We start from the raw sequence: 270,941 nt of genomic DNA on the forward strand, positions 1-270,941 counted from the left end.
CATCTTTAGGATTTTTTGGTAACCAAGACCAATTAGCTATGCCTTCCACCTTGGGAATTAAACCACACCCTGGCACATTTACTCCAGTCTAATTATATCTGCTTCCTCCGGTTTTACCAGTTCTGTCACTAAGAGGTTTGTAGTGGATTGTCTATTTGAGTAATGAATTCACCACATTCTCATCTTATGTCTATAATCAGATAAGCTACATTTGTGCCACAATTATAAAACAGTCTGGTGTCTTCATCTCTCCATCGTACTACAGCTTGTCACATTCAAAATGAACAACAGCAATTGTCTTAGAACTCTGGATCAGAATAATGGTTTCTCTCAGAACTCCAAACAAAGCAGACTTGACTCAATAATAGATAATACAGACGACAGCCACACACTAATGGGACCTTATACTTAGCCCCGATTGTCAATAGCCTTTGGTTTTCTAATTTTTTTTCTGGGTGCACATTCTTCATCTACTTGACACACTTTAGGATTCCCCTCTGCCTCATAGGAGATTTTTTTGTTTTCACATCAAAGCCCTCCTCTGTAGGTGTGTTTTTAAAGAAACATTTCTCTCTCTCTTTTTTAAAATTTTTAATTTTTTTAGTGAGGCAATTGGGGTCAAGTGACTTGCCTAGGGTCACACAGCTAGTAAGTGTTAAGTGTCTGAGGCTGGATTTGAACTCAGGTATTCCTGACTCCAGGGCTGGTGCTCTATCCACTGCGCCACCTAGCTGCCCCTCTCTCTCTTATATCCTGGAGTATGGTGAGGTATTCCTTCATTACCTTCACTGTCTCTTCTTGGAGAGAGACCAGCCTTTCCTTAAAGAGTAAATGGGGGGGGGGGCAGCTAGATGGCGCAGTGGATAAAACACAGGCTCTGGATTCAGAAGGACCTGAGTTCAAATCTAACTTCAGACACTTGACGCTTACTAGCTGTGTGACCCTGGGCAAGTCACTTAAGCCTTATTGCCCCCCTCCCCCCTCCCAAAAGAGTAAATAGCAGTTACTTCACTGTGGCAGAGGTACAAATGTTACATATTCACTGCAGGTCACTGCAAGGTGGACCCTCTATTCCATACTTGCTGGAATCCTTGGTTGCTCTTGCTAGGAGACTCCCATTGACATTTCTGTTGCAATCTTATCAGCCATCAGAGGTGTCATTTCTTATTTGGTAAGCACCCTGATAAGGGGGCAGCTAGGTGGCAAAGTGGCTAGAGTACCAGCCCTGGAGTCAGGAGGTCCTGAGTTCAAATTTGACCTCAGAAACTTATTAGCTGTGTGACCCTGAGCAAGTCACTTGACCCTGATTGCAAGGAAGGAAGAGAAAAGCACCCTGATTAGGGCAGCTATTTTGATTATGACTTATCAATCAATACATCAACAAGCACTTGGGAAACAAGCACTGCAAAACTGACCTCTTAATTTAAGAGATCCTTGACATACTGGGTGTTGTCCATGGGATACTACTGATCCCCAGAAAAGGGTCAGACTGGGATCCATGAGAATAGTGTAGCTTGTACTAGGGGATGGGGTTGGGAGGAGCTACGGTGGGGTTCTCAATCTGTTGAAGCCACCAGCTTAGGTTCAAGCAAGGGCTCCACCAGCTTTCTTCAAGCAATCTTCTCTGGTGCCCTGAGGATCATATATAAGATGGAGCAGAATGAAGACATTCTTTAAAATAACTCATAACTTTCCTGGTTCCTCCACTCCCCACACACTTGGATGCCCATCTTCTCTCTTCTCAGCTTTGCCTCAACTCATTCACTTACTTGGTATTTCAGCTAAATGGCATTTAAGAACAGGAAACCCAAAGTGGAATATAATTATGAAATCTGGCATGGCTTCAATGAGTAAGTTCCCTGGCTTCTGAATTTTCAGCCCTTCTGCCATCTCTTCCTCCTCCTGCCCTTGTCCTCTTGAATGGAAGAGGGGTAGATCAGTCTGATCTGCCACCTTTGGCAGGGGAGAACTAACTATAAAGCCATTCCTGCTCTCATGGGCCCAGCTCCCTGCCTAGGGGGTGGTGACCTCTGACTCCAGTTCGGTGTCCAGTGTCTCAGCCAGCTGGCCTTGGGAAGGGCTCTGGGCTTCCCACGTGGGCAGCTTTTCTTCCTGTTTCTTCCTGACATATTTCAGCAGCTTCCCGGAGTCTGGTGTGTGCGAGAGCATTCCAGTTAAAGCACAATGCCTTGTTTCCTTAGCTATCTGATCAGAGAGCAGGACAGCTGTGGCTGCAGGGCACTGGCCTCGCTGGTTTCTCTCCAGTATTTGGCACCTAAGACCTAGAAAATACTGGGACAGACATGGAGCTGCTGAAGGCTGCCCACGTTCTCCTGGGAGGTCTAAAGGTCTAAGCACCTTGGCTGACTTACAGAATCAGTGTCCCGGCTCTTGCCCATGCGCCCTTACCTTTTATGAGTTACTATTTTCACACACACACACACACACACACACACACACACACACACACACACACACACACACACACACACGGGCAGGCAGGAATTCTGCATTGGGAAGATGGTAACAAGATCTTCCCTCCCTCCTATGAGACTTCCAACTATCCAATTCAGGGCAAGGGGCTGAGAATGATTTGATGAGCTTGGGCTTCTGCCCTAGAGACCCAGAACTTTGGGGTAGCAACCCCAGCTTGGGGTGCTGAAGTTCGCCCCATGATCAGCATCAGGAAAGCTGAGAATGAGAATGAGAGCAGGGACCTGCACTGGGAAGCATCCGAGGCCCCGGAGAGCACCAATCAGGGACGAGTATGGCTAAAATAGGCAACTTCTGAAAATCTCAGCGGGTGAATAAGAAGGTAGGTAGATTGAGGCTTCACCCCCACCTTTCTGAGCTTCTCTCTCTAGTGAAGCCAAGGGAGTCTTTTCTTGCCCAGTTTAAAGCTAGGTAAATTGCGTGAACACTAGAAGGGCCCTCCCAACCCAGACTGAGGCGAACACTTAGCTGACACCATAAGACATAATCCCGCTTGATGGGAAAATTAGATCCTGCCTTCCCTCACTTGTAAATGAATGAAGTGGAGCTGTGGCAGTCTGCAGATTCACAGAATTCAGCACCAGAGCTGGTATGGGCAGCCTGTGCTACTGCCCTGAGGATCACATGGGATATCGGGGAAGAGCACCCACAGTCTATGCCATGGTCACTTACCTTGACTTCTCATCTTTATTCTCCTTGTTCTCCCCAAGTCCTTCTCTAAGCTATACTCGCCTCTATCTGCATCCTCCACCCCGATCCCCACCCCCATATCCGAGCTGTTGTCCAGGCCTCTGCAGCTTCTCTGGAACACAGCCCCATCTCCCCTCTGACCCTGCCCTAGTCCTGGTGCAAACCCTCATTACCTCAAACTTGGACTATTGCAATAGCTGCTGAGGGGGGCTGCTTGCCTCCATCCTCTCCCCGCCTCAGGCTGTCCTGGTGCAGTGGATAAAGCATTGGCCCTGGATTCAGGAGGACCCGAGTTCAAATCTGACCTCAGACACTTGACACTTACTAGCTGTGTGACCCTGGGCAAGTCACTTAACCTTTGTTGCCCCAAATAAATAAATAAAGCTCATGTTTGTCAGTCAATAATCATTTAGTAAGCACCTACTATGTGCCAGACATCTTGCTGATGTCGCTGAGGGGACAAAGAAAAGCAAAACAAACAACAACAATGGCAGCTAGCCAGAGAAATGAGACAGAAAAAGAGTCTCTATGGGAACACGGATGATTTTTGTTCAGCCCCCCTCCCCCAAAGAAACTCTCAAAGAGTGGAAGCCCCATCTCATTGACCAGCTGTGTGTTCTTGGCAAGTCTCTTCCCTTATGTGACTCCCAATTTTCCCCTGTTTAAGAGGCCAGGGACCTTCCACTTGTGATTGCTTGTATTTGGCTATGATACCTCCGATTCAGCATTGGACCACTCTGGACACATGACTTGGGATGAGTATCCGTCTTTATTTCAGCCTGTCTCCCCTTCATTTCAATGAGGGGGTACGCCATGGTATTCTAAGCCTCCATCAATGTCCTTGACAGGTGGAATAGTTCCATTCTTTATATCGCTAGTTTGGTATAGTGGAGAGGACTAATAAATGCTTGTTGACCCAATAAATGATCGATTACCTAGACCCTTCCTGGGGTTTCCTCCAAGCAGTCTCTGGAAACTCTCCAAGGACAGATGTCTCCCCTGGGGCTGACTAGGGCATAGGCAAAGCAGGTGTTTTCAGGACCCCGCCCCCATCTTTGTTTCTCTGTCTCCCCTACCCCCCCTTCTCCTCCTCCCTTCCTGACTGCTCCTCCTCTGGATTCTTGTCCAGATCACACCCCTCTCACTATAGGTGTCTCTGTCCAATAGTCCTCTAGACTTATTGCCCTTGGTTTTTTTTTTTTTTTTTTAAGTGAGGCAATTGGGGTTAAGTGACTTGCCCAGGGTCACACAGCTAGTAAGTGTTAAGTGTCTGAGGTCGGATTTGAACTCAGGTACTCCTGACTCCAGGGCCGGTGCTCTATCCACTGCACCACCTAGCTGCCCCTGCCCTTGGTGATCTCATCAGCTCCTAGTTAGGGGTGTAGCTAGGTGGTGGTATAGTGGATAGAGCTTTAGGTTTGGAGTCTGAAAGACATGAGTTCAAATCTAGCCTCAGAAGCTAGCCGTGTGACCCTGAGCAAGTCACTTGATCCTGTTTGCACCCAACAGGGTTGCTGTGAGAACCAAATGAAATAATATGTGTACAGCACCTAGCACATAGCAGATGCTATTTAAAAAATGATTATTCCCTTCCCCCACCTCCAAATTAATTTATCAGTTCTATTTAGAGAATCCTTAGATCAGTTGATCTAGACCTGAACTCTCTCTTGTTCTCCCATTTCATATTTCTTTTTTTTTTTTTTGGCGGGGCAATGTGGGGTTAAGTGACTTGTCCAAGGTCACACAGCTAGTAAGTGTCAAGTGTCTGAGACCGGATTTGAACTCAGGAACTCTTGAATCCAGGGCCGGTGCTTTATCCACTGGGCCACCTAGCCGCCCCCCATTTCATATTTCTAACAACAACATCAGCAGCAGCATTTATTTAGTTCTTTAAGGTTTTCAAAGCACTTTACAAATATCTCATTTGATCTTCACAAGTGTAGGAGATAGGTGCTAATTATTATCATCATTTTACAATTGACAAAATTGAGGCAAATAGGGTAAAATGACACGCCCAGGGTCACACAGCTAGGAAGTAATTGAGGCCAGATTGGACCCAGGTCTTCCTGAGTTTGCCATTTCCTTCTCCAGCTCATTTTACAGATAAGGAAACTGAGGCAAACAGGGTTAAGTGACTTGCCCAGGGTCACATGGCTAGGAAGTGTCAAGGGTCTGAAGCCAAATTTGAACTCAGGTCCTCCTGAATCCAGGGCAGGTGCTTTATCCATTGCCCCACCTAGCTACGCCCTCCAGCTCATTTTACAGATGAGGAAACTGAGGCAAACAGGGTTAAGTGACTTGCCCAGAGTCACATGGCTAGGAAGTGTCTGGGGCCAGATTGGAACCCAGTTTTCCTGACTTCAGGTCTGGTGCTCTAACTACTGCTTCACCTAACTTCCTTCTGCCTCAAGCTGATGTCCTGTAGACATCTAAAACTGAACGTGTCCAAAGCCGAACTCTGATCGAACCCCTCCTCCTAATTTCTCTCTGACTGTGGGGCTGGCAAGTCCACCTCCTCCTAGTTACAGAGGCTTATAGCCCATCTCTCCTTCTGACCCCCTCACAGTCACCAAGTCCTGTGCAGCGCCGTGGCATTTCCATGGGCTGTAGCCGTGTTCTGCAGGTCAGTCTCCTGGCCTCCCATCTTTCCTCTAGTCTAGCTTCAGCTCAGCTGTCACGCTGACTGTGCTGCGTTTCAGGGCTAAGCATCTCCCCATTCCATTTCCTGGCTCCTTCCTATCTTTCCAGTCTTCTTACACCTCACTTCCCCTTCCGTCTCCGGGCGCTTTCTCTGGCTATCTGTGCCCCATGCCTGGGATGTTCTCTCTCCCTATCTCTACCTCCTGGTTTCTCTGGCTTCCTAGGGGTCTGTGTTAAAATCTCACCTTCCGGGGCAGCTAGGTGGCACAGTGTATAGAGCACTGGCCCTGGAGTCAGGAGTACCTGAGTTCAAATCTGGCCTCAGATACTTAACACTTACTAGCTGTGTGACCCTGGGCAAGTCACTTAACCCCAATTGCCTCACCAAAAAAAAGAAAAAAAAATCTCACCTTCCACAAGAAGCCCTTCTTCACTTCTTTTGCTGTTGGTGCCTTCCTTCTGGGGGCCCCTTGAGAGCAGAGACTGAGGTTTCAGTTTTTGCTTCCCTTTGTATCATTTGTGCTTAGCACAGTGCCTGGTTCACAGTAAGCACTTAACAAGCAAAGCTTCAACTTGTCAAGGGAGAGATCCCTGGACAGAATAGGCTGTTAGGGAAGAAAATCTGATTGCAGGCTGGCTACCTCTGTCCCCAAGGGGAAAGGAGCTGTGGGTAATGGGCACTTAAATACATGAAAAGGGAGAGAGTGAGGGCTTGCGATCTGAGTCCAGAAAGGGGCAGGGGCTAGGGGCCTGGACACCTGGGTCTCTAAGGGAACAGAGACTGGGTTTTGGATACCTGAGCTCATGAGGGGGCACGGGTTAGGGAACTAGAGAGCCGAGTGTTTGAGGGAATAGGAGCTGGGGGCTTGGACACCTGCTTTCCTAAGGGGGCAGGGCCTGGAGACTTGCACATCTGGGTTCATGAGCGGGAAGAGGCTGGGGGACTAGATATCTGCATTCCCTAAAGGTCAGGGACTGGGTGCCTAGAAAAGAGAGAAAAGAGAGATACAGAGGTATCCCAGGGTATCCTGGGAGTTCAAAAATGGTGCCTGGATCCCAAATCTGAGATGGCGGCCTCAGGCCTCCAACATCTGCCTACTGGGGAAAGCTGGGGCGTGAAATCAGCCTGGGGGTTGGAGGATGACGTCAAACCCCCATACCAGGGTGGCCACACCCAGCAGCCCCCCCATCCCATCCCACAGCTCCCTGGCCAGTCCCGGCCTCAGAACACACAAGCGACTCGGGACCTGCGGCCTGTGGACGTCCAGATTCTAGGTGAGTATTTGCTCAGGGACCAGGAGGCCAGATGTTTGGGTCTCTAAGGAGGTTGGGCCTGGGAGGAAGAAAGGGTGATGTGGGGTAGAATTTCTGTGGCCCGTCCTCATTCTTGCCTCCCCTGGGCTTTTCCCTCAAAATCCCCATCCGTTTTCTGGGGACCTCAGAACCCGAGGAGGACTCAGAAGCCTGGGCTTCTGGGACCTGGCAATTTTTGTCTTGATCAGAGAAAGCTTTGGCACGAGAGTCTCTGGGTCAGGCCCCAGAAGTCGAACTTCTCATTCCTCAAGAGTCCAAGAATTAGGACTCCTTCTACTGCCTTTTCAGGGACGATGCATCTGGGAACCACCCATACCCCTGCCCTCCCAGACCCAGGAATCTGTATCCCTAACCCCTGCCTTCTCAGGGAGCCAGGTACCCAGAATCTGGCTCCCTTCTTCCTCAAGACCCCGAGCTGTAGCTGATGAGGACGGATTGGGGGATTGGGGATGAGGGCTTGTTGTTAATCCCCCCTCCGTGCCCAGGGTGTGGAGAAGGAGGTTAGGGCCCCACGTGGGAACTGGATGTCAGGACAGCTCAGGGCTGGTCGCCCTGGGCTGCCTGGGCCTCCCTCCCGCCTCTGCCTGTGATCCTGCAGGACTCCACCCCCTCCCAGCAAGCCTGCCTCTGGGTGTCTCGGCCTCCAAGTCCATCTGAGTCTTCCTCTGCTTCTCCCTCTGTCTCTCAGTGTATCCCTCTGTCTCTCTCAGTCTCTTTTCCCCCCAGTATCTCAGTCTTTTGCTCTGTCTCTTGGTGTCTCTCTGTATCTCTCTTTTTTCAGTATCTCTCAGTCTCTGTTTCAGTAGCTCTCTTTCTCTCAGTCTCTCAGTAGCTCTCAGTATTTTTCAAGTCTCAATGTATTTCTCTCTGAATGTATCTCACTCTTTCTCTCAGTGTATCCCTCTCAGAATCTCTCACCCAGTCTTTATCTCTTGCTTTTTCTCTCTCACTGTATCTATGTCTCTGTCTCTCTCCCCAAATCCGCACACTTTTGTTTATCCCCTACCCCTTGTGCTAGTCTCTTTTCCAAGTCTGTCACTGCTTCCCATCACTCCTTTCATATCTCCATCTCTCAGATTCTCTTTTCCTTCTGAGTCTCTCTCATTCTGCCTCTCTTTCTGCCTGCAGATCTCTGTTTCTATCTCTTAATCTCTGTCCTTTGTGCTTCCTCCATCTCCATTTCTCCCCATGCCCTGCATGTGTTTATCTCTCTGTCCATTATCTATCCCTCCCCACCCCCCACTCTATGCCACATCTCTATCTCTGGCCGTTCTTCCCGAGTCTCTGTTTCTCCACGATCTGCTCTCTCCCCGTGTCTAAAGTTTTTCTGCTCCTGCCACTGCCACTATCTCTGCTTCCACCTGGCAGATTCTTTCTTTCTCCGCCCCCCCCCAACCTGGCAGATTCTTTTGTCCCCTTGTTCCTTTCTTTCCGTGATCCTCATTGTCTCAGATTGCTTTCTATTCCCTGAATCTCTGTCTCTGCCTTCCTTTCCCCCCTCTGAATTTCTGCATCCTTGTCTCTGGATCTTTTATGTGTCTCTCTGTAGTGTGTTTGTGTCTGTTTCTCTGTACATCTCTCCTTTCCGTCTGTCTCCCTCTCTCTTTGACTGTCTCTCTTTGTCTCCCTCTCCAGCTATCTCTTTCTGTCACCCCATCTTTCCCTTTCATTGTCTTTCTGTTTTCTCTGTGTTTCTTCCTCTTTCTGCACTTCTTCCTTTTTTTTTTTTTTAGTGAGGCAATTGAGGTTAAGTGACTTGCTCAGGGTCACACAGCTAGTAAGTGTTAAGTGTCTGAGGCCGGATTTGAACTCAGGTACTTCTGACTCCAGGGCTGGTGCTTTACCACTGCGCCATCTAGCTGCCCCCTTTCTGCACTTCTTACAGTGGCTATCTTTTTTCCTGTCTCTCCTTCCCCTCTCCCTATCCCTTTCACAGTCACTGTCTCTCTTTTAGCTCTGTCTCTGTCCCAGCATCTCTCTCCCCCTTTGACTATCCCCTCTCACAGTCGAAATCTCTTTTTTTCTGTCTCTGTATGTCTCTCCCCTCCTCCCTTTCCCTCCCTATCCCTTTCACAGTCACTGTCTCTCTTATATCTCTGTGTCTCCAGCATCTCTTTCCCCCTTTGCCTATCCCCTCTCACAGCTCACAGTTGAAGTCTCTTTTTTTTCTGTCTCTGTATGTCTCTCCCCTCCTTCCTTTCCCTCCCTCTCTCTTCCGCTCTGCCTGTTCCCTCTCACAATTGCCGTCTCTCTTTTTTCTCTGTCTCTGCGTCTCTGCCCCCTCCTCCCCTCTTATCCGCCTCCGATTCTGTCTCCTTTTGCTCGACTGCCCTCGCTGTCTCTGTGTGGGCTCTGGGGAACTGGAGCTCCCTCGGCCTCAAGCCTGGTCCTGTCACATCACTAGCTCCAGGGTGTTAAGCTAGGGATTAGTCCCAGTGAAATTCTCGATTTTGCCCGCGTTCTTTCCCCCCTGGGTTAGGTAAACACGGAGCGCCCCAGATGGAACCATTTTCCGCGCTTGAAAACCAGAAGGAGGCCAGAACTGGGCAACCAGGCTGTCTGGGGGACGGGGAGGAGGCGCCTGGGTCCCTGCAGGGGTGGGGTCGGGGGAGGAGGTGCCTGGGTCCCCGAGGGGGCGGGGCAGATCTGGGGAAGGGAGAACGGCTGTCCCCACCAGGGTGGGGATCCAGGAGGGGATTCCTGGGTACCTGAATGGGTATTGGGTTTCAGGATAAAGGATGGGAAACGGACACCTGGGATGAAGCCTGAGGATGGCGCTCCCAGGTCTCCGACTGGCTAGGTGAGAGCGGAGATCCTTGCGGAGGTGGCACCTGTGTCCTTGGGGAGCAGCTTGCCAGGTTGGCTGAATCTGTCTGTGGTCTCCTCCAGGTCCAAGGCCCCGCCAGCATGCCCTTGACTTTCTCCCTTGGCCTGCTCGTCCTCTTCACCCTGGGGGAGGGGGAACCCTGCTCCGATGCCCAGGGCAGGCCCCGCTTCTGTGTCCCCCCGACAGCCCTCCTGGCTTGGGCGGGGGGCTCGTGCAGCCGAGGCGTCAACCACAGCCGCAGCCTGAACCTGGCCCTCGGGGGCCCCTTCCTCTTGACCTCGCTCCGCCTGCGCTTCTGCTCCCCGCCGGCCGCCGACGCCATCGCTGGGGCCCGGGTCCTGGCTACGTCGAACGGCGGGGGCGCCGCGGGGGGGCCCTGGTGGCCCCTGGCCAGGCTCTGGACCTCTGGGGGAGGCCAGACAGCCGAGCTGACCCTCCGCGCCCAGCTCGGCCCCGCCCAACACCGGACCGCCGTCCGCCTGCGCGTGGAGCTGGGGTCCCCGGAGGCGTTGGCGTCGGTGGCTGTGAGGGGTCGATGTCAGTGTCACGGCCACGCCGCCCGCTGCGCGGCCCGACTTCAGCCCCCACGCTGTCGCTGCCGCCACCACACCACCGGTCCTGGGTGTGAAAGTTGCCTTCCGTCTCATCAGGACTGGCCCTGGAGGCCGGCCACGCCTCAGCACCCGAACGCGTGTCAGCGTGAGTGCACCTCAGGGTTAACTACTGCCCTGGCAGAGCCATCCAACCCTCTCAGCTTCAGGGACGTTAGGGACCCCTAATCCCGCCGCCCCCACCCCCACTCCCCATCCCGTGAAGTGCTTTATTTGCCCGAGGTCACGCAGGTAGTGCCTATTGTTATTTCTCTCAAGCTCTGTTCTTTCCCCAAGAGTGTTAGGCTTCCGTCCTCCCTGCCCCCACCCAGGGTCCCCTAATGTCACCTCTTTCCCACTTTCCCTCCCCTGCTGGGTTCTGTCCTCCTAGTGTGTGTGTGTGTGTGTGGGGGGGTTACGTTCTCCCATCACACAGCCTCAGACTAATCCTGAGAATTCCACTGCCCTGCAGCCTCAGGCTAACTCTATTGCCCACTTTCTCCTCAGGAATTCGTTCTTCCATCCTCTTCCTCACTCTTCCTTCTCCTGCCCTGCCCACCCCCACCTTAGTGCTCACCTCCACTTCTCCGTGATTTGTTTTCGGCTTCCTCATCCCCTTTTTCCCCTCTGGGTTCCCCCCCACACACACATGCACACTTTCAGTGTTTACCCTGTCATCACGTTATTCCACGAGACCCATTCTGTATGTCCGAGTTCTATTCTTGTCCTCACTACCCAAGCTTCTTTGAACGGTCTCCTTGTCCCTCTCAACTTTTCAGATTGCCTCCCTGTGTCTCTCTGGAGGTGCTCTCCTCCCACTGAGAGCTGGAATCTCATAGCTGATAGGACTCACTAAGGGGGACAATAAAATACTTGGGGAGACGGTGGCTGGCTCCAGAGGGGAGGTGGATAAAAGATTGAGAGAGCAAATAGTGACCTCGATGGAGTGATGGAGTAGTGGAGAGAGAATAGAATGACATCCTGGAGGGGAGGGGCTGAGGAACAGCAGGCAAGAATGAACTTCTGAGCGGGGAAACCGACCCCCCCCCCCTCCGGGAAGCCCAGGATGCTGCGGAGGAGAAGGGAGCCTTAAAGGCAATGGCATGCTGGGAATGCCCAGCCCCCACTGCTCCCAGTCTGTGCTTTCTCCTCAGTGCTGGAGGGGTCCCTCCACTGCTCCCAGTGCCCCCAGGCCATCGACCCTTTGTTCTGATTCCTCTTTCCTTCCCTCACCTTTCCATGGCTATAGTTAACAAAGGGACCACTCCTCAACCTTGAATCTTCTGGCTGCTTGTGACTGGCCAGTCAACCATGGGCCATCCCTTGCCCTGCTCTTTTCTGCCTCAGTTCCCAAGCCATTCATTGGAGGAAGTCCCAAAATTGTGCTGACTCCATCCGCTACAAATTCAGATGGTCTGATCCCACCTGATCTCAACCTTCACTGCTGCTTGGCAATCCTATCATTCATTGACTGACTGAGTCTTTGCTCCCTCCCAGCAGCTACTATCCCAAAGCTCTTCCTTTCCTGAAGCCCCTTGAACCACCCCCTAGCAGGCCTGCCAGCATGTATGACCTTGTTTCTTACTCCTCTAAGCTCCAGACACCAGAGCATCTCTACATCATCACCTGTCTCCTTCCATCACTCCAGTCTCTGATGAAGAAGTGGCCCTTCTCTTTGCTAAGGCCAGTGCCTCTATTTGGGTCCTTGATCCCATCCCTTACCATCTACTATGGGAGCTTGCTCCATCCATCATCTCCTCTCTCAACTCTTCATTCCCTATCTGCCAGCATCTTCCTGGATACCTACAAATATGCTTGGGGCTCCCCTATCCAATCAAAACAAACACCCTCACTTAACTCTATCATCCCTCCCCAAAGATATTTCCTTCTCCCTTTTGTTGCCTTACTCCTAGAAAAAAAGTCTCCATTCATTTCCAGTCTTCTTGGTGGGTCCTTGTCAGTCTCTTCCCCTCCCCACAATCTGTTCTGGATCCTCTTCTCTTCCTTCTATACAGTCTTTCTAATTGATTTCATTTGCTCCTCTGGGATAAATGATTATCTCTCTGCAGATGACTCCCCACTTCCATATTACCCAGCCTTTACTTCTCTCCTGAACATTAGTTCAGTCAGACAGCTCCACCTGGATGCCCCCACCAACATCTCAAACTCAACATGGCCTTCTTCAAAGCTGCCCCATTATTCAATTTTCCCTCTCGGAGTCCCACCCTTCTTTCAGTTCATTTAGTGAGTATGTACTATGTGCAAAGCACTGCATGAAGACTGCTTGGCTAGAAAGTAGGATGTGTGAAGGAAAGTGAGACCTAGGCAGGTATGGAGGAAAGAACAGAGACCCAGGGAGGCAGAGACCGAAAGAGAAAAGTCTGAGGCAGGCCCAAGCAGTCAAAGAAAGATGCACCCAGAGACTCAGGCAAACAGAGACATAAAAAAGATGAAGGTAGAAAAACAGAGATGAAAGGAAAAGAGAAGGAAGATTGGAGAGAGGAAGAAAGAGGAAGGGAGGGAGAGAGGAAGGGAGGGGCAGGGAGGCCTTGAATGTCAGGGTGAAGAGTTTGTACTTCAGGAAGTACTGGAGCTCACTGAGCAGGGAAGTGATGTATTCTGAACTTTGCTGTAAGAAAATGATTCTGTGTGGAATGTGAGTTTGGGGAGAGGAAACAATAGAATCCAGGAATCCAATTAATTAGGAGACTCTTACAGTGGCCCCAGAAAGATCAGGGAACTAGGCCAGATATAAGAAACATTGCAGAGGAAGAGTGAACAAGACAGAGAAAGGGGATGCGGATGATGAAGGCAAGGCTCAATCAGTAATCAGTCAGTCAGGGCAGCTAGGTGGTGCTATAGTGGATAATCCTCCTGGATTCAGGAGGACCTGAGTTCAAACCCGACTTCAGACACTTGACGCTTACTAGCTGTGTGGCCCTGGGCAAGTCACTTAACCCCAATCGCCTCACCAAAAAACAACAACAACAAAATAAATAAAAGGCAAAAGACAGCCTTCCAGGAGTTTACCATCTAATGAGGTAGACACACACATACAAACAGGCTACAGACAGGATGCATAGGACATAATTAACAAAGACAAAGCACTAGAATTAAGAGAGGTTGGGAAAGGCTGCCTGTAGAAAATGCCCAGAGCAAAGAGCTGGAGGATCTTTTTCAGGGACCAGCTAGGAGGCTGGTGGCACTGGATCAAAGAGTATATGGTGAAGAGTAAGGTGCAAGAAGGCTGGAAAGGTAGGAGGGGCTAGGTTCTGAAGGGCTTTGAATGCCCAAGGATTTCGTATTTACTCCTGGAGGCCATAGGGAGCCACTGAAATTAACTGAGCTGGGGAGGGAGGGGGAACACGATCAGACTTTAGTGCCTGAATGGAGGATGGATTGGAGTGGGGAGAGACTAGAGGCCCATCAGCAGCCTCTACAATAGAGCCGGCATGAGGGCATGAGAATGGAGCGCCCACGGGGGAAGGCCCCACCAGGGAGTCCCGAAGCCCTCTCCTGGAAAGGGGGTTTGAGCTGCCTCCAGGGAGGCCAAGGCTGCACTTTCCTTTCCACTACCACACACTTCACCTCCTTTCAGGACCCCATTCTGCTGCTCCTCTCCTTTCCTAAACTATCTTCCCCACAGATTTTGTTCCAAACCTTCTGACAGATTATCCCAAACTTCTGGGCTCCACCAAACCAGGCACAACTCCATTCTCCCCTCAGAACCTGCCCCCTCTCCAGAAGCTTAATGGGGCTTTGTGGGGTTTTTTTTTGGGGGGGGTGCAATGAGGGTTAAGTGACTTACCCAGGGTCACACAGCTAGTAAGTATCAAGTGTCTGAGGTCAAATTTGAACTCAGGTCCTCCTGAATCTAGGGCCAGCGCTTATCCACTGCACCACCTAGCTGCCCCCTTAATGGGGCTTTGAACATGGAACCGGACCCTTGGAGATCAACTACCCACCAGTCCTTGTTTTTACAGATAGGGAAACCCATAGACCAGCAAACAGCCCAGAGTGCCCAATCTGGCTGCTGTCCCAGGGGCTGGGGAGGGACTGCGGGCCTAGGGGTGCTCATTCCGGTACCCTGACTCTTGTTGCATTCCACCTCCCAGCCTGTTCTTGCAATCTGCACGCGCGGCGCTGTCGCTTTCACGCCGAGGTGTTCCGGCTGTCCGGAGGGCGGAGTGGGGGCATCTGCGAACGCTGTCGCCACCACACCGCGGGCCGCCACTGCCACTACTGCGAGCGGGGCTACTGGCGGGACCCCAAGCAGCCCCTATCCAGCCGCAGGGCCTGTCGGGGTGAGTGCAGGCGGGAAGAGGCGGCTGGAGGAGGGATGTGACAGATAATCCCCAGGGAATCCGGCTGGGAGAGGTTCGGGCTGGGATTGAGGGGAGGCGGTACCGAGTCACAGAGGGCTCTCCCTCGCCCAGCTTGCCAGTGTCACCCCATCGGTGCAACCGGGGCCCAGTGCAACCAGACCAACGGACAGTGTCCCTGCAAGCCAGGAGTGACGGGCTCCTCCTGTGACCGCTGTGCCGTGGGCTACCAGCAGAGTCGTTCTATCCGTCTGCCCTGTCAGCGTGAGTGTGGGGCGGGACCCCCGGGCCCCAAGGAACAGAGGCAGGGACTAGGGCGAGAACCTCTGGAGCCCTGAAGGGACCTGGTCTAGGGAGGGGATTCCCAGGGCCCCGAGGGGCAGAAACTGGGAGGGGGGACATCTGGGTCCCTGAGAGGCGGGGGCAGGAACTAGGGAGGGGATACCTGGAGCCCTGAGGAGCAGAGACTGGGAGGGCGGATGCCCGGGGCCCCCGGAGGTAGAAGTTGAGAGGAGGGACGTCTGGGTTCCCAAGGGGAACTGGCAGGAACTGAGGGGACGGCCGGGGCCCGGAGTAGGCAATCGCTGCTGGCCGAGAGGCCTGAGTCTTCAGTGATTAGGGTTCTCTTCCTCCTGCTCGGTTTCCTTCTCTCAGGGATCCCAGAGATAACGACCACCGAGGCTACAATCCCTAGTGTCTACACTCCAGGTACTGGGGGACCCCCGAGGGCTTGGGTCGCTGAACCCAGCTGGCGCTAAACAAAGCAAGCCTAGGCGAGGATTCCGGATCGGGCAGAGGGGGAGGGGGCGCGGTGCGCAGGAAGGCCTAGATGGGGCGCAGAGAGCCTCACGTGTGGGGCTGTCCGCAGACCCGACGTGCCAGAGCCTTTGTAACGCGTCTGAAGCCGGAGTTCACATGAGTCTGCTGCAGTACTGTCAGCAGGCCTACGGTGAGATCCTGAGCCGGACGGGCGGGGCGGGGATCGGGGGCCTTTGGGCCTCACTTTCTCTATCTGGGTCTGAGTCAGGGTTCACAGAGGGCGGAATCCGAGAAAGCCCGAGTATCCCCAGAGGCAAAGCAGGGGGAGGGAAGCCTGAGGTCTCCTGGGAGCAGGGCAGGGGGATTGGGACGCCTGGGTCAACAAGCAGGCGGCCCAGGGGGGCCTCTCCAGCTTGAAGGAGCCAGGATGGAAGAGGGGACGCCTGTTAGGGACCTGAACTAGGCGAGAAATGGGCCTACGTTTGGGCTCAGGGAAGCCTTGGCCCCCCCGAGGCGGAGCAGGGGAAGTTCAGGGGTCCCCACGGAACCCGGTCTCACTGTTTCCCGCTCTCTTTCCCATTAGTTCTTCGAGCTCAGGTCCAGTCCGCCGAGCCCTCTGGCTCAACTTGGTGGCGCCTGCGGATCCGCGTCCTGGCTGTGTACAAGCAGCGGGCAGAACCCCTGGGTGCAGGAGTACAGGATGCCTGGGTTCCTCGTGCCGACCTGGTCTGCGGCTGCCTGACGCTCCGGCCCGGGTCTGTCTACCTGCTACTAGGGGGGCCAATCGGAGGACCCGACCCCAGCCGTTTGGTCCTCGATCATCGTGGGCGCGCCCTTCCCTGGAGACCCCAGTGGGCGCAGACCCTGAGGCGGCGGCAGCGGGAGGAGCGGGCCGGAGGCTGCTCCTGAGAAGTTCTCCTAGCTGGACCTCACGTCCATCCCTAATAAAGCAGCTGCTCTTCACTCTTACTCCCTCTGAGTCTTTTGTGGGCGCTGCGATCAGGGAGAGGATTCCTGGGTGACCCAAAGCGGAAGGATTGGGCACCCTCCGGGACCATCCCCAAGGGGGTGGGGATGGGTGAGGAAAGGCCTGTGTTCCCCAAGGGTCAGGGCTGAGGAAGGGGGCTTGAGAGGCAGATAGGGGGTGGTGGGAGTGGGAAGGGGGGGAGGAAGAACAATGCCTGGCATCCTTGAAGGGGAGGGGCAAAAGCAGGGATTGCCCACTGAGGTGCTGGAGAGGGTGGGTCCTACCGGAGTTCTGTAAGATCGAGTCCAATAAGAGCAATGTTGGAGCTGGTGAGGGAGGAGACCCATCCAGGAAATGTGAGAATCTGACAACTTCATAATTTTCCAGAGGAGAAACTGAGGTCCAGAGAATGAAATGGTTCACCGAAAAGCACTCGGCTAGTAAGCAAAGGGGTCTGAACTTGAATTCAGCTCCCATTCCCCCCCAGCCCCCTATCTAGCGTTTGCTCTGGGGGACCAGGCTTATGGGTGATGTCAGCGGCACTGCTTGTGCGGGAGCCCACCGGCCGCGCTGTCTGTCACTCTTACTGCACCCCACATAGCTTCTTGTGGGTAGAGCCACTCCTTCCGCTGGGCCTAATTTTTCCTCGTCACACCCTTCGCTGCCCACCTCTGGGGAGTAGTTTTCCTTTCAAACCAGCCCCCAGTAATAGGAGAGTCTGGTCTCGGCGATGCCTGGCCACCGCTGCAGCTACTTCATTGGCCCAGAGAGAAGCTGGCGGATGTATTCCCTCTGCCCTGGGAACTTGTAAAAGGATAATCAGAAAGAGCCCCAGGCCAGAAACCTCACTCTGACTACAAAGGCAGGTTTAAAATCCTCCCCTTCCTGGACTTTCTCATTGCCCTTTCCAACTCTTCATTGAACAACAGCACTCTTGACTTAGCAACTCATTGATTGGCTTTTGACTTCAGCAAATGGAGAAAACTTAAAAAAACAACTTTAAAAAGGTAAACAGACTTTTAATAAACTAAGCCAAAAGATCAGAATCAGGCCGTCTCTCACACAGGGAAAAGAGAGGAGAGCGATGCAGACCCTGCTCTCGACCCCCAGTGCTTCAGCTCCAACCCTCCTCCTGTCCGACCCATCCATATTACTCTGTCTCTTCAGTTTCTGCATCTGGCCTCTTGGGGACGTAGCCGCTCCGCCCTTTAATCTCCCAGACTCCCTTGGATTTTCTCTTGTCCCCCACAAGTCCAAGAGGGAGATGGACAAGCTTGATGGAATCCAAGTCAGCCTCTTAGTCAGAGCAAGACTGACGGGGGAAAGATCAAGGAGGATACCGGGAGTTCACTGTTTGAACTAATAGGTGTTTATCTCCAGGATCCTGATTTCCTTGTTGAAACCTTCAGTCAACGAGTCAATCAATAAACACCGATTAAGCACCACATAGCGGGTGCTTAGCACTGTGCCAAGTGCTTGAGATACCAAAAAAAAAAAAAAAAAAAGGCGAAAGACAGTCCCTGCTCTCAGGGAATTCATAGTTCAAAGGGGAAGACTGCATGCAAACAACTGTATGCTAACAAAATAGAAACAACAAGGGGCAGCTGGGCGGCGCAGTGGATAAAGCACAGACCCTGGAGTCAGGAGGACCTGAGTTCAAATCCGGCCTCAGACACTTGACACTTACTAGCTGTGTGACCCTGGGCAAGTCACTTAACCCCCATTGCCCTGCAAAAAAACGAAAACAAAAACAAAATAGAAACAACATAAACTGAAGATAATCAATAGAGGAAGGTACTGGCATTAAGAGGGATTTGGAGAGACTTCCTAGAGGAGGTCGGGTTTTAGCATGGCCCCAACAGAGTTAGATATATAGTTGTATCAAAGCATGTGATTAGACCAGCAAGAAAACAAGGTATCAAATTGGGAAGGGCCTTGGATATTAGAGAGAAAACTTTAAAATTCACTTGGGCTGACTTGGCAGCTGGCCACTGAAATATTTTTGAATAATGGATCAACAAGCCTCGATCTGTGCACAAGGGTGGTCTGCCAGTAGTCAGAGGAGGTAGCCGATAAGAGTGGAAAGGAAGCTCAGAGTTGACAAAACCTGGTGTTTTTCCTCTGGAAAAGATGGAGAGATGTAGGTAGGCCACCTGCAGATGGTTTCCGAAAGGGTGGGGTGGTTTGGACTCAAAGACTTGTTTTCATGGCTCCAGGCCAAAAGGTAGGTCTCCAGCAGAGGGCCCTACGGCTCTGTGCCTGGCCTTGTGCCAGTCAACATTTTTATTCTGACTTGGATAAAGGCCTGGATGGCATGCTCATCAGATTGGCAAACCTTACATAGCTGGAGGGAATTGGCAGATAGAAGGGCCTGGCATGTTATGGTCCACAGGTCACAAAGAGTCTAGCATGACTGAAGGCTGAACAACATAGCTGGAAGGGAGAGCTACCCCACAAAATTCCAATCAGGATCCAAGAAGACCTTGACAGAGTAAAGCTTTGGGCTAAATCTTTGAAGATGAAATTCAATAAGCAGAAATAAAACGTTTTATTTGGCACCAGGTGGCGCCCTAGGGCACAGTGCTAATCCTGGAGTCAGGAAAACTCATCTTTCTGAGTTCACATCTGGTTTCAGACACTTACTAGCTGTGTGACCCTGGGCAAGTCACTTAACTCTGTTTGCCTCAGTTTCTTCATCTGAAAAATGAGCTGGAGAAGGAAATGGCAAGCCCTCCTAGTATCTTTGCCAAGAAAACCCAAAAGGGGGTCATGATGAGTCTGGAACAACTGAATGGCAGCAACATAATGTTTTACACTTGGATCAAAAAAAATCAACTTTGCAAAAAAACCAAAAACCCAAATGTGAACTTTGTGTAAATATTTCATATTTATATGGACATATTTTGCTTTTGCATTATCTTCATTTCCAAATATACTTCTCTTTGACTCCTTCCCTGAGACAGAGAAACTATAATTTAAAAAGACAGACAGACAGACAGAAACAGGCAGGCAGGCAAGCAAACAAGCAAGAAAGACAGAGAGAGAGAGACAGACAGGAAGAAAGAAAGAAAGAGAAAAAGAAAACATAATTTAGCACAATTAACCAACACATCGACCAAATATGACAGTATATATTCCTTTATAATTATAATGATCAAGATTGGCCCAAAGAAGAGAGGAAAAAATGCATTTCTATCCATTCTTTGCAAAGGTGGGAGACTATAGATACAAAACATTGCAAAAAATAGGGTTTGGGAGGGGAAAGACTAATAAAATAGTCAAGCATTTAGTTAATCTCATTACAAAGAGAGAACGGAAAACTAAATTGCTATTTTTCAAAAATGACAAAGAAAGGGGCAGCTAGGTGGTGCAGTGGATAGAGCACCGGCCCTGGAGTCAGGAATGCCTGAGTTCAAATCCGACCTCAGACACTTAACACTTACTAGCTGTGTGACCCTGGGCAAGTCACTTAACCCCAATTGCCTCACTTAAAAAAAAAATCAAAACAAAAAATGACAAAGAAGAATTCACAGCAAATGAAGATGATATGAAGGAAATCACCATAAATTAATTTTGCCCTCTTATATGCTGACAAGATAAATGATTTAGATGCAATGAATGTACATTTACAAAAGTATAAAACATCCAGATTAACAGAACAGGAAATAGACAAATTTAAATAAATCAATTTTAGGAAAAATTTTAGCCAACCTATAAATGAACTCCCAAACAAAAAAGTTCCTGAACTAGATAGCTTTTTTTTTCTTTCTTTTTAAATTTTTTTGGTGAGGCAATTGGGGTTAAGTGACTTGCCCAGGGTCACACAGCTAGTAAGTGTCAAGTGTCTAAGGCCAGATTTGAACTCAGGTACTCCTGACTCCAAGGCTGGTACTTTATCCACTGCACCACCTAGCTGCCCCCCTAGAATGCCATTTAAAAAGCTATCTCTGGGGGCAGCTAGGTGGTCCAGTGGATAGAGCACCATTCCTGGAATCAGGAGGACCTGAGTTCAAATCTGGCCTCAGACACTTGACACTTACTAGCTGTTGTGACCCTGGGCAAGTCACTTAACCCTCATTGCCCGGCAAAAAAAAAAATGGCATACTATAAATTATTCAAAGAACAATATATTGCATTCATTGTTTACAAAAATAGTTAAAGAGAGATCTGCCAAATTCCTTCTATGATACAAATTTGACCTTGCAAACTAAACCAGGGAGAAATAAACCAGGGAAAGAAAACTATAGACTCTATTCCTAATAAATATTGGTGCAAAAATCTTAAATACAATATTACAGAGGCTAAAACTATATATCAAAAATGTTTGTATTCAATGATCAAGTTGGAGTTATACCAAAAATTGAGGGTTGATTTAATGTGACAAAAAATATAATCATAATGGGTTTTTTTTACTATAACCATAACAGACCATTTTAAAAGAAATAAAAATCATGTAATTATGTAATAGATATTAAAATGTTTTGAAAAATACATATATTGCTTAAGAAACAGTAAAAAACATTGGAATAAATGAACTTTTCCTTAACATGGTAAATAGTCTCTATTTGAAACAAAGATCCAATATTATATATAGCAGAGGAATTCTAGAGGCCTCTCAACAAGAGCAAATTGAAGCAAGGATGACATTTTCTTTCTTTCTTTTTTTTTTTTTTTTTTGGTGAGGCAATTGGGGTTAAGTGACTTTCCTAGGATCACACAGCTAGTAAGTGTTAAGTGTCTGAGGTTGAATTTGAACTCAGGTCCTCCACTGCGCCATCTAGCTTCCCCCAAGGATGACATTTTAATCACTGTTATTTGATATGGTGCTAGAAATGCTATTTATAGCAATAAGACAAGAAAAAGAAGTTGAGAGAATAAACATAGATAAAGAGGAAACAAAGGTATTGCTTTTTGAAGATATAATGGCCCATTAGGAGAACCTTAAAGATTCAGCTCAAAATAAATTGACACAATTAACAACTTCAGTAAAGTAGCAAGATTTAAAATAAATTCACATAAATCATCACCTTTTCTGTATATTCGAAAAAAGTTATCAGAGTCACTTTAATCCCAATTGCTCTTCACAAATTGTCATATTCTCGCTGAAACAAAAACATAAACAAGCATGGGTACAAAGAAGTAAATACCTTTCACAGCTTTAGATTGGGGAAGAATTCATGACAAAACTAGGCCTAGAGAGAATCACTGAATATAAAATGGATAATTTCGTTTATATACTTTTTTTTTTTGGTGAGGCCACCTAGCTGCCCCCTGTTTTGGTTTTTTAATAGGGCTTTGGTGGGTGATGGACTAACTCTTATCCATGGCACCTTAGGGTTAGTTCCTTAACATATGCACATTATGGGGGCAGCTAGGTGGCGCAGTGGATAGAGCACCGGCCTTGGAGTCAGGAGGACCTGAGTTCAAATCCTGCCTCAGACACTTAACACTTACTAGCTGTGTGACCCTGGGCAAGTCACTTAACCCCAGTTGCCTCACTTAAAAAAAAACAAAAAACATAGGCACATTATGTCAAAATTACCAGCAACTCCTTATGGTTAGTTCATTAGCATAATATTTGCTCTTTTATTGTAGTACCTCTGGTGTGTGGGCTACCAACCCCTTTTCAGGTCTCCTTTCCATCTTTGGCGTCTACCTGATCTACCTAACTCACCTGTGGCTCCAAGAAGCTTTTGCCCAGATGGGCTAAACTAGGTTGAGGGTAACTGACAAGCCTCAAGCCCATCTGGGAATTGGGGGGTTCTCCACCCCAAGCTTGTGAAGACTTCCCTTGGCAGAATGGGAAGATGAGAACTATTTATTCCAACAGCCATGAAGTTGGCTAACATTGTCACGGTGGAGTGCTCTGGGCTTGGTCAAACGTCAAAGGTGCCAAGGTCATTCACTGCATCCCAGGCCAGCTCTCCTGACTTTTGTCTTGGCCCCGGACTTCAACGAAGACAGAGTGAGACTGAATAACTCTGATTAACTTTGCTTCACTTAAATCCAATTTGTATTCAAGTCAAAAGACTTTGGTCTAGGCCCCAGGGCCTCTTGGGTATCTGAGCAGCCTTTTTTTTTTTTTTTTTGGTGGGGCAATGAGGGTTAAGTGATTTGCCCAGGGTCACACAGCTAGTAAGTGTCAAGTGTAGGGGGCAGCTAGGTGGTGCAGTGTATAGAGCACCGGCCCTGGATTCAGGAGGACCCGAGTTCAAATCCGACCTCAGACACTTGACACTTACTAGCTGTGTGACCCCGGGGCAAGTCACTTAACCCTCATTGGCCTGCAAAAAAAAAAAAGAAAGAAAGAAAGAAAAAAGAAATATACTGCTTACCTCCTGTTGTGAGAAAGGGGCTGGAGAAGTTGCCTTAACAATTGTCTGCTTCACCAACCTAACTGTGGCCAGCTTACCACAGAGGGGGGTGGATCCTACCCTGCAGTTGAAACACACACCCACAAAAATATACAAAAACTTGTGAAGATGATTCTACTCACCATCAGTGCATGGTATGTGTGCACACTTATTGGCAACATGAAATCCAGTAGACCGGAAGACACTTGATATTTACTAGCTGTGTGGCCCTGGGCAAGTCACTTAACCCCAATTGCCTCAAAAAAAAAAAAACTAGTCTGGTCAGCAAGCTGGTGTGCTTCCCAAAAGGAGTGACGACAATGCAATAGCCATGTGATGACTGAGTACGCTCCCTCCCAAGACAAACCCTGATGAGGAGACTTAGCTGCCCTAAGTAATCTTTGCGCTCTTTAATTTATAGGGCAGTCAGTCTATAAGTGACTTCTAGGTTCTGAGGAAATTTAATATTGTTATCTACTATTTAATAAAAGCAGCTAGGTGGCGACATAGTGCATAGAGTGCTGGGACCTGGAGTCAGGAAGACTCATTTTCCTGATTCAAATATGGCCTCAGATGCTGTGACCCTGGGCAAGTCGCTTAACTCACTCTGCATCAATTTCCTCATCTGTAAAATGAGCTGGAGAAGGAAATGGCAAACACTCCAGTATCTTTGCCAAGAAAACCCCAAGTGGGGTCACAAGGAGATGGTAGACACAATGAACAATTGAACAACAACAAAATTATTTAATAACCAATATTACCTTGTGACCCATCCTTTTCCTTATTCTGAAGGGTATGACCTAGTAATGTGATCACTCTGAGCCTGGGTTGGGCCCCTCCCAGTTGAGACCCTTGATTCTGTTTGCCCTTTAGACAGAGAACCAGCTTGAGCTAGTTTGTCCTTGCTTTCTTTCTTTCTTTCTTTCTTTTTTTTTTTTGGTGGGGCAATGAGGGTTAAGTGACTTGCCCAGGGTCACACAGCTAGTAAGTGTCAAGTGTCTGAGGCAGCATTTGAACTCAGGTCCTCCTGAATCCAGGGCTGGTGCTTTATCCACTGTGCCACCTAGCTCCCCCCCCCCTTGCTTTCTAATCAAGATTGGGAGAGACTTGGTCTTCAATGGGGAAGCCAAATGCAGGGCAAAGCACAGTTAGATGATTTTTGTTTTTCTGGTCAGGATTGCTAAAGGCAGCTGGGTCTCGTGGAGCAGGTGGCTTTCCTTAAGTGTCAGAGAGGGGTGTGATTGTCCACACCTGAAGGCCAATCTACCTACTAATCAGGGTTGCTTTACCCTAAGCTAGGGAAAGTCCAAATGACGCACCATCTGGCCAATCAGAAGGCAGACACGCCTAGCCCTCGTTCTGGGTCTTTGTCGCAAATGGAAGCTATGCATTGACCCCTGTATCATCAGTCTTCATGCCCCTGTTAATAAATAATGTCTAACTTGGAGAATTGCCTCAGTTTACTTATTTGTTAAATTTCTTTTGAGACAGTTCACCTTTGCAATCTTACTTCCTACTATTGTTACTTTATGCTTGCTATTTATAAATTTACTTGCTATACTAACTAGAAGGGAAGGGGTGGTCAGTGGGACCAGAACAAGATACAATTTTAATATAAAATTTAAGTTATCAACAGCCATATGAAAAAATGCTCCAAATAATTAATAGTGAAATGCACATTAAAGCAACACTGAGACTCTACTCCATATCATCAGATTGTCAAAGATGACAAAAAATTAAAATGACAGAGATTAGGGAGACCGAGGGGAGACAGATATACTAGTGCACTGTGAATTGGTCCAGTATTTCTGGGAAAGCAATTTGGAACTACCACCAAAAAGTCACTAAACTGAAAATGCCTTTTTACACAGTAATAGCAATATTAAAGCTCTATCCCAGAGAGAGCAATATGTACAAAAATATTCATAGCAAACTAAAGCGATGCCTATTATTTGAGGGATGGTCAAATAAATTAAGGAATATGAAAGCAATGGAATATTACTGTGCTATAAGAAAGGATCAAAGGGACTGTTTCAGAGAAATGGCTGAAATCCAAGATACTTAAAGAGCTGATTCAAATCCAGAAGACTCAGAGCCATTCCCCAATAGAGAAATGCCCCAAATATTAGCAAGGGAAAAAGTCAAGCCATTCACAGTCTCAATCAACTAATCGTGTGAGCCTTTCCTTTGAGTGAATTGTGGGGTTTTCTTTTTTTTTTTTTTAGTGAGGCAATTGGGGTTAAGTGACTTGCCCAAGGTCACACAGCTAGTAAGTGTTAAGTGTCTGAGGCCGGATTTGAACTCAGGTACTCCTGACTCCAGGGCCGGTGCTCTATCCACTGTGCCACCTAGCTGCCCCCGTGGGGTTTTCTTTTGCTGATTATTAAGAGTAACCCTAGGGGGCAGCTAGGTGGCAAAGTGGATAAAGCACCGGCCCTGGATTCGGGAGTGCCTGAGTTTAAATCCGGCCTTGGACACTTGACACTTAACTAGCTGTGTGACCCTCGGCAAGTCACTTAACCCCTGTTGCCCCGCAAAAAAAAAAAAAAAAAAAGAGTAACCCTACCGCTGGGGGCTCATGAGCTGTCATTTTGGGAGGGTAGACCTACATAATACATTGAAGTTAAAATATTCCTCCTCAGTGGAACCCATCGTGTGGGTCAGGGGAGAGCCTAAAAGGACAGTTGTAGATAGTTCTTTAAGATGTATGAAGTGCTTTACGTATATTGTTGGCTCCTCTTATTACCACTGATTGTGAAGGATAAACACCTTTAAATGGTGTTTTAAAATGCAATGCAGAGGGCAGCTAGATGGTGCAGTGGATAAAGCACTGGCCCTAGATTCAGGAGTACCTGAGTTCAAATCTGGCCTCAGACACTTGACACTTACTAGCTGTGTGACCCTGGGTAAGTCACTTAACCCCCATTGCCCCACAAAACCCCCCCCAAAACAAAAAAAACCCCATTTATCAAGCACCTACTATGTGCTAAACTCTAAAGATACAAAAAGAGGTGAAAGATTGTCCCTGCCCTCAAGGAGTTTACAATCGAATTGGGGAGACAACATGCAAAACAAACATATACAAAGCAAGCCACATAAAGGATAAATGGGAAATAATGAACAGAGAGAAGGCACTGGAATTAAGAGGTCTTAGCAAGGGTTTTCTGTAGAAAATGGGGTTTGTGTTGGGACTTAAAGGAAGCCAGTGAGGTCAGTAGTCAGAGCTAAGGAGAGAGAGTGTTGCAGGCATGGGGGACAGTTAGAGAGAATGCCCAGAGCAAAGAGATATAGAGTCTTGGGGGCAGCTAGGTGGCACAGTGGATAAAGCACAGGCCCTGGATTCAGGAGGACCAAAGTTCAATCCAGCTTCAGACACTTGATACTTACTAGCTGTGTGACCCTGGGCAAGTCACTTAACCCTCATTGCCCTGCAAAAAAAGCAAAAAACCAAAACAAAACAAAACAAAAAAGAGATATAGAGTCTTGCACTCTACAGTAATAGGAAATATGTGTTGTGGAGGAAAGAGAGGATTTAGGAGGAAAGATCATGATTTATATTTTGGACATACTGAGTTTAAGATGTCTACTGAAATCCAGGCATTGGGCTGAGTACTCTACCAATATTATCTCATGTAATCTTCACAAAAACCCTGAGAGGTAGATGTTAGTATTGTCCCCATGTTACATATGAGGAAACTGAGGCACACAGAGTTAGGGTAACGCCCAATAGTCTCCTGGGTAGTAAGGATCTGGGGCGGGATTTGAACTCAGCTCTTCCTGAAGTCAAGCCCAGTGCTCTTTCCATGGTGCTTCCTAGCTGCCAGAAGCTGGCTCAACCAATATAGGAAGGACCACCAGTTATGGTGAATCTTGTTGGGTTGGAGATCTGGGACAAACTGATTTTCCGGACAAACTGATTTTCCTCACACCCTCCCATGATTTGTCCTGTTCCTCCTAGCCTCTGATCCCAAGACAGGTGGCTTCCTCATTTCCTTTCCTATGAGCTTCCGGTGGGCATTGTCTTATTTCCTCTTGGACTCATCCAGGGGTGTGCTGATAAATGTTTAACAACCAGCTCTCCAAAAAAAAAGAAAGAAAAGAAATGTACTCATGGCACACTTTCAAGTTTAATCTGAATCATTAACATTTCCCCCCCACCACTTTCTTAAGTCTAAACACTCAACAAAACAATCAGTCAAGCCCTGATTTGTGGTGTTTACTAATTTCCACAGTGTAAATCCACTGAAAATTTAACAATCAGCTCTGTGGTTTGCTATGAGCTCTAGTGCATCCCTGATCATATTTGAAGGTCAGGGAGGGCAATTCAGAGATGACTGGAGGTGACTAACTCCCTACAGAAGGAGGGGATACTTCCCTCTTCATGTTATTTTGCATACTATGTAATTATAGCAGGCTAAGTTTTAGAAGCTGAATGTAGAAGGGCAGTGAACTGAAGCGTATGCTATTGGGATCAGTGATCTGGGTGCAGTCAACAGATTTTGTATTTCAGTATTCTGAGTATTGTTCTTCTCCATCCTCCATGTTAACTTCTTTCTTTTCTTTCTTTCTTCCTTTTTTCTGGTCAATAAGGGTTAAGTAACTTGCCCAGCTCACACAGCTAGTACATGTCAAGTGTCTGAGGCTGGATTTGAACTCAGGTCCTCCTGAGCCCAGGGCCGGTGCTTTATCCACTATGCCACCTAGCTGCCCCTCCTCCATGTTAATTTAAGGTCTCCCTGGGAGAGCTGATCCAAAGCACTTAGCACATTGCCACAGAGGCAGGGTGGGCACAGCAGCATGACTTAGGGTAAGATGCATTTTAGCCGTAAAATAAAAGGTATACCCTTGTGGGCACAGCACTGCAGATCACCAACTCAAATTTGGCTCAAATATCAGCACCGAAAGACACTGAACCCTGGGTTGCTCTTAGGACAACCCCCTTCCATTCTGAGGGGCTCTCTCATAGTAATAACTAGCACCTAAAGGTTTGCAAAGTACTTTTCAAATTTTATCTCATTTTATCTCAACATCCCTGGGAGGTAGATATTACTATTAACCCCATTTTCCAGTGGATGCCAAGGGTCACACAACTGAGGATGGATTTGAACCTGAAGCCTGGTCTAGCACTCAGTCCAAACCTCAGCAAACTCAGGGATCAATAATCTTTGACTTGCCACCCCTTTTTGTACATGAGCTAAATATGTTTTTTGAGGGTTAAGTGACTTGCCCAAGGTCACACAGCTAGTAAGTGTCAAGTGTCTGAGGCTGGATTTGAACTCAGGTCCTCTTGAATCCAGGGCCAGTGCTTTATCCACTGTGCCACCTAGCTGCCTCTATTTTTTGCATTTTAAAATAAATTTTTATTGTATTTGTCCAGGTCATGTACATGCACATATATCTGCATATGTGTGTATACACACACACAGAGGCAGTGGGAAGGATTTGGCTTTTAGGTCATAGTTTGCTGATCCCTGGTTTAGGATCTTCCAAGAAGAGAAACAGTAATCAAATATAATACTGCTTCCCTCAAGGCCTGGGACAATTTCATAGAAGGATATCCCTGTGGTATGTGCTGTATGTCGTTGTTATTCAATAATTTTTTGTTCATGTCTGACTCTTTGTGACCCCATTTGGGGTTTTCTTGCCAGAGATACTGGATCAGTTTGCTATTTCCTTCTCCATCTCATTTTACAGATGAAGAAACTGAGGCAAACAGAGTTAAGTGACATGCCTAGGGTCACACGGCTAGTATGGTCTGAGGTGGATTTGAACCCATCAAGATGAGTCTTCCTGACTCCAGGGTCAGTTCCCTAACTGCCTTAGTGTGTGCTATATAAACTTATTTCAGTTTGTTGCAGAAGCTTCAGCAGTACTTATCTATGGAGACAGAAAATATTTTTTTAAATTAATAAAGTATTTTATTTTTTTTCCGTTACATGTAAAGATAGTTGTTTATACAATTTCAGATTTTTCTCCCTCTCTCCCCTCCCTCCCCCCTCCCCTAGACAGCAGGTAATCTGATATAGGTTTTATATATATATATATATATATATATATATATATATATATATACACACATAATAACATTAATCCTATTTCTGCATTAGTCATGTTATAAGAGAAAAAAATCAGAGCAATGATGGAAAACCTCAAAATAGAAAAAAAAACAACAGCATCAAAAACAATAGAAATAGTATGGTTCATTTAGCATCTATACTCTGCAGTTCTTTTTTTTCCCTGAATTTGGAGATCCTCTTCTATCATGAGTTCCCTGGAACTCTTCTGTACCATTGCTTTGGTGAGAAGAATATAGTCCATCACAGTAGATCAACACTCAATGTTGATGATACTGTGTACAATGTTCTTCTGGTTCTGCTCATCTCACTCATCATCAGCCCACACAAGACCTTCCAGGTTTCTCTGAACTCCTCCTGCTCATCGTTTCTTAGAGCACAATAGTATTCCATTGTATTCATATACCACAACTTGTCCAGCCATTCCCCAATTGATGGGTACCCCCTCAACTTCCAATTCCTTGCTACCACGTAAAGAGCAGCTATAAATATTTTTGTACGTGTGGGTCCCTTTCCCCCTTCCATGATTTCTTTGGGCAAAAGACCCAAAAGTGGTATTGCTGGGTCAAAGGGTATGCACAGCTTTATCGCCCTTTGGGCATAATTCCAAATTGCTCTCCAGAATGGTTGGATCAGCTCACAGCTCCACCAACAATGTATTAGTGTTCCAATTTTCCCACAGCTTCTCCAACATTTATTATTTTCCTTTTTTGTCATTTTAGCCAATCTGATAGGTGTCAGGTGGTACCTCAGAGTTGTTTTAATTTGCATCTCTCTAATCATTAGATTTAGAGCATGTTTTCATATGGGAATAGATAGCTTTGGTTTCTTCCTCAGAAAACTGCCTGTTCATATCCTTTGACCATTTCTCAATTGGGGAATGACTTGGATTCTTATAAATTTGATTTAATTCCCTACATATTTTAGAGATGAGGCCTTTATCAGAAGCACTGGCCTCAAAAATTGTTTCCCAGCTTTCTGCCTCCCTTCTAATTTTGGATGCATTGCTTCTGTTTGTATAAAAAATTTTTTAATTTAATGTAATCAAAATCATCCATTTTACATTTTATAATATACTCTGTCTCTTGTTTGGTCAAAAACTGTTTTCCTTTCCAAAGATCTGATAGGTAGACTATTCCTTTCGACAGAAAATATTTTAATAGTGCACTGGATCTCTCAGAGGCATGGGAGGAGTGGGAGCTGGCCTAGTCCTGTAAGCTGGAGGTCATAAACTGACCTCTAGTCTTTACAGCTGTGAAGACTACTGAGAGCAAACTTCCCCTGGGTGAGATCATTTTCTCCCTCCAGTCTGAGCTGAGATTTGATATCCCTCCCAGCTAAAGAGCTCAGCTACTTTTCTGTATTCTTTGCTAGATTCTAATCTATAGAATTTTCCTGATTTCTTCTCGCTTATTTGCCTGAATAAATTTGGTTACTCCCTATTGACTATTGAGGATGCTCTTTTTTTCCTTTCTTTCTTTCTTTCTTTCTTTCTTTCTTTCTTTCTTTCTTTCTTTCTTTCTTTCTTTCTTTCTTTCTTTCTTTCTTTCTTTCTTTCTTTCTTTCTTTCTTCCTTCCTTCCTTCCTTCCTTCCTTCCTTCCTTCCTTCCTTCCTTCCTTTCTTTCTTTCTTTCTTTCTTTCTTTCTTTCTTTCTTTCTTTCTTTCTTTCTTTCTTTCTTTTCTTTCTTTCTTGGAGGGGCAATGAAGATTAAATTACTTGCCCAGGGTCACACAGTAAGTGTCAAGTATCTGATGCTGGATTTGAACTCAGGAACTCCTGAATCCAGGGCCAGTGCTTTATCTACTTCACCACCTAGCTGTCCCCGGGGATGCTCTTTTTTTAAACCAGTTGTCAGAGGAAAGGGGCTAAGCTGGCAAGTGTAGACTAAGGGCTACCCTCCCTCTCTGAAGAGGAATCAGGGAAGTAGCCTCTGTTCTAAACCCCAAAACATGATACCTCTTAGATTAGAGATATTTGAAGGGTGAAAGAGATCAATCCAGTCCAATACCCCTCAGAGATTGGAGATACAAGAGCAACCCTCCTCTCATTCCAAGAATGACAGGCTAGATCTTAAATATTGCTATCTATGCCACCTGCAAGCCACATTCAGACATTTAGACAACTCACCCACACTCAAATCTTACATGTGGGAGTCTGGTCACAGGAATATATTTACATTAATGATTCCCCAAATCTTTTCTTTTAGAAGAAATTTTCTTTTTAAAAATGAAATGGGGGGCAGCTAGGTGATGCAGTGGATAGAGCACCAGCCCTGGATTCAGGAGGATCTGAGTTCAAATCCAGGCTCAGACACTTAACACTTACTAACTGTGTGACCCTGGGCAAATCACTTAACCCCAATTGCCTCACACACACAAAAAAGGCTTCTTATTTTAAGTTGTTCATTTCCTTTATTCATCATGTCAGACCTCAGTTTTTCACTTGAATGGGTTTTTTTTATGGGTTTCTGGGGGGTTTTTTTTTGGCCTTGCCTTTTATAAACCCTGAAATGGGCTTGTCTCAAACTAGTCGTTTGACTGTCCAGTAACCCTATTTTTTTTCCAAAAGCAGTTCTGTGAAGGCAAGTTTTCCAGTCTGAATGCTCTTGAACCCACAGTTTTTCCTCAGAGAAGGCATTCGAGACAATTTTTCTAATTTGGGTAGAATGTAACAAATCTAATTTGGCACAAACTGACTCCTCTAACTCAGCTGTTCAAGAGGTTGGTTGTGAATCCTGTTAGTTTATTCTTTGCCCTTAAGAGTTTTTATTTTCTTTTGGTACCCCTCAGAAAAGGACTTTACTTTCCAATTCCCTAAATCACATTTTGTTTTGCATTTTCTTTCTCCCATAGTGAGCAGATTTTCTTTAGTGGTTGGATAATTTTGTCTCTTTCCTGGTCATATCCTAGAATTGTTTCTCAGGGAATATTTCAGAGAATCCCTTGTTGTTTTTAATAGATTTTGGTTGTTTTTTTTTTTAACATTCTGGAAGTGTCAGCATACCCAGACTAGTTAGGTTCCATTCCCTATCTGATGCTACCATGAAAATATTGTTATTTTATTGCTGTCTTATTGCTCTGTGTCTCTAATCATGTTTTAAATGCTTCTCTATCAACAATTATTTGCTATATGTTGATACACGGACAAGTGATTGGTTCTGTTTTTATGATTCTAATTCATGTCTGTTGCTATGATATTGGATTAAGCACAAGATATTAATCCAATTGAGAATTGTTAACACTGTAATACTGCACATTTATGGTTCACACTGCAATGATATTTGGGTGTTGATGTGGGAAAACCCAGAGCAGTCTCTAAAAAAAAACAAAACTGAAGCAGTTGAGTTATCATCCCATATGTGCAACTGAAAAGCTTGGAAGTTTTCTGATGTAAAGGAGACTGGCATGTTGAGAGTGTTTCCATGTTCTTGGCTGATAAAAATCCTCACATTGAAAAGCCTGGAGAGTTGGCTTCTGGGACAGTCGTGATGGCATGGAAGGAAATGCCTAAGAGAGTCATCGAAGCATGCAGAAACATCCCATAACTGGTTCTGGTTGTTGTCTAACCACATGATGAATGGGATGTTCTTTGACGGACTGCAGAAGCATTTAAAAGGGACTTGTTGGCCACTTTATCTTTGTAGATTTGTTTTTGGCTTTCATGATCATGTCACATCTGACTGAGAACTCGGTAGGCTCAGTCATGTAGAAACTGAGCTAAGCTTGAACCCACTCTTCTCAAAGACTTAAATGAAATAGAGAAGCATGTTCTTGTATTGATTGGTAGAAATAGACCCACACCTTAATAATAAGGACATTTGAAGGATATTAAAAGTAAAAGCTTTCACAATGTACAATTAGGACCATTAACATCAAGACAGTGGAGGAAGTCTTTCTAATTCCACCTGAGAATGGGGGGGTCTCCTCACCCTGGAACATCCAACCATCCCTAGGGACTTCTTACCCGTGAATATTCCTCTGCAAACACGCCCTCATTACCCCACAACTTATCTCATGGGTGAGTGCTTCTCAATGTCTGTTTAGCAGAGGGACCCGGGCCAGCCAGCCTTCATCCCATTCTTGTTCCTTCTCCTAATGTCTAGACTTGAAGCCATGTTCCCACATTCTCCTCTTTCCTTCTTTCCTTTCTTCCTTCCTTCTTTCCTTCCTTCCTTTCTCCTTCCCTCCCTCCTTCCTTCTTTTCTTCCTTCTTTCCTTCCTTCTTTCTTTCCTTCCTTCTTTTCTTCCTTCCTTTCCTCCTTCAAAAGGCTAATTCTAGAGGAAAAGAAACACAGTGAGAGAAGCAAAGCATCTGGGGCTTCAGCTACCAGTCATCTAATCTTCAGTTGAACCCATATTTCTCAGGGTGAGCTGGTGCTCACCTGCAGTGGAGAGGGAGGCTTGGCCTCACCATTTTAACACGGTAGGTAGGGAAGATAGCGAAGAACCCTTTCTTCCTCTACCCAAAGATCCTTCTTGCATCAGATGCAGTGATGTAGTGCCTTCCCTCATTCTCATGTCAAGGGATGGTGAGAAGACCAGGAGCCCTTAGGAACCTCCCCTGTGATTCTAGAACTCCAAGGATTCCTTTCTATACTGGGCCACCTCATGATAAGGGAGAGCTGGCCAAGCTCAGCCTGGGCTTGGTCAGCCCAGAAGGTTCTGGGGAGCTCAAGGAGCCTGCTGCCAGGACTGGCCCTGTGCTCTTTCATTATCACTACATTTATTTCTCTAAATTTATTTGTTTATATATTTATTTGTGCGTAATGAGGGCTCACTCCTAGACCACCTATGGTGTTCTAGATGCTGCACCATCCACCATTCCAGGTTCTAGGAATGGAGTCTCCAATCTGGCCCAGAAGGAAAAGCTATAAGGATCTAGGCATCCAGGAATCTAGGACTGATGTTAACTGGATGGAAACCAGGGACTTTGGCCTTAAATTGATGGGACTATATTTTGCAGTAATAGACAGCACTTATATAGGTAGCTATATGGATTTGCAAAACTCTTTATAAAGATTATCTTATTTTATCCTTACAACACCTCTAGGGGATAGGAGCTATTATATCTGTTTTACAGATGAGGAAACTGAGTCACATGGCTGTTGAGTAATTTGCCCAGGATCACATAGCTAGGCTGGATTTGAACTCAAGACTTGCTGACTCTTCACCTAGCTACCTTAACAAACAACTGAGCTAAATTGTGAGCCTAATCCTGCCCTCTCCAGGAACTGAAATGATTGTAGGGGAGGGGGGAATATGCCCAGGAGGTGTTGAGGAAAATGTAAGCTTGTTCTTTCTAAGATTTTGAAGTTGTCATTTGTCCTTTGTTTTCACAGAGAACCAATGATATCATGATGGTGGGGTAAAATAGTGGGTGATGCCTTTACTTGCCCATGAATTGGATTTAAGTGAGGCAGAGCTGCACAAAGTCAGCTGCCTCGCTCTCTCTTCCTTTGTCATCGAACGCCAGAGTCAAGGCTAAAGTCAGGATGACCAGCGATGGTTCTGGATCGCTCAGTGTCTGACCAAGCTCTAAGCACTCCATGGTGTCTGCTTCAGCCACCTTCACAGCTATTGGAATAAATCATTCTCGTTGCCCATGATGCTGGGGGGAGTCTTCACATGCTTGGGGTAGACACCCCCTGATCTCCCCAATGAGTTTGAGGCTTTTCAGTTACCCTTAGCCTTGTTTGGTGTCTGCCCAGATGCTGCAGCTTCTTGGAGCCACAGGTGAGAGTTGGGTGAAGGTCGACACCAAAGGTGGATGAGCAGCCCTCACACTAGACATGCTGGTCCTTCTTGCTGAATACCCCATCTGCCCTTGTGAAAGCTAATCTGATGCTGTGGTTAAATGGAACTGGGGTGCTGATGCGTAGACCCCTAAAATAGGGACTGTGGCTCGAGACAGTGGCAGAGATCCTCCCCATCCCCTTCAGGGTACCTGAGAACCTAAAAGGGAGATGTTACACATCTGGCCTTGAACACTGTCCCAGTGTAAGGCCCAGTATACAGTCAGTGACAAACCCTGGATGACCGACTGGCTGGGCATGACTATGCCTGCTTCTTCATGTGCTTCTGCAGGAAATCTTTTGGTTCTCTTGAGGTAGGAAAATGCATCCTCAGGGTCTCTTCTGCCAGTCTGAGTGCCCCGAGGCAGCCTTGACTTGGGTCTGAGCACTGCTCTTCTGAATGAGAAGAGGTGAAAAGGGAATGAGTCTATCAGTTTACACTCACAGATTACAAAGGCAGAGAGTTCTGCTGTATAAGGGATTGTCCTCCTGGGTCCCACGCTTGCTCACCCCATTGGATTCCTTGAAGAACTCATTAAAGCAGTCAGGGGCTCTCCAGAGGCACCCTGCTTCCTGGCAAAAGGAGGAAATGGAAACAGATCCCTCTGAGCCCCAAATCTATGATCTATGGGTAGGTTGGAGGGAGCAGAGAGTGGAGGTGCAATGTTGAGTGGTAATGAAATGAAATGAAAACCTGGATGTGGGTGGTAGCCATGGAAACAGAGTCGAGGACTCGATAAAGATGAAATCAACAGGACTTGGTACCTGATTGGATGCTGGGGGGAAGACAGAGAGATCGGTCAATGAACTGTAACCACATGGCACAGCTGAAGGACCTTCGGATTCGAGGCTAGGAATCTGGGTTCAAATCTCAGCTCCATCACTTCTATGCTGGGTGCCCTTGAGCAAAGGTCTCCTCTCTGGGTTTTAATTTCCTCTGGAAGAAGAAGCCTTCATTTCCTTCTTTTACAAAAGGAGGGGGTTAAATGAGATAATCCCTAAATCCTTATGGCCCCTAATATTCGAGTCATGGGAACCTGGGAGACTTGTGGTACCACAGATTAAAGTCATAATGTCAGGAGGAGCAATTTAGGGGCCAAAATAAGGAGCTCAGCATGGCCCTGGGAAGGCCCCCTATAAAGAACTCTTTACCCCACAGCCCTACTCCACTGTCTCAATTATAAGCCTCCATCCCCACCTTACTTCTGAGCTCCCCTCCTAGTGTGAGGTTTGAGAATACAGTACTGAGACCCCCACCCAAGAGGTTTAGGCAAGGCCATCTTCAGGGGGTGAGCCTCTGAATCTTTGGGAGTGCTGGCACGTGTCCTACAACCCTAACACTCAGATGGGAGAGACAGAGACAGAGATGGAGACTCAAAGGAAAAGAGACAGAGGGATACAGAAAAGGCCCAAGGATAGAGCTGGAAGCAGAAAACCTGGAAGAAAAAGATAGGCATCAACTCTGGGACCAGGAGAGTGAGAGATGAAAATGTAAAGATAATGAGAATTAGTAGTAGTAGGCCTCCACCAGTCGCGGTCGACCAAGGATCAGCGCCTTGAAGAGCCATAGGCCACAGTGTGGCTATTGTGATGAAATAATGGGATTTAGCAGATACTCAAAGACCCACCTGGAGATTAATCTAGACTGATTGAATCAAGTGAGAGTGATTGACTGCTGATTAGCCTACTTCAAGTTAACTGGATTGTAATCACCCCTGGCTAGCCCTTAAGAAGGTATTGTTCTCAGAAGCTAGACTGTGAACTCAACTTGAGAACACCTTCAAAACCAATGGATTTGGATAATGCCAACCAATCAGCTTGAAGCAGTGTGTAAGGACCGCCTCTGTTCCAGACCTATAAAAAGCTTCCACAATCAGCTTGCTGGAGAGTTCCTGATTAAAGCAGGCTCCTGGAGAAGGACTTGAGGAAGGACCCAACCAGGCTGGAACTCTATGCTAGATAAGCCTTTTCTTAACTTTCTGAACTCCATGTGAATACCTGTGTGCTTTAATAAATGTTTAATGCCCAAAGACTGGTGCTGAAGCTTCTAATTTAAGGCGACCACAATTTAGATTTTAAACATCACACTGTGCAGTCCAATACGGGAGATATGGGAGCCGAAGTTCCTGAGTGACTTATAACCAGTAACTGCCGCATCCCGTGTTGTATCTACCCTATGAGGAGTAGCTGGAATGTCTTCTCCAGGGCGCTGGCCTAGGTGGATCAATATGGAAAACAAGCTGTTGCCCATGCAGCAGGTTTTCCCTCTCCTCGACATTGGTGGATCCAAAGGAGAGGCAGAGCCAATCCAGTTTGGCACCAGTGCCACCGCAGGAGTTGCCAGAGGGATGTGATGTCCAACATCCAACTGCCTAAGGGACTCCATCTCCTGATTTTTCCTCAAGGTTAACTCCTGAAGCCTTTCCCATATATGGGTATAGCCACAAGGCAGCGGAGGGTTAAAATCAGGGTTTCCTTCCTCTAGGCGGCTTGCCTGCCAAGGCTAATGAGCCCCACCTGCCCGAAGTGACTGGTTTTAAGGTGCCAGTGACTCGCCTTCGCCCCTTCTCCTGTTAGTGGAAACAGTTCCACCACAAGAAGGCCAGGAGTTGGGCTTCGGTTGTCAGAGGCTATTTGAGACGCATGCTATTGTTGCATTTTATAGAGAGTGGGAGCTTATCCCCACTCGAGAGAGATAATGGAAGAGAAAGAGTTAGAACCACAGAGCTAGAGTGAATGAGGAATACCCTGAGTAAAAGGCAAACAATATGAGGCTGGAGGAGACCAGGAGGGACTATCAAGGAATGGCATTTATAAATAGAGATACCGGGACCCACAAAGAAGGAGGGAAGAGACGTAACAACAGAGCAGGGAAGGAAAGAGAGCCTGAGAAACAGAGAGAGAGAGAGAGAGAGAGAGAGATAAAAGAAAGAATGAAAGGAAAAGCAAGGCACAGAAGCTCAGAAATAGGAAGATGGCATTGAAGCTAGGAGGCAAACACTGCTAGAATTGACAGGATCTCAGGGTACCAGGTTCTCTCTGCTCTGATCCAGACATGGAATCCTGTTGCAGGGGAGCTTTACTTCTCAGCAGGGTAAGTAACCTCTCCATTTCTCCTATTAATTGGCTCATCACCATCCCCACTACCCATGGCTACTCTGGGGACAATTCTATTTTGGGCTCTGGTCTAAAGTTTCCCCCAAAAGGGGGAGGAGCAAAAGAGGCACTTGACTCATAAACATGAATTGGGTAAAGGACAGTTGATTTATTCCTATTCAAAGAAAGCATTAATAAGCACAAGAGAATTGTGGTATACATTACAGAATGAGAACAGAATTCAGTAGTTCAATTTATTACTATCAGCACAATCTGCTGGGAAGCTACCTTATTTGGACTTGAAATAGTTTTTAAATGGCTGCTAGTTAGCCATTTCACATTTCCCCTCTGCATTGGGTATTGTCCATGTAAGATGATGTTCCTTTTGGATTGGGGATGATTTTGTTTGTGGGACGGGATAGAAACAGTTTTGAGGAGCCAAGAGAAAGTAACCTCTCAAATAAAACTACTATGATAAAAACACGACTCGTGTAGAATACTTGGTGCCTGCTGTTAAGGGCTAAAATTCTAGCTAATCTGTCTAAAATATCTAATGAGTGGTCGCCAATCAATTATAAGCTTTAGCAAGAGTTAGACTTTTAAGCATTTATTAAGGAGAATAAGAATTTGGTAAAGAGAGAGAAAAAGGCCTAGATTCCTATCTATTAAAGGGAGAGCACATTTCTAGCTCCCTTCTCCGCCAGAGTCCAGAGGAAAGAGCCCCGAGACTCCGCGCCAGTCTCTTCCTTCATCCTCCCACTAGCCCGCGTCACTTCCTGATACCAAAGACAAGACTCCTGGTCTTGCCCTCAAAGACCTTCGCTTCATGGGCAGAACTCTTCTACAGTAAGTATCCAGCAGGTGGCGTTATTCCAATCGTTACACTGCAAAGATGACTAAAGTGATTTGTTTCGAAGAATCCCTGACAATTAGAACTTTCTGACAGTTGTATATGGTGTGTGCATGATATGTTTGACAGAAATGGAAATTTTTTTCTTAATCTGAGATAGAGATGAGTCATTTCTTACCTTAAGGAGACACTGTCTTAAAGCAGAATGGCATTCAGAAGTTTACAGAGGGCAAAGAATTGGAAATTGAGGGAATGGCCATCAATTTCAAAATGGTTAAACAAGTAGTGGTATATAGTTGTAATGGAACACTCTTGTGCTATAAGAAATGACAAGCAGGTTGGTTTCAGAAAAACCTGGGAAGACCTACACAAACTGATGCAAAGTGAAGTGAGCAGAACCAGGAGACCATGGTACACAGTAATAGTATTGTATGGTGATCAACTGTCAATGACTTAGCTATTCTCAGCAAAACAATAATTCAAGACAATTCCAAAGGGCTCATGATGAAAAATACTATCTACCTCCAGAAAAAGAACTGATGAAGTCTGAATGCAAATTGAAACATGTTATTTCTCACTTTCTTTGGGGATTTTTTATATTTTTTTTTGGGGGGGTCTTTGTCTTCTTTCATAACATGACTAAAATGGAAATATGTTCTGCATGATTGCACATATATAACTTATATCAAATTGCTTGCCATCTCATGGAAGGAGAAAATTTGGAACTCAAAATTTTTAAAAAGTGAACATTAAAAATTGTCTTTACATGTAATAGGGAAAATATTATTTAAAATTAAAAATGAAACAAATAACAACAAAACAAGTTGAGCAAGAAGGGAAAAACGGAAGAAAGGAGGAAACTAGCTGTTTGTGGAAACTGATCTGACTGGAGGGAAGCTATGCTGTTTGAAAGTACTGATCGGAGGAAAGGAGAATCCTTTGATGTCCAAAGTGCTGGTGGGGGGGAACGAGTAAGCTAAACTTCTTTGCCTCTTACTGGTACCTACAGCTTGAAAGGTGGAAAACCCTGAGGTTTGTCTACCTTGCTCTATACTGCCTCCTACACCTGGAGAGGGATAACCCTCACCCCACCAAAGCCTAGTGAGAGTACCTGAATAGCTCTATGGATTCCAGACTTAGGGGAATTGTTTTTCTGAGAGGAAATGCTGCCTCAGAGGCTCTCCAATAGAGCAAATCCAAATAGCTCTTCAGATCCCAGACAGTTCCCATGAAAAGAACCTACCTCTGCTTCAATAGCCTGAGACTAGCAGCCAGCAGAGAAACAGGTCCTCCAGCAAGAAAGAAAAGGAGCCCAGAAAGGAGCAGCTCCACCCAATAGGTGGAATATAGTACAATCCAGTCTCTTTCTAGATAGACTGAAGAGATCAAGGACTTCAAGGTTTGCAGGCCAAAGCTGTTAGGTACCTTGGACATATGGGCTTCCCTACCCTTATGCTTGCTTTCCCGGTTTCTTCAAGGGTATACCCTACCACCACCATGGACACAGTAAGCATTGCTGGGAGAACCTGTGACCCAGGTAAATGGGTAGGATTGGTTTTGTTTTTTCATCCCATCCATTTTCTCATTTTCATTTATGATTTTTTTTAATTGAGGCAATTGGGGTTAAGTGACTTGCCCAGGGTCACACAGCTAGTAAGTGTTAAGTGTCTGAGGCCGGATTTGAACTCAGGAACTCCTGATTCCAGGGCTGGTGCTCTATCTACTGAGCCACCTAGCTGCCCCCCATTTATGATTAATAGTTAACCCATCAAAAACAAAAAACAACAAAAAAAGTTAATGACATCATTTTTGTTAAATGGGAAAACATACTAGTGGACACTCAAGAGCTATAGTTGTAAATAGTTGGCATAGTTTCTCCCACACCAGCGTGGGAGACCCTGAGAATACCTGCAGCACTGACCCCCCCCCCATTTTTGAAGAAGCTTCCTGACCTGCCAAAGCAGCTGCAGGTTGGAATAAGTGAGGGAGCCCCATCTTAGAGAGAGAGAAGAGTTGGGGGTCGGTGACACATCTCTGCCATGACAAAAGGTCCCATTGGGGATTTATGGGTGGCTGCTCACTGCAGAGCTGTTTCACCCAATATTTCCTAGATACACTAATTTCCCAGGTATCCACTAGGGGAAAAAGAGAATTCCTTATACAGTTTTCCTTTAGAAGTCAGATTTGTTTCTTTGATACAATTTTTGATTGAATATTTAAGTATGAGTAACTATTGATTTACTTTATTTCATGTGGAGGCTAACATGGATAGTAAAGCTGTTTTGTTCCTAGGATGCTAGTGCTTAGAAATTTGGACAGAGCCCCACAGAGAACAGTTGGGAGAGAGCCCTGTGATTGAAGAAATAATGACAGCAAGGGCATTTCATAAGATTGTTGATAATGAAGAGATGTATTCATTAAGTGATATGAGGATAAAAATAAAAGCTTCTCTCTTGAAAATTACCTGACATTGCAGATCCTTCTAAGATTCCTAGTGAGACACTAGGCTTCAGAAAGGACTTGGAACCGATGAGCCTTGGAAAACAGACGAAGATGCTGCATAGTTAAAATGATGTTGATCAATGAGAGTAAATATAGACAAATTATTAGAATTATCTTGGAAGAAAAAGCTATTTGAAGTGCCAGGAATAGATACAGGTGCTAAGAAGCTTCCCTACACCACAGAGTAATATTATTTTACCCAAGACCTAAGTGAGAATTTTTCTCAGGGAAGGACCTCTGTCCCTCTGGGGGAAAAACCTGGCATATTGGAATCAGAAATGGGAGCCGAGCTTAACAGCTGGCAAAGGTACCCAAAGTGAAGAAAGGTAGTAGATTGTTGGAAAGTCTTCAAATAAAACTTCAGATCCTGAAATCATCTGGCAAGGATCCTTGTTCTGAGTAGAGAAGAACAAACTGAGAGGGGGGGAAAGAAACAGACACTGTTTGGTGAAAGAGGGATGATAATTGAGGCAGAGCTTTGTCTCATAGAGAAAGAGAGGGAGAAAGAGAGAGAGAGAGAGAGAGAGAGAGAGAGAGAGAGAGAGAGAGAGAGAGAGAGAGAGAGAGAGAGAGAGAGAGACCTTGGAAGGGAGAGACGATGGTCAGGAAAAGATCTCGATATAGAGGAGACCCCATCAAAGTAGGGAGTGAGTGGAGAATGAGGTGGCAGAGAGAGGGAGATGGAGGAGAGAGCAGAAGGTCTGGGCTAGAGATGGGGCCCAGGAGAGAAGAGAGGCACAATAGGACCCAGACTCCTAAGGCGTCCCAGCAGCTTGAGGCAGAGGCTGTCCGCCCACTGCCCAGAACACTGCCACTATCTCAGAAGCCCATCACAATTAGGGCTAGAGTCAGGGTTGGTTCCTGAATGTCCTTTACCAGGCCCTTAGCATGTGGTCCTCTCGCCTCTGTGGAGGGAGAGCCCATCATCTCTTGAGGAAGTCTACTCCATGACTGGACAGCTCCAACTGTTGGTCAGTGTTTCTATTGGCCTTAATGAGCCTCTTTGCTACTCTCTGCCATTGTTCTCAGAGTTGCCCTGTGAAGTCAAGCAGATGAGGTCTGATCTTTCTCGACAGGCTCTCAGATAATTGAAGACAGGAATTATGTTCCTTCTGGGCCTCCTCATCTCCATTTCCTTAAACTGTGCACATAAAGAAAGGAGCCCAGGACCTGAGCTGGGAATTTAAGGGACAGAGAAGAGAAAGATGGGGGCTATTTATGCTAGTGTGCCTCAAACACACAGACCTGCCATTTCCTCGGTTTCTGCAGTTCCCATGACTCAACCTTCCCTCTCCCTTAGGCACACTCATTACTTGGTCTCACTATCACCCACACTGATATCTCTCCATCTGACCATCTTGTCCAAACTCATCATCTTTTCCTCCAATCACTCCCCTTTCCTAACTCCCCTGTTGCTGTAGAGGGCACCATCCCCCTCCTCGTCGCCTTGGTTCACCATTTAGTGTCATCCTAGACTTGCACCGTCTCCTCCCCCATATCCAATCAGCTGCCAAATCCTGATGTCTCATAACATCTCTTATACTTGCCCTTCTCTCCTCTTATGCTGTCACCTCTCTGATCCTGTCTCTCATCACCTCATGCCCAGACTACTACCAAAGCTCTGGTTGATCTTACCTCATGTTTCCCTGCTCTTTTCCATCCTCCATTCAGTTATCTCACTGATCTTCCTGATGCATAATTGGAAGCATCATCCCCCTATTCTTTGTATTCCCCACACTTCACCCAATGCCTGGAACACAGTAGGCATTTAATAAATGCTTGCTGATTCACTGATATTCACTAATCATTCCATCACTCCTAACCCTATGCTTTGTCCTTACCACCACCTCCAAAGCCTCCAGTCCTCAGAACTCTCTAGGTCCTCACCCCTGATCTGCTTTCCTTTTCTTCCCTTCCTGGTTGTCTTCTCTTCAAACCCTTGTTCTGCTATTGCTTAGGTCGTGCCAATCCCCAGCCCTGGATTACCCCCTCTGGAATCTGCTTCCTCCACTTTTTCTCATGTGCTGCTGAATGGAGCTGAAGCAAGTCAGGAGAGACATGTTGACTGTCTCTTCTGCTACAGATTTATGTTGTCCAGTCTTAACTGGGCTCTCACCACAGCAGGGCAATCGTTGTACTACTCGCTAAATGGTTATCCACAGGGGTTGTTCCAAGCCTTCTCTTCTCTCCTCAGGCCTCCCACACCTCTCCCTCCTTGAGCCCCTCAGTTGAGGACCTTCCCTCTTATTTTATTAAGCAGAGACCATTCACCATGGGTTTCTCCTTCTCCTCTCTTCATCAAATGACATTATTTCCCACCTTCTCCTTCTTTGTTCTACTCTCTTCTGCTTGCCAAGGCCAACTCTCTGTCTGTGCTTGAGGTGTTATTCTGGTCTCCTCACTTCCCAAATCCAATTTGTTGCCAAGAGCCTTCAGATTTTGCCTTTGTCACATCTTTCCTCTGACAGAGCCACTACCCCAGTGCAGGCTCACGTCACCCCAACCTTTGACTACTACAATAGGGTGATGGTGGGTCCCCCCCGCCCCAAGTCTCTCCCCACTCCACCGTCTATTTAGCCCCCAGTGATTTTCCTAAAGCCCAGGTCTGAATATGTCACCTCCTGGATCAAATCCAAAATCTTCTGGTGTCCAGAGCCCCTCATAATCTGCTCCCTAAATCTTTCCAATCTTCTTACCCCACCCCCACACTCTGTGATCTGTCTCTTGGCTCTGGGCATTTGCTCTGGACATTCCCATGCTTGGAATGCACTCTCTCATCTCCCCATCCTTCAAATCCCAGCTAACATCCTGCCTCCAATGGGAAGCCTTTCTCCACACACCCCCAGGTCTACTGTCTTCCCACTGTTGATTATTTCCAGTTTGTCCCACGTGGAGCTTGGCTGCATATACATGGCCATGTTGTCTCCCCCCACCTTTTGCCTTGGAAACCCCAGAACTTAGCACAGTGCTGGGCATCAGCCTTTCAGGGGTGGCTTCCAGCTTGTACATCTGGTTCATCACACCTTACTCTCCCTTGTACACTGCTTCAGCCAATCTGGTCTATTTGTTGGTTGAGGGACCCGAACTATCCCTCAATGTCTGCATTGCTCTCTCCCTCAACTCTGCCCCTCCAGCTCTGTTTGAGGGTGGGCTCAAGCCCCACTTCTTCCATGAGACCCTTTCTGATCCCTCCAATTGTCACTTTGTTCTCTCCCCCTCCCCAATCACCAAATATTTTAAAATAAGTCCTTTAGGGTAGCTAGGTGGCGCAGTTGGATAGAGCACCAGCCCTGGAGTCAGGAGTACCTGAGTTCAAATCTGACCTCAGACATGTAACACTTACTAGCTGTGTGACCCTGGGCAAGTCACTTAACCCCCATTGCCTCACTAAAAAACCAACAAAAAAAAACCAAAACAAAATAAGTCCTTTATTTACTTTTGAGAAAACTTGGTGCTTCCTCTGAATAGAATGTGAGCCCCTTGAGGGCAGGGAGGGTCCACTTTTCTACTTGTATTTCCAGCCCCCAGCACAGTACCAGGTCCATAGGCATTGGGGGGGATGGAATAAGGACAAAAAGAGTGGTTGCTTAGGTCCAATATTGAGCCCTGAAGAGAGAGAGGGAGAGAAGACTCAGACACTGCTCTATACTAAGGAGGGAAAAAAAGATGGTCCTTCTCCCTCTGCTGGGAAAGAGAGGGAAGAAAAGGAAAAAGGAGGTGCAGGCTCTCTGCCAGCCACTATAGGGGGATGGACAGGAAGGACACCTGGGTCCTGTCTTAGACACTGTTGTTGTCCTTTGTGCTCAGAGAGGACCCAAATGACATCAGTATCTTGGGATCAAGGCAGAGAGTGTCTGGCTGTGGCTGATGAAACCAATGCAGGCTCTGAAGGCTGTACCCCAGATTGGTCACAAATAGCGCCTGTGAACATTTGGAGTGGAGATGACTCTAAATGTGCACTTCTCACATTTCTTTTGAGCTATTTCAATTCTGCTTCGCTCACAGAGCCCAGAACCTTCTTTGATGAGGGCGCGCCATGCTGGGCGGTCCTGCGCCAGTGTCTCCCATGGCTCACAGTTGACTCTAAAATTCTTCAGAGAGACCTTGAGAGTGTCCTTGTATCACTTCTGATCCCTGTGTGAGTGCTTGCTGCATGTGAATTCTCCATAAAATAGTCTCATCCTCTCTCCCCCTCATCCTCTCCCTCCCTTTCTTCCTCCCTCTACCCCACTTTGTCCCTCCTCCTCTCCTCCCTCATCCCCTCTCTCTCTCCCTTTCCCTCTCTCTACCCCATCTTGTTGCTCCTCCTCATTCTCTTCCTCCCTTTCTGACTGCTCCTTCTCTGTCTCCTTTGCTGGATCCTCCTCCACATCTCACCCTCTAACCAAAGGTGTCCCTCAAAGTTCTATCTGGGGTCCTCTTCTCTTCTCCCTTTATCCTCCTTCACTGACTGATCTCACCAGCTCCCATGGATCTAGTCACCATCTCTGTGCTGAGGATTCTCAAATCTACCCATTCTGCCCCCATCTCTCTGCTGGCTTCCAGTCGCTCACCTCCAATAGCCCTTCAGAATCTGAACTGGATGTCCAGTGAACATCTTAAAGTCACTGTGCCCCACGCTGAACTCATTCTTTCTCCCTAGACCCTCCCCACCTCCTACTGCTATGGAAAGTACCACCATCTTCCCAACCCCATAGGTTCACAACCTAGGAGTCATCCTTGACTCATTATCTCTCATCTCCCACATCCAGGATGTGGCCAGGGCCTGGAGATTTCACCTTTGCATCAGCTTCCAAATGCACCCCCTTCTCTCCTCTGCCCCTGCCCCTGCTCCTGCCCTGGTGAAGAACCTCATTACTTTGTGCTTGAACAATTGCAATAGCTGCTGGGGGGGGGGGGGTCTACCTGCCTCAAGTCTCTTCCCAGCCCAGGCCATTCTCCATTCAGTCACTGAAGAGATGTTTCTAAAGTGCAGGCCCAACTAGACCCACCCCCTACTCAGTAAACTCCAGTGAGCCTCTCTCACGTCCAGGAGCAAATACAAAATTCTTCTTGGTATTCAAAGTCCGTCCTAACTTGGCCCCCTCCTACTCTGCAGTCTTCTTGCACCTTCCTCCCCATCATATACTCTTTGATCCAGTGACACCAGCCTCCTGGCTGGTTCTTGAACAAGACCCTCCGTGACTCTGCTCCAAGCGTTCTCTCTGGCTGTCCCTCCTGCCTGGAATGTTCTCCCCTTCCATTCAGACCACTGAGCTCCTCAGTTTCCTTTAGTCCCAACTAAAATCCCACTGTCTACAGGAAGCCTTCCCCAACCCTTCCTCCCTCTGCTAATGATCTCCTGTTTATCCTTTCTAGAGCTTGCTTTGCATATATTTCTTTGCACATTGTCTCACCCACAAGGTCCCCCTTGAGGACAAGGGACCATCTCTTGCCTCTTTGTGTATCTCTGGTGCCTGGAATATAGCAGGTGCTTAATAAATGTTTGACTGAGCTGTGCACTTTTTCTTGGCCAGATTCTCAGAATCTTGAAGTTAAAAGAAACCTCCAAGGCCTCTAGCTCAGAATTCCATCTACAACATACCTGACAGATGGTCTGTCTAGTCTCTGTTGGAAGACCTCCAGGGAGAGGAAACACTACACCCAGGCAGTCCGTTATTCTTTGGGATAACCCTCCCAGCTTTTTCACCATCCTCCTTTCCACTCAGATTATCTGGTAGGATCTCCAGGGGTTAGCTGCTCCTTCTCAGCTTGTAGACAGAAACCCAGAGAGTTTGGAGTTTGGGGGGGCTGTCACTCACGAGCCCCCACCAGGGTGCTTCCCATTTCAATCAGCCAGTAGCCTCAATTAGTATTTAGGTATTATTTCTTATTTTTTAATTTTTTTTGTAGGGCAATGAGGGTTAAGTGACTTGCCAGGGTCACACAGATAGTTAAGTGTCAAATGTCTGAGGCCAGATTTGAACTCAGGGAGTTCTGAATCCAGGGCTGGTGCTTTATCCATTGTGCCACCTAGCTGCCCCCTGCACCACTTCGCTGCCCCTAGGTATTACTAAGAAGGTATAAGAACAGTAAGTCCAAAACATCCCTGAAAATTGTCTGGGACACAAGTACATACAGGCCTGTGGAAAAGTGGGCTCTGGAGGGGCAGCTAGGTGGCACAGTGGATAAAGCACCAGCCCTATATTCAGGAGGACCTGAGTTCAAATCCAGCCTCAGACACTTGATACTTACTAGCTGTGTGACCCTGGACAAGTCACTTAACCTCAATTGCCTAAAAAAACCAAAAACCAAACCAAACTAACAACAACAACAACCCCTCTGGTGCAAGGGGTCACACTCCTTGAAGCTGCTCCCTCTCTCAGGTGGTTGTCTTTCTCTGTCTGATCTGTCCTTGATGTAGCTCTCTCTTGGCTACATTATCTCTTCAATAATATGATCATTGATGGGGAGTAGTATAACATTAGATCTGGCCTCACTCCCTCCACTTTACTTTCCCTATGTTACAGGTGCCAAGTTCTACCTCTTTAAGGCACTCCTGAATCTTTTGATTGCTTGGCAGCTGAATGAGTCAACTGTTAACATTCCTCTGCTATTTAAAGCTCTCAGAGGCCTGGTTAGACAATCGTGCCCTTCCCTTCTTGATCCAATTAAAGAGAAGTTCACACCTCAGGAAGAAACCATTCCTTCACACGTTTAGACCTTTGGGCATCTAGCAACCTTTCCCTTAAATCCTTGCAATTACATTAATTGGAGGTGGGGGGGGGAGGGAACCCCACCCTTATCCTAGGAAGTTTTTCCAGCAATTGAGCCTAAATTGGATTCTTTGCAACATTCCCTCTTTGGCTCCAGGTTGGGCCCTGGGGGGTTCAGTCAGAACAAGCCTAAATCTCTCTTGCTCAAAGATTTGAAGACAGTTGTGTCTCTCCTGAGCCAATTTCTTTTCCAAGTGAAACATCCCCACCTCCTTCAACAGAGGCTAATAGAAACTAGGAATTCAAGGCCCTCCCGGTGCTGATCACCCTTCCCTGGATATCCTGTCTTTTCCAAGTCCTTCTTATATCATTGGCCCAGAACTGGCTAGCACATAGATTTGGTCTGACCAAGGTGGGGGACAGTAGGACAATCACCTCCTGACTCCTGTTAGCTCTGCTCCTTTTAATGCAGCCCAAGAGGCCATTGTCTTTCTGTTTGCCTTCATACTGAATTTACAGCCGACCTGAGATGTGGGTCCTGGGGTGGGGCAAAGACTGTCAGTGGCCAGGAGAGGGGCAGAGAAGAAGGAAGCCAGGGTCCTATCAATGGCAAGAGATTCAGACCCCTTTATCTCCCATGAGGTGGGTGGCCAGGACGGCACCTCCCCAGTGTAAAGATGGCTGCTGGGAGCTGTTCGGGTGGGGTGGGGGAGGGAGGGATGTAGGAACCTGCCTGCCAAGGGAAAGAAGGACTGGTGCATGTTTCTTCATGACCCCAGCCTTGTTCCCAGTGCCCGAGACTGATGGCCATGAAATCGACAGCTGGAGCCCAGCGCAGGCCTCAGCTCGGCTCTCCAGTTTCGCCCCCCTCCCCCTCCCCCTCCCTCCTCTCTCTGTACCTTTCCCCCACTTTCCCTGCAGACTCTCAAAGGAAATCCCTTCCCCTAGAGATCCTCCAGGCCCCTCTGTCTGGAGGCCCCAGACACCCCCACCCAGCCGGAGCACTGAGCTCCTCAGGGGGAGTCAGGAGGTGGAGAGTGCCAGGCAGGTCAAGCCCTCAGACCCCAAATCCCCAGTGGGGGGGGGACCAATCTATGGCTTCTCTGGGGGCTGCAGCCATGGCTACTGTGCCCACCCCCAAGGCCTTGGCACCAACAGATCCTTGAAGCCCAGAAACAGACAGTATTTCACCCATGGAAACGGCATGAAGGAAGGTGCAGGACCATCTGCTTTGCTACTGAACCCTAACAACCCCATATAAGCTGTTTCATCTCACTAACAGCTGAAACCTCCTCTATAGTTAGAATGTAAGCTCCTTGGGGTAGCTAGGTGGCGTAGTGGATAGAGCACCGGCCCTGGATTCAGGAGGACCTGAGTTCAAATTCAGCCTTAGACACTTGACTACTTACTAGCTGTGTGACCCTGGGCAAGTCACTTAACTCCCATTGCCTCACCAAAAAAAAAAAGAAAAAAAAGATGTAAGCTCCTGTTTGTATTCCCAGGGCATAATCAGTGCAGTGCTTTGCACATACGAAGTAATTAATAAATAGTTTTTATTCATTCACCTGCGTTCTAGTGCAGGCCCTCATCACCTCAGGGCTGGACCGTTGAAGTCGCCTGCTGGGGTCCTGCCTGAATCAGGTGTCTCCCTGATCCAATCCATTCTCCATTCATCAACTAAAGAGATTTTTCTAAACTGCAGGTATGATCAAGTTACCCCTCTCTCCTCTTACTCAAAAAACTCCAGTGGCTCCCTATTGCCTGGAGGTACAAGTACAATATGTTCTGCTTGGTCTTCAAAGCCCTTCATACCCCCCCACACACACCTTATTCCCCAGCATGGACCCTTTGATCCCTGCTGTTCCTTGAACAAGACCCTCCATCTCTCAACTCTGGGCATTTTCTCTGGTTGTTCCCGACCCCTGGAACTCTCTCCCTCTTCTGCTCTGACTACTGACCACCCTAGCTTCCTTTCAGTCCCCACTAAAATCCCACCTTCTACAGGAAGCCTTTTTCAACTCCTTGTAATTCCAGTGCCCTCCCATTTATCCCGTATATAACTTGTTTTGTCTATGTCTGTTGGCATGTGGCCTTCCCCATTAGATTGTAAGCTTCTTGGGGGTGGGCACTATCTTTTGCCTCTTTTTTGTATCCCCCAACGATCATGAGAGTGTGCCTGGCAAACAGTAGGTGCCTAATTAATGCTTGTTTATTGATTGGTTCTTTCGTCGAGCTGATTTCTCTGTCTCCCCAGTATCTCCCAGCGTTTGACACTCTGCCTCTGATTGTCACTGTAGAACCACTGCTTTCTTCCCCTTGCTTCTAGTCTCTTTCTGCTTCTGCCTTTAGCTCTCTGGCTTCAGAGATCTATCTCCTAGTGGCTTGCCCAACCTCTTTTCATGGTCTTTGACCCCCTCTGCTGGTTTGTTCTACTTACTACAGCTAGACTTTCCCCACGAGGATCCCCAGGCTCCATTAAGGCAGCCCCAGGCGCAGGATAGAATGAGGAGGGGGAAGAGTTGGTTAAGAGACTGGCCTGATGATGCCTGAGAAGACCAGGAGGTTTAGGGGAGGGAGGCAGGTGGGAGGAGGGCAAGAGCCAAGTCCAGGAAGGATGAGGATTCTTCCCGATCCACCTTAAGGCTCCCCCTCCCCCTCCCCTTTCCTCCTGCAGAGAATGGGAGCTGCCAGGCTGGGGCCCCAGGTGTCTGGACCACTCCTCCCCCCAGTGCAGCTTGAACCGGGGACCCTCTTTTCCCTAATCATTTTGCCCCAATTTCTCGACCCAAGCTCCCCCCTAAAACCCCCCAAAAAACAACCAAACAAGAGAGACACATAGAAAGAAGGGGGGAAGGGAGAGAGAAACAAGAAATTGGAGAGAGAAGCAGGGGAGAGGAGGGGCAAAGAGAGAGGAGAGGGAGGAGGAGGAGGGAGAGAGAAGCAGGGGAGAAAGGGAGGGGGCAGAGAGAAGGGAGGGAGAAGGAGAGTGAGAGAATCGAGAGAGAAGGTGGGGAAGGTAGGATTGAGAGATGAAGGTAATGAGAGCTTGGAGAGAAAAATAAAAGGTGGGGAAAGAACTAGAGGAGAGGGAAAAGAGATAAGGGTAAAGCAGACGAGGTGGTATAGTGGTGAAGGTAAAAGGGGGAAAGATACTGAGAGAGAGGAGAGGGAGGAAGGGGGTAGACAGAGAGAGAGGGAGGGAGGGAGGGAGGGAGAGAGAGAGAGAGAGAGAGAGAGAGAGAGAGAGAGAGAGAGAGAGAGAGAGAGAGAGAGAAACAGGGAGAGAGGAGAGAAAGATGAGAATTTGAGGAGGCTTAAAAAGAAGGAATGGACTGAGGAAGAGAAGACAGGAGAACACATACAGAGACAGGAAAGAGGGGAGGAAGGTGGAGAGAGACAGACAGACAGAAAGCCAGAGACAGACACAGGGAAAGAGGGGAAAGAAGGGGAAGGGAGTTACAGAGAGAGGGAGATAAAGACAGAAACAGAAGACAGAGACGGGGGGGGGGGGGGGGAAGGAGAAAGGGAGGCTAAAAGGGAGGAGAGACAGGGGAAAGGAAAGGAAGGCTCAGAGCAGGGGGAAGGACCCTGGGTGAGGGTCCCCCTGCCACTATTCTGCTTTTTGGAGACCACAGGCCCTTTGACAGAGGAAGAGGGAGGGTCAGTAAGGGGTGTGTTGGGGGGGGATTATCTCCCACTGAAAAGCAGGAGAGAGATAGAGAGACAGAAGAGACATCAGACACTCATTGAGAGATAGGGTGACAGAGACACATCAGAGTCAAAGGAACAAGGGGGTGTGAAAGACAGAGACCCCTGGAGGCATCACTGCCCGAACCTGGAGCCTGAGAGATGGGGGGCCCAGCTCGCTTCAGTCCTCCTCGGGCCCTGCTCCTTGGGGCTGCTTTAGGGGCTGCAGGTAAGAGTTCTGGGATGGGGGGGGGTGTGGAGGCAGTAGGGAGCCTGACTTCTCTCCTCTCTGAGGGGGAGATGGAGAATTCTGAGGGAAAGACACCTCACAGATACCCTACAGAGAGAATTTCTGAGAGAACTCAGAAACCTCTCAGAGACTTAGAAAGATCTCAGAGACCTACCAGAGAGAAACATGTCTTTGGGGGTGGGTGTGGGGGGTTACTTCTGAAAGCCTGGAGGGATTTCTCAGAAATAAGAGAGCTCAGAGACTGGACCGAGGGACCTTTCAGAGGGAGAGAAGCCCCCTGATAGCCTAGAAGACTAGGGATGCTGGGGATGGGAGGACGTGGGGGGAGGGGGACAAGAAGAGGAGGAACGTCTGGATGCGGAGGAGGGCATTAATTCTGCCCACCGCCCACCCCTCTCCCAGCTCACATCGGCCCAGCGCCTGCCCCCGAGGACTGGTGGACCTACAAAGATAATCTCCAGGGAAGCTTCGTCCCAGGTGCACCCAGTGTGGGACCCCAGTTTCCAGCCCCCCCACCCCCCAGTGCAGGCCCGCCCCCTCTGAGATCCCAAGGCATCCTCTTTCAGCTGCATCTCGGACGGCTTCCTCCCCTCGGGGCTCCAACCTCACCTTGTCTCTCACCACCCTAGAGCCCATGCCCAAGCAACCCCTCCCCCAGACCCTCTGGAACCCTGGGGACCACTCTGACCACCTTCTCCCCGTCTGAGACCTCGTCAGCTGCTCCCCCTCCACGCCCCTCCCCCAGAGACCCCAGCAACTTCACTCCCAGACGCCTTTTTCTCCGGGGGCGGGGGAGAGGGGAGGATTTAGGCATCCTCTCTTGTCCGGAGACTCTGGCCTGTCCTCCCCCGGATTCCCTCCCGGCATCCCCTTCCCCCTCCCGGGACCCCGGCGTCCCCTCCCCCAGTTCCCCTCGCGAAGCTGAAGGAGCCATTATAGATGCGCATCTGAAGTAGTGAGTGGGCGAGAGTGGAAGCCAAGCGCGGGGGCGGGCGCCGCGCCAGCCTCGCTGGCTCCCAGGCTCCATTCCCGGAGACCCACATCTCCACCCCTCCCCCTCGGCCCCCTGCGGTCCCACGACCCTCCAAAAGCTCTGCCCGGTCTAGACCGTGCGGCCAACGAAACTACAACCCCCATGAGGCACTGGGGCAGAGAAGCAGCTGGGAGGCACGCTAGCTTCCTCGAAGGCTGATGGGAGTTGTAGTTTTCTTGTTGTGTGGTTCAGGGTGGGAGGAGGGGAGATTCCGGATCTTGGCAAGCCCTCTGGAACCCAGGGGTCCCCTCCTTCAGCTCCTGACGGCAACAAAGACTCAGGCGTTTCCTTCCCCTAGCCCCTACCACCTCAAAGAATCACGTATTATCCCCTTTCCCTCAGGCATCCAGGTGAAACCTTTCCCTTTGTAGTTGACTGCCACTTCTCCTGCCTCCACCTCCCCTCCCTCCCTCACTCCCAGGGCCGCCCTTCTGGGGCCTGGTGAACGCAGCCTGGAGTCTGTGTGCTGTGGGGAAGCGCCAGAGCCCCGTAGACGTGGAGCTGAAGCGGGTCCTCTACGACCCCTTCCTGCCTCCGCTTCGGCTCAGCACCGGTGGAGAAAAGGTAAGGGGGCCGGCCCTTGCTGTTCTGGGAGGCAGCCGCCCCTCCCCAGCCCCTCAACCCCTTTCAAGGACCTAGGCACCCCGACACCCCGCTCTCTGCTTTCGGAAAGTGATGAGGTTGGACGTGCTGGCCTCTGAGGAGGCTCTCCTCCTGCTGACTGTGGGCCCCGGATGCCCGGGGCCAGGATCAGGAAAGGCATCAGCAGGTGGCATTTGTGCTGCCCTGGGAAGGACCACCTGGAGGAGAGGAATGAGAGCCGCCTGGGTCTGAATGCTGCCAGGCAAGTGGATTACCCGCAGGACGGCGGGCCGGGCCAGGGTCCGCCACAGGACAGTACATCGAGGCAGAGCTGGAACTGCTTCCTGGGCCCACTGCTTCCAATACCCTGGTTTGCTCCTGGAGAGATTCCTAGCAGGGAAACTATCCTGGGCCCGATTTCCCCCTCTATGCCCTGCAGAAGTCTTGGGCAGCTGGGAGGAGGCACCAGGGTGGAGGTCTCTGTCTCTGGTGCCCCTCTCTCTAATCAGCCATATCTCTCCTCTTAGCTTCGAGGGACTCTATACAACACTGGACGACATGTCTCCTTCCTACCAGCCCCAAGGCCTGTGGTCAATGTGTCTGGGGGCCCCCTCCTCTATAGCCACCGACTCAGTGAGCTTCGCCTCCTCTTTGGGGCCCGAGACGGGGCTGGTTCTGAGCACCAGATCAACCATGAGAGCTTCTCAGCAGAGGTGATGGGGCCCTATTCGTGCCCACCATGGGTGGGCCCATCATTTGGCCTCTGGTGCCACTGGTCCCCCTGACCTTCCTCAGACTCATATTCCCACCTGAGCCTCTGCTTCTGACACTGACACAACTCCCTGACTGTTTTTGCCCTCATTCCTCCCCTATCCAGGTGCAGCTCATCCACTTTAACCAAGAACTCTATGGGAACCTAAGTGCAGCCTCACGGGGTCCCAATGGACTGGCTGTCTTGACACTTTTTGTGAATGTGAGTTCAAATACCTGGGCATCCGAGGTGGCAGGAGGAGGAGTCCTCGAGAGGCAGAGATCGTGGGGAGAGGAACTGAGAAGCAGGGGGAAAGGATGCCTAAATCCTTGAGGGGCCTGAAGGAGGAAATGTTCTGAGAAGAGAGTACCTGGGTCCCTGGGACTGAGGACTGTAGGGAAGAGATGCTGGATGTACGAAGGGGTGGGGCTCCCTGGGGCTCTGGGCACTGTGGATATCCAAGTTCTTTTTGTTGTTGTTGTTGAGGCAATGGGGGTTAAGTGACTTGCCCAGGGTCACACAGCTAGTGTCAAGTGTCTGTGGCCAGATTTGAACTCAGGTCCTCCTGAATCCAGGGCCAGTGCTTTATCCACTGTGCCACCTAGCTGCCCCGATATCCATGTTCTTAAGGGAACAGGAGTTAAGTATATGGATTCCTGGGTCCCCTCTGAGGCATCCTCTTCCCCTATACCAAAAAAGCTGTCCTGACTCCAGGGGTCTCTTTGGAGAGGTATCCCTGATGCTTTCTGGCCAAGGTCTAGTGCCATAACCTTTCTCTGAACAGGCCTCATCTGGTCTAGATTTAAATGCCCCTTGATAAGCTTTGGAGCAAACTCTCATTGAACAAGCAGAAATGAAGGGCAGGGAGGTGCAGAGCTCTGGGCTTAGCAATAGTAAGAAAGAGCAGGATTCAAAGACTTGGTGCCTGCCCTCAGAGAGCTTTCAATAGAGGATGGTACCTGTCTGGGCTTGTGTTTTTAGCAGTGGGGAACCCTCTGTATGTCAACGTGCCATCTGGTCTCTTTAAAGAAGGCACAAAGGTGGAAGGGGGAGAGAGGAAGGGCCTGGAGGTGGGCTTCACAGGCCGAGTTAGAAGTGAACCTGAGAAGGAATATGGAGGAAGGGACAGGTCACATTAGGCACAGAGAAGGCTCTGAGCAAAGACTCAGAGGCCAAAGGGCACAGGTCTAGTTGCCCGGGAAGAAGCCGTCCAACTGGCCTCAGTCACAGAAAGGGTGGACTGGGGTTATCCCAGAAAACGCTGGAATGCTTGGGGTCTTTCCTTGGCAAGGACCTAGGTGACCCAGATGATATATAATGCTAGGCTTCAAACCCAGCCTCAAACTCTCCCTAGCTGGGTGACCCTGGACAAGTCACATAACCTGTTTGTCTCAGTAAAATGGGAATAATAAGAGTCCCTCTCTTCCAGGGCTGTCACAAGGATCAAAAAAGATAGCAAATGTAAAGCACTTAGCACAGTTCCTGGTACAATTGTGATGTTATGATTCAGGAAACTAGTGAAAAGGGGTTTCAGCTAGGAGTCTTTCAGGTCAAGAAGCCTTGTGTCGGGGCAGCTAGGTGGCACAGTGGAAAGAGCACCGGCCTTGGATTCAGGAGGACCTGAGTTCAAATCCTGCCTCAGACACTTAACACTTACTAGCTGTGTGACCCTGGGCAAGTCACTTAACCCCAATTGCCTCACCAAAAAAAAAAAAAAGAAGCAGCCTTGTGTTCCTAATGTGGACACCGCTCTGTTGGGAATCCATGTTATCTGAAGTGTTAAGTGGCTGCCCTCTTTGTCCCCTCAGTACTCAGCCAAAGGCCCAGGTCTCTGCCCTCGCCAGCCCCTCCCCCCACTCAGCACTCAGCCAGAGGCCCTTGTCTGCTCCCCTCCCCCCAACTCCTCACAATGGCCAGGACCTAGTATTGGAAGAGCTGTTCTTATGTGAAAGAGGGCTCAGCCCCAGGTACTGTGGTTGGAAGTTGCAGGCAGACAAATTTGGAAACCCTTCCCTTGACCCAAAGCCACAGCCAGTGAGGGGCTTCCCATAACCAGAGCAAAGGCTCCATGATCTCTTGGGGGATGGGGGGATTAAAATTGTAGGGCTTAGAGCCAGAAACGACCTTGGAGGTCAAGTCATCCAAAGCCCAAGTTATAGACTCGGAGGCCTGAGCTCAGAGAGAGGGAGGGACTGGGGCACGGTGTGGAGGTGGCAGAGCTGGGGCCCCCAAGCTTTGAAGTTTCTTCTTCCGCTGGAGATCCTGTGAGAAGAGAAGCTTGGCTCTGCTCACAGCCAGAGGTCCCATGACCTCTGCTTGGGGATGGCAGGAGGAGACAGGTAGCCAATCTCCTTAGGGTCCCCCTTATGCTTGGTACCCCCACCCCAGGTCGCTGCCAACTCTAACCCCTTCCTGAGCCGCCTCCTGAACAGAGACACCATCACCCGGATCTCCTACAAAAGTGAGTGAGTGGATTCCAGTGCTCTGGGGAGGGACTCCTGGGTTCCCCCGGGAGTGGTGAGGAATTGGGGCCCCGGCCAGGGCAGCTGTGTTCCTTCTCACACGGGGGGCCTCTCTGGCAGATGACGCCTACTTCGTGCAGGACCTGAGCCTGGAGCAGCTGTTCCCCGAATCGTTCGGCTTTATCACATACCAGGGCTCGCTGAGTACCCCACCCTGCTCTGAGACTGTCACCTGGATTCTCATCGATCGAGCCCTCAATGTCACCTCCCTGCAGGTGGCTCCTTACTCCTCGGTCCTTCTCACCAGCCAGGGATTTTGAGTGGAGTAGAAGGGGTGGGGGTAGGGGGTGGGAAGGAGGGGGTGCGACAGGGATCTCCAAGCGCTTTTTTTTTAAAGTGAGGCAATTGGGGTTAAGTGACTTGCCCAGGGTCACACGGCTAGTAAGTGTTAAGTGTCTGAGGTCGGATTTGAACCCAGGTACTCCTGACTCCAGGGCCGGTGTTCTATCCACTGCGCCACCTAGCTGCCCCTTCCAAGCACCTTTCTGACACGAGGGTCTGCGCCCTGCCTCACTAGTTGCACGTCCTTGTCCTCCTCGGGCTTCAGTTTTCCTCAAGCTTCGACTAGGCGACCTCTAAGTACCCTCTAGCTCTCGCCTTCAGCACCTGAGCTCTCTTTGGTCCCCTGCCCCAGATGCACTCTCTGCGGCTCCTCAGCCAGAACCCGCCGTCCCAAATCTTCCAGAGCCTCAGCGGCAATGGCCGGCCCCTGCAGCCCCTGGCCCATCGCGCCCTCCGAGGCAACCGAGACCCGCGGCACCCGGAGAGGCGTTGCCGGGGCCCCAACTACCGACTGCACGGTACGCCCTAGACCCAGAACCCGGAGCCAGTTCTATCCCAATGTCAGGACTAGAGAACACGCTGAAAACTACAAGTACCAAGACACCCCGTGGCTGAAAAGTAGGGAGCAGGCTAGCCACCGGCCGCAAATCCTGTTGGGATTTGTAGTCCTACCCTCTCCCACCTACTCTGGGATCCGCTTGTGGTCTGGGGCACGCCCTCCCCCGAGGGATCCTGGTGTCTAGGGGCCCCAACCGATACCTGACCCTTAGAACCAGGGCGTCCTAGGAAACCTTCCCCACGACCCCCACGGAAGCGCAGGGGTTATCAATAGCCCGCTCCCGACGTTCTTCCCTTCCAAAGAGACTTGGTATGGATTTGGTACAGTCAACTCATCCCCAGCCCCAGCCTGCATCCCCTCTGCGTGGTAAAGTCCCACTTCCACACAGAAATAAATAATGGTACAGCCAGCGCACCCCAGGCTAGTTCCATGCATTTGGTACAAGCCAATTCCCTCTCTGGGCTTCAGTGGTAGGGCCCGTCCTGTCCCGACCTTACCTCCTCCCCCGCCCCTCTTTTCTTGCAGTGGACGGTGCCCGCTGAGAAGAGGACCTGCTTGCCTTCTCTCCCCACTCCCCAGCTAAATCTATTAAAGAGACAGAACACCTTTCTTTTGTAGTCTTGAGAAGCTGGAGTCCAAGGGCTTGGGGGAGGGGGTTACATTGAAACATATAATGAACGACAGAAGGATGACGCAATCCACTCCCGAACCCGAAAGGTTTGGGGCTCAGCTCCTCCGCCGGACCACGGCCCCTTTAACAACTCCCCCGCCTCTCCCTCCCCAGTTGCAGTTCCTCCAGTCCACAGGTTTTGGCGGGTGGCACGCGCGGGGCCACGTGCTCCCCCCACCTCTCGCCCCGCCCCATTGTCATCATCTGGGTCACGGCGCCAATGCTCATTGGAGGAATCTAGGTCAGGGCCCCGCCCCATCCCTTCCCCGCCACGCGCTGTTGGGGGGGGTGGGAGGAGTGAAGGCGAGCCAAGGAACAAGCTCGAGGCAGGAGCATTCCCATTGCTTGCTCATTTCCCCAGCCCGCTCCCGATTGGCCAACGAATATAGAGCTTGGGGAGGCTGGGCGGGCCGGAGGGGAGGAGGGGCCACGAGGCACGAGGCGAGGCCAGGCCGGGAGAAGGAGGGGCGTGCGGGGCTGGCAGAGAGGCCACCGTGGGTCTTGCACCAATCCACACCCCGCTCCCTCCCCCAGCCTGGTTTTTTTTCTTTTGCATCCAAAGAAGTTTGCAGCGCCGTTGGCTCCGCCTGCTTCTCCGCCAGCCTCCCTTCCTCGTTGCACACTCCGACAGACACACATACACACACGCCTCCCCCGTGCAGGCTTGCCAAGCGCCTCCGATGTGCACGAGCTCGGGCTCGCGGGCTTTAAAGCACAGGGCGCCCGCCGCTGCCCGCTCGCCCGCCGGTGTCTGGCCTCGCCGGAGCCCCTTGCAGACAGGCGCTCGCCCGGCCCACTCGGGGGTCTGCGGGCTGCCACGGACACCTGGCTCCCACGCACAGGCGGGCCGGAGTTGGCAAGGGTCTCTATCCCGGGGCATCGCGGCACCCGCTGGCCCGGAGGCTCTAAAGGTGCAGCCTCGTCGCTCATGAGCCGGTGACGGCCCCCAGCCCCCGGGGGATGGCGAGGCCCTCGAGCGACAGGTCCCCGGCCCCACAGCTGCTGGGCGGTCCGGCGGGAGGCGCGGCACTGCACGGCCTGCGAAGCCTCCTGCAGGGGCCCGGGAAGACCAAGGAGCCGCCGGCCAGCTGTGAGTGTCCCGCAGCGGGACCCAGGCGTCCCCTCCTCCCCCGGGACCCCAGCGGCTATGGGCGGGCGGGGGTCGGGAGCTCACACGGCTCGGACACGGGCTGGGGCGGGGCCTCCCGGGGTCACATGGGGCCACAGGCTGGAGACGGGGCGGAGCCCTCTCCTGGCCCTGCCCGCCGGTCTGAGCCCCTTCGAGGGCCGGGACCGGGGAACGCAAAGGGGAGCGTACGGACCGGGTGGAGGGGGGGGGCGGTGTGCAGAGGGCCGGTGGAGTCTAGGTCCAAAACCGCTGACCCTGCTCTTGCCCTTCCCTCCGCATTCCCCTTCTGTGTCTTTGCCTGCCCCGCGTGGATCCTCACCCGCCCCTGTCCACTTCTCCCTGCCCCGGCCTCGTGCTGGACGCTCCATGGATCGCCTCTCGCTGTCTCGCGCCCCCCGCCCCAACCTTCTGGGTCTCTCCCATTTCCCCGTCCCGCGTTCGCTGCTTGGTCCTCCCTGCATCACCTGCACTGGTCTCACCGTTTGCCCCACCCCCACCTCGCTTGGCGCATCTCGTTCGATCTGCTCGTCTCACTCTGCATCTCCCCCTCCCACTGTGCGTGTGCCCCGCTGCCCCCTGCCCCGCTCTGCGTGTGTGACCCGCTCCGCGGGTGATTCGCTGCCCCCGTGCCTCGCTGCGCCTCGCCCCCCGCCCGCCCCGTCTCGTCCGTCTCCCCGTCAGGTCTCCTGAAGGAGAAGGAGCGCAAGGCGGCGGCCGCAGGCAGCGAGGAAGTAGGTGGCCTTTTGGGGGTCTCGGGCCGGCCCCGTTCGGGCCCGGGCCCCGGCGCCCTGTTGGCCTCGCTGCTGTGGGAACGGCCGCTGCCCTTCGGGGACGTGGACGACGTGGACCTGGACGCCTTCCTGCTGGAGCACGGGCTGCCGCCCAGCCCCCCGGACCCCGGGCCGCCCGCACCCCGCGCAGCTCCCGCCCCTAACGCCGCCGCCCCGTCCTGCTCCTCGGGATCCTCTTCCCCGGCCCAGTCCAGCTCTTCCTCCCCCGTGCCCACGCCCGCGCCAGCTTCTCCACGGCTGTCCCCGGGGGGACACGTACTGGGACGCAGAGCCCCGGGCGCAGGTGGCTCGGGCTCTCAGCGAGCAGGTGGGCCTGGGTGAGGGGAAGGGGAGAGGGGAGATTCAAGGCCTCGGGGAGGGCGAGATCCCCGAGGGGGCGTCCGGATCTGCCCCCCCCCCACCTCAGATCTGGGCCAGGCGATGTTTGGACTACAGCTCCCGGCAGCCCCTGAGACAGTCCGCTCGCTCCCAGCCCGAGCTTCTGCCGCGGGGCCTGCCGGGAACTGGAGTGTCTCGGCCTGTCAAACAGCCTGTGTCCTCCCTGGCCCGGCCCCGCCCGGGGCCGCAGCCTCACACTCTGGGCCCACGTGAGCCCCTCCCCACTCCCCGGGGTACGCAGCCCCAGGCGGCGCGTGGTCACGTGCAGCGGGGGCGAGAGCGGAGGAGGCTTGGACACGTGACTCCGCCCCCGCCCCCGCCGCCGTGTCCTCGCTTGGCCCCAGCGAGAGCAAGGGAAGCGCATGCGCATGCGCCCTGGTCTTCCTACTGGGGAGGGCCTCTAACTGATTCTTTCGGTTCCCTCTCCCCCACCTCCGTGAGGGGTCAGAGGGAACTGCAGGAGGAGTTCTGGCTAGACTGCCAGGCCTTTCCCCTGACCCTCGGTGATCCTGCCTAGTGGGGGATTTGGGGGGGCACGAGGGATGAGACCAGGGGCTGGAGTAGGAGTCTAAGCATGCTTGGACAGAGGGGGAGAGAGCAGGACCCGAGGACACGCACCTGACCCACCCTCTCCTTCACCCTCTTGTCCAGTCCCGGCCTCCCGGGACACCCCCAGCCCGGTGGACCCCGAATCTGTGGAGGTGCTGATGACCTTTGACCCCGACCCAGCCGACCTGGCCCTGTCTAGCGTGCCAGGCCAGGACACCTTTGACCCCCGGAAGCACCGCTTCTCCGAGGAGGAGCTGAAGCCCCAGCCCATCATGAAGAAGGCTCGGAAGATCCAGGTGCCCGAGGAGCAGAAGGTGAGCCCTGCCCTGTGAGGGTGACCGGCCATTGGCACCTTCCTGCCCTGGGGCTTTCCAGGGTCATGACCTGCAGTCAGTTAGGAGCTCCTTGGGTATCAGGCTGGGTTGACCAGCTCCCTGCCTTTCCCTTTCCTGAGACTCAGTTTCCTTGACTGTAAAATGAAGCTAAAGAGCACCCCTCTCAGAACGCTGGACATCATTGACAGGGAAATGGCCGGAGTGTTCAGGCACCACCGGCCTCCCTCTCCCCTTCCTTCAGCTGCCGGGGGTCCAGTGTCCAACTAGCATTTTGGGTTCAAGGCCCCCACTCTCACAATGATTTTTTTTTTTTTTTGCGGGGCAGTGGGGGTTAAGTGACTTGCCCAGGGTCACACAGCTAATAAGTGTCAAGTTTCTGAGTTCGGATTTGAACTCAGGTCCTCCTGAATCCAAGGCCAGTGTTTTATCCACTGCGCCACCTAGCGGTCCCACATGGCCCCCAATCTCATTGAGCCAGAGGGATGGTTGGCTCTGGTTGGGATGCCCCACCTGCCCTGGCTGAACCCAAGCCCCTCGGGCCTGCCTCCCCAGGATGAGAAGTACTGGAGTCGGCGCTACAAGAACAACGAGGCTGCCAAGCGCTCTCGGGATGCCCGGCGGCTGAAGGAGAACCAGATCTCAGTCCGGGCGGCCTTCCTGGAGAAGGAGAATGCCCTGCTCAGACAGGAGGTGGTAGCAGTTCGGCAGGAGCTCTCCCACTACCGGGCCGTGCTGTCCCGCTACCAGGCCCAGCATGGGGCCCTGTGATGCTGTGGCCTCCCTAGTGCCCCCCACCCCCACTCTGGCCAGCCCCATCCCTGGACACTGCCTCCTGGCCCGACTGGCTGCCAGCTGGGGGGGGGAAGGGGAACGGACCCTGGGCCCCTCACCCCAAGTTCTCAGCATACTGGGACCAGCAGGCTCTTCCCAGGAACACTACCAGCTGGACCTTGTGTGGCCCTGGGCGGGACTTGGGCCTCCCCCCTGGGGATGAGAGGATACCCCCAGCAGCCCCATCACTGTCCCTCGAACTCTTCCCCCTGCCTGCCCGCTAGTGTGGCCAGGGGCCGGACATCTGGGCTCCCTGAGGGGCTGAGGCCCAGGGAACGTAGGGCAAGGTGCTGAGATGATGATAAATCTATCTATATATATATATTTTTTAAGGAAAAGACTAGAGCCCTTCTCCTCCTCCCAGCTGAGGGGGGTCGGGGGAGAGAAGACTCAGGAGCTGGGGGTGCCCCCTCCCATTCCTTTGCTCCCTGGCCCTCTCCAATTGAATAACTCCAATAAACCATGAGAAGCCGAGCATCTACTGCCTGGGGGGCTGCTCCAGTACAGACCCCCGGGGCCTCAGTTCCTCCACCCCTTCTGTAAAGTGAACCCACCCTTCCTCTGGGCTCTCCGCCTTCCCTCCTAACATAGCAAGGGCCAAAGGGCTGAAGCAAGCGTTGTTATCCTTTATTGCATAGAGGCTATCGCCTTGAAGACTGCGGGGGGAGGGGAGGGAAACTGAGGCAGGGGGCCCCAGCACCCCCTACTCTCAGGGAGAGGATCCTAGTGCAAAAGAAAAGGGGGGATGCTCACCAGGAGCAAAGGAGGCAGAAGGGGCAGCCCCTATCTGGGGGCCCAGAGAAGACAGTCCTGCCCTCTGGGGCCCATCATGGGGCTGAGGAGGGGGAGGCTCTACCCTCAGGAGGTCCAGCTCACTCTTGGCCCCCTTGTGCTGGAGATCCCATCTCCAGCCCTGGTCCCTATGTGGAGACTGGCCCTGGGTGACCAGCCTCGTCCCCTGAGGTGAGAGAGAGGAGCAGGCCTGTGGCCAGAGAAGCTCCGCTCTAGCCTCCAGCAGCGCCCCAGGCCGTGGCCCAGGACAGGGAATCTGTGGAGATGCTGCCTTCCCCCAAGCAAGCAGGCCCAGAGCTGATTCTGGGCCTGGATGTTGGGCTTTCTTCCTCCAGCCGGCCTGGGGAGTGTAGCAGGCTAGGCTTTGCCTCCTCCCCAAGGGACTGCCCCACACTTGGGCCCCCAGGACTCTCCCCCGGCCAGCTGGGGTTCTCGGGCCTCAGGACCTGTGAGCAGGGTCCCCAGGCCAGGGTGGATCTGGGCCTGAAGAGGCCCATACTCCACCTGTTCCCCATCTACTGTGAGGATTCCGTGGTGGGTGAGGGGTTCTAGGCGAAAGGCGCGAGCTGTAGCGTAGCCTAGCTGGGGACAGCCCAGGCCAAAGTGGCTCCCCCTCTCCATGGCCAAAAAGAGCCGGAGCAAGGAAGCCCTGGAAACCCCTCCTCGCACCCAGCATAGGTGCACCAGCCCATCCCCAAACCGGGCATTGGGGACGGCCACCAGGTCGGCACACAGGTGGCTCGGTGACTGAGCCAGGATGAGCACAAAGTCGCCCTCCATGGTCACCCAGCCTGGAGGCAGTGGAGAGCCCAGGGGAGGCAACAGGTCGTCCTTGGGGCCATGCTGGGGCCCAGGGGCTGGTGACCCCAAAACGGGAGATGCCCCAGGCTCCAGGGAGGCCTGTGAGTCAGGGGAAGGAGAGAGCTTGGAGGAGGCTAATGGGGAAGCAGGAGCCTCCCCAGGGTCTGGGCAGGGAGGGGAGGAAGAGAGACTGGGGGTCAGAAGTTCCCCAGGATCTTCAGAGCCTGCAAGTTTGGAGGAGGGGGAAACACCAAGGAAGGCTGATGGGGCCTGAGAGGCTGGAAGGTCAGGGGAGCATGGAATGTCTAAGGATGCTGGGAGGCAAGGGGAGGCTTCCAGATCAGAAGCCATCATGGGACTTCGGGAGACTGGAGGGTCAGAATGGACCCCAGGGTTACAGGAGACTGAGGGCTCTGAACTCTGAAGAACTCTCTCCATCAAGTTGCTGAAGGCTGAGGAGGAGTTGGAGGCTGGATCTGAGCCAGGCCCAGGGTTGAGGGGAGGGTCAGGGGTTAGGAGGCAGGGCCCTGGGGAATGAGGTGGGGAAGGGGAGGGCTCAGGTTGGGGCTCTGTGGAGAATTCTGCACCTCGGGCCAGGGGCAGGTCAGACACTGAGCGGTGTAAGGGTGAGTGAGTTTCTTGGGAAGGGGCTGAAGCTGGAGTGGGGACCAGGGCTAGTTCTGATGCCGCTCGGGGCAGAGGCTGGGACAGAGTTGGGGGGCCATTGGAGGCTGAGGAAGAGGCTGGGAGGTAGGAGAGGCGGCCTGGGTAGACATGTAGGGAAGCCAGCCGAAGGACCGTGCCCAGGGTGAATCGGGCAGGGCCCAGGACCCGGAATCGCTCACTCTGAATGTCCACGTCAGACACGAAGCCCCAGGCCACCGAGAGGAGAGAGAAACAGCGGGCTCCAGAGGCCAAGGTCACAGAGAGCAGGTCCAGTGGGGAACCCCCACCCCGGCACATGAGCAGGGAACAATTCAGCAGCAGATCTAGGCCCAGCGCCGGCTCAAATCTGCCCAGAGAGAAGGGACATGTGTGCTGAGGCCCAAACGGAGAGGAGGCAGAGGAGACCCAGAGACGCCCACCCCCAGACACTCGGGCACCGGAGGAGGGAGGTGGATCCAAGGGGAGGCCCCCTGCCTACCCCCCATGCTGGTTGACTGCTCCAGCCAGAGCATTGCCGGAGCCACAGGGCAGGACTCCCACGGGAATCTTCACAGCTTCTTCCCAGTCGGGCCGCGCCAGGAGCCCATTCACCACCTGTGGGCAGACAGAGCGGTATGGGTGCCCCAGGACCCCCAGCCCAGCAGCAGGGACACTGGGCTCCAACTCACCTCGTACAACAGGCCGTCTCCCGAGACGGTGACAATGCCATCCCACTCGCTCAGACGCAGCCCCTGCACCAGCTCCCTGGCATGATTCTGTCGCTCTGGGGGAGGAGCCCACGGAAGGGTGAGAGATGGATGGGCCCTCAGGCCCTCATCATCTGTCCCCACTGCCCATCTCGGGCCCCGGCACCCCTTCACCCACCTGGCCTAGGCTCACCTGTCTGGATGAGGTTGAAGGAGAGTCCTGCTTCAGAAATCATGGGCAGCACGTGGTTCTTACACCACTGCCAGGCTAGGCCCCGCCCCCCAAAGGGATTGACCAATAGCAGCAGCCGAGGGGGCCGGGGCAGGAGCTCGGGAGTGATCTCTGGAGCAAAGGAGGTAAGAAAGGTGTCAGCCACCCTGAGAGCAAGAAACTACAATTCCCAGAAGGCTATGGGGCCGAGCTCCCTCCGGCAGGGAGCCCACCGAAACCTAGTCCCTGCTGGGAATTGTGGAACTGAAGTTCTACGCCCCCTCCCCAACTCCATTATGTTATGAGGTTCTAGAGAATCCCCAGTCCTGCCCATGCTTTGGAGACCCCTGCGTCCCCCACCCCACCACACACATACACCTGTTTCCATGTGACACGCCCTGACGTCCCCTCCCCCCATCGCGGAGATTCAGGCTTCTCTCACACTACCCACCCCAATGGGGAACAATGGAGAAGGGTCTGATATCAAATCCCTTCTGTTCTTTGGACCCAGGTGTCCTGGCGCACTGCCCAGGTTCGGGGGTGTTGGGGGTGGAGAGTGAAAGGGAGAGCTAATTGTTCTTGGCTTATAGCGTCCCACCCACCTAATCCCCTGTGTCCCCAGGTGTACAGTTACCCAGACAGAAAGAGAGCTGTGGGAGGCAAGCAGGGAGACAGAAAGACTAGACTGAGAGCGAGTCCCAGTTCCCAGGCCACAGGGCCACTCCCCTCTCTCTCTCTCCCCACCCTTGGGAGAGATGGGGCAGAGACAGGCACAGAAATGGAGGACTGGGGGGAGAAATAGAGGTATGGAGTGGGAGCTGCAGGAGGAGGCCAGATGAAGGGAGACAGTGGGGCAGACATGAAGAAGCCAGACCTGGAAATGGGGGAGAGGGAGGGGGCAGAAAGAGATGACAGAGACTCCCAGGGCCAAAAGTCCTCACTCCTAGCTCCAGAGATACTGTTTGGGTTTCAACCCCTCTAGAGGTCCTGAGAATCTGCCCACATAAATACTTTGGGTTTCTACAAAGAGCTGTGTAGAGAGGTGTGTGTGTGTGTGTGTGTGTCTGTGTCAGGGAGACAGAAAGTTAGTGAATGAGAGCCAGAGAGACCACAGTAAGGCTTGAGCCAGCTTGTCTGAGTGGATTTCTTCCTGTGGTCCCCAAGCTTTGGTCCCCCTCCTTCCACCTTGGGTTCTCCATCACCTTTCCCTCCCTCACTGATGCAGGCTCTTGGCCCCTCCATGACCTCCCCCACCTCTCTGATGCTAGCATCTCCCCTTTTCTCCTGTCTCCTGAGCCCCCCTGCCAGGATCCATCACCTTGCATTCCGACCTCTCTTCCAGCCCCAACTCCTGGGAACCCAAGCCCCATTCTAGGCCACCCCCTCATCCTTCTTGAGATCATCCACCTGGGGTTCCTAGCTTCCTTCTAGACTCCATTCCCTCCATCCTCTCACCACTGGGGTGGCTTTTCCCCACCCTGGCCCTGCAGCTCACCAAGGTCCCCAGGCAAGGGCACCCCTCGAAGTAGACAGGTGAGAGCAGTGGCCCATCGCTGGGCCTCTGCGTGATTCTCCTTGTAGTCAGGGGCCCGGTCAGCCCGGAAGGTCCGAGCCGCCCGCCGACGGCCACCCCTCCGGCCCCGTGGGTAAGTGTAGACACACAGGTAAGCAGCAGAGTCGCTAGGGGAGCAGCTGCGTAAGGTCCGACAACCAGAGACCTCAGCCAGAGGGACTAGGCCACCCTGGGGCCAGGCTTCTGGTCTAGGGCGCAGCCGCTGCACATGCAAGGCCACTGGGGTGAGTGTCAATGCAAAGCGGGGGCCTCTGGCTGGATAGGAGCCAAACTCCCCATGCAGGAGTGGGGTGCCTGCCATGGCCCCCGTCAGCCCCAGCTGGCCTGGGCTAGCCAGGGATCAGGGTGATGGGCTCCAGCTGGCCTCCCTGGCCCTAGGAGGTCAGCTTTGCTCTTCCCCAAAGGCCAGGATCTGCAGGGACAGAGGGAGGGAGAAATTAGAGCCAGATTAGGGAGGGACACCACAAGGGGGGGGGCAGGAGGAGGAGGAGGAGGAGGGGAATCTGGCCCAGACCCAACCAAATGCCTTACTGCTCACCCCTGACCCACAGGCCCCTCCCAACCAGCCACCCTTTGAGGGCCTGCCACTACTTCATGGAGCCCACCCTTTTGCTGAATCCTATCTCTACCAGACTTCCAGCTCCCTCCCCCCAGCTTTCCTGCTTCCAAGGTTCCCAGAGTCTCCAAGAGTGAAGAAAGAGGTCAAGGCCAAAGGACCCCACCCCAGAGCCAGAGCCAGACCCTAAGGGATTGGGGGTAAGGAGAGAAAAAGAAGGAGCAGGGCCCCTCCCCCGAACCGCACACATGTCAGCACTCAGGATGGCATGAAAGAAAGACAGAGACCAGAAACCCAGAGAGCCCAGTGATGGGCAGGACAACGCGGGGGCTAGAAGGCCAAAGGACTTTTGACAGCCGGGGGCTCAGGGACAGGGGAAGGGGCAGTGCCAGAGAAACTGCCCTGCCTGGCCAGCGATCAGGGACTGCAGCAAGAAGGGCCTGGGGGGGGTGCGGGGGGGGCAGGGCTGGGTTAGCACTGACCTCGGTGCCCCCCCCCCCCCCCCCCGGCCTGAATGTCTCTGGCCAAGGTCCTGCTCTGGGTTGGGACACCTACCCACCAGCCCAGCCGGCCCGCCCCCGCCCCACCCAGCCCCAGGCCTGACCTTTGCTCCCCCTTTTCCAGCCCCCGCCACGCCCTCAGACCGGCCGACCCCAGCGGCCTCTCACCCTCCTGGATCCGGCTGCTCCAGCGTCAGGCCCCCATTCCTGCAGGCTCCGCGCCGGCCAGGCTGGCTCGAGGATCCAGAAGGCTCCTTCTAACTCCGCCCCGGCCTCTCCCCCGTCATCTCTGCCTCCCTCAGTCCCTCATCTTCCTCTCGCTGACCCTCAGCCCAAGTCTAGTTGGCGCGGCCCCCCAGTGCCAGAGCTCTGTCTTCCCAACAGTCTGTGTCCCACAAGCTCTCGGTCTCTGAGTTCCGGCGTCTCCCCCCCCACCCCACCCCGTGTCCAAGTTATTGTGTCTCTCCAAGGGTCTCATCAGTCTCTGTCCCTCTCAGTGTCTCCCCATCTCTGTGTCTCTACAACCGTCTCTTTAGTATCGGCATCGCTCCCAATCTCTGATTCTTTCTTAGTCTCTGTGTCTCTCAGCCTCGTCTCTCCCTCAATCTCTGCTCAGTGTCAGTATCTCTGACCCCGCCCCCTCCCCACACCCGGAAGTCCCGCCTCTCTCTCGGTCCTGCCTTCCCGCATCGGTCCAGAGGACTGTGGGGAGGGTAAGGGGTGGGAGGGAGGTGTGTAGGATTTTAACCAATGGAAGTATAGGTTTGACTTGGATGAACCAACAGGATCGTGGAAGGGGCGGGGCTCCGCCTGGCCCGGATGGCAGGAGGCTGTGCGTTCCAGGCTCTCGCGAGAATCAGCGCCATAACGAAGGAGGTTGTGAACCGTGCCCGCCATATTTACTATGGGCGGTGGCTGCGCAGGCGCCTTTCTCCTGCCCGAGAGACAGGGATACGGAGAGACAAGAGAGAAGTTCAGGGGCAAAGACACTAAAACCGACGCAGCAAGACAAACACTGAAAGACAGACCCATTGAGAGACGCCGAAAGATAGACAAACAGCAGAACGGAGAACGCTTTGAGGCTGAGGTACTCAAAGACAGACAGCAAGAAGAGACCTTGAGGAGGGGCAGATAGATGCAGAAAGACGAGGCAGAGACGCAAAGACAGGCAGCTACAGAGACCCTGAAACAAAGACCTTGAAACAGACAGAGACCTTGAAACAAAGACCCTGAAGCAGACAGAGACCCTGAAACAGACAAAGGCACTCAGACAGAAATTGACAAGGCAGGAGAGAAGCAGAGACAGGGGCACAGCCGGGGCCAAGGGCAGAGATAGGAGACCCTGAAGGGGGCCACATTCCCAAAGAGCCTAAGAGCCCGAGACCCAGAAGCAGGAAAACAGCCCTTCTGTGTTGCAGTGACACACAGACTCAGAGATGGGGCCGACTGAATAATGGAAAAGCAGAGAGACGATGAAGGGACTCACAGCAAACACTAGCATGCTACCTACCTACGTTAAGGTGGGCCAGACAACCCTTAGTCTTTCCTTTCCCAGCTAAGGCTCAAGGACAGGGAACTACAGCTCAGACAGGGGAAAAGACCAGAATAGGGTCACACAGCCAGCAGGTGACAGCCACATTCCTGAAAACCAGGGCTCTTTCCTCACAGCTAGATGGCGCCATAGTGCACAGAACACCAGCTAGGCCTGGAGTCTGGAAACCTTATTTTCCTGAGTTCAAATCTGCCTTCAGACACTAACTAGCTGTGTGACCCAAGACAAATCACTTCACCCTGTTTGCCTCAGTGTCCTCATCTATAAAATGAGCTGGAGAAGGAAATAGCAAAACACTTCAGTATCTTTGCCAAGAAAACCCCAAATGAGGTCACAAAGTGTTGGCCATGACTGAACAACAACGACAAAACCTCAGAGACGCTGGGAAAAACAGATGTTGAGGGAGACAAAAGGGGGCAGGAGGTGACAGACATGGAGAAACAGAATCCTGGAAATGGAGACAGGCTGGTCTCAAAGAGGGCAGAAAAAAGAATATTCCCCCACCCCCAGTCACCACTTCCTCAGGCTTGAGCCAGCTCATTCAAACCTGGACCTGATGCTAGCAGCAGGTCACTAGCTGTCTCTCTTCTGTCCAGTTGCTTTCAGCCTCAACTTGTGGGGGTACAGGACTGGAATGGAGGGTCCAGGGCCCTGACCCCAAGGTGGCTTGGGGGGGGGCGGAGACACTGGGAGAATGGGAAGTTTTCTTCTGTTTCTCTATCTCCGTCTCTCTTTGCTGCTGTTGCTGTCTCTTGGTCTCCTTTCTATCTCACCCTCTACCTCTATTTCCCTCTCTTGGTCTCCATCTTTGTCGCAGCCTCTCTACTCTGGTTTCTGTTTCAGGCTATCTCTCCCTGCCCCGATCTCTTTGTTGTCTTATCCTTTTGCTGAATCCCTGATTCTTTGTCTCAGTGTCTCTGTTTCCTTGTTGTGGCTTCTCTATCCCTCGCCGCCTCTCTTGCTTTTCCTTGGTGTCTCTGTCTCTTGATTGTGTCTGTGTTTCTGCCTCTCTTGGTCTCCCTGCCTCTGCCTTCCTGTCTCTGTGTCTCAGAGTTTCTGTTCCTAGTAGTCTTCCTGTCTCTATCTCTCTACCTCTCTTTCTGTCTCTCTGTGTGTCTCTTCCACACCACTCTTGTCTCTGTCTCTCCCCCACCTCTCTTTGTCTCTGTCTTTCTATCTCTCCCTCATACCCCCTTCTCTGTCTCACACTCCACCTGTTTGTCCCTCACATATTCCCTCTGTTTTTTCTCAGTCTCTCCTCCACAACACCTTCTCTTTTTCTGCCTCACAACACTCTGTTGCTGTCTTTTTCTGTTCCCTCACACACCACCCCCTGTTTTTCCCCGTCCCTGTCTCTCTCCCTGTGTATATCAGTCTCTGTCACTCTGTGTCCCTCTCCTCTTCTCCTTGCTGTCTCTCTCCCTCAGTCTCTCTGTCCTTGTGTCTCTCTCTGTCTCTGTCCCTAAGCCTCTCTCTATCTCTCTCTCCCTCAGTCTCTTTCTTTCTCTGTCCCTGTGTCTCTGTGTCCCTCCCCCTGTCTCCCTGCCCCACCTCTCTGAGCCTGGCCATGCCAGTCTGACCACTTTGGCCAGGGCTGGGGGAGGCGTAGGGGTCAGACTCCGACCCCACACGGGGTAAGCCCGGGGCTGGCGGGGGGTGGGGGGATGGGGGAGATGGGGGCGGGCTGGGGTTCTGGGGACCGAGGATGCTCGGGAGGGCCTGCGGTTAGACAGCTGGCAGGACTGGGCGGGCGCCCTGGACCCCGGCTGGTCGGCTGCACTCCGCCCACTGTCAGGAAGCTGATGCATCTTCCTTGCCCCCCCCCTCCCCCCCACACTCCCAGCCCCGCCCCTCCGGCCAGCCGGGCCTCCCAAGACCAACGAGATGCAGGCGAGGCCGAGCAAGAGCGCCGCCACTCGCCCTGCGCAACTGCCCTCCCCACGCAGTCCGACCGGAGGGGAAAGGGGTGGCCAACCATAGAGAGGCGGCCGTGCACGCCAGAGAGGCGGCGCCGCGCTCGACGTGCCCGCCCATCCCACCGCGACGTCAGGCACGTCGGCCTCGCTGGTAGCCTTCCCAACCTGCCCCGCGGCCCGTCGGTCTTTCCTGGTTGGGCCGGTCTTCGGTAGGGCGCCAGCATGGTAAGTGAGAAGGGAATCCGCCGACATCGGCTCGGCGCGGGCTCGCAGTAGGCCGGGGCTGAGCTAGTTAGGGGCCGGGGCGCCCATGGTCTCCGCTGCGGCCCCATTGATGGGAAGCGGCGGGCCCGGCATGACTCGAGAGGGGATGTGGGGGGAGGGTGGGGAGAAACGGGCGGCATCGAGCGCTTGGGAACCTCTCCGGCCTCTCTCAGCCTTGCGCGCTCGGGGATCCTCCAGCCCTGCCCCGCTTCCAGTCCCACGAGCCCTTGTCCTGCCCCTGCCGCCCTTTAAGCGCCTGGGGATCCCGTGGTCCTCGCTCCCGGCCCTGCCGGCACCCCCTCCCCCGCAACACCGAGCTTAGAGATCCCTCTGTTTTTTCGCGGGGCAGGGAGTCGACATTCGCCATAACAAGGACCGGAAAGTCCGGCGCAAGGAGCCCAAGAGCCAGGACATCTACCTGCGGCTGTTGGTGAAGGTGAGGCCCGGCCCGAGGTGGCCTGACTACGGCTCCCAGCCGCCCTGGGGCGGCTCACCCCTCCGAGCTGGGCCTTACCGCCCCGGGGGCTGCTGGGATTTGTAGTCCTGCCTCTGCTGCTCGAGTTGGTTGGGTTTGAGGGGAGCGGCTGTGAAGAGGCCCCAGCTGCCCAAGGCCTTGTGGGAATTGTAGTTCTCGCCTTGGCTGCGGGGTCTGGCGGGGGAATTGTGGCTGGGGAGCGGAAGGGGGGGCTAGTTCCGAGTCCTGACCAAGCCGCTCCTGTCTGTCTCCCTGCGGTGCAGCTCTACCGGTTCCTGGCCCGAAGAACCAACTCAACTTTCAACAAGGTTGTGCTGAAAAGGCTGTTCATGAGCCGGACCAACCGGCCCCCCCTGTCCCTGTCCCGAATGGTGAGCCTGGAGCCTGGGGAGGGGGTGGGGGGGAGGGCGTCCCGGTCCCTCAGAAGAGTTGAGACGGGACAGCTCGGGTTTGTGTAGCGCCTGTGTCCCAGGGCCAGAGCGCTGCAGCGGTCCTCACTGCCGACCCAGGAGGTGGCCCATTTTACAAATGAAGAAACTGAGGCAAACAGGTTGAGTAACAGGCCCAGGGTCCCATGGCTAGGAATTATCTGAAGCAGCATTTGAACCCGGGTTTTTTACTCCAGGCCTGGTGCCCTAGCTCCTGGACTACCTCATTAATCCCAGTTGTTGCTTTGTGGTGGTACAAGTTGGGGGAGAACCCTGGGCAAGGCCCCCTTTGGTCTGTAGGAGCCCTTATATCCCCAGAGCCTGTCCGGCTGCAGCTTCCCCGGGGCTGAACTGGGGGTAGTGGAGATGGACCTAGGTTTACTTGTGCCTCTTTGCCCTTTCTCAGATCAGGAAGATGAAACTGCCGGGCAGGGAAAACAAGACAGCTGTGGTTGTTGGGACCGTGACCGATGATGTGAGGATCCAGGATGTCCCCAAGCTGAAGGTCGGTGCCTTGATTGGCCCCTGGGCTTGCTGGGAAATTATGGCCGGGGTTGTTTGGGGTGTTTTTCCACCCCCACCCCCCTCACTAAAGTTCTTCCCTCCCTGGAGCAGGTGTGTGCTCTTCGTGTTACTAGCAATGCCCGGAATCGCATCCTCAAGGCTGGTGGGAAGATCCTCACCTTTGACCAGCTGGCCATGAGCTCACCCAAGGGCAAGGGCACTGTCCTGCTGTCTGGTGAGTGAGCCCTTGGGGACCTCCTCTTCCCTCATTTCAGGGGCAGCAGGGCTTGGCCTGGGAGAAGGGGTCACTGCTAATCCTCCCTCTGCTCTCTTACCCATCACCAGGTCCCCGCAAGGGCCGCGAGGTATACAGGCATTTTGGGAAGGCACCTGGCACTCCCCACAGCCACACTAAGTGAGTCTCGAGAGGACGAGGATGGGGGGCGGGCACTTGGGGGCTGGGAGTTGGCCTTCACACTCTGTTTTTCCTCTTCACAGACCATATGTCCGATCCAAGGGCCGAAAGTTCGAACGTGCCAGGGGCCGCCGCGCCAGCCGAGGCTACAAAAACTAATTCCCCTCCTCCTTGTTACATTAAAGATTTTTGACAACACTTTTCTGCGTGTCTGTGCTGACTCTGGGGACTGGGGGGTGGGGTCCTGTGGCACCCTGGGGAGGGAGGCCCTACAAGCACCCAGGTTGTGACAAGTAGCCGGCCACCCAGGCTGAGGCTGAAGAAGCCTGCTGGCCTGGGAGGGCGGTCATTGGCCAGGGCCCCGCCTCTGGGGATCCAGGTGTCCTCCCCTTCCTCTGAGGCAGCTGCCCCACCCATGGCACCTCCGGTGTCTGCTCCTCCTTGTCTCGTGCCTGTTTCCTGGTCTTAACTGACTTGATCCTTGGAAAGAACTGGGGCCACAGGTCCCTTCTAGGGGCAGGGGGGTAATGGCGAGGCTCAGGCCCTGATGGGCAGCGTAGGATCTTGGGAGCAGACACAGCCACAGGTAAGCTGCCTTCCCTCTGGGCTCTTGGGGTCTCCTTTAGTCCGTTCCCTCCCAGCCAGGCCAGTCCTAGAATGAATGGAACTCGTGAGACCACCAGGCAGGGGGACCCAAATGATAGGAGGGGACCCCACCATGTGGCTTCCTGTGCCAAGGGAATAGGGAGCCTTGTGCTATACTGGGGAAAGGGTAGAGTGGAGAGGGGGAGGGCATTTGGGCACTGGAGGGGTCAAAGCAGACCTGGGCATTGAAGAAAGTGGAGGCCGGAGCCCATTGCTTATGGCCTAGGGCGGGGCATGAGGTTAGAGAGACCTGAGGCTTGGGGCATGAGGGGGCCTTGGAAAGAAGGGCTGGGAGCCAGGCCTTGGAAAGGGGTGGCTTAGGGTTCCAGCCCCTGGCTGGGGTCCCCTACCTGTTGGCTGTCAGGATGGCCCCCACATTTCTTGGTGTAGGGGGCCTCTGGGAACTGTATACCATTAATTCTGGGCCCCCTTGTCTCCATTTGTTCCCTGAGGTCCCAGGGGCTCCGGCCCTCCTAGGGGCCTCTGCTGGCTCATAGGGGAGGGTAAGTAGCTGGCCAGGTTGGCTGGGGCTCATTCCTTCCTTCTGCTTCTCTCTCTCCAGGACTTTGTCCCTTTACCCCATTCCCGGCAGGATTTTGGAATCCCCCAGTAGCTGGGGCTGAGGCTTGTTTTGGAGGGGTGTGTGCAGAGGGGGGCGCCCGCCTTGGCCCGAGAGCTGGGGGGGGGGGTCCCTCTGACTGAGCGGCGGGGGCTAAAGCCAGGCAGCCTGGCCTCCCAGAGAGCCGTGCCTGCTGCTGTGTCAGGGAGAGGGACAAGGCCCGGTGCTACTCAGGAGCCCACTGGGAAGGCAGAGATGCAGATATGAAATGAGAGGGGCTGTCAGCAGGGGACAGGGCAGGGCCTGGGCTGGGAGGGGGAAGGACCCTTGCCCCTGCTGACCGCCCCCCCCTGCCCCATGGCGGCCTCCCAGCTGGCAGCTCTGGAGGAAGCTGGGGAGGGGGATGCGGAGGAGGCACCCCTCAGCAGGGCAGACCCCAGCCTCCTGTACTCGGAGGGCCAGAGGCTGGCACTGGAAACCCTCCTGAGCGATGGAGCGGGGGCCTTTGCCTCCTGCCTGCTCAGGGAGAAGCTCCCGCCCTTCCTGGCGGCTGAGGAGGTCCGGAGCCTAGAGACCCAGGTGGAGGACTGGACTGTTGAGGACCAGGACACCCCGAAGAACGAGAGAGGGGTTGATGGCCCGGAGCAGGGGACCCTGACCTACTTCCCCACCCGCTCCGACGATCCGCCCCCGGACCTGGGCTTGGGCTGGTCAGAGGCCCAGCCCTGGAAGGGAATCACCCGAGCACGTCTCTACACCCAGCCCCCTGGGGATGGGGACCCCTCCATCAAGGAGCTGGTGAGGAAGGCCATTCAGGAGGCCCGGAAGGTGGGTTCTGGCCCGGCCCTGCCCCTGATCCCCGGCCCTCGGGGGCTTGGCACCTGCCACTTCCCTCTCCCCCCACCCAGCTTGTCGCCGTGGTCATGGACGTGTTCACGGACCCTGACCTCCTGCTGGACCTTCGAGAGGCCGCCAGCCGCCGAGGGGTGCCTGTCTACATCCTCCTAGGCCACCGCCACCTCCCCGCCTTCCTGGCCCTGGCCCAGCAGCTGAGGATGAACCCCCGGGCCATGGAGGTAGCAGCGCCCCCCTTCTCTTCCCCTTCTTCCCCCTCCTCCTCTTCCCCCTGTGGGAGGCTGGGGCTGACCCCAGAGGGTCCTTCCTTGCTCCCTCCTCAGAACCTGGAGGTCCGCGTCCTGAGAGGCTGTGACTTTCAGAGCAGGAGGAGGAAGCGCGTGACGGGGGACATGAGAGAAAAGTTTGTGTTGGTAGATGGAGACAGCGTCATCACAGGCTCCTACAGGTGTCACCCTGCCCCACCCCCAGCTGTTCCCTAGCCCGCCGGAGCCAGGCGCCCAGCCTCTGCCTTCCAGGAAAGGGCTCCCTCACTTCCCTTCCCTTGGGCTCATAGCGGCCCCCAGCAGAGCAGCGGGCCCAGGACAGCCCCCGGCCTCATGCCAGGCCATGACTGTGGGGGATGGGCTTCTCCCAGCTGCCATGGCCCAAGACTGTCCTCATCCCCACAGGCCTTGAGGTTGCCCGGGCAATGGTGGGCTTCCCTTAGCTCACAGGGGTCATGGTTCTTGCCAGTGGCCAGGGACAGGGCCAGAGGGGCCCAGATGCCAGGATGGGGGGTTATCACATCTGAGTGTGGAATCCCAGTCCTGGCCTTTACCTTTGTGGGGCGCTGCCCTCTCCCATCCCCAGCTCCAAGCACTCGTCTGTCTGCCTTGCCCACCACACATTTGAGACATGTGGAGGTGGCTCCTCCTTCCTCTTGACCCCCTAGACCAGAACCACCCTTCCTCTCAGCCCCTCACTGACTCCCTAGTCCCATTACTGAACGGGCTGATAGCCTGGAGTCCTGTCACATCATAGCCATGCCCCACTCCAGGCCTCCCCCAATGTGCCTCCCTCCCGAATGGTGACGAGCGTTTGGGTATTTGGGTATGGGTGTGGGGCTGCTGGGCTCGGGACAGACATTCTCAGACTTCCTTGGGAACTCCCCCTCCCTCTCCAGCTTCACCTGGAGTGATTCCCGCTTACACCGACACCTGGTGACCCTGATGACCGGGGAGATTCTGGAGGCCTTTGATAGAGAATTCCGCACGCTCTATGCCACCTCCCATCCGCTGGCCCCTTCCCCTTCCTCTGGCCCCTTCCTCAGCGTCCTGGAGGGGGTTCAGCTGGCCCGCAGCCCCCACCACATTGCCCGCCGCCGCTCTGTTGCCCCCGTCCTCCTGCCCCCCCAGGACGAAGCACCCCAATACCATCTGATCACCTTCCAGACCTCCAAGGACTCCAAGAGGCCCTCCCCCAGTGGGCCCGCCCTAAGTGATATCTTGAGGAATATGCAGAGGGTCCGGCCTGCCAATGGCCCCTCTGCCCGGCCCAGCAGGTCCCTCTGGGACCTGAGCTGCCTCTCCCAGTTGTCGGAGTCCAGTGATGGGGATGGGCGACTGGGGAGAGAGGTGAGCGGGCCATGGGGGAGGCTGTGAGGACAGTGTAGATGGTGGGGGGGGGGGGACTGGAAGAAGCCAAAGAGGAAAGCAGATAGGGCTTCAAAGGGGAAGAGGCTATGGGGTGAAGAGGGCTGGGCAGATGGGCTGGGCTCCTTGTCTCCAGTTGCCTTCACCCAGCGCTCCCTCCTTCAGCAAATATTGACCTTCCGGGCACCATCGGCCACCTGCTTCCTGCTCCCCCAATGCCACCTCCCACCCCTGCCCCCACCCCAATGCCTGGTTCATCAGGAGCTCTGCCGGGCTACTCACTCTGGCCCTCTCTTCCCTACTCCAGCCAAAGATTCCGTGGGCCACCCAAGACACACCCGCCATGGCTCTGATGAGGCAGCGAGGGGCCAGTGAGGACACCAGAGGCTTGGGGCGACGATGGGCCAACCCCTCACGCCCCGTGGCCCCCGGGAGATTCCACTACCCATCCCACTCCTATCGGAGGCTCGGGGAGGATGCCGGGCAGCAAGGCCGTGGGCAGCTCAACTGGGCCAGCCAGGGTGCCAACCACTGATCCCAGCCCCAATGGCATTCCTCTTGTTCCAAGAGGTTGGACCGAGGTCTGACTGACGGACTTCCCAGGAGCTCTCTGGGGAGAGACCTAAGTGGGGGTCACCCTGGAAGAAGAGCCTGCTGGGAGTGGACGGTGAGAGCCAGCTGTGGACCCCCAAAGGAGAGGAGGAGGATGGAGGATGAAGCTCGGCCCCATCTTTTCTTCCCCCACTGCCCTTTGCCCAGGGCACCAAGGCATCCAGGGGCCCGTCTCCAGAGCCTGACTGTGTACCATCTGGGAGGGTCAGCTCTGAATCACCTGAATGCTTCCCGAGCGCCCTCCCCCCACCATTGGCAAGGACCCAGGCCCGCCCAGCCGAGCCCTGACTCAGGGGCCTTCCCACGCCTTTGGCACCTGCTTCGCCCTCCTTCCTGGTAGCCTCCTCCCCTACTTGGATGCTGGGCCTGGCTCTGCCTCCGCCCTCCCCAGCCCCTGGTGATGCCCCTTGGGCCTGGCCTCCCCAATAAGCCCTCTCCATCCTCCTCTGATGCTGCCCCAGGCCCCCAACCTGGCTCAGGAAGGCATGCAGGAGAAGCAGGGGCTAGAGCTGTGTTTATTTCCAAGGGTTACACATCCCAGGCCCCGGGGGTGAGGGCGGGGCTGCTGTCCCCAGGGTCTTCATCCCAAGGGAAGGTGGTCTTCAGTCCCTGCATCTTCTCTCGGTATGTCCGGTCGAAGACCTCGCTCTGCGTCGCAGTGAAATGGTTCTTCCAATCACCACATACTCCTGGGGTCACAGGAAGGAGAGGGCAGTTAGGGCTGACCTTGCCATCCATGCCCGCTCCCATCTCTTCTCAGCCTCAGTTTCCCCATAGTAAAACAAATTCTGAGGGGGGAGGCTGACTTTGTATCCTCATTACCTGGCACCTAGAAGACCTCAGTGCCCACTAAGTTATCAATAAATGTTCAATTGAATACTTCCCACCTCTAGGCCTCAGTTGGATTAGAAGGCTCCCAGAGGCCTCCTCTCCCCGACCCCAGCCCAGCTCTCCAAGGGCCAGCCTCGGCCCCGCCTCAGTCCCATTGGGCCTAGTCCCCTGACCTTTCCGCAGGAAGGCCCCCTGGCGATGATCCAGGAGCACAGAGGGCAACAAGGTGTAATTACACATAGTGTTCTCCTTCATGGCCCGGAAATCCGAGTTCTCCACCACTGAGTCCAGGGCCGCCTCCTCCAAAGGGTGGCCTAGGAATTCAGAGATGCGCTGTACAGAGCCCCGGAGGTCCTGCGGGAGAGGGGGAACAGTGAAGTGCCACAGGGTCTGAGCCCCTCCTGCCCAGGTCCTGAGGAGTGGGTGGGGCCGCTGTGCCCACCTCTGGCCAGCCCCCCAAGGGTGGCATCCCTGGGCTGACCAAAGTAGCCGGCAGCAGCACCCAACGAGGGTTCAGAGTCCCCCAGACGGAAGCCCCCAGGTGTGGGCAGCTCCAGACACAGTCTTGGCTCAGCTCTCAACTCCAGCCTCCATCCTGAGCCTCCCACCGAGCCTGGGTCCCTCACTCTGTCTGTCTCTCCCTCCGCTCTGTGTCATCGGCACCTCTGTCTGTCCCCATCTCTGCCTCCTGCCCTTGGTGTCCCACCAGGTCTCTCTGATGGCCTCTAATAACCAATACCTTAAAGACCTACAGGCATCCTCTTTAGCCAGGTTCTGTGTTTGTGCTAGGCAGTAAGCTGGGCAAAGATGACAGCTCCTGCAAGGAGCTCACTGTCCATGGACCGGTGTGTGTGTGTGGGGGGTGACCTCCACAGCCAGCACAAGGACAAGGCCTGTGGGGCCACAGAAGGAGCCCCCGAGCCTCTGGGAAGGTGTGAGGAGGGAGAATTTGGTGGGAGCAGGGAGGGTTTGGAATGAAGAGAAAGATTCTGAAAGAGATGGGATTCCCCAGAGAGAAGAAAGCAAGTAAAGAATGGACCCAGGAAGCAGCTAGGTGGTGCAGGGGATAAAGCATTGGCTCTGGATTCAGGAGTACCTGAGTTCAAATCCAACCTCAGACACTTGTCCAGGGTCACACAGATAGTGTCAAGTCACTTAATCCCCACTGCCCCGCAAAAAAAATAAAATAAAATAAAAATAAAAATAAATGAATAAGAATGGACCCAGGGGAGTTGGGAGAAGTCAGCCTGGAAAGGGAGGGAGGGGCTTCAATGTCCTCGGTGTTCGAAGCCTGGGGTGGGTGGGTGGGGGATGGCTATTTGGTGCCAGGGGGGAGAGGGGATGAAGAAGGTCCAACGCCGAGGGGGCCAAAGACCTTAGCAGCCCGCTTTGTGGTATCAGAAGCTACCAACAGCAGACACAGGGTGACCCAAGTCGGCTATGTTATTTCAGAAGGAATGGAATGTGGGCAAGTCTTACTGAGGCCACTAGGTGGCGCAAGAGATGAAGCGCTAGCCCTTGCCCTGGGCAAGTCACTTAAGCGCTGCCTACCTTAGTTTCCCCATCTGGAAAATGAAGATAATGATAGTACCTACCTTCCGGGGTGGTTGTGAGGATAAAAGAAATAATATTTGCAAAAAGCTATGTAACTATGGGGGCAGCTAGGTGGGTAGAGCCTGGAGTTGGAAAGATTCATCTCCCTGAGTTCAAATCTGGCCTCAGACACTAGCTGTATGACCCTGGACAAGTCACTTCACCCTGTTTGTCTCAGTTACCTCATCTGTAAAATAATCTGGAGAAGGAAATGGCAAATGATTCCAGTATCTTTGTCAAGAAAACCCCAAATGGGGTCATAGTCAGACATGACCAAAACAAATGAACTAACCAAAAAAAAGGAGTAAATATTAACTATTATTCTTAAATGAAAATGAAAAATTCACTCAGACATGGGGGCTCTGTATTGGTACTGCAAAGAAAGCTAACCCAAGAGAACAACATGCCTGATGACTACAGTGACACAGTTAAAAACAACCTTAGAAGGGGCAGCTAGGTGGTGCAGTGGATAGAGCACTGGCCCTGGAGTCAGGAGGACCTGAGTTCAAATCCGGCCTCAGACACTTAAGACTTACTAGCTGTGTGACCCTGGGCAAGTCACTTAACCCCAACTGCCTCACCAAAAAAACAAAAACAAAAACCCAACCTTAGAGAAGCAGCTAAGTTCATGTTCCTGGCAAACATGGACACCCTTTCTTGCTCACAAGAGAGAGGTGGGGGGCTACAGGTGTAGAATATGGCATGTGCTTGTCCCTTTGTTGCATCTGTTGCTTTTTTGGTGTGAACATGGGGACAGGGAAGGATAAGCAAGGGCCTTCCGACATCAGAATGATAGTTTCCCAGGTCAAGAAGCCCTTTTCTGTGTTGTACATGTCCACTGGTGGCTCCTAGTTAAGTCTCAGTGTGTGTGGCTACCCCCCAGCAGTCATTGGCTGGCTCTTGCTGTTGTGGGATGGGTTATTTTATTTAGGGAGGAGCCTCTCCTTTGTTGGGGCCCCTGAAAGGGTGTCTGCAGACCCTTTTTCTCTCTTTTTCCCTTGGGTTGTGGAATCTTCCCTGGCCAGGCGGTGAGTCATCCTGTGGGCCGCCTCAGACAGACAGGGTCTTTGTTGCTGTTTAGTCGTGTCTGATTCTTCATGACCTCCTTTGGGGTTTTCTTGGCAAAGATGCCAGTGGGGTTTGCCTTCTCCAGCTCATTTTACAGATGAGGAAACTGAGGCAAAGAGGGAGACTTTCCCAGGGTCACATAACTAGTAAGTGTCTGAGGCCAGATTTGAACTCAGTCCATCGATCTATCTACTGTGCCACCTAGCTGTCCCATCCAAGTCTAGTGTTCTACTGTACAACACTGCCTCCTACAGAGTAGTAAGTGAAGTCTGGATGTCTACATGTCTCTCTGTGAAGGTAAAAGAGGAACTCATCTGAATGTTAGGGTGCTGCACATCTTGCAGCTCCAAGTCTGTTACCCTTTCAGATGGAGTGCGACTCACAGGGTGGGGTTCTAATTAGAAGAGTTAAGGACCCTGTGGACAGTAGGCCTCACTGGAGAGGGAGAATCATGGTGGTCATTGAGAGGCTATTACAAACCCTTTATGAGCTTTCTGCCTGGTTCCTGGTCTCCTGCAATTGTTTAGGGGCATTTTCTATGAAGTGAATAGGGCTGTCCTATACCAACATCTGCACTGTGACCTTGAGTGCTTATATAGGACCAAAAGATTTCTTCTCCTTACATCTGTAGAAACCTTGACATAGGCTGCATCTGGAGATTTTCCCGGTGTAAACTCTGGGTGGTAGCATAATAAGCCCAAGAAATATTAACATTCGGTGCTAGCCTGGGAGATTGGACCACGTCGGTGAGCTTGGATCACTTAAGTCTGAGCTAGGGATGACACTCTATAATTGGGAAGTGTTGGGGTGGTATTTGGAGAGATAACTGGTATAAGAACTGAAAGGCATCGAGGAACCCCAAGACAAATGAAAATGATACTTTGGAGGGGAGAGAGTAGAAGAAAGGAAATGAGCCCCAAGACAATGATGGCTGGAGCGAGGAAAAAGGGGGAGAAAGGGTCTGGGGACTTCTGTGAGAGGAGTGAGGGCACATGGAAGGGGAGGGAGAAGACGACTCTGAGATTCTGTGCATGCCTTGCTCCGTCGGGGAGGGCCCCCCCAAGACAGAGAGCCAGGGGAGAAGAGCAGAGCAGGGTGTAAATGTGGGCTTGCTTTGGAAATGCTAAGAGGAAAGTGTTGGTGGAGTGTGTCTCCTGGATGGCCTAGCAGACCCCTTGCCTTCAGCCAGTGCCTTTCTTCATCCACCTCTCTCTCCCTAGGGGTCAAGTGGCCATGTTTGTCTCTTGCTGTCCTGGACTCATTTCTCCATGTGCCTTCAGGAAGTCCAGTCCCTCCCAAATGGCCCCTCCCTCCTTCCAGCTTTTGGGGCCATCCAGGCGGAGCCCTCGGCATCCATGTGGCCCTTCTGTCTCCCTCCTGGGGACGGCCTGCCCCACATCCAGCAGCCAATGACAGCTCCATGATAAATCTCACACCCTCCTGTCTAAGTCAGGTCTTCTTGCCTCCATTCTCCACGAACTCTGCTGAACTTTCTGTCTCCATGATTTTGTTAATGGCCTGCTCTGATCACATCCTTCAGGGGCTCAGCCCCCTTCAGCAGCTCCCCAGGGCTGGTCAAGTAAAGTAAGAAGAGTCTGGGCTGATCTGCAATGTCCCCCAACCTAGCATCAACTGATCTCTGTGGCCCTTAGCTCCATTCTTTACTCTGTGCCCCAGCCCAGGTGGATGACTGCACCACACCTGGCTGGCCTAGCCCTTACATAAGGCTGTTCCCATGCCTGGAAGGGACCCCCGTGCCTCTCTGGGGGATGATTAAGGCCAGCCCAGGGGCTGCCTCTTCCAGGGAGACTTCCCTCCTGTCCCCACTCCTACCCAAGCGCCAAGTGGAAGTGATTTCATTCACCTGTAATTTCTCAAGCGGCTTTGTTTAAACTATCCCACAGCTCTTGACTGGGAGGGACCTTGGAGGTATCTTGTCCAACCCGTCTCTGAACAAGGATCCCTTCTACAACCTGCCTGACCAGTGGGAAGCCAGCCTCTCCTCAAAGGCCTTCAGTGAGGGGAAACTCCCCATCACTCATAGCAGCTCTTCCTACCTTTGGTCTGCAAGCATTTCTCAAACCCTAATCTCTGGAGATAGAAAAACAGGAAAAACCAAGCCCTGCCCTCTGGGAGTGCACAGTCAAATGGGAAAGACAACATGTAAATGAGTGGGTAGAGACAAGATACATGCAGAGTAGGTGAAGGTGAGTGGGAAAGGGAAGGCATTAGCAGCTGGGGGATGGGGGTGGGAGGATGGCAACTGGAAAAGACCTCTTTTTTTTTTGGGAAAGGCCTCTTGAACAAAGTATCTTTGTAGCTCAGTCTTTAAAGAAATCAGGTGAGGAGGAAGAGCATGCCAAGCAGGGGCCACAGCCCATGCAAAGGTGGGATGGGAGAGTAATAGCAAATAAGCCAACTCGTAAAGTGCTTGGAAGTGAGTGAGGTGTATGCAGCCTGAGAAGGTAGGAAGGGGAGATTGGACAGTGAGCTGTAGACGTGGCAGAAGGAAGAGCCAAGGATGATGATGAGCCTGTGAGCCTGGGGGTGGGGATGATGGCAGCACCCTTGACAGTAGTGGGGAAAGTTCAGGTATTGGGCAAGAGAGAGAATGAGCTCAGTCTGGGACATGCTAAATTTAAGATGTCTGTGGGACAAGAGATGGAAATGTACAATAGGCAGTGAGAGATGTGGGACTCTAGATTAGAGAGAGGTCAGGCCTGGATACATGGCTGTGGGAATCATTAGCATAGAAATGATTATTGAATCTACTAGAGCTGAGATCACGAAGGGGAGCATTGAGAAAAAAAGAGAATGGGATGGGGGTGGGAGGGCAACTCTCATTATTAGGGAGCTGTTCCCAATCTCAAGGCAAAATCCACACAAGGTTGAGGCATACTGCAATCTAGTTCCTTCCACATCTCTTTGAATGCCATGACCCTTCCCCACCTTGATTGCCCCTCAGGCAATTTCTGCAGCTAATCCATGTCCTTGCTAAACTGTGGTGCCCAGAGGTGCATCCTCCCATTTACTGGGTTCTTCCTTCTACCACAGGTATTTGTAGACATGTCTTATTGTCTGTTAGAGAATTAGCTCTTGGAGGCTTGTGTCTTGTCCTGTTCCTATGTCCTCAGCCCAGAGAATAAGATCCTGAATATTGCAAGGGGTCAAACTGCACTGAGTCATCACAGATAATCTTAGGTGTTTGTCAAGCACCCATTGTGAGCGCCACATCTATTCGATTAAGTAGGCCAGCCATGGGTTAATAAACCCATCTTGGGGGCGGCTAGGTGGTGCAGTGGATAAAGTGCTGGCTCTGGATTCAGGAGTAGCTGAGTTCAAATCCAGCCTCAGACACTTGACACTTACTAGCTGTGTGACCCTGGGCAAGTCACTTAACCCCCATTGCCCCGCAAAAAAAAAAAAAAAAAAGCAAAAAAAAAACCCAAACAAACAAACAAAATAAACCCATCTGACAGAGCAAGAAACCAAGGGCCAAAAAGCGGACTTGTCTCTGGTGACATGGATCTGTTGGGGAATGGGTACTTCTGGCCTCACACCCCTGGGCCCTACCCTCCAGCCAGGGACAAGAGAAGAGGATTGGGAGGTAAGGGGCTGAAGGAAGGGCAGACAGACAGTTTGCTGACCTCTTGTAGTTCTTCATAGGTGATGAACAAAAAGTTGTCCTTCCCCTCCATTCGCATCCATCCCTTTATGTGATCAAACCAGGAGCCAAATTGTACTGAGAATTTGGGGGAAAGGATACAGGAGCATTAGGAGACCCGTCCTTCTGCCAGGACAGCCCCATCTCCCTCCATGTGGTCCATCTGCCTCCTCCCAGGACCCACTAGGCCCCTATCATGCTCCATCAGCCAGTCTTTCTCCTGCCCCCACCCTGCAACCTTGCACAAGTGGGTCTGTCTCTTCATCACCCACCCACTCACTCTGAGTCTCTGGGCCTGTCTCTCCTCTCTTTCTTCCTCTCTCCCTCCCTCCCTTCCTCTCTCCACTCCTTCTCTTCCCCTCCCTCCCTTCCTCTCTCCACTCCTTCTCTTCCCCTCCCTCCCTTCCTCTCTCCACTCCTTCTCTTCCCCTCCCTCCCTCTTTCCTTTCTATCTCTGTTTTTCTACATCTTTTTCTGCCTCTGTTTCCCTGGGTCTCTGGGTGCATCTTTCTTTGTCTGCTTGGGCCGCCTCAGACTTCTCTCTCTGTGTGTCGCTGCCTCCCTGTGGTCTGTTCCCACCTCTGTCTCTGTGCTTTTTTAGCCTGGTGGCTGCTTCTCTGTCCCTCTTGCCCATAATCCTGTCCTAGTCCTCACTTTCTCCGTTGAGAAAATCCTGCAAGAATTGGTCTGGGTTTTCCGGGTCCTTGAGGTGTCCAGCGATCTTGAAGTAGTGGTAGAGGGAGACAAGGACGTCTCGTGGGTTGCGGCTTATGTAGATGACCTAAGGGAGCCAGTGAAGGCTTGATCACAGAGCAAGGGCTTCTGGCCCCTTACTCCCCTTCCCCACCCCCACCCCCCACTTCATCTCTGGAGGGCACAGGAAACATAATAAAAGAATGGAGGCAGGGCAACTTGGAGCAGTGTGAGGCCTGGGGTCAGGACCCCCCACCTTCACCGGCTGGCTGTGGGGCCTTAGAGGAGGCACTTAACAGCCCACCTGGCTCAGCCCACCTCCAGTGTTATTGGGAGACCTAAACGGACAAAGAAAGGCAAGATGTTGGATCATGAGAAGGAATTAGCATCCCAAGCCACAAAGCCTGGCGAACAAATACCAACCTCCTGCCCCACCTCAGGAAGAATGGGAGGGAAGGAGGTGGAGCTCATGACTGGGGGAGCCATTGAGGATATCCCTGAGTGATGGGGGAGTCAGTATGACCTTGAACTTCCCAACAGCTGCCTCGAACTCACTCCCAGGCTCCCCAGAACATCTTAGCATTTTTGAGGAGCATAAGGGGCTTCCCTGGACCCTCAGGACACTCCATAGAGGCCAGAGTTATGAAGTGACTTGTCCACAGCTAGCAAATGTTAGAAGCAGCATTCAAACTCGGGTCTTCACAACTCCATTCACTGGGCTTTGCCCATGCCCAGTCTGCCCTTAAGTAGTTATGAGCCCTGGGTCCGGCTCACCCTTCCAGGCCTACCTTGGCTTTGGAGTTGAAGAAGTCCCGGGGGAAGAGCTGAATGGGGAGGTGGGAACTGATGAGGCGAGGGGTAGACATCTGCATGATGGACAAGGAGCCCAGGACGCTCTCACACCAGGGGGCCCGCTCCCAATTGGGGACTGAGCGGGCCCAGGAGGGATCCCCATCCTTCAGCATTATGCTCAGAATCTCAATCATCCAAGTAGTGCCTGGAAGGAAAGATGGTGGCCTGGGGGTCAGTGGGGGTGCTGAGGGGAGTGAGAGGGGATGCAGAGGGGGATCAGAGAGGACACAGTGTGGGGTCAGAGGGGACACAGGAATTAGAGGGGACACAGGGGTTAGAGGGGACAGAGGAGAGTCAGAGGGGACATAGGGGAGTCAGAGGGGACACAGGGGGGTGAGAGGGGACATAGGGGGGTCAGAGGGGACACGGGGGAGGTTAGAAGGGACAAAGGGGAGTTAGAGGGGACACGGGGGGGTCAGAGGAGACACAGGGGTTAGAGGGGACAGAGGGGAGTTGGGGGGACATGGGGGGGTCAGAGGGGACATGAGGGGTTAGAGGGGACACGAGGAATTAGAGGGGACACAGGGGTTAGAGGGGACAGAGGAGAGTCAGAGGGGACATAGGGGAGTCAGAGGGGACACAGGGGGATGAGAGGGGACAGAGGGGGTCAGAGGGGACACAGGGGAGTCAGAGGGGACACAGGGGGGTGAGAGGGGACATAGGGGGGTCAGAGGGGACACAGGGGAGGTTAGAAGGGACAAAGGGGAGTTAGAGGGGACACGGGGGGGTCAGAGGAGACACAGGGGTTAGAGGGGTCAGAGGGGAGTTGGGGGGACATGGGGGGGTCAGAGGGGACATGAGGGGTTAGAGGGGACAGAGGGGAGTTGGGGGAACACGGGGGGGTTAGAGGGGACATGAGGGGTCAGAGGGGACACGAGGAATTAGAGGGGACACAGGGGTTAGAGGGGACAGAGGAGAGTCAGAGGGGACATAGGGGAGTCAGAGGGGACACAGGGGCGTGAGAGGGAACACAGGGGAGTCAGAGGGGACACAGGGGGATGAGAGGGGACAGAGGGGGTCAGAGGGGACACAGGGGAGTCAGAGGGGACACAGGGGGTGAGAGGGGACATAGGGGGGTCAGAGGGGACACAGGGGAGGTTAGAAGGGACAAAGGGGAGTTAGAGGGGACACGGGGGGGTCAGAGGAGACACAGGGGTTAGAGGGGACAGAGGGGAGTTGGGGGGACATGGGGGGGGTCAGAGGGGACATGAGGGGTTAGAGGGGACAGAGGGGAGTTGGGGGAACACGGGGGGGGGTTAGAGGGGACATGAGGGGTCAGAGGGGACACGAGGAATTAGAGGGGACACAGGGGTTAGAGGGGACAGAGGAGAGTCAGAGGGGACATAGGGGAGTCAGAGGGGACACAGGGGCGTGAGAGGGAACACAGGGGAGTCAGAGGGGACACAGGGGGATGAGAGGGGACAGAGGGGGTCAGAGGGGACAGAGGGGAGTCAGAGGGGACACAGGGGGGTCAGAGGGGACACAGGGGGGTGAGAGGGGACATAGGGGGGTGAGAGGGGACAGAGGGGAGTTGGGGGGATATTGAGGGAGGTCAGACGACAAAGCAAGTGGGTGGAGATGAAGCACGTGGGGTCTCTGTTTCCTCACTCGGGGGGCCCAGGCAGGCGGAGGTTTCCTGGGGAGGGCCAGGTTTTTCCTCCTACCTGACTTGGGGTAGGTGACAATGAAGATGTCGTCATCCCTGACCTTGAAGTCCTTCTCAACATAGCTTATGGTCTCTGGGGCGTAGAGGCCCACAGGGAAGTTGATGCCCTTGTATTTGAAGTACGCTCCGGTTATCTTCTCTCTGAAACGAGAATTTCAGATCTCTCCAACCACGCCCCGCCCCCCACCCCCATGTGCCGGGGCGCGGCTCGCAGCTGCCTCTCCCCCTCACTCCCTGGGTGACTTGGAAAAGTCATTCCTCTCTTCGCCTGCGTCCGTCCGTATCGGAAACAAAGAGCCCCGATCAATTGTTCTCAGAGGTCCTTGGCCTTCTGAAATTTCTGTGAGGCTGCAGGATGATTGAAAGAGGGGGAGGGGCAGAAGAGTGCAGGGTCCAGGGCGCGGCCAAGAACACCCACTGCCCTCTCTCAAGGGCAGGGCTCCTGGGCAGGGTCAGGTCCAAGCCCTGGCTGCTTAATCAGAGAGACCCCCTGCTGGGCAAAGGAAAGGGGGAGGATGTTTGGAATTACAGGGGCACTGATGGGAGACTTCCAGGAGTCAGACACCTGCTGGAGCCCTCGCTGTCTCTGTCTCTCCTCTCTCCCCCATATCTCTGTCTCTCTGTCTCTGTTTCTCCCTCTCCTCCCTCCCCCATCTCTCTGTCTCTGTCTCCTCTCTGTCTCTCCTTCCTTTTTCCTTCTTCCCCCTCCCCTCATCTCTGTCACTGTCTGTCTCTCTCCCATTCTCTCCACTTTTTCTCCATTTCTTTGTTTCTACAAAAGCCAAGCAGCTCACTTTTTGACTAGCTTGAGTGTCACTTCATCCTTCAAGCAACAGGAAGGGGTGGATGGGGGTGTTTCCATTTTGGATCTGATTCTTGCTATCAGGGTGGAAAGGATGTGAACTCTGGGAAGAAGTGATACAGGGGGGCAGCTAGGTGGCACAGTGGATAAAGCACCAGCCCTGGATTCAGGAGAACCTGAGTTCAAATCCAGCCTCAGACACTTGACACTTACTAGCTGTGTGACCCTGGGCAAGTCACTTAACTCTCATTGCCCTGCAAAAAAAGAAAAAAAGAAAAAGGAAGTGATACAAGAGTATATTTCTTTTTGTTTTTTGGGTTTTTTTGCAGGGCAATGAGAGTTAAGTGACTTGCCCAGGGTCACACAGCTAGTAAGTGTCAAGTGTCTGAGGCTGGATTTGAACTCAGGTTCTCCTGAATCCAGGGCCGGTGCTTTATCCACTGTGCCACCTAGCTGCCCCTAGGAGTGTATTTGTTATAGGGGAGGGAAGTCTGGGCATAGGAAAGGGAAAGAAATAAACATTTGTTAAGCACCTACTATGTGCCGTGCACTGTGCTTTATGATAATTATCTCATTTGATCCCCACAACAACCTTAGGGAGGTAGATAGTTATGATGCCTGTTTTACAGATGGGGAAACAGAGGCAAACACAAGTTAAATGACTTGTCCCGGGTCCCAGAGCTAGTTAGTCTGAGGCCAGATCTGAACTCAGGTCTAACTAAATCAAGGTCTGGTGCTGTCCCCACTGTGCCCCCAGCTGCCTCTGCATCGGCTCCATAAGCATGTGCATGCATACTAGATTTGGGGAAAGCAGATTTCCAAGGATTCAGAGGAAAGACAGGTACGATCCCATGATCTAAATTGTGACAAGGGAAGTCAGCCTAGGAGGGATGGGAAGTGCTCAAGAATGATGCTCACAGGACATAGAGGGAAATCATTCTCATGAGGAGGAATAACGACATTTATCTAAAGAGACACATGTGGATGAGCAAGGAGCTGCCCAATCAACTTGGACTTTAAAAAGAAAAATTCAAATGATGGAAGTGAACAACCAGGTAATGGCAGATGACTATAAGGGCATGGCTTATATTCAGTCTTATAAAAGTAGCATCAGAAGTGCTAACCAAGCACAATTAGCTGAGGATGACGAGGGAAGCTAAGAGTAATTTTAAAACTATTTTTTAAAAAGAAAAAGAAGGATTAAAAAAGGACTTTGTTTATGGTGGATGGGACTGCTCAAGTCTTTGTTTTTTATTTTAATTTTTGCAAAGGACAATGACCTTGGCACTGAAAATAAGAATAAAATGAATAACAGGGAGGTGATACCAAAGAGAAATGAGGAGATAGCAAGAGAGTCCTTGGCTGCCCTTGAGAAACTCAAGTCACAGCCCTAATTAATTACATCCACCTCACTCACCATTCACCCCCCCAAAAAACTGGTGGATGTATTTGCTGAATCATTGATGGTGATAGTTGAAAGATCATGGGAAAGAAGAGAGGAACAATGAGATTGGAGAAGGGCAAATGTCCCAGTTTCCAAAGAGGAAAAAGAACAGAAACTGCCAACTCTAGACCAGTGAATTCTGACATAATTCCAGAAGGGATCATTAAAGAGATGACTGGCAAACCCTTGGAAAGGGAAGCAGTAATTCCAAAGAGCCAGCCTTGCTTCATCAAGTACAGGTTATGCTAGGACCAACTTCATTTCCTTTTTGGGACAGAATTACTAACCTGGTAAATGAGGGGAGTACTATGGATACAGTTCATCTAGATTTTAATAAAGCTTTTGAGAAAGTGTTTCCTACCTATTCTGGTGAAGAAGATTGAGAAAAAATGTACTAGCCAATAATAGATGGGTTCAGGATTGGTTAGATAACCAGATTCAAAGAGTACTTGTTAATGGTTCAAAGTCTGCATGGCAAGAGGTCTCCAGCACAGTGTCCTGGGGATGTGTACTTGGCTCTGTGCTGTTTAACACATTTATCGAAGACTTGGGCAAATGACCAAATGGAAAGCTCATCAAATTGGCTGATGGCACAAAATTGGAAGGGATGTTTAACACAGGGGATGACAGAGTCAGAATTCAAAAGTATCTTCTTTTCTTTTTTTTTTTTTCTTGTGAGGTAATTGGGGTTAAGTGACTTGCCCAGGGTCACACAGCTATTAAGTGTCAAGTTTCTGAGGTTGGATTTGAACTCAGGTCCTCCTGACTCCAGGGCCAGTGCTCTATCCACTGCGCCACCTAGCTGCCCCTGATTCAAAAGGATTTTAAGATGAAATTCAATAGAAATCAGCAAAGGTTGCAGGAAGAAGCAGTACAACTTGGCTCTCTATCACTATTCCAATAAAGCTTAAAGAATATCACCTGACCAAGTAATGATTGGGAAATTCAGGAGATTGGATGGAGAATCTCCCCTCTATGATTTATTTTTCTAGCCCAGGTCAGCAAAAGGATATAGCCGGAGGCCTGGGGTTAATGGGAAGGAAATCCAGTCAGGAAGCCCCATTCAGAGCCTCCTTCCAACATGGGGCCTGGGCTAGGATCACTTATCCAGCACAGAAGGACCTAAGGCTGTGCAGCTGGGCCCTCTGACCCAGCAGCTGGATCACAGGTCCAACATGGACTAAGGAAAAGGGCACATATGAGCACAATCCAGGCCTGAGGCTATACACTAAACAAAGACCAAGAAAAAGAGACAGCTGCAGCTGTTCAGCTCTGACCTCTGATGGAGTTTGCACATTTGGCCCGGGGGACCTACAGCTGAGTAAACCAGCTAGCTAGCAGAGACCAAGGAGAGCTTGTAGTTCTGTCACTGGGCACCTGAAAACCCTTTCAGGTAGCTGGCAGGGCCTGGCCGAGGGCCAGTAACAGTCTACTGATGATCCAACTCAGCCAGGCTGGAAAAGGTTCAAACAGACCCAAACTGGAGTTAGAAGCCTGCAGAATTCAGGAAGGTAGTGATTCAACATTGCCCTGTATCAGACTGTTTAGGGTCTACTGAAAGCTTGTACGGTCTAAGCCACCTCTTTTATCCTTGAAGAACACAACATTCAATACCCAGAACAAAGGACCCAAGAGAATACGAAACAGGACCCATCAAGGCCCAGGCATCCCTTCCATAAGAGTGCAGAGCCTAGCCCTAAAACAAACTCTCATTTGTAGAATTAAGAATCAAAGAGTGGGGCAGCTAGGTGGTGCAGTGGATAGAGAACCAGTGCTGGAGTCAGGAGTACCTGAGTTCAAATCTGGCCTCAGACAACACTTACTAGTTTTGTGACCTTGGGCAAGTCACTTAACCCCAGTTGCCTCACACACACACACACACAAAGAATCAAAGAGTGAGTAAACAAACAACAAAAAAGACACCCACAGTAAGAACTGTTATGGAGCCAGGAACTCCCAATAAATGAAATGAGATCTAGAGTTTACAAGTCAAATTTTTAAAATGATTCGATTATCCAGAAAAAAAAAAATAGATCAAGTACTGTGGAGCTGTCTTCGGAAACACACAAGATTTGGTGGCTCCTATACTAAAAGATAGAAGAGCTTGGAAAAACAATATTCCAAAAGGCAAAATATATAGATTTAGAACAATGACCATCTATCCAGAAAAATAAAAAGGTAAATTCATTTGAGCAAGTAGAAGGGACTAAACAAGAATAAGGAATTTACATGTGACCCTGGGCATGCACTTAATGTTTCTCAGTTTCTTCATGTATAAAATGGGAGAAATATTACTACCTACTTCATAGAGTTTTTGTGATGATCAAATGAGATAAAATGTAAAATTTGCAAACCTTAATTCTATGTAAATTCTAGTTATCATTGTTATTATTATTGAATGGGGTAGAAGAAATAAGTGCCATTGCAGAGCCCTAATGTCATTAATGGTCATAATGGTAGATATAAGACAGAGGGGCTGGAAGAGGGTTTGTAATGTTTGGATGCTCTTAAAATAAGAAAGAAAAAGGAAGGAAAAAATATTCTGCTTTGTGTGTGTGTGTGTGTGTGTGTGTGTAGGGGAATTTACCATTTCATATAATTTAGATGAACAAGTAGAAGACTATACAAAAAGGAGAAAGGGATGGGGGATGAGCTTCACTTGAACTTCTTTTTCATCTGAACTGGTCAAAGAAGGGCAGAATATATATCTATGTATATATGTGTGTATAAATGTGTGTGGATCTATGTATAAACATATACAAAGTTTGATATAGAAATAATAATGCTGAAGCAGAGAGGAACAGGGAGAGGGGAGATGGAAAATGGGGGAATTCAAGGAAAGGTAAATTCAGGGATATATTAGTCATAAGCAAAAACAAACAAAAGAAAACAGCCTCCAGTCTTGGAGGGTGGATCATGAAGAGGCTTTAAAGGCAAAGAAAGGGTAAAGAACTATGATTGGTTGTTTGGGGAAAGAAGGTAGAAGTAGATTACAGCAAGCAAAGTTCCCTAGCTCTGTAATCACTGCTCACTCCCCTCTTCTTCATAAAGAGAGAGATGAGGAGCAAAGAGAGGAAAAGGCATTAGATAAGACTGAAGAGAAATATTGTAACTATATGTGAATGCGATTAGCCCACACACAAGATGGAAGAGGATATCAGAACGGATTAGAAATCAGAATCTCACAATATACTGTTTACAATATAGACAATGGAATCATAAAAATTCACACAAAGTTAAAATAAGGGGTTGTTATCTCTCAACTTAACCTTTAAAAAAAGGCAGGGATAGCAATCATGATCTCAGACAAGGCAAACACAAAATTAGACTGGGTTAAAAGAGGTAAACAAGAAAACTAAGGTATGCTGAAAGGTACCAAAGGTAAAGAATTAATATTGACATAAAACATACTAAATTATAGTTTTTCTGTCAACTTCTCTCTGAAATTTATTAAGCTTAAGTAAAGGGTATCCACTTAGTACAGTTTTAACCTTTGAATAACAGAAAACTACACTAAAACTTTTGGGACACCCAATACTTAAAGGAAAAGTTAAATGAGTTTCAGAGAGAAATAGACAGTAAAACTATAATAGTGGGGAATCTCAGTGTATCCTTTCAGACTTAGAGAAAACTAACAAAAAGCTAATAAGAAAAAAATTACGGATCTGAATAGAAGTTTTAAAAAATAAGATATGACGGATCTGGCCATTACTTAATGTGAATAGAAAGTAATATACATATTTCTCAGTTGTACTTCACACCTTTACAAAAACTGGCTGTGTATTAGGACATAAAAACATCACAAACGCAAAAAAAATTAAAAACTTCCTTTATTAACCAAAGCTACAAAAATTATATTCATGAAATAAAGTTAAAACTATTAGAGAACAAATAAATAATTATCTAACAAAATAAATAAATAAATATTAAAGAATTGGCAGGTCAAAGAACACACCATAGAAACAAGAGATAATCGAGTTAATTTATAACAACAAGTTAACATAGCAAAATTTTTGGGATGGAGCCAAAGCACTTCATAAGGGAGAATTTTTCTCAAAATAGAAAAAGAACAGATTGAACTAAGAAAAACAATAATATTTAAAATCCCCCCCCCTTTTTTTTTGGTCAGGCAATTGGGGTTAAGTGACTTGCCCAGGGTTACACAGCTAGTAAGTGTCAAGTGTCTGAGGCTAGATTTGAACTCAGGTACTCCTGAATCCAGGGCCTGTGCTCTATCCACTGCGCCACCTAACTGCCCCCTAAAATCCCTTTAAACAAAAGAGAAATTCTGAAAATCAATGAAGAGGGTAACAAAATTGAAAGGGTAACAAAAATGAGAGCATAACAAAACAAAAAGAACCATTAAATTAAAAAATAAAACTAAGAAATTTTTGAAACATCAATAAAAGAGATAAATCATTAGCTAATTTGATTTTTAAAAGGAGGAAAACCAAATTACCAAAATGAAAAAAGGAGAATTCACAACAATTGTCCACAGACAGCTGGTAGCACAGGGGATCAGAATGCTGGTCCTGGAGTCAGAAAGAAGACCTGAGTTAAAATTCAGCTTCATATACTTAATAGCTGTGTGACCCTGGGCAAGTCACTTAATATCTGTTTACCTCAGTTTTCTCCATTGTAAAATGAAATTTAAAATAACACCTATCTCCCAAGATTATTATGAGGCTCAAATAAAAGAATATTTCTAAAAAACATTTAGCACAGTTACTGGCACATAGTAAGTGCTATATAAATGCTTATTCTTACAACACATGAAGAAGAAACAAAGGGAAATATTACAAACTGTTTTACCCAACTATATTATCAATAAAATCAACAACTTAAATGAAATGGATAAAGATTTACAAAAATATAAAACTAGAATAATGGAACAAAAAAATAGATCATTTAAATAACCAAATTTCAGAAGGGGGTGGGGTGAGATTGACCAATTCATAAGTAAACTCCCAAAGAAAAAAATCCCAGAACTAAATGAATTTACAAGTGATTTTTTCCCTACATGTTGTTAATAGATTTTTGGTTTTTTGGGGGTTTTTTTGGTGAGGCAATTGGGGTTAAGTGACTTGCCCAGGGTCACACAGCTAGTAAGTGTTAAGTATCTGAGGCCGGATTTGAACTCAGGTCCTCCTGAATACAGGGCCCGTGCTCTATCCACTGCGCCACCTAGCTGCCCCAATAGTTTTTAATGTACGTACCTTCATGCAGATGATGATGATAGCTGTCATTTACATAGTCCCGAAGATTGGGAGGACCAAAGTTCAAATCTCACCTCAGGCACCCACTAGCTTTGTGACCACAGGCAAGTCATACAAATGAATTATTAAATATTCACAGAAAAATCAATTCCAACATTGCAGAAACTATTTGCAAAAATTAGAACAATAAGAACCAAGCTACTTCAAAAATACAAATAAGAATCCTACTATGTAAACCAGGGTGAGTCAAAGAAACTATAAATCAACAGCCTAATGCAAAAAAATGTATATCTATATATCTATATCTATCTAAAATCAAAGAGGCTTCAAAAAGATATCAAAAAGATAGTATACCATAACCAGGTTGGATTTATACCAGAAATGCAGGGTTTGGGGCAGCTAGGTGGTGCAGTGGATAGAGCACCGGCCCTGGATTCAGGAGTACCTGAGTTCAAATCCGGCCTCAGATACTTAATACTTACTAGCTGTGTGACCCTGGGCAAGTCACTTAACCCCAATTGCCTCACTAAAAAAAACCAAACAAACAAACAAAAAAAGAAATGCAGGGTTTGTTCAATATTAGGAAAACTGTAAGCATAAAAGATTATTAAAATAAGAATGATAAAATCATATGATTATATTAATAGATGCAAGAAAAAAGCATTTGACAAAATATGAGTTTAATACCCCTTTCTTTTCAGACTATTAAAATGCCCATAAATAAATAGACCTTTCCTTAATAGAGTAAGTAGTATCTATTAAAAACTGAGCCACCATTATCTATAACGAGGATAAACTAGAAGCCTTTCCAATAAGGTCAGGGGTAAAGTAAAGATGCCTATTATCACTACTATTATTTGGTATAGCACTAGAAATGTCAGCTAATAAGACAAGAAAAAGAAACTGAGGGAATAACCACAGGCAAGGGGAAATAGTCACTTTTTGTAGATGATATCATGGCTTACTTAGATAACCCTAGAGAAGCAAATAAAAAAATTATTGACATAATAAGCAATAAAACTGGAGGATACAAAACAGTTCTGCACACATCATCCGCACTTCTGTATATTGACAACAAAACCCATCAGGAAGGGATTAGAAAGAGAAATTCTATTTCAAATAATTATAGAATTAATTTTTTAAAATATCTGGGACAGCTAGGTGGTGCAGTGAATAAAGCACCAGCCCTGGATTCAGGAGGACCTGAGTTCAAATCTAACCTCAGACACTTGACACTAGCTGTGTGACCCCGGGCAAGTCACTTAACCGTCATTGCCCTAAAAAAAAAAAATTGATTCTACTCACCAAAACATACAGGGATGACATGAAAACAATTAGAAATCTTTCTTTAAGGGAATTAAGGCAAACTGAATATAACTGGAGAAATATCAATTGTTCATGTAAACTGAGACAATATAACAAAAATGACAACACTATCTAAATTGATATATTTATTCATTTCTAAACCAAACTACCAAATGATTATTTGACAGAACTAGAAAATATAATTAAATCCAAATGGAAGCAAATATTCAAGATATTCAAGGTAAATAATGAAAAAAAATGGGAATGAAGGGGAACCAGGTCTCTACCCTACAAAAACTACCTACAAGGGCAGCTAGGTGGCGCAGTGGATAAAGCACTGGCCTTGGATTCAGGAGTATCTGAGTTCAGATCCAGCCTCAGACACTTTACAGTTACTGGCTGTGTGACCCTGGGCAAGTCACTTAACCCTCATTGCCCCTCCCCCCCCAAAAAAAAAAACTACCTACAAAACCACCCTACAAAACAGTAATCAAAATTATTTGGTACTGGTCAAAAAATAGGAAGATGGACAGTAGAACAGATTAGGTACACAACATATAGAAGCAAATGAACCTAGTAACCTTGTGTTTAATAAACCCAAAGACCCCAGATGTTAAGGTAAAGACTCACTATTTGACAGAACCTGTTGGGGAAAACTGGAAAGCAGTCTGGCAGAAATTAGAATTAGATCAACACCTCACACCAGACACCAAGACAACCTACAAATACATTCATGACTTAGATATAAAGGGTATCACATATACATTAGCCACATGGCTATGTCCTCAGGCCAAAGCTCACAAAATGTTCCTCCCAGCACAGGGCATTATTCCAACTCTCACAAATCTAAGGGGGTACCCATCTAGTAGAGAATGGCTGAATAAATTATTGGAATATTATTATGCTATAAAAAGGCTATGAAAGGAATGATTTCAAAGAAACCTGGGAAGACTTGTATGCACTGATGCAAAGTAAAGTTAGTAAAACCAAGTGAACAATCTGTATAATAACAATAGCTCTCTAGAGACAAACAAACAACTTGGAAAGACTTCAGAACTGTGGTTAATGTAATGACCAACCAATCTTCCAGAGGACCTATAATGAAGCATATTACCTACCTCCTAAAAAAGAGGTGATGAGATAGAGAGGAGACACACATTTTTCAATATGGGCCAATGTGTGTTTTGTTTTGCTTGACTATATATTGGTTACAAAGGTTTTGTTTTTATTTTTATTTTTTTAGGAGAGGGAGAGGAAATAAGTCCTTATTAGTAAAACCCCCTCAAAAGTTCCAACAAAAAGAGAAATTCAATAGGGATAAATGTAAAGCCTTGCACATGAGTACCCATAAATCAATTCCACAAGAATAAAATGTTCTAAAAGAGATCTGGGGGGCAGCTGGTGGCGCAGTGGATAAAGCACCAGCCCTGGATTCAGGAGTTTCTGAGTTCAAATCCGGCCTCAGACACTTGATACTTACTAGCTGTGTGACCCTGGGCAAGTCACTTAACCCCCATTGCCCCACAAAAACAAAAATAAAAAATAAATAAAAGAGATCTGGAGTTTTTAGTGGACCACAAGCTCCACATGAGTCAACAGTATGATAATGGCAGCTAATGTGACCTTGGCTGAGTTACAAAGGCCATAGCTTCCAGGAATAGGCAGGTGACAGTCCCATTGTTCTCTGTCCTTGTCAGACCTCATTTCAGGTATTCTGGTCAGTTCTGGGTGCCAGGTCTGAAAAAAGCCATTCATAATCTGGGGAGTGTCCAGAGGCAGGGAACAAGGATCGTGAAGGGCCTTAAGCCCTGGTCTTAAGAGGATGTGGAGCACCGGCCCCGGAGTCAGGAGGACCTGAGTTCAAATCCGGCCTCAGACACTTGACACTTACTAGCTGTATGACCCTGGGCAAGTCACTTAACCCCAATTGCCTCACCAAAAAACCAAAAACAAACAAACAAAAAGAGGATGTGGAAGGAATTGGGCATATGTAGCCTGGAGAGAATGAGACTTCAGCGGGCTGGGGCCTGGGATGGCCGTCCGCAATTATCTGAAGAGTAGTTGAATCGGAAAGGTACTAGACTTGGCTCCAAAAGGCAGAACCAGGAGCAGACTGAGGGAGTTGGCTGTCAGGAAAAACTTCCTAATAATGAGGACTGTCCCAAGTGGAATCGGTCACTAGGGGCACCATAGTGCACAGAGCGCTGGGCCTGGAATCAGGAAGACTGATCTTGAATTCAAATCCAGCCTCAGACACATAGTTATATAACCTGGGCAAGATACTTAACCTATTTGCCTCAGTTTCCACATCTATCAAATGAGTTGGAGAAGGAAAAGGCAAAGTACTCCAGTATCTTTTTACCAAGGAAATTCCACAAGGGGTCACAGAGTTGGGTATGACTGAAAAATGACTGAATAAAAGAAAAGCAGGCGTTGGGCTGCCACTTTTCAGATATAATGTAGTTGGCATTCCTTTGATGTGTGGGTTGGACTAAGGTTGGCTGAGCTCCCTTCTAACTCCTACCATCTGTAGTTGTAAGATGGAGGGGGGGCAGCTAGGTAGAATAGTGGATACAGCACTGGACCTGGATTCAGGAGGACCTGAGTTCAAATCCAGCCTCAGACACTTGACACTTACTAGCTGTGTGACCCTGGGCAAATCACTTAACCTAATTGCCTCACCAAAAAAAAAAAAAAAAGATGGAGGGGGGCCCTAGGATGATAGACGCAGATTTCAGAATCATCATTTTCTGGGGCCAAAAGGACCTTGGATATAAACAAATGTTTGTTGAATTGAACTAACTTGAGCTGGAGGGAATCCTCTCAGTGTATTTAGATGGGACATCATGGGGCAGAGAGGGGAAATGTCTTTTTTTTTTTTTTTTTGGTGAGCCAATCGGGGTTAAGTGACTTGCCCAAGGCCACACAGCTAGTAAGTATCACATGTCTGAGGCCAGATTTGAACTCAGGTCCTCCTGACTCCAGGGCCAGCATTCTATCCACTGTGCTACCTAACTGCCCTGAAAGGGGAAAGAGAATCATACAGCAAGTCAACAATCGTACAACGTCACCATGTGAAAGACTTTTATGGACCTGAATTCACCCTTTTTCTTTGACAAAGGAGGAAACCAAGGCCTGTAACAGCCCAGAGCCTTGCCTGCATCCCACAAGAAGCACAGAATGACAAGGCTAGAAGCAGGCAGACTTCTACAGCAATTAGGGCAGGATGGGGCAGATGGCTCCCCAAGGTCCAGTGTTCTGAAGCCGCTCCCCCCACTCCAGGCCCCTAATGCTCGAAAGAAGAATATTTAGGCCAAAACTGAAGTCTGACTTCACACTCCAGTAACCTCCAAGAGGCAGGAAAGGCTGGAAACAAAAATAACTTCAAAAAGGGTTCACTGACAGTAGATCCAAAATGGGTTATTAAAGGAAACTGGGATGCAGGGGGCCCTTGGCCACTTCCTGCCCCCCTCCCTGTATCCCCTGACCTCCCGGCCTCCTGTCCAGCTCCATCCCGGGCCTGGCTTGGGCAGGCCAGAGCTGGGGTGCTGGGTACACAGGACCCCTTCCCATTCCCTGACTTGCTATTTCCTCCTCCTTCGCCCAGTGCCTGAGGTGACCGAAAGCACTGCTGTCTGTCCGTGGTGGGCCGGGGTGCAGGGAGAGCAGGTCATAGAAACCCTGACAGGCTGAGGCGGGGGGGGGGAAGGGGGGGGAAATGACCAATTTAGAGAGAGGGGACTTGGCTTAAATCGGGGTCCGCTATTGACTCCGGGGTATCTATGGAAAGGCAGAGGGCCTCAGCTCCTGATCCACAAGCCTGGAGAGTGGGTGAGACAAACCCTTAGGTGTTTTCCAGCTCTGATCCAACAATGCTGGGATCCTATTGGCCAGTCTAGAAGAGCTCTCATCCCCAGGCCCTCCTTCAAGGTCAGTGCCTTGACACAACCCCCTCTTCCCATAACCCAGACCACAGGGGCCTGAGGATGAGAGCATGCCTTCAGAGAGAGATGCTGGTAACCAACCTTCTGATAAAAGAAGGAAGAAGCCCTAGGAAGGATGGGTTCAAATCTTGCCTCTGCTGTTTCCTCCCTGCGTGACCTTGGGTGAGTCGTTTCCCTCTCTGGGCCTCCTCTGTCCAAAGAAGGAGTTGGAAGTATCTTCCAACTTTAATTCCTATGACAGACTTCAAAAATCCAAGGGGGGCTCACTGGCCTCCAGGGGTTACAGAGGATAGAGCACTGGACCTACAGTCGGGAAGACCTGAGTTCAAATCCAGCCACAGATACTTCCTACCTGTCTGACCCTGGGCAGGTCACTTCACCTCTGTTTCCCAGTTTCCTCATCTGTAAAATGGAGATGATAATAGCACCTTCAGGGTAGTTGTGAAGATCAAATGAGAGAATAATTATAAAGTGCTAAATCAATATTATTCAGAGGAGGGGTGATATTAATGTGCTTGGACCCAGGGCTTGGCACAGTTAGCCCAGGAGAGGCGAATTCTGACTCAGTGTAAGGGCCCATATCCTAGCAACCGAAACTACATCTGGAGCCCTTGAGATCCAGAGTTTGTCCCAAGAGAGGCTGAGGGACTCCTTGTTGCGGGGCACTTCAGAGCAGGCTTTGGGGTCCACATGGCCTCCAAAGGACTAACAACCTCGGACTTCTCAAAGCTGCCCCTTGCCCCTGAAATTCCAAGGTAAGTAAATGCAACATGCCACATTGTTGAGGATGAGCTGCTGTCCCTCTGGCCTGGGATGCCAAGAGAACAGAATATCCTCTAGGTTCCAGGAAGGGAAACACAAGCAACCAAGAAGAAAGAAGGAGCTTGCTGGCTTGAGCAGACATCTCCAGGAGAAAGCTCCCTTGGGGGTCTGGGAGCTGTCCTGCCCTTTACTGCTGCTCCTGTTCTTTAGTGTGACCTTGAATCAATTCCAAACGGGGTCACGGAGAATCCGACTGAGAAACGACTGAACTGACAGGGTCTTCATTTCCTCCCATGTATAATGAGGGGATCAGGGTAGAGGAACTAAAGCTATTTTCTTTTCTTTTTCTTCTTTTTTGGCAGGGCAATGAGGGTTAAGTGACTTGCCCAGGGTCACGCAGTGTCAAGTCTCTGAAGCTGGATTTGCACTCAGGTCCTCCTGAATCCAGGCCTGGTGCTTTATCCACTGTGCCACCTACCTGCCCTGCCACCTAGCTGCCCCTAAAGCTATTTTTGAACCCCAGTTGTGTGACACCCCCCCAAGAGGACTGAATGTATAGCCTCTTCCCTGGAGTGGCTTAAACCTAGGGAGCGAAGGGAACTGGCTGAAAAGCTCTGCAAGTCGGCCTGATGCCCTAAGCCATCTTTGGGGCTTCAGGGTTAGTGCTCCCAGCACTGCCACTGGTGACCTGGTGGAAGTCTGTCAAGACATCCACCCTTCTGGAATCCCACACGTATGCTGTTGTCCTTCGGTCATTTCAGTCACGTCTGACTCTTCATGACCCCATTTGTGACTTTCTTGGTAAGGATACTGGAGTAGTTGCCATTTCCTTCTCCAGCTCACTTTATAGATAAAGAAACTGAGACAAACAGGATGAAGTGACTTGGCCAAGGTCACACAACTACTCAGCGTCTGAGGCCAGGTTGAAGCTCAGGAAGATGAGGTCTTTCTGACTCGAGGCCTGGCACTCTATCTCTAGTTGCCCATGTGTATGTTAAAGCACCACAAGTTCAGTGTTAACAGAGGGACCGAACTGGAGGAGAACATTGGAAAGCATGTTGGTCATATGAGGGAAAGATGCTGAGAAGCCTGGCTCTCTATGGCCATTAAAGGGACTCTGAAGGTATATTCTGGAGGAAGGAAGGAACTGTGTGTGTTTGGGGAGGCAAAGTGGAAGGGGATCAGGGGACTGTCTTTCGCCTCTCTTTGTATCCCCAACACTTAGCACTGGGTTGGCTGACCGAGACCTTGGGGTGGGGGTGGGATGAGGAAACTAAGAGATCACAAGTGAACAGAGAGGTTGAAGGGAGGGACTTTTTTTTTTTTTAAGTCACAGGCAGATTATAGTGGGGGAATCGAATCTCGAAGAACGAGATGGCAGGTGGGAACAAGAAATCATGGACAGGAACAAATCAGAGATAAGGAAAGGACAACAAAGATGAGAGTGAAGAATGGAAGATGATCAGAGGGTGGAACCAGGAACCAAGGAGGGAGTGGGAGACTTTTGGAAGGGTAAGAGGGCATGGCAGATCTGGGAGAGATAAGGGGGAGGGACCAGGGATCCTAGAGAAGCTGAGATAATGAAATGATGGGAGTAGGGTGGGAGTGGGGAGGAAGGAAGGAAGGAGGGAAGGAAGGATCATGGGAGAATGAAGAAAGTGCCACTAGCCCAGGAGAAATGGGAGGGAGGGAAGAAGCAGAGATGCCAGAGAGATAAGGGCAGGGATCCTCAGAACAAGTCAGAGACCAAAGAGGAGATAAGGAAAGGAATCCAGAGGCTCAGGAGGAACTGGGGGAGGACTCTGGGATCCTGAGAAGATCCAGGGAAGAAGACGTTGGCGAAGTTTCCCATCCCAGCTGTTGCTGCTTCCTTGAGTCACCTTGTATCTATTTTGTAAACGTACCCCTGTCCTTGCCCCTGCCCTACATCTGAGGGCAGAGAGGGGTTTTATCTGTGTTCTCAGTGTCTCAGACCCAAGCAGGCATTTAATAAATGTTCATTAATTGAAGAGCTCTTGGGGAGGAATCAGGGACCAGAGGAAGGTGAGAGCGGGCCTGACAAAGCGATCAGAAGGTGATGGCAGAGATAGGAGGGTGGAAATCAGATACGGTGAAGATACGGGGAGAGATCAGAAAGGGTAGTGAAAAATCAGAGCTGGTGGAGCCCACTGATGACAGGAACCAGAAATCATGGGAAGATTATTGAGAGAAATCCGAAGCTGTATGGAGTGGCTGGAGGTCAGGAGGGCCTGGGTTCAAATCCCGCTTTGGACACCACTTTCTATCTGGTGTGACCTTACTTCACTTTCCTGACACTGGCACAATGGGACAATTGGACTCAGCGTCATGTGAAATCCCTTCCTGCTCTCTCTCAATCCCTAAATCTAAGATCTTGGAGGAAGGAATAAGATGATAAAGATACAGAGGGAAAGGATCAGAAATGACGGAGCAATTCAGGTGAGAAATCAGAGACGTTATCTCAGAGATGAGAGATAAAGAAAAAATCAGAGGGAGGAAAGAGAAATCATAGAGAGATTGGGGGAGACATCAGAGATCATTCAATCTATTGGGGATGATCAGAGACCAGGGAGAGACTGGAGAACATTCAGAGAAGTCAGAGTAGGATGGAAGACCACCTGGACCCTCAGCCCTGCTACTTTCTTGTGTGACTTTGCACCTCCTGAGCCTCAGTTTGCTCATCTGTAAAATGAGTGGTTTGGCTCGGATTATGCATAAAGGAAGGTCTGCTCCTGCTCAAAACCCCATGATTTTTTAGAACCTGAAGGAGCAGAGGGGGCAGGGGCCAGGGGCCAGGAGGCAAACAGGAAGCCTTGTGCCTGGGTGACCCAGAGAAATGGACTCGGTGAAAGTTGAGAGGCCGAAGGAAGGAATGAGAGACTCAACTCCATTCAGGTAACAAGTACCCAGTGGGTACTTCCTGGCCTCCCCAGGGCACTAAGGAACTGAAGACCTCTGGGGGGAAAAGGGAAGGACTCTAAAATCTTTGGAAGAAGGGAGGAGATGGTGCGGAAGAGGGAGAGGGATGGGCGGAGTGAAGTCGGGACAGACCTGGGAATGAGTGTGGCTGGGGCAGTGGAGAAGCCGGAGGCAGGCACACATTGTCTTGAGGAGGCCAGAGGAATGAAGGGAGCAGTGAGGGTGGGAACCCCAGGAGGGAGAGGAAAGACAAGGGCTTTGAGCTGCTCGACGCAACCTCTTGCCTCAGGCCCCCCAGCCCAGACGCTCTCTTCTCCCTCCCCTCCCAGATCTCACCTCAACTCGGTGGGCAGCTCCCGGGTCATGCCAGGCAAGAAAGCCTCAGGGATCCAGGACGCCATAGTTCCTTCCATGGTGGAGAAGGGGCAGGCTGGCCAACAGAGGTAGGGCAGTGGGACGCCCAGCGCTCAGCACGTCTGCTATTCCCCAGGAGGTGCAAGTGCAGAATTCTTCCCTCTCTCTTGGCTGCCCGCTAGTGCTTGAACTCAGGCTGGGCGGGGTAGGGCTCAGCCGGTTCCTCTGGCTGCTACCCACGCCATGCCCCGCCCCTAGGCACCCCTGGGGAGGGGCTGAGGCGGAGGTGGAAGGGGAGAGACCAGATCCTTGCCCTTCTTAGAGCACTAGGCATGGGCATCCAGCCCCCAAGCCCCTTCCCTAGGACCCCAGGCCTCCCCTCTCCTCAGAGGCCTCAGAAAGACAGGTCTTCCAACCCTGACTGTGTTCAGGGCCCCAGGGCTCCTTATCTGCCCCTCCCTGCCCTAGACCCTTCCAGTCTACCCTTTCTAAAGCCATCCCACCTGTGGAGGGAATGCACCTTTAGCAGTTAGGATAAATACCACACCTCTGACCTCAGATATTGTGGGACCCTGCCAAGCCTCAGTTTCCCCATCTGTCAAGTGGATCTGCGTCCCAAGGTTATTGGGAGGATCAGATCAGGTACTCTGTGTAACTTCTACTGTTACAGAGGAAGCCCTGAGACATCTTCTAGGCATTCTGGGGACAGGGGCTTCTGGGATCCTGAAGAATGGGGGGGGGAGGGTGCTATGGGTAATGGAGGAAGGACCCAGGGGTCAGGAGGCCAGGCAGCAAATAGCCTTTCCTCCCTGGCCCAGGGGCTGGGCCCATTTCCCTGATTCCTCTGTTAGGGGCCCTCCTTGGCCCTCCTGCTTTGCTTCCCCCAGCCCCCAGCCCCAGTCTGGAATCTCCTGCTGTGCTTTAGCAGTGAGTGGAGATGAGGGCAGGAGGGGGAAACTGAGATACAGGGAGTGCTTGGGTCTGTACCACCAAAGGAAGCGATGAGCCTCACTGCCCCCAACCCCCCAGCTCTCTGAGGGGACCTGAAGGCTTCTCTGTCTGGGAGACCCCCCAAAGGAAAGGGGAAGGGGGTTGGAGCCAGGAGCCAGGAGCCAGGAGCCAGAAGACTGGGCTGCCCGGGTGCAGAAGGAGGAGGGGGCAGAGTGGGGGAACCAGGCTGGGATCCCTGTAGGACTCATTAGGGTGGGGACAGGCTGGGGGCAGGCCCTCCACCCCCCTGTCCCCCAGTGTCCCAGGGAACACATCACCTCCTCCCTCTGCACCCTGAGGGCCAGTCCGAGACAAGGTTGTGCAAATACCCAGGGAGTACAGTCAGCCCTCCCAGCTGCTGGGGGAGGGAGCCCAGAGGCCTCAGTCCCCCTCCTCCAGTCTCCAAAGGCATGGAGTCATTGCCGCCCACTCAGTGCATAAACTTTCCAGGCCAGGCTCACCTCCAGCTGCATCCTTGGATGCATCCTTAGGCCTCTGTCCCTTGTTACAGGCTACACTGACCAACTGTACATCCCAGGATACAAGAGGAAGGCCGGGGCCAGGCCTTGGCAGGCTCCCTGATGGGCCTAGCTGGCCAGGCCAGGCGACCAGGATCTTCCAGGATTTGGGGAGGTGAGACCAGGGTCCAGATGCCCTAGGAAGCACCCGGGTTGAGGAGGCCAAGAAGTAGGCCTCTTCTACCTTGGGTAGGCAGGCCTAATCAGCAAGTCCATCAAGGGGTGTGGGCCCTTGCAGAAACCTTGCATCCAACTCCCCACCCCTATTACTCCATCCTCCATGGGGATCCTGCCTCAGGCCCGATACTGGGCCTGCCCCAAGCCCCACCCCAGATGCTGCTCTGCCTGCTAGAGGGCTGGACAGTGGGGAGTGGAGAGGATACTCACACTAGCAGACAGGTTCCCAAGGGGAAAGAAAGCATGCACGGCTTTGTCACTTCCTCTGTCCTTGTCACCACACCCTCTCCAACAATTTGGAGCCCTTGTCCTCCCATCCCGTCCTAGCCTCCTGTCCCAGGCTTCTCCTGTCACTGGAGGCCCCCAGCCTCCTTCTGACCCAGGAGCCACCCCTAGCCTGGGAGTCAGGAGTCCAGGCTTGGATGCGTGGCCTTGGCATGACCCTTCCTCCCTGCCATCCTTATGCCTTCCTGTAGAAAGGGAGGCATTTGGCCTAGGTTATCTCCAAGGCCACTGCTCCGGGAGATGCCATGCTTGACTTTAGGTCACCTTGGCACTAGCCAGAATCTACCAGTTTACCAAATGACCCAGCCATCATTCATTCATTTGTTCATTCATTCACTCACTCATTCACTCATTCATTCCCTCATTCATTCATTCCCTCACTCATTCATTCCCTCACTCATTCATTCATTCCCTCATTCATTCATTCCCTCACTCATTCATTCCCTCACTCATTCATTCATTCATTTATTCATTCATTCAAGCTTGTTGAAACACCTACTATGTGCTTCTAGTGCTAGGAATCTTCACTTCCATCTCTGTATCCCACCATTCTTCCCTCATACAGCGGAGGCTCCTAAGAGATGTTTGTTGATTGGCCCAGTCTCAGTCTGGAAAAGTAGAAGGACCCCAAGACTGGGAGTCCAAAGACCCAGCTTAGTATCCTGCCTCTGTTACCCATAATTCCCACGAGCAAGTAAGCCTCTTCTGCTGTGTGTGCCATTGGAGTCTCTCTGTCTACTACCTCTCCGTGTTTCGTGCCTGTCTCTCCTTCCCCATCTCTGTGTCTCCAAGCCTACAGACCTGCTCTCTTCACCCAGGCTTACACACTTGAGGCCCTGGGGGGCTTTTCAGACCGCCCCTCTCCCAGAGCCATTCCTATTTTCGCAGTCTCCTTCCTGCCTGAGTAGGGGTAGGGGGGGAAGTCAGAGGGCTGGGGTTTGGGTCTCGGCCCTGTCCTCTGCTCCCTGGGTGACCTTGGGCAGAGTCACTCAGCCCCTTCAAATGAACGGGTTGGACGGGAGGTTTCCTGTGAGCTCCAAATCCGATAATAGCTACCATTTATCCAGCGCGTTACAGACATGATCTCATCTAAGACTCACAACACGCCTGGATCATAGGCGCTATTATTATCACGCCAGTTTTACAGACCAGGAAACCGAGGCTCCGAGGCTTGCCCAAAGTCACAGAGTTAGGAAAAGTCGAGCCCAGTCGGGGAGTGGAAGCCAGGCCCGTCCATCTGCCTCGTGTCCAGACTTCTCCTTCACCTGACTTCCCACCGCCCCCCAAGGAGCCATCCGGAGTCCTTTCAGAGACCCTCTTTTGTGAGTGGGGGTCTCTCTGGAGGCCCGGAGAGAGGCGGCACCGAACCCTTGGTCACATAGCAAAGCAGAGAGCAGAACCTGCCCCGTCATGGCAACCTAACCAGCAGGAATGCCACTCCCACTGTGGGCCAAGCCCTCTGTCACGGCCTGAGGAGGCAGGGGCCCAGGCTGGGGCCCTACTGGGGGGGGGCAGGCAGTTTACAAGGAAGAAGGACGCAATGGGGGGAGAAATGGCTCCGCCCCCTCCTTTCATCTTTGGCGTGGGCAGACTTCACTGCCAACCTCCTCCCCCCCAACACCCTGTCTGGCCCCGTTCCCATTTCCGCAGCAATGTGAGGCTTGAAGCAGGGACAGAGGAGGAGACCGAGGCTCCCAGAGGTGCCTTGGCCCTCGCCTGTCCCGCCTCCCCACAGCAGCCGCTGGGGCTCTTTACCTCTCTGCTGGCTCCCCGAGAGCTCTGGGTCTGGTGCCTCCAAGTGAGGGCTGCTCCCCTGTCCAGTCGGTAGCCCTGGACCCTTGCTTTGAGTCTCCTGCTTCCTCTCCCCTTGGTTCTCTTTCCTTTTGCTTCTTTGTTTTGTTTTGTGGGGCAATGAGGGTTAAGTGACTTGCCCAGGGTCACACAGCTAGTAGGTGTCAAGTGTCTGAGGTGGGATTTGAACTCAGGGCCCCCTGAATCCAGGGCTGGTGTTTTATCCACCGTGCCACCTAGCTGCCCCCTTTTCTTTTGCTTCTTGGGCTCTTAGTGGCATGGAGACCTAGCGGTACAATGCTGTTCCTGCTCTCAGGACTCCTGAGAATTCACTAAGCACTGACTAGGGGCTAAATGCTTTTATGAAGGTCATCTCATTTGGTCCTCATAACAACCCTGTGAGCCAGTTGCTGTCATTATGCCCATCTTACAGATGTATAAGCTGAGGTAGGCTGAAGTGAAGTGACTTGCCCAGGGTCACACAGCTAAAAAGTGTCTGAGGCTAGATGTGAACTCAGGTCTCCCTGACTCCAGGGTTAGCACTCTATCCACTGCACCACCACGCTCAATTAATTTGGGATTATATCCCAGATTGTGGTGTTACCTTTTGGGGACAGACCCCAGGCAAAGTACCTTTCCTTCTTTGGGGCCTCTGTTTCTTCCTTCCCAAATTGTGGGAAGTTTGGTTTCTAAGAGCCCAGTACTCCATCCCTTGAATGTCTCAGTACCAGCCAGACTTTGCTTCTGTCCCAGGAATTTACTGTTGGTTGCCTGTGTAAAAAAGAATTATATATATATATATATATATATATATATATGTGTGTGTGTGTGTGTGTGTATGCATTCATGCATTTGTTTTTCCATACCTATCTCCTATGAAAAAAATGAAGTGAGAAACTCATAGAACAGATCAGAGAGTGGTTATTTTCGCACCCATCTCCTACAGAAAAAACAGAGTAAGCATCTCACGGTACAGATCAGAGACAGTTAGGAAAATACAGTACCAGTTTGTTCGTCCCAGGAGCAAGCAGGCAGGTACATGCGGAGACTCCTTCCAAGAAGCTCAAAGATTCCTCCTTTAGCGAAGGTACGTATATAAGCTTTCTCTGCTCAGTGGTTACAGAGCTTAGTTTAGATCTCTATTAGTAACTCAGTCAGATCCAGATTGATTAACTTTTGGTTTCCCTGGCTCATTAGCACAGAATGTTACCGGTTTCATTAGCATGATACAAATTAGTCTGACAATTCAACTTAAAAAGCAAACATTATAACAAGAGTATATGAAATACACATCAGTTTGATAGTTCATACTTGAAAACAAACAGTAGGACAAGAGTATAGGATTCAAAAGAGGGTTATCCATACTATTTTTCTTGCTTTGGGTGCTTTTGCTCTGATTCTTCTCTTATAACATGACTAATGCAGAAATATGTGTAATGTGATTGTACGTATATAACCTATATCAGATTACCTGCTGTCTTGGGGAGGCAGGGAGGGAGAAAAATTTGAAATTAGAAATCTTATAAAAACAAATGTGGAAAACTATCTCTACATGTACCTGGAAAAGAATAAAATACTTGTATAATAAAAAAATGAAAATAAAACAAAAGGGGGTTGTCAAGGACAAGGATACCCAGATATTTTTATAGGAGTGGCTCAAGTAGACAAAGGTGATCATTAGAGAGACATAAAATCTACCGTTTATCCTGGGGACAGAGGTCGGTAGAGAGGGGCATGCATATCTACTAGCTATAAACTTTCCAGTCATTTGGAGAAGCTAGTGATATGTAACCCCAAATAACTCTGGGGTTTGCTTGACACCCACTTGTATATTGTCTGGGTTCAGTTGGAGTTCACTTGGAAGGCATTTTGATCCTATTAATCCAGGGCTTCATAAAATTCTTTTGGCTAATAAGGCAGCTCCATCACATCCAGGTGGTTTCTATATTCATTATAACACCTGTTCCAGACATTTACTAGCTGTGTAACAATGGGAAAGGCAGTTAGCCTCCCTAGGTGACAAAAAGGGGGAGGGGGGAAAGGGGCAGGGTTGGACTTGGTGACCTCTGGGGCTCTTCTACATTATCCACACCTGGGACGACTCCACCCTCTCTGGCTCCTTCTCACTGCCTCCATCTCCTTCCCCTAGACTTTAGACACTGGGGGTTGGGTGGAAGAATCTGAAATCTTGGAGAGATGAGAAGCAGTGTGTAGAGAGAGAGGACCTGAGATCGAATCCCACTTTAGCCCAGTCTCTCAATCTCACTCTGACTCAATTTCCTCATTTGCAAAATTGGGATCACACCGGCAAGGCTTAAAGTCCTCCGTGTAAATGTTGGCTGTGTTTATGAATCCTTTCCCCATTGTCTCCGGCTTTTCCCTTTGTCTCTCCTCCCTCCCTCTTCCCCTCCCTCTTTTTCTGTCTCCGTTTCCCTCTGTCTCTCCGGCTTTCTCTGTCTTGGCTTCTCTCAGTCTGGGCTCTTAGTTTTCATCCGTCTCTGCTCTCCTCAGTGTCTTGTCTCTGTCATCCCTCCCCTGTCTCTCTCCATTTCTGTCTCTCCCCTCAACTCTCAGTGTCTCAGTGTCTCGCCCTCCGTTCTTTCTCTCCTTCTCTCCCGGCCATGGGCTCTCCCCACCCCCGCCCCCCAGGACTCATGGGGCATCTTCTAGCCGTAGTAGCACAAGGGGTGGGGGCCTGCGGGAGGAGGGCTCTCAGCTGCATTGATAGAAGCTGCCCGGTGACTGATGACGTCATAGAGCCTTCGTTGGACCTGATTGGTTCCAGCTTCTGCAGAGAACAGAAGGCAGGCAGCCTGGGGCAAGGTTGCGGATTTGGCTGCTGTCAGTTACTCCCCTACAAAGAGCCCCGGGCGGGGTGGAGAGGATGGAAGGAGCTTTGGGGTGGGTGGGTGGGGGGGGAAGATGGCGCGGGGCGGGGGGGGAGGGGGCGTGGCTTAGCTCCTCTGGTCCACGGCTCTCTTTTTCAGATGTGAAAATTGAGTCCCACCGGAGAGAAGGGACTTCCCCAAGGTCAAGCGATGATTCTTGAAGAATAGGAGGCCGATTCTGCCCAAGAGCTTTGAGTTCCCTCAGGAGGGAGAAAATCCAATCAATTAATCAATAAACACTTATTAACAACCTCCTGTGTGCCCCCAACAGGACAGGCTAGCAGGAGGGGCCTGCTGAATTGAATGCAGCAGGGTGAGGAGTGGGGGAGACAAAGCCCTCCGTATATACCTTACTTCACACAACACGAAGCTCAGAGATCGGGAGGGATTTGCCTCTCAAAGCATGAGTCCAATACCCTTACTTTGAGGAGACATGAATGTGAGGCAAAGCTGGTCCCCTTAAAAAAGACCTCAAAGATCCCAGGGGCCTCCTTTGTGGCTGGAGGGCTCAGTCTACTGACTGTGGTGTCCAAATGACAACCCCCAATATGGAATGGCTAGGAGACCAATGTCACTGGCTCAAAGATTGTTCGTTAGAGAGTAAGGTGTATGAAGACTGGAAAAGAGGAGTGGGTAAGGTTATGAGGTGCTTTGAATGCCATTTCATATTTGATCTTGGAGACAACAGGGAGCCCCTGGAGTTTCTTTTTTTCTTTTCTTTTTTTTTTTTTTTTTGTGGGGCAATGAGGGTTAAGTGACTTGCCCAAGGTCACACAGCTAGTAAGTGTCAGGTGTCTGAGGCTGAATTTGAACTCAGGTCCTCCTGAATCTAGGGCCGGTGCTTTATCCACTGCACCACCTAGCTGCCCCCTCCCTGGAGTTTCTTGAGTAGGGGGTGACATAGTGGCTGAACGGAGGACAGACTGGAATGGGGAGAGAAACTGTTGGCAGGCAGCCCCCCACCCAGGTAGCTATTTCAATAACCTGAGCATGAGGTGAGGAGGGTCTGCCCCAGGGTGGAGGCAGTGTCAGAGGAGAGAAGGAGGTGTATATGAGAAATGTCACGAAGGTGAAATCTACAGACACTGGCACCATATTGGATTTGGGGGTGAAAATCAGGGTGGCTCCTAGGTTGAGAGCTGAAGGGACTGGGAGGGTAGGTGGGTGCCCTCCACAGTAATAAGGAAGGTAGGTGGGGGGGGGAGGGTTTAAGGGATAGAATATGAGTTCTGTTTTGGACTGTTGAGTTTAAGTGTCTATTGGACATCTAGTTTGAGTTGTCTGAAAGGCAATTGGAGATGTGAAATCGGAGGCTAGCAGAGAGGTTGGGGCAGGATGGATAGATTTGATCGTCAGCATAGAAAGGGTCACTAAATCCTTGGAAGCTGATGAGATGACCAAGGGAAATAGTGTAGAGAGAGAAGAGGACCCAAGACAGAGCCCTGAGTTAGAGGGTATGCCTGCCTCTGTGTGTGATACATGAGTGTGCATGTCTGTGAGATGTGCAAGGAGTGGGAAGCATGATTTTTACTGGATTATGTTTATATCTGTGGGCCTGTGACGTGAGCACATATATGTTTGTATGTCTGAATGTGGGGGGATGTGGAACATATTTGTGCTGAATCTGTGGGATCTAGGTGTGTGTGTATGAAAGAATGAGAGAGAGAGAGAGAAGAGAAGAGAGAAAAAAGAGAGGAGAGGAGAGAAATGAAAGAGGAGAGAGGGAGGGAGAAGAGAGAGGGGAGAGACAAAAGAGGAGAGAGGAGGGAGGGAGAGAGGGAGGAAAGGAGAGGGGAAGAGCGGGAGAGAGAAAGAGAGAGAAGAGAAGAGAAGAGAAGAGAAGAGAAGAGAAGAGAAGAGAAGAGAAGAGAAGAGAAGAGAAGAGAAGAGAAGAGAAGAGAAGAGAAGAGAAGAGAAGAGAAGAGAAGAGAAGAGAAGAGAAGAGAGGAGTAAGAGAAGAGGAGAGAGGAGAGAAAAAAGGAGAGGAGAGAAATGAAAGAGAAAAGAGAGGGAGGGAGAAGAGAGAGGGGAGAGACAAAAGAGAGGAGAGAGGAGGGAGGGAGGGAGAGAGAGAGAGAGAGAGAGAGAGAGAGAGAGAGAGAGAGAGAGAGAGAGAGAGAGAAAAAGAGTATGACTCTATGGTGTGTCTCTCTGGTGTGTCAGGATGCACATGGAGAACTCTGTGCGTGTCTTATCTGAGTGTCTATGTGGTGTGTGTATACACGTCTGTACCTGTGTCTGCCTGGAATGTGTGCATGTGCCTGAGAGGGCATTCCTGGGATGGCTGCTGTGTAATGCAGGATGTGTGTCTGAGTGGTGCATGTATCTGCATCTCCCTCTCTTCTGTATCTATCATTCTCCTCCCCTCCTTTCTTGGTCCCCTCCCCGCCCTGGTTGCTGATGCTACCCAGAGCTGGTTGCCATGACAACTCCTCCATCCTCCCTCCATCCTCCCGCCTCCTACCCTCCTCCTGACAGGCTCTCAGCTTCCCCAATCCGGGTTGCTGTCGGGGGCGGGGCCCCCATCCATCTGCCCCCCCACCCCCCCACAATCCCACCCTCTCTCCCCCCCACCCCAACCACCCCAGCTCCCTGGCTCCTCTCCTCCGTAGGTCTCTCCCTCCCCCTCATCCGGCTGTCCCTATAGAGAGGGGGGGCCTGTGGCGGCCTGGGCCCATACATTGAGCCCTCCCTCCCCCAGTCCGGTCCCTCCTGTCCCCCTCCCCTGGGCCAGGGGGAGGCCAGGGACGCTTGAGTCCCCATGGCTGGGGGCTGAGGGACCCGTCTCCCCCCCCTCCCCTTCCTCCCTCCCCAGAGCTCCGGGGACCCCCCTCCCTCCCCAGCCACCACCACCTCCTCCTCCCTTCCATCTTAGACAAGATGCCTTCCCCCAGCCCCCTCGTTCTCCTGGCTCTCTCTGCTTCCTGCCTGGCCACCCCGGCCCACCCCGGTGAGTCTACTCAGCTGTTCCCTGGCCCCTTCCCCATCGATCTATTTGTCTCCACCCCGCTGTTCATCCCCTAGCTCCTTTTCCCTCACCTGTTTGTCTTAGAGCCAGGGGCCTGGGGTGTTCAGGCAGAGCCTGAAGGGTGGGGGGTGGGGGTGGGGGGCCCCAGCCTTTGGGAGGGTTGAAGGGGGGGCTTCTAGATTATCTAGGGATCCCAGAAAGCGACCAGCCCAGCTCCCTTAATGGAGAGGCCTTCTCAGACAGGGTCCAGGACCCAGGGAGGGGATGTCTTAATTCTGATGGAGATGGGCTTGGCCTACTCCCCTCTTCCCTTTCCCCATCCGTCCCCTCTTCCCCACCCCAACACAAATAGACACTAGACTAGAGTTTTAGGGAGGATGGGACCGGGGGCCTGGGATAGGGAATCTGAATCAAGATAAGCGGCGCCCCACCCCCACCCCTTGGAGTGCTGCCCCCAACCCAGACACCTGGGGAGGCTTGAAACTACAATTCCCATGATTCCTGATGCCTCACATGTGCTCTATTGAATAGTTACTAGCCCCATAGCACTTTGGGTGTTGTAGTCCCCAGATAGGCAGCCGCTGGGAGGGTGGGAAATTGAGCACAAGATGAAGGGGACAGGGTCAAAGGGTTGAAGGGGCTACCCTTGACCCCTTCCTCTCCCTCATCAGTTTCCCTCCCCAGAACACGCCAGGTTCAGCAAGAGAGATGATGTGTTGGGGGGAGGGAGTGGCAGGGAAGACCCCTTAGCCCACTGATCCAACTGGGGAGCTCTCTCTGAAACCTTGCCATCTGATGAGACCCCAGACCCCCGTTCCCACAATACCCCCTGGCTATTCTGCTAAAGGACCATTGGCCCCACTGCAGCATGGGAGTTGTAGTTTCTACCTGGGCAGCAACTGGGAGGGTAGTACCAGGGGGAGGAGTAGCCCCTCTACCCACCCACTCCTCAGTGGACAGTGAGCCCTGGGTTCTTATCTTTTCCTTCCCTTCCTCCTCTCCTCCCTCCATCCCAGACGGACTATTCCCAGGCCAGGGTCCCTTGGCTCCCCCCTACGCTGTGGTCCTCATCTCCTGCTCTGGACTCTTGGCCTTTGTCTTCCTCCTCCTCACCTGTCTCTGCTGCAAACGAGGGGATGTTGGCTTCAAGGTGAAGGGGGTGGAGAGGCCCCCTGCCATTCCCCCCTCCCCCCGCCCCAGTCCTTTCCTCGAGGACCCGGGAGCCCGCGGAAGGTCACAAGGGTGGGAGTCTTCCCGTGCGGGGAGCGCGGGATCCCTGGTGGGGGTCCCATGCTCACCTCCGCCCTGTGTCCTCGGAACCCAGGAGTTTGAGAACCCGGAGGGCGAGGAGTGCTCCGGGGAGTACACACCCCCTGCGGAGGAGACTTCTTCCTCGCAGTCCCTACCCGACGTCTACATCCTTCCGCTGGCCGAGGTCTCGCTGCCGATGCCGGCCCCCCAGCCTTCGCGGTCAGGTAACAGAAAGCAGGAAGAGGATAGAATGATGCCCACTCCCCAAGGCTTCCGCCAAGGCCAGCCAGCAACACGACCTAGGGCTGGCCTGGGAGCCAGGGCTGGGGTTGGTCGCAGGGCAGCGTCTGGGGCTGGCTGCGGCGGGCAAGAAGATCCCGAAAAAATACAGGTGTTCCTCAGTGGATCTCCTCTGCCCGGTGGGGGTGGGAGGTAAGCAGCTCCTCATTCCCTGCTTCTCCCCTAGACCTGGGCACCCCTCTGGGTCTGAGCCGTCAGCACCTCAGCTACCTGCAGGAGATCGGCAGCGGCTGGTTTGGGAAAGTGAGTGGGGCCGGTGAGGGCTGGGGTTGGGGGTCCCTCGGAGCTCCCTCTGCTCACCCTCCTCTGGCTCCTTGCCATCCCGCCTCTCTCCATCCCTCCTCTCTCTACTTACCATCTCTGACCTGCTGTGCTCCTCCACCTCCCTCCCCGCCTCTGTCCCCGCCTCTCTCCACGACCCCCTTATCTCTCACTTCCCAATTTCTACCCTCCTAGCAGGATCACAGGACTTTAGAGAGCTGGAGAGGCCCAGCCAAGCCAACCCCTTAATGTGACAACAGAGAGGTTAAGGAGCTGCCCATCTCCTGCCTCCTGACCCAGGGCCCTTTGCATTGCTCTCCACTTTGTCTCTGTCCCCGCCTTCCCAGGCTAGGGCCCAGCTTCCTTCTCCCCCTGTTCTTCCCTTTCCCTTCCACTCATCCCATCCCTCCATCCCCTCATCTGTCCGTCAGCTCCTCCCTCCATCCCTCCATCGGCTGCTCTGTCTCGCCGCCCAGCTGTCCACACGTCCGTGTGCCCATCCCTCCATCAGTCCCTCCGTTCATCTGCCTCTCTGCTCGTGAGTCTTTGGGTGGGTGGTGGGAAGCAGGAGGGGGCGGGGTGGAATCTAAGCCAAACTAGCTAATAAATTTCGAGTGCCCACTACATGCCCCGGCATGGTGATGACATGGGACAGGGGGACCAAGAAATAAATGGGTTTAATGATGGGGGGCAGGAGAGAAGAAAGGGAACCCCGGCTGATGGCCGCCTCCATTCCACTCAGGTCATTCTAGGGGAGATCTTCTCAGATTTCAGCCCAGCCCAGGTGGTGGTGAAGGAGCTGAGAGTCAGTGCAGGCCCATTGGAGCAGCGAAAGTTTCTGTCTGAGGCTCAGCCTTACAGGTAACACAGCTCTGAAGGGTTAGGCTCCTTGGAGCCATGGCAACCGGGGAGCTGAATGTTGGGGGACCCTGAGAAGGTGGGGATTAGGTGGGAAGACCCCTGGCCTTTGGAGGGTGTGAGCCTCAGTCACACAGGGCAGAGTGGGCAAGCTGGCTCCTTGGCTGTGTAGACAGGGGCTGGACCTTTGGACTGGGGCCAGTAACTGGATCCTTGAAGGGTTAAGTCTCGGAGAGGTCTGGGAAAGGGGGGGGGGTACAATGGTGTTCCCCTTCCCGCCCCCCCCCACTGAGCCGGAGTAGGGACATTCAGGCATCTGTATGCTGGCGCCAGGGGCTAGACAGAGCCCCTGGGGCCCCTGACCCATGGTCTGACCCCCAGGAGCCTGCATCACCCCAATGTTCTCCAGTGCCTGGGGCTGTGTGCCGAGACCCTGCCTTTCCTCCTCATTATGGAGTTCTGCCAGCTGGTGCGTCCCCCTCTTGTACCTCGACCGAGGCCACGGTGTAGAAACTTCGGGGGCACCTGGGGATGATGCCCCGTTGGGTCAGCCCTTGTCATGTTGTGGATAGGGAAAGTGGGGCCCAGAAAAGTTGGGAGACACAGCTCCCTCCCGGCCTGTGATTGAGTGATAGTGGGGAGGTGGGAGGGGACTCTCCTTCTCCAGGTCCAGGTGTCCACCCTAGCCACGACTGGATAAATCTCAGGGGGAGGGAGTTGTGTTGACTCTACCCCCCTTTCCCTATTCATCAGGGAGATCTCAAGCGCTACTTGAGGGCGCAGAGGCCCCTGATGGCCTCTCCCCAGAGCTGCCTCCCAGAGACCTACGTACCCTGCAACGAATGGGCTTGGAGATTGCCCGAGGGCTGGCCCACCTGCATGCCCACACTACGTGCACAGGTGAGGGAGAGGGAATGGGAGAGCCAGGGAACACTGGGTGGGGGGAGGGGGCCTGAGGAAGGGGAGAGCAGTGATGGGGAGGGAAGGAGGGAGGTATTAGTTTCAAATCCTGTCTTTGATGATAACTAATTGTGTGACCTTGGGCATGTCCCTTTATCTGGGGCCTCAGTTTCTTCCTCTGTAAATCCAGGTTGACCTGGAATGCTTCTGAGAGCTCTCCAGGAAATGGGGAGCGGTCTAGGGAGGTGCCGAGAAGAGGATTGGGGGGGGTGACTGGGTGGGTGGGTGAGGGGCTTCCTCATCCTTTCCTCCCTTCCCCTTTCCAGTGACCTGGCCTTGAGGAACTGCCTTGTGACCTCTGACCTCACAGTTCGAATCGGGGACTATGGCCTCTCTCACAGCAATTACAAGGTGTGTGGGGGCATGAGGGTTGGGGGGTCCTGATCAGGCCTGATTGGGACCCTAACTTGGGGTCTTGTTGCTTAGTACAGTGCTTGGCACACATAATAAATGCCAGTTGACTGGCTAAGTGACTGTTGTTGCCGCTTTTCCTCTGACCCTGGGCAAGGCCCTTCAGGTCTCTGGGAAATGGGAGACTTGGACTCCATGTTCTTGGAACCGCTTTCTGTAGCAGGAACTCCCTTCCTCTTCCCTTCCAGGAAGATTATTACCTGACGCCTGAACGCTTGTGGATCCCACTGAGGTGGGCTGCCCCTGAGCTTCTGGGGGAGATCCACGGGACCTTCATGGTGGTAGACCAGAGCAAGGAAGAGCAACATTTGGTGAGCTGGGCTGGCGGCAGGCGGGGCCAGGGTCCCTAGCCCCCTCGTGGGGCCCCTGCTGACCCCGGCCTTTGCCCCCACCCCCAGGTCACTGGGGGTGACACTGTGGGAACTGTTTGAGTTTTGGGGCACAGCCGTATCGGCACCTCTCCGACGAGGAGGTGCTGGCTTTTGTCATCCGGGCAGCAGCATGTCAAGCTAGCTCGGCCCAGGCTGAAGCTGCCCTATGGGGACTACTGGTGAGTGGGGGGCCCAGAACCCCAGCCCTTTTCTCAGCCCATCCCCGTCCCAGGTCCTGGAGAGGGAAACCAAGGACCAGAGGGGGGCCAAGGACGCGACCGCCGCTTGTCTAGTGAGTTAGGAGACCCAGGGCTCTCTTTGCTCTATCTCACCATCTGATCCACAGACCCTCCCTGGGAGGGGGTACCCTCAGACTCCCCCCTCTCTCATCCTCTCCCTTCCCCCCATTGGTCCTCCCTCTCTCCTGATTCCCTGGGTCCCCTCTCTGACCCTGAGCCTCTCTGGCCCTGCCTCAGTTTCCCTTGTTCCCCTCTCTGTCCCTGAGCCTCTCTGCTTTCCCTGGGTCCCCTCTCTGAGCTCATCTCTCTGGCTCTTCCTCGGTTTCCCTCTCTGACCTGCTCATCTCTCTGACTCTGCCTCGGTTTCCCTGGGTCCCCTCTCTGACCCGCTCATCTCTCTGGCTCTGCCTCGGTTTCCCCGGGTCCCCTCTCTGACCTGCTCATCTTTCTGGCTCTGCCTCCGTCTCCTGTCTCCCTGGGTCTCCACTGGCCCCTTCCCAGGTATGATGTCCTCCAGTCTTGCTGGCGTCCCCCTGCCCAGCGCCCCTCAGCTTCTGACCTGCAGCTGCAGCTAACCTACCTTCTCTCTGAGCGGCCCCCCAGACCCCCGCCACCCCCACCCCCACCCCCACCCCGGGACGCACCCTTCCCCTGGCCCTGGCCTGCCCCTCCTGCCCCACCAAGGCCCACGGCCCTCTCCTCTCCTTTCCCCCTCCTCGATGGCTTTCCGGGGCCTGATCCTGATGATGTCCTCACTGTCACTGAGAGTAGCCGTGGCCTCAACCTCGAGTGCCTCTGGGAAAAGGCTAGGCGGGGTGCTGGCCGTGGCGGGGGTGGTGGGCCGGCTCCCTGGCAGCCGGCCTCTGCCCCTCCTGCCCCCCAGGCTGCCCCCTCGAATCCTTTCTATGAGGCCCTGGCCACCCCCAGTGTCCTCCCAGTCATTAGTGCCCGGAGCCCCTCCGTGGGCAGTGAGTACTATATCCGCCTGGAGGATCATGGCTCCCCCCCAGAGCCCCTCTTCCCTAATGATTGGGACCCCTTGGATCCGGGCGTCCCGGCCCCCCAGACCAACCAGGCCCCTGCTGAGGTCCCTCAACTTGTGGCGGAGACCTGGACCTCCCCGCTTTTCCCCCCTCCACGGTCCTTCCCCCCAAAGGCGTCAGGTAGCTTCCTGCTCAGTGGTTGGGACCCCGAGGGCCGGGGAGCTGGAGAGACCCTAGCTGGGGACCCTGCCGAGGTGCTGGGCGAGCGAGGCACAACCCCCTGGGGGGAGGAGGAGGAAGAGGAGGAAGGGGAGGAGAGCTCCCTAGGGGAAGGGAGTAGCAGTGGGGGGCGCCGAAGCCGCCGGGGCCCCCTCCCCTGCCCTCTCTGTAGCCACGAGGGGCCCTGCTCCTGCCTTCCACTCCAACGTGGGGAGATGGTATCTGGCTGGGGGGGGCACCCAGCTCTGGGCTGTCCCAACCCCCCCGAGGACGACTCCTCGCTAAGGGCTGAGCGGGGGTCATTAACTGACCTCCCCTTGCCCCCCCCCTCTTCGGCCCCCCCCGAGTTCCTGGACCCCCTAATGGGGGCGGCGGCGCCCCAGTACCCCGGGCGGGGGCCACCCCCGGCCCCCCCCCCCCCTGCCGCCGCCACCGTCCTGCCCTGCCCCCCTCCTCCCGCCCGGGCTCTCCCAGACCCAGCAGAATCACCCGATGCCCCCTCGGACTTGGCAGCCCAGGATCCGGCCTCTCGTTTTTCTTTTTTGTTTCTTTTTATTCTCTATTTTTCTCCGGGGCCCCCAAGCCGGGGGACAGCGGCCGACGAGAACGGAGACCCCCTTCTCCCCCGAGGGGGCATTCCCAGGTGGGGGGGCGGCGAGGAGGAGGGGGGTCCCTCCGCCCCGGGCTCCCCCCCGAGCCCCCCGACCCGGGAGCCCCCAGACCTCCCCCCGACCCCGGGCCCTCTCCAGGCTTCCTGGTCCCAGGTGAGCACAGAGCAGCTTCTGCTGACCTTGAGGGAAGACGTGACCCGCAACGTCCTGGGGGAGAGCGCAGCCCCAGCAAAGGCAGGGAGGGGCCCTTCAGGGGCCCCCCGACTGTAGGGCCAGCAAGTCCCAGGAAACAGGGAGAAAGTCCTGGGGGAACAGGGATAAGAAAGTGTCAGAGAACGGGGGACAGAGGCCCCCAGGAGCTGGGAGAAACTGCTGGAGAACGGGGGGCAGACACCCCCAGGAAGCAGAGAGACAATAGTGTGAGAACGGGGTACGAGGGACCCCCAAGGAGCAGAGAGACAATAGTGGAGAACGGGGGGCAGACACCCCCAAGGAACGGGGAGACAGTAGTGGAGAACGGGGGTACAGGGACCCCCAAGAGAGGGGAAGAAAGCAGCCGAGAATGGGGAGCAGATCCCCCAGGGAGCAGGGGAGAGCTGCTGGAGAACGGGGGCAGACACCCCCAAGGAGCGGGGAGACAGTAGTGGAGAATGGGGGGCAGACACCCCCAGGGAGTGGGAAGACAGTCCCCGAGTGTGGGGATCCAGTCCCAGGGATCCAGGAGAGAGCCCTGGGGAATGGGGAGAGATTTCTGGGGAATGGGGATCAGCAAGTCCCAGGGAGCAGGGAGAAAACCTCCAGTACCGAGAGCCCGGCCAGGACCCTGGGGACCGGCGAGCCAGTGCCCAGGAGTGGAGGGCAAGCTCGCGGGAGCGGGAGGAGAGTCCCACCAGGGCCTGGGAGGCTGGGCCCCGAGAATGGGCTCCAAGCTCCGGGGGCCCACGGGAAGGCCCCAGACGCAGGACCCGGAGGCGGCGGGGACGGAGGAACCGTGCCCCCCGGCGAGAGGAGGCTGGAGCTGCGGAGGCCGGAGCTAGCTCTTCCCCTGCCCCGGGAGGCACCAGCACCCGGGGGAGACGCCGGGGACCCAGGCGCCCAGGCAGACGGCGCCGCGGAAACCGGCGGAGACGGGGACCCCCCCAACCAGGGGAGGAAGGGCCCCGAGATGCCTCGGCTCTTCCTGGATTTGGGCCCACCCCCGGGGAGCAGCGAGCAGATCAAAGGTGAGCCGGGCCTGGGGATGTGACCTTGGAAGGAAGGGGTCTCAGAGGGCCCTTTACCTGCCCATGGTCCTGAGGAGGTGGCCAGCCATTCTAGGCCCGAGGGCCTCCCGTGATCAAAGGTCCCTGTGTCCAGCCCGTGGATCAGCCTGAGTCACCTCTAGGCTATCGGTCAGAGCTCAGGTTGGCCGGGGAGGTCATGGAGACCACCCTCCCTTGCTCTCTCCGGAGGACAGTCTCAGGCTGAACCACTTGAAAACCAAAGCCAAGCAAGTCAAGGTGCTGCTTGTGTTAGGTCAAGTCTCCCTTCCCTCCTCAGCTTCTCTCCCACGCTTTCTTGTTCTACCCAGAGGGGTCAAGCAGAGCACACGTGGCCAGGGAGCGGGTCCCTGGGGTCCACGGTAGCTGGGAAGGACTCAGAGGTTCCTGGGATCAGAGATTCTGGGTCAACCCCCTCATTTTACAGATGGGGAAACTGAGGCCAAGGGAGTAAATTGACTCCTCCCAAGGCTGGTTGTTTGGCAGAAGGCATGGCCGTGGAGAAGGCTGTAGGGGCTGACTGGACTTGGGGGAGGAAGTGAGTCTAATGGGGTTCTCCAGGAATCAACACAAGGGCAGCTCTGATAGGGGCAGTTACTGTGGCAGGTGGGAGAGGGTCCAAAAACATCTGACGAGGCTGGGTCAATAGGCCAAATCCACTGAGAGGAGATTTCATAAACTCTGATAAAAACCAACTTCCAACTTACAGCATGGGGAAGGTAAGACTGGACAAAATTCCCATGACAAAAATCTGAAGGTTTTAGTGGACCACTAGCTCAGCAGGAGTTAATAATGCTAGAGTCAGTTCAACAAGCACTTTCCATGTGCCAGGCACTGGGAGATGCCAGGATAAAAAGGAAATAGTCCCTGCTTGCCTGCGGGGAGCTTCCATTCCATAGGGAGAGATGATGTATCCGTGTGTGAGTGTCTAGGTGTATATATCTGTGTATAGATACATATAAGTATGAGCACATAGAATTTATATTTAAGCACGAACAATAAAGACACATGCACAGAGAGCATACATGTAAACACACATGCAAATACACAGGTACATATAAGCGCTGTAATCTACATGTAAGCGTATATATAAGCACTTTAAATACAAATAAATACATATATTCATGTGTTATGTGTGTATATCATGTACCCAGAAGTAGATAGGAGTCATCTAATATGTAAGTAGATATATCATATACTTAGATCTACACACAAGTACACACATATATAAGCAGACATGCCACATGTAAATATACTTAGATCACACAATATACACATAAGTAGAATTAATATACATGTGAGTAGATAGACACATAACATTTAGAGCTACATATAAGTGCTTATGTGTGTATGACATAAGTACATATATGTGTATAAGCAGATGGTCATATGTACATATACTTAGATCATATAATATACACACAAGTTGACATAAGTCAACTACATGTAAGGAGATAGACAAAACACATACTTAGACCTACATGTAAGTACATCTATACAGATAAGTGCATGCACACACATGCAATACACACATAAGTAGATGGATACGTATAAGTACATATAATATGTGTATAAGTATATATCATACATATATACATACATATAGCTACGAGATTATTTGGGGGGATGACAAGAGTAGAAAAGGCTTCGTTAGGGACTGATGAAGCTGAACTTCGGAGGAACTCTAGGAATTCTAAGATGCAGAGGTGACAAGAGAGTGTATTTCACAGGTGAGGAACAACCTGGGCAAAGGTCAAGTGGTGTGAAGAGTGGCAACAAGGCCAGTTTGGCTTGGTCATCGAGTGTGTGAAGGAGAGTTACGTATAATGAGACTGGAAGGGTAGTCTGGGGTCAGGTGGTGGTGCTACACAGGGGAGTTCTCATTTGATCATAGTGCATGGCCCCTAGTAACTGATTGATTAAATGGTAGCTGACTGACTGACTGATCCTAGAAGCAATCAGCAGACATTGGAGTTTACTGAGTTGTAAAGGGACCAGCTAATTGATGAGGAGACCACTGCAGTCGTCCAGGGGAGGAGTGTTGAGAGATGTAGCCCAGGGTGGTGGCTCTGTAAGGGAGGAGAAGAAAGAAAAAAGGGGGAAAAAAAAAAGAACTGGGGAAGAAAGTTTTGGGCAGCTAGGTGGCACAGTGGATAAAGTACTGGCCTTGGATTCAGGAGGACCTGAGTTCAAATTTGACGTCAGACACTTGGCACTTATTAGCTGTGTGACCTTGGGCAAGTCACTTAACCCTCATTGTCCTGGAAAAAAAAAAGGAATGACTCTTAGGTTGGTAGAAGGGACCTTAGAGACCATCTAAGTCCATTGTCTTCATTTTACAAATGAGGAAACTAAGGCAGACAGGTTAAATGACTTATCTAAGGTCACACTGCTAATAAGAGTCTGGGGTGAGATTTGAACTCAGTTCATACTGACTCCCCAGTCCAGTGCCTATTAGCAATACTGCCTGAGGTTGTGAACCTATGTAACTGAAAAGATGATAGTGTCCTCCCCAGATATAAAGGATATTGGGGCAGCTAGGTGGTGCAGTGGACAAAGCAAAGGCCCTGGATTCAGGAAGACCTGAGTTCAAATCTGGCCTCAGACACCTGACACTAGCGGTGTGACCCTGGGCAAGTCACTTAACCTGGGGCTGGCGTTCAGGAGAGAGACTGGGTCTGGATGTATGGACCAAGGAATCCTTGGAGACATTGTAATAGAAGTTACAGGAGCTAATGATATCATTAAGATAGTCTGGAGTGGGTCAGTGAGAGTCCAGGAAGGATAGATGAGGAGCAACAGAGAACTGGGGTGGCAGGAACAAGCCTTTATTATGCACCACAAGCATTGGGCCAAGTGTCTTACTCATATTCTCATTTGATCTTCATAACAAGCCCATTTTACAGATAAGGACACTTGGCAGACTGAGGTGAAGTGACTTGCCCAGGGTGACAGCGATAGTAAGTGTCTGAGGCAAGAGTTGAACTCAGGTCTTCCTGACTTCAAGTGGCAGCTCTCTGCATTGCACCAATACTGTGTCCATTTCTGAATGAATGCTACCATTTGGAAATGACATACACCAAGGGGAGAGTGAATGATGAGAGTCAGTTGAGGGCTGGTTAAAGGGGCTGGGGGCCATTAGAGCTGTTCTCCAGTCTCAGAAGAGCTGTTGTGTAAGAGAGATTTGATTTGGTCTCCTCGGTCCCAGAGCATATCAAGTGCTGGGCCTGGAGGCAGGAAGACCAGAATTCGAATCCTACTTAGCTTACTAAATCACTGGAAAAGTCACTTCATCTCGGCTGCAGTTTCCTCTGTCTGTAAAATGGGGGTGATAAGAACAGCTGCTTTCTGCCTCATTGGATGGGTAGAAGGATCAAACCTGTCAGTCTGCAAGCATTCCTTAAGCACCTACTGTGTGCCCAGCACTGTGCTAAGGTCGGAGCTGCAGATTAAAGTAAAAAAGCAAAGTCAAAGCTCTGGGGTCATAGAGCGGAAACCTTCGGTTAATCAGCATGACTGGCGGAGGAGTCGGGGCGGATGTCCCAAGGCAGGATCCCCGAGAATCGCAGAGCACCAGGACAAGCTTAGTTAGCCAGGAGAACTGCTTGTGGGGGTGGAGGGAGGATGGTCTGACCAGCTCCCCCGGAGAAGGACCTTTGATCTGAGACAGGATGGGCTAACTGGCCCCCAGCTCCTTCCCAGCTCGGAACCAGGGTAGAGTGCCGTGAAGGAAAGCAAGCTTGGAATCGAGAGATCCGTGCAAAACCTGAGCCTCAGTTTCCTCCTGTGTCAAATGAGGGGATTGGACGGGCTCGTCTCTGAGGGCCCCAGACGCCTCACTGGGGTCGGGGTGCGGGGAAAGGGTCGGCCATGGGGTGTCTCTGGCTAGTTATCTATCTCCCTCTTTCCCCTCCTCCCCCCAGCCAAGCTGTCTCGCCTGTCGCTGGCCCTGCCCCCGCTCTCGCTTACCCCGTTCCCGGGCCCGGGCCCTCGACGGCCCCCCTGGGAGGCTGGGGACGCCGGGGTCCCTGGCGCGGAGTCCGGCGGCCCGGGGGCCCTGGGGCTGGTGGAGGACGGGGAGGAGGAGGAGGAGGAGGAGGAGGACGACGGGGCGGCCGTCGCGGAGGGCGAGGAGGCGGCGGCCCGGGGCCCTGGGAGGGGCCGGGCAGCCCCGGTGCCCATCGTGGTGAGCAGTGCCGACGGGGACCGGAGCCGCCCGCTCCGGGGGCTCCTCAAATCGCCCCGAGGGGCCGACGAGGCCGAGGAGAGCTTGGAGCTGGACCGGAAGCGCAAGATGGTCTCCTTTCATGGGGACGTGACCGTCTACCTCTTCGACCAGGTGCGAACCGAGGGGGCGGAGTCAGGGAGGAGTCCGTTGGGAGGGGCGGGCAGTCGACCTGGCGCTGGGCTTGCTGTCCGAGACCTGGGTTCCAATCCCCCCATCCCGAGACTCCTTAGCTGTGTGATCCTGGACCAGTCGCCTAAGCTCTGCCTCAGTGGCCTCATCTGTGAAGTGAAGGTGTTGGCTCGGATGGCCCCTAAGGCCCCTTCCCCACGGTAGCTAAGACCCCATGAATAACTGGGAAAGGGGAGATGGCCTAGGCTGCTGGATAATGCCTGGGGTGGGGAAAGTTGGGGTGTGTGAGGGGGAGATGCCCCGCGGAAGGTCGGGGAGGTGCTGTGTGTGGCTCCTCTAGGTTGGGATCTGCCTGCTCCCTGTCCTCTGATCCGTGCCCCCCATGTTTATTCCAGGAGACCCCGACCAACGAGCTGAGCGTCCAGGCTCCCCCCGAGGGGGACCCGGACCCTTCGACACCCCCAGCCCCGCCGACACCTCCCCATCCCCCCAGCCCTGGAGATGGGTTCCCCGACAGCGGCTTCGGTGAGGACAGAAGAGAATTGGGGGGTGTCGGGTAGGAGAGGGTGTGCGGAAGGGGAAGGGGGCTGGTGTGGGGGGCCTGAGACTGAGACTAGATTCCCTTCTTCCAAAATGTAGGAGGCAGTTTCGAGTGGGGGGAGGATTTTCCCCTGCTCCCCCCACCAGGCCCCCCACTCTGCTTCTCCCCGCTTCTCCGTCTCCACCTGCACTGGAGACCCCAGGGCCGCCAGCCAGGCCCCCCCGACGCCGTCTGCCCCGCAGGTACTTTCCTGCTCCCACACCTTCTGCAGAAGGGCAGCATGGAGCAGGCGAGAGCAGTAGGCAGGCCGGTCTGGCCAGAGCCAGGAAATAGCGGGCCCTAACCGTGCTTTGTGGGTAAGCAGGAGCCTTGAAACATCACCACAAGGGGAGTTTGAATTGAGCCTGTGGAATGTGTCTTCAAGCAGAAGGAGACTGTCTCCGCTGGGGGTGTAGGATGGTTTGGGCAAGCTGGGGAAGGATGGGAGAGAGACAAGACAGCTCAGGCTGGCTGTGTGTGAGGGTGAGGTAGAGAAAGAGACAAAGGTGACCCTGAAGTTTGGAGTTGGGAAGATGCTGGGGTCAGGCGTCAGAACAGAAAGGGAACCTTGCAGATCCAGATGGGGGAAACTGAGGCCCAGAGTGTGGCCTTCACAAGGGTCCGGGGTCAGTCCAGGATAGGAGGACACTCCAAGAGGCCTGGAGGTTCCACATGGCAGGTCTTGGGCTCACTTAGGTACCCATAGGTCGGTTAGAGGCAGAGGGCCTTGAGCTGGGGAGGGGTGTCAGGACTGGAGATGGGGGGTGGGTTCTCTGGGGCCAGGAGGGTACGTGATCTGAGAGAGGAGAGAAAGCCCAGGGCCCCATGGGCCTGGGCATTGGCGTCAGCTGCCTGGGGGTGGGGGTCTTGGGCAGTCTGAAGCCCTCTGAGCTCTTGGGCCAGTTGTCCCATACTTCCCTGGCCCAGGTCTAGCCTCCCTTGTTCACCCATCCCCCATCCCAATTTCCCTTCAGGCCCCGTGGAGAACTGATGCCCCGAGGCCCCCACCACCGGGCCCCCACCCACCAGGCCTCCCTGAAGAGGGGGGCAAGAGGAGGAGATGGAAACACAGTCGCTGAGTTTGGAGAGGCTCCCGAGGCTGGGCCCAGCCCTCATCACTGGATGCCAATCGGGAGGCCAGGGCCCACTTCCCCCCAGCCCTCCAGAACTTGTTCCCCCACCCAGCGTGCCTCAGCCCCCTGGAGCTGAGTGAGAGGAGGAGGATACCCAGCCCCACCCCCCCAGGACTCACCTTGCTGGCTGGGCCTGGGCCCAGCCCCAGCTCCACCCCCAGGGATCACAGACTGACCCAATGGGGCACCTCAGGACTTGGGGGACACCCAGCCCTACTCCCCATGGGGCTTGGAGGGGCTAGGGCCCCTGCTCCCCCCTTGCCCCATTCCTCCCCCCTCTCCCGGCCCAAGGCCAGAGATGTCCGTTTTCATGTTATTTAAAGACAGACAACTTTTGGAGATAAGGCTGAGGCTTGTGTGGTGGGGGAAGCTGATGTGGGGGGGTAGGGGAGGGGGGGTGGGGGGAGCAGGGCTCATCTGTCCTTGCCCCTCTCTAAGGTTCATGACTCTTCCCCTCTCTATACCCTCCTGGCTGCCGTCTCTGACCCCCCCCCCCATTTCTTTCCCCTTTTCTCCCTACGTCTCTTCAATTCAGCTAGCATTTTTAAAGGACCTACTATGTGTTGGCCATTTTGCTTGGGTCTTCCACAATTCGACAAATATTCACTATGTGCCTAGTGTCCAAGGTGCCAGCTGAGTTGGGTCTACAGACAAGAACCAAGTGGCTCTGCCCTCAACAGGCTTAGAGTCTCCAAATCCCCAGGGTCACAGAGCAGGGCACAGGGAGGTCAGGCCTAAAGCCTGCTCGAGGAAGCTGCTGCTCTCTTGGCTCACATCTCAGTGGGCTCACATCTCAGTGGCGGAGCTTTGGGCGCTCTCTCTTGAGGGAAACTTTTGACTTTGCCACTGGGCTTTGCCCTGAGGGCCCTGGAGTCAGCTCTAACTCCTGTTCCTGTCTCTCTGAGGTCTGAGAGCTGCCCTAGAAGTTGGGGACCTGGCTCTGAACAACTGTGGGTACTGGGGCTCATTTCCTTAGGCTGTAGAATGGGTCCCCTCCCCCAAGGTTCCCTCTGGGGCTGGGGGTGTCTCCACGGCCTCGTCTGAATATTGAAAAGGGCTTTAGGGGCCAGGAACCACTGGGTTAGGCCAAGGGCTGCACGACTGGGCCCTCAAGGGTCCCTTGGCTGAAGGCCTCCACTCAGAGTGGGGTAAAGGTGCTGGGTCCTGTGTGAGTGGGAAGTCATAGGAGGGGGACATCACTGGACCCCAGCTGATCTGGGAAGTTCCCCAACATATACCCATGACCCCCTTCTTCTCAGAGAAGAGTTTAGGTGGGGCAGCAATGAAATCCAATTCCCCATACCCAGGAAGGAGGCCAAGGCCCCAGCCCTGTGATGGTGGGCTGAGGGGTTGGGGGGGGGATTGTCTCCAGCCCCCAGGTCCAGATGTGGAGCAGGGCAGCTGAGAACTGCGATTCCCAGAGGTTCCTAGGTTTGCAAAAGCCTGGTTAAACGCTCAGTGCTGGGGAGTTCAGGGGACAGCCATGCTGGGGCCTGCCCCGTCCCTTGATCCCTCCTGCCCCATCCCCACCACACTGTCCCAGCTGGGTTCCAGCTTAGACAAGAACACTAGTAACCATCATCATATTAATAATAATATAATAATGAATTAATTACAAATAAATGAAGAGAAACCACGAGTAGAAAATCTCCTTTGCCCCAAGAGAGGGCGTTGGGGCACCCAGGGGTCCGGCCCCTCAGCCCCCAATAAATAAGTGGAAGGCAGGGCCAGGGGCCAGGGTTGGGGCAGTGGGGTTATTGCCTTTGGGGAAGAATGGGGGGTCAGCAGGGGGATGGGCAGGGGAGGTGGGCTAGGCCCCTGCCTGGATCAAGGCCTGCTCCTGTTTCTTCTTGACTGAGATCCTCTTCTTTCGGGCTGCCAGCATCTCGTAGAAGGGGTCCACACTGACAGCAGCCCTGGGAGGGCAGGCAGAGGTCAGAGGGGTGGGGCACCAACCCCCTCATTCCGCCCCCCCCCAGCCCCTCAGCCCTTCCCCCAGGCCCCCCCTTCCCCCAGCAGGGACTCTCACTTGATGGATTTAATCCACTCGTCCTTCTCCTCCTGCGTTGGGCTGAGATGCGGTACACCATGTGGTTGCCCTCCACCACACGTCCATCAGCCCTCCGTCTTACAGGCCTTAATGAGCTGCCCTTGTTGTTTGGAATGTAGAGCTCAAAGCAGTTCTGGGGGAGACATGAGCTCTGGTGAGGCCTGGGGCCAGAGGGGCAGAGAAGGCGAGATCCAGGGGGCAGAGGTGCAGAGAGCAGAGGCCTCATGGGTACTCATGGGCACTCACCGGCTTCCGAGGATCCTCCACTTCTCTGATGCTCAGATTCTCCAAGGGGATGATCCCCCGGGGTTCTTGTCCTGCCGAGCCAGAGGAGCCTTAACCCCCTGGGGTTCCGGCCACCTTGGCCTCAGGCCATGGCCACCCCCCCCAGCCTCTGGCTCCCAGCTCCCACCCCCACCCCCAGCCTCTGACCCCCAGCCCTCCCCCCCCCAGCCTCTGGCTCCCAGCCCTCCCCCCCACCCCAGGCCTCTGACTCCCAGCCCCCCCCCCCTCACCGTGGTATACTCAAAGTAGTAGAGACAGTTGTCAGTGAGAATGAACCAACGTCGTTTCCAGGTCTTCACCCGGCCCCCTGTAAGGGAAGGAGGGGGCGGGGGGTGGGCTCAGCAGGGGGGGCCGGGCCAGGCCCAAGGACAGGGGCTCAAGGGGGTCTGCTGGGGACAGGCACAGGGACAGGCAAAGGGCAGAAGAGCAGAGGCCTGAAGAGGAGGCAGGATAACAAGGAGAAGAGGGGGGGCCTGGACCTCCCTGCTGGCTAGGCCCCAGATTCTAGCCTCCTAATTCTGCCTTCGTCTTGGGAGCCCAGCAGCAGCCCCCCACCCCCAGTCTCAAAAGCTGGGCCCAAGCTGCCTCCCTCACTAAGGCTACCTCTTAGCTCTTCCATTTCACCCAGGGGCCAAGGGCAGGGTAGCAAGGAGCAGCAGGACAGGTACCTACCTCCTGGGGGAGAGGGCAGGAGAACAGGCAGGACCAGGCAGCAAGGAGAAGGAGGCCAAGGGTGGGGGTACACCCCCCAAGAGACACAGAGAGAAGCAAAGACCAAAGAGACAGCCATCAACACACACAACGAAATGTTTTGGGGAAGGGAGAACGGACAAGGACCAGGCCCAGGGGGGGAGCAACGTGGCGGGGGTAGGGAGGGGGGAGAGAGATGGAGAAAACTAGTTACATCCAGACAAGGAGGGAGGCTGCCCCCAGACCCCAGAGCCCCTCCCCGGCCCCGCCCCCGCCCTGGCCCGTGCTCTGGCTACCTCTTCCCTTCTGCCTCCCCCCAAGGCCAGCCCCCACCCCTTGGCGGCGGCGAGTGGCGGCGTACCTAGTTTGAGGAGCCAGCCCGTCGCGGTCAGGGTTGAAAAAGGTGTGGGTCAGGTCATTGCCATCGTCCTCGGGATCTTAAAAGGCTCGGTTGCGGATGCTATCGTACAAGTTCTGAGAGGAAGAGGAGGAAGGAGACCACGTGTAAGGGCCCCCCAGCTGAGAGACAGGCCCTGTAGAAAGGGGGGGCAAAGAAGCGGGGAAGACCGAGGCCACAGGGACGTGGGCAGAGATCCCGGCAATGGCCAGCGAGGAGGTAGGGGTCCAGGGGCACAGGCCCAGAGCCCACAGGCTCACAGGGGTGCCTTGACCTCAGGGAGGGTGGTTCCACCGGGGCCTGGGCTAAGTAGGGGAGGGAAACACCGGCTAGAGCAGAAGGCAGCCTCACCCTGAGCAGCTCCTCGGGCAGGTCCCCACCATCGTTGTGCCCCGGTTCATGGTGATGAACCTCTCGACACCCGGCTTGTCCCGCACATTAGGGTTGTGGAGGCTGGTGTTTAACATGATCACAGCGAATGAGAGGACGTAGCAGGTGTCTGCGCTTCAGAAGAGGAATGGGATGGGGTGAGGGGCCCTGATCAAGAGGCTGGCCGGTCTTTGCTGGAAGGCCTCCAGGGACAGGGAGCTCACCACCTCTAAAGGCAGTCCCTTCCTCTCTGGGATTTCTGGTAGAGCAAGCAAGCCCCTTCTTCCAGCAAGTGCCTGAACCTGCCTCTCTGAAGCCCGCCCCCACCGGCCACGCTGCCCCCTCCCACCCCCATTTGCAGGCCCAGCATGCGCTGACACAAAGTGGGCCCTGGGCCAGGCCCACCTGTGGACTGGAAGACCCCCGGGTTACACAGGCAGTAGCGCTGGGCAAAAGCCTCCATCATGCGGTCGATCTTCTGGGCCTCCCCGGGAAGTCGGAAGCTCCACAGGAACTGTCTGAGGTGGAGGAAAGCAGTGAGGGGGGAGGGGAGAGGGAGCAGGGAGAGCCCCCCCAGCCCCAGGCGGAAGGGGGGATGGCACCATCCAGGGGCACTGTGTTTGCCAAGAGCAGCTCGGAGGGAGGAAGCCCAAAGGTGACCCAGAGATGCCCTCCGCCCGGCCTCCTCTCGCATCCAGGCCACAGTGGTCACCTCAGCGCCTGCACCAGGTTGAGGTCTGTGAACTCGTGCAGGTCAACGAAGGCGTGCAGGACTGCCAGATTCAGCTCCTCCCTGGCAGGACAGAAAGGGGACACCATGAGGCCTGGGAGGGGAGCCCCTGGGCCCGCCCGGCCGCCGGATTTGGGCTGCCCGTGCCCACCGGGTCTGGGCCGCCAGCGCCCACCAGTGCCCATCAGCTCTGGCCGCCCTTACCGCTCCCCCAGGTAGTCTCCAATCGCTGTCTTGTTGAGGACCCCTCGCCCTTGTACAGGAAGCGGGAAATCTCCTCGGGTGTGTTCTGGAGCAGCTCATTCTCCACCAGGAACTGGATTCCCTGGGGAGGGAGCAGAAGGGAGAGTGGAGTGAGGGGTAATCCCGTGGCCCCCCCCCACCTGCCTCTCCCCAACTCCCACCCCCGGCACCTTCTTGGGGTCCCATGTTGAATTTTCTTCCGGCCCATGGCCATCTTGCGGTTCCTCTGCAGGGTCTTACTGCAAAGGGGAGAAGTGAGCAGTTGGGGCTGGGGTCCTGGGGCTCCCCCAGGACCCCTTCTCTGCCACTGCAAGGGTGCACAGCACAGATAGTTCCCTAGTACTTTGGCACTTATAAGGCATCAACAACATGTGGGCCCTAGGCTCTGTTCAGGGGCCCAACCTGCCCTCAGGGACCTTACAGTCTAGGCTGGGAGATGAGAAGGGTTGAGGGGGGTCCCTGGTCCAGGGGTGGGGGGGGGCTGCCCACCTGCCCTCGTTGGCCTCCAGCCCCTCCACTTCGCTCATGGCCTCGCTCAGCTCATCCCGGAGGCGCTGGATCTCCACCAGCAGCTCCTGCTTGCGCCGCCGGATGCTCTCCAGCTCCAGGCGCTCCTCGGGGGTCAGGTCCGGGGGCACTGCGGGGCACAGGGGGACCCAGGGCTGGCCGCGGGGGCATGCGGGGTATGCACCTGCGTGTGTGCTGTGACTGCAGGATGTGTGTATGCCTGCGTGTGTCTGCAGGTGTCTGCCTTGGCATAACGGGGTGCGGGGGGGGGGGGTGCACGTGCGGGAGTCCTGGGCTTGGACCCCTGGATACGAGTGCCTAAGGTCTGAGGAAAGGAATGTCAAGGTCTCCAGGGGAAACTGAGGCAGTGCGGATAATGCTAAAGCTAAGTTTAAGAATGGGGTAGGGGGAAAGAGGGCAAAGACTCTCCCCCTCTTATCTCCACTATGTTGACCCTCCCTCGCCTCCATTCTTCCCTGGGATAATTCCCTCTTTCAAGAAAAATGGTCTCTTCCGATCCAGCCCCCCCTCCCATGTGAGCCTGGGATAGTACATCCCAAGGCAGGAAATGGACTCGCCCAGGGAATGGTTTCGACCACGCCCCCCTGCGCCGGCCGGAAATGGTATCGTCCTGAACAATGGAATGGAACGTCCCGTCCCCTCCCAGCCCCCCCCCCCCCCCCCCCCCAGAACTCGTTCCGCTCTCATCTCACCATAGACTCCGTCCTCCATGGTGGCTAGGGCAGCCCGGCACGGGCCCGTACCGTGGCTCGGGCCGCCGATTCTTCGCGGGTCCTTGGGGCTACGCTCAGCCCCTTCGGCCGCTCCCGGGGCCGCCGCCGCCACCGCCTCCGCTCTCGTGTGGCGCCGCCCCCCCGGCCAATAGGAACCTGAGCTTGGATTCCGTGGGTCCAATGGACGTTGAGGGGCGGGTTGCCTGGGCCAATGAAGCCGGGTGGAGGCGGGGCGAGAGGAGGCCGCGTTGCCTCGGTGGACAAGGGGAGGGTGGCCGATCGAGCCAATGGAACTCGGTGGAAGGGGCTCAGAGCCCCGCCCTCCACGCTGGACCCAATGAAAGTTGGGGCCCCGCTCAGGGGGGCGGTGCAGATAGGACCGGGAGTATCAGCCCCGGAGAAAGTGACAGGGAATAGACAAGGGAAAGCTTTGGTTTGAGATGGGCAAGGGCGTCTGCGCCTGCGTGAGAAGGCCGGGAGACAAACGGGAGGGGGCGTGTCCTCTCTCCAAGCCGGAGCGTTGCTAGGGGGTGGGCCCGTTGCTAAGGGGTGGCAACAGAGCTCAGGCCCAGAAAGAAAAAAAAAGTTCTGTTGCTTGGCAACAGCTCAAGGCTGTGGAGGAGGGCGGTGTTTCTGCGAGGTCCCCGCCCGGTCCTGACCAAGCCCTTTCCCTTCTCCCACAGACTCCTCTCCTTCTCTGATTCCTGCCTCTACGGCTCCTCCCCCTTTTCTATAGCTCCTCCCCTTCCCTCTAATTTCTCTCCCATTTCCTAAAATCCGTCCCCCTCAAGCTCCTCCCCTTCGCCCAGACGCTCCTCTTTCACAGACTCCCACCCCCATCCTGGCTCCTCCCCTTCAATGTCTCATTTCCCTTGACCCCTCCCCCTTCAGACTCCTCCCCCTCTCTTCACCTTCTCCCCTTCCCTCTCCATTCACACTGCTCCCCATTCAGGAGGTGACCCTCCCCCACACTTCACTTCCTGTTCTCACACTCCTGCCTTCTTCGTCTCCTCTCTGGCTGCTGTCCTTTGCCCCCAGTTTCCCCATGTCATCCCTAGCATGGACTGAACTTCCAACTTGTCACTTACCGCCTGGGGAACCTTGAACAAATCACCTCTCTGGACCTCAGTTTCCCCATCTCTGAAATGAGGGAGTTGGCCCAGATGACCTCTGACCCCTTGCAGATCTAGCTCTGTCCTTGGGTGCCTCCTTGGACCCCTCGCCCCTTCTCAGGCCCCACCCTCTTGGGCAGGGGCCCGTGGAGGTTCCCAGATCCCTAGTGGGAAAGGATCTCTGACGCTTCTAATCCAGTCTCCTGGTTTTACAGATGAGGAAACTGAGGCTCAGGGAGATTGTTACTTGAACTCTGGTCCTCTGAGCGCAGTTAGGGCTTTTTTCTCTGGGAGGGAAAAAAGGAGGTGCTGCCCCTGATCTGGCTCCCATCCCCATTCCCCTTCCTTACCCACAGGGGACAAGCCTGAAAGTCTGGTGGTGTCAGTGCTTCCAGACCAGCTTCCCCTGGGGATTAGCTAAGGAAACTGTTCCTGCCTCTTAATCCCCTCCCTGTCACCTGTCCTGACCTTCAGAAAGTCTGGAAGCTCCTATCCCCTGACCTGGTCCTCCAGAAAGGGTCCCAGCTTTCCTTCCAGGCCTCTCCCCCCAAGCCAACTCCTGATCCCATTTGGGCATCCTGAACGACCCCCACAAAACCCCAAACCCCCAGGTTTCACCTTCCCTCCCCCTACAATCCGACTGCTGCCAGGCTAATTAATTCCATCCGGTCCTTATCAGGGTTACCAATGGATAAAGGCCACAGGCAGGGGGGGTGCAGTGGGGGGGGGGAGGACCAGGCTTCAGAGGGATGAAGAGGCCTTAGAAGGCAGGGGAGAGGGTGATGGGCCTCGGAAGGATGGGGGAAGATCAGGTCTTGGGCCAAAAGAGCCCTGAGCTCTTTGGAGTGTGGTGGGACATGGGCAACCTGGGACCTGGGAAGGGACCCTGAAGGCTAGGGGAGCACAGGCTTGGGGTACCCAGGTACCCAGGAGGGAGCCCAGGGCCCCCCAAACTGGCCTGGGGCTGGCGAGACTAGCTGGGCTCCTGGCGGCTAGGCAGTTGGGGGAGGGGTCTTCCTCCCTCTCCCCTGGCTCAAGCCCTCACTGCAGGCTGGCACCTCTCCCTGGGTACACTTATGGAAATGAGGCACTGGGCCAAGGGCCAGGACTATGGAGCAGCCACCTTTGTGCCCCTCCCAGCCAGGCACACAAGCACTTACACAAACCCATGATGGCTTCACAACTCTTTATTCTGGGATTGGGGGTAAGATGGTTCCCTCCACCCAGGCAATGGTGGAAAGACCCCAGGGTCCATCAGTCTCTTCCACACTTGCCCCAGAGCTAGACAGGGGCAAGGCAGTGCGGCCCAGCCCAGGCCCCGGCCTTTTGCGCAGTTCAGTTCTGGGCTGACTCATGCTGCAGCTGTTCCAGTGTCCAGAGGCCATGCCCGGTCCTAACCTGCAGGAACACCACCTGCTTTGTTCTAGAGGCCTTCCAGAAAAGTCCCAGGGAAGCCCTGGAAGGCCTGTCCAGGATGCCCCCTCCCAGGGCACAGGGTCACAGGCTCCCCAGCTAGCAGAGCTGAAGGGAATACATTCCAACCCCTTGATTAACCTGAGAAAGGAGGGGAAGGGCTGGTGCCATCCCCCCCCCCCCGGGGAGGGGCAGGGGAGTCATGCCAGGATTGCAGCCCTGGGGCCACTGGCTCTAAAGCTCACTTCCCCTGCCTGCCCAGGGGCCTCCCTCCTGAGGCCAAGGGGCCACTTTCCCCACCCCTTCTGCAGCAAAATCAGGAAAAATCAGGGAGAAGATGTATGATTATATACATATATATATATATACATGTAATGTGTAGATAGGTATAAATATGCGCAGCATTTTGGAGAAAGACATTGGCTATTTTGGTGGCCCAGAGCATCTGGATGCTTCTGACTTGGCCTGCACGACCTGTCCTCCTCTCCCCACCTGGGGCCTGAACCAACGGGCTTCCTGAGCCCCATTCTCTTCTGAGGGTGGAGGGTCTAGAACAACCCTGACCACCCCCGGCCTCTTGGACTTCAGGCAGAGCCCAGAAGGAAAGCTCTGGTAGGCAGGGTGACGAAGGGGTCAACAGGGGTAGAACGGAGGGGGGCCTTCACCCCCCTCTTGTTGGAAAAGTGGGAGGAGGGGCTACCCATTCAATTCTTCTAGAAGGCTCCACCACAAAGCCACCTCCTGCCCTAAGTCCAGGGTCCAGGTGCAAGCACTGCCTCCCCTCCATCCTAGCCTATGCCCTGGGAAGGGGTTCTCGGCCTGTAGGGAGTCCCCCAGACCTAGATTCTTGCTCTTCCCACCTCTCTTGGGTGGGGGGTGTGTGTGACATGACAAGCCACTGAGGCAGCCAAGGTCCATGACATTGGGAATTGCAGTCCCCCAGCCCAGCCTGTCTTCCTTCAAGGGGGTGGGGCCAATTCAGGGGATGGGGGTGGGGGTGGGGTGGAGGCCCTGGGGCTGGCCTCCAGCTGGGCCTCACCCCTCTCCTCCTCCACCTCCTCCTCCTCCTGGCAGCAGCTGAGGGCCACCTCGTTTTCATAGCAGAAGGCAGCCAGGGAGCCCGGCAGGCCCCCCTTGGGCCCAGGGCTGTCACTGTCCCCCAGGGCCCGTCTCTCGTCCAGCTCCCGCGCACTGCAGACAGGGGTCCCTGGCACCTCATAGGTTCGGTGAAAGTGCCGATAGTCCACTTCATACTGGGCTCCTCTCTGGAAGAGCACGGGCTCAAAGCGGTGACCCCACAGCAGCTCGCCAGGCAGGTAGGACGAACGACACTGGGTGGTCATGGCTGTGGCCTCCACCATGCCCTCCAGGATGACCACCAGCTCAAAGTCCGCTCTGGCCAGCTCGGCCCGGCCCATCTCGTACAGCGGGCTCGAAGCGTCGATCTCGTGAACGATGGTGATAGGAGACACCAGGAAAATGCGGTCTGTACCCCCATCGAACCCCACGTCCACATCCTGGTGATCCAGGGGGATGTACTCGCCTTCTGGGGTAACTCGAGGCTGGGGAGAGGTGCAGGTCGGCCAGACACAAAGGGATCACAGAAGCAGAGACACGGGAGGTGAAAGGGGCCGGAGAGAGAGCGACCAAGACACAACAGGCAAAGCGAAGCCAAGAGAGGAGGAGCAGAGAGGGGGAAGCACCAAGGACGGGGGCAAAAATGTGAGAGAGAGCAGGAGGCCGGGCGGACACACACAATGGGGGGGGGGGGGAACAAAGAGACAAGTGATTTTCCCTAGTCGGAAGGAGACCACACGCGGTGGACGCCAGTGGTTTGCCGGAACTCCTCCCGCAGACACCCCCTCCCACGAGGACTGTGGCTCCCACACTTCCTCTTGGCCAACGTCGAACCACTGAACCCAACAGGGCTACAGCAATTTGCGGCCTCCAGCCCTTTCCAAAGCAGGGTCTGGGAGCTGAGGCCGGAGCTGCCCCATCTGTGGGATGGGAATCTAGAAGGAGCGCCTACAACGTCCCAGGCTCCCTGGGAGCCAGTCTCCACTCAGAGGGTCCCAGCTGTCCTTGGCCGAGCCAGAGGAAGCTGAAGTTCCCAGGAGCCCCTGAGGCATTACTCTCTCCTCCAGACTGGCGGGGAGTCATGCTTCCCATGAGGTCTGGAGGCTGCTGTCCACACACTACAGGGGTGACTCCCTGCCCCAGACGGTCCTGGGAGCTGTGGTCCTTAGACCCTCAACCAGCCAGAAGCTTCTGGGTCTCCAGCCCCAATGCCAGAGCCCCAAACCAAGGGTGGCTGCGAATCGTGGCTTCCCAGCTTCTCTGGCCCCTCGAATTACTGGAGCTCAGCGCTCCGGGTCCGGGGGGGGGGGGGAAGCCCCTGGGCCCTTGAGAGGGAATGGCAGTCCCACCCCCAGGAGGGGCCGTTCCCCAGACCCACCTGGAGCAGCTGGGCCCGGACATGGGCCTCCACCAGGTGACTGCGCCGCAGGTTACCCACCCGCCACATGAGGCAGAGGCGGTGGTCTCGCAGTGCCACCACGGCGTTCTCGCTGAACACCAGCGTCTCGTTACGCTTCTTGGGCTTGGCGATCTTGGCCATGATGGCGCCCACCACGAAGGCGTCCAGCACACAGCCTGCTATGCACTGCAGGACCACGGCCACCACCGCGGCCGGGCACTCCTCGGTCACGCTGCGCACCCCGTAGCCGATGGACGTCTGGGTCTCCAGGGCGAAGAGGAAGGCGGCCAGGAAGCTGCCCACCTGGGAGAAGCAGGGCGCGGGCGGCGGGGGCGCGGCCAGGTCCCCGTGCAGAGAAGCGATGAGCCAGAAGGCCAGGCCGAAGAGGAGCCAGGAGGCCACGAAAGAACAGGAGAAGAAGAGACACATCCAGCGCCAGCGGACGTCCACGCAGGTGGTGAACAGGTCGCTGAGGTAGCGCGCCCCGTGCTCCCCCAGGTGGACGAAGCGGACGTTGCAGTGGCCGTCTTTCTTGACGAAGCGGCCCCTCCGCCGGGGCCCCAGGCCCACTTCGACGCCCCCCGGAGAGCGCCCATTGCGGCAGGCTGCCAAGCCGCCCCCCTCACCCTGGTCCTCCTCGGCAGAGGAGGGGACGCCGCTTAGGCGCCGCAGAACGCGGGCCACCCCCATGGGGGCTAGCAGGCTGTAGGGCACCTGTGGGGGAAGGACAGCGGCCAGTGCTCCAGTCTGAAGAAGCAGGATGAAGACCACAGCCCCCCACCCCCATGACCCCAGGGGCTCCGGACCCCTTCTTTCACAGGCTAGCCATAGGAAAGGGCATTAGGGGCTCTGCCACTGGACGGAACACCGGGGCCCAGTCCGCTCTGCCCTCCCTCCCTCCCACGTGGTGCCAGGTCAGGGCAGCGCTGGGCCCTGATGCTCCCTTGCCCCTTCTCCCCCCCTCCCCCCCCGCGTCAGGAGCAGCTTATGTTTCCATATTCAGCCAAGACTCAGCTTAGGGGATGACAATTTCATGTCAAAGTCAATATCTAATCTGGGGACAGGTAGCCCTTCCCCCAACCCCGAGCAAGGCAGAGATGGTCAGAGACTGACTCTCACAGAGACGCAGAGAGACAAAAAGGGGCCCAGAGATGTCAGGGAGAGATGCAGAGACAGCAAGGGGCCCAGAGATGACAGAGAGAGATGGTCAGAAACTGCTTCTCATAGAGAGAGATGCAAAGAGACAGCAAGGGGCCCAGAGATGTCAGGGAGAAATGGTCAGAAACTCCTTCTCACAAAGACAGATTCAAAGAGAGACAGCAAGGGGCCCAGAGATGACAGAGATGGTCAGAAACTGCTCCTCATAGAGAGAGATGCAAAGAGACAGCAAGGAGTGCAGAGATGTCAGGGAGAGATGGTCAGAAACTGCTTCTCATAGAGAGAGATGCAAAGAGAGACAGCAAGGGGCCCAGAGATGTCAGGGAGAGATGCAGAGATAGCAAGGAACCAGAGAAGTCAAGGAGAGATGGTCAGACACTCCTCACAGAGACAGATTCAGAGTGATAGCAAAGGGCCCCGAGGTGACAGGGAGAAATACATATACAAGGGACCAGAGATGTCAGAGAGAGATGCAGAGATAACAGGAGCACCAGCGCCAGAGGTTAGCTCTTACGGATATCGAAACATGGGGTAGAGACAAGGACCACTTAAGACAAATGGAAACATAAAGACTCGTGTGGCTGACAGTGTCTCTAAGATGGGTAAAGCTGTCAAAGTAGCCCATCTCCCCCTCCACAGAAGACAGTGGCATAAGGGACCGGGTAAAGGCAAACAGGTGGGCAGAGAAGGAAGCCTGGCAAGCAGAAAGAGCCCAAGATGGGTGGAGGCTATGGGGTCTAAGAGCCTCCGTCCTGCCTCCCCCCCCCAGGTGTTTGAGCCCCCTTACCTGCTGGGGCCAGCGGCCCCCATCCCGCTTAGCAGGATCTCCTCTGTGTCCCGTGTCAAGGGCCCAGCTCCCTTGAGGGAGAACGTCTGTGTGGCAGGGAGGGGGCAGGAGGGGGGAGTGTCCGGGCACTAGCCCGGGATCAGAGCTGCCTGGGGGGGGCAAGGGGCGGGGCCAGCTCAGGGAGCCGCAGAGGGGGAGCCAGGCCAGGGGGAGGGGAGCCCAGAGCTGGCCCTGAGCCCAGCCTCCTGAGAAAGTTGGAAGGGACAGAAACGAGACCAAGGAGGTAAGAGAAAGATGGGGTCAAAGGAGAAGAGCATCACCCCAAGATGGGGAAGAGGAGGGATGACAGACATCTATCTAGACAGACTTGGAACAAGGACCAGTGACCTCTGAAGATATTGGTGGGGCAGGGGAGAGGGGAGGAGGAGAGAGATGGAGAGGAGGAAGGGGAGAGTGAAGAGGGGGTGGGGAGATGGAGTGAGGAAGAGAAAGAGGGGAGGGGAGAGGGGGAGGAAGGGGGGAGAGGAGCGAGAGATGGAAAGAACCAGGGGAGAGGAAGAAAGGAAAAGAGGCAGGCCAGAACCAGGGATGAAAGAGAGGGTCCAGGAACAGAAATGGAGACAGAGAGAAGAAGAAAATGGCAGCAGATGCGGGGGAAGGAGCAGGATGAGAGGGATGGCCAATTTAGGGAGGGAGGCTGCCAGGGAGGCCCTCCTGGGCCAGCCAGAATCATCTCAGAACAAGCCCTCATTCTCTCGGCTTTTATTGATCACACACATGCCCATCTCCAGAGAACCTTGCCCTCCTCCCTCCCTCCTCTTAAGTCCCCTTCCAAGTCCATGGGAGCTGGGGGGAACCAGTCCATTCCTGAAGACCACAGGGCCAAGGCCAATCCTCACCTGGGCAGGCTGGGCGAACCCCCTTCCATCTCTGAGGACAAATGCATCCAGCCAAGCCCTGCCCCTCCCCCTCCCCACAGGGAAAGAGGCGCAAGCAAATCCTGTCAGGGAAGAGATGGAGCCAAGGAGGCCCAGTCCCGGGCTAAGCTGGCAGGTCCAGGCTCCTTTCAGGGGACACAGCCTAGCACCCCTAAGCAGGGAAGGGACCAAGGCAGGAGTCGCCTCCCCAGGCCCAGGCCTCAGACGCTGATGGTGCGGAAGACCGTGAAGCCAGACAAGGCTGTGCTAATGAGGACGCCGGGGCACTGGGGATGCCAGTGCAGCTCCTTGATGTCCGTCTCCCCCTGGTGCACAAACAGCAGCTGCTGGGGGAGCTCAGCCACCAAGGGATCTCCCTCTTCTGCGCTGCTCATCTCCGGGTCCCGCTCCACCGCCAGGTCCCACTGGGTCAGCTGGTCGTCTGCCCCCGCTGCCGCAAAGACCCCGCCGTCCTGGGGGTGCCACTCCACGGAGGTCACGGGCGCCACGTGCTGCTTGAAGGTGGCCACTGGGGAGCCAGTCTACAGAACAAGGGAGGCTGTGAGCCACACAGTTGGAGAGAGCTGCCCCACCCTGTGCTTGGGACCCCTGGGTTCTCCCCAGGAGAATCAGGAAAGCATCAGATCAGAGGCCGAGATAGAGAGCCCTTGGAGGGCCTGTCCCCCCACCCCCACCCCCAGCCTCAGTTTACCACTGTGTATAAAGGGACTGGACCAGTGGATGTCTGAGAGCACCCCAAGATACCGGGGCTCTCTACCAGGGTGTCAGAGGCTCCTTCCCTTTCTGGGCTGAGGCTTCCCATCGACAAAATGAGGAAGGAAGTGGATCTGACCCCTGAACCCTGTTTCAAGGGTCTCTGGGGTCCCAACAGGAAAAGGGACAACAGCAACTCCCAGCAGCCTCAGGGGAGCAGCCAACCCTGGCCCAGGTCTTGGTCCTAAGGGCCAATGGAGCACCTGGAGGCTGCTGGGGATCGTGGATACAAATGGACCACTGAGTCCACCTTCCCCATCTTACAGCCAAGGAAACTGAGCCCGAGTGGCAGGAGTGACTTCAAGGCCACAAACTGAACTGGTCCCTGCACCCATGGAGTCTGCTTATAGGAGGGGGATGTCTCACATGCACTGGAGTACACGTGCATGTGTGCGCACGGGCATACAAACACATGAACATATGTACCACTGCACAGCCTGAGCACACATACATACGTGCACACACGCACTCACATGAGTGCATCAAAACCACAGAATGTGAGAATTGGAGCAGCTCTCCAGCTAACATCTAAGCAAATCCCACTTGGCTCCCCAGCCTGTGCTTACGATCCCCCACCCCCAAGGAGAGGAAGCCCAATCCCTATCCAGAGGGTTCCTCTATACTGGGGCAGCTCCAACCATCCAACTGTTGCTCCTGGTTGGGCCAGGGGGCTCACCGTGAACTGCCTGAGATCCCAGACTTTGAGGGCGCCGTCATCACCCCCGCTAAGCAGGAAGGACGTCTCTCGACGGCTCCAGCTGATGACATTGACATCTGCGTCATGGGCAGAGGGGGCTGTGAGCATGCAGGCCCGGCTTGGCGATGCCCGGATGTCCCATATTCGGATGGAGGCGTCGGCTGAGCAAGATGCAAATACCTGATAGCAGTGGGAAGACATTCATGGGTGCAGGTATCCACCCCGCTAGCTCTCTCCTCTATAAGGGGAAGGCTGCAGGCCCAACACTCCATCCACAAGGCAGCTAGGGGGTGCCACAGGGTACAGAACTTGAGGCTGGAGTCAGGAAGATCTCAGTTCAAATCCAGCCTCAGACACTTACTAGCTGTGGAACCATGGGCTGTGGGCAGGTCAATTCTCCTCTGCCTGCCTCAGTTTCCTCAACTGTAAAATGGGGATCAAAACATCATCTGGGGGGCAGCTAGGTGGCGCAGAAGATAAAACACTGGCCCTGGATTCAGGAGGACCTTAGTTCAAATCCGGCCTCAGACATTTGACACTTACTAGCTGTGCAACCCTGGGTAAGTCACTTAACCCTCATTGCCCCGTAAAACAAATAAATCTTCCTCCTAGTGTTATGAGGATCAAATGAGATACAATTTGTAACTTACTTGGTATATAATAGGTAGGTAATAAGCGCTTGTTCCCTGCCTCCCCCCCCCCCCCCCCAGAAGGTCGGCCTCACAGTCCCCAGCATTTCAGAGAGCCCTGGCTGTGGACCTCACCGTGTCCTCAGTTGGTGACCACTGCAGATCCTCCACAGAGCGAGAATGAGCAGCAAATGGCCGCTGATCCACGTGCCAGGAGCCCCCCTCGGTCGGGGTCCAGAGGTGAATGTTTTTTTGACAATCACCACTCAGCAGGCGACCTGCGTTCCAGACAGACTCATTCTATACCACTCGTTGCTTGGAAAAAAGACTCATCTTGGTAGTCTCAACCCCCCCCCCCCCAGCCCCCGGCCCCATCCTTCACACTTCTCTCCAAACCAAGCCAAAGCCTCCTTCCTGCTCAGGGTCTCACCTGGTACCCGGGGGGACCAGTCCAGGGCAAAGCCCTCAGTCATGTGGCCAGCAAAGGCAAACAGGGGCCGGGTCAGGGCCTGCTCATCCCTCAAGAAGGCTGCCAGCACCTGGGGGTCATCCACTGCCTCCAGGGGCCTACGAAGAGAAAACACCTCCACCTGGCCTTTCTCAGACCACACCCCTGCCACAGGGGTCTCCCCGAGCCAGGCAACCTGAGGGAGAGGGAAAGGGAGGAGACCAATCAGGGGGCCTGGGGATCTTCCGAAGCCCCCCGAGCCAGGGGAGCCGGGCTCCCCAACAAAGTCCCCCTCCCCCAGCTCAGTTACCCGGACTCGGTTAATAGCGCCATAGTGGGGGACCATGGCCAGCTCCAGCTGGGGCTTCTTCTCTTCCTCTTCTTCCTCACTTTCGCTCTCACTGTCCTCATCGGCCTCACTTTTCTGGGTGCCGTGGAGGTTATGCATTCGTATCACCATCAGCCTGGGGGGGGCAGGATTCAGAGCTGGGGGGCAGTCCCACTCTCCCTTCGCCGGGCGGGGGAGCTGAGAGGTGAGGGGCGGGGTGAGGGAGCCCCGAGCCAAGAGGGCCCAGAGAGAGCCACACCTGCGCCCAGCATGCTCAGGGGCCGCTGCTCAGAGACGAGGAGCGGACAGCCCAAGGGATGGGAGCAGCGGTCTCCCTACGCCCATCCCTGGTGGGAGGGGCCTGGGCTGGGGGGGGGGGGGGCAACACACCTGTTGCTCTGAGCACTGGGGGCCTGGGTCCCAGCGCACAGGTAAAGGCACAGGGGAAAATCGCTGCGGGAGTCCCCCAGCTGGTCTCGGACGATGTCGAAGCTGAGGCATGGCGAGCCTGCAGGAGGGAAGGGAGGAGGGGGCTCGGTGAGCCAGTCCAAGGAGCCCCCGCCCCCCAGCTCAGCCCCTCCGCCTTCCCCTCCCTTCCCCTCCCCCCGCCTCATATACCTCCGGGTTCCCCTCGCCCCCCAGACCCCTCCCCCGCCCCGTCTCTCCCGCATCTCCTCTCCCCCCGCCCCGGCCCCCTTCCCGCACCGGTCTGCGCGCGGTGGTACAGCACGTAGGCCTCCTGGTCCCGCACCAGCTCCTCGTCGTCCTGCAGCGGCGGGCCCCGACCCGGGAGGTAGACGCGCGGTGGGCTGCTCGGGCTCTTGGCCTTCGCTCTACACGTGCGATCGGAAGCTTTGCGCGCCGCCATCTTGGAGTCTGCGCGGCAGCGACCCGGGCTCCGCCCCCTCCTCCCGTCACCATAGCGACGGCCCATTCCGGTGAAGCCCTGAGGAGCAGCTGGTCCGCGCGCGGCATGCCGGGAGTCGTAGTTCTGAGTGAGAAGGGACCCGCCCCGCTCCCGGGAGTATGAGCCGAAAGCCCGGGGGCTTCCCCGAGGGGAGGGTGGGCCTGGCGCTTGGCTCCCGACTTTTCTCTTTTCTGGGGATACCCACTAACGCCTCCACTTTCTCCTCTTCCTTCTTTCCAGTCTGACCTCTGACCTCATCATTCCACCCAAACTGCCCTCTCCAAAGTGACCAGTGATGTCTTAGTGGCCTTTTCTCTCGTCTCCTCCTGCGCCTCTCTGCAGCCTCAGACACTGGGGCTCACTCTCCTCCTGGACCCTCTCTCTACCCATTCTCCTCCTCCCTCCCTGGCCACTCCTCTTCTGCTTCCTGGGCTGGAACCCCCTCCAGGTCACGCCCCACCCCATCCCCCAAGCATAGGTGGCCCTCAAGGTCTGTCCTGGCTCTCTGCTCTTCTCCCTGCAGACCCTCTCACCTGGGGGCCCTGCTCAGCTCCCATGAGTTTAATGGCCATATTTATACTTTTTTTTTTTTTTTTTTAGTGAGGCAATTGGGGTTAAGTGACTTGCCCAGGGTCACACAGCTAGTAAGTGTTAAGTGTCTGAGGCCGGATTTGAACTCAGGTACTCCTGACTCCAAGGCCGGTGCTCTATCCACTGTGCCACCCAGCTGCCCCATATTTATGCTGATGACTCAAGCACTCCTTTCCTGCCCCAGTTCCTCTGCTGACCTCCAGCCTCAGATCTCCAACTAGTAGTCCAGGAGACACCTTAACCTCAGTATAGCCCAAACCTCACTCACTCTCTGCTCCCCTCCCCCCAAGTCTCTGACCTCCCCTATTACTGCAGAGGACACCACCATCCTCCCTGAACTCCTTCCTCTCTCTCACCCCGCCCCCCCCCCCATCCAATATGGTGCCAAGGTTTGTCGATTTCACCTCTGCTGCATCTCCCCACTGACACCACCCCCACCCTGGTGCAGACTCTCACTCCTCACCTCTGAACTACTGCAGTAGCAGATGGGAAGGCTGTCACCCCCTACTCAACACTCCAGCAGTTCCCCTCTCCCTTCTCCCTTCTCCTGGGGCCCCTGGCTTCCTCCAAAAGGTCTGCTTAGATGTCCCCTGCTACAGAAGGCCTTTCCTCATTCCACCGGCCCAGATCGCCCTGTTCATTGCTGTTTCTAAACCTGTGGTCTTTCCTGACTGGGCGGGGGTGGGGGTGGGGGGGTAAGCTCTTTGAGGTCAGGTACATGGAACCTCGTCCTTGTGCCCACCCCAAAGCCTAACTGGGTGACCAGCCCCAGCAGCCACTCCATTGATGCCCACTAAGTAACTGTTGAGGAAGCTGCCTCCACTCAGGGCTCCCTCCCTCCAGAGTCTTGCTGGCTCTGTTTCTGGGTCATCCTGGGACTGATTCCTGTGCTGTTCTCATTGGGTGTTTGTGTCTCTGACTCCTGGTCTCTCTCCCTCCCTCTGCCCTTTCTCTTTCTCTGGCTCTATGTCTCTCTCTTTCTGTCTGTCCCTCCCTCCCTCCCTTTCTCTTCCCTGTCTTTCTCTTCCTCTATCTCTCTCCCCCATTCTGTCTCTGTCTCCCTGTTTGCCTTTCTCTGTCTCTGTCTGTCTCTCCCTTTGTCTGTCTGTCTGTCGGCTTCCTTCAGGTTTTGCTACACAAGAGGAGTCTGGGGCTCTGGGCTGAGGAGGCGTAAAAACTTGGTTTATTCCAAACACTTTGATGCAGTGGGGTTGGACACCTGAGTCCCCACTCCCCACAGGCCCTTCCCCTGCTGCAGGGTGGGTTTGGGTGGGCTTCCAGGGCCCAGGCCCAGGGCTTCTCAGGTTGGACACAGGAGGCCAGTGGGGGGTGGGGGAGGGGACACGTGGTCTGGGAGGATGTCCAGGAGTACAGTGAAGGGAAGTCTGGGGTAGTGTAGAATTTAGGGGTCAAAGAATGGGGAGGATCAGAGTTCAATTCAGGTAGACCCCAAGGTGTCTGGCAGAGATTGGGGTTGGGGAAGGTCTTGGGCTCAGGGGTAACAGTCTCAGGAGTCAGAGGCTAGGGATAAGGGATCAGGATCACAGTCTGGGGTCGGGGTCACAGTCTCAGGGTCAGGGGTCACAGTCTCAGGGTTGGGGGTCACAGTTTAGCGAGCGGCTCTCACAGTTTTGTGTCCCAATGATGAAGGTTAAAAACAGCCCCCTCTCCCCCGGGGGGTGGTCCCTGGTGGTATCTGGGGCTCGGGGAGTAGCACAGTGATGGTGCAGGCCCCACATGATGGGGCTGGGACAGAGGGGAGGGGCATGTACTCAGCCAGACCCCCCCATTCCCATGACATTAAAAAGCCCTTGTCAGGTTAAAAAAGCCCGCGGGGCTCAGGGAACCCCATTCCAGCCCCCCTGGCTCTGTCCCATCAAGGTTCCATCCATGGCTGGGACACATGCTGGATCTGTGGCCCTCGTCACCAAAGGAAAGCACTGCCCACACATCTCTCCTTGGTATTGCTGCTCTCCACGCATCCATAGGCCTTCTATCCCACTAGTGTTTTCTCCATGCCAGGCCAGGGGAGGGGGGGGACAGGGTCGGTCATACCTCAGACTCGAGGCTGGAGAAGTGGGCGGAGCCCCGGCGGGTGCCCAGGTCGCCCCCACGGTGTCTCCGGGGCACAGGGCCCCAGTGGGTGGCGTGGGGGCAACGTCGGGAGTGGCGACTGTGAACTGGGGCCACCCGGGGACAGGAGCTCAGGTCCTCCAGGGAACGGGAAGTGGGCGCCGGCGGTGGGAGGTCCCACGCGCCTGCGTGGCGCCGCCGGTGTGGGGCTTGGCCAGAGCGGCGGCTGGGAGCCCGATGGCCGCGGGGGCAGCGGCAGCGGGTGCGGCGTCGGTGGGGCCCGGAGGCCCACGGAGGGGGAGGGGGCGGTGGGGGGGCCCACCAGCCTCCGTCCAGACCGTCATGGGAGCAACTGAGGTGGCGAGGGTGGGGGAGCAGCTCCAGGCTGGCACAGTGTCGGCAGTGCCAGGCTGCCGGGCCGGGGCGAGGGGGCAGATAGTCCCAGCTGCCTGCCCGCCAGCCCCCCAGCTTGTCAACAGACCAGTAGCGACCCAGGCGATCAGTGTAGGGATAGAAATCAGGGACCCACCAGGGTTCTAGGCCCGCCCCCGAGCCTGCCCCCAAGCTCTCTGAGTCCTCCGAATCGGACAGTTCGAGGTCCAGGTAGGGACAGGGCGGTGGTGGCGCTCGGCAGGGTGGAGGAGGAGGTGCTGTGGAGCTCCCCCCGCCACCAGCCCCCCGAAGCAGGGGCTGGCTCTCGGGGTCTGAGCGGGGCCAGCGGCTCGGGGCTGGGGGGCTCTCATCCTCATAAGCCAAGTGACAGAGGGGGGCGGCTGATGGGGCAGGTGGGGAGGGGTACCCAGCATAAGGGGCAGGAGGCGGCTCACTAGGGCCTGAAGCTTCCTTCTCTCTCACAATGGCAAAGTAGGAGGGTGGGGGCTTCTGTGGTGGAGGGGGTGGGGACAGGGGCCGGGCTGGCCTGGATGCCCGGGGCTCCCCCAGGCCCTGCGGCTCAATGGGACCATAGTAGCGGTGGAAGCCGTCAGCCATGGCTCCGGGCAGCGGGGCACGAGTGGGGCCCGTGGCCTCGGGGGTGACTGGCACTGGCACAGGCCCAGCCCCAGGCCCTGCCGATGGCTTGGGTCGGCGCCAGCGGTCCACAGCAGCCCGCTCCCGGGGCAGGAAGGGGCCGGTGGCTGTGGGCGCCAGGGCCGGCCGGGGAGCCGGGTAGGCCGGGCTGGGCAAGGGCAGGGGCTGGGGGGGCGGGGGCTTGGCAGCTGGGGGAGTGGCATCTGCGCTGCAGCAGCTGTACATGCCCTAGAGGGGGGATAGGAGAGAGCCAAGCTCAGGCCTGGCCTCTCTCCCTCAGCCTGCTCCCCACGCCCCGCCCACACCCTGCCCCACTCACCCTGGAGAAGGCCAGCAGGAAGTCCAGGTGGTGGGTGGGGCCCAGGCAGTGGCGCAGCCTCCAGTACACCAGGTGCTCCCAAGCAAAGACCAACAGGGAGAGGCCCATGGCCACCAGCAGCATGTAGAAGACCCCCGCCATGTTGTCGATGTCCAGCTTGCTGCTCATGACCTCGATCTTGTCATTGTGGCAGATCCCAGACAGCCAGAGGCGCTCCAGCATCTCGATCTCATCTGTGGGGTGCCTGGGCTCAAGCCCAACCCGGCCTTCCCCAGGATCCTGGGCTGGGCCTGGCACCCCCCCTTTGCCCCCCACCCCCGCCCTTGGCCCCTCTAAGACACTGTGGCCCAGCCCTACCTCTGCTCCTCCCGGCCACCTACCGTCACCCAGGAACTGCAGCAGAGCCAGGTCGATGGGCCGCTTCCAACGGGACCCCTTCTGCAGGGCGATGCCATAGCCCGTGGTGGCAAAGACCTTGCCCGAGCCGATGGTCACCAGCTTGCAGCCCTCATCCTTCCGGGCCATGTAGTTGAGAACAGCAGCGTCATAGATGAAGGCATCAAGCTTCCTGGGGGGCCAGGCCGGGCCAGGGACAATGGGTCAGCCCTGGCACCTGAGGTGGCTCCCTCCTGGCCCGGGATAGCCTGAGCCCCTGACTCCCTGGTGCCAGCTAACCTGGGCAGAACACTAAGGACCAAGGCTCTGCAGCCTCCAGACCAGCTCTCAATATGCCCCAAGCCCCGGTAATCTGACCCTGGGCTATCACTGGCCTCATCCTGATAGCCAGCACCCCGGCCACTCACTCTCATGGACACCAGGGGCCCTCTAACCCTTCCCAGGGCTGCCCCCCACTCCTTCAAGGGCCCTCCCTGAAGGCCTTGACCTCTCCTGCTGGCCCCCGACTGATCCCTGACTGACCAGCTGCCCCTCCCCAGCCCCCAGTGCCTCAGCCTAGCAGCTGACCCGGCCTTCAGCTGGATCAGGGCCTCCTCCACGCGGGGCTGGTTATAGCGCACCATGTAGTTGTACATGGCTTCATAGTTGCTGCGGATATTCTTCTCTGTGGACCCGTTGGGTACGGTCCCGAACCTCAGGGGTGGGTATTGCTCTTGGGGCCGCTGAAACTGGAGGGGTGGGAAAGGAGGAAGGGGCCACCTTGAGCAAGGCCTGGCCCAGAGGCCCAGCTGGGCCTGAGGAGGGGCCTGGCTCAGCCCCTCCCCAGTGCAGCGCCCCAGGCCCCCCCAAGGGACTGCGTCCCTACCTTGCGGTCACTGAGCCCAGACACGGTGTCCACATACTCCTCTTGGATCATGAAAGCTGCCAGATTGGCCGTGTAACTGGCCAGGAAGATGACAGCGAAGAAGGCCCAGACCAGGACCATGATCTTGCTGGTGGTCCCGCGGGGGTTCTCCACAGGCACCGAATTGTTGAAGACCAGCGCCCACAGCAGCCAGATGGACTTTCCAATGGTGAAGGTGGAGCCGCCGGGGCCTGAGAAGGTGAGAGACGCGAGGAGTCGGGGGCCCCTGAGTAGGGCCATGGGAGGGTTTGGGGCCAAGAGGTGGCTTACACGAGAGAGCCCCCCGGGACTGGGAGACAAGGGACCGACCTACAGCTTAAGCGTCTGCCTGGGCCGTTGGCAGGGAAGGGGAGCTGGTGTGGGCTGGGCAAGAGGACTCACGCTTGCCCGTGGCCAGGCTGCGGTTGTAGCCGACAGGACTGAGGTACTCGAAGATGAAGACTGTGACGGCCACCACGGTTAGACACATGACGAACATCATGACCCACACGGCTGGGCTATAGGGCTCTGCGGAGCAGCAAGGAGGGGCCAGAGGTCATTGCCTCCATTCCCCTGCTGTCCAGTAGATCCCCTGGGGGCAGGCCTCAGGATGTGTGTGCACATGCACACACGTACTCCCACACAGCATACATGTGAACACACACACTCACTGCTCATGCACAGCACACATCCACACGCCTGTTCTTTCCAACTGCAGAGATGTTATCCTCAGGAGATGCTCAGGTTCCTCTGTCTTTCTGGCCCTCAGGAAGGCTACACTCTGGGCTCCCCAATCTAGTTCCTAACTTGGGGGTGGCTGAGCACCCGGCCCCTCCTACCGGCCCCTAGCTCAGGCCCTCTCTGCCTTCACCTCATCCACGTGGCCCTCCCATGGCCAGTTCTACCTTGTGCTCTCTCCCAGTGTCTCTCCCCATTTGTTTCCCTCCTAAGGCCCACGTCTCCTCTGCTGTCCCCGGCCCCAGGCCCCAGCATTCCCGTCTGCTGGCTGCCCAGCTGAGACCGGTCTCTGCCCCTTCCCTCTATCTTTTTTTTTTTTTTCAGGGCAATGAGGGTTAAGTGACTTGCCCAGGGTCACACAGCTAGTACGTGTCAAGTGTCTGAGGCTGGATTTGAACTCAGGTCCTCCTGACTCCAGAGCCAGTGCTCGATCCACTGTGCCACCTAGCTGCCTCTTCCCTCTATCTTTTTGGCTTTCCCTGCCCCTACCATCTTCCAAGGTCCCTGAGGAAACAACCTTCAGTCCTTCTCCCTCAAGGCCTAGTGCTTCTGCTACTGTCCTAGCCCCTCTTCTTTGGCCTGTGGTGGGCACCCAGACCCAGCCTCTGTCACTGTCCTCCCCCCCCTCCCCCCAGCCCAGCTGCGATGGTGTTTCCCATTCACAAGCCTCCCTTGGCTCACCAGCTCCCACTAGAGCTCACAGGATGGGCATCATGCCTCTTCAGAGGTCCACAGGGGCTCCAGAGCTCAGATTAGTCTTAAGAAAAAGCTATTATGGGGTCTGGGAGGAGCCTGGATCTCCTCTGCCCTGTCCCCTCCCAGTGCCCCAAACAAGGTGGGTCAAGACCTTGAGCCCCTTTTAGTGGCCTGATAGTCATCACCCTCCATCACTGCCCTCTCTGGTCCCCTCTTTCCAACTGGGAGCTCCTTGGGGACAGGGATGGGATCTCTGGGCACTGGCTGGGTTCTGGGCTCACCCAAAAAGGCGGACGGTGACACTGTCCCATTGCTTCTAGCCACCATGACGCTGATGCCCGTCTCCACAAAAGGGACAGAGAAGTCTACGATTTCTGATCTCTCCTCATTGATGGTGAGGGAGCCAATGGCCATGTCTGCCCGCTGGTAGAAAACCTGGATGAAGGAACCAGCCAAAAGAGAGATCCAAGAGAAAGGGGCAGGGGAGGGGTGGAGGGCAGAAAGTAAGGAAAACCAACTGATTGGAAAGACAGCAGAACCGGGCTCAGAGGGAGGGGCTGGGCAGGGCGGGCCCCTCCCCTCCTCCCTCCCCCTCCCCCTCCACTCCATGGCCCCCAGGCTGCGCCCACCTCCCCAATCATGCCGTTCCAGACGCCATCGATTTTCTTCCCGTGTTTGCCATTGGTGACGAGGTAGAGGTCGTAGCTAAAGCCGATGGTCTGGGCCAGGCGCTTGAGAATGTCGATGCAGAAGCCTTTACAGCAGCGCTTCTCTGGCCGGGGGGCATCTGGTGGGGGGCTGGGGGAGAAGGACGGGGCTCTGTGTCACCTCAGCCCCAAGGCCTCCCTGGCCTTCCTCCCTATGGTCCTGGGCAGGACGCCCAGAGGCAGGACCGGGAGCACGGCCCAGAGAAGCCTCCCTTCGGACCCTCGGTCCAGGGCCCTGAGGGGGGCACCCAGGTCCTTAGGTGGGAGGAGGCAGCCTAGCTCACTTCTGCACAGGGACAAGGCTGCCACCCATGGCTTCTTGTTCTGTCTTCCCAGGACCCATACAGACTCAACTATAAGGGGACAGCTAGGTGGCCCTGAATTCAGGAGGACCTGAGTTCAAATCCAGCCTTAGACACTTGACACTTACTAGCTGTGTGACCCTGGGCCAGTCACTTAATCCTCATTGCCCCACAAAAACAAAAACAAACCAAAAAAAGGCTTCTAGCCCAGACTCAACTATAGACTATTCCTTCCATTACCGACACAGGGTCATGGCAGCAGTGCTGCCTCTCCCAGGCCTCGCCCCATCCTCTGGCCCTTGGTGCTCACCAAAGCTCCACCAACCACCCCAATGGCACTCTGCCCACCAGCCCCAAACTGGGGCTCAGCCTCGGCCACCCTTGGGCCGTATAAAATTGGAGTAAGCCAATCCCCTCCCCGGCCAAAGCTTTGCAGGGAGAAATAAACGGTGGCACTGGCCTGCCCTCTCCTGATCCCCAGCAGGGCTCCCCAAGCTCCCCTTCTCAGGCTTCTGCTCCCCTCTCTGTACATGGTACCTGAGGCAGCCCCTGTGTCTCTGCCTGCCCCTCTGACTCCTCCTTCTGTATTCCCAGCAGCTCCTTCTCCCACCTGCCTCAGGCATGGCACCAGAAGCCCGACACCTGCACTTCCAAGCTAGGTGACCAGGAGTCGTGTCATTTGACTTTTAAGAGCCTCCATTGTCTCATCCATAAAAGGGGATGATAGGGACAGTAGGTGGCGCAGTGGATAGAGCACCGGCCCTGGAGTCAGGAGTACCTGAGTTCAAATCCGGCCTCAGACATTTAACACTTACTAGCTGTGTGACCCTAGGCAAGTCACTTAACCTCAACTGCCTCACCAAAAAAAAAAAAAGGGGGATGATAACCACTGCAGTACCTCACTCCCAGGCTTGCTGTGAGGACCAGGGAAGGTGATTGAGGCACAGGAAAAATGGTCCAACACGGGCACTTCCTCCGAAATGCAGGTTGGCACTCACCCGAACCTGTGCACCCTCCTCCACGTCAGCCGTGGGAGGCTCACACGACCTGATGGGCCCCCCTCTTTTCTTTCTCTCTTGACACTGAATGGAGACCAAGTGGCCTGTGCCTGGCCTGCCTCTGATCACATGCTTTCCATAGCACCTACAGCATAAGCTTAACGATTATAACGGGCCCCGGCCTGCTCACACCCATCATGCCCTTTGCACAATCCTCGACTTTTCATTTTTGAGAGGCCTCAGTGTTCTAGGACCTGCAATTCCACCTCCCCACCAGAAGAAGACCAAAAGGGTCAAGAGGATGGGCCTTTGTTTGGGGGGCAAGCTTGACATCAGGAATAGAAAAGGAACAATTTCCCCAAAGCCCCTTTCCCATTCCATTCTGAACCTAGCAGCTAGGATGGTAGTCCACTTCTAACTTTGAGGACATTCTCATGGATGGACCCACTCTCTGAGCTGTCCATCAGACTGTATATGCTGGGGCAGCTAGGTGGTGCAGTGGATAAAGCACCGGCCCTGAAGTCAGGAGTACCTGAGTTCAAATCCAGCCTCAGACACTTAACACTTACTAGTTGTGTGACCCTGGGCAAGTCACTTAACCCCAATTGCCTCACTTAAAAAAAATGTATATCCTGATATTTATGGGCAACAGGTTTTCTTCATCCACTTAGTTTTTCTGGTGTGAATGGTTACTTTCCCCATGTGAACTCTGTTGATTCTGGATTTCACTTAGAACGCTCTCTTCTGGGACTGGATGCAGTACACACAATGTCACTGGCAGACAAGAGTGCATGACAGACCTCACCATCTGTAGGGAACTATCTTTCCATTTGGACTCCTTCATTCTAAGAGCGGATGCCTTTGGTGAGTGCACAATTTTCTTTTTGATTTCTTGCGTGACCTTACTGGCCAGAGGGTCATCAGAGAAATATTCTTCTGTTGTTCTTTTCTTTTTTTTTTCTGGTGAGGCAATTGGGGTTAACTGACTTGCCCAGAGTCACACAGGTAGTAAGGGTCAAGTGTCTGAGGCCAGATTTGAACTCAGGACCTCCCGATTCCAGGGCTGGTGCTCTATCCACTGGGCCACCTAGCTGCCCCTTGTTGTTCTACCTTTCCAGGAATCATATGAATTTAACATGGGCATGGGCAGTCACTTTGTTAGAGAAGTGCTTTGATGCAATTCAGTATTCCACCTTACTGAATTAAATGCTTTTTAAAAATGGTCAACAAACAATAAACACAGGGTTTTTCTTCTATGCCTTTCAGTCAGTTGGTGATTTTGTAAAGATGTGATCAGCTCCAAGCACACCCCTGAAGAAGAGATAAGAAGATATAGCAGCTTCCCTTCCTTGAATAGGTGGGGGACCATGGGTGCAGAATGCTGCATGCACTACTGTCAGACTTGGTTGACGTTGGTTAGTTTTGCTGAGCTGCCTTTTCCCCCTTTTTAAAATGACCATTTCAAGCATGGTATTCTGAGGGCCCCTTCTCTACCCATTCAAAATCACAAGTCAGGTCCCGGGAGGGACAGCTGTCCTAGGCTGAAGGCATTAACACTACTATCCATAGGTCCCCACTGATGTGTTTCTTTTAATAGTCTAAGAAGATGGTCAGCTTAAAGCAAAGATAATTGCCACAGGTGCCCATAAAGGTCCCAATAGTGAGGCAGGTGGCCAGATAGGAAGTGAGTGTAAGGAGGGCTGGCTGCCGGGCTCCATCGGACACTGACCCAGGCTCACTGCCACATGCTGTTTGGCTGGCTGCAGTCTTCATGGCTTCAGCTCAGCCGGATTCTTGGGAGCCCTGCACTCCCACTGGGATGCTCTGTAAGGATGGGGGGAGGGGTGGGGAAGCAACAGGGAACCGTCCTCTCTTGGCTCTGGAGTATAGCATCTCCAGGACTGGAATTCTGTGTCTTAGAAGCTACTCATGAGACTGCTCTCAAAGCTGGTGCCTGCCCCGGCAACCCCATCATGACAGGAGCCTAGGATCAGGAGAATCCAGAAACCCTCTTCTGTTTGCAATGTGGGAAGGGCTAGCCTTGAACCCCCAGATCAGCTTGTACATAAGTGCACATGTCCGGCAGTCACACATCTCTGCTCCAGCACCCCATGGCTACTGTCTGAGGAGGAGGAGGGGAGAAGGAGGAAGAGGAGGAGGGGGAGGAGGGAAAGAGATCCACTCCCTCCACCCTTGGTGTACTCTCTGAGAGGCCCCAAGGAAACCATGAAGTAAGTGGGAGTCATCAAAAATTGACCCCCTGGCCCAGACAGGGCCAGGAAGCTTTCCAAATGGTGCCAGGGTGTGGCCACCCATGCCTGTCCCAAGGGGGGGTTAGGAGGGCTCCTTGGGTGCTCAGACTGTCCAGGTCCACCTCCACTTTCGTTGTCCTCTCCCCCAACTTCATATTTGCCTTGTTCCCTGGCACTCAAGTGGAGCCCTCTGGCCCATTTGTGCCATCCCCAGTCTGATGGATCTTGGAGGATGTGGGGACCCCGCTGGTACCTCATGCCAGAGCTTCAGCAAATTCCCAGTGGCTTTCTTTCTTTCTTTTTTTTTTTGCGGGGCACTTGGAGTTAAGTGACTTGCCCAGGGTCACACAGCTAGTAAGTGTCAAGTGTCTGAGACCGGATTTGAACTCAGGTCCTCCTGAATCCAGGGCCGGTGCTTTATCCACTGCACCACCTAGCTGCCCGCCATGTGGCTTTCTAAAACAATCCAGGGCATAACAATCTTGGGAGGGCCTGAAGAGGATGCTTACGCTCAAATATACAATGACACCATCACAACAAATAACCTCCTACAAAGTCCTCATTTACCACCTAGTTGGGTACTTACAAAGACTCTTTCCAACCTGATGACAATTAGAAAGGGGGACAAGAAAGTGAAGATAGCCAACTCAAATCAAAAGGACTGAAAATGACCTTCCCTTCTTGGAGAGGCTGGTGCTGACTGAGCTTCTGGATCACGTCACCCCTTGACGTTCAGATGAGAAACCAAACCGGGGACATTCCTCTAACAATCGACCTACTCGACCAGCCAGTGATTTCTCCAGTGGGTCCCAGGACATTCCAGCTGAGGTCTGAACTCACCCCACAGCAGTACAAGCCAGCTACCTTACAAGCATATCACACAAACTCAGAACACCCCAAGGACTGAGTGGGGGGCTGCCGAAAAAGGCATTAGGCATGTGGGGTTGACCCCCCAAAATGGCTCCTCCCATGGCGTGCTGACCATACGCTTCTCTCTGAAGTCCTTAACTCCTTGACTAGGGTCCTTTGCGTGGCTCTCAGTGCATTACAGGGCACCAGTATTCTCGGTATGCAACATGCATGCAAGTCAGACCACCTTCCATACTTGTGGTAGACACAGTGATCCCACAGCTGTCCCTGTTGCAGCGCCATTTCTCCCAGAGGATCCCTAACATACAAGAGCATCCAAGATAGAGACTCTAGATGAAGTCCCACACGTGCAGTATGCTAAGGGATCGCCCCCAACCTTGAACTCTCAGGTTGGGACCTCTGCAGCAATGGCTAGCCCAGTTTCAAAGAAGTTGGTCTACACTCTTAAAACCATAGCTCATAAGCCCCACCAACGTGTTTACCTTCAACAGTCAGTCAGGGAATACAATGAGCTCAATCAATGCCGCAATAAGAAAAGCAGCAATAAAACATCTTCCCTATAAAACTAGGGAGCGCTCTCTCACCCAGCATCAATGGGGAAACTGGCATGCGTGTGGGGCGGGGACAACTCACGCCTCAGGCAAATGCTTTAAGGCTGCGGGATCGCAGCACCGCTAATGTCCCCACGGTGCTCCTGGGTGTTGCAGTCTCTCCTGGACACCGCTGGGCACTGCTTGGAGGTCATCTCCTTTGTCTCCAGCTTCTGGCTCAGCTAGAATCCTTGGTGGATTTGCATTCGAAGAAGGATGCTGTGTCGCACTGTCTCCTCTCTTTGGAGCAGGAAGCATCAGGAAGTGTCTACCGACAAGATCCAGAGCCTGAAACTCTCAAACTATATTTCTTGAACTTGGAGTTACCTGTGAGGCAACTCTCAAAGCTGGTGCTACCCTAGAAATCTCCCTTCTCTGCTAGAAGGTTAGATTGTGGGATCATGCTTTCTAGGGAATAGAAATAGCTTTGTATATGTTGGTTGGTGCGTTGTCTTCCCCGTTAGATTGTAAGCTCCATGAGGGTAGGGACTGTCTTTTGCCTCTCTCTGTATCCCCAGTGCTCAGCACAGTGCCCGGCACATAGTAGGCCCTTAATATTTTGTTTTTGTTTTTGTTTTGTTTTGTTTTGTTTTTTAGTGAGGCAATTGGGGTTAAGTGACTTGCCCAGGGTCACACAGCTAGTAAGTGTTAAGTGTCTGAGGCCGGATTTGAACTCAGGTACTCCTGACTCCAGGGCTGGTGCTCTATCTACTGTGCCACCTAGCTGTCCTGGCCCTTAATGTTTATTGGTGGATTGATTGATTGACAGAAGACTAGGGTTTAAGAAGCAACATCCTTGATTCCCCCCATGGGGCTGTGTGCAAATCCACGTCTCCTACAGCCACATGCTTCTGCAGCAAACTGCATTGCTGGTGGAGGTGAGGGAGAGAAATCCCCAACTCCCTCGCTGCATTCTCCAAGAGACACTCCAGAGTTTGGTCCTTCCTCCAGTGGTAACTCCTCCGAAGACCTTCCTCCAAGCTCACCTTCTCAGAGAGGTGTCCCCTTGGTTTGTTTTTGTTTGTTTTGTTTTGTTTTTTTGGTGGGGCAATGGGGGTTAAGTGACTTGCCCAGGGTCACACAGCCAGTAAGTGTCAAGTGTCTGAGGCTGGATTTGAACTCGGGTCCTCCTGACTCCAGGGCTGGTGCTCTATCCACTGCGCCACCTAGCTGCCCACCCCAGCAGACTTTTAAAAACCAAGGGGAAGGGGCAGCTAGGTAGCGCAGTGGATAGAGCACCAGCCCTGGAGTCAGGAGGACCCGAGTTCAAATCCAGCCTCAGACACTTGACACTTACTGGCTGTGTGACCCTGGGCAAGTCACTTAACCCCCATTGCCCCACCAAAAAAACAAAACAAAAAACAAGTCTGCAGGGGCAAGGCTGATCCTCATTCTCAATTAAGTGGTGGCATCCAACAATCTTATTCCGTAATCAGGTTCTTTAAGTAGTCCTCTTTACTGCCTGTTGGGCTTTTTAGACAAGCTCCTTGATGGGACCAGACTGCTCAGATCTACCTCCTTTAGGCTTCCCAAAGGGGAGAGATGTAGTTGTACAAGAAGGTGATTGAAAATGGAAATGTCAATGCATGATTTTTTGAAAAATCTGGGACCTACGATAGAAAAGCATCTGAGAAAGCTTGGATGTTCCCTCCTCACATTTCCACCAGAGAAGCCCTCAATGTATGTGCAGGTTGTTCTCATTCGTCAGAGGACAGCTGGCACTTCGGTCAGTGGTTATTCCCATTCTCGAGGGCGGCGGGACTGTTTCCACACCTTGAAAACTCCCTGCTCTCTCAGGGCTTGAAGATGGAACACACAGGGCCCATAATGCTGCATCAGCGGCTGGGAGCTACTGGCTGAATCTGGCCCCTGTGCGTGTGCAGGTGGCCTATGCCAGGTGCTTTGCCATCATCATCTCCCACTTCCTCAGGGAGCATATGAGGGATGGCGATGGTAAGGTCCAAATAGGGTGGCTCCATTCTCTGTGGTGGTGAAAAAAAAGTTTAGAAAAAATGGGTCTCCCTCTTTTCCCTTTTATGAAGCGATACTGCTGTTATGGGGTTGTTGGTACAAGGAGGAGAACCTGGCGCCAAATCTCTACAGGTGGAGCAAGTGGGAGCTTGCCCCTCAGAGAGCCCCAGCGAGGTGGAGGGAAGGCCGTCCTTAGAAAGGCAGAGTGTGGAGCGCAACGATGCAGACCTCTTATAGCCGGTGCTAGTTGGCTAACCACATGGTAGCTGGAGGCTCTTTGGCATTCAAGCCGCTTACAAGGCACCCTGTGAGAAACCATGCTGTGAGGGTCCTCCTCCCCTCTGAGGGCAGGAGGAATGGGGCTTGCTAGGTGAAGCGAGTGAATTCTCCATTGCTTTGTGGGTTTCTAGATATCCAAGGGGTTCCTGGGTAACCTCAAGGCCCTGAGAAGTGCAGAGTCTCTTTCTGGGTGAGGGAAATAGTTTCATCCACCACAAGGAGCCCAGAACTCAGCCAACAGCAGTGCCACCTTTGGCTGGGCACATCAGGCCCCAGTGCTATGGGGGAACAGAGCCATCTTGAGCTTACCTACCCCCAAGCACGGCAGTGGTCATGTGTCTCCCACACCCAATTGAGATTTTGGGGAGGAAACTTTTGCACATTTGTTCTTGGTACAGCTCTGAAATAAAGAGAGCTTTGTAAAATAAGATGATGGTAAGGGGCTAAGCAGAAGCTGGGGGCTGGTCACTGATACATGGGTGCCTAACTGCTGGGGGCTTGAAGCAAAGGCAGCCAAGAGAGGGAGAGATGCCCACAAACCTCTAGGGGCACCCTAGTGGCAGATGGAGCAGAGAGTGTGCATGCTCCTCATCACCTATTACCATCTTCTCCCAGGGGCAGCTAGGTGGCGCAGTGGCTAAAGCACCGACCCTGGATTCAGGAGGACCTGAGTTCAATTTCGGCCTCAGACGCCTGACACTTACTAGCTGTGTGACCCTGGGCAAGTCACTTAACCCTCATTGCCCCCAAAAACAAACAAACAAAAAGGTAGATTGAACCATCTTCTCCCATGAGACTGGAAAAAGAAATTTCTGTTCCAAACTAGGGATGACCTGGGCTTTCCTATCTCTTTCCTTGCGGCAGGGCTCCACTGGTTTCTAGGTAATTGATTCATATTAGGTCTTTATGAGATCGCTATGATCTTGGTGGATACCCAGTCTCCCGGCCTTTGATGGTGTCCCTCCTCATCTCTGCCTTTGGTTTTCTGGGAGGCTGCCCTTGAGTGTCACCTCTCTTCTCATGCCTCCAGATGTTAGTGCTTACCTCCATTGCTTATTTATTCTGCACGTAGAGTGGATTTGCTTATCTAATAAAACTGTGATTGCAGAAGAATCTAAGTTCCCCGTGGCCAGGAAGTGCCTCACTTTGGCATCAGTGCCCCCAGCTTGGAGTGTGGCACTGGGCACAAATAAACGCTTGTCGCTGATTGGCACTTGCATGAGTAATGAGTCATCCCTGACCTACTAAGACATAACCAATTGCCTTTCTGGTGGAGTTATATCATGCCTTATATGGGTCTTTTCTCAAAGAAAGCATTCAGTAGTTTGAGGCTTCTATAACCGACTACGCACCTTTCAGCCTTTCTCCTTCCCCACCTCCAGAATTTCCACCATCTTCCTACCTTTGTGTCCAAGTTGTTGAGTTCCAAAGAATACACTGATTTCATTTGGAGGATCTCGTTGAGTTCTTCACAGAATTTCTCTACATCGACACATAAGCCACTGCTATTTTTATGTCTAGGGGGTGTGGGGGCAAACATTTACTGTGCCACTTTAGTAAATAGCTCAATAAAATCACGGCTTTCTGATGTATGACAAACCCAACTCTTCCAATTCCGGCTTCTGCCTCTCTAGGGAGAAGTGAGGCTACCCACCATTGAGCTGCCCCTTCCTTTGGCCTCCTGACGTTGCTTCATGCATCCTGAGGATGCCATAATTGATAAGATGCAGTTCCTTCAATGGCATGTCCCCTGGATCACTGGACAGGGAGCTCCCACCGAGAGGACCAACAGCAAGGTCGGTGTTTCTAGATCGTCTAAACCCTCTGTTCCTCTGCACACACAGGACTGGGGGCCGTGGCGCTTGGCTTTGTAGCGTGGTGGCTTGCTTTGATCAAACACTTCACCACCGAGCAGCAATGATAAGCCTCTGAAGACTTTGGCAAGTGGGCCTGGAACTGTCATCAAAACTCTATTCTCGAAGAATGTACCTGGGCCTGGACTTCGGGGGCTTGGCCTCTGGGAACCCAGCATCGTCTCTAGGCAATCTTGTCAGGTATGGGAGGAGACTCGGTGGGGTATCATTATGGTTGTATCTTTGTTGTTATTGTCCACTGTCTTCTCCGCTGATGTTGGTGACATCATGGGCTACCACAAGCTCAGTGACCTTCTCTCTGCTACCAGAGTGATGTACCAAGCTCCAGCCTGTCTCCTGAAGGCTAAGTTATTCCTCTCCAAGTGGATGTCCCATCACCCCACCTCACCCCCTTAGCATGAGCGTCCTGCCAGACTCTCTGTGTCTGTGGATGACCCATCCATCACCCTTCCTCACAGCTCTCTCGCCATCATCCATCATTGCCTTGGCTCCACTCACCTCCCTCTCACCTAAACTACTAGAGCAGCTGCTTCCGTTGAGCCTCCTCTGCTCTGCCTCTGATCCACCCTGAGCACACTCCCTGAAGCCTAAGTTTAGGTGTGGCACACCCAAAGCCAAGAGCTCATCCCTCGAGATGAGCCATAACAACTGTCCCCCTTTCTAAGGTCCACCAAGCATTTCTCTCACAACAGACCTGAGGCCAGGGGTAATTCTTTCTTTTGGGGAGGGGGGGGCAATGAGGGTTAAGTGACTTGCCCAGGGTCACACAGCTAGTAAGTATCAAGTGTCTGAAGCTGGATTTGAACTCAGGTCCTCCTGACTCCAGGGCCAGTGCTTTATCTACTAAGGGGCCATTTTTCTTATTACTTATTGCCAGTTTAAAAAAAGGAACCCAAGGTTCTTAGAGTTCAAGTAATTTGCCTTAGCAGAGAAACAGCTAGGTGATAGCCAGGGCAGCTAGGTGGCACAGTGGAATGAGCACTGGCCTTGAAGTTGGGAGGACCTGAGTTCAAATATGACTTCAGACACTACCTGTGTGACCCTGGGCAAGTCACAACCGCACTTGCCTAAAATATCTGGGGCCATCTCCACTCATCCTGATCTCTATCTTGCCACTGGACCCAGATGGCTCTGGAGAAGACAGTAAGGCTGGTGACTGCACAGCCCTCCCTCACTTAAATCCAATTCACTACAAGTCATGACATCACCTGGATATCACGGTCCTCTTCCAGAACAAAGCACAAACAACCACCATCATCTCACATCTAGTAAGGATCTGCCAAATTGGAGCTGGGATCTCCTGGCTCCAGGACTGGGGTTCTTCTCACTCACTCCCTTTGAGATCCTTGTCTGGGCATTCAAGGCCTCCAATGTGAGAAGGCCTATAAGCCAGCCCCAGCACACACTTCCTCCTTTTCCTTCACAAGCCAGTGCGGGGTGGTCTTCCAGAAAGTCTGCCCTTGGGGGAACCCCCAAGCTCAAGACCATCTGCTCCTTGTGCCCCAATGATTTCTGCCCAAGGGGTGGCCTGGCCCCCTCTTCCCTTGTCTGTTTTTTCTATCCCAGCATCCCCAACGCTGCATCTTGTATATGTAGTAAATCTTTCCTGTTCCTGAACCATATTTGCCCACAGGCTTTTCTGTCCTCCCTGCTGCCCACCTTCGTAGCCAAGTCTGTGTGGCCCAAACAACAAGTTGATTTAATTGGGAGCATCTTAGTGAGTTCTGAAGATCTCTTTACTCTGCAGCTGCCACCGGCCCATGGGCTACAACTACTGGATGAATCTGGCCCTAAATGCCAGGGCCAGGGGGCGGGCAGAGGGTGGCAGTCGCCAAGGGCAAAGGGTCACTGAGCATCCCACCTGTGGGTAAGGTTGAGCTGGCTGCGGCAGGGCACAGAGTCCCGGATGCAGGTGCCGCTGAGAGGGTCGGCCGGCTCCACAATGACAAAGGGGCGCTCCTCCAGCGTGGCCACCATGAGGTGCTGGGTGTCGTCCACAGGCTGCAGGAAGCGTCCGTAGCGAGACCACAGTGGGTACTTGAGCCGTAGAGACTGCTGTTCCCAGGTGCCCACCTGGGGTCAGGAAGGAAGAGAAGAACTCGCTCGTGTCTGATTCCTCTGCCCCGCCCCCTAGGCCCTGCTCCTCTAAGGCCTGGGCCCCTCAACTTACCACCTCCCAAGTTCTGTCCTTAGTGAGAGAGATGACCACAAGGGAGGGGTTCACCAGAAAGCCATCTTCATTGAAGGAGTAGTCTCGATTGTCCCAGGTGATGTTCATAAAATACCTGCCGCGGTCAGAGGGAGGGAGGGAGGCTTCAGTGCAGAGCCTGGGTCCTTGAGGGCAGCGAGGAGGAGATGGTGCCACTGACCACAAGCTCTTTCGTGAAAAGGGCCATGGGGCCTACCCTCTGCCTGGCTCTGTGCCTTCCAGATCCCTGGGAAGGGAGGCCTGCTGACCGCTGACCGGAGGACTCAAGGCCTCTCTGGGTGCCCAGGCACCCATCTGTCCTCCCAGCCCAGAGCACGGCCTGAGAACTGGGGCTGTTTTTGTGCTGGGCCCCCAGCACTTAGCCCGGGGCTGGGCACAGCACAAGCACTTGATTGATGCTTTCCATTCATTCACCCATTCATTTGTTCCACTCCCCCCCCCCCCCAGCACCTACTGAGAAGCTTTCCCCACTTGTTCAGTCAGGCTGCTCTCCCAGGGCCATCTGGGCTCCTGTCTCTCAAATCTGGCCATCGCCTAAGCTTCTCCCTCCCAGTCCTGATTCCTAGCCTGGCTTCTGCTCCCTGGCAGCCAGTTCTGGACCCACACCCTGCTGTCCAGTGGCTTCTAAGCCCCGTGGTCAGTGCCCTGGCCCCTAACCAGGATCCTTACCGGTGCAGGCTCTCTCCCCGCTGGCTCCGGTTCTGAGCTCTACAATCTTGACCCAGCTCAGGCAGGAACCCATAGTCACGAAGCAGGGCCTGGGCCCCGCGGGCTACCACCGCCACACCTGCTGCCACTCTCTTGGCCAGGTCGTCCCGCCAGCCAGCTGATCGGACGGCAAAGAGCCCTGCGGGCAGCGGGGCCCCCCCTGGCAGGAGAGGAGGCTCGCCAGGCCCGCCCCCTCCTCCGCCCCCCGCCAGCTGGGGTCCCACCATGAACCACACATAGCCAGGGCCTGTCAGGCCGGCGGCAGCTGCTGCCCGGAACAGTGGCTCCGCCTCCTCGCGGGCGCAGAAAAGCAGGCGGATCTGGGCGCTGAGGCTTCTGAGGCGGGCACCGAGCACCTCCTCACCAGCCCCGGGGTCCAGTGTCAGGGCCCCCCGGTGCTCCCAGCCCACCAGGCTGCCGTCGGTGAGCGCCTCGATGTAAGCCAAGAAGGCCCGGTGGCCGGGGGCTGCGGTGGTCACTGCCACAAAGGATGTCCAGTCATACTCTTCCAACACCTCGAAGATCACCTGCAACTGCTGCTCTGTGGAGGAGCCCAGCTGGAGGAAGGTAGAGCCCTTCTCCTGGGGACCACAAGGAACAAAAGCCATTCAGTGGAAAGCTTCCATTATACAGAGCCAGAAACTGAGGTTGGGGTGGAGGTGCACAGGGTCTCTGGGAAAGTCTAGAAGCCAAGTCCAAGTCCAGTGGGCCCCGGGAGCTCACAGACCCCCCCCCCATCACAGGCCCCCCCCCCCCTCCATCACAGGCCCCCAAGCAGGCCAGTCACCTTGGGTGTGAGGACGAGAGCGGCACCACCATGAACGGCCACAATAGGCAGAGCAGTTTGAGCGGAGAGGAAGTCCAGGATAGGGGCGACGGCAGGGGCGTGGGAATCATCCTCAAAGACGACGCCGTGGACGCGCAGGCCCGAGAGCAGGTCGCACAGCTGAAGCATGAGGCTGCGCGGGTCAGTGCCATTGAGGGCCAAGGCCACAGGTCGCACCTCCAGGCCCGGGCTGCGGACAGCGGCGGCCACAGTGGGGCCCAGGCGGGCCGCCTCCCCAGCGTAGGCTGGCCCCGAGAAGACCAGGGCCACATTGAGGGGCCGGCCCGCGCCAGGCTCCCCAACGCTGCCGCCACCCAGGGGGGGGGCCACCTCGGGGAAGGGGCTGGCACAAGCCAAGGCCAGCAGCAAGAACATGTTAGCTAGGCCTTCGGGGCCTCGGGGGCCCAGGGGGCCACGCATTGCCTGGGGGCCCTGCCGGGCAGCCTCTAATGACCCCAAGGAAGAGAGAGACAGACACAGACAGAGACAGAGGGACAGAGAGGCAAAGGGAGACAGAGACAGAGAGGGAGACAGAGAGAGACAGACAGAGGGACAGAGAGACAGAGACAGAGAAAGAAAGGGAGACAGAGACAGAGACAGAGGGACAGACAGAGACAGAGAGATAAAGGGAGACGGAGACAGAGACAGAGGGACAGAGAGGCAAAGGGAGACAGAGAGAGACAGACAGAGGGACAGAGAGACAGAGACAGAGGGACAGACAGAGACAGAGAGATAAAGGGAGACAGAGACAGAGGGACAGAGGGAGACAGAGACAGAGGGACAGAGACAGAGAGACAGAGACAGGGACAGAGAGGCAGAGGGATAGAGAGACAGAGACAGAGAGATAACGAGAGACAGAGACAGAGAGACAGACAGAGAGGGAGACAGGGACAGAGACAGAGAGACAGAGACAGAGAGGGAGACAGAGACAGAGAAGAGAGACAGAGACAGACAAAGATAGAGACAGAGGGAGGTTGGGAAAGTGTGGGGGGGGGAGACAGAGTGACAGACAGACAGACAGACAGAGGGAGAGAGCAGGTACATAGATTGGAACAGCAGAGAAAGACAAGAACAGGGACAGAAATAGGGACATGAGCAAAGATCGGGCAGAGTGCAAGGGGCATGGACAGAGATTTGGAGGCAGAGACACCGGGAAAGAAAGATGGGGACAGGGATAGAGAAAGGGAAGGGGGCACAGAGACAGGAGGGGGATACAAGGACAGGGCAGAAGGACAGAGGGAGGGAGACAGGGACAAGGCAGGAGAACAGGGTCAGAGGGAGAGGGACGAGGACAGAGACAGGCAGGGACAGAAGGGCAAGGACAGGGAAAGAAACAACCACATGGCCAGGTTGGAGGGACACAGTAAAGGGGAGGGAGAAATACAGAGCCGGGGAGATTGACAGAGATGGAGAAAAGGGAGTGAGGGGAAGGCAGAGAGAGATACACATAGAGAGGACAGTTACCGAGACAGAGAAACCCAGAGAGACAAATAGAGAGACACCCCCCCCCCCCGCCCCGACCCGGGGAGGCAGGGATGGAGGGCAAATGAGAGAAAAATTGGAGAAGAGGGAAGAAAAGAGGAGGAAGGGCAGAGAAGAAAGAAGAGAGGGTCAGTGGGACTGACCTGCATCTCCCTTGTCTCTGCCTCCTCCCCTCCGTGAGCCCCGTTTCCCAGAACCTCCCTCCTTTCCCCCATCCCACTCCCTCCATTTCCTTCCCTGTCACCTTGCCCCACCTCTGCCCTCTCCCCTCCCCTTCCCTCGCCCTCCCCCTCCCTTGTCTTTCTCCTGCATTCCAGTGCCTCCATCTCCACTCCCCCCCACCCGTCCCCCTCCCATCTCCATCCCCCGTCTCTGTCTCCTACCCATTTATGCCCCCACCTCCTTACCCTTGGTCCCCTCCCTCCCTCCCCGCCAGGCTCCACCCCACACTGGTCCCAGCTGCCCCAGGGCTGAAGGCAGGGAGGGGGGACCTGGGGGGGGTGCAGCTGTGGTAATTGGGAGTTGAGGAGTGGGGGGATACTGGCTGCTAGCCCAGAGCAATTTAGCAAATTGGAGGGAACACAGAGTCCTCTTCCTGTCCCTGCTGGCTGGACTTGGGGTCTTTGGGAGGCCTGGGGAGCCAGGTGCCTGGGTCCCTAAGTAAGTGGGGGTTGGGGCCCACATACCTGGGTCCCAAAAGGGCCCCTGATGCCTGGATCCCTGGCGGGGTGGGGAAGGGCTGGGGCATGGACACCTGCTTCCCTGAGGGGAACCCTGTCAATCCATGCTGTCTGTCAGTATCCCCATGGGTTGCCATGACAGCGGGCTTGACAGCTTGGGGAGGGATAGAGAGAGGGGAGGCCCTGCCTTCTCCCCAGGGTGCTAGGCCCCCCCTTTCCTGGCAGTGGGGCCAGGGGCACGGAGGGAGCTCCTCCTCTTTTCTGGCAGTCATTAGCTGGTGGCTTGATTAGTGCTCAGAATAGCACCCCCCAGCCGCCACCCCAAAATAACCCACAGCTGTGGCCTGGCCCCCGTGGGGTTAACATCGCCCCCCCTTCCAAGTCATTCCTTCTCCCTTCCCTCCACTCCCTCCCGATCCTGCTGTAGCTTCCCAGCTGAAGGTGGGGGTGCTGCTCCCCAGGGTCTCAGGTATCCCCCCCACTCCTCACCAATTCAGGAACCCATGCATCCGACTCTATGCTTCAATTCCATGCAATAAATAGGAGGGAATAAGGTGCCCCTGAGGAAGCAGACACTCAGCCCTAGCCCAGCCCCATCTCATTTTAATTGAACAGATGAAAGTAGGGACCCTGTGAGACCCGGGGCAGGAGATGTAGTCCAGCCTTTGACATCTCCATGACCCAGACATCCAGCTTCTGCCCACCCCTGCCCCTTCAGAGAGCCAGGCTTCCGAGTCAGCTCCCACCCTCTAGCCAGTGCTACAGAGGGGACTTTCCCACCCCTTTGGAGATGCAGGTATTAGGGCCCGTGGTGCCCCACTCCTCTGGGACTAGCTCCCCTCCCTGGGCTCCTTCACTGTGGGGGGTGATCGCCAGCATTCTCCTGGCTCATCCCCCCACCCCTGTCCCATTTCCCTGTCAAACCCAGACCACTGCTCTGCAGAGGACAGAGGGGACGGGGAGGGGGAGTTGGTGGTGGACCTGACAGGACAGAGACGGGGCTCCCTGGGGCAGCCGCGCATTCAGCCCTGCCTTCTCACTGCCTCCAACACTTTGATCCTCCACTGGGGGCCCCTTCACCGCAGTTAGCGGCGGCGGTGCAAGGTGCCGCAGACAGTCCTGTCCTCCTGTTCTCTCCCCCCCCATCAAAACACATATCCCCCCAATCTCCCCGACCCCAGGAATGAGGAGAGTGAGGAAGGGGAGAGGGGATTTGGACACTGTCCAGGACAGGAGGCTTGCGTGGGGAGGGGGTGTCCAGGGCATGGGGCCAGGGGCCTGGGCGACCTTCAGGGCCTGCTAGGCGGTATTAATAGCATAGTCACAGCTCTTGGGAACAGGGACACGGACTGAGGAGAGGGGATGGAGCGGGGTGGGTACTGGAAAAAGAGGGAGGAAGGAGGTGGGATGGGGGGAAGAGTGACAGAGGGAGGGGGACAGGGAGAAAAAGAGGGATGTGGAAGGAGAGAGAGAGAGAGACCCAGGAAGAGAGAAGAGATAGGGAGAAGTGGGGACAGAGAGAGAGGGATAGGGAAAGAAGGAACAGGGAGAGAAAAGGACAAGAGGAGATGGGAGATGGGAATAAGGGGACAAGCTGCGAGAGCCAGGCTGGGGAGAGAGGAGGAAGAGGGAGAGTCAGGAGGCACGGGTGGGGGGGGGAGAGGGGGGGATCAGGGCGGGAGAGGAGGGGAGGGCACACAGAAGAACCTATGGAAAGGGACAGAAGGACATGGAGGGAGAATGAAGGAAAGAGGAAACTGAGGAAGAGAAATGAGGACAGGGAACCCGAAAAGGGCCTAGAGCCAAATGATAAGGGGACAGGGGAAGGGCTGAGGGCAGAGGGGATGGGAAGGGGGAGAAGGAAGGGGAAAAGGAGAAAGACAGGGAAAGAATGGGGCCTGGTGTGTGTGTGTGTGTGTGTGTGTGTGTGTGTGTGTGTGTGTCTGTGTCTGTAAGGGAACAGGGAGAGCCCTAGAACGAGAGGAAGAGAAGCTATGGAGGCAGTAGAGACTCCGGAGGGGGCTGCCCCTTTGCCCATCCCGGGGTCGGGGGGTCCCACCCCACTGACAGCACAGCTCCTTCTGGCCTTACCTTTTCATGACCCTGTTGTGTAGTGGGGGAGGGGAGTGACGATGGCTGGGACGGGGGCCCAGACTCAGGCTCTAGAAGGACACAGCAGGTGAGGGATTCAGTACCATCAGTCCCCCAGGGCTTCAGGTGGGGGCCAGGCTCAGCAGGCTACACATGTTGCATTGAAAGTTGGGCCCAGGATGCTGCCTTCGATGCCTCGGCAAGTGGCAGGCCCTGCACCCCATGGGGATCCCGTCTCACCTGCCTGGGGCGCCCCTCCCTCCCCCAGCCGGCTGAGGTTTTCCTCCTCCTCCTCTTCTCGGCTATCTATATCTCTGCTTGCTGGAGTCTCCTCTGTCCTCCCTGCCCTCCCCCCTACCTTCTCTCCAGGGTCTCCTGAATGTCTGTCTGGGGTCACCTCAGAGGCAGGCTGCCTGTCTACCTGTCTCCCTTTCTCCCCTACAGGCAGACATGGACACACGCACAGCCTCACTTCCCAGGGATTCCCCCCACAACACCCCCTCATTGGAAAGGAGTGGGAGACACATTCAAAACACACACACACACACACACACACACACACACACACACACAGAAAGAGTCAGGGACAGGGACACAGAAACGCACATCTATACAGGGACACACACACAGCTGGACACAGGGACACACAGATAGATGCCGGCACACAAAGACAGACAGACAGACAACCAGACCCAGACAGAGAACACCAGCTCATTCATACACAGCCGGACACAGGGACACAGAGACACAAACAGCCAGACATTGGGTCACCCAGAGCCAGACACAGAGCCAAAACCACAACTGGACACAGGCATCGACAGCGACAGACAGACAGACGACTGGGGGGGGGGTCCAGACAGAAGCCAGGAGATCTCAGGTGCAGACAGATGACAGATGGAGGGGGGGGGGTGGAGAGGACAGACAGCTAGCTCAAGGTAAAGGCAGACAGAATTCTCCCCACCCCGCCCCCTTACACACACACACGCAATACAATTACACACAGACACCCCAAGCACAGACCACCGCCACCCCTCCTGATACCCGAAGCTTCCCCAGCAAAGACAGACCCACAGACACCCACCTGGCAGCCGCTGGAGAGAGGAGATGCTGAGACCGCAGAGTAGCCCCCCCTTACACCCCCCCTGCAGCAAAGGACGGGACCGACTGACACAGATAGACAGACAGACCCACCCCGCCCGCCCGCCTGCCACACACACCTAAGCTGGGGCGGGGGGCGGGAGGCTGTGTGAAGGAGCCCGAGCCCGAGCCCAAACGGGAGGGGAGGGTGGGGAGGGAGGGGAGGGAAGGGGAGGGAGGGAGGGGGGACGGGGGAGAGGGACACACACGCTCGCTAGAACACAGGCTCCCGGGGTGATTAACATTCAGTCCGCGTCTGCCCCTCTCGCGGAGACAGCCGCGGCCCTCCCTGCAGGGCCCCTGGTGGGGGGGGACCCCTGGGGTTGCAGAGGGAGGGGACTCCCCAGATGTGGCCCTGGCCACAAGCAGGTGGGGAAGAGAAGAGCTAAAGAAAGGGATGCCCCCCCGTTCAAGTCCCTAAATGCACCCTCTTGGGACCCTGGGAGGGGACGATTCCCTCGGACCCTCGCCCCACCACTTGAGAAATGTTGGGGATGGGACCCAGGGATGGGAACCCTGCTTTTCCGCCTTCTGCTGCTTCCAGGACTCAGAACTAGCAGCCCGTAGGGGACCCAGGCGCTGGGCCTTCTAGCCCCCGACCCCGGAACCCGGGTGTCCAGGACCCCTGGGGGACCCAGGGCCTCTCGGAAGCCTCTCACCTCGTCTCTTCTGGGAGGACGGAGAGTGCAGTCCCGTGGCCCCCTCCCCTCCCCAACCTTGTCGGGGACCCCAGGGCTCGGGCTCCCCACTCTTGGGGCTCGCTCCCCTGGGACCCGCCCTCAGACCCCAGAATTGGGCTATTAATGAATGGCCAGGGAACTCTTGGGGCAGGGGGAGGGGCCCCTTCTTCGGGCTCCGGAGCAAGTGGGGAGCGGGGACCCCGGAGCCCCAATAACAGCGGCGGGGCCCCGGCCCCGGGCCCCAGGGAGGGGGCGCGGGCAGCGAGCAGGCCCCCGCCCCCCGCCGGGCTGGCTCCTCCCGCGGGGGGGCGGTGCCTCTCTCCCTCCTCCTCCCTCCTCCCCGCCCCCCTCCCCCTCCCCCCCGCCTTCGCTCCGCCGCTGCCGCCGCCGCCGCCGCCGCCGCCTCCTCCGCCAGTTCGGGGCCTCGCTCGGCCGAGCTCCCCTGCCGGCTCCCCCGGACCCGGACGTGTGCGAGCCCGCCCCCGGCCCCAGGCCCCGGCGGCCCGGCCCGCGGCCATGAACCTCTTCCGATTCCTGGGGGACCTCTCCCACCTCCTGGCCATCATCCTGCTGCTCCTCAAGATCTGGAAGTCCCGCTCCTGCGCGGGTGAGGGGCTAGGGGCGCGGGACCCCGGGCAGGGCCGGGGGGTGGGGCGGGGGCACCCGGGGATCCCCCCCCCGTGGAGGCGGGAGGGGGAGGGGAGGGAGCCGGAGCTGGTGACGTGGGCCTTAGGGGGAGGGGGCCGCCCGACCCTAACTGCCCCCTTCCTCCCTCCCGCCTCCCGCCCTCCCTTCCCGGGTTCGGGGAGGGGGCCTAGGCCGGGGCCCAGGCTGGGGGGCGACCCGCGCCCTGAGCCCCGGGCCAGCCGGGCCTAGCCGAATGAGCGAAGCCCGGACCTCTCGTAGCTCGGGGCCCGCCCGCAGCCGGGCCCGCCCCCTGGCTGCGGGCCCTGGGAAAGGGGCAGGGCGGGCCGGGAGCGGCAGGCCCGCTGGGGGCTGATCTGGAAGGGATTTGTCTGGGGTCGCGCTGGGGGGTCGGGCCGGCCTTGGGCCCCCAGGGAAGCCACACTGAGCCCCTTGTCTCCCCCAGGGATCTCGGGGAAGAGTCAGGTTCTGTTCGCCGTGGTCTTCACTGCCCGCTACCTAGATCTGTTCACCAATTACATCTCCCTCTACAACACGTCTATGAAGGTCTGGGGGATCCTGGGGGGGCTGGGCTCCGCGGGAGGGGCTGGGGTCCCCAGTGCAGGCCCGGGTTCTGAGAACGTTCTCCACCTCCCCGACAGGTGGTCTACATCGCCTGCTCCTTCACCACCGTCTGGATGATCTATAGCAAATTTAAAGCCACTTATGACGGCAACCATGACACCTTCCGAGTGGAGTTTCTTGTGGTCCCCACAGCCATCTTGGCGTTTCTGGTCAACCATGACTTCACCCCACTGGAGGTGAGACCACCACAAGCCTGAGAGACCCCCCCCCCAATTGGGGAATGTTGTTGAAGATACTTGGGTTGTTGGAGAGCATGGGTGGGCTCCAGAGCCTGGGTGGGGGCAGTAACTTAGGGACTACGCGTCCTTCCTTGCTTTGAGGGAAGAAAACCCAACAGCTTCTATCCCCCATTGTCCTTGGCCTGGTCTCGGCAGGTGGGGGGGGGGTCATGGGGTGGAGGCCCCAGATCCAGTCCTCTAATGGTTGTGCCTCCGTCTCTCTTCCTCCCCTTCCGCCTCACCTCTCTCTGTCTCTCCCCACATCCACTTTCTCTTGGGGGCCTTTCACACCCTCCAGCCCAGCTTTCTTTCCATTCCTCCTACCTGCCTTTGACCTCCCTTTTCCTTGAGCCCTATGCTCCTTGGCTCTGTTCTCTGCTTTTCCCCTCCCGTCTTCCTCTTAGGTCTGCCCTCATCTAGCCTGTTTCCTGCTCCCTTCCTGCCCTCCCGACCCCTCTCTTTGGGCTGCCTACTGTCTGCCTCTCTTCCCTGTCCTTCCTTGCCCTGGTCCAGCTTGTTCCCATCCAGCATCCCCATGGCAGCCACCCTCAGGCCTCAGCTCTGCCTCCCCCGCTCCTGGCCTTCCCTTGTGACCTCGCTCATTCCACCGCACCATTGTCTCCGCCCCCCAGATCCTTTGGACCTTCTCCATTTACCTGGAGTCTGTGGCCATCCTGCCACAGCTGTTCATGGTGAGCAAGACGGGTGAAGCGGAGACCATCACCAGCCATTACCTGTTTGCCCTGGGCGTCTACAGGACGCTCTACCTGTTCAATTGGATCTGGCGCTACCAGTTTGAAGGCTTCTTCGACCTCATCGCCATTGTGGCTGGCCTGGTGCAGACTGTTCTGTACTGCGACTTCTTCTACCTCTACATCACCAAAGGTAGCTAGTGCTGGAGGGGGGCTGGAGGCTTTCTTGGGGCACCCCTCCTTCTCCCATTGCTGTCTCCAGTCCATCCTTGCCCTTCCCCTTCCCCTTCCGGGGATCCCCATTCCCCTGTTTCTCTTAGTTCTCTCAGCCCCAGGTTAGGGGGTGAGGGTGGGGGTGGGGAGGGGCTGCTCTTTCCTCCCACTGTTGACTCACTCTCTCTCTCTCTCTCTCTCTCTCTCTCTCCCTCTCCCTCTCTCCCCCCCCCCCAGTCTTAAAGGGGAAGAAGCTAAGCCTGCCTGCATAGTGGTGGTTCCCAGGGGCATCTCCGCAGCAGTAGCAGCGATGGCAGAGGAGACAGGCCGCAGCAGCACGGGTGGGGTGGGGTGGAGCAGGGGGGCCCCAGGACCTGCCCAGCCCAAGGGGTACCTTTTTAAAAGAATCCATGGATCCCACCCCCTCCTCTCTTCCCCAGGGCTGGGGGGGGAGGGGAGGAGGGCATGGGGCATGGGGCCCCCCAGCCTTGGAGAGCAAGTGTTTTGCCTTTTAGAGAAACAAAGACAAAGTCTTTTTTGAGTTGGTTGGGGTTTAGATAACTCCCTGGTTTTCCTTCCGTCATCTTGTCAGCCTCCGGACACCCGTGTTTTTATAAACTGTCTGGGGGGTGTATGGGGAACCCTCCACCTGAGCCCCCCTTCCTTGCTGTCTGCTTCCTCCTTCCTCCAGATTTTGCCAAACACTCAGCCTCTTCCCTGGCCAACAGGACCCGGCCCTCCAGCTTTTTTTCTGGAGAATAGGAGGGGCTGGTGGGGTGATACCCCACCTCCATCTTTTATAGCTTTTTTTGTCAGTTTTTTTTGTCCAGGGGCCTGGGGAGGGAGGGAAGGGGCCATGCCCCATTTTTGTACAGAATTGATGGTTAACTCCTTGTTCACTTGAAATAAAGACAAAAATGAACTTCTCACTGACTCTAGTTGTCCATGTGTATCCCCCTTCCTGCGGCCTCTTCTGTTTCGAGTCCCTGTGACCCTTTGCCCAATGGTAGGGGCCCTGGCTTACCTACAAGGGACTGTCCTCTGCAAGGTGACCAGGGAGTGGGGGAGGGGGGAGACCCAAAACAGCTAAGGACATTGGGCCTGTATGAGTGAGCCGAGGGCGCTGTTCCCTCTTTGCAGCAGGGCACAGGGTAGGCTTGGTTGGCCCTGAATGTCCTCTCTGGTGTGGATGGGAACTTGGCTGGGCCTCTTCCTAAAAGTCCACGAGGATGGAGTGAGGCTGCCCCAGGAAGACCGGGGCAAAGTCTGGCTTCTGATGGCCCTAATCGCCAGGATCCCATTCCTGTGGACGTTAATGTTCTTGGTGCTCTTAAGACAACTGTGAGCCAGCCAAGAATGAGTCTCCCCTTCTGTGGAGAAGGAAACTGAGGCTGGAAGAGCTTAGTAATTTTGCCATGGCTGAACAGCTAGTTCACTAACTACCTTAGAGAACTAAGTTCTTTTCTCTGGACTTTTGGTCGTCTGAGACTGTCCCAGGGCCAAGTTGAGGGGAACAGGAGAGACTCCACTTTGTCATCCCAAAGAACCTCCTCCTCCCTCTCCCTTTCTCACTTGGATGGATGGATGGATGAGACACGGGAGGCTCCGTGGGAGGAAGAGAAAGTCTCTTTAATAACTGAGGGAGATGGGGCCAGTGGCCTCAGTTGTCATTCATCATTGCGAGGCGAGCGGCCTTGGGAGTGGTTGGGTAAGGGGGTGGCATGGAGCCCGGGTAGCCCAGGCTGTTGGGCCCCATGTTGGTGGTGGTGCCAGAAGACAGGGTTGTCAGGGCCACGCCTCCTTCGTCCAGGGAGCGCTTGTAGGGGACGGGTGGGTCACTGCGCAGGTCCTGGAGCGCCAGGTAGGCCAGGGCCATCTGTGGAGAGGGGTCATGGGATTGAGAGCTGGGAGGATTCTTCCTAATCATATCATTCGAATTCCTTAACAAACTGGGAAAAGGGACGCAGGGATGGGAAGGGACTGGCCCAAGGTCAGTTACACAGCTAGCGAGAGGCAGAGCCAGGATGCAAACACTACAGTTCTTCCAGTTCATGCCCCAACGCCATGGTGGGGGAGGGATAGGAACAGGGTCCTGCCAGTCTGTGAGGGGCCTGAATGCAGTGGTGGGCTATTCTTTAAGCTTTGGGTCTTTCCCAGAACCCAGCAAAGGGCCCTACCCCAGCTGACCCTTGGTCATGAATGCTGAATTCCATGCAATTCCACTCCAGACTTAGGCCCCACCCTGCCTCCTTGGTCTTACCCAGACAGGGATGGAGAAGAAGGAGAAGGCGATGGCTGCCTTGGCGCTGCTGTTGCCCAGAAGGTAGTGGTGAGGAGGTGAGCGCTGCCACTGGTTGGCCAGGAAACAAAAGCCCACAAACCAGACTCCGACCCAGATGACTGCACAGAGGGAGGAGAGGGGTGCAAGGGTCAGGCCCCTTCCCGGAGAGGCAGAGTAGCCCTGAGGTAAGGAGGACCTTCCCAAAGGATCACAATTTGGCACCAAGGAGACCAACCTCCTAAGGGGCAGTGAGCCCAAAGCAAGACAAGGGAGACAGTGAGACCAGCCTGAAGTCATGGTCCCTCCCTATTTTGGATCAAACCCAATTGCATTGGTAGGACATCAGCACCTGCTGTGCAGTCTGGGGTCTAAGAGTTGTCTGGGCACTGGGCGGGTTTAAGTGACTCGGTTCAGGGCACAGCTAACAGGAGGGTGGGGCAGGGGGAGGGGGCCTTGACCCAGGTCACTGGGGGCCAGCTCTGCTGTCAGCTGCCTCTCCAGAGGATGTCCTGCCCACCACACCAGCCGCATGGTTCTTTGGTCCTCCCCTCAAGCTGATCTTTATAAAAGTCAGCTCCCTGAGGGACACCAGTCCTGGGGCAGAGTGACATGCACGCTCTCAGGCCCAGAACAAGGGACAGAGGCATGGGCTCCCTGTCGGATCATAAGTGAGTCCCTCAATTTCTGAAAGGAGGCCAGAGACCTGAAGGATCATCTCTCGGCAGCCTAGGCCGGCAGGGCCGAGAGCCCAGGAAGATCCTTACCAGAGAGGGAGAAATCCAGCAGCAAGACTGTGGTCTTCAGACGGGTACTGGTGATGCGGGCTGCCTGGCTGTCCAGGGTGAGGAAAAGCAGGCAGCCCAGAAAGGCCAGGAGGCCTGTGACCACTGCAAAGCTGCAGGCCACTCCATTGTCATTGAGGACGCAGTGCAGCTGTGAAGAGCTGGGCAGGTTCTGGTAGCCATCGGTCAAGAGTGTGGCAAACACGATCAGCGAGAAGACCTGGCCAAGTAACAGCAGAGGGTGAAGCGTTCCCAGGAGGGCCTTCCCCCATTTTGATCCCTCCCAAGGGCACCTTCCCCACCTCGGCGCACTACAAGGCCAGGCACTGTGCACCAGGGATAGAAAGGCCTGAACCAGCCACAGTTGAACCCAGTGTGAGGGGCATCATGTAAACAACCCTGGCCAAACAAGAGAGGCAGAGGGTAGTTTGGGGGCAGCTCAGAGGGAAGGCCTCTTGCAGAAGGGAAGACATCCCTGAGACCTGAAGGAAGCCAACGTGACCAGGAGGCAGAGATGAGGAGGAGAGGCATTCTAAGCATGGCGCACAATTGGAAATGCCTGGAGTCAGGATGGAGTGGCGCCTGGAAAGGATGGGAGCAGCTCACCAAGGGCTTCAAAAGCCAAAGAGAGGGTTTGCTTTAACCTTGGAGGTCACAGAGAGCCATGGGAGTTGACTGAGTTTGGTGGGGTGTGCTTTAGGAAGATTCTCTTGACAACTGGAGTGGCCAGGCAGACCACCCCCCCCCCCAAAGCACCAATGACAACAGGCCAAGTAAGGTGATGGGGGCTTCTACAAGAGCTGATCCAAAGGGGCTGGTGGGCAGCTAGGGGGCAAGGTGGCTAGAAGGTTGGGCCTGGAGTCTCCCCAAGTTCACTTACTAGCTGTATAACCCTGGCCAAGCCACTTGGCCCTGTTTGCCTCAGTTTCCTTATCTGTGAAATGAGCTGGAGAAAGAAATGGCAAGAAAGCTCCAAATGGGGTCATGAAGATTTGGGCATGACTGAAAAATAACAACCCAAGGGTCAAATTAGCAGGCCTTGGTAACAGACTGGAGATGATAGAAGTGAAGGAGAGTGAAGAATTGAGCTGACACATCTAGGTTGAGAGCCTAGAGAGTTCCTGGGAGGCCCAAGGTGTCCTCAGTAGTAATAGGGAAGATTTGGGAGGAAGATGATGAGTTCAGTTTGGGAGATGCCCACCAGACATCCAGTTGGAGATGCAAGACTGAAGGTCAGCCTACTGAAGAGTCACCTGAAGAGTCAGGATCACTGAAACCATGGGAGCTGATGGGAGGCACAAGTAAAACAGCACGAAGGGAAAGGGACTTACATGACTAGCAGCAAAGGAGACTGAGGGGTGGTCAGACAGAAGGAAAACCAGGAGAGAGAAGCATACAAAATGCAGGAAGAGGAGGATGGGGAGAAGCGACCTCGCCAAAAAAGATGAGCCCTGAGAAAAGGCCATTAGACTTGGCAATGAGGTGCTCATTGGTTTCAGGCGGATGGTAAGGTCAAGGGGAAGCGCAAACTTAGGAACAGAGTGAGAGGAAAGGAAACGGAGGCACTTTTTGGAGATGGCCCTCTCAGGGAGCAGAGACAGGGGATGATAGCAGGCAGATATGAGTAGATGCAGGGAAGGTTTCCCAAGGATGGCAGACACAGTGGTAGGCAGTAGGGAAGCATCAGGTACAAAGGTGGAGATTGGAGATGACAGAAGAGACAGCTGTTAGAGAAGACCGATTACATGGGATCACTTGTGCATAAGGGGGTTGGCCTTGTCAAGAAGGAAGGAGGACATGGTGGCAGAGGGCATCTAAGGGTAAGGAGATGGGGAAGAGGGGAGAAGAGAAAGCTCTCTGCAAAGAGCCTCAGGGTTTTTGTGTGACATCTAAAGCAAGCTTCTTAGCTGGGGTGGGGGGAAGGGAACAGTGGGAAGTTAGAAAAGGGAGAAAATGTTTGGAAGAGCCACAGCAGAGAGTGGAAGGGGATGAATTAGGGAGTTAAAAAGGATTGCCTTGCAGTGGTGAGGGCCCAGCTGAGATCGAGGAACACAAATTTGTTGTGGACCCAGTCAACCCAGTTTCTTGATTTTCTCCAGCTTCCTTTGGTTGTATGTGAAAGGCAGCAGATGGTGGGTAAAATCCAACACATGGGTTTGGAAGGGTAAGATTTTCCATAGGATAAAAAGGCAAAGGATGAAAGAGAACAGAACAGTGTAGAGTCACCTTTCTTTGTGTCCTTGTTGTTTTGCACATAGTGTTTAATAAATGCTTACTGACTGACCTGAGACCTTTTAGTCACACACATACTGAACAAGAATCCTCCCTATAGGGGGGCAGCTAGGTGGCACAGTGGATAAAGCAAAGGCTCTGGATTCAGGAGGACCTGAGTTCAAATCCGACCTCAGACACTGGACACTTATTAGCTGTGTGACCTTGGGCAAGTCACTTAACCCTCATTGCCCCCCCAAAAAAAATCCTTCCTATAACATTGCCAATAATTGGTCACCCAACCTCTGCCTGACTATCTCAAGTAGCCAAGAATTGGCTGCCTCAGGATATGGTCCATTATGCTTTTGAATTCTGTTAGGAGGTTTTCCTTAACACTCAGTAAAAATGTGCCCTATTGAAACTTCCAGGTGAATGTAAGCTCCTTGAGGACAGGAACATTTTAGTTTTTGTCTTTGTATACTTAAATAGTTGGCAGGGGACTGATAAATGCTTGTTGAAGTTAATCGAATTACTTCCTCCCATTGCCTTCTCCTGTTGGGCCCAACAGAAGAAGGCTGGCAGGCATGCTGTTGAACAATCAGTCAGTCAATCAACCAGCATTAGTAAACATTGGCTATGTGCCAGGCACTGTCTGTGCCTTGTGGACATAGACAAAAATGAAACCCTCCCCTCAAGGAGCTTCAGTTCTATTTCTGCTCTCAGTCTACCTACACTTGGCCCACCTTAGATTTGGGAGGTGGAGTTCTCCACCATTGATGTTTGTATTTACATTTCAGACTGGCTTAAGAACACAAGGAGGCCAAGACCTATTTTGGTGGATCTTCCACACTGGGCCAAAACACCCGGCCTGGCTTTTCCTTGTGCCCGTGCCAAGGACACAAGTGGGAAGGCCCTGCTGGGGGGGCAGTGAGGGGGCAACTTCCTGTCTCCTCCCTTAACTGGGCTTCTCAACCTGAGAACAAAGCTAGGGTGACCATATGCCAGGTGTGCTCCAATAGCAATAGGGTGGGCCGGGCAGCTGAGGGCTGTGCCCGCACAATCCAGGGACTTTGAACCTGCCTTTATCAGTGGAGTGATCCCCAATGGTTAGCAGACTCTCACCTCCCTCTCCCTCGCCTGCTCTCTCCCTCTTTGTGATCCCCCCTACCCCAGCTGGCCCCTCTTCCATTCCCATTCCTCCTCGACAGGGACCCAGGTGCCTCTCCTACTGGGCAGGATCCTTCTGGATCACCTAGTAGCTTTCAGCTTAAGCCTTTTCCTTTCCTATCCTTCCATTTCCAGGCTCCATGCCCACTAGCCAGGCCCAGGCCGCCCTCCCCATCACAGGCTGCACTCTCTGGACTCCTTCATCTGCTCTGAGGTTCACTCAGAGCATCCAAATGCATCACCCTGGTCAGACTCTGGAAGCGATTCCCTCCTGACCCAGCACTCTTTCCCTCCTTTGACTATGGCTCACAGTCTTCCTCTCCACCTCAGCTCCTTACTTTATCCTAGGGGGCTTCAACATCCATATGGATGCTCCCTTAAGCATTTGGCCCTTCTTCAGTCTTCTCAGTAACCATGCAGGACATGCTGCTCCCTCTTCTACACACAGGGTGGTCACAGCCTTGTCATGACTGGACGCTCTTGCCATCCATCACCCACAAGCTTTCCAGTTCCATGGTGGAGAACTCTGAACTTCCATCTCCCCTTGGGCCTTACTCCTCCTAAAGCCACTCTCTGTCCTCAACAGGTCCCTCAGCACTCCCCCAGACCATCGCCCTTGCCGGGACTACACTCCCTTCCCAGCCTCAACCCCTCGTAGACCACCTTGTCTCCTGGGAATCACACCTTGCCACTCTTGGCCCTGCATCATCTCAGCCATCTGCCTCCTTTTCCCTACTCACGTGCTGCTAAATGAACTTGTGCTGATTGGGTCCACTATGTATTTATGCCAGCTAATGTCCACTGGGCCACTGCTGCTCCCACTCTGATTGATTCACTGGCCTACTCAGGGTAGCAACTGTTTCCAACCATTTCTCTCCTCTAGTCTTCCTCATACTTCACTGAAAAAATTGAGGCCGTTCCCTGAGAGCACCTTCTCCTTCCCCCCTGCTCATCACACATTCCTCTGACATCACCCCCCCCCATCATTTCCTCCTCTATCCCTTTTCTTCACCAAGGCCAGTTCCTATAGATTTACTCTTGTTTTTTTCCCTTCCCACCTTCTTCGCCCCCTCTGTCATCCCCACTCTCTCAATTATCTTCAATCTCTTCCTGTCTACTGGCTCCTTCCCTGCTGTCTACAAAGGGGCCCAAGTCTCGCCTGGCCTTAAATACCTCACTAGATCCTGCCATGCCTGCCAGCTATTGTCCTACATCTATCTCTCTTCCCCTATTAGCTAAACTCCCACAAAAAGCTTTCTTTTACTTGCTCCTAAACCTTTCACAGTCTGGTTTCTGACATTGTCATTGGGCTCCAAACTTGGCCTTGCCAGAGGTGGCCAAATAGAATGGCTTCTTGACCCTTGGGCTTTTGACCCCTCTGCAGCTTCTGATTCCACTGACCCCCTTCTCTTCCCAGATCCTTTCTCTTCTCTGGGTTTTCACAGTTCTCAGTTCTCCTTCTACCTGTCTGATGGCTCCTACTTAGTCTCCCTGCCTCCATCTTCCTCCATGTCACACCCATTAACTCTGGGCATCCCTCAAGGCCCTGTTCCTGGCCTATCATACTCCTCTCTCTACTCTCTCACTTGATGAGAGTATACATTCTATACTCTCATCATCTCCCACAGGTTCAATCACTATCCCTACATAGATGATTCCCAGTTCTATTTATCTATCACTAGTCTCTCTGTGGAACTCCAGACCCTCATCACCAACTGCCTATTAGAGATTTCCAACTGGATATTCTGTGGGCTCTGAAACAGAACTTCTGTCTTTGTCCCCAGGCCCTCTCCTCTTCTGAAATTCTCTGTTACTATGGAGGGGATCACCATCCTTTTGGTCATCCAGGCTCAGGATCTGTGTTATCCCCTACGGTCCACATCTCTTGCTCATCCTAAAATCCAATCCTTAGCCAAATTTTGTCATTTCTCTCTCCTTTCAACATCTCCTGTATACAATCCCTTCTCTCCACTGACATAGCCACCAACCAAAAACTGGTCCTGACCCCGGCTCACCTGAATGACTGTGATAGCACTGCAACAGCCTTCTCATTGGTCTTCCTTCATTCCAAAGCTTCCTTGCCAGCGTGATTATTTGCTAAACTGTGGTTATGACCATTTTTCCTGCCCCCCCCCCAACTTTACCCTTAATAAATTCCACTGGTTCCTGAATAAACAGTCTTTTGGCATTTAAATCTCTTCACAACCTGGGTCCTTCTTACCCTTCCTGTCTTCTCACTTTCCAATCCAGGCCATACTGGTTCACTTCCTCTTCTTTGTATGCAACACCCATCTCCTGTCCCTCTGCCTGGATCAGTCTCCTTGCCAGTCTGGGAATCCCAGATTTCTTTCAAGAGTCAAGTGCCTGCTGGGGCAGCTAGGTGGCACTGCCCTAGATTCAGGAGGACCTGAGTTCAAGTCTGGACTCAGACACTTAACACTTACTAGCTGTGTGACCCTGGGCAAGTCACTTAACCCCAACTGCCTCACAAAAAAAAAAAAAAAAAGGAAGAAAAAGAAAAAAGAGTCAAGTGCCACCTTCAACGGGCAGACTTTCCTGATCCCCTGTAAGGGGACCTCGTATTTATCACATATGTGCTTTGACTTGTCTGTCATTAGAATGTAACCTCCTTTCGAGTAGGGATTATTTTTGGTTTGGCATTTCCTTTGTATTCCTGATGCTTAGCAATGCTTGTTGACAGGCTGATTAATCGTCCCTATTAAATATCATGTTATTGGATTTAGCTTTAGCCTGTAGAGATGTTTGGGGATTCTGACTGTCATCTTCCATGTTCGCTGTCCCTTCCTTCTTTGGGTCACCTACAGATTTGATGAGCACGCTCTCTATGCCCTTGTTGGTCATTTAGCAGACAAGTAAACTGTCCCAGAGCAAAGTCTCAGCGACTGCTATTTGGGCTTAGTTCCAATCCCTCAGAAAGTAGTCACCCAGCCTTTGAGTTCAACCACTCAACTGCATTATGGTCGGGCCTACATCTTTCCATGTATCTTATCCCCAGTAGATTATGTGAGGCTTTGACAAATGCCTGGCTCAGATCTGGGTAAACTAAAATGACCAATTTCCTCTGATCTGCCTACCGGTCTAGTAACCCCGGCAGAAAAGGAAGTAAAACGAGCCTGGCATTAACTGCTCTTGATGAAGTCACACAGACTCTTGGCAATCCTTCCTTTTCTACGTAGGAATAAAAACTCACATTTATATAATTTACAAAGCCTGGTAAGGCAGGTACTACCACCAGCAACTGGCATTTCTTAGGTACCAACGCTGAGTGCTGGAGATTGAGTATTATCTTGGGAGGATGAAGATGGGAAGGGCTTCAGAGACTAGGCCACAGTCTAAGTTAGCAGGGGCCTGGAGCTGAAGGACCCAGCTCCAAGGCAGCCAACGTTCATTTTAAACCTGCCAATGCCAGGTAAGAATGTGAGGAAGATCCATCTTCCAGCCTGGCCATGTCAGGGCCCGTCGGGCCGGGGAAGGGGCCGGGGGCCTCACCCCCGCAAAGATCCGGGATATGGTCTTTGGCTTCTTCACAAACTGGACCACCTCACTATCGGCCAGGTCGTGGAGGCTCTCGGGCACATACATGCTCACCCTTCTCCTTTTGGGGGGTAGGAGGCACTGGTCTTCCCTTCACTCAGACTCAGATGACCTAATTGGGGGGGCACGGAGGAAAGAGAATAAGGCGAGGTCAGAATGGCATGAAGGAGCTTGAAGAGGAGGAGGAAGGAGGGTCAGCACAAGGGAAGCATTGCACCAGCCCAACATGGAGGCTGGGACCTCCAGAATGGGAAGATGGGGGGTACCCACCACAGAATTGAGGGTATCTCTTCAGAAGGGGGTCTTCCCCCACAGAAGTGAGGGATCCCTCTTCTTAACCAGTCTCCCCAAAATGGCAGACAGCTTTTCAGAATAAAGGACTTTCCCTTCAGAATGGGGGTCTCCCCTTCCAAAGTGGGGATTATTTCCCAAGGGGTGTCTTTGCTTCTGGACTGGGGGGCTCTGCCTCAGAAATGAGGGTGCTATCTCACTCATGGGAGGGCATCCATCACACTCAGATTGGAGGGCTTTCAAAAATGGGGGGGAGGTTCTCAATTCTTTTCAGAACTGAACCATCTCTCTTTAGGATAGGGGTCTTGGGCTCAGAATTGGGGAGAATCTGTTCAGGGAGGGGTCTCCTTCAGTAAAGTGTGAGGATCTCCTTAGGATATGAGGTTTCCCTTTCAGAAGTATGGGATATCTACTCAGAATCTGGGGGGGCTTTCATCAGGAAAAGGGGGGGTCTCCCTATCATTTTTAGATGGACTTTCTTCAGAAAATGTGGATCTCCATCTCAGAACTGGGGGAATCTCTCCTGAGAATTGTAGTCTTCCCTCAGAATCAGGGGAGTGACTCTCCTTAGGAAAGGGGGGTCTCCCCCTCAGATTTTGGGGAGTCACCTCTGAAAATGGGAGAGGCTATAGTTTTAGAAGGGGGGAAGTCTCATGAAATGGTGGGGTATTTCTTCAAGAACTGGGGTCTCCCCCTCAGAAGTAGGGGGAAATCTCCTCAGGAAATGGGGAAGCTCTCCCCCTCACCTTCCCTCTCACCCCTCCCGCCCGACTTCCCTACCCCAGCAGCTTTCTCCCCAGACCCGCCTTTTTCCCGCCTTTTCCTCTCCGCGCGTCGAAAGCCTATTGGCTGACAGGAGGCCCCCGCCCCCAGGCACACTCCTCCTCATTGAGAGATGGGGGCGGGGCCTCGTTAGCCGTTGACCTGAGGCGTGCACGAGCCCTGCCGCGCGCCTCTGAATCATCGTCTGCGGTGCGCGCATGCGTCCAGCAACCGAACCTTACCTACTTTTCCCCTCTCCCACCCCAGGGAAGTCCCTTGAGGAAATAGTCTGAGCTCACTCCCCAGAAAGTTCTCACTCATCAAACCCCGCCCCCCCCCCCTCCACGTGGGCGCATGCGTATCCCAGAAAGCCACCTAAGGAGACGAAACTGCGCCCTCACCCCCGCGCATGCGCTGCCCCTCAAATAAAGTGGCACCTGGAGGCCCGGGCTGCGGGCCCTGCGCATGTGCGCCAAGCTCAATGACAACCAAAGCTTTCTAAGGTGAGGGGGTGGGAAAGGCTTTCTGGGGCGGGGGGTGCGCTTTTATTACAGGGCTTTGGGGTGACCCCGGGGATTCTTGAGATGCATTCAAACCCATACCCGAAATAGCTTTCCCGGCTCCCCGCTGCCCAGAGGGTGTGTCTTGGGGAAAACGTGTGGTCTATCTCGTGACCTTTGACTCCTGACATCTGACCTCATGCCAATCGGGTGCGGAAGAGAAGGCCCCGAGGTGGACTGTGAGCTGGGACTGGGAACTCTGTAGTCGCCCGAGTTGAGATGTCCCGGGGTGGGGGTGGGGAGGACAGGGAGGAGGGCGAGGCTTTGGGAAAGGCAGCAGTGACCTGTGAACTTTGGTCCCACTCAGTCTCCTTTGCTTTGGCCATGTAGTTAGCCAGCCCTCTGATCCTTATCCCCCTCCTCACTTTAGGGTGCTGGGGCTCAGCATGTTCCGGGTAGCCCGAGCAGCCTGTGGGGCCGGGTGGTGGGGCTGCCCCCGGCCCCCACTGAGGCCCTGGGCCCTCGAGGCTGCCTCTCGGCCGCACACCTCCCTGACCACCAAGATGGGAGAGTATCGGAAAATGTGGAACCCCACGGAGCCCCGGAACTGGGCCGAGCAGTATAAGGAACGCTTCATCCCCTTCTCCAAGGACCAGTTACTGCAGCTCCTCCTGCAGGTCATTTGGGGAACTACAGGTTCCAGTAGCACCACCCCCACCCTCCTTCCTGGGCTGGAGTGGCTACCCCGGTGCATGCTGGGAGTTGTAGTTTCCAGCGCACACTGGGGGGAAGACTCTAAAACTACAACTCCCAGCATCCTCCGGGACAGCTGAATTTTCCTCCTCCCCTTCTTCCCATCCCCAGCCCCTTGGAAGTTTAGTTCACTTGGAAGTTTAGAACTGGGAAGAGAGGGGAACTCAAGTATATTAAAACTCCGAGCAGGTTCTGGGGACATTGTGCTCCCCTGCTACTGGGGGGTGGGGCGGAGGGAACTGAAGAGGCGTTTCCAGTTTGCTGGGGACGTGGCAGGGAGTCCACTGCCCACAGCCCCAGAGGAGCCCCCTCCCCCATATCCCCCCCCCCAGCCCACAATGTCCGGTCCCCCCCCCACAGGAGTTTCATTGCAGCCCCTCTGCCAGGGCAGAGCTCCTGGAGTTCTCGTCCCGGGTTGACCTGTGCATCCTGTACCAGTATAACCGCACCCTGACCCAGCTGCAGGTGAGGGCCCTCCCCGGGGGCTGCCCGAGTGCTGGCGGGAAGCGGGGTCCTGGCGGGGCAGCACGGTCCCTCACCCGGACCCCAAGCCCCTGCCCCTTCCCTGCAGGCACTGTACCACCCCATCAACCCAGACCGGGAGACCCTAGAGCAGCCCTCCCTCACCAATCCCCAGCGGCTGGCCAACGAGCAGGAGGTCCTCAGGGCCCTGGGGCCGCTGCTGGACCAAGCCAACTTCTCGGAGCTGTCAGAGGATGCCCTGGCCTACGCCCTGGTGGTCCACCACCCTCAGGACGAGGTTCAGGTAGCAGCCTGCACTGCTTAGGTCCCTTCTGGACCCCCGCCCTGCCGCCCCTGCTCACAGGTTCTCTGGCTCCTTTTGGGGGCCATGGCTTGTACCCACAAAAGGGAATCTGAAATCTCTACCAAGCAAAGGCCGCCTCGCTACCAGAGACGTCCCATAGGAGGTGGTGCCTGCCAGGACCTTTGTGTAGGGCGGACCCGGCCAAACTGAGCAGGCCAGTAGGGAGCCATTGAGGCTTGTGGAGCAGGCGAGTGACAGGCAGATCTGTGCTTCAGGGAGCTGCTGTGCAGAGCTGTGTTCTAGGGAGGCCCCTGCCCAGGTCAGCGACCGAGGGGAGATAGGGGCAGTGGAAGAGGGACAGGCCCCGCTCCCCTTGGGAGTTTGGAGAAGTCTGGGAGGCCACAGTGGGAGATGAGGGGCTGGGTCTGCCGCTCTCTTCATCTGCATTGAGGGGCTAACTGAACCCACAGGACCCTCAGGGTGGTCCAAGACAGCCCAGGTGGGGCGGGGAGAAGGAACGTGCTCTGGCCAGGTGAGAGGAGAACCAGCACGCTTCCTGAAGGACACAGGGTCAGGTACCTAGTCGGGAGCGAGGCCTGAGACCCTCTGAGGACGAGGACGAGAACTGGGAGGGGGCAGGAGGGGAGGATATGGGAGGCTGGTGCTCGCTTGGCAGAGGTTGGCAAGGAGGGAGAGGGGATGATCAAAGGGGCGAGCCCCTGGCTGGGCTCAGGCAGCCTGGGCCAGAGGAGTGAGTGAAGGAGGAGTGGGCGGGGTGCCTGAGGGCTGGGAGGGGAGAGAGCTTGGGGCAATGGGCCTCCTTTTCTGAAGCTTCTCAGTGGAGGAGATGCTCCTCCATTCCCTTGGCCATGTGACATGAGGCTCGGGAGGGCCTCTGCTGAGCATCTTGGGGGCAGAGGCTGCCGGGGCCACAGTGCCAGCTGCCTGGGTGGGGAAGGCACAGGAGATGGGGTGGGGGTGGGGGGCCAAGCTCCGACTGCCCCCCACCAGGCACCTGCCCTTTGTACCCGCAGGTGACTATCAACCTGGACCACTATGCTTACATGCAGTTCTGGGCCCTGGGCCAGCGAGTGGGGCGGCTCCCCCGAAAGTCCATGGTGGGCTCTGAACGAGGCTTCTTCACCAAGTCCGTTCCTGCGGAGCGGTGAGCATGGGGGCTGCCCTGGGTGGGGGCGGCCTGAGCTCATGCCCTGAGAGGGTACCCCAGGTGGGGGGGGATAACATGAGAAGAACCCTGGGCATGCTGCCCTCCAGCCCCGTCGTCTTAGAGAGGCCAGAGCAGCCAGCTGGAGAGAGGGGAAGGGTTTGCTAGCCCAGGGCCAGAGCATGCTGGAGCCGGTCTGGTTCAACCCCCTCGTTTTACAGAAGAGCAGACTGAGAGGCCCAGAGAGGGGCAGGGATTTGCCCAAGGTCACACAGCAAGCCTAGAGTCACAGAATGTGTCAGAACTGGAAGGGGCCTCAGAGATCGCCGAGTCCAACCCCCTCATTTTACTGAGGGGGACACTGAGGCCCAGAGAAGTGACTTGTCCAAGGTCACCCAGGTAGTAAGTAACAGCCCGGACCAATTCTAGACTCTCAGAGCTAGAAGGGACCTCTGTTTTACAGAAGAAGAACCCAAGGCCCAGGGAGGTTTAAGGATTTGCCCAAGGTCCCAGACTCTCTCGCTCCCTCCCCAGTGCACCCCCCAAGTCTTGCTTTGGCAGGCAGGCGGGTGCCAGAGGCAATTCCTGACCCTGCCCTTTGGGCTCAGGCGTTACTTTAAGCGGGTGGTGGTGGCCGCCCGCACCAAGCGGGGGCACCTGGTGCTGAAGAGCTTCAAGGACACCCCCCTGGAGGGGCTAGAACAGCTCCTCCCTGAGCTGAAGGTGCGGACGCCCGCCCTGCAGCGGGCCCTGCTCAACACCACGCTCCTGGTCTCGGGCCTGGTGTTCTTTGTCAACGTGGGCATGGTGGTCGTCTCTGACCTCAAAGTGGCCACCTCCCTGCTGATGCTGCTCTTTGCTATCTTCATGGCACACCGAGCCTCCAAGGTGAGCCCGGGGCCCTGGCCTTAGACAAAGCCCTCCCTTCCCGGGCCTCAGTTTACTCCTCTGTAAAATGAGAAAGCTGACCCCCATGGTGCTGCCCTCAGGGTCCACTGCCTGGGCACAGAGTCTTCCCAGCCCAGGTGCGTGTGGGGGGTGATGGATGCCCCAGCCTCTGTCCTGAGACCCCAGAACACACGAATCCATTCCTGAATGTTAGGCCTGGAAGGGGCCTTGGGACGTCTGGCCCAACTCCTCTTTTTATGCTCAAGGACACTGAGGCTGGGTCCCTCCTGCAAATGGGGAGCGGGTGTTGTGGGCCTGAGCACGTGGCAGTCCTTTTGTTCTTGAAGGAGTGGCTGATGGGGTGGGGGGTGTCACTGCAGGGTCTTCGGCCTCGAGGGATGACACCCCTCCCCTCGGCCTTCCCCTGCAGATGTTCGGCCAGCACCGGAACCTGCAGGCCCTGGAGCTGGCTCACATGCTGTACTTCCGAAGCACGTCCAACAACTCGGAGCTGATCTCCGCCCTGGTGCTCCGGGCACAGGAGGAGCATGCCAAGGAAGTCCTGCTGGCCCACAGCTTCATGGGGCGCCGAGAGCCCGGGCCCCCCGAGGGTAAGCAGCAGCTTTCCCCAGAGCCAGGCTCCCCCTCTGCCCCTGACCTCCAAGGTCCTCGGCTTACCCATTGGCATCCCGCTCCTTCCCTTCCCCTAGAGAGTGCCAGGTGGCTGCAGAACTCCGTAGAGGCCTGGCTCCTAGCCCGGACCGGCTGTGAAGTGACCTTCAATGGGGCCCGGGCCCTCAGCCACCTTGAGGCCCTGTCCCGAAACACGCCCCCTGATGTCTGCGAAAGCCCTAGCCCCTCCTGGACCGCCCAGCTTCAGAGACCCCTGGAACCTCCCGGGACCCAGCCACGCAGGGAATGAGCTTCCTGTCATCTCTCTGCCCACCTGAGCTCCTCAGGTTGTAGTCCTGGCCCCACAGGCTTCCAGGATTACTGAGACTTTCAGCTGAGGGCCACCCTCTTTCCCAGGGATGAGAAGGAAGGCCACAGGGATGGAGGGGCACGGGACCCTGGGAAAGGCTGGAGGAGCTTCTCCCTGTGGCCCTGGCCTTTTGGGAAGGGAGCAGGGACCGCCTCCCAATGCCCGTGCCTTCCCCCCAGCCTGATGTTCATACCAACTTCTGCCAATGCTACCTCTGGTTCCATCCCACCTACAGTTCCTCCATGTGCAATACCGATCCCTGTCCTCAGCCTCCGGCTCCCCAAAGAAATAAACCCTGTTTACACCTCTCAGTGTGTGGGGCCCTGAGGGGGCAAGACTGGCTGAGCTGAGCAGCAGGGGGGCTGGCCCCTGGGTGTGGCTGCTGGTGTGCCCGGCCTCCCTTGAAAGACTGGTCTGGTCGTGCCCTCCCAGAACCTCAGTATGGAGCTGGCTGGAGGCAGAGAGCAGGTGTCTCCTCCCTTCCCCCAGGAGTGCTCTGCAGCTGGGCTTCTCCTCTGCCCTGTGGGTGGGACCCCTGCCCCCAGAGGGGAGCCCCTGGTGTAGCAGGCACAGAACTCACACCTGCCCGATAGAGAGGTTACAAAGCACTTTACTTCATGGATCTCATTGATCAGAGCTATGGCTCTCCCATTGAAGAGGAAGGAGCTGGGGCCCAGAGAAGGCCCCCAAGTCTCGGGGCTCCCACTGCGTAGGCTTGTCCCCACAGTTGGTGCCCTCGGCCTCGGGAGAGAAAGTGACTTCCCCGCGGTCAGAGGGCCAGGATGGAAGCCAAGGCTTCTGCCTCCTCCCAATCCAATGTGATCAAAGGCTCAGAGCCCAGAGAGGCCCCACGAGGGGCCTTGGCAAGGACCCTGTTAGGACAGAGGTGTCAGAGCTGGGGGAGAAGGGAGGGAATAAGCATTAATAGGGCACTTACTGTGTGCAGGCACCGTGCTAATGACACTCGATCCTCACAACTCTGGGAGGAAGGCACTATTATTATCCTTATTTTGCAGTGGAGGAAACTGAGGCAAGCAGAGGTTAAGTGACTTGCCCAGGGTCCCACAGCTAGTAAGTACCTGAAGCTAGATTTGAACTGAGGTCTTGCTTCCTGACCCAGGGACCGGCACCTGTGCCACCAGCTGCCTGAGTCAAAGCACTGAGTGTCGGGGCAGGAAGTGTATGTCAAAGGGGCTCGGCCAGAGGAAGGAGGAAGCAGGAAGCATGTTCTGCTCCCCCATTCCACAGAGGATGAAACTCAGATGCCAGGGTCAGGACCTGCCCCTTGGGGCAGGGTAGCTGGGGAGGCCTTGCTGCTGTCTCACTGCTTAGGGCCTGTGAGCCAGGGCCAGCTGGCCGGGGGAGGGGAGGTCACTCTCGTTTCCTCAGGTGGATGTAAATGATGCCGCTAGCCAGCGCCAGGGGAAATGCCACCCAGGCTAGGGCGAAGCAGTAGCCAAAAGAGCCGCCGGGATGATGGAACTCCTTGACGTGTATGGCATAGATCAGGGCCCCGGTGAATACTGACACACCTGAGGGAGGAACAGAGGGAGTTAGGGCAGTCCCCTTCCCACTGGCCTCCCCCAACCTGTCCCAGAGACCTCCCTGTAGGCTCCGAGGCACTTACTGGTGCAGAGCTGGCAGAGGCCGGTGGCGTAGAAGAGCTCCCCTCGCTTCATGTTGTATAACTGGAACATGAAGAGGATGAAGGACAGGCAGCAGAACACCAGGGACAGCACCATGAGGCCCTGTACGGCCTTCAGCCAGCCTGGGGATGGAGAGACTGAGCCACCCCAGGAGTCCCCTTGCCACACCTTCCCTGCTCATCTCCCTTAGACTGGAAGCTCCCTGAGCCCAGGGACTCTGGGCCATTTTGTATTTGCATTTTTCTTGTCTAGCATAATGCTGGGCATGTTGTAGGTGTTTAATAAATGCTTTTTTCATTCATTCATTCATTCATTCATTCATTCATTCATTCATTCATTCATTCATTCCCACTGGCCCCACCCTCCCCAGAAGAAGGGCTTCCAGCCCTGGAAGTCTTGGGCCCTGGGACTGCACCCATCAGAATCCACAGGTAGACTGCCAAGAATGTGAGGGTTAATGGGGGGGGGGCTCTCCCTCACCATTTTCGCTGACATTTCTGCATTCCCAGACCTGGGAAGATTGGTTCAAGAATGTCACACATTCCTTCCAAAGGTTCAGTGAGTCATTCCCAGGGAGGATCCACCATGACTGAAGCAGGGTCAGAAAGAGGCAGATTAGGGAAGAGGACAGGAGGCAGGAATGGGGGGTGAGGGAGGGTGTCCCAGGGATTTTCCTTTAACTTTTTTTTGGGGGGCGGGGCAATGAGGGTTAAGTGACTTGCCCAAGGTCACACAACTAGTGTCAAGTGTCTGAGGCCAGATTTGAACTCAGGTCCTCCTGAATCCAGGGCCAGTGCTTTATCCATTGTGCCATCTAGCTGCCCCCCTTTAGCTCCAATTTGACCACATCTCTCCCTTCCAGAACCTCCCCAGGCTCCCTGTTGACTCTCTGCTAAACCCCTCTGTCTAGCTTGAAAACCCTTCACTGGTGGCCCCTTCCTGCAGTGCCCCCTCCTCACCTCTGTCCCACTCCCTTCGAGACATCTCAGATACCTTCTGCACTGAGCCTTCCCTGATGCCCCCTGCCTGCATTGCCAGTGCCCTCCCTCCCATAAGGATACACGTGTGCATGTATGTGTGTACACGTGTGCACGGACGGTTATTCCCCCTTATAACGCAAATTCCTTGAGGAATATTCACTTTTGTCTCTATCCCAAAGGTGCTTTGCACAGTGCCAGCCTTATCGCAGGCACTTCATAAAACTGAGTTGAATTGCATTGGTGAATGCTTGCTGAGTGATTGAAAGGACAGGGTTGTGAGAAGAGCAGGAAAGGGGGGGGCGGGGGAAGAAGGCTGGCTGCAGCCAGAACTCGCCCCTCCCTGGGCCATCAGCCTTACCTTGTCCAGGGTGGCTACGAAGAGCAGAATGAGGATGAGGATGTGCAGGGCAGAGACCACCACCAGGAGCAGGGACATGGTGCCCACAGAGTCTGGGGGAGGAGGAGAGCTCAGGCTGGCACCAAGATGCCCTGGGTTGGCAAGAAGTTGAGGGGAAGCCCAGCCTGGCTATTCCCTAGTGGAGTTGGAGGAAATGCCTGGATCCCCAAAGGGTCAGGGAGTCGAGCTCCTGAGGGACCGAGGGTGGGCGGGCGGGAGCTGGATTGGGATTTTTCCCTCACTTCCCCCTCCCACACATTCTAACAGCTAGAACCTTCACCGGAGGATTGAAACGTGCCCCACCTAGTTCCTCCCAGCAATTCCCCAGTCTCAGAGTTGGGCTGAGGCACAGCCCCAGGGACTCAGGCATGCAATGGGCGCCTCCCCTCTCCCCCATTGGTGGGTGGGGGGTCAGAGTGAATCACTGTGACTCATCCCCTTCTCTCCCACCAGAGAAACCCCAGCCCCAGGCCTCCCTGCCCTCTCTATGTCACCCCTCCCTCAAGGGCCAGGCAGCCAGACAACTGGGGCGAAGGAAATGAGATGGGGAGCAGAGGGTGAGGCTTTTGGAGCTTTGGGGTGCCAACAGGGCTGAGATGGTGGATCCCCAGGGGAGCAAGGTCCTAGAAGAGAAACCGAGGTGCAGGCAGGTCGGGCTGCCTGGCTTGGTGTGGGGCACTAAAGAGAATTAGTTGGGAGAGACACCTGGGTCTCTTGAGAGAATCGGTCGAGTTGGAGAATTGGGGTCCGGGACTTGGGGGCAGAGGAAAGCAGAGAAACCTTGTGTCTCTGTGGGACTGAGCAGAAGACTAACGGCTGTTAGCCCAGATGCCTGGATGGGGGTGGCGGGGCGGGACGGGGGGGGGGGGGTGAGCACCTGGCAGGAAGAGACAGCTGGGGTCTTTGGCAGAACACTCTCTGCCCCCGCATCTGCGTGGGGGGGGTGTCCCATCTGCGGATCCCAAGGAATGTTGCCTCTCCCCTCTCTCCCAACCTTCCTCCCACTTTCCTCTCCCCCTCCCATACCTACTAAGTGCTTTGGGATTCTCCCCCTCTCGTTGTCGAAGTAGAAGGTACCTGGAGGCAGATGGGGGCTTTGCCGTCTCAAAGACTCCTTTCTTTCTCAGCCCAAGCCAGATAACGGGAGAAGCACTTAGCCAGAGCAGCCAGGGGAAGTCAGAGCGAATGCTGGGTCCCCTTTCCCGGCCTCCCTGCCCCGCCCTGCTCTCTCCCTCCTTCCCTCCACCCCCGCCCCCCCCCCCCCCCGCCTGCCCAGCCCCCGCCTTTCTCCCTCCCTCCCTCCCTCCCTTCTTCCTTCCTCTGAAGACCCACTCCCTAGTCTAGCTAGTCTCTCTTACCCTTCGTCCCTGCCTAGGTCTCTATCTCTCTGTATTTCTCTGTCTGGTGGACATACACTCTTACTCCCCTTTTTATTTACAAGCTGGAAAAAGACTGGTGGGACCCGAGCTTCCGTGGAATCATACATCACCACACACCTCCTTTTTCTGTCTCTCCCTCTCTCTGTGTCCTGTCTCTCTTTCCCTCTCTGTCTTACTTTCTGTCTCGCTGTCTCTGTTTATATCTCTATGTGTGTCTGTCTTTCTTCTTATTAATTTGTCCCCTCCAAACTTGTGTCGTCTGATTTCTCTCACCGTCGCCCCTGGTCCCAGAACCTGCAGAGACTGAGGGTCAGGGAAGGTCGCTGGAGGGCAGGACTTTGGAGTCTTATGATGCCAATGATGGGGAAGCTAACTAGTCAATAAATAAATATTTATTTATTTATTTCATTTGTTTGCTTTTTAGTGAGGCAATTGGGGTTAAGTGACTTGCCCAGGGTCACACAGCTAGTAAGTGTTAAGTGTCTGAGGCCGGATTTGAACTTAGGTCCTCCTGACTCCAAGGCCAGTGCTCTATCCACTGCGCCACCTAACTGCCCAATAAATATTTATTAAACACCTGCTACTCCTCAGGCTGAGAATACCAAAAAAAAAACTAAAAAGATAGTTCCTACCCTACAGGAATATGGTCTAGCAGGGTAGACGACATGAAAACAGCATATATGAAGCAAACTTATGCAGCATAAATAGGAAATAATTGACACGGGGAAGGAACTGGGATGAAGAGGGGTTGGGGAAGGCTTCCCATAGGAAGCCAGAGAGATCAGTAGTGGGAGTGAAGGGGGGGAGAGATTGGCCAGAGCCAAGATGGAGAGTCTTGTTTGTGGGAGCAGCCAGGAGGCCAAGGTCACTTTATTGAAGATCGTGTGCTGAGGGATGCAGTGTGAGAAGACAGGCTGGGATATGAAGGGCTTCGGTAACCAGATGGTTCTGTGTTGGATCCTGAGAGGCCATAGGGAGCCACCGAAGTTTATTGAATAGGGGCAGTTAACACTTAAGTGGAGAATGAACTGGAACAGGGGGTCATCTGTGGCAGGCAGATCCCTCCCCCCTCCCTAATCAGTTATTGCATTAGTCCCAGCCTGAGGTGGTAAAGGCCCGTACCAGGGTGGGAGCAGTGTAAGAATCAAGAAGGGGGCACATTGGAGACGTGATGCAGAATTGAGATGGGCAGTCCTTGGCATCTGCTTAGATACAGGGTGGGGCCTGGGCTGTGGGGTGTTTAGTCCAGAATGGGGAACTGGGATGATGGTGGTGCCCTCTATGGTAATAGTCAGAAAAGGGGATGTTTAGGAGGAAAGATAATGAGTTCAGTTTTGGCCAAATTGAGCTTAAAATGTCCACTAGGGGTAGCTAGGTGGTGTAGTGGATAAAGCACTGGCCCTGGATTCAGGAGGACCTGAGTTCAAATCCAACCTCAGATATTTGACACTTACTAGCTGTGTGACCCTGGGCAAAGCACTTAACCCCAATTGCCTCATCAAAAAAACCCACCACACAATTAAAAAAAACCAACAACCAAAAACATACCAAGTCATTTGGGGGTGGAAGCGGAGCCAGTTTAGGAACAGGGTGGAGATTATACCATCCACTAGAAAGCTGAAGGAGCTTCAGAGGTGACTTCAGAAGGGCCCTCTGAAGTCCCACGACTTAAGCCCCTCATTTTACAGGCTTGATACCCAGTAAGAGCCCTGGGCTTGATAGGAGTCCTAAGCCCTGGGTTCAAATTTGCCACTGAGTAAAGCTCTGCTTAGATCAAGAAAGGGACTTGCCTAAATTCATAAGGTGAGGCAGGATTTGAACCCACCTCCTCTGACTCCAACCCCAAGGCTCCTTCCTGGCTATCAAGCAGTGCACTTGGCCAACCCAGAAGCCAGGGGTTCAAAGAGACATATTTGATCCTGATGGCAGAAAACCTTTGCATCCCGGAGGGCTGGTTTCCTGCTGGGAGGTGGGCAGGTCCAGAGTGGCTGGCTAGCCTGCCCGCATCAGGCTGAGTCCCGGGAGGAGGCTGAAGCGGTTACTGCTTCCTCAAACAGGAAACCACAAGCAGTTTTCAGGCACGCCCTGTCCCTCGGGGAAGCCAGCCCAGAGCTGGCCTGCAGCCCACTTGCCTTCGACGCCCAGCGCTCGGGAACTGCGGGCTGGCAGCACGTGGAGGGTGGCGCGGGCCGGGGGCGTGGCCCCATCCAGCCACTGAGGGAACGGGAAGGAGGGCCTGGCAGGGAGGCCCCGCCCCCTGCTCAGGGCAGCGCGAAGACTGTTGGTGCGCAGGCGCATTAGGCGGGGGTGCGAGGGAGGGAGGAGGCGGTGAGCAGCTCTCTCTCCACCTACTTAGTCCCTATTTGCCACCTGCGCATTAAGAGCCCTTCTCCTCTTAGCCCCACCCTCTCAGCAGCTCCTAAGCCCTGCCCCTCCACTCTTAGCCCTGCCCTGGGCATCTCCTCCCTCCTTTCCTATCCCTCCGGCCCCGCCCCCTCAGCTCCCCCTTCAACCCCAGCTTCAGCCCCCCACCCGCGACTCCTCAAATCCTTCATTTTAATTCAAATCCCCATCTTAATTCCTCCCAAGCCCTGCCCCTCAAATCCTCCTTAGCCCCGCCCCTCAGCCCCCCAATGTGTTTCTACAACCCCCATCTCCTGCGTCCCACTCCCTCCCATCTCCAGTCCCTCCTTCTCAAAGTCTTCTCTTAAATCTCCCACTTAACCCCTCCCCTAGCCCCTCTTCTCAAATCCTCCTGAGTCCCACCCCTCGTCATCTTCCCGTCCTTCAGTCCCGCCACCCCCACCCCTTTCCCCACCCCACTCCTCCCCCTTGGCTCTCATGCCTCCTCTCGGCCAGCCCGAGACACCAGGAGTCCTCGGGAAGAGATGCTCTGAGCCTGCCCCGCCCCGCCCCCCACCCCTGGAAGAGTCAGGAGACGGCTGAAGGGAGGGAGAGAAAGGGGGGAGTGTGGGGGGGGAAGGGAAAACAAGAGGGAGGAGCGTGAGGGAGGGATCCCCGTCCCCCTCCCCGCCCCAGACAGCTTCCCCAATCCCCACCCCTGACACTGTAGTCCCAGCAACCAGGACCACAACAGAGAAAGTAGCCAGGCCATGTCTGTGTCTAGACGGGTAGGGTCCCTGGTGCCCCTGCCCCGCCCCTCCCGTTCCTCAGCTGCCCCCCAACTTCTCAACGTGGATCTTTCTATGCCCCCGGACCCCCCAAGTCGCCTTCTCCCCTCAGCCACCATGCCGCTGGCCGGCAGCGTGCGCTCGGAGGACAGCGAAGCCTACCTGGATGGCTCAGGTAAGTGCTCCCGGCCTGGGGGGTCGGAGTTGGGCTGCTGGACCAGCCCCCCTCCCCCCTGAGCCGGCCCGCACCTGCCCCCTGCCCAGCAGAGGGGGAGCTGAGTCGCCTGCAGAGACAATGCCGGGTGATGGAGGGGGAGCGGCAGGCTTACGGCAGAGAGACCCAGCAGCTGATCCACAAGCAAATGTGAGCCTGGGTCCCAGGGGTGGAGGGTGGCCAGGGAGACTGGGAAATGATTCCCGAGCACTCGAGGCTACCCAGGGCCCCTGTGGGAGCCTGGGCTAGTCCCTTGCCTTCAGGATCTTCATCTAAGGCCTGAGGGTTTGGATAGGATGGCCCACCTCCCAGGTGGCCCGCTCCAGCTCTCCAGGTGACCCGAACCTTAATGCCTCCATCTGGCAGGGTGGAGATCAGTCGTCTGCAACAGGAACAGAGTGAGCTTCAAGTGAAGATGAAGATCTCCCAGAGTCAAGCCCGAAAGCTCCTGGACCAGGCTCGGGAGAAGGACCTTCGGAGCCTTCTGGGGCGCAGGCAGCAGCTCTACAAAGAGGTGGTCAAGGAACAGCAGCGCCTGAAGAAGCTGGACCAACAGGTGGGGCCCGGGCCGGGCAGGCCTCAGGGAGCCCTTCCTTCTAGGCCAAGGGGGGAGCTGGGAGGAGGAGGACCGGGGGCAGAGGCCCTTCTCCATGGCCCTACCCTGGCCCCAGATTGCCAAGTGGGAGGAGCGAGTCCTGATGCAGCTGAAGGACCTCCGGGGCCCGGGCTTGGTGCTGCAGAGGAAGGCCCAGAACCTCCGCAGGGTGACCATCTTGGAGAACCAGCTGGACCGGGTGAGTGCCCCCAGGGGCCCCCACAGGGCGCCAGGTGACCAGTGGGGCTGGCCCCGTGACCCTCGATCCTGCTCTGCAGGCCAACACGCGCTTCGACACGCAGCTGGTGAGGAACAGGATCCTTCGGGAAGAGCTGGGCTTGCTGCACATTCAGAGGAATCGCTTTCTGCACATAGACCACCAGCTGAAGAAGGTCAGGCCCAGGGTCACTGGGCGGGGGAGCAGGGGAAGGAGGGAGGAGGGGCGTCTCTGCCTCCCCCTCACAGACCTGCCGTCCATTCCTGGCCAAGCAGGAGCTGCAGGACATCCGCTCCAACATCCAATCCCACATAGACAATTCCAACGCAGCCTTTGACGCCAGGTAACCTGTGGCCCTTTCTTGCCATGCCGGGGTGTTCCCCTCTCTGAGCTGGGTGAGTGCGGGCACTGGGGCTTGGGACAGGCCTGTCAGACTGAGGGAGTCAATGCTCTCCTCTCAGTGTGGCTGGGACTGGCTCCTGGGGCCCCATCCAGCACGGAAGTCCTCCCCTATAGATGTCTGTGGAACCCTCTTTGAGACAGAGAACCAGCCCCCTATCCACTAGGCATCTCTGGGATCCTCTATGGGGTGAAGTCAACGGTCCACCCAAATATGTTTGTCTGGGAGGCTCCCTGGGATCCTCTCCAGGACGGGGGGCACCAGGCCCCTCTAGATGTGTTTCTGGTGCAGTCCTGTCTGAGCCCGAGGAAGCCAGCTCCAGCCCCCCAAGGCTCACACTGCTTCTTTCCCGGGGCCGGGATTGAGGATGTGACTCCTCGCGTCTTCAGGCTACTTCCCTGAGCCCCCATCCAGGGATGAGGGATCCAGGCTTTCATGAAGACTGGCCCCATCAGTGCCTTTGCGTGCCCTGCCCCCTTTGTGCCTCCCTGCCCCCTCCCCCAATCTCCCCCATGTGCCTCTTCGACCCTCCTCCGTGTGCCCCTTCAAGCCTTCCCCATGTGCCTCTGTGACCCTCTCCCACATGCCCCTGCGGCCCCTGTGTGCCTCTGTGACCCTCCCCCACATGCCCTTGTGGCCCCCATGTGCCTCTGTGACCCTCCCCCACACGCCCCTGTGCCCCGCCCCCGTGTGCCTCTGTGACCCTCCCCCATCTGCCTCTACAGTTCCTCCCATGTGCCTCTATGCCTTCCCCCACATACCTGTGGCGACCCTCCCCCATGTGCACCTGTGTCCCCACATGCCTCTGCGCTTCCCCCCTGCCCCCCAGGGAGGAAGCCAAGCTGAAGCTGAGCCAGCTGCAGGAGAAGCTGGACAAGGATGTGAGCCAGTACAACGCGGAGCTGCAGGTGGTCCAGAGACAGATCTGCCACCTTGAGCAGTTACACAACTTCCTGATCACCAAGAACCAGGAGAGATTAGTGGATGCGGAGGTGCTGGAGGCCCGGCGCAAGCGGGGTGAGGGCCGGGGCACAGAATTCCCAGATGTCGAGCCCACCTTCCCACTCCCCATTCTGCAGATAGAGAAACTGAGGCCCAGATTGGGCCGGGAGCTTGGCCCAGGGCACCCCACTTCTTTAGATGTCATCATACCCGCCCTCCTCTCCATTTGGCAGCGAGGGAAACTGAGGACCTTGACGGGAAAGGGCAGCTAGAGCCTAGGTAGGAGGCCCTTCTTTCTCAAAGCCTCTGAATCCTCTCCCAGAAGGGGGTCCGGGGCTCCCAAGGGAGACTTCCCTGGCCTCTAGTGATGAGAAGAGGTCTTCCCTGAGAGGAAACGGGGTGGGGGAGGAGAGAGACGAAGGCAGAAGGGCAAGGGAGGCCCGCTGAGCCCTGGCGCTCCCGGCAGAGCGGGAGGTGGCCGAGGGCCTTCGCAAGACCTCTCATGAGAAGGCTGTGCTGCAGTACGAGGAGGTGTTGGAGAAACTAGCGGAGATCACGGGCCAGAGCAACGCGGAGGACATCTTCCACACGTACTTGGAAAGTAAGGGAAAGAGGGCCAGGTGGCAGCCGGGCAGCCCCACCTCCGTGGCCAGCCAGAGACGGTGGCCTGCTCAGGCCTCTCCCTCTCCATCTCTTGTCCTTCCGTCTCTTTCCTTCCATCTTCTCTCCTCCTTTCCTCTTCTCAGTCTCTCTCTGCCCCTTGGCTCCCCCTTTTCCCCTTCTCCCCGCCCTCCCCCACTCTGCTCTCCCTTCTCTCCCCCCCCATCTCCTCCCCTTCTTCCCGATCCCTCTCTGCCCCTTCTCTCTCTAGCCTCCCTGTTTCTCTCTTCCACTTACCTCAGATGAGGAAAGAAACTTTGCGGAGTTCACCTTTATCAACGAGCAGAACTCAGAGATGGAGAAGCTCAAGGAGGAAATCCAGGAGGTGAGGCTGTATGTACCTAGTGCTGGAAGCTCCGAGCCCACCTGGCTGCCCCCCAGGGAGATGGACACCCATTGAGTCTCAGGCTCCTCATCCGTAAAGTGGGGACATAATGCCCCCCTCCCAGCTTTGTGGGAGGGTCACGAAAGGCCCCAAGGGATTCCTGAGCGTTGTCGTTGTCATCTCTAGATCCAGGATGCCCTGACTCAGTTGACCTTAGCCCAAGAAGAATCGGACCGGGGGTCCAAGCGTCAGCAGCTTGATGCCCTGGAGCACCGGAAGGTGGAACTGGCTAAGGAAGCTGAGATAGTGGAGGCCAAGCACAGCAATCTGAGCAAGATCCTAGACCAGCTCAAGGCTGGTGAGGGACCCTGGGCCCAGGAGCAGGTGGAGGGCAGGGTGTGAGCCTGGATCCGAGATTCCACTCAGCTCCCCAGGAATTAAGTGACCTTGGGGCAAGTCACCAAGCCCTTCTCAGCTGGAGGGCACAAAGACTTGGGGGCTCGGAGAAGAGGGATTGAGGAGGGAACGAGGGTCTGGGGAGTCAGGAGCCCAGAGACTAGGAAGCAGTTGAGGGGCTGATGGGCGGGGCCTGCCCAGAGCAGGGATGCTCCGGCCCTTGCTGACCTCCTGCTGGGGGCCTGCCCTGCAGCGATCCAGTCTTTGTTCTACAAGGCCAAGTGTGATGACACGAGGCTCAAAGAACTCCTGGGGGGCAGCCACATGGGGACCAAGATAGTGGAGTTGCTTCTCAGCCTCATCGAGCAGCGTGTGATTGACCTGCTGGCCGCCCAGGCCTTCACTGAGTTCTCGGTGGGTAGAGACCCCGCCCCACCCCCCGGCTGCCGGGATGGGGAGCCCAGCCTGAGCTCCCCAGCTGACCCTGTCCCTGCTCCTTCCTTCCCCTCTCTCAGGAGTCTAGCACCTATAAACCGGAGTCCACTGCCCTCAGACTGCTAGGCCAGAGTGAGGACGCCATCCCCAAGAAACTGGTTCCCCCGCAGCCCCCCTTCAACATGTAAGACGCTAATGAGAAACTGGGGGCCCAGGAGGGAAAGGGGGACAGGGTCAGATGGGAGAAGAAAGGAGAGGACCGAGGTTAGAATTCTGGGAGACATGAAAGCCACGGAGGGAGGAGACGAAAATGGGGATGCAGGGAAGATCTGGGGGGCCATAGAGGGATCCTGGACACTTTCTGAGGGGATAGAAAAGGACGAGCAGGACTAGAGGGACTGAGCGCCGGGGGTGTAGGAGCAAAGGGGATCCCCCTTGGGAGGACGGGAGGGGAAAGGGGAGATGCGGGCCGCTGGGGGAAGGGAGGATTCCAATATGGCCGATGCAGTGAGGCCCTTCCATCCAAGGGACGATCCTGTGGGCCTGGAGCAGACAGACGAAAGGCCCCTGACTCACGAGGAACTAAAAGCCCAAGTCCTCAAGATGGTGAGAAGTGGGGGTCTGGGGGAAGCCCCTCACCTTGTCCCTCTCACCCCTCTTCCTTGAGTTCCCCTCTCTCCCCATTGTCCCCGAGCACCATCTTTTCCACCTCCTCCCCCCACGTCTGTGTCCCACCCTCCTACCTCACTCTGGCTGATCCCTCCATCTCATCTCCCCCATATCTCCCCCCGCCATCTCCCGACTCCCCAATGTCCTCTTGGCTCCCCATCTTCTCTGCATGCTGTCATCCTCATTCAGCCAAGACCGACTCTTCCCTTCTTCCTTCCTCCCCAACTAAATACAGATGCAAATTCGGGAACAGACCAGGGAACTAGGCAAGGACATGCCCACGCAGTTGGCTTTAGGCAAGAAGTCATTAGACAAACCCTCCATGTAGGCCAAGGTTGAACTTCCACCCCAAGGCTTTGGCCTCACTCTGCTCAGAGATCTCATCCTCTCTGGTCACCCAGCTCTCCCCTCCACCACATCCCGCACCCCCCAGCTTTCTCTCTCTTCAGCCCTCAGACTCCTTGTCTGCCCATATCTGGGGGCATCACCAACTCCCAGTTGTTGTGCCTCTCCCTTTCCGGATCTTAGCCTCCTTCCATCCCTTCCGAAGCTCAGCGTGTAGCCCTGGCCTGGGTGGAGATGGGGCTGGGGTGGGTCCAGTGATGCTGTGACCTCCGGGAATAAAAGTTTCTTGCCCCAGGGGGGCCCGTAAGGCGCTGCAGTTCCCTGTCTTTTAATTCACTTTTCTTTTTCTTTCTTTTTTTTTTTTTTTTAGTGAGGCAATTGGGGTTAAGTGACTTGCCCAGGGTCACACAGCTAGTAAGTGTTAAGTGTCTGAAGCCGGATTTGAACTCAGGTACTCCTGACTCCAGGGCCGGTGCTCTATCCACTGCTCTATCTAGCTGCCCCTTAATTCACTTTTCAATCCAATTAGCATCAAGTATCTGCCCCGGCCAGACAATGGGCTAGGAACTGAGAATAGAGAGGGTTGTGTTTTTGTTTGTTTTTTGAAATAAGATCAGTCCCGGCCCCTAAAAAACTCCCTTTCTCTTTGGGAAAGCTCAGTTTACATGACAGAGCAGGAAAAGCACTAAGGGAAGGGCGAAGGGCGGAGGGGGCCTGTCTTCCCCTTGAAGGGAACTGAAAATTCTCCGGAGGGAGGAGTGAAGGCACTTGCATTCCAGACATGGGAGACCACCGACTGGTGGTACAAAGGTCTTGGGGTCCATCATGAATATCATGCAGGAGAGGCCAGTGGTTGGACCCCAGAATTCGTGGAGGGCTCCTGATGTCGGAAGGAAGTGGGCATGTTTGACCTGAGGAAGAGGGGATGGGGAAGAGGAAAGGGACTTGGTGGCAAAATCTGGGACAATGAGGGAAAATCCTTGCAATGAGAGCTCCCCCCACTCCTGCCGGAGTGGACTGCCTGGTGAAGTGGGGGATCCTCCTTTGAGGCCTTCACATAGAGACCCCTTGTTGGATGTTATAGTGAGCCCCTTGGGTGCAGGGGTCACATGAACTTGGACATCGAGGTGCCTTCCAACACTGTTTATATAGTAATAGGCCATAAATACCATCAGCCACCAAGCAGGTCAGGCCACCAGCCACTGACCACCAACTCCCCTTAGCCCCTTCTGGGGACAGCCAGAGCAGGACCTCTAAACTCAAGAGCCTTGGAATAGCAATGCTTCAGCCCACTGCCCTCAGTCATCGTCCTGGAAAGTGTGTGGGTTGGGATTTGCTTGAGAACCATCCAGGGGTCAGCCTAGCCCCTGCTCCTGCAGGTGCTGCAGTCATATCTACTGAAGACCCAGAAAAAAACGTTTGTGTCCCCCAAGTCCTTGGCACTGCCAAATGGTTCATCACATGATTTTATCAGTGGAAATTACTTTTTTTAAAAATGGCATTACTATGAAGAACTGACCCAACCATTTTGGAGAGCAATCTGGAATTATGCCCAGAGTTCTAAAACTGTGTGTACTCTTTGACCTAGCAGAACCACTATTAGGTCTGTTTCCTAAGGTGATCAGGGAAAAGGGAAAAGAACCTATGTGTTTGAACATAGATACAGCAGCTCTCTGTGGTGGCAAAGAACGAAAATAGAGGAGATGACCATCACTCGGGGGATGGCTGAGTAAGTTGTGGTGGAATACTACTATGCTGTGTAAAATGATGAGCTGGTTGGGCTTTTAGAAAAATGTGGAAAGACAGTGAAATGAGCAGAACCAAGTCACCACTGTGTACAGTAACAACAATATTGTTTGAAGAGTAACTGAACAGCTAAACTATTCTGAAAAACATGAATATTCAAATCAACTACAAAGGACTTAGGAAGGAGGATGCTATTCATATTCAGAGAAAGAGGGATGGATGGATGGTTTGTATGGGTCCCTATATATCTATACTGGCCTTCTCTAACATGGGGTTGGAGGGAGGGAGGGAGGGAAACAATTCGAAACTCAACATGCAACAAAAAATAAATGAAAAACCCAGCATTCCTGGCTACTTTGCTGCTGCACCCCCTGGTGCAGAGGTCCATGGGACCTCTCCACTTACTTTGAAGTTGAAACCTTCCATATACTCTCTCCCATTAGAATGTGAACTCCTTGAGGGCAGACTCTTACTCTTCAATTTCTATCAATGCATGTTTAGCAGAGTGCATTACACATAGTGCTTAATAAATACCCCTCCCTTCCTCCTTCCTTTCCTTCCTTCCTCTCTTCATCCTTTCCTTTCCTTTCCTTTCCTTTCCTTTCCTTTCCTTTCCTTTCCTTTCCTTTCCTTTCCTTTCCTTTCCTTTCCTTTCCCTTTCCCTTTCCCTTTTCCTTTTCCTTTTCCTTCCTTCTTTGCTTGCTTTCTTCCTTCAACCTGGAATGAAAGGCTCACTGTCAAATTGTGAAAGGCTCTAAATGTCATACTTGGAAGCCAGTACTTGATCCCAGGGCAATAGGGAGCTACGGAGCTCCTTAAGCAAGGGAGAGATGAGGTCAGACGAGTGCCTGAGGACTTGAGTCACTTTGTTAGCCGTTGTTAACAATGGACGGGAGGATAGGCTCATTGGTGGTGGGGTAGCCTCCCTAACCCAACAGTGCACGCTTGAAAAAGATGAGCACTGAGGGTGGAGCTGGACCAATGGCCCTGTCAGTGGAAAGGAGATGAGAATCTAGGGGAGCTGAGACTAGAAGCAAAAGTGACAGATTTTGCGGGGGCGGCTAGGTGGCACAGTGGATAGAGCACCGGCCCTGGATTCAGGAGTACCTGAGTTCAAATCCGACCTCAGACACTTGACACTTACCAGCTGTGTGACCCTGGGCAGGTCACTTAACCCCCATTGCCCCGCAAACAAACAAAAAAAAAAGTGACAGATTTTGGATATTGGCTCACGTGGGGAGCTCTGAAGGACATGAGTTGTTTTCTCCTCAACCCGTGCAATTGGGGGATTTCAAGTAGGAAATGAGCGCTCAAGAAACCCGGGGAAACGTAACTTATAGAGGTGTTTGAAGGGACAGGAAGTAACAGAGGAGTTGAATAATCCTTTATTCAAAATAACTTCCAGGGTTTCCACGGGTGCGCTTAAAAAGGGGCTCCTTGGGAGTATGGGCTCTGGATCTTTGGGGTTCTCCTGATGTGTCTTCGTAGGATCTCTTTGGGTGCCTGCCTGAGTCTGCTGGGCACCTGTGTTTGGGCGGGGGGGGGCAGGAACCCCGACTCGGATTTGCTGAGGCCATAGGAAATGAGAGCCCCTGCTTCCCCAGATAGTGTCTCCTCCCCTCCCCTCCCCTCTCCTCCCTCCCCCTCTCCCCACCCCGGCAGCTCCACCAGTATTCTACTTCCCTGCAGCCCCTCAAGCTCCGCCCTGGGCCCCAGACTCCAGATATCAGCTATATGACCCTGTTCTGCCAGGCCAGGAAGGGAAGGACACTCATTGAACGGACCTTTGCAGTTTAAGCCGAGGTGAGCGGAGCGGAGGGGAGGGGCAGGAGAGAGGAAATAGAGAGAGACGGAGCCGGTCTATTCCCTGGCTCCTGGTTGGCTCCACTGCTCTCAGCACTCACTGCTCCAGCCGCAGCCCCCCTCCCAGGTCCCACCCTCCAGCAGGCCCAAAGCGAGGCCCAGACGTGGGACCCGGAGACACTGCAGTGAGTGATTGGGATTGGGAAAGGGAGGGGAGGCCTCGGGCGTTCAGCAGCCTAGTCCGGCCACCCCTACTCTTGTCTGGGAGGATTCTGGAGTCCAGCCCTGTAAGCTCCGCCCTTCTCCGGGACCCAGATGTCCCGCTTTACCAGCTCCGCCCTTCTCAGGTCCCTGGAGCGCTCTGCCCATCCCCCTCTTCTCCAGGACCCAGGTGTCCGGCTCCACAAGCCCCTTCCTTCTCCGGACCCAGGTGCGCTCCCCCCATTCCCCTTTTCTCCGGGACCCAGGTGTCCGGCTCCACAAGCCCCGTCCTTCTCGGGACCCAGGTGCGCTCTCCCCTTCCCCCTTTTCTCCCGGACCCAGGTGTCCGGCTCTACAAACCCCACCCTTCTTGGGACCCAGGCCAGCTCTTCTCACTCCCCCTTTCTCTGAGACTCGGTTGTTGGGTTCGACCAGCCGGGGCAGCCCTTCGGGGACCCAGGCCCTAAGGCCGTCCCCCCAAGCCTTGAATCCCAAGGTCCGGGGCCCCTACATTCCTTGTGTCAGAGTTTAGGTATCCCGAGGCTCGGGCCTCTGGACTGATCCCCAGTCTTTCTTGGCTTTGGCTTCCTTTTCTCTGGCATCCAGGTGTCTCCAGGATCTCTGGGCCTTTTTTAGTCCTTATTCTCTCGGAGGATGGGACCGGATATGTAGTAAAGGACTACTGGGGGGACAGCATCCCCAAATAAGGAACAAATAAACCCGTTGCTATAACAACGGCCTTTTCCCACCCCCAACCCCCGCATTCCGGACCGGAGGACCCCCCCCCCAATCTTCCCCTTCTGTTGTCGCTTCCTGTTAGTCGTCACCATGGAAATAGTGACCTCAGCCTCCCTCTCCCCTCCCAGGCCTGGGCCGGGGGAGACGCCTGGGGTGGGTGGGGGTGGGCGGTTACAGCTAGGACGTGGGAGGATGCTGGTCTGGGTCCCTGAGGGGTGGAGACTGGGAATTATTACTTTGCCTCAGTGTCCCCATAGGAGAGCTTCTCTGACCTGGCCCCACCCGCGTGGAGGTTCTGGAAAAGCCCTGGTGGGTACTCCCCGAGTGAGTTCCTAGGGCTGGGCTCCGGGGTCCAACCCCGCCTCTGCCTTGGGCTCCGCCCCAAGAGGTCTCCTCTCTCTCCCTCCCTCTCTTCTTCCTCACCACAGCCCCAGACCTGTGTTCACCACCTACTCTCGCCAGAGCTACCCAGGAGGGAGCCCGCAGATCGTGAGGTGAGCCGCCAAGGGAGCAGGACTCGGACCTGTTTAAAGGTTCAGCCGTAGGGGTAGTGGGCTCTTTAGAGGCCTGGGACGACGGGCGCTTGGGGCTCTGGGCAGATGGGGGCAGGGCAGCTGTGTCTCAGACAGGATCGGGACCACCTAACAGGTCGAGTACCTGGATCACTGATGGGCAGAGAGAATGGAACCGTCTGCTTGGGTCCCTGAAGGGGTTACGTGAGGGCTAAGGTGCAAGCTGGGAGAGTGGACCACTGGGTACCTTAGGTGATGAGTGGGGTCTGAGATGCCTGCGTAAGTAGAAGGGGGTGGCAGCTGGGGGGTTCGGGATCTGGAAAACATGCCAAAGTAACGGGCTTCTGGATCCCAGGCATGGCTGGGGAAGCCCGGGGCATGAAGGGGTAAAGGGAGTCCCCCCCCCCCCTCCGGGTCTCTTCTCTCCAGCTGTGCATTCCAGAGCCGTGACCTCAGGCGGTGACAGTGCCGCCCCCTCTCTCCCCCGCTGTCTGGGATTCCTAGCTCACGTCCTCCCCCTAGTAACCGATGGGGAGGAGGCGGACCCCAGCGTCCAGATCTTGGTGACCTAGGCGCGAATCCTAAAGGGACCTGTGGGAGGCGAAAGGGAGGCTGTCAACCCAATTCCCCCCCCCCCCCCCCCCCCGTGCACTTATTCTCTTAAGGAAGCCTCTGACCTGAGGGCCTATGTGGGTTTCCGGCAGGGGTGGTAAACCTCCTCTGGTAATCTGACTCCGACCCAAGGAACGCAGGCGTCTGGCCCCGCCCCAATCCCTGTCGGGGACACGGGCGTCCAGGGCCCGGCTCCTTCCAGCAGGGATCCCGCCCCCAGCCCCGGCTGGCCTCAGCCCTTACGAGGGGGAAGGGCAGGGGCTCCGCCCAAAGATCCCAGACACATTCCTGGGCCTAAGACAGGCGGAGTACCTTATAAGGCGAGCTCCTGCTGCTGGCTGTGAGACCTCTCCCGCAGCCCCCGCAGTCCCTTGCCTGCCTTGGATGCTCGCTTTCGGGATACAAACTCCCCCTGGTCCCAGCCAACCCAGGACTACGCCCCTACACGCGCCACACCCTCCCCTCCGCCCCCCAAGCAACCCAAAGTCAAACACTTCTACACAAGCGTTGGTTTGTTCCCCTCTTTTTGGTAAGGTGGAGGCGGGGCTCCTAAGACGAGTTTTGGGAACCAGCCCCGAGACTTGGCTTCGTGTCTTCGTGGGCAAATTTGGGGCGGCGGTCTTAACGAAGTGGTCATAGCCAAAAGGTGATCTCTCTCTCTCTCTTTCTCTCCCTCTCATTCTCCTGCTCGCTCATTTCTCTGAGTAGCGGCTCCAAGACCAGTCGGTGTGTCCCATCCCTCTTTCCAGGACGAAGTGTGACGTAAGATATCAGGTAGGGGTGTTCCAGGAAGGACTCTGGAAAAATGAATGGCTCCCGGGGCTCGAGCACGGGACTCACACTTACACTCACACTCTCCACCCCCTCTCCCCCTCCCCCGGCGAAGTCAGGATATTAATTTAGGAGCCTTCTGGGCCTAAGGGGAGGAGTAGCTGCCTGACTAGACACCAGATCCTGGGGGCAAAGTGGGTCTTCTCCTTAGACTGGGTCACCTCTAAAGTCCATTCTGGCTCATTGGAGAGTGGGACCCATGAGGTGCTCGGGATCTCTGGTGCTGAGAGCCCTGACTTGCCTAGGGAGGAGCAGAGAGGACCTTGACTGCAGGATCTAATCTCTCTGGCCATCTGAGACTAGAGCAAGTCTGTCAGACTCTTTTCTGATCTGCCTCTTGGCTTCCTTTCCCCTCAGCCATGGCGGTGACTGTGACTCGAACCACCGTGACCACTACCACCACCTCTTCTGGCCTGGGCTCACACACCATAGTGGGATCTCCTCGGGCACTGACATCCAAGCTGGGCCTCCTGCGCCTGCTGCAACTGGTGTCCACCTGTGTGGCCTTCTCCTTAGTGGTCCATGTGGGCGCTTGGGAGGGGGTCATGGGCCACTGGGCTATGTTTGCCTGGTGCTTTTGCTTTGCCATGACACTGGTGATTCTGATAGTAGAGGTGGGTGGCTTCCAGCCCCGATTCCCACTGTCCTGGCGTAATTTCCCCATCGCCTACGCCTGCTATGCCACCCTGCTCTGCCTCTCCGCCTCCATCATCTACCCTACCACCTATGTCCAGTTCATGGGCCAGGGCCAAAGACGAGACCACGCCATCGCAGCCACCTTCTTCTCCTGCGTGGCCTGCCTCGCCTATGCCACGGAGGTGGCCTGGACCAGAGCCCGGCCGGGGGAGGTCACAGGTTACATGGCCACAGTCCCTGGACTCCTCAAGGTCTTTGAGACTTTCGTGGCCTGTATCATCTTTGCCTTTGCCAGCGACCCATCCATCTACCGGCGTCATGCTGCCCTGGAATGGTGTCTGGCTGTCTACTGTATCTGCTTCATCCTCTCTGCTGTGGCCATCCTCCTGAGCCTGGGTGATTGCACAGGCCAGCTGCCCATCTCGTTCCCCAGCTTCCTCACGGGCCTGGCCGTGCTGGCGGTGGCCCTCTACGCCTCAGCCCTGGTGCTTTGGCCCCTCTATCAGTTCGATGACCGCAAGGGTGGCAGGCCCCGGAGGAGGGAAGATTCTGGCTGCCCCATGCACCACGCCTTTGAGGTGTGTGATTGGGATCGAAGGCTCACGGTGGCCATCCTCACCGCCATCAACTTCCTGGCCTATGTGGCTGACCTGGTATACTCGGCCCGACTGGTCTTCATTAGAGTGTGAGGTGGCCGGCAGCCTTAGCCGCTCCACTTCCAGGCTCCTTGTCCTTCTTTTTCCTTTCTTTGGTCCCCGTTGCTGCTTTTCTCACTGCCTGCATTTCCTTCTTTCCCACCAGCTCTTGGCCTCCTCTTTCTCCTTTCTCCTGCCCTTCTGTCTGTTCCAACTTCCCTCTAAAGAGGTGCTGAGCTTCTTACCCTGGCCCAACCCCCAGAAGCTGTTCTGGGGTCAAGCCCTGCCCAGGGCCATGGGTTCCCACTGCCAAAGCATGTTGGTCCTCCTGCTCCCCTCCCTGCCTGGTCCTGTGTGCCTTAGCCTGTGTGAGTGTTGGGAGAGCTGGGGAGGGCCATGGCAGCCTCCTTCATCCTCCTCCTGCCCGACTGGAGGTGCTCTCTGTGCCAAATGGAACCCCCTCTTCCGACTGAACAATGGAGCCCAAGAGAGACCTGGGACTCTCAATAGGAGGGAGGGAGGGCTCAAGCCTCAAGTACTGCTCCACCTTGGTCTCCATCTTCACAGCACCAGCTGTGGCTCCTCCTGGAAAAGTTCCTCTTCCTACCTGGGGAAAGGGAAGGGAGGAGAGTCAGCACCAGCCCTGCCCATCTGCCTTGGACCTTTCTGGTCTCAGGGAATGTCAGTAAAGACTGAGATGCAAGGGTCAGAAGCACCTGTAGTCTTGGCTTTCCTAAAGACTCACAGGCTGGTGGGAGGGATTTGGAGGACCAGAGAGCAAGGAGCAAATGTTCTCTTCCCAACCTCTTCCTCTCCCATTCCCCCATCGGGGTGTGTGTGTGTGTGTGTGTGTGTGTGTGTGTGTGTGTGTGTGTGTGTGTGTGTGTGTGGTGTGCTCATGCTCACCAGTGTTTTTGCTGCAGATCCTGAGCACTCCCCCCCAATTGCTTCATCTGGGGAGGTGATGTTGGGCTGTGTTGGATGTGATGATGTATTTACTGACTTGCCCCTCCTCCCCACACATCTGCAATTAGTGTCTGCAATTTTTTTTACCTCAATATAAAGATCACATATGAAGTGTTTGTTTTGATGGGTTCTTTTTGTGGGGGTGGGGGTGGGGAGGACTAGGACAGCATCATGAAGTACCCAAACTCCTGAGTCTTGTCAGCATTGGAGGTGAGAGGAAGAGAGGATGGATTGGGAATGGGGTGGGGTGGGGAGGATGTGATAGACTGGAACTGGAGGGGTCAGCTCATTTTCTGCTTGGGAAAGAACCCTGGGCTGGGAGGGAACTTGGGTCCCAGTGCTGGACTCTTCCCAAGTACCCCAATTTTTGGCAAGTCTGGGCCTCCTCGGTTTTCTCATCTTGAAAATGGGAGTGAGGTGGGATGGACTAGTAACAGAAATGAAGAGTATTCCAGTTCTCCACCCTATCTTTGACCTAAGCAGGTGTCATAGGGCAGAAAGTGAATTCCAGGGCTATTTCAGATACTAGCTGTATGACCCTGTGCAGGTTAGTTAACCTTTCTGAGCCTGGATTTTCTCATCTGAAAAATGGGTGGTTGTGAGGATCAAATGAGATAGTATATGTATAAAGTGCTTTGCAAACCTGCAAGTGGAGGGACTATGAAGAGCTAACTCCTCTAGGCCTCAGGATTGCTGCTCTATGGTGGAAGGTCACCTAGTCCTACTTCCTCACTTTATGTATGAGGAAACTAAAGACCAAGAAAAGGGAAGGAATTTACTCAAGCTTGTGGGGGTAGTTGGGAGGGCCAGAATTTGAAATCAGGTCTTTGATTCCAAAAGGCCAAGTCTCTTTGTTTTAAAGGTGAGGAAACTGAATCCCATAGATCGAAAGGGATTTGTCTCACAGTATTGAGACTTGATCCCTAGGCTTCTTGTGCTCTTCCCCCCCCATGACTGAGTCCTGTCTCTTCCTGAGAGAAGGTCCAAGACCTGGAGACCTGACACTTAGTGGTGGTGTGATCCTAATGAGGTCACTCCCTTTCTCCATGAGCCTCAATATCATCTGTAGAATGGGGTGAATCCTCGTTTAGTCCATGTCCCCTCAATGGGTGGTTCTTCTGGGGGAAGCACCCCGGTGGCCAGTAAACTTGAGAGAAGTCGTCAGTCCCAGGTCACAAGCACCAACAGCACCATGATTCATGGAAAGCTGAAGAGGCCTCACAGGTGAACTGCCCACCTAGGCAGGTCAGGGCTGGGCTGGGGCTTAGTATCCAGATGATCTGCTTCCCACGCCTAGAGCTGCCCAGAGGACTAATGTAGCAAAGCTGCTTCCACAAGAGCTTGTTTAACAAAGCTTTCCAAGGAGGGGCTCCATTTAAAAAAAAAATAACAAAACAAAAACAAGGGGCAGCTAGGTGGCGCAGTGGATAGAGCACTGCCCTGGAGTCAGGAGGACCTGAGTTCAAATTCGGCCTCAGACACTTAACACTTACTAGCTGTGTGACCCTGGGCAAGTCACTTAACCCCAATTGCTTCACTTAAAAAAAAAAAAAAAAAAGGAGGGGCTCCCTGAGATTGACTGGGAGGCAGACCAGTTGTTATTGGCCCCATCTTACCTCTGAGGAAACTGAGTCTTCAGCAGCCTTAAGGGACTTGCCCATGGTCTCCTAGTGTCAGGGGTGGGATTCAAACCCAGGTGTCCCAGGACTCCAAGACCAGCAGCACCCCTTCCTGTCAGCAAGATCTCCCCAATGTAAAGGGAGGAGAAATGGAAGAAAACAGGAGGGCCTCAAATGGCCTGGGGCCTGGAAGAGACTTGAGGGATAGAAGCCCCCCCCCCCCCCCCCCCCCCCCCCCCGGAGAAAACTATTCAACCTGGAAGAAGGCCACGTGCTCAGTGAGTAGTTGGGGGAGCAAGCCTGGAGCAGGAGGAAGGAAAAGAGGACAGAAAGGGGAAGTTAGACTGACCAGTGGCTAGGCAGATGGGAGGGGCAGCAGAGAGGTGAAGGGGGAGGGGAAGGTGCAGGTAGAAGACATCGGACCCGGCGCTCAGTGGTCCTGGTTGGAGGGGCAGGGTCCGATCAGCCTTGATCCCTAGAGCCAGAGGATCAGACGAGGAGGAAGACTCAGAGACATGCCAGGGACAACTCTTTTTTTTTTTTAAAGTGAGGCAATTGGGGTTAAGTGACTTGCCCAAGGCCCAAGGTCACACAGCTAGTAAGTGTTAAGTGTCTGAGGCCGGATTTGAACTCAGGTCCTCCTGACTCCAAGGCTGGTGCTCTATCCACTGGGCCACCTAGCTGCCCCTAAGGGACAGCTTTTGAGAGACCTCGAAAGACAGTAAAGACAAATCCAGAGACCAGATAGGGACTGCAAAACGGAGCCATGGAGGAAGGGACTGAGACTCGACCCGCAGAGACATTCTTGGAATCTGTCACGAAGCGTGTATTTAGCTCCGGGGACACAAAGGCAGAAAAAGACCTTCCCTCGAGGAGTTCCCAATCTACGGGGTGGGGGGTGGGGTAAGCAACGGCCAAACAACCAGGTGCAAGAACGATCTAGAATCTTACCAACAGTGAGAAGGTAGCCCAAGAGGGTCTGGAAAAGGCTTCTTGTAGAAGATGGGGTTTTAGCTGGGACCTAGCCAGAAAATGGCGAGGGGGCATTGGAGGGTCTTGTTCTGGAACAGTCGCGAGGCCGGTGTCACTGGATCGAAGAGCATGGCGCGGGGCGGGGGGGGGGGGCGGGATGGAAGGTGTGGAAGGCTGGAAAGAACAGGCTGAGCCCGCGGGGGCGGCTCTGATTGACCTAAGACCGAGAGGCAGGCGGAGAGAACGAGGGAAAGAGACAAAGACTGGACGTTCGGGGAAGCGCTAGAGACACCGAACCCGCGGGCGGAATACCCAGGCTCTGCCCCTCAAGCTGCCTGGGCGGCTCTGGTCAAGTGCTTGGCTCCTCTAAGCCTCAGTTTCCTTTTCTGTCAAGTTAGGGAGTAAGTGGTTTTCAAGGTCCCCGATCTGACACTGCGATCCCGAGAGAGAGGCTGGCGCAGAGAGACCTAGAGAGGCAAGCCTAGGGTCAGACAGACAGCCTCGAGTGGGTCGGGGTAAGGGTGGGGGGGGGGCTCCTCCTCCGGAGACCCAGGCGGGGAATGGGTGGGGATGGATGGGGATGGGCTCTGGCTCTAGGCTTAGCAGCCTAGTGGTGGAAGCGAGGCTGTTAGGGGGCCCGAGCTGCCGCGAGACATGTTGGGGGCTGTAGTTCCCAACACCGCCCCAGGCGCTTGTCGAGGCTGGAGGTGGACTACGTTTTCCACAATGCATCGCGTTGCTTCGGCTTCGGGCTGTGAAGAGCGGTGAACGCTGCCCAGAGCAACGGGGGCGGGGCCGGGAGAGTAGAGACAGAGACAGAGACAGAGAGACAAAGAGACAGTGAAGAAGAGTGGGAGACAGAAGGAGACAGGAAGACAGAAACCAGAGGGAGACAGAGAGACAGAGAGACGGAGACCCGAGAGAGACCGAGAGAGAAGTAGGGAGGCAGTAGAGACAGGAAGATAAGGAGGAAGATGATGGAGATGGAGAGGGTCCAGGTGTGATGGGGAGAGACTGAGTCAGACACGGATTTTCGGGAACTGGAGGGCAAGGGAGCTAGGGTTGGCCACTGGGGGTGTGAGAGGGACAGACACATAGATGAACAGACTGCCTAGGGGGTTGGGGGGGGCACCTTTAAGAGGAAGTCCCGCCCTCTTGGTCGTCACGGTAACACCCCTTCCTAGGGCCCCCACTTTTCAGCAGGTGCCTAGAGCCTCCTCACAGCGCAGCTCAGCCAAAGCATCGGGGTCCCGGTTCGCCCGGCTCTCCTGCCCCCCATTCCGCCCCCTCCTCGGCCCCCAGGACTGCGGACTCCCTCCCCTCTTGTCTCCTCCTCCTCCTCCTCCCCCTCTTTTCGCTTCTCCGCTTTTGCCCACTTATCTCTCCTAGCTCTGCCTCTGCCCATTTCTGCCTCTGCCCCTCCCTATATCTGTGTCTGTCCCTTCACTTCTCTCCAGGTCTCTGGCCATCTCTACCTTTCCCTCCCTAGATTTCTCTCCCCTCTTTCTCTCTCATCTCTGTTCCCTTCTTTCTCTCATTTCTCTCCCTCTGTTTCTCTCTCCTCCCAATCTCTCCTTTCTGTCCCATCTCCCCCTCTCTCTTTAAATTTTCTCCCTACCTCTCTCCTCTTCCTATTCCCATCTCTTTCTCTTTCATCCTTTCCCCCTCTCCCTTTTCCATCTCCCTTCTCCGTCTCCCTCCTCTCTCTCTCTCTCTCTCCCTCTCCCACATCTCTTCTCTCCTCATTTCTCATTTTCCCGTCTCCTCCATCTCTTCCTCTTTTCCATATTGTTCCTTTTCTTCCCTCTCTCTTGCTATCCCCACCCCTCCTCTGGCTCCTCGGCCTCTCCCTTGGGATCTCTTCCTTTCATCTCTTCCAGTCTCTCTGTCCGAGGTCTCTTCCTTTTCCCCTCACCGATCCCTTCTCCTCCTTCCCCTCCCTCCCCCCCCCCCCCTCAGCCTGAGGTCTCTCTCCAGCTCGGAGTCTTTCCCCAGTTTCCCTGGGAGGGAAGGCGTGGGACCATGGCTGGGCTGGGCCCGGGCGGTGGGGAGGCCGAGGGCGGCCCCCGGCCCCTGTTTTGCAGGAAGGGGGCTCTGCGCCAGAAGGTCGTGCACGAGGTGAAGAGTCACAAGTTCACCGCCCGCTTTTTCAAGCAGCCCACCTTTTGTAGCCACTGCACGGACTTCATCTGGTGAGGGAGGCAGGGAACTGGGGCCCTAGGAGGCGGGGCTGGGGGAGGGGGCTCGGGGACTCTAGGGGGAGGAGGCTGGCAGAGAGGGTGACGAGGGTCCTAGGGGGCGGCAGCTGCGGTGGGGGGGGCCTCAGGGGGCGCGAGGGGAAGGGGCTCCGGGAAGAGAATTCTTGGGGTCCCCAGGGGTAGAGCTGGAGGAGGGGACTCCTATGTCCCCTAGGGGCGAGGGCTGAGAGAGGGAATATCTAGGTCTTTGCGAGGAAGGAGCTGGGAACTACAATGCTTCCGAGGGCTAGGGTCTGGGAGAGAGAGTCCCTTCTCTCCTTTCTGCTACCCTTCCCTATAGCCCACTGACCTGAAGGTCTGGCTCATTTCAGGGGAATCGGCAAACAGGGCCTTCAATGTCAAGGTAAGCTCTGGGGATGCAGAGGCCGAGGTCTCTGGAGAGCAGAGGGCTTCGCGTGCCTCGGGGGAGGGGCCCACGTGTTAGTGTGGAGCAGAAGCCTGAGCTTCTGAAGACTAGGATGGGGCCAGGCCTGGGAGGAGGAAGGAGGAGTGTGGGGGCCCCCGCAGCTCCAGGTGGGGAAGGATCTTTGGGGAATCTGTTACTATGGGAACAGCCAGTGGGGGGGGGGAGGGTGAGAGTCAGAGACACCCAGAGTCACGAAGAGATCGATCGACAGTGAGAGACAGACAGAGAGACAGAGACAGAGAGAGACAGAGACAGAGAGACAGAGACAGGAAGATACAGAGAGAGAGACTCAGAAAGATAGAAAGGTGCTGAGTCGGGGAGAGCCAGAACAGGAGAGAGGGTCTGGCAGGCTCCCCCTGGTCCTTCTGCTGTTTCCATAGCAACCCCATCTCTTCATTAGGGTTTCCTCAAGGCGGGGCTTGGGGAGGGAAAGGGGCGGTTGCCCAAGTGGACCACAGCTGTTTCTGGGAACACAGTGAGTCAGAGAGGGGGTGGGAATAGGCAGTAGGATCCCCCCCATTCAATTCCTGTGCTTTTATCTGCCTTCTGCTCCTCTCTTCTCCATATATCCACTCCTCTTGGGGATCTATGGCTCTCTCTCTTTGGTCTTCCTTCCCTCCTTCTCTGCGTGTCTCTGTCTTTTAATGTTTCTGTTTCTGTCTTCTTCTGTCTCCATCCCTCTGCAATCTCTCTTTGTCCTTCTCTCTTTTTTGTTTCTCGATCTGTGTCTTCCTCTCTATATCTCTCATTTTGTGTCTTTTTCTATCCCTCATTATCCGTTTCTGTCTCCCTCTGTGTCTTGACCATTCTCTGATGCCTCTGTCTGCCTCTTCCTCTGAGTCTGCCTCCATCCTTTTCTGCCTGTCCCTGTTACCACTTTTCTGACTCTCTCATTGTCCTCTTTTTCTGTCTCTCTCTGACTCTACCCTTTTCTATGTCTCTGTCTTCCTCATTCTGTCTCTCTGGTCTCTGTCCATCCATCATTCTATCTTCCAGTCTGCAGTTTCGTGGTTCACCGACGATGCCACGAATTTGTGACCTTCGAGTGTCCGGGCGCAGGGAAGGGGCCCCAGACGGACGTGAGTGCCCCCTATGCCCGGGTCTCTGCAGAGGCATGGCTTGCTCCCCCCTTCCCCGGCTCCCCCTGGGTGCTTGGCCCAGTTTCTCCAGCTATTTTTATGGGAGGGGGGAGGAAGGGGGGGCTGGAAGCAGTGGCTCCTGCCCCACATTCTCTGCCCTTGGCCTGGAAATCTAGGGATGGGGTGGTGATACATGGGACTGGAGGAGAAGGAGGGAGGGAAGTGGGAGGAAGGGGGATGGAGTCAGGGGTGGGGCCAGGGGAGTTCCAGGATCTAGGAGGACCAGAGATGAAGAGAAATGAAGATAAGGAGACTGTGACAGGCAGTGAGATGGACACTAGAAGCAGAGATGATGAGAGAGGCATAGGCATGAAAGAAAGAGTGATGGTGGGGAAGAGGCCCAGAGACATTCTGAGAGGCATGAGTCAAAGAGACAGGGAGGCAGAGGTGGAGAGAGATTGTGAGATATATTGGAGACAGACAGAGAAGACAAAACAAGGGGAGACCATATTCTCGAGGCTTTACAGTGTCCAAAAGGCAGAATCACTCCTATGAAGTAGGGAGTTCAAGGCTGATTGTCCTAATTGGGAAACTGAGATTTATACTATCCAAGATCCGCACTTTGAGCCCAAGATGGACTTGAGACCAGAACTGAAAGTTGCCTCAGGCTGGGTCTAATGGGCATACCTTCTTTATGTAGGGAGAGATTGATGACAGAATATAGGAACTGACTGGAAAGGAAGGCCCTTGGGGGATCATGGAGTCCAACCCCTTCATTTTACATAAAGGAAAGTAAGGAAGGGAAGGGACTTATCCAAGGTGACACAGAGTGAAAAGCTGAGCTAAGATTCCAACTCAAGTCACCTGACTCTGAACCCACAGGTACATCTGTGGTCTTGGATCTCATGGGGGATGAAATGATGAAATAGAAAGAGCCTTTGTTGTAGCCATAGTCAGGAGATATTTGATTTCCAATGCTGGCTTCTTGGATGTGTGACCATGTCAGGCATCCCCTCTGAGCCTCAGTTCCCCTATCTGTAAACCGTAGGGCTACCTCCTTCCCCGGGCTGCTAGGAGGAAAACCCTTTAATGGGAGTGGTTGTTATTTTTAGGATGAGACACAACAGTGAGGCAGATGGAAGGGGAAGGCAGAGACAAAGATGGGGAGACAGAGATACCAAGAGACAAGGGAGGGAGCAGGATGATGAGGCAAGAGCCCCACATTTAAAGGCAGGAGGATGGGGCACTAGATGCAACTGTGTGACTTTGGGCAAATTTCTAGTCCTCGATATCTCCCTCTGTAATGTTTGAAGGGGCTACACATGATAAAAAAAATAACAGCAAGCATTTCTAGAGCAATTTACATATGTTACTTGATCCTCACTATAACTGTGGGGGTAGGTGCTATTATTACCCCCATTTTGCAGTTGAGGAAACTGAGGTAGAGAGATTGAGTGACTTGCCTTGGACCAACATACGTAGTAAATGTCTTAGTTGAGATTTGAATGCAGATCGTCCTTAATTCAAATCCAACAATTTATGTATGGCCTCATCTAACTGCCCAACGATCTCTAAGAAACTCCCTTTTGATTCCAGATCTGTGAATCGACTTCACGTTCTCTCCACATACGACCAGCTCCTCTAGTCAGAAATATAGAAGGCCTGAGAGACAAGAGAGGCAGAGAGATGGGGAGACGGGTGACAGAGGCAGTGACCAAGGCACAGAGATAAGAGAGAGGAGAGGCAGCGAGTTGGGGAGATGGCCATTCTAAGAACCAGAGACAGAGACGGGGAGGCTAAGGTATAGGCAGCATGAGAGACTGGCAGGCCCAGAGATGAGGAATTCGAGGACTGTCCCGGGAGCTCTCGTGACCTTCTCACTGCCCTCTAGGACCCCCGCAACAAGCACAAGTTTCGTTTGCACAGCTACAGCAGCCCGACCTTCTGCGACCACTGTGGCTCCCTGCTGTATGGGCTGGTACATCAGGGCATGAAATGTGCCTGTGAGTGCAGGAGACCAGGCAGCCCGCGGCCCGGTCGGACGGTGGGGTGGGGGCTGGAATGCTGGGAGATGGGCTCCTCTCTCTGCTGGGCACTGTCCAGGGACAGAAGGATACCTGTAGGTGCATGCAGACCACCGGGGGACCACCACTCCCGGATACAGGGGTGGGATACAGGGAAGTGGAAGTGAAGAGTGGGATGTCAGCCCACCCCACTGAGGAATTGTTGGAGGGATGGAGGCCCTGCTCAGTCGGCTCAGGGAGAGAGGGTTGATGCACCGGGGGAGACCTAAGGGGGAAGCGGTGGGTGTGGACTTGTGAATTCCCGGGGGGACTACATGTGTCAGGATGCTCTGCGGCCTCTACCAGCCCTCTACGAGGGATGCTGGGAGTTGTAGTCCTTGCTGAGCCCCCATGTTGCCCCCTGCAGGCTGCGAGATGAATGTGCATCGGCGCTGTGTGCGAAGTGTGCCCTCTCTCTGTGGTGTGGACCACACAGAGCGGCGAGGGCGCCTGCAGTTGCGCATTCGGGCCCCGTCTGGGGATGAAATCCACGTCACAGGTGAGGCTCCCTGACCTGCGTTCTCGGTTGTCACCTGGTGGCAGTGTACAGCTTGGGTCCCCTCGGAGCAGGACAGTGGGAGTGAGGGAAGGGAACCAGCTATATTAAGATCTATTATGTCCCTTGCGCTACGCTAAGCACTTAACCAATAAGATCTCCCTTGATAATATGGGGGAGGAACTACCTGGGGCTCCAACGGGGGTGGGGGAGCAGGGGCTGGGGGACTCATGACTCGGCCTCCCTGAACCGCGTGCCTAGTCCCCTTCCATCCTCAGTGGGCGAAGCGCGTAACCTCATCCCCATGGACCCCAATGGCCTGTCTGATCCCTACGTGAAACTAAAGCTGATTCCGGACCCAAAGAATGTGAGCAAGCAGAAGACCCGGACTGTGAAGGCCACGCTAAACCCGGTGTGGGACGAGACCTTCGTGTTGTGAGTCTTCCATTTCTGGGAGAAGGCAGAAAGAGCTTCCAGGGGAGGAGTCCCCAAACTGGCCCTCGGTGGGAGGTGCAGGGCAGTGGGGGCGTCCAGAAATGATCAGCGACCCCCAGAGCCATAGTCCTGAGCTGGGCTTCCCTTCAAACCTGGGGTCTAGGCTGCGTGACCTGCGAGGAAATGTTCCCCCTCTCTCGGCCTCAGTCTTCCTATCTATGGTTGCCCTCGATAAGGGCTTTCCCAGCGCTAATGTTCCGATCCCTATACATCAAGAGACAAACGCATTAAGTCCTTGCTGTGTCCCAAAGCGCAAACAAGGACAGACCCCGATCTCAGGGAGCTTATATTCTACAGGGCTGGACAGGTGGACATAAAAGTATGGGCTTCTGGACACAGAAAGCCCTCCATCTCCCCCTTCCATGCCTTTGCATTGCCTCTCTCTGTGCCTGAAATACTCTACTCACCGCTAGATTTTAGAGTGCCTCCGCTTCTTTCAGAATTTGCCCCAAGAGCCACCTTCTTCATAAGGCATTTCCACATCCCTCCTGTCACTAAGGTCCCTCCTATATCACCTTTTATGAGTATTCCTTGTCTCTTATCAAGAGTGTAAGCTCCTAGTGGGGAGGGCCTGTTTGACTTTTGTCATACCAAGGGCAGAACAGATGCTCCTAGAGTGATCTATATACAATAAGTGTGTACAAAATAAACACAAGATAATAGGACAGCTAGGTAGTGCAGTGGATAGAGTGCCAGGCTTGGAGTCAAGAAGACCTTAGTTCAAATTTGACCTTGGATACATACTAGCTGTGGGACCCAGGGCAAGTCACTTAAACCTGTTTGCCTCAGTTTCCTCATCTGTAAAATGAACGAAGGAAATGACAGACCCCTCCAGTATCTTTGCCAAGAAAACCCCAAATGAGATCACAGAAAGTCAGACATGACTGAACTATAAAAAATGGTAGATAGTTTCATGGGATGATCTATATTAGAAACACAGAAGAGACTCTGATGGTGGGGGAGACAAGTATAGAGGCCAGGAGGGGAGAAAGGGGGCAAGAGACAGAGAAACTGAGAGAGAGGAGAGAGGGGAGAGAGGGGGAGGAGGAGAGACCCTTAGATTAAGATGGACACAGAGGGGGCAGCTATGTGGTGCAGTGGATAGAGCACTGGCCCTGGATTCAGGAGGACCTGACTTCAAATCTAACCTCAGACACTTGACACTTACTAGCTGTATGACCCTGGGCAAGTCACTTAACCCTCATTGCTCCACCCCTAAACAAACAAATAGATTAAAAAAAATAAAGATTGACACAGAGAGGTGGAGAGGGAAAGAAAGATCAGGGCAGAGATAGAGAGAGGAGATACTGATAGAGAAGCCAGTCCAGCTGACACAAACTGACAGATACATGGACTGCCTGAAGAATGAGAGAGGGGATTAGGGGTGGGGAGGGACTGAATGAGGAGGAGCTGGGGTATGACCACAGGTCAGAGAAGAGGGATGGCTCCAGCTGGGCTGAGGGGCTGGACCAAATGTCCCCACTACACAACTGAGTTGGTCCTGGTCCCTTCCTGCAGCTCCCTGAAGCCTGGGGATGTGGAGAGACGTCTGAGCATCGAAGTCTGGGACTGGGATCGGACGTCCCGAAATGACTTCATGGGAGCCATGTCCTTCGGTGTCTCTGAGCTGCTGAAGGCCTCAGTAGATGGCTGGTGAGGCTGCTCTCTCTCCCTGGGGAAGGGGCACTTGGGAGGTCCAGCACAGGCTCCTTCTCTGTCCTCAGCCCCACACAGTGGTCCCAGCCCTAGTCCAGCCTAGTCTCATTTACCTCCTCTCTTTCTCTCCGCCTTTCTGTTTCTGTACCTCTGGGGTCAGAACATCTCCACTTTTTCTGGTCCTTGTTGGTCTTCTCGTCTCGCCTCTGGGCTGGGATGTGGGATCTCTGTCACTCTCCTGGTTTCTGTCTTTCTCTGAATCCTTTCCCCCTCTCTGGTTTCTTGGTGTCTTCCTCTGTATCTGAGACCTTGATCTCTCCCCATGTCACATTCCTCCATGTGTCTGGGGCCTCCTTCTCACATTTTGGAGCGCTCCATGTGCACTGCCTCCTCCTCCTCTTTCTCTGGATTACTGTCGTCATTTGTCTCTTGCCATCTGGGGAATGAGGGTGTCTCTTCTCTCTCCTGTCTCCTTCCCTGGTTATTTCTCTCTCGTTGTCCCTGGGGTTTCTCTGTGTATACGTATGGTGGTCGGGGGCCTGTGTTTTGATCTCCCTCAATTCCCTGCTCTGAGCTCTTTTTGCCCCTGGGGTCTGGCTGGCTCTGCTCTCCTTGGGCTCACTCTTTTCCTTTCTCTGTGGGTTCTCACCCCTTTCGTGTCTGGACTGTTTCACCCCTGTCCTGGCTTTGTGTCCTTGTCTTTGGGTGCCCCTTCTTCTCTTGGGATCTCTGTATGGTGGGGTGTCTCTTCTGTCTCCCTTGGGTCTCTGTCTCTTTGTGTCTCTGTCTCCCCTTGCCCCCATGTTGTGGTTCCCTCCTTGGCTGGTGTGTGTGCCAGGTACAAGTTACTGAACCAAGAGGAGGGCGAATATTACAATGTCCCAGTGGCTGATGCTGACAACTGCGGGCTTCTGCACAAGTTTGAGGTACCCTTTCCTCTTCAGGGTTCTGGACTATAAGTCCAACAGTCTTTGTACCACCTCATGGCTCCCTGTGGTTCTCCCCACTTTGTTCCCCAAACCTGCCCCTACAGGGACCAGAACCCTGAACTTCAGCTCCAGTCTAAGCTTGTCCCTCTTTCTCCCACAGGCCTGTAACTACCCCCTGGAGCTGTATGAGGTGAGAAGGGGGCCAGACCTGCTGAGCTGGGGGTGGTATGTGACCCCAAGAGCCTGGGGGTGTCTTCCCTCTCTCCAGGCCTGCCTCGATTGGTCCCTCAGTCTCTGTCCTTACCTCTGCAGTCTAGTTCTCTCTTCCACAAGTCTGCTTTGTGTCTCTATCATTGTCTCTGAAGCATTCCCTGTCTTTTTGTGACCTCCCTCTCCCTCCTTCCTCTCTCCCTTCCTTCCTTCTTCTCTCCCTCTTTCTTTCCTTCCTCCTTCCCTCCCTCCTTTCCTTCTGTCCTTCCTTCCTCTATCCCTCTTTCCTTCCTCTCTCTATTCCTTTTCCCTTCCTTCCTTCCTTCCTCTCTCCCTTCCTTCCTTTCTCTCTCCCTCCCTTCCTTCCTCTATCCCTCTTTCCTTCCTCTCTCCATTCCTTTCTCCCTTCCTTCCTCTCTCCCTTCCTTCCTTCCTCTCTCCCTCCCTTCCTTCCTTTATCCCTCTTTCCTTCCTCTCTCCATTCCTTTCTCCCTTCCTTCCTCTCTCCCTTCCTTCCTTTCTCTCTCCCTCCCTTCCTTCCTCTCTCCCTCTTTCCTTCCTCTCTCCATTCCTTTCTCCCTTCCCCTCTCCCTCTTTCTTTCCTTCCTTCCTTCCTGTCTCCCTCTTTCTTTCCTTCCTCCTTCCCTCCCTTCCTTCCATCCTTCCTCCCTCCCTCCCTCCCTTCCGTCCTTCTCTTTCTCATGGTCTCTCTGCTTCAGAGCTGACAAGGACATCATTGCATGCCGTGGACTCCAAACCCTTTCATTTCCCTAATTAGAGGAGGCAGAGATTTTTTTTTTGGGGGGGGGGGTCCCAACTGGGGCGGCTTCTCTTCTTGGGTCCTGTTTCGGTGGCTGGCTCTCAGCTGCAGCGACTTTGGGTTGCTTGGATCTGGGGGAACCTTCTGCCTGCACCTGACTCGCATCTCTCTTTGGCGTCCGTCCCTCCCTCCTTTCCTCTTGGGCAGCGGGTGCGCCTGGGCCCTTCTCCCTCCCCTTCCCCCTCCCCCAGCCCCACGGATTCCAAGCGATGCTTCTTCGGCTCCGGCTCCGGCTCTGGCTCGGGCCGCCTGCACATTTCCGACTTCACCTTCCTCATGGTGCTTGGAAAGGGCAGTTTTGGCAAGGTAAGGGCCGGACGGACCTTGAGCCTCCGAGCGGTTGGGGTAGAGAGGAGGGAAGGAACTAGGAAACCTCATAGGAAACCTGACCGGGCTTGGGGGTGGGGTGTGGAGCGGGAGGCTGGTACCACTGTGTCCCCGGGGCATGGGGTGAGGAAGGCTCAGAGAGGCCGGGCTGGACACGGGTCCTTCTGGCTCCTAGGTGATGCTCGCTGAGCGTCGGGGCTCCGATGAGCTGTTCGCCATTAAGATCCTGAAGAAGGACGTGATCGTGCAGGACGACGACGTGGACTGCACCCTTGTGGAGAAGCGCGTGCTGGCCTTGGGGGGCCGCGGGCTTGGGGGGCGGCCGCATTTCCTCACGCAGCTCCACTCCACTTTTCAGACCCCTGTGAGAGCCGGGGCCCCAGGCTGCGGGGGAGGGGCGGCAGAGCAGAGAAGGGGGCCGGCCTCTGAGCGCCTCGTCTTCCTTTTCCCAGGACCGACTGTACTTTGTGATGGAGTATGTGACGGGCGGGGACCTCATGTACCACATTCAGCAGCTGGGCAAATTCAAGGAGCCGCATGCCGCGTGAGTGCACAAGAGGGAGGGTGGGGGAGGGGGGTTGGAGGGGGAGGGGCCCCAGTACTGACCGCCTGCACTCTGGCGTTCTGCCTCTCGCCCCGCACAGGTTCTACGCGGCCGAAATTGCAATCGGTCTCTTCTTCCTCCACAACCAGGGAATCATCTACAGGTGAGGGGCCCTCACCTTCCCGCCGCGCCCAGAGTCCTTTCCCCAGATACTCCAGGTTGCTCCACCCTTATCCAGCCCCTGGGCTCCCTCTCCCGAATCCTCTAGGCTCCGCCCCTTTTGGATCCAGATCCCGGTGGATCCACTGTCTCCGCTCGGGCCCATGGCCAAGCATCACGGTTTTCCCTTTCCCTCAGGCAGGCTCCTTATATCCGTCCCAGGCCCCATCCTGGCCCAGGGCTCCCTGACCCCGCCCCGCCTCTCTCTTTGGCTCCTCCCCTTCAGGGACCTGAAGCTGGACAACGTGATGCTGGACGCGGACGGACACATCAAGATCACGGACTTTGGCATGTGCAAGGAGAACATCTTCCCTGGGACCACGACCCGGACCTTCTGCGGAACCCCGGACTACATAGCTCCTGAGGTTCTTTCTCCTCCCCTGGGGGAGGATCTTCGGCACCCTGGGCCCAGAGGCGGCGGGGTATAATGAAGAGGGGTTGGGGGAACGGGCTCGGACTGGTCTCCTGAAGGCCCCTCCCGGCCCTGTGTCCCCCGAGCAGATTATCGCCTACCAGCCGTACGGCAAGTCAGTGGATTGGTGGTCCTTCGGAGTGCTGCTCTACGAGATGTTGGCGGGGCAGGTGAGAAGGCCGGGACACTGAGGGGAGCGCGCCAACCTGGACCCGGCTCGGGGAGCGCGCCAACCTGGGCCCGGCTCAGGGAGCGCTGACTTCTGGTCTCCGTTTCCAGCCTCCGTTTGACGGGGAGGACGAAGAAGAACTTTTTCAGGCCATCATGGAGCAGACGGTCACCTACCCGAAGGCGCTGTCCCGGGAGGCGGTAGCAGTGTGCAAGGGGGTGAGCCCCGTAGTCGGCCCTGCAGCTCCTCCCTCCCCTTTCCTGTCTGAGCTTCGCTCCCTAGCTGGGCTTCGTGCCTGCGTCGGCCTGTTTGTGTTCATCTTTGTCTGAACTCACCTCTGCTCTTTTCTGGGCCGCTAGATGGCGCCATAGTGCACGGAGCGCCGGGCCTGCAGTCAGGAAGACTTTTTTTCCTGAGTTCAAATCCGGCCTCAGACACTAACTGTGTGACCCTGGGCGAGTCACTTAACCCAGTTTGCCTCAGTTTCCTCATCTGTAAAATGAGCTGGAGAAGGAAATGGCAAACACTCCAGTATCTTTGCCAAGAAAACTCCCAAATGGGGTCACTGAAAGTCAGACATGACTGAAAAACTCTGAACTGTCATTCTTAGTTAGGCTAATTCTTTGAGTCCCAGTGTATCCACTCGTTTGTCCCTATCTCAGCGTCTCTGTGATCCCAATTTGGCTTTTCTCTCTGTGCTTCTGTCTTCACCCCTTTGCTCTGTCTTTATTTACCTCTCCCTGTTCAGGTTGGTGTTACTCTGTCTCTGTATCTCTGTGTCCCTCTGGTCTTGCTTGTGTCCTACTGTAGAGTGAAAACTCCTTGAAGGCTTTCTCTAGTGACTGCCCGGTGGGTACTTCACCTATTGGATTGAATGGAATTGAATTGATCTGTTTGTGGTTCTCTGTCTTTCTGCTTCTCTCAATTCCTTCTATTTCCCCAGTGGCTCATCTTTGTCCAGGTCCAACTTCTTCTGGTCCTGCTCTTCCTTCTCTTTCTCTACCCTGCCTCCTCCTTTCCTCTGGCTTCATGTCTGTCTGTCTGTCTGTCGGTCTGTCTGTCTCTCCATCTCTTGTGCTCGGATTTTCCTTCTTTCTGCCTCTCTTCCTCCTTAGTTCCTCACTAAACACCCAGGAAAGCGTCTGGGCTCTGGGCCTGATGGAGAGGCTGCCATTCGGGCTCATGGCTTCTTCCGCTGGATAGACTGGGAACGCCTAGAGAGGCTAGAGATTGCTCCTCCCTTCAGGCCACGACCAGTCAGTATCTTGGTCCTCATCCATTTTCCATCCTTGTGTGTGTGTGTGTGTGTGAATCTGTGTATTGTGCGGGGGTGTATGTGGGTGTGTGTATGGTATATGAGTGTGTGAGTATGTGTGGTGGGTGTGTATGTATGCGATTGTGTGGATTCTGTGGGGGGTGTGTATGAGTGTACATGGTATGTGAGTGTATAAGTTTATGTGTGTGTGTGTGTGTGTGTGTATGGGCTCAAGGACTGGGTAAAGACCTTGGGGAAGAGGAGAAGGAGACCCCAATAACCTCCAATCCCATTCTTCCCCCAGTGTGGCCGCAGTGGTGAGAATTTCGACAAGTTCTTCACCCGTGCAGCCCCAGCACTGACCCCCCCCTGACCGCCTGGTCCTGGCCAGTATTGACCAGGCTGATTTCCAGGGCTTCACCTATGTCAACCCTGACTTTGTTCATCCTGATGCCCGAGAGCTTCCCAGTCCTGGGGCTGGTGCCAGCCCTGTGCCTGTCCTGTGAGCAGGCAGTGCTGGACCCAGGCCCCCTCTGCTGCTTTCCCCTCCCCTTGGAGGGGTGGGGCTGGGGAGAATTCTAATATCTTTTTGTTCTCTGCCCCCTTCCCCCACCTGGGACTGGCATCCTGCATACCCTAACCCTCACTCTAACCCTCTCATCCTGATCGACCTTCCTGATTCTAGTTCCCCACCCCCATTCTAGCACCCCTGACCCACTCTCCTCCTAGATCCCTTACCCTGAGCCTAGAGCCTACCTTCAGCTCGAAGTCCTGTGGGAGGCTGTGCCCCCACACCTGGGACCCCAGGGGAGAATGGAGATGGCCCCTGGCTGGGGTCCAGTATCCAGATCTATCTAGTCTTCCCTGCCCCCTTCCCTCTCTGGTGTTCTCCACCAGCCAGTGTTCTAGAACTTCCCTGCCCCACCCCCAATCACTGCCAAACTCCTTTCCTACTGCCCTGTGTGATTCAAGTCTCAGCTTCATGGAGCCCTGGATTCACCTCTCTGGGTCTTTGAGGCCTCCCTCAGTCAGGCTCCTTATATCCGTCCCCACCCCCATCCCTCAGGGCTGGGAAATAAAGTTGGGGTTTTGATGCTGGCTAAGTTTGTGTTCGCTTGCCTGGGTTATGAAGGAAGGGATGGAAAGGAAAGACAATTTGAGGAAAAGACTGACAACTAAAGGGAAAGACAGGAACGGGGAGAAGAGTGTGATAGAAGGACATTGAGGGTTTCTTATCATTGAGAGCCTCTCTCTCTCACTGGAGCCTCACTTTTTCTGGCTAGTAGGTACCACAGATACTGTTCCAGTGCAGAGGAAAGTGAGGCACATATTGGGCAGCCAATCAGCAAGCTTCATTAAGCATGCTCTAAGTGCTAGGCACTGATCTAAGTGCTCTGAATGCAAAGATAAAAAATAAACAATCCCCGCCCCCAAGGAGTTTACTTTTTATCTGGGGGCAGCTATCCTTACGGAGGCTCAAGTGTTGGAGTCTAGAAAACCTGAGTTCGAGTCCTGTCTCAGACACTTACTAGATGAGTGGCCTTGGAAAAGTCACTGAAACTCTTAGACTCATCTTTCTTATCTGCAAAATGGGGATAATAATAGCATCTGCTTCCCAGGAGGGTTGTGAGGATCACATAAGATAATATATGCAAGACACTTTTAAGTGCTACAGAAATGGAAGGGGTGATTATTATGGGAGAAGACAATATACATCAACATATTCAAAATAAAAGCAGGACACCTTTTCTTGAAAGGGGCGGGCGCCTGGAATGGTAGCTTGAGGCCTTCAAAAGTCAAACAGGAACATTTATGTTTGATCCTTAGAGGCAATAGGGAGACCTGGAGTTCATTGAGCAAGGGGTGTGGCATAGGCAGACCCCTGCTTTATAAAGGAAAATCACTGGCTGCTGTATGGAAGGTGGGTTTCTGTACTTTATATATCTTGTTTGTATCTAGTTATTTCTCCCATTAGATTGTGAACTCCTTGAGGGCAGAGACTTTTACCTTTCTTTGCATCCCCAGTACTTAGCACATTGCCCGGCACATAGTAGGCATTTAATAAACGCTTATTGACTTACTATATATCTACTGACCTAAGTCTACCCTTCAAATACTAGACCAAAAAGAGTGCTAGGAAGGGGGAGAGGAAGGGAGACGGGCAGAGGGAGACGGGGAGTGGGGGAGGAGAGAGAGAGAGAGAGAGAGAGAGAGAGAGAGAGAGAGAGAGAACAGGGGAGGAGAAGAGGGAGGGAAGAATAAGCCATAGGTGGAGGGGAAGAGACTGAGACAAGGACAGATAGAGAGACAAGATCAAAGATGGTAAGACTAGGGTAATGAGAGACAGAGACATGCTGAGTCGGGGACAGTGAAACAGTGAGAGACACCAACATCGGGAGAGACAGAAACAATGACAGAAAGAGTCGGAGATGGTGAGAAGGAATCAAAGATTCAGGCTCAGGGTGAGTGAGAGACAGAAGGAGGGTCTGAGGGGCCCTTTTCAGAATCATTGCCACTGTTCTCATTCCCTGCCCCCGCCCCAGCCCTCCACAACCTCCCCCTTCACACCCAGACTCTATTTCCCATCAGCAACTGCGGCTAGTTCCCCTATTCCTGTCCCCTACCAGCCCTCGGTGGTGTTGGCGTTGGGTGGGGGGGGGGCGGTTATCTGCAGGGGGCTGTTGGGAAATGTAGTCCTGGGGTAAGGGAGGGGGCGGGGAAGCAGTAGCTGAATTCTGTCTTCATTTCCAAATCCCATTCAGCTCAGTCCAGACACTGGGTTCCTGTTAGGGCCCGGCAGGGGGAAGGGGCTCTTGGTTCCCCGAAGGGGCAGAGGTTGGGCCAACTGAATCCTTCTGGGGATGGCTGGAAGGGATGTCGCCTGGATTCTCCAAAGAGGCTGGGCTGGGGGAGGGGACCCCTGGGTGCCTGAGGGAATGGGATTGGGGAAAAATCATCCTAGGTCCGCAAGGGGGTCGGGATCCTAGACACCTGAGTCCGTGAGAAAGTGGGACTAGGGAAGGGATCTTCTGGGTCCTCGAAAGGGTAGCATTGAGTGAATAAGGCTTTTGCTGGATGAGGGAATGTCTGATTGTCTGGGACACAAGGGAGGATCCTAGGTCACTGAAGGGGTGGGACTAGAGGAGGGGTCCCAGGTTCTCCCAGGGGTCATTCTGGAATCCCCCTTCCCAGGCCAAGTGAGAGCAGCTTCGGACCCTGCGCCTTTAAGAGAGAAGGGTGGGGGGAGCGCACGACGGGCCGCTGACATCACGCTGGGGCGGGGGGGGGGGTTTGGGGTGGGGGGGCTCACTCCGGCTCGGTGAAGGCTGCAGGACCCGGCCCGGCCTCGGCTCCGTCCACCCAGCGCCCCCCGACCCGGCCCCTGCAGGCCTGGCCTGCCGTCCATCCCGTCCGCTTCGCTGATGCTCTGTCCGGTCTCACTGCGTCTTTCAGACTCGGCCTCTCTTTCCCTGTATCTCTGTCCTGTGAGTGTCTCTGTCTCTTCATCTCCATCTTCTCGTCTCTTTTTTCTCGGTTTCTCGGACTCTGAACCCCTGCCCCTCTCTCTCTCCCTGGCTCTGGGTGTCGCTCTCTCTCTGTCCCCACTTTCTCACTGGCTCCCTCCTCTTGCTTTCTGCTGGTCCAGCTGCAAACTGCATCGTCTTCCTCCATTGCTTGGGGTCTCTGTCCTACTTTGAATCTCGTCGTCTCTCTTCACGTCCTTCTTCCCGGCTCTCTGGCTAGGTCTCTTTGTCCCTGTCCCTGTCTGTCTCTGTGTCAGTGTCTCAGTCTTTCTCCATCCCCATCCTCTGCGTCCTCCCTGCTTCCCTCCCCTCCTCCTCTGCAACCAATGAGAGGCCTGGGCTTCCTGCTCCCGTCTCCGTCCGCCGAGGAGTGAGAGAGGGAGGGAGGGAGGAGGCTGGGCCCGGGGCCCGAAAGCAAGCCGGAGCCGGAGCCGGAGCCGGAGCCGGAGCCGGAGCCGGAGCGGAGGCCAAGGAGGAAGAAGAAGCCCAGGGGGGCGGGGGCCGGGACGCCGGGGGCCGGGAGTGGCGGGGCCGGTCCGGGGAGGCCGCGGGGCCGGACATGCGGCTGCGGAGCCCGGAGCCCCGAGCGTCCACCCAGCGTTGAGCGAGGTGAGACCGGCCAGGCCAGGGGTCCTAGCTGGGCTGGGAGACTGGGATGTCCCTGAGGGAAGTCCAGCTGACTGATGGATGGAGAGGGGAAGCCTGGGTCCCAGGTGGGAAGCAGGATCCTGGAACGCCTGGGTCCTGGGAAAGAGTCATAGAGGTCCAGGCGGAGGGAGCAGAACTCTTGAGTCCTGTGCATTAGGTGGGGAGGGGGAAGAGGACGACGGTCAGCCAGGCTGTAGAGAGAGATACGGTCCCCTGAATCCAGGCTTCAGGAGGCAAGTGGCTATACCGAGTCCCCGACAGGAATGATAGTGGAGGGAGGGAAGCCTAGGGCCGTTAGTCAGGAGACCTGGAATGAGTAAGAGGTCGGGGCGCTGGAATGTCCGGATCGCGGAGGGAATGGGGATGGGGGGGGGACTGAAAAGGGAAGACTGGGTCCAGGAGGCACGAGGCAGTCCAAGATCCCGAGGGCGCAAAAGAGGAAGCTCGGAGTGGGGGCGGGGTTGGATACCTGGGTCCAGTAGCAGGGGACCAGGACCGGATAAAGGTCTGGGAGCCGGGATGCCTGCATCCCAGAGGGGAAAGGGACGTCTGGGGCCGAGTTCGGGAGATAGACGGCGATCTCCGGTTCCCGGGAGAGGAGGCTTGGAGCCCATTCCGGGGGGACTAGGATGCGGTCATGGCTGGGGTCGGGTGGCGGCTGCCCAGGAAGGCGGGGAGGCCCTCCTGGGTCTGGGAGAGAGCGGGAGGCCAGGCCGCCTGCCTGGGCTGTCTCTCCCTTCATTCCCGCGTCCCCGCGCTCTCGCCTCTCCGTCCGCCCGGCCGCCTGTCTCTCCGCAGGCCCCGCGCGCCTCCCGCCCGCGGCCGCCGCCGCCATGAGCTCGTGCAGCAGCCGCGCGCTGACCTTGCTGAGCAGCGTGTTCGGCGCCTGCGGCCTCCTCCTGGTTGGCATCGCGGTCAGCACCGACTACTGGCTCTACATGGAGGAGGGCACAGTGTTGCCCCAGAACCAGAGCACCGAAGTCAAGATGGCGCTGCACGCCGGCCTCTGGAGGGTCTGCTTCTTCGCAGGTAGCAGAACCCCAGCCGCCTTCCCCCAGCTCCATTCCCTCCCCGTCAGGGACCCCGGCGGCCCTCCACCTCAGGGATCCTGGCGGTCCTCCCCCATCTCCAGTCCCTCCCCCTCAGGGACCCCGAGGGCCCTCCCCCAGCTCCATTTCCTCCCCCTCAGGGAACCTGGCGGCCCTCCCCCAGCTCCATTCCCTCCCCGTCAGGGACCCCGGCGGCCCTCCACCTCAGGGATCCTGGCGGTCCTCCCCCATCTCCAGTCCCTCCCCCTCAGGGACCCCGAGGGCCCTCCCCCAGCTCCAGGCCCTCCCCCTCAGGAACCTGAGTGGACCTTCCCCCAGCCCCAGCCCCTCAGGGACCCTGGAGACCCTTCCCCTCTCTCCCAGGCACCCTGACGACTCGTCCCCCAACCCCAGGACTGTCCCTTCACCCTTGGGCCCTAGGCATCCCTCTTCTCTAGCCCCCATTTCCCATAGGGATCTTGATATCCTCATTTCTAACCCTGTCATCGTGGTGCCTCCTCCTCCACCCACCACTCCCTCAGGGACCTAGGCCTCTCTCGTGCCCCCAGGTGTCCCCCATTCTCATTCTCCAAACCCAGAAGGACCCGGGAGCCCTTCCTCGAAGCAGCTCCTCCTCAGTCAGTCCAGCTTTGTACTGCAGCCCCTAGCTCCGAGTCAAATTCATCTGTCAAATTCGTGGAATGATTGCTTGACAAATCGCTCTCTTTCCCCGCAGGCCGGGAGAAGGGTCGCTGTGTGGCCTCGGAATATTTCCTTGAGCCCGAGATTAACCTGGTGACCGAGAACACCGAGAACATCCTGAGTGAGGGGGTGGGGGGGCTCTGGGTCGGGGCGTGGGCGGGGCTCGTGGGCAGAGGGGCGGAGCTTCGAATTCTGGGATGCCAGGCTCACCCCTGCCCCTCCCCCTGCTGCTCCCCTAGAGACTGTCCGCACTGCGACCCCCTTCCCCATGGTGAGTCTGTTCCTGGTCTTCACGGCCTTCGTCATCAGCAACATCGGCCACATCCGCCCTCAGAGGACCATTCTGGCTTTCGTTTCCGGCATCTTCTTCATTCTCTCCGGTGAGTGCTTGGTACCCCTTCCGCCCCCGCCTCTGCCCCAGCGCAAGCTCCTTTTGGGTCGCCTCCGGGGCCCACTGGACAGATGCTGTGGGTACCCCCCTGTAAGGACTCAGAGAGAAACCAGCCTCAAAGCTCAGGACCCCTGACAGGCTGTGTGAGGGGCTCCCCGGTTCCGATCTGGAAAAGATAGATTACATTCAACCATAGGCATGGCGGCTGTGGGGCCTGGAGTCATATATAATCCAAGTCTGGGCTTCATTCTCCCTCTCACTAAAATTGAAGGTGGGGGGAGGGGGAAGGACTAGATGAGGGACAGAGATTAGACAAGATTCTTCTGAATCCCACCTTTTCCTGCCCTTGGTTCTTGTGATCTTAAGCTTCCTGGGTGACCCAGGAAAAGTCATTTCCTTTCTCTGGGCTTCATGTCAAGGAAAGGGATCTGACTAGAACAATATTTCTTAACTTAGAGACCATGGGTGGGTTTCAGATAATCCATGAATTTGCATGGGAAAAAAGACATTTGGGTTTTTCCTAATTTCCAAATTTCGAACTGAAATCTAGCATTTCCTTGAATTATTTACAAACCTGATTCTGAAAAAAGGGTCTATGGACTTGCCAGGCTGTCCAAAGTGTCTGTAACACGCACATGGTTAAGAATCCCCTGGACCAGGAGATCTCACCTAATTCTAACATTTGATGAATCTCTGCTGAGCTACCCTACCCCTTTCCCAACCCAGTGCTGGAGGGGTAGAATAGGGGGAGAGGAGGAAAAGGAAGCCTCGAACCCTATACCAAGGTGGGAAGACTGAGGATAATTGCAGAGCCAGGAGGATGAAAGGACTGCCAGGAGATAGGGCAGCCCATATATGCTTGAGGTACAATGAAGGGCCTGGCTATTTGACCCAAGGCACCCATTGTCCCCCCTTGATGCCAGGAACCTCAAAGGGACAGACTTCCAGACACCCATCAGCCAGTGCGTTCCTAGGGTCCCTGGAGATGTGGGGGGAGCTGCTGGGGGTCCAGGCTGGAGGGAGCTGGGCCAGGGCTAGAGCCTCTCTAAGCCACCTGAACAGCTCTCCTCCCGGCTGTGTCCCTCCCTTGCAGGCCTCTCCCTTGTGGTGGGCCTTGTCCTCTACATCTCCAGCATTAACGATGAGGTGATGAATCGTCCCAGCGGCTCCGAGCAGTACTTTCACTATCGTTATGGCTGGTCCTTCGCCTTTGCTGCCTCCTCCTTCCTGCTTAAAGAGGTGGGAAGGGGCTGGGCTAACCCTAACCCTAACCCAAACCCTAACCCTAACCCAAACCCTAACCCAAACCCTAACCCTAACCCTAACCCTAACCCTAACCCTAACCCTAACCCTAACCCTAACCCTAACCCTAACCCTAACCCTAACCCTAACCCTAAGCCCTTCCCTCCACTCCCTATAGATGCACGTCTGGGGCCCCCGAGCTGGAGGAGGGCGTGGAGGGGACCCTGGATCTCCGAGGGAACGGGGCTAGAACTGGGGAGGGGGATGGGCTGTGGGAGGGGACCCCTGGTTCTTCGGGGACTGGGGCTGGGGGCCCCGCCACTGCCACAGTCCCTGATCACAGATCCCCACAGGGGGCTGGCGTGATGTCTGTCTATCTGTTCACCAAACGCTATGCGGAGGAAGAGATGTACCGCCCGCACCCGGCTTTCTATCGACCCAGGCTGAGCGACTGCTCCGACTACTCGGGCCAGTTTCTCCAGCCCGAGGCCTGGCGCCGAGGCCGCAGTCCCTCGGACATCTCCAGCGACGTCTCCATCCAGATGACACAGAACTACCCCCCTGCTATCAAGTACCCGGACCACATGCACATCTCCACCTCACCTTGCTGAGGGGCTGCCCCGCCCCCGCCCCGCCCCCGCCACCCCCCTTCTCCTCTCCCCCCTAGCCTCGGGCCCCCTCGGGCCTCGCCTTCACCTCAGATTTCCTGAGGCTCTTCCTCCCCTTATGGGCCCTTCTCACTCCCTTCCACTTAGCCCGCCGCCCTTCATCAGTTGGTCCTTTTCCTTCTCCCCTTTTCTAGTGCCCCTCCTTGGCTCCTCCCCTATTCCTCTGTCCCCTCCTTTGTTTTTAGGCTATCTTTGATGTCAGGCAGCTCCTTCTAGAAGACTGTAGGCCATCTTCAAGCCTATGGGTCCTTTCTCCCTCACCACACTGACCCTCATTTCTCCCGGAGTCCATTCATCTCTTACCCTGTATCCCTTTGCCTCATCTGCCTGCTGTGGGTAACCACAGTCAGGAGTTGGGAGGGACCGGTTGCTAACCTTGACCCTGGCCTTTTCATTTCCCTCATCTCTTGGCCCTGGACCATCTCCTCCTCCTCCTCCTCCTCCTCCTCCTCCTCCTCCTCCTCCTCCTCCTCCTCCTCCTCCTCCTCCTATCTCCCCATTTCCATTCCCATTTCTCTTTTTTTTCTAGGTTGGTCTCTCTTATGTTAACTCCACATCTTTTTGTCTCTGTGTCTTTTTTTCTTTTCTCTCTTTCTTTTCCACACCAGAGGCCCCCCTGGGATGGGGAGAGAAGGAGGCAGACAGGCTGACCCTGATGCCTGGGTCCCCACCCTCCTTGCTCCTCTCCCCCAAGGCAGGGGCAGTAGCGGGGCCTAATGGCCCCCCAAACCTCCGAGTCTTCCACCTCTGCCTCCTCTGCACCTCCATCCTTGCCCCCTGCAAAACTCCAGACTCCAGCCTCTCTTAAAGGGTCTGCTCTCTGGGGTACAGCTTGGGCAGGTGGGCGGCCCAGTGGAGGCAAAATAATGTACAATGAACTAGATGGTCCCCCAGTGATTGGGGGCCAGGGCTTTTAGTCTGCATCTTGGGGGGGAGGGGGGGAAAGCAGGGGCAGGGCATCAGTTAACCCGTCCTTATGTAGCGGGTTTTTAATGAGGATTGGGGGGAGGGGGGCCCAAGTGGGCCTGGGAACAGGGTGGGAGGGTGGCTCTGTTACTTACTATGTATCATATGTAAATACCAACAGAAACTTCAATAAACTCTATTTCAAACACTGGATGTCTGCATTGAGGGGTAGGGCAGGGAGCGGAGCAGGGCGGAATCTGGGCCCTTGGGTTTGGGAAGGGGGTAGGGCTAAATGCCATGCTGACTCTCCTCTCTGGACCTCAGTTTCCCCCTCTGTAAATTGAAGAGATTGGGCTGACATCTAAAGGGCTCTGGGTGAATAGGAACATCTGTGGACTTGGGTCAAAGAGGCTGGCTATCTCTCTGGGTTCTGCCTTTGACTTGGTGAATGACTGAGCAAACCCATTGCTCTCTCTGAGACTGTTTCCAAGCAAGCAGAACAGTTGGGTCAGGCTTGACCACTTCTCCTCTCCCAGCTGACCTGGAGATTCTTTTGCTCAGTGACCTGCTTTTGAATCTCAGCTCCGTCCCTCACTATCTATGAACCATGGGACAATTCTCTTCCCCACTTTGAGCCTTAGATGGGAAACATCTGTAACATGAGAAGATGGGATTTTGTGATTGGATACTTCCTCTTGGGAGGACTTCCCTTGTAAGCCCCTTGAAGGCAGAGACTGTCTGTATACCCAAAGCTCAGCACAGTGTCTGGCACATTATAGGCACTAATAAATATTTAGGGCAGTGGATAGAGCATGGGGCTTAGAGTCAGAAAGATCTGAGTTCAAATCCATTCTCAGACACTTACTAGCTGTGTGACCCTGGGTGAGTCACTTAATCCCTATTTGCCTCAGTTCCTCATCTGTAAAATGGGGGAAGAATCAGAGAAGGAAATGGCAAACCACTCCAGTATCTTTGCCAAGGAAACCCCATGGACGTAGAGTTGGACACACTGAACAACTACAAATAAATGTTTATTGATTGACTGGGTCTCGGTTTCCCCATTTGAAAAAGGAAATGTTTGGACTTCATAATTTCCAGGATCCTGCTTTAAATCTCATCACCTGTGATCTTTAAGTGCCATCCCATCTCTGACGCTCTGTGATTACAGACCTGTATAGTCTCATCCCTTTCACACTCTTGCCTCAGTTTCCCATCCTGGAGAAGGAGAAGGATGGGCTGAGTGACCCCCAAGCTTATCTCCTAGTTCTTCCATCCTGAGACTGTGCTGCTGAGGAAGCCCCATTGCTCCACCCCCTCCCAATAAGCCTTCCCTCGGTGAGAAGGGGGGGGGTTGGCAGCATGCTTTTGGAACTTGAGGGGCCAGAGTGGGGCCTCAGAGCTTCCCTCATATGGGCAGTTGAAGTCCTAATCCTGTTGTCCACAGGGCTCTCCGCTGAGGCCTGGTTTCCCATGAAGTACAGGACCCTGATAGCTAACTGAGCTAAGCTTGGTCACTTTAAGAGCGGCACACCTCCCTTCCGCCACCCCCACCCCCTGCTTTTCTTTCTTCTTTCCTGCTCTGAGTCTGGGGGTCCTGCAGTGGCTGGGGAATGATCCCCCCAATCCCTTCTCTACTCCTGGATTTCAAGAGGATGAAGAGAGGGTTTGGAGCAGAGGTTGGGGGAGGGTAGAGGGAGATGTAAGGAGGGGGTCCTCCTTTTAAAGGGCCCCCACTCTGCTTCCGGTTGAGGCCTGAATCCCGTTGCCATGGGGACAGGAGGAGGTGGAGGAAGGGAGGGAGGGATGCTGCTACTGGGGAAGATGGAGATGGGGGAGGGGGGGTTGTGCCCCCTTCTCCCCCCTCTAGTGACCTTGGCCAGATCCCCATGGGGAGCCCCAGGAAGCCGGTTCCTCAACCTGCTTTAGGCAGCTGCAGCTGCAGCCCCCTTCCTGTCTCTGTCTCTCCCCCTCCCTCTCCCTGTCTCTCATGTCTCTTGCTTCCTGTCTCCTCATTTCTCCCTTCCTCAATCTCTCCCCATCTGTCTGATGCTTCTCTATCTCTGTCACTCTACTATCCCTTTATCTCTGTCTCCTGTCCCTCCACAGCCTCTCTCTCATCCTTTTTCTCTTTTTCTCACACATACTCTCTCATTTCTCATGTTTTCTGTTTCTCTCGGACTCTCTTCATCTCTTCCATATCTTTCCCTCTCTGTTTCATTCACCCCCCCCCCAGTCTCCCTAACTCTGGTATCCCTTCTTGTGCCTGTCAGTCTCCCCCTCTCTCTGAATCTCCCTCAGTGCCTTTGCCTTCCCTGGATCCAGACCTCCCCCCCCTTCCCCCATCCCCAAATCCACCCCCTCCCCCCATCCCTGCCTCCCTCCCCCTCCCTCCTTTGCTCCCTCCCTCCTTCCCTCCCTCCCTCTCTCCCTCCCTCCCTCCCCTTCTCAGCTCTTCCCATCACCCAGTGGCAGCAGAACAGAATTCTCTCCTCCCCGGGTTCTCGGGCCGGATCAGCCAGGCCCCCTCATCCCCCGGCCCCTAATCCCAGACGCCTTGGTCCCTGGGGTACTCTCTTCAGCAGCTCCCAATCCCAGGCACCTGGGTTCCCAGGCTGCCCAGCTCCCCCTTCCTCCGGCACTTAAGCTCAGCGCCCGGGGTTCCCTGGCTCCCCCTTCCCCCATTCTGGAGGCTCAGCTCTCCAGACTCCTGCATTTTCTAGTCCTCCACTTTTCTGAACCCCCAACCCCCAGTTCTCTAGACCAGCTGGTTCACTGACCCCCAACTCCCGAGGCTCAGTCCCTTGGAGAACTGGCTCTCCCAGCCCCCAATTCCGGACACCTGGGTCCCCTCCCCACCTACTTCTCCATCCTCCATCCCAGAAGCTCAGCTTCTCAGACAACCGGGTCCTCCAACATCCTGCTCTCAGGCTTTCTATCCCAGCGACAGACCCCAAACCCAGCGACTCAGCTCCCTGGACACCTGGGTTCTCTGGACAACTGGGATAGGGGGCTTCTTCCCTGTACCCATCTGCCAATCTCAGCGGAGGCCTGATTACAAGGAACTCCAGGTGAGGAGGGGGTGATTGTCCAGAAGGGAGGGGCTGGGGGACAGGGCCCCTGGCCACTCAAAGGCACTTCCTCCCGGCTCAGGCCCGGTGGATGGAAGGGGGCAAGGGATAGGGTCTGGGGGGGCCCCCTCCTGGCAAACCAGAATTACAAAGAGTGTGTGGGGGGACGCCCCAGGGTCTGCCTGGAGGCAGATCGGAGGGACTGGTGTGTGGGAGGGAAGAGGATGGGGGGGGAGGAGAGGAGGCCTCTTAAAGGCCCCGTTGCCATGGCGACCACCTCCCCTACATCCGGCCCCCCCTCCCCTTAGCTAATGGGAGAAATGGGGGAGAAACTGAGGCAGCAGCCAAGGTTACTGTGCCCGAGAACCTAGGCATTCCAGGTTCTGAGAGAGACCTGGGGGAGGGGGGAGGAGTCTGAGACTGGGGGTGCTTGGGGGGAGGGGAAGAAGTAACAGGAGGTGGGGATGAAGTGACAGTGTCAGCTGAGTAGAAGCTGGGGGTCCAAGGAGGGAGTTCTTTGGGGGTGGGGGTTCTGCATCTGTTTCTAAACCCCCTTATCTTCTCTGTCTGTCAGGACTCTGAGCTGTGGGGGTTGTGGGAGAGAGAGTGGTAGAAAGAAAATTCTCTTTTTCCTTCCCCATGCCTCAGTTTCCTCCCCCATGAAGTCTGGACCAATAATTTTTTCAAGGTTCCGTCAATTTCTAGTGAGCTTTGAATCTAGGATTCTATTCAATTGGAGGGCAGTGGTGGAAGTCAGGCCATGGGGGTGGAAGAGGGTAAGGTCAGCGAGTGCTTTGAGCAGTGGGAAAAGAAACAGTAGGTGGGGACAAGAAGATAAGCTAGAGGGGTCAGTGGTCACCAAGGAAGGACTCCAGGAACAGGGGAGAGAATTCTTTCATCATGGAGCTTCTGCCCTGTCCTCTCTCTAAGGTTCCCACTTGAAATCTCTGTGGGGTATGGAGAGATTGGGGGGAATCAGGCTCAGGAGGAGAAATTTGGGGTCCAGTAGATAGAGGTAATGGGGTTCCAGGGTCAGGAATGGTGCAAGGGGTGCTGTGACACCGGAGTTACATGAGACGGGGATCAGAGGCTAAGCCAGGAAGGGCAAGGCTACTGACAAAGGGCTTAGGGGGCCTGGGAAATATTTTCAGGGGGGTCTTTTCTTGTTAATCCTTGTTCTCCTCTTCCTGTCCTCTGAGGCACTGAGCTGGGAGGATTGGGAACTCAGGAACTAGGGGGAAAGGGGGGAATACAGGCCTTCGTATTTTTCTCCCCCAATAAAATGAGGTGGTTAGAATCTGATCTCCAAGGTCCTTTCTGACTTGAAAATTTAGGATTCTATGAGATTGGGGGGGGGTCAACAGTCAGGAACTGTGGTATTCAAGGTCAAGATGGGGCAGAGTTGCCATGGCAGAAGGAGATGGAACAGAAGGTGTGGATGAGAGAAAAGGAAGTAGTCCATGGATGCTGATCAACAGTCCAGGGGGTTTGAGAGGGGGTGCTTTGGGCAGAGGGTCCCCTGATGGATGCTTTTCCTGCTTCCCCTTAAGTTCTGAGATGAGAAGGCTGGAAATGTCTGAAGGAGAAATGTGGGCCTCTCATCCTTTCTAAGCCTCAGTTTACATCTCTGTTAAATGGCCAAGATATCCTCTATAATAATTTTAAATTGGGGGAGGTGGTTTAGGTCACAGAATCATAGGTTTAGATCCAGAAAAGACCCAAGAGGCTGCTTTCTAGTGCAAACCCCCATCTGACAGATGAGGAGACTGAGGGACAGGGAGGTGACATCATTTACCCAGGGTCACACAGCTAGTGTCTGAGGCAGGATCCGATCCAGATCTTCCTCAGTCCCAGGATGCTGTGGGCAAAGGTGGATGTAATAAAAGATGGGGACACATGAATGAATCAGGGGGACAGTAGCATCTGAGTGTTGAATGTAGAGTCAAGGACCTGAGTTCAAATTCTGCCTTTGACCCTGATCTAGTCACTTAATCGCTTTCAACCTCAGTTTTCTCATCTATAAAATGGGGTTAATAATACCTACTAGGAATCATTGTGAAGATCAAACGAGATATGAACCTTGGAGAGCTTTATAACTGCTAGCTGTCGTTGTTACTGTTATTTATTCTAGGAAGTATTCAGGGTAGGAGACGCTGGGGTACAGAGTTCCTGCACTTTCCCCCCATCCAATCCTTATTCTTCTTTCCTTCTCCTCCTGGCTTAGCACTACAGGCTGTAGGGATAACCAGGATGAAAGAAAAGAATTGAAGTCCTTTTTCCTCTCTGATCTCAGTTTCCTCATCTGTGAAATGGTGGATTGGGGCGGGGGGGGGGGGGGGGTGGGGGTTGGACTGGAAAATATCAAAGCTTCCTTCTAGTTCTAAATCTTCTAATTCTATGAAATTGGAGGATGTTGGCATGGGGTCAAAAGGTGAAAGAAGAGAAACTGTGGTATGTGGGTTACAAGGTGCCATCTACCAACGTGCATTTATTATGCCCTTACTGTGTACTAGGCATCACACAAGGAACTGGGAACACAAACACAAAGGTGAGATTGCACTGCATTTGATGAGGGGGGGTTCCCTGTGTTCTCAGATGCAAAGCACATGATATGAGACATAGAAAATAAATCTGCTGGGCTTTGGGGGAGCACTAGCAAGCGGGGAGGGGGGGACCAGGAAAGGACTGGAAGGGGGAGTTTGAAGGGATCTGGGGTTTAAAAGTGAGGCGGCAGCTGCCAGCGATGGCCTGTACAAAGACGGGAAGGTGGGAGATGGGATGTCCTCTATGGAGAACAATGAGTAGTTGGGTTTGGCTGGAGCATAGAACTCGCGATGGGGAATAAATACTGGGTACCAGACTGGAAAGATTGTTGGGGTCCCGATCACGAGCCAGGGGCCAGCATGGAGGAAGCTCGAGGCAGAGAGGACCTGTAGGCTTTGGGGGAAGTAGGAGGGTGCTCTAATCCTTGTCCTTGTCCGTAGCCTCTGATGATGGCAGCCCGCTGACCCCCGCGCTCGACTGCCCGCCACCGCCTCCTTGCTGCTTGGCACCAGCCCCCGTGGGGGGGGTGTCCCCATCTCGCCTGAGCCTGCCCGCCCCCCGCCGCAGGCACGGCCCCTCCCCCGCTGCCCCGGTGGTGGCCGGCGGCCCCCCGGCTGCCAGCCTTCAGACTGGAGTCCCTGAAGCGCTGGACAGAGGCTCGGGGCCTGTGGTGTGAGAAGGGTGTCCAGGTGCTGTTGACCACGGTCGGTGCCTTTGCCGCCTTCGGCCTCATGACCATCGCCATCAGCACCGACTACTGGCTCTACACCAGGGCCTTCATCTGCAACACCACCAACCTTACTGCCTCCGCCTCTGAGGACCCTCCAGCTCGAGGGTCAGGCGGGGTGTCAGAGAAGAGGGACCCCGGGGGGCTGACCCACTCAGGTCTCTGGAGGATCTGCTGCCTCGAAGGTACTGGGGCCACAGCGCAGCATCCTCCCCCAGCCGCGGTTCCGGTGCTGTCCTCCCCTGGAGCCTCAGCCTCCCCCTCTGTGAAATGGGAGGATGTCGGTCTCTTTTGGTTTGATGACTCTGTCCCTACCCCTTTTTTCCTCCATTCCTCGGGGCTCCCCTGACCTTCCTTTCTGGATGGGCGGCAGGTTGGATCAGACTCAGTTGTCTCTGAACTTCCCAGGAGCCTCTGACTCTCTAGAACTCTATGGAGTTCTTCATTGCCTGGGGAAAGGAAGGGGAAGGGAAAGAGAAGCGATAGGCATTTATATAGCACTTACTGTGTGCCGGGCACCGTGCTAAGTGCTTTACAATTATTATCTCATTTGGTTCTCTTGAGAACCCTTCTAGGGAGGTGCTATTATTCCCATTTTAAGGTTGAGGAAACTGAAGAAGAGGTCAGGTGACTTGCCCAGATTCCCACAGCTAGGAAGTGTCTGAGCCTGGAGCGGAACTCAGATTTTCCCAACTCCAGGCCTTGTGCTTTATTCACTAAGTCCGATTTTCCTCCTCCCCTCCTTTCCAACCTCAGTTTCTGTATCTGTAAAATGGGGGTTTAGGGTTTGCTGGTTATGGAACATCTTCCAACTTTGACGTTGTGTGGTTCCATGTTCTTCCTCTCTCTTCTTTCTCCCCCATGTTCCATTTCTCCCTTTGTAAGACAGGGGAGACTTGGGTTGAGTTTAATATTTAATATTTTCAACTATAAAGCTCTGAGCTCTTTGAGAACAAGGATCCCCCCTTACCCCCCCCATACTCCCAGCACTTAACACCAGTGTGTGGCACACAGTAGGCACTTAAAAGCTCATTGAGCAAGTGACTGCTCCTCTTTCCTGTTCCTCTCCTCGTTCCCACAGTCCTGTGCTCTTCAATGGAGGTGAGGCTGGGTCAGAATCTCAGAGATCTCTTCCAAGGCAAGTCAAGAAAGAGCGAGCATTTAAATGCCTACTATGTGCAAGGCAGAATGTTCAGCATGGGGGGGTGGGGCACAGAAAGCTTTCAAGGAGCTCAAGGTCTTGCACTTCTGTCATCTCCCCTCTCTCCTTCCAGCTGTCCCCTCTGTGAAGTGGGAAGGCTGTGCTTGTTGGCTTCTGAGCTCAACCCTCGCTTGGAACTCCGGGAGTTGCTCCTCTCTCTCCCTTGCTCTCTCTTTCTCCCTCCTCCCCCTCCCCCTCCCCCTCTCCCTCTTTCTCCCTCTCCCTCTCTCTCATCTTGATCTTTGCTCAGCCCCACTTCCTTCTGCCTCATTGCCCCTTTTCATCCATCCTCTCTGCATATTGTATCTATTGTTGAACTTTGGGTCTGAACTCCTCCCTCCTCCTCTCAAATCCCCCCCCCCTACTTTACAGGGGTGAAAATGGAGGCCAAGGGAGGGAAAGAGACTTGCTTAATGTCATCCAGTGTGGTCGGCTCCCAGCCCCCAATCTAGGGCTATTCCCATTTCCCTTTTCCAGAGAGAGAGAGAGAGAGAGAGAGAGAGACACTGGGGTTTTAGTCCCCCTAGACCTCTGGAAAGGCCGTATTGGAAGTCTCAGATTTAGTGAAGGAAACACCAGGGCAGGGCCTTGGGCAGTTCCTTTCCCTTCTCTTCAACCTCAGAATCCCCCTCCGTGAAATGGGGGTGAGGGTGGGAAGTGCTATCTCTGGTCTCTTTCAGCTTCTACATTCTCTGACACTAGGCTGTGAATAGCCCCGGGTAAGTGCTTCCCCTCTGTCTCATGCACACTCCCAACTCTGTTGCTTGGGTTCTAGCCTCCTGCCAGGCCAGGGAAGGAGGTCGGTCAGTGGGCTACCCTTTGCGAGAGGCTAGAATCAACTCCTCCACCCGAGCGAAGCAGGGGGACTAGAGAGCGGTGATACAGTGGGGGCCCAGTCACAGACGCGGGTCCTCCCCCGCTAATCTCCATCTCCCCATCCCCAGGGCTGAAGCGGGGTGTCTGTGTGAAGATTAATCATTTCCCAGAAGACACAGATTACGACCATGATAGCGCCGAATACCTCCTCCGTAAGTGGGGGCTGGGAATCGGGGGGTGGGACTGGCCTCCCCAACCCAGAGGGCGGAGCCCAGATGCTCCTCTTTGAAGCCCATTGGCTGGGACCCCCTGGCTGTGATTGGCTGGGAGAACTCTCCCCCTGGAACGGTCCTCAGGGAGAATCGGAGTATTCTGTTCAGCCTTGGAATGCAGAGCTGGGATCGGCCCCCCTCATTGGGATGTTGAGGACTCCCAGGCGGCACCAAGTTCTGATTGGCTCCTTACGCAAAGTCGATCACGAATCTAAGAAGCTGGTGCCGGGACTTGGGAGCTGGAGAGTGGGGAGGAGCGGAGGGGGGAGGGAAATGCTGCGTGTGACCTTGCCCCGGTCCTCTGCCAGGTGTGGTCCGAGCATCCAGCATCTTCCCCATTCTCAGCGCCATCCTTCTGTTACTGGGAGGAGTGTGTGTGGCTGCTTCTCGAGTCTACAAGTCCAAACGGAACATCATCCTGGGGGCCGGCATCCTGTTTGTAGCTGCTGGTGAGGGCTGGAAGAGGGGAGAAGGGGAACGAAGCCGAAAGATAGGAGAGGGGAGAGAGACATAGAATCTCCGAATGAGGGTCTCGGTGCTCCAACCCCATCTCACAGAGGCTTGAAGGTCATATCTAGGTCAAGGGCAGAATTAGCACCTCAGAGAGAAGAGCTAAAAAGAGAGAGGAAGGAGTGTGAAAGAACAAGAGGAAGAAGGAGATAGGAAGGGCCTTGAACAAGAAGGGAGGAGTTAGGTAGAGATAGGTAGGGACTGAGATAGAGGCAGGGATCTTGCTCGAAAGGAGAGAGGACCAGAGAGAATTGAGGATGGGCAAGAATAAAGGGAAAAGGAGAGGGAGGAGCTTAAAAGGGGGAGGACTTGAAGAGGGGGAAGGGCTTAGGGAAGGGGTGAGGCTTGGAAGAAAGGGCCAGGGTTTAGGGAAAGAGAAGTGACTTGGAAGGGAGGGGCGGGACTTGACAGGAGGAGAGGGCACCTGAGAAAGGGGAGGGTCTTAGAAAAAGGGGAGGAGCTAGGCTAAATATGAGGGAGGCTTAATGGAGGAAGGCGGGACTTAGAAGAGATGGAGAGAGGTTTGGAATCGGTGAAAGGGCGGGGCTTAGTTAAGGAGGCGGGGCTTAGCAAAGACCATGCTTCGAACAAGATGAGATTTCAGAAGAAAGAGGAGGGGCTTAGAGGAAAGGAATGGGGCATATGGGAAGTGGCTTAGAAAAAGAAGTGGAGAGACTTAGTCGAGAGGGCGGGGCTTAGAGAAGGAGGCGGGGCGGGGGGCGGGGCAGGGCAGGACGGGCCCCTGCCCCGCAGCGGCGGCCGTCGAGGCTTGCTCCGGCTGACAGTTGCGCTCCTCCGTCCCCGTCCCCGTCCCTGTCCCCGTCCCCCGTGTTGTGTCTCTCCGTCCGTCCGTCCGTCCGTCGGTCGCGGCCCGCCAGGCCTCAGCAACATCATCGGCGTGATCGTGTACATCTCTGCCAACGCGGGCGAGCCGGGCCCCAAGCGCGACGACGAGAAGAAGAGCCACTACTCTTACGGCTGGTCCTTCTACTTCGGGGGGCTCTCGTTCATCCTGGCCGAGATGATCGGCGTGCTCGCCGTAAACATTTACATCGAGCGGAACCGCGAGGCTCACTGCCAGTCCCGGGCGGACCTCCTCAAGCCCGGCGGCCGGGCCGGGGGCGGCGGCGGCGGCGGCGGCGGGGGCGGCGGCGGGGGTCCCCCGTCGGCCATCCTCCGCCTGCCCAGTTACCGCTTCCGCTACCGCCGCCGCTCGCGCTCCAGCTCCCGCTCGAGTGAGCCTTCGCCCTCCCGGGACACGTCGCCCCAGGGCTTCCCCTCCACGGACATTTCCATGTACACGCTGAGCCGCGACCCGTCCAAAGGCAGCGTGGGCGCAGGGCTCGGGGGCCCTCCCGGAGGTGGCGGCGGCGGTGGTGGCGGCGGCGGCGGCAGCAGCGGCGGGGGCGGGGGCGGAGTGGGGGGTCCTTATGGGACGGCTGAGCGGGAACGGTCCGGCTCGGGCTTCCTGACGCTGCATAACGCCTTCCCCAAGGAAGCCAGCGGGGTGACGGTGACCGTGACCGGTCCGGGCTCCGCCCCTGGGGCCGCCGGGACCTTGAGCAAAGAAGCGGCAGCCAGTGGGGCATCCAACACCAACACCCTGAACAGGAAAACCACGCCAGTGTAGGGGCTGGGCCGGCTTGGGGTGGGGGGCGGGAAGGGGGTGGGGGCCCGCTGGCGGGCAAGCGAGCGAGCAAATGAGCAAAGAGGGCCCCGAGAAGGGGGCTGGCGGCTGAGGCTTGGCCCCCTTCTGCTCCTTGGCCCAGCCTGGACGTGGGAGGCTGGGGATCCCGGCCCACCCACCAACCCACCGCGGCAGGGACACATGGGATCCAAACTGGGGACTTTGGGGGGGGCAGGGGAGGGCAGGGAAGGGGGGGCGGTGGGGGGGCTGTGGTGTTTTTTGCAGTTTTCAAATCTGTATTTTTTTTTTGCTGTTTGCATGGGGGGGGATGGGGATGGGGGTGGGGGGGTCTTACCTGTCCCAGCCCAGGGACCACAGGGGACCCCTGACAAACAGAAAGAGAAGGCCAGAGGGAGGCAGAGAAAGACCTCGTGGCTGGGGAAAGTACTGAGAGAGACAGAGAGAAGGGATTGGCGGAGATGTAGAGATAGTGAGAGATATAAATGCCAAGGATAAGCCCTGAGAGAAGGAAGAAGGGTATGGGGAAATAGAGGTACAAAGAGGGGGAGACTTAGAGATGGAGACAGATTATATATTTACTTGTACCCACAATGCAACACCAGTCTCTCTGTCATAGACAGAGGTAAGGAGATCTTGGGACAGAGAAGCAAAAGTAAAGAAACCCAGTGTGTGGAATCTCCAGGGCTTAGCACAGAACCTGGCCCAGAGTAGGACCTTCATAAAGGTTTATTGACTGACTGTGTTGACAGACAAGAGATAAAGATAAGGACCCACAGAACTGACAGGCAAGAGATCCAAAGGGACAGAGGGAACCAAGAAGAGACAGGAAGGGAGCAGTGACACAGAGAAACAGACATTAATAATCCAAATCAATTAACATAAAAATAACCAAAAAAATCCTAAGCCCCCCAAAGAGTGTAGAGACAGAGACAGGAGGAAGACAGACAGAAGAGGCAGCCATGTGTACATCTCTGTGCTTATCATTGAATACAGATTATACGAACACAGAGTGACATGGAAATGCAGAGAGAGACACAAAGACACAGACAAAAGCACGCACGGAGATATCAGACAGTCAGCAAATACAGGTTATCTCTGGAGACAGAGATAGTGAGCCAGGGATAAGGGGACACAGGGAGAGATACAAATACGGAAGCTGGGAGGGAGAGACGGATGGATGGATGGAGACAGAGAAGGTCCAATGGATACAAGAGAGATGCTGAAGGGCAATGGCAGAGCCTCTGGCTCTCCCAGGCCAGAGGGAGGGGCTGAGGACCTAGGGACAGGGCAGGCCAAGCTTCATCCAGTCAGCCATTGTCCCTTGGAGACAGGAGGCAAAATCTGTCTCCATCCCTGCCTCCCTGATGGGCCTGGTTCTGGCTCCTTGTCCTGCTGATGCCCTAGTCCTGGTTCCCAACTGGGGCTGCAGGCTCGGGGCTGGGGCTGCATGGACCACCCTGTAGGGGTGTCCTCTCTAATAAAGTCCATGAAGAGAACAGTGTGGCTGTCATTTCAACCCCTCCCCCCAACGCTACTCCCTATAGGGAAAGCCCAGATATCATCTCTCCCTACCTTAGTAGGACGCAGGCATCCCTTTCCCCCCAGTCCCGTCCCTCTTGGAAGGGCCCAGGCATCCAGGCCCCAGCTCCTCCCACCTCCAGCCTCCCTCCCTCCGTCCACTTGTTCCCTTAAAATACCCACAACAGGTGCGGGTGTTACTTACATGGCAGGGCCCAAAATAGCCCAAGGCTCTGGTCAGGGGGAGGGCTGCCTGCCTGTCTTTGTGGGTCAGGGGGGAGGCCACAGGCAGAGCAGAGGGTGCTGGGGACCCTGGCCAGTCAACGAGAGGAGGGAAGCTTGGGGCTAGGGGCCGGGGGCTGAGCCCGAGCCTGAGTCTGGAGGCCCAGCTGGCCACCTGGGGCCTGGGGGAGCCCAGTAGGGCCGGGCCCCTTCTCCCCCAGCCACCATGATGTGGTCTAACTTCTTCATCCAGGAGGAGGAAAGACGTCGAGCTGAGACAGCGAGGAGGAGAGCCCAGAGGACTGGCCTGGCCCGTGAGCGCCGTGGCCCCATCAAGCTGGTCCTACTGCTGGCCGGCATTGGCACAACTCTGGCGGTTCTGGCCGTGGGCACCGAGTTCTGGGTGGAGCTGGGCACCAAACGGGGCAACGGGACGAGCGGTGTGTGTGAAGCTGCCCACCTAGGCTTGTGGCGGGTGTGCGCCAAGAGGCTCTGGCTGGAGGACCTGCCCCCCAATAGGGAGACCTGTGGTCCTGCTGAGTTACCTGGAGGTGAGGACCACAAGGGCTAGGGGGATGGGGAGATGCTCTGAGAGAGGCAGACCCAGGGAACCGGACCATCGGCTCAGAGAGCTAGGGCACCAGGGGATGGCAGGCACTCCTAGTCCAGCCCCCCCTTTTTTTTTGTCGGGGAAATGGGGGTTAAGTGACTTGCCCAGGGTCACACAGCTAGTGTCAAGTGTCTGAGGCCGGATTTGAACTCAGGTCCTCCTGAATCCAGGGCCGGTGCTCTATCCACTGTGCCACCTAGCTGCCCCCAGCTCCCCCTTTTTATAGAGAGGGAAGCCAAGGCTCAGAAAGACCAAGTGAGGAGGTCAACGGTTCACAAGTAGTGAGAGAGTCAGAGATCCAGAGATAGAGACTGAGACAGAGAGGCAGAGACAGAGGTAGGAGAGAGACTGAGGCAGAGATATGGAGACAGAGAAATCTAGGAAACAGAGAGATGGTCCGAACTTCTGACTGGTTGGACAATGTGAAGAAACTCCCCTGACTTGTCTGGGAGTAGGTTAGAACAGCCCAGACCTTCCAACTGCCCTAGGGAAATGTGGAGATCTGCCCCCCCCCCTCAGATGTAGAGACACACCAGCTTCCTGACTTAAAAGTCCAAGGGGAAAGAGATGACGAAGATTTCTGACTGACCAGAAAGGATGTAGACATGTCTGATCTCCTAGGGAGATCCCATGGGGTGGTACATGCCGTCCTAGGGAGATGTGGAGATGGGGCTAGACCACCGGCTGCCCCATGGGAGACTTAGGCATAACCCAGGGCCAGAAAACCCAAGGGAGTTACAGAGACTGCCAAGATCTCTGGCTTCCTGGCGAGACCCAAAGGCTGCCCACTCCACTGACTGCCCAGGAGTCAGTCTGAACTGACCGGGAAAGACAGCCTGGCCCTCTGACTCCTGCACATCCCCCCGCCCCCAACCCACGAGAAATCCAAATGGTCCAGATGGCTGCTCTCTCCAGACCGGAGAGAGCCCAAACTATAGGGAGGATCCAGAATTCTGAGACAGGAGAATGGCCCTGACTCCTGACAGCACAGGGAGACCAAAGGGGCTGCCCCAGCTCAGACTTCCTGGGGCCAGACCTCTGACTACCTTGGGGGAGAGGCAGAGACGGCCCAGAGCTCTCCAGAGATATGGTGAGCCCAGACCTTTGGCCCCACAGGGAGCTTGTAGAGACAGCTAATACCTCTGACCTCCTGGGGAACTAGGCATGCAGCCCAGACCTTGGCCTGCCTTGGGGAGAGAGGCCTGACCCAGGCCTCTTGAGATCCCCTGGAGACGATGAAGAGACAGTGCACACCTCTGAAGTCCGCAGGGAAGCTTGGATCTGAGCCCAGACCTCTGGCTGGATCAGACAACAGAGAGGAGGCCCAGACTTCTCATTGTCTCAGGGACATGGAGTGATGTTAAACGCTGTGGACTGCTTGGAGAAGGGATTTAGTGGCCCAGACCCTGGACTGTCTTAGAGAGGGGCAGACAAGGCCTAGATAATAGAGTTCCCTGGGGAGGTATGGAGACTGATCCAGGCCTTTGACTGCCCCACGGAGACAGAGTAGACCCCAGGACAGACCTCAGGGGGATGACCAAGGCCTCTGACTGTCCCAGAGAGACAGAGTGGACCCCAGGACAGACCTCAGGGGGATGGCCCAGGCTACCTCTGCTATACCTACAGATGCCCTAGACCCTAGACTGCTTTGGGAATGGCAGGAGGCAGGCAGGACTGAAACAGCCTAGGTTTTTGACTGTCCAGGGGTACACAGAGATGGCCCAACCTTCTGAATTCCAGGAGAGATATAGAGGTGGCCTTGCCTGTGCCAGGGGCTATGCCCAGACCTCTGTCCAAGCCCAAGGGGTACAAAGGTGGCCCAGACCTCTGGCTGGCCTGAGAAGCTGCAGAGATGGCCCTGACGGGACCGCCTGGGGAGAGAAAATTGTCCCACATCATGGATCAGCCCATTGAGATGGAGAAAGGTCTCCCAGAGAGACCTGGAGATGCCCAAGACCTCTAGCCAGATCTCAGACAGGAGACAATCCCAGGGAGATGCAGAGGTGACCCAGACCTGAAAAATAGACAGCTCAAACCTCCAACTGTCCCAAGGAATCATCGGCATGGATGTGCTTGCTCCCCAAAGAGCTGAGATTGCTTTCTGTCCTGGGAGATGTGGAGATGCTCTATGTCTTTTACTGGCCTGGGCAGCAAGAGAGACAGCCCAGACCTTTGGTTCATATTGGGGGATGCTGACACAGCCCTGATCTGGGAAGCTGGGAGGCCACCTGGAATAACAAGTGTCCTGGGGAGACAGACAGATGATCCACACTGGGAACTGACTGTCTGGGACTGGTTAGAGAGTGAGATATCCCTGGCCTCAGGTCAGCTCAGGAAAAAGCAGGGATAGCCAGACCTCTGACTTCCTTGAGAATTTGTGGCAATATCCTGGACCTCAGCTCCCCTGGGAGACAGAGAGAGGGCCCTGGGCCACAACTGTCCCTAAAGAGATGGAGAAATAAACAAGCCCCTGATTCTCCCAGGATATTGGCGAGAGGGCCAGGAAATGCCTCTTTCAGGAGGAGCTCTGCCCAATACAGGTTACTGGGTCTGCCTCTAGGACTCAGGCCTAGACATAGATGTGATTAACATAGAAATGGTCTAGACTTCTAACATAGACATAAAGGTAGAGAAATAAAGGGGCAGAAAGAGGGAGACAGTGGGATAGGGGAAAAATGGAAGAGAAAGAGGGATCTGTAGGGAGCAAGAGACAGATGAGAGACAGACAGACAGACAGAGACTGACAGACACAGAGAGACACAGAGAGACAGAGATAGAGAGACAGAAAAAGACAGAGAGACAGTGAGAGACAGAGACAGAGATGAGAGAGAGAGAGTAAGACAGAAAGAGGGAGAGGGAAAGAGGGAAAGGGAAAGACAGAGAGAGGGAGAGGGAATGACAGAGACAAATAGAGACACAGACAGAGAAGGAAAGAGAGAGGGAGAGACAGAGACAGAGACAGAAAAAGACAGAGACAGAGATAGAGACAAAGATAGAGAAAGACAGAGACAAAGAAAGATAGCTCAGACCTGTGACTGGCCTGGAATGAGAGGCTATCCATCCAGACCTCAACTGGCTTAGAGTGATGTTGAGAAGCTTCTTTGGGAGCCAGAGAGAGACAGGGTCCTGACCTCAGACTGTTCTGGAGCCTAGAATTCTGAGCACTGGGGAGAGGGAGATGTAGAGATGACCTAGACTGCTGATCGACCCAGGCAGATGCCCAAACCCCAGACTTCTGACCCATCTAGGAGCCATAGAATGAGTCAAGGTAGCCATGTGATAAAAAATCAGAGAAGACTCAGACCTTTCAAGCTAGACGTTTGGGCTGAATCTAATAGGATAGATTTTAATAGGGACAATTTTATAATCTTAAACCTGAGTTAAAAAATTCAGTGTTTAAGGCGCCAAAGGAGGATAGTGTGCCTAGGCTAGACAGTGGTTCAAATGAGGGGAAAAAAAGATCTAGGGGTCTCAGTGAACCACAAACTCAATGTGAAGCAGCAGCAGCATAAGGCAGCTCAGAAAGCTAATGGGATGTTGGGCTATGTTAACAGAGGTCCAACTTCTAGGAATAAGCAGATGAGAGTCCCATATCCTGTGATGTGTCCCACATCATTAGATCTCATGTGTTCAATTCTGAGATTAACAGTTTGAGGAGTTCGATAGTTGGGGAGTGTCCACACAAGGGCAGCCAGGATGGTGACGGGCCTTAAATCTGTGTAACATGAGGCAAAGCCAAAGGGCCTGGGATGTAGCTGGAGAATCCAGGATTCCTGGGGGGGAGGGGGGGCAGGGCGTGAGAGTTGTTTTCAAGTACCCAGAGCCCTCTTGGAGGAAGAAGCATTGGGTTGCTTGGCTCTGGAGTGATGGGAAGATTCTGTCTCTGCTGCTCTCTCTGTCTCTGCCTCTCTTTCTATCTGTCTCTGTCTCTGTCCCCCTTTCTCTTTCATCTCTGTCTCTTCCTCCCTAAAGATCCCTTTCTCTCTCCTGCCAATATTACTGGTCTCTCTGTGTCTCCTTTCCTGCTTCTTCCTTTCTTTGCCCCCCCCCCCACTTGTGTTTCCTTGTCCCACTGTCTCCCTCTTTCTGCTTTTTTTCTCTATTCCTCTTTTTTTTTTTCAGGGCAATGAGGGTTAAGTAACTTTGCCCAGGATCACACAGCTAGTAAGTGTCCAGTGTCTGAGGTCGGATTTGAACTCAGGTCCGCCTGAATCTAGGGCCCGTGCTTTATCCGCTGTGCCACCTAGCTGCCCTCCATTCCTCTTTATTACAGTTTCTCTGACTTCCTTGAGTAAGCTCTCTCTGTATGTCTCTCTCCCTTTTTTCTCTTGCTTTCCTCTTTCAGACTCATTCAATCTTTTTCTTTGCTTAGTCTGTTTCTCTATTCCCACTTCTTTTTCCCCTTTCCTTATCTTATCCTTTTAATGACTCTCTCTCTCTTTCTCTCTGTCTCTCTCCCCACCCTATCTCTGGGTCTCTGTCTCTGTCTGTGTGTCTATCTCTCCTCTACTTGCACCTGTCTCTTTATCTTTTTTATTTTTTTGCAGGGCAATGAGGGTTAAGTGACTTGCCGAGGGTCACACAGCTAGTTAAGTGTCAAGTGTTTGAGGCTGGATTTGAACTCAGGTCCTCCTGAATCCAAGGCCAGTGCTTTATCCACTGCTCCACCTAGCTGCCTCCCTGTCTCTTTATCTTTATGCCTTCTTTCTTTGTGCCGTCAAGCACAGGGAGGCTGGTGCTCATTATTCCCATTTCACAGAAGAGGAAGTGGGTACACAGAAGACAATGACTATTCCGGGGCCACATAGTTATCAGAGGCAGGCCTCTGTGGCTTTGTCTCCCCGTTTGTCTTTCCAGCCACTTTTCTTCCTTTCCCCCACTTCAGTCTGCTCCCCAGTGTCAGCATCCCACCCAAGTGTCTGTGCCTTCTTTCCACAGAGGCAAACTGCTCTTACTTCAGATTCTTCACCACAGGAGAGAACAGCCAGATCTTGCAGAGGACAACAAAGAAAGGTAGGTCCTCTCAGCATTTGGGTTTTGGGGCCTCCCCTGACAAGATCTGGTTCTGTGACCCTCCAGAAGCCTGAAGGGACCCCGACATGATCTGGTCCCACCCCTGCCCCCGTTTTACAGATGAGGAAACTGATGCCCTAGAGATGAAATGATTTCCCCAAAGTCTCCTGGGCAGTCAGCAGCGGGCTCCTCTTTCCACCAGACCCACTGCCTGCCTTCCCCGGGTAGGCTCTGACGGAGTGCCCTCGGATGTCCCTGTTTCTCCCTCTCCCCTCCCCTCCCAGAGCTTGGACTAGCTGCTGCCGTCACCGCCACTCTGGCCCTGGCCATCACAGTCCTAGGATGCATCTGTGTCATCATGGTGCTCAGCAAAGGGGCCGAGTTCCTGCTCACACATGCAGCGGTCTGTTTCAGCCTCTCAGGTAGGAGGTGGTCCGTCCAGGTCCCCAGCTGCCAGGTTCCCTAAACTGCCTATTCGCAGAGTACTCTAGCCAGGCCCAAACCTGGCAATTTGCATAATTCAGCACAGTTGCATGCTGGGAGTTGTGGTTTCCAGAGACAGTATCGTGTAGAGAGGACACCCAGAGTAGTAGTATGTGGGGGGTGGTCTCCAAGGACTGTTGCACTCTGGGAGTTGTAGTTCCTGGAGCCTGCATAGCACTTGGTCCACTGCTTGCCTCATAGTAGGTGCTTAATAAATGCTTGTTGACTTGTTTCCAATATTTTTTTTTGACTTGTTGACTTGTTAACTGTTGCATGCTGGGAATAATAATTCTAGGGACTGTTGCATCCCCAGAGGCTGCCCTCCAGGAGCTGGGGACCTGGGGGGCCTGGACTCCCTCTTTCCTATTTTCTCCCCACAGGAGTTTTGTTGCTGGTGAGCCTCGAGCTGTTCCGCCAGGGGGTCCGAGAGCTGCTGGCCAGGACTGGGCCTGGTCCAGCCCCTTGGCTGGATTATGAATATTCCTGGTCAGTGGCCTGTGCCCTTGCAGCTGCTGCCTTGTTGCTCCTGGGGGGTGGCTCCTTCTTGCTACTGGCCCTGCCCTCCCGCACCTGGAGGATGTGCTGCCACCAGCAGCCAGGTGACCGAGGAGGTGGAGGTGCAGGAGCCACCTAAGGGAGCCAATTCCCTTCCAAAATGGGTAGGCTTCTTTGGGTCCCCAACAGATCCCCTCCACCCCCCCTGCCCAGCCTCATGCCATGGAGTTGCTCAGAGATCTACCCAACCTTAGAGAGTGGATCTCCTCGGACCTTAACCCAGTCTCAGGGATAGCCCATCCCCTCCTGGCGCCAAAGAGTTGATCCCTCTGGCTGCTGTCTGACGCCAAGGAAGAGGTCTTTTTGGTACCCGTGAATTACCTCCAATTCCTGTTTGGACCTCCATCACCCATCGGGTCCCGAGAGCAGACCTCTTCCTGTACCTGCATGTCTCTGAGGACTAGATTCCTTTCTATCTCTCTCCTCCCTCCCCTCCCCACAATGGCCTGGAGTAGATCCCTTCTGGCTCCATGGAGCCCTGGGAGTGGACGCAGAGGGTGTAATCCTTCCTAGCCCTGCCCATTCATGGTGAGTGGACCCTTTTCCAGTGCCTCCCTGAAGCCTTGTCACTTTCTCCCTGTCCCGTGTCCTTTCTCTGATCCCAGAGGCAACCTGCTCCCTCCCCCCCAGGGGACCATGCACTCTCCCTCCCTTTGTATATATGTTATCTCTGTGCTGAATCTGGGCTACAGGGGTGAGTTCTTACAGACGAGGGTCCCTGGGGTGGCAGATCGGGACCTGATAGGGGCAGAGAGAGGTCATATGGGATTCCTCTCCTCTGCCCTAATTTATTTATTGGGGAATGGAATTTGCCTGGAACATGGGTGAAGTTGTGGGCTGGGGATACCCGGGTTCCCCCTCCACCTTCTACCGCCCAGGATTAAATGCTTGGGAATTGAAATGCTCTCAAGTGTGTGAGTGTCTTTACAAGGTGATTCGATAGGGCTGGTCTCTGGGATGGTCTACTGCCCACATATACTGCTCATGTTGTGTCCGATGCCACACACACAGCAAACAGCCTGCTTCCCTCGCAACTCAGGCTCCATGAAAGGAAGGGTCTTTTCGTTGTCAGGAACTAACTTCAGACACTGTCCCCCCTTCCCCCCTTCGCCCCCCCCCTCCCCCCCGCCACCGCCGACACGCCAAGGTCAGAGCCCCTGAACATAAAATTGGGTGACTCTCCATGGTCATGATTTCACAAACTTGGCCATGATTTGCTTTTATGCAGATGAAGGCACTAAAAGTGTTAGATGCCATTGGTTCAAAGCCTCCCTTTGTTTTATATATGGGGAAACTGAGGCCTAGAAGCAAAAACTCATCCAAGGTAACACAGCAAGTGTAAAATGACGGAATTTTGGAGTTAGAAGAAACACCTTTGAAATAAATGAGGGGGGCTGCTAAGTGGTGCAGTGGATAAAGCACCACTCCTGGATTTAGGAGTTCTTGAGTTCAAATCCGGCTTCAGACAGTTGACACTTACTAGCTGTGTGACCTTGGGCAAGTCACTTAAGCCCCATTGCCCTGCAAAAAAAAAAAAGAAAGAAAGAAAGAAAGAAATGAGGCATTAGAGACTTTAATGCAAGGAAGCAAATTGGACTTTACTGAGCCTTGGTGTGACAAAACCTATGATGAGATTCTAGATCTGGCTGGGAGTACCTGAAACAGGATAGGTAAGAAGGGTGGAGTGGGATTGATTGTATGCTAAGAAGGTGTGATCACTGGAGGAAATCCAAGAAAAAGATTGGGGCTGTGTGGTGGGGACGTTTGGGGGCAGAGTTAAAGGAAGAAGAAATTGAAGTAATTTTGTCACCAGGATATAATACAAAGCATCTGGACTAAAAGGGGAAAGAGATGGGGAATTTAGAAAACAGATTACAAAGCACCTATCCCAGAGGCAGGGGGGACTTCCTCTATGCAGATATCTTCTGCTGCTCCCTCTCTAAAAGCTAACGTTCATAAACGTCTTTGAGACTTGCAGAGCATCTTAAACATAGCATCTCATTGGATGCTCACAACAACCATGAGATGAGGAAACTGAGGCAGACAGACTCTGTCCCTGACTTGCCCAGAGTCCCACAGCTAGTGAGTTGAACTCAGACCTTCCTGTGGTCCCTAGCACCAGTGCACAATCCACCACACTAACCAGTTGCCTGAGGAGTGATCATTTTATCTTTCAAAGCATGGAGGTTTGAGCTGGGGAAATTCTGGATGGATCTGGTGCTATAATTGTAGAACTTGTGATAAGGAGAGGTAATCTGGGGAGAGTCTGATGAGTGACCTTGCTCAATTCTTATTTTGCCTTTGTTTTCTCTGTCCAGGAGAATGACCTTTGTGTTGGGAAAAAAAAAAACACTCAGAAAAAAAGGGGCTAATAGGCCGGAAATACCCAGTATGAAAAAAGACATCCTAGTCACCCCCCTACTCAGTAAACTCCAGTGGCTCCCTAATGCCCCCAGGAACAAATACCAAATGTTTGGCATTCAAAGCCCTTCAAACCTGCCCTCCCCCCATCCTTCCAGCCTCTTACATCTTTCTCAATGGCACACTCTCTCCAGACCATCGCCTATTCTTGGCATTTTCTCTGGCTGTCTGCATGCCTGGAGTGTCCTTCCTCTGCTCTGGCTGCAGACTGGAAGCCTTCCCCAACCCCTCTTCATTCTAGCATCTTTCCTCTGTTAGTTACTTTCTATTGATCTTCTAGATAGCTTGCTTTGTATATATTTGTTTGCTTGTTGTCTCCCCCATTAGATTGTTTGTTTTGGGTTTTTTTTTTTGTTTTTTAGTGAGGCAGTTGGGGTTAAGTGACTTGCCCAGGGTCACACAGCTAGTACGTGTTAAGTGTCTGAGGCCAGATTTGAACTCAGGTCCTCCTGACTCCAGGGCTGGTGCTCTATCCACTCCTCCACCTAGCTTCCCCCGCCCCCATTAGATTGTAAAGGACTGTCTTTTTGTCTCTCTCTGTATCCCTGGTGCTTAGCAGAATGCCTGGCACATAGTTGTTGTTGGTGTTTCATTTCAGTCCTGTCTGACTCTTGGTGACCCCATTTGGCAAAGATACTTGCCATTTCCTTCTCCAGCTCATTTTACAGATGAGGAAACTGAGGCAGACAGGGTTAAATGACTTGCCCAGGGTCACAAAGCTATTAAGTGTCTGAGGTCAGATTCGAACTCATGAAGATCAGACTTAAGGCCTTGCACTCTATTCACTGTACACCACATCTTTGTTGATTGCTTGATAATAAGACATCACCCAGTTGCCCTTGATGGATTCAAATCGCTTGGTCCAGATGCAGGTGGAAATAGGACTTGGCAACAGATTGGAGGTGGGGAGTGTGTGAGAGAGTGAGAAGTGGAGGCTGACACCTAGGTTGGAAGCCTGGGTCACTGGGGATGGGGAATGGTATTGTTGACAATAAGAGGGAAGTTAAGAGGAAGGAAGGATTTTTTTTGGGGGGGGGAAGATGAGTTCAGTTTCAATTCACTTGGTCCAGATACACAATAGCCACAGATGCTGAAAGAACTGACTGATGGGACTGATGAGCCACTGTCTGTGACTTTTGGGAGTTTGTGAAGACTAGGGAGAGACACCAGAGGACTGTTGATGTTCAGTCATTTTTCAGTCATTTCTGACTTTCTGTGATCCCATTTGGAGTTTTTTTGGTAAAGATTCTGGAGTGACTTTGCAATTTCCTTCTCCAGCTCATTTTACAGATGAAGAAACTGAGGCAAGCAGGGTGAAGTGACTTGCCCAGGGTCACAGTTAGTAAATGTCTAAGGCTGGATTTGAACTCAGGTCTTCCTGACTCCAGGCCCGGCACTCTACCCACTGCCCCACCTAGCGGCTTTTCTCAAATGGATTCTGAAAACCATAAGTTCAGTGAGCTTGACTTCAATTCCTGGGAAAATTCCCCAGCAGATCATCAAAGAGATGGTTAACAAACCCCTAGGAAAAGGAGGGAGTGATTATAAGTGTAAGCCTGGCTTTCTGCAGAAGCAGTTGTGGCTGGTTAAATCCATTTTCTTTTTTGACAGGCTACTAAATCTGTAGGTAAGGGGAAGCCTGTCTGTACAGTTTACCTAGATTTTAGCCAAGTGTGTGATAAGTGATTCCATGCTATTCCAGATTTAGAGATGGGGACTAGGCAAGACTATTTATGAGTAGATAAATCCAGCACTGGGGGAACGGATAGACTTGGAGTATGGTTACTAAAGGTTTTTTTGTCCACTTGGAAGGTCTCCTCTGGGGGAGTGTCCCAGGGATATGGACTTGGCCCTGGGTGGGTTAACATTTTAAATCAGTTACTTGGACAAAGTTAGAGATAGTATGCTCTTTATTTTTTAAAAATAATAAACATTTTTATTTAAAGTTTTGAGTTCCAAATTCCCTTCCACCTTCCTTCCCTCCCCTCCCCCTTCCCTGAGGCAGTAAGTAATTAAATATAGGTTACACATGTGCAATTATACAAAACATTACCATATTAGTCATTTCTTATAAGAAAATTTAGATAAAAGAAAAAAATGCAATAAAGCAAAAAAATAGCCTGCTTCAGCCTGTGTTCCATCCATATCAGTTCTTTCTTTGGAGGTGGATAATATGTTTCATCCTTAGTCTTTTGAGATTGTCTTTGATCTTTGTATTGCTGAGAATAATTAAGTCATTCACAGTTCTTCATCAAACAGTATTGCTGTCTCTGTGCACCATGTTCTTTTGGTTCTGCTCACTTCACTTTACATCAGTTCATACAAGTCTTTCCAGGTCTTTCTGAAATCATCCTGCTTGTCATTTCTTAGAGCATAATAATATTCCATCCCCATCCTATACCCCAGCTGGTTTAGCCATTCCCCAGTGGATGGGCGTCCCTTTGATTTCCCATTCTCAGCCACCACAAAAAGAGTTGCTAGAAATATTTTTGTACAGAGGTCTTTTTCTCTTTTTTGCGATAACATCCTCTACATTTGCAGCTGGGTGGGATGGTGAACAAGCCAGAGGTGGGGGGAACCCCAAACATCTCTGCAGGTGAGAGCATTAGACTGAAACTAATCTGATGAAATTGAATAGGGATAGATGAAGTCTTATCCTTGGGTTCCAGAATTCAGTAAACACAAAATAAAGACATAAATACAAGATGGAGAGGAATTAGGGTTATGCAGTAATTCATGGGAAAAATTGTTTTATACAGAAACATTTTTTTTAGCCAACTCCAATAGCAAGATGAGCCCACAGTGTGACAGGACAGATATAAAGTTAACGCCACATTGAGAGAGGCAGAGTTCCCTATAGTCCTCATTCATCAAAGGCCTACTATGTGCCAGGCACTTTACAGACATCCCATTTGGTCCTCACAATGACTCTGTGAGAGAAGCGCCATTATTATTCCCACACTAAGTGGGTAGCTTTTCTGTCCCCTGCTCTGGTCAGACCTGTCTGCAGGACTGTGGGCTGTTCTGGAAGCTACACTTTAGGAAGTCAAACCAACAAGCATATGTTATGCGCTAGGCATTCTATGTACATTTTAGAAGGGATGTCTGTGAGCTAGGGGCTGTTCAGATGGCAGAGGGCCTGGTGCACAATGCATATGAGGGCTGTTGGGAGCTGTTGGAGGGGTTTGGTCTGGAGAAGAGATGGGTCAGAATAGCTGTGTTCAGTATTAGAAGGGTAGTGGAGAAGGCATTAGATGGTTTTGATTTTTTTTGAAACCATGACCTTTTTTTTTTAATAAATATTTTTTGTATCTGTGGGTCCTTTTCCCTTTTTTATGATCTCTTTGGGATAGAGACCTAGTAGTGGTATTACTGGATCAAAGGGTATGCACAGTTTTATAGCCCTTTGGGCATAGTTCCAAATTGCCCTCCAGAATGGTTGGATCAGTTCACAACTCCACCAACAATGCACGAGTGTCCCAAATTTTCCACATCTTCTCTAACATTTATTATTTTCCTTTTTTGTCATATTAGCCAATCTGATAGGGGTGAGGTGGTACCTCAGAGTTGTTTTAATTTGTACTTCTCTAATCAATAGTGATTTAGAGCAATAGATAGCTTTGATTTCTTCATCTGAAAAGTGCCTGTTCATATCCTTTGACTATTTCCCAATTGGGGAATGAATTGTATTCTTATAAATTTGATTTAGTTCTCTATACATTTTAGAAATGAGGCCTTTATCAGAAACATGGTCTGTAAAAATTATTTCTTAGCTTTCTGTTTTTCTTCTAATCTTGGCTGCATTGCTTCTGTTTGTACAAAACCTTTTTTAATTTAATGTAAATCCATGACTTTTGATTCAACATTCAGTGGTTTTGTTTGGGTTTTTTTGGGGGGCAAGTTAGATTGTATTTGGCCTTGAGAATAGACCCCAGAGCAACAAGAAGTTATAAAAAGGACACATTTAAGTGTCTTTAGGGGGTCCCTATGTCCAAAAGCAGAAGAGGTGGCCTTGAAAGGTACTGGGTTAGGGGCAACTAGGTGGCACAGTGGATAGAGCACTGGCCTGGAGTCAGGAGGACCTGAGTTCAAATCCAGCCTCAGACACTTGACACTTACTAGCTGTGTGATCCTGAGCAAGTCACTTAATCCCAGTTGCCTCACTAAAAAAAAAGAAAGGCACTGGGTTTCCTCTCCTTGGAGGCCACTAAGCAGAGCCTGGACAACCAACCCCTTGATGAGTATTTTTTGTAGGGATTTTTATTCTATGATCTTGTCATCATTTAATTAATTTATTTTTATTTCTTTATTTTTGTGATCATTTAATTTAACTAAAGGCAGCTAGGTGGTGTAGTGGTTAGAATGTTAGACATGGAGTCAGGAAGATCCGAGTTCAAATCCTCATCAGAAATTCCCTAGCTTTCTGACCCTGGGTAAGTCACTTAACTTCTAGTTTCTTCATCTGTAAAATGGGGATAATAATAGCACCCACTTTGCAGGGTTGCTGTGAGGATCAAGTGAGGTCACATTTGTAAAACATTTTACAAATATTAAAGTGCTATATGAAATACAAAATTGTTATTAACAAATTCACTTTAATAGAAAATACCTGCAGAGGGTCAGGGATCTGCGTAATGCCACAGTAAGTCAGGGTCAGCATCAGGAGCTGACCCTAGCTCTCCTCCTAACAGAGGTCACCTAAAAATAAGTCCTCTTAACTATTCAGGACCTTGGACTGTAGCCTTGGATGGGATGTGGAAACAGCTGCCACAAAGCCCATGCACTGCTCAATACAGGAGAAGGGATGGCTCCTACCCTGAGGCTGGAGCCTCCTTGCAGAACTGAGTGGTGATCTGATTTTCTAGGACTGAGAGCTGGAAGGACCCACAGGACGGATCACTGGGGCTATCCTTTTGCCATATGACTTAGGAGAAAACTGAGTTCATGGATTTCCACCTTCATGTTTGCTTTTGATATCTGGTGTTCCTCAGCCTCCCTTTCTGCCTTCTCCTGTTTTGCTCTAGGTATGGCTATCTTCCTCTTACTGGGTTTCCAGCATGGGTTCCATCCTGCCCAGGCGAAGGCAGGCCAGCATGAAGGAAATACCACTGCATGTGAAAACAGGAGATAGGTTCAAATCCCAGCTCTTTGACAATGGTTAGCTATGCAGGACTGGGTTCTTTTTCCCTTTAGGGCCTCAGTTTCCTCAGTTGTGAAATTGGAATGTACTTGGTATAGGGAATGCCAATTAATGCAGTCTATTAGTCAGTCAACAAGCATTTATTAAGTGCCAACTATGCATCAGATACTGTGTCAAGTTCTGGGAATACAAAGAAAAAAAAATCCCTGCTCTCAAGTAGTTTACAGTTTAATGAGGAAGACAGCATGCAAAACGACGCACAAACAAGCTGCAGACAGGTTATACTGTTGTTTGCCCTTCATTCTCCAAGATCACCGATGACATCATGGGGTGATGTCTTGACTTATGCATGAACTGGATTTAAGTGAGGCAGAGCTGCACACATTTGTAGCCTCACTCTCACTTCCAGAGTCATCGAAGTCCAGTGGCAGGACAGAAGTCAAGGTGGCCCAGGGTACAGTGGATGGTCTTGGTATCTTCGATGCCTGACCAAGCTCTCAGCCAGCTTTCGTGGCTCTTGGAACAAATTGTTCTTCTCCACCCATTCTGTCAGGGAGCCTTCACATGCTTAGGGTAGACACCCCCAGCTCGCCTATGGGCGAGGGTTACCCTCAACCTACTTTAGCCCATCTGCTGAGATGGTTCCCTAGGATGTGGCTGCTGTGCTTCTTGGAGCCACAGGTGAGAGCTGAGTGAAGATGGACACTAAAGGTGGATGAGCAGTCCTGAAAAGGACAGGGCAAGCCCTCCTACCAGAGATGCTAGTCTTCCCTGAACACCCCCCACACTCTGACGGGACAAATAGGAAACAATTCTCAAGAAGGAAGGCACTGGCGTTTAAAAGGATTGGGAAAGACTTCCAGTAGAAGGTGGGGTTTTAGTGGAGACTTGAAAGAAGCCAGGGAAGTTGGAGATGAGGAGGGACAGAGTTCTTCCATGTTTGGGGGACAGCGTGTGAAAATTTCCAGAGTTAGGAGATGGAGAGTCCAGTGTGTTGAACAGCAAGGAGACCAGTGCCACTGGATTTCAGGGTACATGAGGAGGCATAAGAAGTGAGAAGATGCGGGGCAGCTAGATGGAGCAGTGGATAGAGCACAAGCCCTGGAGTCAGGAGGACCTGAGTTCAAATCCGGCCTCAGGCACTTAACACTTACTGGCAGTGTGACCCTGGGTAAGTCACTTAACCCCAATTGCCTCACCAAAAAAAAAAAAAAAAGAAGAAGTGAGAAGATGGGAAAGGTAGGAATGGGCCAGGTTATGGAGGTCTTTAAAGGCAGAAGATTTTATACCTGATCCTGGAAGCATAATTGAAGATGATTGAATGGGGGTGGTGGGCATGGGGACTTTAGGAAGATCAGCTGAACTGGGTGGGGAGACCAACCAGGTGGCTAATTGGAATGGTCCAGGGTTCTGAGGGCCTGTATCAGGGTGGTGGGAGTGCCAGACCTGGGCATATACAAGGGATGTTATACAGGTAGAAACAACAGGACTAGGAAACAGATTGGGTATGGGGTGTGTGTGAGAGTGGGAAGCTGACGCCTCAGTGGGGAGCCCGGGTGACTGGGAGGGTGTTGAGATTGTTAACAGTAATAGGGAGGTTAGGAAGAAGGGAGGATTTCGGGGGAAAGAGAATGAATTCAGTTTTGGACATGTCAGATTTAAGATGTCTACTGGACGTGTACTTCAGGATGTCTTAGAGGTAGTTGGAGATCTGAGACTGAAGGTCAGCAGAGCAGTTGGGACAGTAGATTTGAGAAGTGTCAGCAGAAAGATGGTAGTTCAGTCTATGGAAGCGGATGAGACCACTACATGAAACTGTGTAGAGGGGGAAGGGAAGAGGGACCAGGGCAGAGCCTAGAGAGGGTGAGGGGCCTGCCTGCTCTCATGGGAGACCCTGTGTGTTGGAGAAAGGGAGCTTAGGAGACGGAAGGTTAGAACACAGAATGCAAAATGTGAAAAATCATTGCTTCACTCCCTTCTTCATGGGATTGTTTTCAGGAAGGTGTTTTGTTTGTTAATCTTGCCTGACGTGTGACTAATTTTGAATTACACGGCTTGGTGAGAGACAGATGTCTGGAAGGACACTGAGTCTTGTCAAATTGTGCAGGGCCTGCCCGAGGAATCTAGGATCGCTGAGTTTAGATCGGGTAGGGCCCTTGGAGATCATAAAGTCCATTTGCCACATTGTACAGATGGGGAAACTGAGGCCTACAGAAGTAATGGGACTTTATTTCTGGACTTCAACATTCAGTGACCCAATCATTCCCTTTGACTGGACATCTTTCACCCAGGTTGGCAACCTTGGGATCATCCTTGACTCTTCTCCCTCCTTCCCTAGGTGGGGGGAGCCCTTTACCAACAGCCTTATTATTTGTCGTTCAAGTATGCTATAAAGTCCTCATCAGGGAGGGGGTGTGGAGAGGGAGGAGGTTCCTCGGAAAGCGTGAGCAGGGAAGAGGAGATTTGGAGCCACTGCTCTAGAGTGGGGGAGGAGGAGAACTTGATACGCGTACACATATTGCATTTCCCCAGTAAAAGGTAAGCTTCTTGTGGGCAAGGTCTTTTCGATGTGTCATCTCTGTATCCCTTGTCCCCAGCCTGCTACAGGGTGGGTGCTTAATGTTTCTGTTTAATTGCATCGCACAGTCCCATAGGTAACTAGCATGGCTGAAATTCGAAAGCTCCCTTTCCTCTCTCCCCCTTCCCCCTTCACTGGTTTATGGCTCTGCTGGGCTTAGTTAGTCTCTGCTGCAGTGTTCATCTCTTATCCTTCTTAGATTTGCTCTGCTAGGGTATAGTGGCCAAAACGTATCCCTGATAAAGGTAGATGGATGACTTTTTTTTTTTGTTGTTGTTGTTGGTTTTTTTTTTTTGTGGGGCAATGGGGGTTAAGTGACTTGCCCAGGACCGCACAGCTAGTAAGTGTCAAGTGTCTGAGGCCAAATTTGAACTCAGGTCCCCCTGAATCCAGGGCTGGTGCTTTATCCACTGCGCCACCTAGCTGCCCCCAGATGGATGATTTTTTGTTCATAGTCACCTGGCTAATGTAGACAGCTTGCTAACATAAGTCAGGCTGTGTATCCTAAGAATGAGTAGTGTCTCCTGTGGCACCTCCCCCTCCTCTCTACTACTTATTTCCTTTTAGATCCCTATGCCCCGGAGGAAAATCAAAGTCTTTTCGATAACTATCCCCCCCCCCCATTATTTTTGTTGTGGTTTGGTTGGTTTTCAGTCTTATCTGACTCTTCTTAATCCCATTTAGGGGTTCCAATACCTCTGCAGAGATAGTCTGCCATTTCCTTCTCCAGCTCATTTTACAGATGAGGAAAGTGAGGCAAACAGGGTAAATGAATTGCCCAGGGTCACACAGCCATTAAGTGTCAGATTTGAACTCATGAAGGTGAATCTTCCTGTCTGCTGCACCCCCACCCCACACTGTCTCCCTTAGGGTCCAGATATTCCACCACAGCCTCTCTGTATTTAAGTCAGTGTTCTCCACCCACCTAGCCCATATCCCCATTTTTATTATTTCTCTGTCAGTGTCAGCCTTAAGGTTTGGGTGCATTTTAGCCGGGGGGGGGGGGAGGATCTTAATTTTGAAGATCAGAGCATTTGGAGGAAGGCAGCCTTGATAGTGGAAAAGACTGCCACATCACATGAGGATCAGCAGAAGTACCTGGGCACAGTTAGCTTGAAAGAAGACTCAGGGGCACACGAGGGCTATGCACAAGAGTTTGACAGGGAAGGACCATCAGATTTGTGGTACTTGGCCCCGGAGATCAGGAGTAGGAGCAAAGGGTGGCAGTTGAAAGGAGTCAGTCCCGGCCGGAAGGCAGGACCCAATTCCCTCATAGTAGAATGGGCCTGGAGGGGGCTTGAGAGGGAGGGGCCCTTTGAGGTCCTCAGTTGGGGAGGATACAGCCATTGTTTCAAGAGGCTTTGCTGCTGGGACAAGTTTTCCTTGATCTGCCTGCATCCTCAGTGGATTAGGCCAAAGAACGTGAGCAAGGCCACACAAGGTGCAGTTTGAGGAATAGACTCTATGTGTCACTCTGTTTTCCCTCACTTTTTCTTTCTTTTTCTTTCCCTTCCATCTTCCCTTCCTTTCCCCCACCTTGTCTTAGGGGCAGGAGGTTCTGTCTCTCTCTTCTGGGGGCTTGAGCTGGCAGTGGGCACTGGGCAAGTGGGCACACTTGTGGAAGGAGGAAGTTACTCAGTCATGATGGTGTCCAGCAGCAGCCACTCCCCTCTGGGGTGTTTGAGATTCTTGGGGTGGGGGGAGAGAATCCAGCTGAGGTTTCCAAGAGCAGACTCCCCCTGCAGCATGCTAGAGAAGGTGAGAGGAAGCACTTTCCCTGGCCAAGAGGGAGAAGTGGCAAAGTGGGGGTCCCCCCCTTTTGGCTCTGATATGGAAAAGCATCACTGGGAATCATATCTCTGCATGAAGTACAGTACATGCTGCAGCAGAGGGAAGGGGGGCGGGCAGTGAGGTCTCTGCTAATTTGGTTAATTTGATTCTGCCATTGCCAAAGTTCTTTAACCTGCCCGTGATTGGTCCTTTGAAGGTCCCATGAAATTGGGGGAGAGATTAGGAGGTTCTGGGCATAGAGGTTAGCAGCATTTGATATGATCTGAATCATTGCTGGGAATATCCATACCCTTAAACTAGATATGAACCTGGGGGTGGCCCTGAAAGGGAATAAGCTGGGTAGAGGCAGAGCCACCCATCAGGGTCTGTGACATGTGTGGAGGGCAGCTCAATATAGCACTTCAGTGGGGGCTTGGAGCGCCATCTGGTGGCTGGATCATACATAGCTTGGATGCTTAGCTGTATTGCTACAGGGCTTGGGACAGCTAGGTGGCACAGCGGATAGAGCACTGGCCCTGGAGTCAGGAGGACCTGAGTTCAAATCTCACCTCAGACACTTACTAGCTTTGCAACCCTGGGCAAGTCACTTAACCCTAATTCCCTTAAACATCTGGGGCCATCTCCTTTCGTCCTGATCTATATCTTGCCACTGGACCCAGATGGCTCTGGAGGAGGGAATGAGAATAGTGACCTTGCACAGCCCTCCCTCACTTAAATTGATGTCATGATCCTCTTCGAGTATGAAAGATAAACAACAGCAACTACAGGGCTAGTACTCAATCCCTCAAACTCAATATCATCAAGTGAGGTGTGCGTGTGCTTTATGCCCACTTGTTGGGCATATGACTAAGGGGATTCCTGTTCACGTATGGTCTGAACTAGGTACCTTTATTCCTGAGTTTCTGTGATTTGGCGAGCCCAACTGACTTATTTAGGGTTCCATTGCTAGCAAGTCCTGGAGGTGGGGATGGATAAGTATCTCCCTCTAAATCTTCTCTTAGAGGCAGCTAAATGACATAGTGAACCAGGAGTCAGGAAGACCAGAGTTCAAATCGAGCCTCAGAGACTCACTTGCTGTGTGACCTTGGTCAAATTACATCAGTTCTGTTTGCCTCAACTTCTTCAACTATAAAGTGGGAAAAATAATAGCATCAACATCCCATGGTTGCTGTGAGGATCAAATGAGATAATGATACTTAACATTTATATAGCATAGGGGCAGCTAGGTGGCACAGTGGATAGAGCACCGGCCCTGGATTCAGGAGGACCCGAGTTCAAATCTGACCTCAGACACTTAACACTTACTAGCTGTGTGACCCTGGGCAAGTTACTTAACCCCAATTGCCCCGCAAAACAAAACAAAACAAAACAAAAACCCAAACAAAACAAAACATTTATATAGCATTTACTATGTGCCAAGCACTATGCTAAGTGCTTTACAATTAATGTCATTGGATTTTCACAAAGACCTATTGTTATTTCCATGTTATAGATGGGGAAACTTGAGGTGAACAGAGGCTAAGTGACTTGCCCACAATCAATCAATCAACATTGATTAAGTGCCTACTATGTACTATGTGCCAAGCACAAAAAGAGGCAAAAGACAGTCCCTGCCCTGAAGGAGGTTCCAATCTACAGGGATGGGGAATAACATGCAAGCAAATTATATACAGAGCAAGCTATGTAAAAGACAAATAGGCAAGGGCAGCTAGGTGGCGCAGTGGATAGAGCACCAGCCTTGGATTCAGGAGGACCTGAGTTCAAATCCGGCCTCAGACACTTGACACTTAACTAGCTGTGTGACCTTGGGCAAGTCACTTAACCCTCATTGCCCCATCAAAAAAGCAAAACAAAACAAAACAAAAAAACAAAACAAAAAGGACAAATAGGCAATAATCAACAGAAGGAAGGCACTGGTGGTAAGAGAGGTTAGGGAAGGCTTCCTGCAGAGGAAGGGATTTTAGTTGGGAGTTAAAGGAAGCCTGGGAGGTCAGCGTTCTGGACCTGAGGGAATTCCAGGAGCCAAGACATGGAGGGTCTTGATGTGAGGTGGCCAGAAGGCCGGTGTTGCCGGATAAAAGAGTACATTGGTGGGGAAGGACATGAGGTATAAGAATATGGAAAAGGTAGGAGAGGGCTAGATTGTAAAGTGCTTTGAAAGCCAAAGGATTTTGTATTTGATCCTGGAGGTGATAGAGAGTTTATTGATTGGGGGTGGGGTGGGGTGATGTGATCGGGCCTGGGCTTTAGAAAAATCATTTTGGTGACTGAATGGAGGATGGATTGGGGTGGGGAGAGACTAGAGGCAGGCAGACCCCCTCACCGTCCCCCACCCCAGCAGCTATTGTA

At 54.0% G+C, this 270,941-nt stretch overlaps 22 protein-coding genes across 34 annotated transcripts; 14 read left to right on the forward strand and 8 right to left on the reverse strand.

Moving 5' to 3' along the window:
* Positions 1-10,029: 10,029 nt before the first annotated feature.
* Positions 10,030-16,544, forward strand: NTN5 (netrin 5). Its single transcript, XM_043994000.1, has 6 exons — positions 10,030-10,663; positions 14,670-14,858; positions 14,991-15,140; positions 15,531-15,584; positions 15,745-15,825; positions 16,219-16,544. The coding sequence occupies exons 1-6, from the start codon at positions 10,045-10,047 to the stop codon at positions 16,542-16,544; spliced, it is 1,419 nt and encodes a 472-aa protein (XP_043849935.1). The 5' UTR covers positions 10,030-10,044.
* Positions 16,545-51,474: 34,930 nt separating this feature from the next.
* On the forward strand, positions 51,475-58,240 carry CA11 (carbonic anhydrase 11). Its single transcript, XM_043998399.1, has 9 exons — positions 51,475-51,881; positions 52,305-52,379; positions 53,357-53,499; positions 54,045-54,230; positions 54,395-54,490; positions 56,657-56,729; positions 56,851-57,005; positions 57,425-57,590; positions 58,157-58,240. Exons 1-9 carry the CDS (start codon positions 51,815-51,817, stop codon positions 58,171-58,173), a joined length of 978 nt encoding a protein of 325 aa, XP_043854334.1. The 5' UTR covers positions 51,475-51,814; the 3' UTR covers positions 58,174-58,240.
* Positions 58,241-59,261: 1,021 nt separating this feature from the next.
* LOC122751540 (D-box binding PAR bZIP transcription factor) lies at positions 59,262-62,791 on the forward strand. The gene is made up of 4 exons (XM_043998616.1): positions 59,262-59,391; positions 60,112-60,528; positions 61,251-61,462; positions 62,036-62,791. The coding sequence occupies exons 1-4, from the start codon at positions 59,262-59,264 to the stop codon at positions 62,249-62,251; spliced, it is 975 nt and encodes a 324-aa protein (XP_043854551.1). The 3' UTR covers positions 62,252-62,791.
* Positions 62,792-62,920: 129 nt separating this feature from the next.
* SPHK2 (sphingosine kinase 2) lies at positions 62,921-68,407 on the reverse strand. The gene is made up of 6 exons (XM_043998615.1): positions 68,268-68,407; positions 66,966-67,455; positions 65,453-65,602; positions 65,242-65,336; positions 65,052-65,167; positions 62,921-64,919 (listed from the first exon to the last, which is right to left on the reverse strand). Exons 2-6 carry the CDS (start codon positions 67,342-67,344, stop codon positions 63,464-63,466), a joined length of 2,196 nt encoding a protein of 731 aa, XP_043854550.1. The 5' UTR covers positions 67,345-67,455; positions 68,268-68,407; the 3' UTR covers positions 62,921-63,463.
* Positions 68,408-71,736: 3,329 nt separating this feature from the next.
* RPL18 (ribosomal protein L18) lies at positions 71,737-73,851 on the forward strand. The gene is made up of 7 exons (XM_043998617.1): positions 71,737-71,792; positions 72,181-72,267; positions 72,570-72,677; positions 73,141-73,239; positions 73,350-73,473; positions 73,584-73,653; positions 73,737-73,851. The coding sequence occupies exons 1-7, from the start codon at positions 71,790-71,792 to the stop codon at positions 73,810-73,812; spliced, it is 567 nt and encodes a 188-aa protein (XP_043854552.1). The 5' UTR covers positions 71,737-71,789; the 3' UTR covers positions 73,813-73,851.
* A 1,363-nt stretch (positions 73,852-75,214) lies between these two features.
* FAM83E (family with sequence similarity 83 member E) lies at positions 75,215-77,881 on the forward strand. Its single transcript, XM_043990530.1, has 5 exons — positions 75,215-75,685; positions 75,766-75,933; positions 76,036-76,160; positions 76,878-77,328; positions 77,654-77,881. Exons 1-5 carry the CDS (start codon positions 75,215-75,217, stop codon positions 77,879-77,881), a joined length of 1,443 nt encoding a protein of 480 aa, XP_043846465.1.
* Positions 77,882-78,481: 600 nt separating this feature from the next.
* SULT2B1 (sulfotransferase family 2B member 1) lies at positions 78,482-105,221 on the reverse strand. The gene is made up of 7 exons (XM_043996140.1): positions 105,072-105,221; positions 88,324-88,466; positions 86,596-86,804; positions 85,769-85,895; positions 85,098-85,192; positions 78,963-79,143; positions 78,482-78,647 (listed from the first exon to the last, which is right to left on the reverse strand). Exons 1-7 carry the CDS (start codon positions 105,146-105,148, stop codon positions 78,487-78,489), a joined length of 993 nt encoding a protein of 330 aa, XP_043852075.1. The 5' UTR covers positions 105,149-105,221; the 3' UTR covers positions 78,482-78,486.
* A 9,092-nt stretch (positions 105,222-114,313) lies between these two features.
* On the forward strand, positions 114,314-127,660 carry LMTK3 (lemur tyrosine kinase 3). The gene is given in 26 exon segments (XM_043994001.1): positions 114,314-114,688; positions 115,723-115,856; positions 116,031-116,181; positions 116,424-116,500; positions 117,261-117,379; positions 117,758-117,845; positions 118,130-118,160; positions 118,163-118,261; positions 118,264-118,276; positions 118,603-118,687; positions 118,936-119,046; positions 119,048-119,058; positions 119,146-119,179; positions 119,181-119,240; positions 119,242-119,297; positions 119,859-121,060; positions 121,063-121,157; positions 121,160-121,246; positions 121,248-121,319; positions 121,321-121,398; positions 121,440-121,739; positions 121,742-122,393; positions 126,353-126,768; positions 127,182-127,311; positions 127,426-127,499; positions 127,502-127,660. Coding segments are annotated over 26 exon segments (4,404 nt in total). The 5' UTR covers positions 114,314-114,618.
* Positions 127,661-130,082: 2,422 nt separating this feature from the next.
* CYTH2 (cytohesin 2) lies at positions 130,083-134,621 on the reverse strand. Its single transcript, XM_043999102.1, is given in 18 exon segments — positions 130,083-130,415; positions 130,529-130,571; positions 130,574-130,682; positions 130,796-130,863; positions 131,061-131,171; positions 131,507-131,509; positions 131,886-131,904; positions 131,906-131,998; positions 132,273-132,310; positions 132,313-132,420; positions 132,696-132,808; positions 133,003-133,083; positions 133,225-133,262; positions 133,265-133,345; positions 133,434-133,451; positions 133,454-133,502; positions 133,753-133,900; positions 134,484-134,621. Coding segments are annotated over 18 exon segments (1,245 nt in total). The 5' UTR covers positions 134,503-134,621; the 3' UTR covers positions 130,083-130,309.
* A 3,367-nt stretch (positions 134,622-137,988) lies between these two features.
* KCNJ14 (potassium inwardly rectifying channel subfamily J member 14) lies at positions 137,989-141,559 on the reverse strand. The gene is made up of 3 exons (XM_043997014.1): positions 141,451-141,559; positions 139,485-140,219; positions 137,989-138,591 (listed from the first exon to the last, which is right to left on the reverse strand). Exons 2-3 carry the CDS (start codon positions 140,193-140,195, stop codon positions 137,989-137,991), a joined length of 1,314 nt encoding a protein of 437 aa, XP_043852949.1. The 5' UTR covers positions 140,196-140,219; positions 141,451-141,559.
* A 638-nt stretch (positions 141,560-142,197) lies between these two features.
* On the reverse strand, positions 142,198-146,142 carry GRWD1 (glutamate rich WD repeat containing 1). Its single transcript, XM_043994988.1, has 7 exons — positions 145,949-146,142; positions 145,634-145,751; positions 145,226-145,379; positions 144,898-145,111; positions 144,603-144,745; positions 143,818-144,018; positions 142,198-142,909 (listed from the first exon to the last, which is right to left on the reverse strand). The coding sequence occupies exons 1-7, from the start codon at positions 146,109-146,111 to the stop codon at positions 142,589-142,591; spliced, it is 1,314 nt and encodes a 437-aa protein (XP_043850923.1). The 5' UTR covers positions 146,112-146,142; the 3' UTR covers positions 142,198-142,588.
* A 1,773-nt stretch (positions 146,143-147,915) lies between these two features.
* Positions 147,916-171,990, reverse strand: GRIN2D (glutamate ionotropic receptor NMDA type subunit 2D). Of its 4 annotated transcripts, none has more exons than XM_043996625.1 (14): positions 171,796-171,990; positions 170,715-170,785; positions 166,423-166,907; positions 165,597-166,216; positions 164,889-165,003; positions 164,580-164,791; positions 153,505-153,673; positions 153,157-153,310; positions 151,844-151,969; positions 151,424-151,653; positions 151,126-151,286; positions 150,543-150,730; positions 150,163-150,395; positions 147,916-150,071 (listed from the first exon to the last, which is right to left on the reverse strand). In XM_043996625.1, exons 3-14 carry the CDS (start codon positions 166,879-166,881, stop codon positions 148,791-148,793), a joined length of 3,948 nt encoding a protein of 1,315 aa, XP_043852560.1. In that variant the 5' UTR covers positions 166,882-166,907; positions 170,715-170,785; positions 171,796-171,990; the 3' UTR covers positions 147,916-148,790. The 4 variants fall into 4 exon arrangements, with proteins under 4 accessions (XP_043852560.1, XP_043852562.1, XP_043852561.1 ...); XM_043996627.1 differs by having other exon boundaries at positions 170,715-170,861; XM_043996626.1 differs by having other exon boundaries at positions 170,715-170,927.
* Positions 171,991-172,892: 902 nt separating this feature from the next.
* KDELR1 (KDEL endoplasmic reticulum protein retention receptor 1) lies at positions 172,893-175,852 on the forward strand. Its single transcript, XM_043998526.1, has 5 exons — positions 172,893-173,138; positions 173,622-173,722; positions 173,818-173,976; positions 174,651-174,903; positions 175,161-175,852. Exons 1-5 carry the CDS (start codon positions 173,048-173,050, stop codon positions 175,193-175,195), a joined length of 639 nt encoding a protein of 212 aa, XP_043854461.1. The 5' UTR covers positions 172,893-173,047; the 3' UTR covers positions 175,196-175,852.
* Positions 175,853-176,583: 731 nt separating this feature from the next.
* On the reverse strand, positions 176,584-186,282 carry SYNGR4 (synaptogyrin 4). Its single transcript, XM_043998371.1, has 5 exons — positions 186,215-186,282; positions 184,875-185,031; positions 177,969-178,206; positions 177,184-177,323; positions 176,584-176,799 (listed from the first exon to the last, which is right to left on the reverse strand). Exons 2-5 carry the CDS (start codon positions 184,965-184,967, stop codon positions 176,584-176,586), a joined length of 687 nt encoding a protein of 228 aa, XP_043854306.1. The 5' UTR covers positions 184,968-185,031; positions 186,215-186,282.
* Positions 186,283-186,350: 68 nt separating this feature from the next.
* TMEM143 (transmembrane protein 143) lies at positions 186,351-192,985 on the forward strand. 2 transcript variants are annotated; one of them, XM_043995002.1, is made up of 8 exons: positions 186,351-186,475; positions 186,903-187,149; positions 187,586-187,690; positions 187,797-187,991; positions 189,026-189,156; positions 189,765-190,044; positions 190,475-190,655; positions 190,755-192,985. In XM_043995002.1, the coding sequence occupies exons 1-8, from the start codon at positions 186,438-186,440 to the stop codon at positions 190,964-190,966; spliced, it is 1,389 nt and encodes a 462-aa protein (XP_043850937.1). In that variant the 5' UTR covers positions 186,351-186,437; the 3' UTR covers positions 190,967-192,985. The 2 variants fall into 2 exon arrangements, with proteins under 2 accessions (XP_043850937.1, XP_043850938.1); XM_043995003.1 differs by lacking the exon at positions 187,797-187,991.
* On the reverse strand, positions 191,619-195,257 carry EMP3 (epithelial membrane protein 3). 4 transcript variants are annotated; one of them, XM_043995006.1, is made up of 5 exons: positions 195,127-195,257; positions 194,011-194,102; positions 193,153-193,261; positions 192,654-192,794; positions 191,619-192,558 (listed from the first exon to the last, which is right to left on the reverse strand). In XM_043995006.1, the coding sequence occupies exons 2-5, from the start codon at positions 194,086-194,088 to the stop codon at positions 192,398-192,400; spliced, it is 489 nt and encodes a 162-aa protein (XP_043850941.1). In that variant the 5' UTR covers positions 194,089-194,102; positions 195,127-195,257; the 3' UTR covers positions 191,619-192,397. The 4 variants fall into 4 exon arrangements, with proteins under 4 accessions (XP_043850941.1, XP_043850942.1, XP_043850940.1 ...); XM_043995007.1 differs by having other exon boundaries at positions 195,080-195,250; XM_043995005.1 differs by having other exon boundaries at positions 195,076-195,250.
* Positions 195,258-198,854: 3,597 nt separating this feature from the next.
* Positions 198,855-204,039, forward strand: ODAD1 (outer dynein arm docking complex subunit 1). The gene is given in 14 exon segments (XM_043995654.1): positions 198,855-198,874; positions 198,876-198,923; positions 199,140-199,329; positions 199,445-199,567; positions 199,647-199,760; positions 199,861-199,928; positions 200,815-201,002; positions 201,394-201,528; positions 201,830-201,912; positions 202,099-202,270; positions 202,562-202,722; positions 202,824-202,927; positions 203,271-203,349; positions 203,648-204,039. Coding segments are annotated over 14 exon segments (1,578 nt in total). The 3' UTR covers positions 203,741-204,039.
* Positions 204,040-207,152: 3,113 nt separating this feature from the next.
* Positions 207,153-212,548, forward strand: MYADM (myeloid associated differentiation marker). Of its 5 annotated transcripts, none has more exons than XM_043998472.1 (4): positions 207,153-207,306; positions 208,674-208,739; positions 210,078-210,143; positions 210,558-212,548. In XM_043998472.1, the coding sequence occupies exon 4, from the start codon at positions 210,560-210,562 to the stop codon at positions 211,523-211,525; it is 966 nt and encodes a 321-aa protein (XP_043854407.1). In that variant the 5' UTR covers positions 207,153-207,306; positions 208,674-208,739; positions 210,078-210,143; positions 210,558-210,559; the 3' UTR covers positions 211,526-212,548. The 5 variants fall into 5 exon arrangements, with proteins under 5 accessions (XP_043854407.1, XP_043854408.1, XP_043854409.1 ...); XM_043998473.1 differs by lacking the exon at positions 207,153-207,306 and adding an exon at positions 207,342-207,491; XM_043998474.1 differs by lacking the exon at positions 207,153-207,306 and adding an exon at positions 207,538-207,812.
* A 4,166-nt stretch (positions 212,549-216,714) lies between these two features.
* Positions 216,715-229,464, forward strand: PRKCG (protein kinase C gamma). Its single transcript, XM_043992061.1, is given in 19 exon segments — positions 216,715-217,220; positions 217,598-217,629; positions 218,689-218,771; positions 220,663-220,774; positions 221,202-221,333; positions 221,609-221,765; positions 223,344-223,478; positions 224,320-224,407; positions 224,571-224,600; positions 225,588-225,746; positions 225,943-226,131; positions 226,220-226,311; positions 226,412-226,474; positions 226,757-226,895; positions 227,032-227,112; positions 227,222-227,329; positions 228,227-228,367; positions 228,671-228,730; positions 228,732-229,464. Coding segments are annotated over 19 exon segments (2,112 nt in total). The 5' UTR covers positions 216,715-217,050; the 3' UTR covers positions 228,873-229,464.
* Positions 229,465-232,400: 2,936 nt separating this feature from the next.
* On the forward strand, positions 232,401-236,537 carry CACNG7 (calcium voltage-gated channel auxiliary subunit gamma 7). Of its 2 annotated transcripts, XM_043992063.1 has the most exons (6): positions 232,401-232,499; positions 233,337-233,567; positions 234,303-234,389; positions 234,508-234,648; positions 235,753-235,898; positions 236,255-236,537. In XM_043992063.1, the coding sequence occupies exons 2-6, from the start codon at positions 233,372-233,374 to the stop codon at positions 236,510-236,512; spliced, it is 828 nt and encodes a 275-aa protein (XP_043847998.1). In that variant the 5' UTR covers positions 232,401-232,499; positions 233,337-233,371; the 3' UTR covers positions 236,513-236,537. The 2 variants fall into 2 exon arrangements, with proteins under 2 accessions (XP_043847998.1, XP_043847997.1); XM_043992062.1 differs by lacking the exon at positions 232,401-232,499 and having other exon boundaries at positions 232,935-233,567.
* A 6,840-nt stretch (positions 236,538-243,377) lies between these two features.
* Positions 243,378-248,466, forward strand: CACNG8 (calcium voltage-gated channel auxiliary subunit gamma 8). The gene is made up of 5 exons (XM_043994002.1): positions 243,378-243,462; positions 243,634-243,999; positions 245,960-246,043; positions 246,412-246,552; positions 247,492-248,466. Exons 1-5 carry the CDS (start codon positions 243,378-243,380, stop codon positions 248,241-248,243), a joined length of 1,428 nt encoding a protein of 475 aa, XP_043849937.1. The 3' UTR covers positions 248,244-248,466.
* Positions 248,467-248,572: 106 nt separating this feature from the next.
* On the forward strand, positions 248,573-257,560 carry CACNG6 (calcium voltage-gated channel auxiliary subunit gamma 6). Its single transcript, XM_043998537.1, has 4 exons — positions 248,573-250,552; positions 255,550-255,624; positions 255,909-256,046; positions 256,488-257,560. The coding sequence occupies exons 1-4, from the start codon at positions 250,228-250,230 to the stop codon at positions 256,739-256,741; spliced, it is 792 nt and encodes a 263-aa protein (XP_043854472.1). The 5' UTR covers positions 248,573-250,227; the 3' UTR covers positions 256,742-257,560.
* Positions 257,561-270,941: the final 13,381 nt, after the last annotated feature.

The sequence above is a fragment of the Dromiciops gliroides genome, chromosome 3 (assembly GCF_019393635.1).
Source record: "Dromiciops gliroides isolate mDroGli1 chromosome 3, mDroGli1.pri, whole genome shotgun sequence".
NCBI classification, from domain to species: Eukaryota; Metazoa; Chordata; class Mammalia; order Microbiotheria; family Microbiotheriidae; genus Dromiciops; species Dromiciops gliroides.

Coding starts and splice junctions, on each gene's coding strand:
- LOC122751540 (XM_043998616.1), top strand. CDS start 59,262: ATGGCGAGGCCCTCGAGCGACAGGTCCCCGGCCCCACAGCTGCTGGGC. Junction 60,529..61,250: donor CTCGGGCTCTCAGCGAGCAG/GTGGGCCTGGGT, acceptor CCTCTTGTCCAG/TCCCGGCCTCCCGGGACACC. Junction 61,463..62,035: donor AGGTGCCCGAGGAGCAGAAG/GTGAGCCCTGCC, acceptor CTGCCTCCCCAG/GATGAGAAGTACTGGAGTCG.
- RPL18 (XM_043998617.1), top strand. Junction 72,678..73,140: donor CCCTGTCCCTGTCCCGAATG/GTGAGCCTGGAG, acceptor GCCCTTTCTCAG/ATCAGGAAGATGAAACTGCC. Junction 73,240..73,349: donor AGGATGTCCCCAAGCTGAAG/GTCGGTGCCTTG, acceptor TCCCTGGAGCAG/GTGTGTGCTCTTCGTGTTAC.
- CACNG8 (XM_043994002.1), top strand. CDS start 243,378: ATGGGGAATAAATACTGGGTACCAGACTGGAAAGATTGTTGGGGTCCC. Junction 246,044..246,411: donor TAGCGCCGAATACCTCCTCC/GTAAGTGGGGGC, acceptor GTCCTCTGCCAG/GTGTGGTCCGAGCATCCAGC. Junction 246,553..247,491: donor CATCCTGTTTGTAGCTGCTG/GTGAGGGCTGGA, acceptor GCGGCCCGCCAG/GCCTCAGCAACATCATCGGC.
- TMEM143 (XM_043995002.1), top strand. CDS start 186,438: ATGTGCGCCAAGCTCAATGACAACCAAAGCTTTCTAAG. Junction 189,157..189,764: donor AAGTCCGTTCCTGCGGAGCG/GTGAGCATGGGG, acceptor CTTTGGGCTCAG/GCGTTACTTTAAGCGGGTGG. Junction 190,656..190,754: donor AGAGCCCGGGCCCCCCGAGG/GTAAGCAGCAGC, acceptor CCCTTCCCCTAG/AGAGTGCCAGGTGGCTGCAG.
- GRWD1 (XM_043994988.1), bottom strand. CDS start 146,111: ATGGCGGCGCGCAAAGCTTCCGATCGCACGTGTAGAGCGAAGGCCAAG. Junction 145,752..145,948: donor GTACCACCGCGCGCAGACCG/GTGCGGGAAGGG, acceptor TCCCTCCTGCAG/GCTCGCCATGCCTCAGCTTC. Junction 145,112..145,225: donor GCGCTATTAACCGAGTCCGG/GTAACTGAGCTG, acceptor CCTCTCCCTCAG/GTTGCCTGGCTCGGGGAGAC.
- MYADM (XM_043998472.1), top strand. CDS start 210,560: ATGGCGGTGACTGTGACTCGAACCACCGTGACCACTACCACCACCTCT.
- CA11 (XM_043998399.1), top strand. CDS start 51,815: ATGGGGGGCCCAGCTCGCTTCAGTCCTCCTCGGGCCCTGCTCCTTGGG. Junction 51,882..52,304: donor GGCTGCTTTAGGGGCTGCAG/GTAAGAGTTCTG, acceptor CCCCTCTCCCAG/CTCACATCGGCCCAGCGCCT. Junction 53,500..54,044: donor TCAGCACCGGTGGAGAAAAG/GTAAGGGGGCCG, acceptor CTCTCCTCTTAG/CTTCGAGGGACTCTATACAA.
- CACNG7 (XM_043992062.1), top strand. CDS start 233,168: ATGCGGTCATGGCTGGGGTCGGGTGGCGGCTGCCCAGGAAGGCGGGGA. Junction 234,649..235,752: donor CATCTTCTTCATTCTCTCCG/GTGAGTGCTTGG, acceptor CCTCCCTTGCAG/GCCTCTCCCTTGTGGTGGGC. Junction 235,899..236,254: donor CCTCCTTCCTGCTTAAAGAG/GTGGGAAGGGGC, acceptor AGATCCCCACAG/GGGGCTGGCGTGATGTCTGT.
- SYNGR4 (XM_043998371.1), bottom strand. CDS start 184,967: ATGTATGTGCCCGAGAGCCTCCACGACCTGGCCGATAGTGAGGTGGTC. Junction 177,324..177,968: donor GCTGGATTTCTCCCTCTCTG/GTAAGGATCTTC, acceptor CCCTCTGTGCAG/TCATCTGGGTCGGAGTCTGG. Junction 176,800..177,183: donor TCTTCTCCATCCCTGTCTGG/GTAAGACCAAGG, acceptor CCCTCTCCACAG/ATGGCCCTGGCCTACCTGGC.
- GRIN2D (XM_043996625.1), bottom strand. CDS start 166,881: ATGCGTGGCCCCCTGGGCCCCCGAGGCCCCGAAGGCCTAGCTAACATG. Junction 153,674..164,579: donor CAGCTCAACCTTACCCACAG/GTGGGATGCTCA, acceptor CTTCTCCCCCAG/CCCCCCACCAGATGCCCCCC. Junction 151,970..153,156: donor GTCACCGTCCGCCTTTTTGG/GTGAGCCCAGAA, acceptor GCTGCTCCGCAG/AGCCCTATAGCCCAGCCGTG.
- KCNJ14 (XM_043997014.1), bottom strand. CDS start 140,195: ATGGGGGTGGCCCGCGTTCTGCGGCGCCTAAGCGGCGTCCCCTCCTCT. Junction 138,592..139,484: donor TCCGGGCCCAGCTGCTCCAG/GTGGGTCTGGGG, acceptor ACCTCTCCCCAG/CCTCGAGTTACCCCAGAAGG.
- FAM83E (XM_043990530.1), top strand. CDS start 75,215: ATGGCGGCCTCCCAGCTGGCAGCTCTGGAGGAAGCTGGGGAGGGGGAT. Junction 75,686..75,765: donor CCATTCAGGAGGCCCGGAAG/GTGGGTTCTGGC, acceptor CCCCCCACCCAG/CTTGTCGCCGTGGTCATGGA. Junction 75,934..76,035: donor TGAACCCCCGGGCCATGGAG/GTAGCAGCGCCC, acceptor CTCCCTCCTCAG/AACCTGGAGGTCCGCGTCCT.
- SPHK2 (XM_043998615.1), bottom strand. CDS start 67,344: ATGGCAGGCACCCCACTCCTGCATGGGGAGTTTGGCTCCTATCCAGCC. Junction 65,603..66,965: donor GCCCTTGCCTGGGGACCTTG/GTGAGCTGCAGG, acceptor CCTTTGCTCCAG/AGATCACTCCCGAGCTCCTG. Junction 64,920..65,051: donor GCAGTCAACCAGCATGGGGG/GTAGGCAGGGGG, acceptor CTCTCTGGGCAG/ATTTGAGCCGGCGCTGGGCC.
- EMP3 (XM_043995006.1), bottom strand. CDS start 194,088: ATGTCCCTGCTCCTGGTGGTGGTCTCTGCCCTGCACATCCTCATCCTC. Junction 193,262..194,010: donor TCGTAGCCACCCTGGACAAG/GTAAGGCTGATG, acceptor ACCCTGCTTCAG/TCATGGTGGATCCTCCCTGG. Junction 192,795..193,152: donor CAGAAATGTCAGCGAAAATG/GTGAGGGAGAGC, acceptor CTCCATCCCCAG/GCTGGCTGAAGGCCGTACAG.
- NTN5 (XM_043994000.1), top strand. CDS start 10,045: ATGCCCTTGACTTTCTCCCTTGGCCTGCTCGTCCTCTTCACCCTGGGG. Junction 15,141..15,530: donor TATCCGTCTGCCCTGTCAGC/GTGAGTGTGGGG, acceptor TCCTTCTCTCAG/GGATCCCAGAGATAACGACC. Junction 15,585..15,744: donor CCCTAGTGTCTACACTCCAG/GTACTGGGGGAC, acceptor GGCTGTCCGCAG/ACCCGACGTGCCAGAGCCTT.
- SULT2B1 (XM_043996140.1), bottom strand. CDS start 105,148: ATGGAAGGAACTATGGCGTCCTGGATCCCTGAGGCTTTCTTGCCTGGC. Junction 85,896..86,595: donor TCTTCAACTCCAAAGCCAAG/GTAGGCCTGGAA, acceptor TGGCTCCCTTAG/GTCATCTACATAAGCCGCAA. Junction 85,193..85,768: donor GGATTTTCTCAACGGAGAAA/GTGAGGACTAGG, acceptor CCAAATTCTCAG/TACAATTTGGCTCCTGGTTT.
- CACNG6 (XM_043998537.1), top strand. CDS start 250,228: ATGATGTGGTCTAACTTCTTCATCCAGGAGGAGGAAAGACGTCGAGCT. Junction 250,553..255,549: donor TCCTGCTGAGTTACCTGGAG/GTGAGGACCACA, acceptor TTCTTTCCACAG/AGGCAAACTGCTCTTACTTC. Junction 256,047..256,487: donor GGTCTGTTTCAGCCTCTCAG/GTAGGAGGTGGT, acceptor TTCTCCCCACAG/GAGTTTTGTTGCTGGTGAGC.
- KDELR1 (XM_043998526.1), top strand. CDS start 173,048: ATGAACCTCTTCCGATTCCTGGGGGACCTCTCCCACCTCCTGGCCATC. Junction 173,139..173,621: donor GAAGTCCCGCTCCTGCGCGG/GTGAGGGGCTAG, acceptor TGTCTCCCCCAG/GGATCTCGGGGAAGAGTCAG. Junction 173,723..173,817: donor TCTACAACACGTCTATGAAG/GTCTGGGGGATC, acceptor CCTCCCCGACAG/GTGGTCTACATCGCCTGCTC.